We start from the raw sequence: 244,126 nt of genomic DNA on the forward strand, positions 1-244,126 counted from the left end.
AGGAGCAGAACTCCTTTACGATTTGGAATCCAGAATGTGGGACAGACTGCCTTTGCATCTGGTGGCAAGTCACACTGAAGATGGCTACTGGAAGGAGGTCTTTGCAAGAGAGGGAAAACAAGGGGAGACTTGAGTTTAGACGAGGCCTGGGCGTGGAGGTGTCTAGGGGACGGGCTTGCCAGCATCGGCTCTAAGGGCCTTCTAGAGTTGGCCCTCAAGTTTTTCTTTCTTCTATTAGCAGAATTAACTGAAAAATGAGGTCAACACATAAAAAATAAGACTAAACTTCTAAGTGTCTAATTATGTAGAATCCCAGTCTATTTAAATGTAGTCACTACCATAAAGTGTAAGTTGATTTTAAAGATGATCCATTGCATTGTGAGGTGTATAAAATAAATACATACACATTGATACCTATTCTCAAATGCTGCCTAGAATGGGAGAGAAGGCTATTACCTTGCAATAAGCTTTTAAAAATGAAAAAGAACTTCGAAAAGGAATGGAATGAATTATAAACCTGAAACTGGGAAAGTTCCACCCACTTACTGCCTCACACCTCCCCCTTACCTGATCCAAGCATCCTTCCAAGGTAGTCTATATGCAGCTAAGGGGGCACCTTGAACACATGTACAGGAATCAGCACACCTGACATCGGCAAACCTCAGCTGTTTAAGTCACCACAAAAACAACATCCAGTGACGACTATTTGAAAAGATTTCTTTTAAACTTTAAAACCACTTTTTAAAGATTAAATGAACCCACTCAAAACATATTAATGCTTCTGTGCAACTTAATGCTGAGAAAGGGTTGCCAACATACACACTCAGCAGTTTCATTAACATAGGTAGCTCTTGAATGGCCAAAGTCAAAGATATTAAAAAGAAAAAAAAAGACTCATGGGATAGAGGAGACATTACAAAAAAACAAAAACAAAAGGAAACAAAAAGCAAGGCTTCATTGAAGATAGTAAGCTTCACTATCTATGAAATTCAACACAATTCTCAATTTCCCATGAATCAAACACTTTTCTCCAGTCCGATCCAATCATCAGAAGTTGTCATTATATACAGCAAACATTTAACAGAATGGGTAGAAGGCCTGTTTTTATCATGATCAGAATGAACTAATGCATGAGAAAAAGTCCATCTGGATTTATCTAAACAGATCTGAAAGAATCTAAACTGAAAAATTTTTAGTAAGAAGGACAGTGTAGCAGCTGTCCATATAAACCTATTTCAGTGACAGATCATGTTAGAGAAGGTGGTTGCGGGTTTACCAACCAAGCCTTTTTTGTAGAGTGACCCAATGGAAATGTTGAGTACACACTGTTTTACAATGGAGCAATGTTATAGGCACCAAGGCAAAGCCAACACACTCATCTCAGGCTTCACTTGGGAAAGGCAAACAACACCAGTTGCAAATATTGCAGCTCTCACTCTTGAGCCATGGAACAGAGCCCGACATGATAGAGGCAGGAGTAATACTACAAGCATTAACTACTAGTACGGTGCTAACCAATGAGAATGGACGCCTACTCTAAACATGTACGTTCACGTTGGAACATGCCAGCCTAACATCAGCTCTGGGTGTAGGGCCCACTACGAAATGTTGGAGCTGCTTCCTCCAACTGCAAAATTGTTTGGACCTTTACATAACTCTGTGCTGTTTACACTTTTCTGAGTGTGGTGCCAAAGTGGTTTGAGGGATGCTCACAGAGACCCTGGGCCACATTTAAACCATCCGGCATGTGCTAATTAGGCAGCTCATGAACATCCTAGCACACTGCATAAGGAGGAAAAATTTTACTTCCCTCCTGTAGAACTGGGATTGGGAGACATTTGTGGCTGATAACCACACGCAAATGCACCCAAACACACACGCACACACACACTCTTAAACTTTTCTATTACTGGAAATATTATTTTGGCTTTCTTTGAATATGGAAGTTCTCAGGGTAAAACAGAATATCAGAACAGTCACTCTTATCCTAATTGTCAAATTACAGCTCAAGAGGAAAAAAAAAATCCTAGACTTTTTCTCCCCAAGTAGGAGGAAAACCTTGTCAGAGTGCTAGCAAGCTTGCAAGGCCAAACATGAAAAGGATGGTAAGAATCAGTAATGCAAATAATCCGGGGGATGTGAGTAATTTTTAGAGGTCATAAACCAATACTAACACCTTGTGACACACCTTTTGTCCCGTGTGCACATAATTTGGAATACATTTTTTCAAATGACAAAAGATCAAAGGTGAGAGAAGTGACCAACAATGAAAATGATTTTTTAAAAAGGGATAACAGAAACATTGATCTTTTATAATAATTATAAATTCCCTCTGCATTTTCATGTACCATAAAAATGATTTGGTTTAGCTTTCAAATATCATTTAAACAAACAAACAAGACAGAGAGGGAAGTTCACTGCTGGGGTTTGCAAAGAGGAGCATCTGTTCACGTACAGACACTGCAGGGTGGCTGCTGAAAAGCTACTTTTATGTGCATGATGGTGGTCTTCTCGGCTACAGTACAAGTGCTTGTGCATCAAGTATAAAATACAAGCCTTTAATCACATAGATCAGCTTTTTAGCTTCTGTAAATTTAAAAACAAAAAGGATAAATAAGGCACTGTACTTTTAAAAACTAAAACTGCTTAGTTCCAAGTTTAAAACCCAAGGAACAACCAGAATATAATATATAACTTCCCTTACTCAGCCTCAGAGAAAGACTCTGCAAGTTCCCTTCTCCATCTGAGACGCATTTGCTGACATCTTAAATTGTGGTGTTCTCCATTAACTGCAGATTTGAAAGGCTTGATAAGCTTATAAAAGCAGAATTCAGTTAATGCAAAATAAAGGGTTACTTCTATAGAACAGTTTTACTCTTGGCTACCACCCTCTCAATCACTTTGCATCCAGCCGCCTCCGTTTGCTGTGGGAAGAGTCCAGCTTGGCCTTCAGCTTTCGCTTTCTCTGGGCTGCACTGTTCTCTGGGGTTTTTGTCAAGGGTCTGGCCCGAGTCTTTCCACTGCTCTGCTTCCTGTTTGCGGCTTTCTGTGGTCTTGAAGAGGATTCACCTGCTCCTTTTTGCTTTGCAGGTTTCGTCACTGTCTCTGAGGCTGTAGGCTGGGTAGATCTTTTATTTGTATTCTCTTTTTCTTTCCTAGAGGGAGGGCAGCTCTTCCCAGGGGACTTTTTAGGGATCTTCACTTTATTCTCTTTCAAAGACTTTCTGGGCAGTTGGCTGATTCTGTCCTTTGCAGTTGGCTTCTTGGCGGCAGGGGTTTTGGTAGATCCATCAATATGCTTTTCTTTGCTGGCTTTCATTGCAGGCCCCTTGTCCTTTCTGTCCTGAGTGCTGCCGCCTTCTGTTCTCTTGCGTTTATTCTGAACCTCTGTTTTCGGCAAGATTTCAGACATTTGCTTCCCTTTCCTCCCCTTCATTCCATCAGTACTCTTGGGCTTAATGGGAAACCCATCTGCATCCACTTGCAGGGCAAGCTTGGGGGACATCAGAGGGTTGATGCACACACTCTTACAACTCTGTTTATTTTCCACAGCCAGACCAAGTGGGCTTTCCGTTTTCTCGTTCTTGATCAAACGTTGCTGGGCTCTGAGCTTTCCTCGAATATTGGAATATTTTCTAAGGATCCGGGTACTGGCTGGAGTGGGTGAGTTTGTGGGAGGATGGCTATTTCTACCTTCCTTGACTTCCTCTATGCTGTCTTCCGAATTGGGGTTGAGGGTGATGTCACTGCCGTTCTCTGGATCCACTTGGTCAGGATTCTCTCGAAATTTAGCCCAGAGCTTCTGTGTTTTCCAATTGTTCCTAGCAGGAGTAGCTCCAGGAAATTTCTTCAAGTGTTTTTTCAAGCGTTCAGCCTGTAGTGAACTGGGATACAGGCTAGAAGGAGAGTACTTCTGAAGAGGATGCTTGACAGGGGGGATGTCTCCTGGAAGACGAGTATTGAGCTTCTTCACAATTACTAGAGACCGGGTTTCAGTTGTCTCTAAGAACCATTTACAAACATTAGATAATTTAAAGTTTGTCATAAACAGCATCTGAACAGGAGAAAACTTTTGACCTTCTAGGGAACCCCTACATTTCCGTGACCTTTTCTTGCTTTTCCAAATCTCCTTTAGTTTATCTGACTTGTTCCTTGCTCTTGGTGTTGGCTGGGATTCTTTCTCCAACTGGATCCAGCCCTTCTGGACTCTCACGTACTGGGCATTGAAGTTAGCAATAAGCTCTTGGTTCTCCTCCTCAGCACACCATTCCACAAACTTTGGCTGGTCATCTACCACTGTGTCCACATCATCCTCATCTAAGGGATCTCCACTCTCTGAAGCTTCATTTTCCTTTGGCATTGGGTTTCCTTGTGCCACTTCCTTTTCGGAAATCACTTTTGTAGTATCCAAAGAGTCCAGAGAATGAGCATGTCTTAGGTTGTAGGTTGAAGAGGTCAGTCTTGTAAGCCTTGGTACCCATTTTGGGGACTCAGTAGCATCACCACTTCCACTACTTGACAACCCAAGTGTGCCAGATGGCATGTCACTATCATCATCTTTATGCTGGGTGTTTGCACTGTCTACCTCATTTACAACCTCCTTGATATCCTGTGTAGGAATAGGTCCTGGCTTCTCTTTTGGTTGTTCTGGGAAAGTACATGGAATACTTTCTGAGGGATCATGAGGATTTTTCTCGCCTAACTTAGACTGAACATAGATTTCCAGTCTCTCTCCAGGCAAGGGCTGGTCAACTGTAGTTATGGGATCACTGCTGGGGAAAATATCTCCTTCTTCCCCCTTGACTTCTTTTGCCAGCATGTTTTTAAAAGTCTGCCTAGTGATGATCCCACCTCCTTCACCCTCCTGCTCAGTCTCTTTCTCAGAGGGATTTTCACTGACATTTGAGTTTTCTGTGTCCTCCAGAGTTTTTGTATGGAAACTGTCAGGCAGAAAGGCCTCAGGTGTTGTCCCACCAGGGTACCCTTCCTTTTTAGAACGTTTTGCACCAGAATTTTTAGAAACTTTGATCTCAGGACAAGTAGAGGAAGTTTCTAGTCTCTCTCCAGGCAGAGGCTGGCCAACTGTGGTTATGGGATCACTGCTGGGGAAAATATCTCCTTCTTCCCCTTTGACTTCTTTTGCCAGCATGTTTTTAAAAGTCTGCCGCGTGATGATTCCACCTCCTCCTTCACCTTCCTGCTGCTCAGCGTCTTTCTCAGAGGGACTTTCATCAACATTTGGGTTTCCAGTGTCCTCCAGAGCTTTTGTACGGAAACCAACAGTCAGAAAGGCCTCAGGTGTTGTCCCACCAGGGGGCCCTTCTTTTTTAGAACGTTTTGCACCAGGATTTTTAGAAACCTTAATCTCAGAACAAGCAGAGGAAGAATCTGAACTTTGATTTCTTAGGCACCTATCAGCAGAGGAAGAATCTGAAAGTTGACTTCTTAGGCACCTATCAGAGGCCTCAGGTAATTTTTTACCTTTCTTCTTCTTGTCCAAATTCTCTTCAGGTAAGTCAAGGTTTTGATCACACATATCTTTTTCTGAAGGATGTTTTACATTACTGCCCTCTCCCTCTAATTTTCCTGTACCTCCTGCTGCTTCACCTTCCTCAGTTTCACCAGGATTTTCATTAGTAAAAGTGCTGCTTTCCTGCAAGAGTGGGTCAGTGTCTAGCTCCTGAGTGTCTTCAGTCTCAGCCTCAGTACTGATGCTTTGGTTGTCCTCAGCCTTTCCCAGGCTCAGGGGAGGCTCCGAGCCCACTGTGGGACTTTGATTTTCTGAACACAGAGGACCTTCCTCTCTACTGACTATTTCAGGAGAAGAACAAGGCCTAGAAACAACATCTTCACTGTCTCCCTCAGAAACGCTCTCAGTAGAGGGAACCAGGTGACAGTCTTGGGGTACACTCATCTCCTTTGCATCCAGCAGTTCAACTGGTTGTTGGTCTCCTTTGGGGGAAGGTATGCCACCTGCTGTGGTAGCTGAGACCATGGAGCTGCCTTCTGGCATGTCCTCTTCAGGAGGATGAGCAGGGAGAGGCGTCCCTGGGCTGGAGGCTGACATGTCCTTTGACCTGGGGGAGCTGCTCGGATTCAGTTTATTTGTTATGGGGCAAACCTCAGACTCTTGTGAGTCCTTTTCAGAAGAAACATCTCTGTCTCCTTCTTTGAGGGAGGTTATTTCTTTAATAGGTTCTTCAGGGTTGTCTTCTCTGGGATGCTGCACATCTACTGTCGGTCTAGGGGCTGAAATTATAAGGGTCTGTTTGGGAGTGACCACTGACTCTGATGCTAGTGATGAGCAGCTTGCTTTTTCTTGGGAGTGTAAATTTCTGGCCAGTGTGCGAACAGTTGGTAGTTCACAACAATCACCATTGAAAAAGTATCCTCGAGTACTCTTTCTGGCTGTTTTCCGAGAGGATAATACAGATCTTTGATTCTCAAAGTGGCATTCTGTTATTGGCTGACTGATATAAACAACATCACACTGGTTATCATAATCGTTTATCCTCAACCCTGATGCCCTTTTACTTTTCCGAGCTGTCTTAATGGAGGTTGATATCATCTTGGTTCGTGAATGTCCATTAGATGCTTTGTGTACAGCTGGCATGGGGCTGGGGGCTAACCAACCATCTTTGGAATGATCAAACTGGCCCTTATCACTGGGATGTAAATGGTAACCCACCTTATTTCTTCCTAGTGAGTGAAGATGGTTCTCCTGCTTTGGCCTTGAATCTTGTTCACCTGCCTCTAAATCCTGGCACAAAGGTGTTTTTGAGCTACACTGTAAAGCATTCTCTTTGTCAGCAGTTCTAGATGAATTCCCCATAAACCCTGAGTCCCAAGCCTCTTCTGATAAAGCTTTGAACGAATTTCTTTGAGAAACAATACAGCTGTTGCTCTCCTCACTATTCTCAGCTGCCACTTTTACTGCAATTAGACTTTCTACTAAAGCTGAATTCTGCATATGGTCTTTACCATCCTCACATATTTTCACATTTGTGTCTTGTGCCTGTCCAGTGGTTTGCCCCTCCAAGCTCTTAGAGATGTGGTGGAAGTTTAATGAGGAAGAATTAGATGCAGTGAGGTATCCCAGAGTGGAACTATCCACTGAACTACCAGAATTAGGTTTAGTGGTTGGAAGTTCAGAGGAATCTTTCTGGACAACAGTCAAGGCATTCTCTCTTCCATCTACAGAGTTTGTCTCAGGCAGAGGCTCCTTCAGGGCCTGTTCTGTCAAGTGGAGAGGGCTATGAGAACCCGATGAGTCTACAAACAAATCCGCAGAAGTAGGAGACTTCATATTGAGACACAGAGCATCCTTTTCCTTATGTTTGGTGCCTAGCTGGGCACAGCTGGCATTGCAAGTGGATGCATCCATTGCTCCAGAATCAGAAGCTCGCAGGTCCTCAGTGCCTGGCTGAGATTCAGTGTACAGATCGTTCAGTACACGAATGAACTGCTTCTGATGATGAGTGCACAGCTTGACCATAAACTTCTCCAGTGGGGACTTCGACTGACTGTTAGAATCTACTGCTATTGCCTCGGATGAATTCTCACTAGACAGACAAAGAGAAAGAAAGAATTAGTATGGTCATTTTCCAAAGAACCATTTTTACATTATAAAATTCACCAGATGTTACTCATGTTGTAGAGAGTGGACACTCCGGCCAAAACTGCTTCTGAGTGCCCATACAGATTAGATTCAATAAATGAGGAGTATTTACCTCATTAAAATATAAGGCCAGCTCTGTTACAGTCTCAATTTTTAGTGGCAATATCCTTCATACTTTTTAAGTGATCATTCACAAATAATTTTTATCTTATAGAGAAAAAAAATCATTAAATTTTTTTTTCCAAAAAATAAAACTCTGGCCACATTATTAACTCTAGCTGGTCAACATATACTTTTGTTTTAGGCCTGGATATTCCTGTTTATTAGTTTATAAGCCCACAATACTGACAATTCAGACACACTATATTACAAATCTTAGTTTAAAAACACTTAGAGACAATATAGTTTTAACATGGTTCCTTAGCATGATCAATTGGCTGGACTTTATAATTCTGCCAACAGTAATGCAGGAATCCTTCTACCCTTTCCTGGGGCATAGAGGAAGAGAGATCAATAACTTCACATTTCAGACAGACTGAAGGATGGAATGACAAGCAATTCCTGATTCCTAGCTTCTAAGTGAAGAAACAGATATGAAATCACATTATAAACTGTAAGGCTCTGTCAATGCAAGGTAATAGTATCATGTCTTCAGTCAAACCTCAGTCTTTACATTCTCCTAGAGCTTCAATAAACATTTTACAATAATCCACAGGAAGTCATTCTACATTAAAGAACCCTTTTCAATCATTTCCTTAAGTTCTCCAGTACAACTTTTAGAGTTTAACCTGGATAGTGGGGGTGGTGGGAAAGAATGATACTAGATTCAAGACAGGCTAGAGGCAATTCCTGCTTAGACAGCCATTGTTTTCAGAGCTGCCTTGTGTTTCTGGATCTGCGTGTTTTACTAACCCCATGCAGTGGGAATGCCCCAATTTTCCGGAGTTTGATACAATCTCTCTCTCTCGGGATGGTGTTTCCCCAAGAGCCTATTATCTGCCTTTCTCTGTAATGTAGCAGAGTACTGAGGGAAGCTTAATAAATGTGTGTTAACAGGTGTTGTTTGATGTCTTCCAGCTAATTCTTCTTTTCTTTACTCTTTGACGTTATCACCCAGTCATGAGGTGCCTTCACAGGCAAGCTTACCCCAGACAGCCCACATCAGCCTCCTACTTCCCCACTCTGCTCTGGCCTCTGAAGCAGTGTGGTTTTAATGGAAAGAGCACAGATTGTGGCATATGAAAACTTATATTCTACTTCCAGCTCTGACATTTACTTTCTACAGGATCTTAGGCAAATTACTTAACCTCTCTGAACCTTGGTTTCCTCATCTGTAAGTCAGAACTGATTATCAATATTTCAAAGGACTGTTGTTCAATATTAGATAACGTACATAAAGCACAAAGCACAAAACCGCAGGTGCTCAATTTCAGTTTCTCTGTTCCTGACTCACGGAAAATTTGAAGACCAAGTGGTGAATAAAGCTGCTGAGACATGTCTAAATACAAAACAAAACAAAACTAAGAAACCATTAGTCAAATCTGTTGTTTAAACTGCTTTACGAGAGAAAAGGTTACACTGTGTTTTTATTTTCACAACTAGCAAGAGGGCAGTTTTATTAAGTGGTGCCACAGGCATCTGAAAGGGCCTACAGTAGACTACAGATTAGAAAGATGAAAAATGTCTTAGAAAATGCCTATACCAAACTTGAAACTCATCACTGAATTATGAATAAACCAAGAAAAAAGACCATTACAGAAGTATTATAACAGGTACATGGGAATGGTGAACTTTAAAAGTACATGTGGGCAACAGGGCCAAAATCTAACAAAAAGAAAAGACCAAAAGAAACTAGGAAAAAACTCATGGAGCAGTATACTAATGATGTGTATATTTTCTGTACAGTGTCCTTCAATAAAAAGTTTTAAAAAGGTAACATCTAGGGCCAGCCTTGTGGCACAGCTATTGAGTACACATGTTCCGCTTCAGGGGCCCAGGGTTCGCCAGTTCGGATCCCAGGTGTGGACATGCCAACGCCTGGTGAGCCATGCTGTGGTAGGCGTCCCCCATATAAAGTAGAGGAAGATGGGCACGGATGTTAGCTCAGGGCCAGTCTTCCTCAGCAAAAAGAGGAGGATTGGTAGCATATGTTAACTCAGGGCTAATCTTCCTCAAAAAAAAAAAAAAGGTAACATCTGGAAGGTCAACAGGAAGAAGCTCCCTCTGCTGTGTGAGAAAGGCAAATAGTATCTCCTTCCTTCAGAATAGGTGAGACACCAGTGACTCCCCTGGGTTAGTGACTGTTCAGTCATTTCCAACTCTTGCACTCAACAAGACGTACACGGGAGCTTAACAAACTCCTCATGCAGCTGCGTGAGACTTTATGGCTCAGGGAGAAGTCAGAAGGCCCCTGCTGAAGGACCCCTCCAAGAGGTACCTTGTGGCTATGCCTATCAGGTGATGCAAAAGCACAATGTGTGTTATAGGATACAGTACTGTGAGACGGTGGAGAGCAGTCTGCCACTTACTAGCTATGTGACCTTCGCCAAAACACTTAACCATTTTGGGTCTTAGTAGATTACCCATCCCATCTACCACTTAGGATTGCTGCAAAGGAAAACCTACAAAGTTTATGAAAATATCAGTTACCATTATTGTCAGCCAATCACATCAAACGTGCTTCAAAAAAAACAATGCAGAGCTCAGGAAAGTTTATGAAGCTTTCTTACAACTGAAAAAAATGAATTTTCTAGATAATTAAAGGTTACCCTTCAAGTACCAAACACTTTAAAAGTATAAAATATTTTTGATGGAAGTCTTTTAAGAATTATAACCTCCTCTGAACACAATTTATTCTTTCTTAATGACTCAGAGTCACTACCATGTGCACTATTATTGAACTTTGGCTATTAATTTTATTGTACTGAACTGAAACATATTGATAGTTTTGAGGGCTACTCAATTAAGTAAATTTGCCGAAACACAAAAAAGTTACAGTGGCAGTTGGCATTTTATAAAATCTTTCTCCTTATTGGCTTGCAAATAGCAGCTGTGCTTAGGCGTCCCACTTCTATGTTTAGCAGTGCACCTCTGCTCACTGGCTGAGAAATCCTAACTCAAGTGCTGAACTGGTACTTTAGCCTCTGAAAGAAGGCGTGAGAACAGTTTTCTGAGTAAAGCACAGGGGTTTTCTAACAACAACTTCAACTACTCAGAGGCCTTTACTCCTCAGTTTTTGGTTCTTGGATGTGTTCCTGAGGCTTCTGAGATAGGTGACTATAAATAAGTGGGATATCACTGCCTTTTCAATGCATCAAAGACTATACTATAAGTACATTTTAACAACACACAAAAAAGGGTGACAAAGGTCTACAAGAAAGATTAAGAAATATCACGGCATCTTATTGTACAAAACTGAAGAGATAAATGGTTCCTCCCAACTCAAGAAGCACAACCATCGCCACAGCCTGAAAGTCTTCTGGGCTGCTTCATGCCTGAGGCTGTGCTCCAGCAGGCGGCTTCAGTGTTTGGGATGAACAACGTGCCTGGAGATTAATGAAATCAAGGTGTGTGCCCAATAAGAGGACTGAGTGCTCTGAGGGAAACTGAGGAAGTGCTTTCTTCTAAAATGATGCTCACACAGGATAAAAAACCGAACAATAATTAATCCATAGGTGTTATCTAACTTCCTTTATGGTTGTGAGATTTGGATCTGCTGCTGTCCCATATGTTTCAATAATTTACTAGTGCTTCAATATTTTAATTACCCTCAACTAACGTAAGGTCTTCCAAAGGGCCGTGCAACCAGCCCTAAAGCAATGACTGTGGCAATATGGCTCAGCTAGTCTTTTTCACAGCATGATGGTAAGGTGGCGCCTTCACAACTAAGGCATAGCGAAGAAACATTATTAGTATGCACTGAACTCTAACCTGGAACAATGCAGTACCACATTCAGATGCTGAAAAATAGCATCAGAGAGGCTGACACAGGCTACACCAACCTTTAGAGTCACTTACAGCAGTGGTTTGCGGAAGCTCAGGAGATGAAAAGATTAAAACTGCAAATGGCAACCTTGCTTGAGAGAGAGACATGAACCAAGGGTCATTTGTGTGTTTTCCTGGTAAAAAGGATCAGGAACAATGTACTGGTGAACCACAGGTCTTTAGAGCAAGTGTGGGGTGCTCTTCATCAGTTGCCTCTTGGGCCGTCTCAAAACTATCTGAACCTGGAGTCAGTGTATCCTTTCCTGAAATCCTAAGCCATAGTGGTTTGTAAAATTCATTGGCAATTATAAAGGATCTTGCATATTTACCCAATAATTTGTATCTTTTACTGACTTAATTTGTCTTGTCTTTGTCTTAGCTTTCAAAGCAGACGTAAGCTTCCTGAGTGTAAGGATGAACTGCATTTCATGTTTTTCTGTTTTCTCTTAGCAAAAGAGCAGAGAGGGAAAGGGCATACCAAGGATGCTTCCTGGGTTTCCTTCCTGAGCAGCACCATTTACTGAGACAGGAAAACAGGGAATAAAGCCGGCAGCTGGTGATTGCTGGGCTGTGTATGTGTCTCATGAGTTGTGTTCTGTACATACTGAGTTGAGGTGTTCATAAGATGCAGAATCTGAGATGTCTGGTAGGCAACTGGACAGACAGGCATGAGCCCACCAGAAGCTTCGCTTGGATCTGGGAACCCTCACATTAATACTAACCTTTGTTCAGGTGTCATTAAACGGCCCTGTTATAATAGCTAACTTTATAACTATAGTAATAAAATCACTTTTGACTGTGCCTCTAAATTATCCAGCCTACCTTGTTTGATTTTCTCTAGAAATTTTCTCAATAAGACCTAAGTTTAGATGAATTTTAATTTCATATCATTTGAATATTTAATTTTTAAAATTAACTTCAAATTTCTGAAGTTTAATTCTATTACTATTTCTTTATGTTTTGAAAAAAATGGATGCTGGCCACTTTTAAACAGCTGGTCTGTACCTTTGCTTCTAGTTATTTAAGTTTTCCAATAGCCTTAGGCCTTTCATAGAGCCTAAACATACCATTTGCCCTGACTTACAATACTCTCAGGCAGGGAGCAGGGAGACCAGAGAGGGACGAGTTCTGTCCTGCAGACCAGCTTGACCTAAGCGCAAGCACTGTCTTTCAGTTCAGTGATTACAGTTGGTATCATGGTACGTCCTTCCCATCTGACTGTATCAGATTGTTACAAGCACAATACTTCATCACAGATTTTGAAATCACTTGTTTGATTTCATGTTTCTTCCGCTCAACAACTGGACTCCCTGTGGTAGGTAAGTGAACTTTTTATCAACCAGAAATACTTCACCACCACCATTAAAAAGGAGTAAGATTCTAGGAACTGGTAAATGGAGGAAAGAGCTGTAGAAGAGGGAAACTTGACTTCAAACTACCTGGATTAGTTTCGAGCTTCTCTCCTTAGTGAGAAATGGCCTACATGACCTTGACCATTTTGTCTTTCCATCCCCAGTTCAATGCCTAATTCTTAAGGGTGTGGCAAAAGGATAAGATAATATTCATAAAAACTTTGAAAGGCACAATTTAAGAACATACGTTGTTTCACAACCCTGTCTTTAATGATTTACTCAATGATGTTTTTCTAGATCAGAGGTTAGACACAGCTAAACTCACCTACTTTGTCAATACTGCAGTACTTAAATTCCCAAAGGAAAGCATTCCTGTGCTTAATATAAATGGTGGATGGTCAATGCTTATGTCATGTTAGGATAAAAAGAGCAAATAGAGAAGAGATCTGGCAGAGAGCTGAGATGACAATTTTAGGAGTAGAATTTGGGATTGCAGGATTCAAGAAGTCTCTCTAATATATGCTCTCTAACCACCACTAAAACTGCTTTGGCAAATGCAACATCACTGATGATCAAAATATATTCTTGTTGACTGAAAAACGTGAGCGATGTTTGGATGGGAGCTAACCTTTGTAGCAGAAAAAGGTAGTCCCAGGAAAACAGATGAGGAGAGAAAGCTACAGACAACACTTTAGACAGAGTAAACCAAATTAAGAGTTGTAAATTAATTTGGCCTGATTGTGTTCTTTAAATACAAGAAAACATGAAAATGCATCATCAGCTCCCATTCAAGGCAATAAGAGTTGTATTTTTTTGTCAGACAATCTGAAATTAGGTTCCCTAATTCCTTACTTCTGGTCCTCTACATACACAAAAAAAAAAACTCTGCTAGCTTTTCTGTATCTCAGGGCTTAATATCCCTGATAAAAGGCTATTATTCAGAGTAGATCTAAATATTATAGAAGCCGTTTAAGGCTTCTCTATTGTATCTCCTGTTTCTCTACAATTTAACCAAACTGTCAAATCTATTAAATTATAATATAAAATATAATTATCAAAGAGATTCTCATGTTCGCTATTTAACATATTTTCACCCTGTAGGCAAACGTACCTGGGAAGCTAAAATATAATCAGAAAGTTACTTGGTGAGTAGAAAGTCAGAGCAAGAGGTTATTAAGCACAATAGTACAATGCTTCCATCTCCTAAGAATGTCATGGGCTCACAAAAAAGACAGTTCTGTCAAAAACTGAACAAGTTTTCACCAAACTGATTTTTGTTTCTATCATTCCAAGTAAGACTACACATGCAAGACCAAATACATTACATTTGGTGTTAATTAATTTAAAGAAAAGGAGCAAGGATTCAAAGGCTATGAAAGACATAAGATTTTGGACTGAATGGCATAAATTTAAAAAATGATAGTTTCTGGAAGTGGAGGAAGAAACAGCCCTAAGTGAAAAAAGCTAATGCTGATTTGTGGGAGTACAAACCTAAATTATTAATCTAATGAGTATTATAACTAAGAATTCTTAGAAAACACTTTGAAATAGACTTTAGGAAATAACACAATTTCAAACAAAGAGGACAGACTTCCACCCAGGGCTGATTTGAACTGAGCGTCTGCCATTAGCCTCACTGAGTGAGTGAAACCAGATTAAAGAAAGATCTGGATGTTAAAGGCAAAACTGACATTTTAGAAGGTCAGGATTACCTGAGAGCTCATGACAAGACAGTGAGACGGCTTTTTCTTGTTTTTGTCTGTCTGGTGGGGGATTAAAATTTATGTTGTTCTTTGGGGGAAACTGGCCTTTATTTCCCAATTTAAATGACCAGGACAATGATGGGCTAAAAAAATACTACTGCTTAAGCAGAATACAGAGGCGCTCATTCCTCAAGTGAGAGAAAATGCACCATATCCTGATGTTCTTTTAAAGGAGGGTGAGGGGAAAGAAACATTTGTCAAGGCTGAACAGAGGCCAAGGACCGTCCATGGTCTCCCTGGAGTGGGACTGAGAGGAGTCAGAGTCCAGGCAAGAGTTCACTACAATGGAAATTGTTTCTTTTGTAATAAGAATAATGATAAACTCAACAAAAACCCATAGCACCACCTTGCAGGGCAGTGTATATGCAGAGGGGTGACCTAAAGGAGGCATGGGGAGCTGACACAAGTAAACAAAAACACAAACAAAAGGACATTTAATAGTTCACATGACAGATCCCAGCAACACAGTCTTTTCCTCTCAAGAAATAAAGTTATATGTTTTTCGGGGGTTTTTTTGAGGACTAGCCCTGAGCTAACATCCGCTGCCAATCCTCTTCTTCTTGTTGAGGAAGATTGGCCCTGAACTAACATCTGCGCCCATCTTCCTCTATTTTATATGGGGTATGCCTGCCATAGCATGGCTTGATGAGCGGTGCGTAGGTCAGTGCTGGGGATCCAAACCGGTGAAACTCAGGCCGCCAAAGCGGAGCGTGAGAACTCAACTGCTACGCCACTGGGCCGCGCGTAAAGTGCTTTGTTTTTGACAAATATTTCTAGTTTCTTTTTGGGTGAAAGGAAGTGAGAGACTAGCAGATTATATATCTAAATAAGCAGATATTTGATACTGTTCAGCGTTTTTTATGATTTTTATGGGATCTTCTATATCCTAACTTTTCTCCTGTTTTCTTGAGGTTCTTCATCTCTATTCCTGAAATCATACAAATCTTTGGCATAATCCTTAAAAGTGGCAAATTCTACTTTTATTGTCATATATATAGTAAATCACTTAAAATTGACACAATGACAGCAGTCCTAATAATTATAATTAAAGGACTTAGACTACTTTGTAAAAGGTAAAACATTAAAAAAGGATTTTTATGGAACCTTATAAAGATTTAATGTTATTTCTCACTTGCTCACCTCATGAATGTTAGAGGAGGTATGTATATTTTAAAATGGGGCGCTCTTGGAATTAACAGTCCTTTATAACCATTCCCCACTCCACCTCTCTCTGGAAACACTCAAGGCTACTGTTGGAGATATACTGGAGTGGGGTGAACTAAGCAGAATTATCTACACTCAAGTTTTTACTCAGATATACTGGAAGACAAAACATAACTAAATGCATAAACACATGCACATTCATACACACATACTCAACTGAAGTATTTATTCTACCTCAATTCTTACCCCTACTTCCATCACTTCTCTCACTTCCAATACACTAGCTAGTCCAACTACACTGACTCAACTTCCCTTGGAGAATACAACATTCTAAGCTCCCTACCACTAGTTTCTGCCCATTTTAGAATTTGCTTCGCATTATCCAGAACTGTCATATTTTCCTGTAGCCCAATTATGATCTTAATTTCTTGGCATCAAACTTCTGTCAACTTCCCACTGTTCACACTCCATCCTCCACAGCAGGGGGCTGTGTTAGATATTTCTTCTAACTTTATTCTCAAGGTTTCTATCTTTTATTAAATAGCACTTATGCTGCATGGTAACAGTTGACATGGTTATCTCCTCCACTGGATTGTGAACCTTCTCTAGGTCCAGCACTTTGTCCTTTTTAACTTGGTAGCTTCACTACCTAAAACTTGGGGTCCAGCTCATCTCATCTCAGGGATAAGTGATGAATAAACTAACCAAATAAATTACTATTAGTGAAAATAATTTTCCCAAGACATTTTTCATGGGAATTGAAAAGGGGAGAAGAAACATTTTGACATATAATCAGAAGGGAAAAGAAAGCTTTCAACAAAAATGAATTCAAATCAACAAGGCAGGGAAAGGGAGAAACGAATTTTGAAGGTCAGACAGTAGGAGTATAGGCTACTAACTCTAAGCACACAGGAGGTTGCTGGTATGCTCTTCAAGGTAACAGAAATACTGGGATGAAAAACTATGGTTTACATAATGGTTTTCAAAAGCTATAGAATTTTTGACTGCAACGCAGAACAAGAAATACTTTTTCACAAAGTGACCCAGTACATATATCCCAGTTTGTATGTATATGATGACACACAAATTTCAATGAAATAGTATTTATCCTTATTATATGCTATGTTCTCTGATTCTCTCTTTCTTTTTAAAATGCTGGTTAGGACCTACTAAATTGATCTTACAACTGATTAATAGGTCACAACTGGTTGATCCGGTTTGAAAAACTGGTCTACACAGACTCACCAATTCCTACACCCTCATCAGAATCTGCTATCCTGGTTATTTTCTTTTTAATCCCTCTCTCTCTAGCTAAAGCTACACTGACAGGTTTTCCTGGCAAAAATGTCTCAAGTCAGTTTAACAGACGCTGGAATGAACATCTCTAAACTGTGCTAGCTATGATCTGATTTATCTGTTTGAAATGCACAGAACATCTGATGAGAGTGTTAACTAAAATCACAAACAGGCAGAAGATTCTCCAAATTCTTTCACTGGAATACTAAAGGTCTGATGATTACACACATATGCACGCACACATTCCCACACTCCCATGCTTAGTTCTTACATTCTGTTATTCAAACTCCATCACCACATAAAAAGAAAAATCTACAGATTCAAAGCATGTAAAATTTCAACCTTGAACATACAAAAACCTCTGTATACAATGGAAATGCAAATAAATTCTACCTAACTTTATAATATTTCATCTTAAACATCTACTTTCCAAACAACTTTTATTGTATCTAGTCTTTGAAAAGAAACAAAGAATGATTAATAGTTTGATAATAATCCCCTGTGACAGGATCAAGAAATGCAGAAAAGCAGCATTCCAGGTTTCAATTGTAGTTCCAACATTTTCATGTCTTTGACTGAAGAGCTAAAGCAAGATTGGCTGCCCAGTGTCTCAGTCTAATACAAACTCATCTGCCTCGAAGTTCTAATCAATATAAACAGCTTCCTCTACAACTTTTAATCTGATTTTCTCACTCTCCCTACCCCTCATGCTAAATCAATTCCTGCCAGGTGCTTCATTCCCAGCTTTCATTTATTGAGCACTTGCAAAAAGCGTGGACGTGGTGTTAAGTATTCTACATAGAGAATCTCATTTAAGCCTCAGAGCAAATCTCTGAGGTAGGTAGTTTAAACTCCCTTTTACAGATAAGAAAACTGAGCCTCATAATGGTTCAATAACTTGCTCGAGATCAAGTACTAGGAAAGAAGAAGGGCTGGGATTTTAAGCCAGGCTCATCAAATTCTGTCTTGTAAACTCAGATATTCTCTCCCCTCCATAGATGCTTTACCTACTCTTCAAGATTCACCTCCTCCAACACTGAGTTAACAATGCTGACTTCTATTTAACAATGATGTTTTATATGCTTCAAGTGTAATTTGTTTACTGGTAATTTCATAATATAGATTTAATTCTCTTCCTAAAAAACCATGTAAGTTCATTCAAGAGGGAAGCTAAATTAATAGTTGAGATTTAATTAGTTAAAAGTGAAACAGAAAATTATTAGTAGATAAAAACCCTCATTCTAATTCTAGGTTTACTCAAGAGCACCAAAGCGGTATAGCGATAAGTATAATGGTTTGCAATCATGAGTATTAAGGGCAACTCATTATGTCAGGAGGGCAAGTCCCCCAAACTCCCCCAAGTTCCTTTTAAATTATTTAAAAAATTAAAGGTTAGAATGGGACCGACAGCATTTAATTCAGTGGGTTAATCAAAACCTCCTATGGTCACAACAATGTGAAAATACTTAACACTATTGAACTATACACTTAAAAATGGTTAAGATGGTAAATTTAACGTTATGTGTCTTGCTGAATAAACAAACTTCAAAAACGCAAAAAAAAGGGGGGACCCCAAACCAAGAACCTTCCTGTGTTGCATTTTGAAAATATATAACATGTTAAAGCCTTACAGTCTTGAACAGTCATGCGCTGCATAACAGCATTTGGTCAACGACGAACTGCATATACAACAGTGGTCACATCAGAATAGTACCACATAGCCTAGATGTGTAGTAGACTATACCATCTAGGTTTGTTAAGTACACTCTACGATGTTCACACAATGATGAAATCACCTAAGGACACATTTCTCAGAAGGTATCACTATCATTAAGCGACGCTTGACTGTAAACTGATTCAGTGGATCTACTGTAGGTCCCAGGCACCTGCATTCTTAAAAGACTGTTTCTGACTGACACAGATTATATCCAATGATCCCCAGAACTCTCTGTGCTCTGACATTCAAGGTAGAACTAGTCTGCACACAACAGAAATAGAAATCATGAATAATATACCTTAAAATTAATCAGAATAAAAAGTAACTCGGGCTGGCCCCGTGGCCAAGTGGTTAAATTCGCGTGCTCCACATCAGTGGCCCAGGGTTTCACCAGTTTAGATCCTGGGCACAGACCTAGCACTACTCATCAAGCTATGCTGAGGTGGTATCCCACAGAGCAGAACAAGAAGAACCTACAACTCGAATATACAATTATGTACCGGGGGTCTTTGGGGAGGAGAAGAAGAAGAAGAAGAAAAGACTGGCATCAGATGTTAGATCAGGGTCAATCTTAAAAAAAAAAAAAAAGTAACTGCTCAAGCTAATTTTTGCAAAAGTATCATCAGATTCATATAGTTCATAATAAAAACTGAAAATGGATTTGTTTTAAATAAAAGTCATCTAAAATGACATTCAGATGTATTTTTTTTTCCTTTAGGAAATGCTGCAATATAAAGTCGAGACTTAAGGTTTTAAGACCTTATTATCCAATAAAGGGATGCTACTTTATTTCCCAATGTTTAAGCAGATATAATTAATGCTATTTACTTGACATTTAATATAAAATTGCATTTTTAATAGACTCAGAGTTGAAATGAGGCCTAAAAAGCATTCAGCCCAACACTCTCACTTTACAGATGAAAAAACAAATGATCTTTCTAGTATACCAAGTTGAAAGAAATTTACAGTACCAAATAACCCCTTATCACTCCATATTGCTGATAAATAAACTTGGCAAAAAGAGCACAATCAACACTTTAAAACTACTAGTCAACAAACAATAGTATTCTTATGTCTATAAAAAGCTCCAGACTCAAGAAGATTTAATACTTAAATGTTTTGATATATTTTTGCTTACTCTCAAGTTAAACTCTAACCAAATCATGGCTTAAACCATTAATTATATACCCATCAACCTTTTTAAATAACATTTTGTTTTGAGAACATTTCTTTTCCACTAACCTCTGAATACGAGCCTGTCTACTCCAGCTGTAAATGCAGTTTGATATTCCACACTACCATTTCCCCCAAAACACCAAAAACCTAACAACATATAAGCTGAGTACGAGGAATAAAGTTCTGTGTTAAAATGCTTACCATTTGGAGAAGCAAATAATGATAAAGTGGACATTCTGAATACAAGAATAGTTATCTACTATGGTATTTAATAAATACTTCCTATTAAAAAAAGGATTTTTCACTCATTTCAGCTACAAAATCTAAGACCATATGACTTGGGTATATGTCTTTACATTTGAATACAAGTGTCCAGGGAGAGAAAGTCACAGTCCTTGGCGAAAAAATAACTCCACAATTCAGGAAATGGCAGGAAGTTATACTATTTTCCATTTTTTCCACTCCATTTCCCTGATTCTTACACCTTCTTAAGACATAAGGATCCCTGAATTAATTCCAAGTATCAGCAGAATCAGAGAAGAATATTCTGGATTAGAAGAAATAAATCCTTTTTTAAAACAAGGTCACAAGAATTGAAGAGAAAGTATCAACTAGATCACTAAAATAAATTCATTTATGAGTTGCCAAATTATAATCAGACTACACTGATCTGGCCACCAGTTTAGAATGGATAATGACAAGAAACAAGGAGCTACAGCTTTGAAATTTACAAAGAAAGAATAATTAGGTTTCCAGAAAAATGTTCTATAAACTTAATCAGCATAACTGATTAAGGAGAACAACTGAACCAGTGAATAACCCTGTAGCAGCAACAAAAATTTCCAATACTATCAACGTTGAACCAAAAGGAGAAATAGCTAGACATCCAAGCAAATAAGACAAAAAATATTAACTAAAAGATAATCTAGACCAACTACCAACACATCACTTTTGAAGATCAAATGCCATTAGAAGTGATCAGAAATCACTTCAACCACCCTGCATTAATTACATGTGTATCATGAGCTTGAAAAACCAGCTTTCTAAAATATTTTGCTCTCATTTCTAAACTTTATCACTATAATCCAGCTGTTCCCTAACCACCTTACAACAGGAATCACTTTATAATACAAAACTTCTTTCGAGACTTAGTTTCTAAAAACTACAATATAAATGTTGAGCAACATATATGCTGTTCTTTCATTTGTCCTGGTAAAAGAAAACACCAGCACCCTCCCAAGAACCAGAACTACTATAATTAAGTGATTGACAATGTTGCTTTCATACTTATGCCTCAAGAAAAGAGCACACAAAAATTACTAAATCATTATTCTTTTTAGCAAGCAATCTCAGCATAAAGTTTTACACTAAGAAAATTAACAAAAACTAAGTCTAGCAAGCAGGTATTATGAAAATATCATTGTATCTTATTTAGCAGAAAATATTTTTTTTAGGTGAATAATCCAATGAAGAAAACTGAGGTAGAGGAGTATCAAATAAGTAAAGGCACAGAGCTACAGGGCAGTACTGCATCCAAATACTGAAGCACAACTGGGAAGGAGCAACTTCTACATTATCCAAGAGACTTCATCTGGATAAGAATTCATCATAAAAAATTACCAACTTTGATTACCACGTGCATTTACGGTACACTTCAAAACCTTATCCCTTTTGTGGATTTTTAAAAGAATCAAAATCTTAGGAAGTAGAAACCAAGCTTTTAAAACAGTCTTTCACAACAAAATTTATTAGAAGAATAGTGGTTTTGAAAAGTCTAGCATCCAGTGAGAACTACCATACACAACATTACAGCTGGGAATGTTTCTTCAAAATGTCATGGTCAAATAATACAATGGAACCATTAAATCTTACACATGCACGAAAGAACTAGCGCTTTTGACATACAATGCAAAAAAAAGGGGACCACATGGATTAAAGTTTTAAGTACTCATCACATACATTAAGACACAGCTTATTTTAGTCCAGTCAAAAATCAGAACTGTATTAAAAAATTTAATGTAGTGCAATCAAACCAAAAAACTTAATTTGTGATCATAAGTGCTCTACTACATAAACATTGATCATAGCAAGGAACAAAAAGTTCAAATCACACAGTACAAAAAATCTGTAAATAAATATAAACTACAGTACAAGAGAAATATTAAATTATACAATTCCGTTAAACTGTAAACAGTATATTGAAATGAGGTCCATAAGAGTAAAGGGGGTTCCTGTTTTGTTGCATGATACTTGAATTTCTAGAAATCTGAAAGATGCCATTTTCCATATCTTCAAAGGCTATGGGTTTTATATACGGAGAATTCTTTTTAGATGTAAGATATCAAATATTAAAGCAGAGGAATAATCTATTTTGTTAACCACAGACAACACTGAGGAAAACAAAAGGAGTTTTAAAGAATAAAGACCTCTAGTAGACAAGTCTTAACATTAAAGATGCGAAGGGCTAAAACACTGGAATTAGAACTTCACATCTTAAGACACCTGTCACTGAGGACTTCAAGGCTACAAAATATACTGACAAAATCATCTGCTGATATGCAGACCTACACCTCTGCTAAGTTTTTGATATTTACATACTCATGTTACAACACCAACTTTGGCAGAATCACTACTAATAAACTCAGAGCACTCCTGGCCCAATGGTTCCATCACAGTGGCCAGTGCACAGAATTCTCTAAAGACATTGCATAAACTAGAATGTAGAGGTCAGACACCCAAGGACCAGTGCTTGAATTTAGTAGTAGTATGGTGAAGAAGCAAGAGCCACATTGAGGAGGAACTGCATCTGTTAGGTTTACAGAAGCAGCAAGGAATGTCATTTAATTGTGCTGGCTATTAGTGGCATTTAAAAATATATAGTTTAACTCTGTGTGTGTGTGTGTGTGTCTGCGCGTGCGTGCATGTGTGTTTTGCATGTGCTGGCTAAACATTTACGCATTTTTTTTTAATACACTGTTAACAGGAACCCCCATATTATCTGCTCAGTAGTAATAACTGAATATATAGAATGCCACTATAAGAGTGTGAGGCACCGTGTGCTGGAGAGTTATATGCAGCTTTAAAATCTGTTTGGCTGAGTTATACCTGGATACCTGAACTGAGTTTTTAAGTTGACATTCATCAAGGATGTGCTACCAGCACGTTGAAATAAAAGCAAAACAGAAAAATACAAGTCACTGTTAGGTTTAAGAATAGCATCAAAGTACCTGAATTGAATGAGAATAGTGTGTAAACTGTCCCTGAGGGTTTTTAAACAGTGTGTACAAATTGGATTCCTAAGAACATTAGTTTTATTTAGCAGTGTGGACTGATAAAATACCAATGTCTGACAGTTTAAAGTAGAGGTTATAAAGAATTATATGCAAACACTCCAAATGTATAGTTTATACATTTCTTCCCAAAGCAGCAACAAGCTGCTGTAAAGTATACATCCCATCAGAACAAGCAACATGTGGGAGTCAGATAAAGGTTTCTATCTTAGTCTGGTTTTCTGACAGCACAGCATACCAATATCCATTGACTATATCTTTCCTAGATCAGAATGTAACTAATTTCGACTAGCAATATAGGATTAGACTTTTAATCAAACACTTTGCTATTACATACTAAAATTCCTTAAACTTACTAATGCTGGTATACTAACCTAGTTAATTATCCCCCCCTCATTTTAGAAATATACCCTTCCACAACTTAAAAACATTAAGATCCATTTTCAGTCCTCTGATGTAAAAAGCATGTCAGTGAATTAATATTAAAAATTTACACAGTAAAAAGGCTTGAATTTCAGCCAAAGATTCTAAATACTGCTCATTCCCTGAAGACTTAAAGGGAGAGAGAATCCCTACCCATTTTCCTAGTGATTTATTTTTCTAAAATGGTCTGACACAACTTTTCATTTTGGGGAATTTTCCCCTCACCTCCTCTCAAATTCCAAATTCTTAAGCCTGAAATGCTTAATGAAACGGGAAAAATGAGGCAATCACTTGGAATTGCTTGAAAGGTACAAAATGTTATTGTCTTTTTTAATAAGACAAGAATTATTTATATTAATGTGATCTGACCCCATATTATGTAGTTATGCTTTATATTTTTAAATAATCACCCTAAAACTTACAGTACCTAAGACTCTGAAGATAAATTAAGACTTTTAGTGTTGTAACAGAAAAAGTGCTGAATTATCCCTTTTCTAGTACTTTAAACATTTCAGACAAGTGCTTTCCTAGTGACAGTAAAGTTTACTATATACCCTTCCACCAAGCAGGAAAAAAAAAAAAGTCACCTGGATGAAAGAAAAGACTTTTAGGAGTGTAGCACCAGGTATTTACCAAATAACAGATGTTGTTTCACTCATTCTGAGGGGGTAAAAATATTCTAGGTTGAAATTCTATTTGGCTATTGAATGTTAAAAATCCCTGCTCTACTGTGTCAGTGTCCTGTGTCCAACCCCCCGCCCCAGTCCCCTTACACACTATCCACTGAGAATCTAATCTCTAAAGAGATTATTTTAAAATTTATGTTTTCAGGACATACCTGAGAAAGGGTGCAATTATGCAGAACAAGGAACCCAAGACTGCACTAATACTGGTTATAGGTTCATAAATTCTTTCCCAAGACAAATCTAAAAGTCTAAGAGGTATGGATCTTCAAATATGCCTTACTGCTTGAGATTTTTTTGGTATGTGTGTAGGGTCATTTCCAGTGTTGAAAAGATCATCTTGAGCCTGTTCAATGACAGTTCAAGATGGGGTAAAGAGTTCATTTTCATATTCAAACAATAAAGATTAAATATTATAACATTTGCTACATCCAATAAATCTATGATTAACTAAAAGTGCTTGTTTTTCGGCTTTTATTGATACAGCTCTAAATGAACTGGAAACCTTAAAATTACTCCCCAAATAGTTGCAGAGTTAACTCATGTTTTATTGTTTGACAAATCAACATTAACTAGCCTTGATTCTCATTTTCAAACAATCTAAAAGATTTTCCTGACTATCAAATGAAGATGGCCCAACTTTAACCACACTATCTATCCTGCGACTCATTTTTAGGATTGTAGGACAGAATCTTTAGCCTTTTCTCAAGTCTACATACTTTCCCATCGTACTTCCCACCCCCCTCCCAATCTCCTTCATAACACTTAGGGCACACAGCTACAGGGCTAACATCTGCTTCTTTAAAAGGTAACTGCAAGGTTATTTGGGAATAAGAGGCAGAGGATATACAAAGAATTTCCTCTATTTTCCCTTCAGTCACCAAGTTCACAAATCCTGCTCAAGGACAGAATGAATCCAGAAAAACGAAGATGACTTTGGAGGTCTGCATTCCTTGTACCACAATTATACTTTTTTCCTTCTCAGTAGAGCTTGAAAGCAATCAGATTTTTAAAGAAAATTCCTATATAGCTTAATAGTCTCCTAAATGGGCTGTTTGGCTAAAGCCATTAAGTTTTTAAAAACACTGGCTTGACCACAGTATTAATGAAGACCTAATGGAAAGGTAACAAGGAAAACAATCTTTGATCTCTTCATGAAGGTCAAAATTTAACCTATAACTTCAATGTCTCCTATAGAAGATTAAGTGGAGCAATTCAGTCTATTGCCATATTCTATCACCAATGACAGCAACCTGAATATATAGATAAGGGTGGTTCACGTGAAAACAACCTCTGGCATTTAGTTAAAGAAATAATAATTACAAAAGCAAAAATGTGTGGTTTTAAAATTACATCTACAGGGATAAGAGCTCTTAAAATGATACTGAACTGTCATATATCTGCTGTAACTACTCAAAATAATTTCAGGTTCTGACATTGGCCTGACTCATTAATTTGTTTTATAAAAATAACTAACTGAATCCAAGCTTCACTATTACGGGTCAATGAAATGTAAGAGAATCACAAAGGCTTAGAACCAGGCCTCACAACATGTGCTTACTTGGGGCAGAGGGAGAACACATTGCTCACTAGCAGCTCAAAGGTTGCTGTGTACTGCCTAATGAGAGAAGGTAGTTATGATATGGGCCTTGCAGGTAGTCATTTTTAGCCTAATTTAGAGTTCTCTCCAGAAAATTGGGAACTAAACTTCTCATTGTGCCTTATTTGTTTTACTATCTGATCCCATATAGCTCATATTATAGCTCAGGTAAAATGTTGGGGAATGGAAATGCCAATTGGTTGAGGTAATGGTTTATATACGATAACCAGAGTTCTAAAAGCACTTCAATATTGTAAAGTAAAAGTGTACCAAATAAAGCTAATACACACTTCACACTTGTCGAGCTTGCTCACCAGAACTGAACAGTAATTAACTTCACATAAGGACCCCTATTATCACACAAAGCCTTACTCATATTCATGATCTGCTGCAGCAAAGGTTTATCAAGCAACATCTAAACTTCAGAATAACAACAAACTTAATATTAAAAAGTATTATACACAAATATAAATTATTTTTCCTGAAAGAGAGACCTTGTCCTTCATGGTATTGGGGGAAGAGAAAAAGCATATAGCTCATCACAAACACAGTTCAGAGTCACCTGCAAGCCTAATGAACAAAGTAATATAATACAATACATTGCTGTCAAGCTTGATGATTCTCCTGTCTCAGAAATGAGAAAGCTAATGATAAAAATACCAACTATCCTCCACAGAATTATTCAGTGTTCTTGATTTTTATAGTGCCACAGCTTATCTATTCTATCAATGTTTTCTCATAAAAAATGCAAGAACTGACTTTAAATACATTATCTCCTAACATTAGTTTGACTAATATCATATTGTTTGAGTAATGTCATCATCCGCCTACTGGAAAATGCAAGGAGAAAGGCTTTTGTGACAAAAACAGTTGTGAACTATACCTTCCCATACCACAAAAATGGTCAACTGTTGTTTGGGCCATGCAAAACTCTGAGTAGCAGAAATTAAGCATGCGAATAGACCAATCTCTATTACACATTTATGAGGACGTCCCCCAACTAGAATATCTACACTGAAAGTGCCAATACAGAATAGTGGCAAATCAAGAGAGAAATCAAATATTAAGGGATCACTGCGGCACCAAGACTGACAGCCAGCCATGTGATGAGCCACCTCCGAGAAATACATGGTATAATGGAACTCTGAACACAAAATTTAACATTAAAAGTGCACCTGAATATTACAAACTAACTTTACAAAACCTACAATAAGGTAAAATATATATCTTTTGAAATATTCAGCAGCTTTCTGTATTTTTTTTAAAGTTTTTTTTTGAGAGGCTCATGAAATTTAAAAGGGACCACTATCTAATTTCAACCATGCTTCACAAAACAATAATGGCTATTTTATATTGCAGTTACCAATGTAATGCAATTAGTGCTTTAAAATAATCTACACTCAAAAAAGTAAAAAGAGAGAGACCGACCGACCTTTGGAGGAAATATGCTTATTCAAAAGCTTCTTGGAAAAGAAAATTTACCTGAATATCAAGTCATGACTGATCTCAAGTGTAATGTTTAAAAGCTTCACAGATATGAATATTACAATCTTCAGGTCTCAGGACTTTTAATCTGAGAAAAGTTTAGAGTTTGGTTTGTTTTTTAAATTCACTTTCTAACCAAAACAAATAATAGAAGTACTCAAATTTTCACTATTTACAACTCTCAGCCTACAATCTGAAATGACACAATACAAGTTCTCTTATTTAAACTGCAGCATTAAAGGGTAGGCACACCATTCTTCTGCTGCTCGATTGTCATCCACTGAAACACACATAGAAAATATTTATGTTAGTAAAATGATCACTCCATGTACACTACAATGACAAAATTTACATAACTCAACTCATCATCACTTTATAGACTACCACAAAGGATTAAACCTCTCTGAATAGTAAAACTCTACAAGTTGAACTTTTAGGGCCAGATTTTTAAATGGGCCTTTAAATGATGCCTTTTTGAGAGGGGATAAAAACAAGCACAAATTAATTGCTCCAAGGACCTTTTCGCAATAATCTTGGGCTACTTAATACCCCAAATATCATGAAAAAAGGTACCATGACTGCAATTAATTGTGTGTGACAAATTATTGAATGTGGAACAAAGGACGCATTCCTTCATAAGCTTAGCCTTTTGCTTTCAGCAAACTTTCTACAACTTCCTTCAACTGCAGATGAAAACCATACATTTCATAAAGTATTTTTATTGCAACTTCCAGCTAGGCTAGAAAATATTGCAGTCATATACTGCTCTGAATCCAAACTGCCTTTTCTGTTGAGAAGACTACAAAGCTAAGAGGAGACAGGCTCAGTCATCCACTGATTAAACAAAATAACCAAACCAAAAGAGGAACTCAAGCTCAGGCTAGGTCAAGAATGAGCAGTGCATGTATTTTCATAACAGCAATGGTGTGCCTAACCTTTGAAAACATAGGATGCTGAGGGAAAATTACATTTAGCCTAATTAACTGCTCCAAAGTTTCCAGGCGAGAATTTATGCCTTGGAAACATCTGGACCTACTTCTCTTCAAACTGTTAGTATCCATCTGAAATCATCAGCCTCAATTTATAACACTCCAAGTTTGATTTTATTTTGTACAAAAACTCCAATGATTTTTTGGGGGTGTTTTTGGTTAAGCATTTAAAAGGGCCTGACTACCTTTCTCAGCAGATTTGAATACATCGAGTGTATGTAACGTGGATTTTGTTTTGCACGAACAGTAACTTTAATTTGGTCACACTGCAAAATTAAATTTCATGGGCTTTATTTATCAGTTATTCTTGCAAAAAATTGTAAAAAATAAAGATTCCAAACTTAATTACTGTAATTTTAAAAGCCCACCTCAAAAAAAAGCTTAGATGTTCTTTAAGGAGTGCTTACACAAATATGATCTGAAAGGTCATGAACTGTGTGCTAAACAACCATAAAGATCAGCTAAATATCAGAAAAAGTGAAGGAGGGGATATTACGTAGGATGCCAAAAAAAATTCAAACCTACAAATTAAATAAAAACTAAAAACCAACCCCTCCCTCATTATACTAGTATCTGGATTGGTTAAAAAAGAAACTAATGAGCTTGATTTATGATTGAATTATTCTTAGAACTGAAATGCAACCTAAATCATATTAGGTTACCTTGAGGTTGTTTTTTTCTCTCACCACAAACATGGATCCTTCATTCATGTGGATATTTGGGCAGACTACTGAGGCTGTAAAATCTAGATACCACTTTTGTAATATTATAATTTCTTATACACATTTCTTTCCCTATTTCTCCTATTCCCCAATAAAGAGATCTTGAATATTTTAAACTTGTTGCATTCAGTCATTAGTTAGCACATGATCAAATCTGTAAAAAGATTTCAAAATACAAAGAAACTTAGTTTGCTAAAATGAGGCATCCTCTATTGTTTTATGTAATGTACCCTGACTGCTCCTGAGTAAGAACGGAGCTCGTCCTCCATGAGATAAGGCTATATATCCTCACTTGTTGGTGAGACCAAATTCTACCCTTAGAAAATCCCAAATGAAATTACAGCAAAGGTAGTGTTACAAAGTAATTAACCGAAGCATTTCTGAAGGTAGTGTGTGCACATTTTCCACCTCCTTCCCCTCTGGGTGAGCACTAAATAGATTGCTCATTTGTTAAGTAAATTTAATAGTGAGAAGAAAATCATAAAATGTAAATTGACCCAAATAATTATTTATCACTGAAAAACCAAATTTCTCAAATTCAAAGGTTCATTGTTCTTAAAGTTTTTTTTTGTTGTTGTTTAATCCTTCATTTAGTTGAACTGCAGAAGAAAAAAACATGAATAATTTTATAAGATGGCTTTCCAATTTGCAATGGTAAAGCTCCCAGTATGACAGAGGTGGTTTCTAAAAGGGGGCTTTTTTCCTTTTTTTTTTTTTAAATAAAGGCAAATATAACTTAAAAAAACAAAGAAAAGCATGCAGGCTCTACAGGCAAGGAGTCCACTTCCATGTATCTGTTTTCTGTGAGGTAACTCAATTCTCTTTTGTAGAGAAACATGCAAAAGGCCAAACAATATCCCGAGCCATACTGCACATGAAAATTTTAAAATATGCAACATTCAGAATGCACCTTTCACCTCTGTGCACACAAGTCAATGCAAAAACTGCAAAGAAACAAGTGTCACAGTAATGAAGTTAGGTACAAGCAATGATAGCTGAACAATGCAGTAGTGCTCACCCAGTTTGTACAGTAATTGGCACTCTACAGTATTCCTACTCATTTTTTGATTCATTTGCACTTTGTGCTGCCTCTCCCTGGGGATCTAATTCAATCTTTACAGAAACATCTGGCCCCTCCGACCTCATTAATTTCATCTTTTTCTTTGGAGGGTTTTTCAAAGTGCCCAGCCTCTCCTTTACTTTGTACTCCAGTGTACTGTGGGGAATCCCATAAATACTCTGAGCTTTGGAAACACTCATTTTTCCACTCATAACCACTGAGATTGCTTCCTCCAGTATCTCACTGTTGTACTGTCTGTAACGCCCTCTTTTCTTCCGAGGCTGCTTGGAGCCAGGGTCTCCTTCTTGATCCGATGTGGGATATGGCTGTCCAGAGGTAGACTGCTCAGCATCTGAGCCCCAAGAATCGGGTCCAGCATCTAACATGCTTTTTCTATTTTGTTTTGGAAGAATAGCCCTTAATTTTTTACTAAGCGCGCTCTCCGTTTGTGAACCCATTACCAAAGAGCTATAGCTGTACTGATCACCAGTGCGAGACTCCCAAGAAAGATCCATTCCTCGAACTTGTGGTATCTTTAAATCTACAGGAGATGAATGGCTCGCATCCTTTTTTCCATCTTGTTTTGCTTGAAGTGCCATTTTTGGAAAGGGAGAGTTTTCTGCAAGAAAAGGAAGGTCACTGATGTTGCTGAGTGCACCATTTCCCCTGAACTTCATACGGCTGAGGTTGAACTCATAATGTGGTTTTGCCCAAGAGGCTTCCCTGGATAATATTAAGTGTTGTCCATGATTCTGTAATCCAGATGGTCCAAGGCTGGCAGCTGTGGACAATTGGTTTCTGCTCAGTAGTTCTTCACTAATCTGCAGGGATCGAGCCAATGGAACTTTGAGTGATGTGGAGTGTCCAAAACCTTCCCTGGTTCCATCCTGTAAGCTTCTTGGAGGTACCCCATCACCACTCCGAAGTCCGTCCGGGCGGTACTGGCTGGGTCTCCCAGGTCGCCTAATTGGATGGAAGGAAACTGATGTGAGCAGGACTTGCACAGGTAGGGAGGGGTGGGTGAGGGGACCACTCCTTTATTAGAAGGCCTTGCTTGGGTAACATCACTTTGTGTTATTTATTTATTTTTCTCTAAAATTAAAAAAAAATAGTCTCAGCAGTTAGTTTTAAAACTTGTTCACAAAAAAAGAAAAGAAAAAAGAAAAAAAACCAGGAGCTTTTTGGGCAAAGAAAAATTAAACCTGTCAGCTGGTCTCTGGCTGGGTTCACAAATTTTCGGAGAAAAAGTTTCGCGCAACTGTCTGAAAATAGCACCTTAATTATTAATTACAAAGTAATCATCAAGTCTCCATAGATCTACACAGAATTGTGTTACCAATGTGACGTTACCACTAAACAAGTACAGTAATAAAAGAGTAAGCCAAATTATTTATTTTAATGCAACATATTCAACATTCATGACAACCAGCTATAAAACTGGAAACATTTACATTGGTGGAACCCATAGATGATTATCACTTATCCCACAAACAATTTGATGTTCATTATCAAAAATTAAACAATTCCAAATAACATTTCTTATTTGGCTTGGGGAAAAAAAATATGGCTACTGGCCCCAAGGAGGAAAAAACCCCAAACCAAAACAAACCAAAATACCCATCGCATTATAACTTACCACACTTCTTCCTTTTAAAACACTATTACTTGCAGATATATGAATACCACTGATTCTCCATTTGAAATAGTCCAAACTTTAAAGAAACTGCCCTTATTTTCCCCAAAACTTTATTTCTTATGTTCTAGTCAAAGTAATTATTGTCAAAGGTATACACACAATTTTGTAGCAGTTTCCTTTAGTTAAAAAACGTCTTCAAATACCAAACATCAATTTTGAAATTTTAAGTGGATAGCTTTCAATGTTTAAAAAGTCAACTATTTTACAAAGTTAATTAATACGGTTTTCATTTTCACAATAGAGAAAGATTATCAATGATAAAACTGGCAACTGGTAAAGCATGCCCAAGGGGAATAATTACACTAACTAGGCACAAAAGTGGAACTCTGCAGAAGCGATGATAAACCAGCTATGTTCTCCAAAATGGAGACTCTGTGCTGTTATCAATAAATAACATAAAAAGGATAACAATGAATATTCAACTAAAAGATGGGCAGTACTGTCGGTGCTTTTGTCTTCCAGAAAACAATACCACATAGAAAACTCTTTCCACTCATAAGGATAAACACAGCAACTTCAACCATATAATACATGCACCTGGTGGTCAAGTTTAAAGTGAATCTTAAGCAAGGGATTTATTTATGCAAACCACACTTAAGCTTCTCCTACACGTGTCCTTAATTATTCAACTCAAGTTTTTTGATATATAAATGGAACCCAATGATTTGGGACCATGATGACTTACATCTAGCATAAACTATAGTGAAAAGAAGGCCTTAAGGAAACAAAGATTAGTAAACTACGCAAAATGGATTAAAGGTTATTTTTAGAGTGAATACAGGAGGTAAGAAAAAGGAAAATGACAGAATTTTAGAGAAAATAAAGGGAGCATTTTAGAAGTCAGTGAAGTAATCCTTCAATTTGAAGGTAATTAAGAGTAAGTTGAAAAAGATTAGTCCATTTAGTTTCTACTTATTCCTTTAATATCTAAACAACTTCCCCATGTTGATATTCTAAAAGTTAAATAAACCTAAATATTAACTAACTTACCAAAATTATTTTTCATACCTAGATGAAGTTGATTTATGGTCACAACAGTTTTGTGGAAATGCCTTTCCAATTTGGCAGTTAAATATCCTCACTGATACCTGACTTTTCTAAATGGTTACTATGTGCACACAGAGGGAGAATTAGACAATTCTTACACTATAAAATTAGGTGGTCAGAAAATTCACTTTAGTCTGCTAAGAATTATCAAAACTGAGCATGTAATAATGTCTTGGCAGCATAAGATGGTTATCCATCAACATCTACAACCAGTCTTACCTACTTAAAAACAAAAATTACATACAATTACATTTTCTGAACTGCCACACAGTTAAAATTGCAGTTCAAATCAACAAACAAAACAAAACAAACAAGAAAAAAACGAACAGCCCCCACTCACCCATACACTCCATTAGAGATACCAAGTTAAATACTGGAGCCCAATTTTCATTCAAAAACTTCAGCACACTAATACTGCCTTGATATCTGAACTCTGGAATTATTTAGGTTGGGTTTCACACTCCTAAACACTCAACAACAAAGTCCAAAGACATTCTTGCCATATTCCTGATTATTTACTATTTGTATTAAACCGGCAAAATTGATCTATACTAGCCAATTCTAGACTTTACAGATTGTTTGACTGACAGACTAAAACTCATTTTACTAAAGTCGCACTTATAAGGGTGTTACTCTGAAGGATTAATTTTTAAAACATACAAGGGAGATTGGCATTAATCTTTGATAAACTGTCCCCTCTACAACTGTGGAAGGCTACAAATATTTTCCCTTACCCGTTCCCTTGAGTACTGGAGCAGCCTGGAGAATGGCTCAGGGAAGTGCTGCCAGCACATGGACTTTTCTTAGTGGACAGATCAAGTACACCGTCTGTAGAGACACAAAGAAACACCTGAGGATATTAAAAACTAGGAGCAAATGTGAACTGGATAGGCTAAAAATGACAAAGCAGTAGGTAGAGTCAACTAAGCAGACATACTAGCCATATATTTGAGTTATGAAATCCATTCATTAATAAAATTAGGATATTGTTCCTCCAGAAGCAACATAAATTTAGCAAAGCTTGTTATATCTAATATCTCTAAGAGTTAAGTATTTTATTAATAGGGCAAAAGAAAGGTAAAGCGTATCACTAAAGATGTTAAAATATAGTGAGATATAAGAAATAGCAGTATACACAGTATGAGGTTCTGCAATAGAACTATTAGACTCCATTTTCTAAATTTCCTTGACTAAAGCATATGAGTTTTCAATGCCACAATTTCATACAAATTGTAAAACCAAACTCCTCAAGAGCTAAGTCTATCTAAAAGACGAAAAGTATATAAAAGTTTGATTTAGCAAATTTTATTTACTTACATTTCTTTTATTTATTTTTTTTCCATATTCTCCCCAAAGCCCCCCAGTACATAGTTGTAGGTCTTTCTAGTTCTGCTATGTGGGACATCACCTCAGCACGGCTTGATGAGCGGTGCTAGGTCTGTGCCCAGGATCCGAACAAGCAAAACCATGGGCCACCAAAGCAGAGCTTAAAGTACTCAGCCATGGGAACGGCCTGAGAAAATTTTAAATAATACAAAAGTCACTTTAAAGTACAAGCCTAAAAGTCAATTTACATATATATACACACACACACACACAGACAATACAAGATAATCTGTAAGATGAATCAATTGTTAACTATTTATAATTTGCATGTGTCCTCATTACTTTTTTGGACACATCTGAAAAAAATTGTATATGTGGATTCAATCGTTTGGAAAAACCTGCAGAGATTCAGAATTCACTTGCTGATCTTTATAAACAAGGTTTTTTGATTAATAAGCTATTATAAATTGGTGGGCAAATTTTAAGGAAAGAAAGAAGGAAATAGTCTTGATACTGACAACAGCCTAGAGGTTTAACCATTTTCTTACTGAAGCTAAATTCATGTTCTTAGAACATAAAATTAGAACTTTCTTTCCCCACAAAGACTTTTCCCCCCTTACAGACGTGTCTAGCAGAGAAAATTCATAGTCTGGACAACTTTTAAAGCTGCCATTTTGTCCAAAATCAACTAAGATAATACTCAACGTCTGTGATTTTCAACTGGCCAGCAAAGAGGTCTTGCTATCTAGTTATGTTAAAAACCACCCCAATATAGAACCCACTTAGGACTTGTCTGGGGACATTTTACCTCCCTATTTTCAGGCTGTTAGAAATAAATACGCAACTGAGCTTATAAACCAAAAAAGCCCACATTGATACAAAATAAGTGTTGTCTCATGAATATTTCTAAAAACATAATTGTAAACTTACAGAACCAAGCATCCTATTAGACATCTAACTCAATTAGATATCTAACATGCAAATGTACTGCTTTAAAGTATTTCCAAGCAAAGATAATATTATTTAAAGACTTCTAAGTCTGTCTAATCAAATAGGCAACCTATTTTAAGTCTACCACTAAAAATGTGATTTAAGTTGAAAACACACTAAAATCCATTTAGGAAATATAATTTTAAAAAGTTTGTTCATCTTAATCTTATCATCTAGTTCAAATTTCTCTTGGTAAGTGCATGCTGTCAACACAAGATACCTCTTAAGCATAACACTAGCTGTAACAAGTTAAATTAGACTAAGTGGTATTTTTGTATGTTAATCTCCATTACTAATACTTTAAATACAACCTCCATGCTGTCATTTTCCTACTGTAAATCTGAAGCTTTTAACGCAATATTTAAAGAGTTTTAATGAAAGCTACCAATCTATGGTAAAGAAAACAATCCTCAATAAAACAGAAGAGAACAACTTGGCAAATACAGTAACCAAAGGGAGACTGATCAATGTGAACACAGGACAACTAGGAGGTCTCCTGCTAGGTAATCTCTCATGACTTATGAGATTTTGATTGCTGTTCACTACAGGAAAAAGCAAAGGAAAACTATTCAAAAAAAATTCTTTAAGAAGCAACTAAAGCCCCTCAATTAAGTGTAAATCTTCGATAAATTACTTGCAATAGGCAAAAAAAAGTCTTTTTGGTTCTAATAAGAATTAAAATTTATTTTGCAAAATAAACATGTACTCATTTCCAATAAATCCACATCTCATAACCTTTCTGCATACTCAAGATTTCTATGACAATAAAATATTAGTACACACATCACCAATTTACAATTTGTAGTGGTTTAAACAATGGCAGAGTTGAAATGCTCATTTCATCTTTGTGAAATTAAAGGTAAAACGAGATCGCAAAGCAACAGGAATATTTTATGTACTTGAGAGTAAACTTTCCAAAGATTCAAGAAATATTTCCTAAGTAAAATTGATAACCTCTTAACCTTTTCACTAAATTAGGATCCTCACCAACCAATTACCATTTGGGAATACTCTAAGGTTAATTCATAATATACTGCATGTATGTATGTGCTTGTGTATTTATAAAACACTGAAGACACTTAACAAGCTGAAGCGTGTCTACTGTCTTCTCATTACTTCTAACACTAGGAATTTCTCTTTTAAAAATGCAAATAATATGTATTTTTGTCTTATTTGCAGAGTATAATTTCTTTTACTTAACATGACATATTTATTTCTCAAATAGGTACTAATCCTAGAACGTTGACGGATAAGGGGAAAAACAATTTTTCATAGGGGTCTTAAAAACAATGGATATGACAATGCTTTGGAAAGTATAAAATGCTTACATAAATACCAAGTAACTTAAAGATCAGGAACAACTGTAACCATCTAACTTTCCTGAGTGGTGCATCAGTCATGACTATGAACTACTGAAAGGTAAGACTGTCACTTTATCTGTACTTTTCTATCACCGCATAGTCAGGAATAATTAAGAATCACATTAGTTTTTATCCTATTATTACATCTGGCATCCTACTTGCCAATAATTTTTTTTCTCCCCAAATTAAAGTATTCTGATTGGACAGAGGAGATCTTGACATCAAACCATACCTTGTTCGCTAGGTTCTGACTGAGACTTTCTGACAGTAAGGTCCAGAGGTGAGTCTTGGTCAGCCATGAGAAGTTTGCTGAGCACAGGGTTCTGAGCAGTTGCAGCCGTGGGAGAGGTGGTGACTGGAGATGCTTTCGGCAGGCTTTGGTTCTTTGTGCTATTGGGCTGGCTGGGGTCCTGAGTAGAGCTATTTTTTGAGGTATATTCAGCAGCAAATTGTTGGATCATTCGCTGCATGATCTCACGGGCCACTAGGGGAATATTGGGGTCGGAGACCCAGGGACTGTCTGTAAACAAAGATTTATTTACTTTTAAAGTGGGACAATGTACTAAAAAAGACAGCTTTCAAGCAAACATAAAATTTCGTTTTTTTCTTAAAATGCAATATCCTAAAAATAGTATTCCCTCAGTTATATTTTTAATCTCACATCTTATGAATATCAGATTTATAAAAATAAAATTTTCATAAAATCATTTCTAAACATCCCCCCATCCACACCCCAGGATCATGAAAGCACATAAAGGGATAACAAAAGGGATAACAAATAGTATATCTTATGGGCAAGAATCACTTACCTGATACAGAAATCCCAAAACCCTTCTTTCATGAAATAATTACTCCCCTGTTTATCACCTACAGGTCACATCTGGTTTCCCCAAGATTTTTCCTCAGCTATCTCTTCCTAAATTGTTGAAGAATGGATTACTCAATTCATGAGTGCTTAATTTACCTTTTGTTAAAGATTGAAGGCACACCAAGATTGTAAACGGAGATCTTTAAAATTAAGATCCACGATAGGCTACGGCAATAGTTCTCACACTTTAATGTTCATCAGAATCACTTTGAGGTCTTGTAAAAACAGATTGCTGAGTCCTAGTCCCAGTGTTACTGATTCAGCAGTTCTAGGGTGAGCTCAAAAACTGGCATTTCTAACAAGTTTCTAGATGTTGCTGGTCGGGGACCATAATTTTAGAACCTAATTTTAGGCTAGGAGTTTAAATGCCAAATCTCAAAAGCCTGAGGCCATGTATCTTCCATAAGTTATTTAAATACACTGTCAACTATTAAACACAATAGCTAGGGAAGTAATGAAATAAATATCTAAGTTATCAATTTCTAATCAGTGTTAATTTTAAAATAAAGACGATAGGAATTCATTAACTCATTCAGCGCTGGAGGGACCTTGAAGGTCAAATGGGGTAAAATAAAGGGAATATGTTTTATATTAAATATATTATCATCATTTCTCTATCATCACCAGACTATCAGGGACACTAAGATTCTTGAGAACAGAGATTATGTTTGCCTATCTCTGTATTCTCAGCACCTAATCTTGCCTAGTGTAAAGTATGCATTCTTATTAGTTGAGTAATAAGTAGATCAGTGAACTCAACCAACATCAAACAGTTTTTTTTTTTTTTAAACAAATGAGGGAAATGTGATCTAAAGAGTAAGTGGCCTCTTCAAATTTGTATAGATGGTCAGTGGTACACCCTTGATTAAAACTCTCCCCCTAATCTTAATGTTCCACCTGTGATCTTCACCATCCTACCACACTTCTGAGGCTTTAGAAGACTGTTCTCAGAACACCTGAGTTTCATTGGTCTTTTAAAAATTAACTACACAAGGTAAATTACTTTATCCCTAGTATTTTGGAGCTATAAGGAACTTAGGTTGATTTATAAACTTGGAGAAAAACTGACTCGTTACTATTAAAATCTAAAATCTCCACAAAAAACCAAACACACCATCAAAACTTCATAGGACTCCTAAGAACACACAATTTTTTTCTGAAGGACAATATTCAATACCACAAGATGGTTATAAAGTCAGAACACTTATTTAATTCTCTGGAGTTTAATGAAGTTTGCTCTACCAATACTGATATTTCTGTTCTACTAAAGTATTTCTAACTCTAAGTTTCCTCTATTAAGAGAGACTGTGAGTAAGCTGGATGGTTTAAGAATAAAGGTATTCAATTAGGTAAGGTTCAGAAGTTACTACAATCACTAACAATGGTTCCTTAAATGTTTTAATAAACATTTTAGCTATACATTGTTTTTTAAAATCTCTCTACTGAGTTTTCTTATTAACATTCGTTTACCTTTCCACTTAAGATCTATTTTTTCCTTATATAGCATACAATCCTCCAAATGAGACTGTATATAATTTCAAGTTTTAATGTATTAGCTATCTTTTTATCTCCTGAAAAGTTGGAGAATATCTAATAGAGGAAAGTTTCCAAATAGGAAGCAAAATGAAGTCAGTTATGAGATGTCTTTGTGTTTAACTACATTGATAAATATAATTAAAAAGATTTGTGAAGAGTCAAAGATTTTAGGAGAAAGACCATAAATTGCTACCTTTGAGCTTTAAACGCCTGCAGCATATTTTGCCTTTGTTGAATGAATGACTAATGTAATCATGAAACACAATTCATGTTTATGAATCAATGACATCTCTGCCATTTGAATTTCTGCATCATTTGAAAGTTTCTTGAACACATTTCATTCTTTCACTTACTTAAAACAACATCTATAAACCTAGCTATGCCTAGGGAAACATGCACAATTGTGTCAAATGAAAACTATAGAAAAACATGTAAATGCTACATCACAGCCACCTGTATGTTCAAAAAATGCAAATCTAACTTTTAGAAAAATGTCAAATTTTTCAACACAAGTGACAAAGAAAGCTGAAAAGAAATATGATTATGATAGTTGGGGAAGGCATATTGTTCTTAAACTGGAATTAGAGTCCATAATACAAAAGCCTACTTTTATTGCATCTGTGGTTCAACCTACCTATGTATAACCTTTTCATACTCAATTATTTAAAACATACAATTTTCAATATTTGGAAACAAAGGACTAAATTCAAATAGCCGAATTATTTATTAAATATAAAATAGTCTCTTCAGGCTAAATTGCCTGTCATATCTCTGGATATTGAACATTTTTGGTATTAATTTGAAGAGTACTAATGCCCATCTTTGAGATGTTTCCAAGATGATTAATAAAATATCTAAAAATAACAATATTAACACATAAAGCAAAGGGGAAGACCTCCACTTGCAAAGCAACAGTTCTTTTTCTGAGCATCATATCCCAGTATATAGACAAAAACAGAACTTAACTCTACATAAAATTTCAGAGGATTCTCTCAAGGTCTCTCTTGAGCCTGATTCCAAGGCAAGAATTTCTCCCCTAAAGTTTATGTGCCCAAAAGTTTAATTTCTAAACAAGAAAACTTAAAAGAACTTTACCATAAATTATTCCTACATGACAAAGGGATGGGAATAGTAGAGAAGCAAGCTACAACTCTCTCTACGAATCTGCTTATGATGACCTTATTAACTCCCTCTAGGCAAAGAGTGGATGAAAAGTGCTTCCTCCAAGTAAATTAGGAAGAGGAATTCCTCTTTTCACATAACGAAGTTTGCTGCAGATTAGACCCATGACTCAGTACACATTCTAAAGGAGAGGAGCAGCAGAGAGAGGAAGTGTAAGGTTATTTTATTTAGTTAATAAACTGACAGAACAGATCTATCAGTCATTTATACTTTGTGAATTACTTTAATAAAACAATCAAATGATCATAACACTAAGAAAATTACTATTTTTGAACATAATTTTGGAATTCAGGGTATTTTATGGGGATGGTAAGGTGAGCATGGGAGCCTCAGTCGAGAGCTTTAGGTCAGAGGATGCAGGAGGGTATTAGAAGAGAAGTGAGGATGTACTAAAAGATTTAATTTTGCCTAGGCATCTGATCAAATAATTTTCTTTAAGTGCCACTGAAAACAATAATCTTGTGCATTCCTTAACTTTATATGACACTTCACCTCATATTCCCTTTTGAAAATATTGATCTCATTACAGAGATGCTCAGCTGGTCTCCAACTATAACCAACCCACTAGAATCAGCACTTATCAGACTTAACCAGTGTACAGGCAAAAATCACCCTTCAAACTTCAGAGGGAATTTCTAGAGGAATGAGAGGTATAAACTAGAACATATGAAGAAATATCAAAGAAAGTGGAATCACTAAGTCTCCTTAAGATTAAATAAGAATTTCAGGATTATCAGAAGTTCGTAGAAAACTTCTAAAGAATCTATCATAGTAACCCCATCTTGGAATTAGAGGAAAGGCGTAACTAAAGAATACAAATCCATTTAGAAAGAATTTCTTGAAGGTAAAGACTCTTCACTAGAAAAGATCATGAAGGGAAGCTTCCTGAAGGTCTTTGCTGATGGCAATTATGCTTTGTGGACACAGAAAACAAATGTAAAACTAGCCTACAAAAGTTTCAAGGAGAAAGACAAACTGAGAAATGCAAGCAGTGGAGCTATTAAATGCCACCTCAAATGTACAGGGGAAAGTTTTCATATATAATAATGAATTTCTTTCTCTAATCTGAATAATTTAAAAAGTTTTAGGGAAACAAGACTATATCAAGAAGAAAAAAATGCTTGCAAATCTAATTTTAAGATATAACTTTACATTTTCTCCCCAAATGAAATTTCAGTGAGGACTTACTAAAATTTCACATAGTTGGCTTTATGGTTATAAGTGATTAAAACAGTGACTGCTTATGTAAGAAAATTTGTCTAGCAAAATACGGAACTACTGAGACCTTACAAATTTTAGACTTTCATAATAATTTTAAGAACTGTTTAACTAAAACTTACATGGCACCATCACTTGAGTGAAAAGGAGAGAGAGGAGTTGCCTTACCCTACTCCAAATTTAACTTGACCAAAGAAATATAGAGAATTATAAAGTGTATTATCAATAAAGAAAAATATTTTTTAAAGTAACTCTTTTTAAAAATGACACTGAAATTAAGGAGATTAATTTAAGACAAGCAGATGCTAAATGTCATTCTTCACTGGAACCAACCTTTTCTATAAAAGACTGCATTGAGGAACTCTTCTGCTTGTCTCTCGAATCGAATGATTTTTGCTTGCTCTTGTTTAAGCAGAGCTTCTTGCCCAGCTCCCGAAGCTGGTTCATCCAGACCGACTAAGTGTCCCTGCAAAAATATGCGGTGAAATATTTGCACAAAAATCTTTCCCCTTTCAATATCAAAAGCACAGATGCAAAATCAAAGACAAATGTTAACAACAGATAAGACAAATAGGTTTACAATACAATTAAAATACTTCAAAACTTTACATCAGGATAAGATTTATCTTCACAAAACTATAAAAGCAAAGTGAATATATAAATATACTTTGGGTGTTTATCCATGTTTTTTGATCATGAGTTTTATTTAAAACTTACATGTAAACTCTAAACTATAACTACTAAAGGGAAAATTTCCTTGAGGATTCAAATATATTGGTTCTTATTACACTACAGCAATAATTCAGACAACTAAGACAAAAAGATACCTTAAATCCCATGTCTCATTTGAGAATCATGTCTGCCCTCCTAGTATGAGATCTATTTTCCCCAGATACAAAATAAACACTTTTAAAGGACAATTAGGAGGAAAAATTCGGAGAATATATTTGACTGCGTAATTCTGTCCCTAGAGTACTATTTTACAAACTATCTTTCAAATCATTAGTGGGCTGTGAAATTAACAGGTTAAAACTAGCATTTAGAAAAGAACTGAAAAATAGAGTGCATTGCATGTTCTAAGGGTAAACGTTTCAGTATCTTAGGGAAACACCTCACTATCATATATATCCTCGACCAGGTTTGCAATACAAAGTGGATCCTGATCAGAAAGTCTGCACTAGAATGAGGAAAATGCTGCACTACAGTCATGTCACCGACCCTGAATCTGCTCTCAGACTGCACGAGCACTGGACTAGGTCAACAATGCTTTGCATTTACTTCCACTCTTGTAGCTAATAAACAAACAGGAATCTATGATAACAGAAAATAAGAGTATAAAGAAAAGCAAAGTACATCTTTTAAGTGTTAAGTGCTAGTGCATATAATTTACTTTGAATCATGGGAATGTATCAACACATGCATTTACTTATATCATGGAAAACTTAAAAGTGCTCTAAACTTAAAAATGGGCACATAACTTGGCACAATGAAAAGAAAGAACAAGACATTGAAGGCATGTTATGGTCCATAAATGACTTCCTCAAAGATTTTTAAATACACCCAGAATATTTGCAACCAGCTTTCTATGATTTCCCCATCAACCGAATTGTCAGCAGTACAACCAAAATATGTATTTTGCAAATAGTTTTCTAATATGAAGAACTCACAATGATCCCTTAACATTTCTGTATGAGACATAAGTTTGCCACAAAATTTGTTTAAAAAATTTTAAATAAAATATTTCAAGTGTTATAAATCATTAAGACAACCTTTATCATAGCTGTATTTGCTGACATTCTTTTTTATGGACTAAAGAAATTATTAAGAATAATTTTTTGAAATGAATCACAAATAAAATAATCTAATTTTGATAGAGATTTAACATTTAAAAGGTATTAGGAACAAGTATTAAAGAATCCAATAAAATCCTCAATTGTATTATACTTTAATGTCATTTCATTGTTTAGTGATTTTTAAAAGTCAGACATCACATGGCAAACATTGTACTTAACTCCTTAGTCCTACATTCAGTCACTTCAGTCAGACTTTGAACACAGTATCTACACTTAAACTACGTTTAATATAGCATTCAGGCTACTTTCTAATCTGAACCAACACAGAACAACTAATCTAGCCGTACTCAGTAAGGCAGGTGCCACGCGTTCTTTCTTGAATCAAATAATTACCAATTTTATCAACACGGACTCTGTAATATACAGATTACTTTTAGTTGGCTCACATCAATTACAGTCACACCTATTTGTTGTGTTTTCCAAGAATTTTACTGAGATATAATACACATACCATACAATTCACCCATTTATTTATTTATTTATTTATTTATTTTAAAGATTTTATTTTTTCCTTTTTCTCCCCAAAGCCCCCCGGTACATAGTTGTGTATTCTTCGTTGTGGGTTCTTCTAGTTGTGGCATGTGGGACGCTGCCTCAGCGTGGTCTGATGAGCAGTGCCATGTCCACGCCCAGGATTCGAACCAACGAAACACTGGGCCGCCTGCAGCGGAGCGCGCGAACTCAACCACTCGGCCACGGGGCCAGCCCCTACAATTCACCCATTTAAAGTATAAAATTCAATGATTATTTTAGTATATTCAGAGAGGTATGGGTCCATTGCCATGATCTAATTCATACCCCAAAAGGAAATCCTGTATCTATTAACATTCTCCCACTTGCCCCAAACCTAGGCGACGACCATACTACTTTTTGTCTCTACAGACCTGCCTATTCTAAACATTTCATATAAATGGAATCATACAATATTCAGGTTTTTAGCGACTGACTTCTGTCACCTAGAAGTTTTCAAGGCTCATCTAAGTTGCAGCATGTATCAGTACTTACTTCCCTTTTACTGCCAAATAGTATTTCATTGCATGGATATACCATATTTTACCCATTCATTGGTTGATAAACGTGAGATGTTTTTACTTTTTTGGCTACTACGATATGAATAGCTACTTTTAATATTTGTGTGTTAAGTTTTTGTGTGGACATATATTTTCATTTCTCTTGGATATATACTTATGAGAGGAATTTTGGGATTATATGTTAACTATGTTAACCACTTTGAGGAAGTGCCAAACCATTTTCCAAAGTAGCTGCACCATTTTATTGTATTTCCAACAGCAATGAGGGTTCTGATTTCTCCACACTTATGAACACTTGTTATCTTTTTGATTATACCCATCCTAGTACATGAGAAGTAATATCTCATGACTTATATTTACATTTCCCTAATGACAAATGATACTGAGCATCTTTTTATGTGCTTATTGGCCAAATATCTTCTTCCAAGAAATGTCTTTTCATATGTTTTGCCCAGTTTTTAATTGGGATATTTACCTTTTTAGTGTTAAGTTCTAAGAATTCTTGATATACTCTGGCTGCAAGTCCATTATCAGATATATGATTTACAAATATTTCTCTCATCTTTGAGCTTTCTTATGACTTCACTGATTCTACTGTACAAAACTTTTGAATTTCAATGAATTCCAATTTATCATTTTTTTCTTTTGTCAACTATGCTTTTGGTATTGTATCTGAAAAACTAGTGGCTAACTCAAGGTGATGAAGATTTACTCCTGTATTTTCTTCTAAAAGTTTCATAGTTTTAGGACTTACTTTTAGGTCTATGATCCATTTCAAGTAAATTTTTGTGTATGTATAAGAAAGGGATCTAACTTGCTTTGTGAAAAGTCATTGGCCATAAATTTTACTTCTGGGCACTCAACTATATTCCACTGATCTATGCATCTATCTTTACGTGACTATCACACTATGTTATCATTGTAGTTTTAGTAAATTTTAAAATTGGGAAGTGTGAGTCCTCCCAATTTGTTCTTTTATAAGACTGTTTTGGCTATTTGGACGGGGGGTGGGGTCTCCTATATTCTCATATGAATTTTAGGATCAGCTTGTTAATTTCTGAAAAAAAAGGAAGCTGGGGTCTTGATACAGAATGCAGTGAATCTGCAGGTCATTTTGGGGAGTAATGCCATCTTCGTAATATTGTCTTCCTTTCCATGAGCATGGGATATCTTCCCATTTACTTAGATCTTCTTTAATTTCTTTCAAGAATGTTTTGTAATTTACAGTGGATGAGATTTACACTTTTGTTAAATTTATTTCTAAGTATTTTATTCTTTTTGATGAGACTGTAAACGGAGCTGTTTCCTTAATTTCATGTTCAAATTGTTCATTGCTAGTGTATACAAATACAACTAAATTTTTTTAAGTGCTGTATTCTGTAACCTCATTGAACTTACTTATTTCACTCTAATAGTGTTTTGTAGATTCCTTAGGATTTTTTCTCCCCAAACCCCCCTGGTACATAGTTGTATATTATAGTTGTGGGTCCTTCTAGTTGTGGCATGTGGGATGCTGCCTCAGCATGGCTCAATGAGCGGTGCCATGTCCGCGCCCAGGATCCAAACCAGCGAAACCCCGGGCCACCAAAGCGGAGCGCATGAACTTAACCAGAGGGCCAGCCCCAGGATTTTCTATACACAACATCATGTCATCAACAAACTCAGATACTTTTACTTCTTCTTTTGCAATCTGGGTAACTTTGGTTTCTTTTTATTGCCTAATTTCCAAGGCTAGAACCTCTTGTACAATGCTGAATATAAGTAGTGAGAGTGAACATCCTCATCCTCGTTCCTGTTTCAGGGGGGAACTGTTCAGTCTTTTACCATTAAGTATGTTAGCTGTGTATTTTTGTAGGTCAGGTTGAGGAAGTTTCCTTCTATTCCTAACTTGTTGGTTGTTTTTATCCTGAAAAGATGTTGGCTTTGGTCAAATGCTTTTTTGGGAGGGCATCTATTAGAGATGATCATGTGGTTCCTGTCACTTATTCTATTAATACATTGTATTACATTAACTGATTTGGGGTGTTAAACCCACCTTGCATTCCTGAGAAAAATCTCATTTGGTAACAATGTACATAGTTTTTACACGTTGCTAGAGTTGGTTTGCTAGTATTTTGTTGGAATTTTTGTGTTGGTATTTAAAGTGATACTGGTCTGTGGTTTTCTTTTCTTGTGATGTCTTTGTCTGGTTTTGGTATTCAAGCAATACGGGCCCAACAGTATGAGGAAGTCTTTCTTCCTCTTTACATTATAGAAAAGTTAGTGAAGAAACGGTATATTACTTCTCTTAAAAATATCTGGTAGAATCACTGGTGAAGACATCTGGCCATAGGCTTTTCTTTGATGGAAGTTTTAAAATCACTAATTCAATCTCTTTACTTGTTCTAAGTTGTACCGGTTTCCTAGGGCTACTGGAACATAACTACCACAAACTAGATGGCTTAAAACAGCAGAAACTTACACTCTTACATCTCTGTAATCTAGAAGTCTGAAGTCAAGATGTCAGTAGGGCCATTCTCTTTCTGAAAGCTCTAAAAAAGAGCCTTCCTTGCCTCTTCGCAGCTTCTGGTGCTCTCCCTAGCAATTGCTGGTGTTTCTTGGTTTATGACAGCATAACTCCAATTTCTTCCTCCATCATTACATGGCATTGTTCCCTGTGTGTCTGTGTGTGTTTCCAACTCTCTCTCCTTAGAAAGACACCAGTCATTGGACTTAGGGCCCACTCTAATTTACTATAACCTCATCTTAACTTGATTACATCTACAAAGACTTTATTTCCAAATAAGGTCACATTCACAGGTAACCAGGGGTTAGAATTTCAATATATCTTTTTGGGGGACACAATTCAACCTGCAAAATGTATGTCTGTTCAGATTTCTATTTCTCTTTAGGTTAGTTTCGGTAGTTTGTCTTTCTAGGCATTTGCCTATTTCACTAAATTATCTAATCTCTTGGCAAATATACTGTTCACAGTATTCCCTTTAAAATCGTTTTATTTCTGTAAAATCAGTAGTGATTTCTCCTACATCATTTGTGATTTAGTAATTTGAGTCACCTCTCTTTTTTTCTGGATCAGCACAGGATAAAGGTTTATCAATTTCGTCAATATTTTCAAAGGACCAACTTTTGGTTTTGCTAATTTTCTCTATTTTTCTATACTATTTCATTTATTTCTGCTAACAGGAAGGAAGTAATCATTATTAGTTCCTTCTCTCTGCTTGCTTTAGATTTAGTTCACTCCTCTTTTTCTAGACTCTTAAGGTGGACAGTTAGGGTATTGACTTGACATATGTAATACAGGCTTTTACAGCTATAAATTACCTTCTAAGTGCTGTTAGCTACATCTCATAAGATTTGGTTTTGTTTTAATTCATCTCAAACTATATTCCAACTTCCTTTGTGATTTCTTCTTTGATATACTGATTACTTAGAAGTACGTTAATTTCCACATATTTGTGAATTCCTCACATTTTCTCTGTAACTGATTTCTAATTTCATTCCACTGTGGTTGGAAAACATACTTTTGTATGACTGCAATCCTTTAAAATTCCCTTTTTTATGGCCTAGCATATGGTCTCTTCCTGGAGAATGTTCCATGTACACTTGAGAAGAATGAGTAATTTGCTCTTGTTGGGTGGAGTGTAGATGTCTGTTAGGTCCGGTTGATTCAGAGTGTTGTTGAAGTCTTTCATCTTTGTTGATCTCCTGCCTAGATGCTCTATCTATTACTGAAAGTGGGGTATTGATGTGTCCAACCATTACTGTGTAATTGTTTACTTTCCCCTCCAATTCTGTTGAATTTTGCTTCATGCATTTTCAGGCTCTGTTGTTAGGATATAATTTATGTTTTCCTGACAGACTGACCCTTTTATCACTAGAGAATGTCCCTCTTTATCTCTAGGTTTATTGAAGTCTATTTCCCTGGCAGTGCGCAGCCTCAGATATCACTTCTCAGGAGGTTGTCTTGAGCAGGCGCACTCCCTCTGTCTACTAGGAACGACTGTGGGTTCAGTTGGGCTCACTGGAAATTATACTTTCTTGGGAATTATTCTCAGCCTGCTGTGCCTGGAGTAGACCTCCACTCTGAGTAAAGGCTGAGTGAGGGAAGCGAGCCCTAGGCCTTTAGACCTCTCCTGCCTGGAAGAAAGCATCTGCAACAAGAAGCTAGAAGGCATGAGAGATGCCTAGTCAGACCTTCTTCCTCAGAGCAGAGCTTCCTTTAAGCTGAGCTCAGGGAGGTGGTCAGAGAAAGTGACCAGTCAAATGCCAAACTCTTGTTTTTACTGAGATTTAGATTTTTTTTTAAACAAATGATTCTCCATTTGCTGTGTGCCCTTAAGATAATTATTTTCAGAGTTTAAATGATTGTTTTAAAATAAGTTTCAACAGTTAAATGGTTGTTTTACTTACTTGTTTTTATCTAGAATAATAACCAAAGATAAAAACTATACACAAAAATCATACACTTTTTTCAAGTGCATCTTGTTACCAAGTTAAAAATTTATAGCAATGATGTATAAACAAAACATAGCTCATCCTCCCTCACTATACATACACATACCAAAATTAAATGAACCAACAAGAACAAAAAGTTCATATGACATAGAACTTATAAAGCTAATGTAATAGCCAGGAGATAGAAAGTAAAACAATTCATGTTATTTCTCCTTCCCTGTATCTGAATTCTAAAGAGAGTCATATATGATGCACGGTATGGCAAAAAAAAAAAAAAATAAAATGAAGTGACATATTCTTCTGTAAATCAAAAACCACTGTTCTTTGCATTTATTATCCCTACTTATTAAAGAACAGCTTGTTTGCCCAGAACTAAATAGGAATAAAGTGGGAGATTTGAACTGTAATTTATGTGTCCTAGGAGTTGGTTCCTTCAGGATTCAGGAATTTGTCCACCTAGACTGGTTGGTTCATAGCTGGAGGTGATTCTGTCATATCAGAATCTACTGTGAACTTCTTAAAAGTATATACCTAGAACTTACTCCCAGAGCTTTTGATTCTGTAGCTCTCGAGCAGGGAGTAGTCATTATGTTTTTTAAAAGCTCTCCCACTAATAAAGAACTAAAAAAAGCATCAGTATCATACCTTTAAAATTATTATTTATTTAGAATAAGTCTTAGTATTTGGGAAAGCAAATCCTCACTTGTTATTTACATTTTAAAAATGTCTTGGCCATTCTAGCTTTATTCTTTCAGATTATATTTAAAATCACTTAGTCAATTCTGTTCCCACCACCACAAGCTCCCCAAAGATGCTATGTTTCGATGTAAATAGCATTATAGCCATACGCTGCATAATGACATTTAGATCAACGACAGACCACATATACAATGGTGGTCCCATAAGATTAGTACCATATAGCCTATGGGTGTAGTAGGCTGTATCATCTAGGTTTGTGTAAGTACACTCTATGACATTTGCATAATGACAAAACACCTAAAAACACACTTCACAGAATGTATCCCTGTCATTAAGTGGCACATGACTATACTTAGAAAATAATTCAGGAAGAAGTAACATCTTTAAAAATATTCTAGGGGGCTGGCCCCGTGGCCGAGTGGTTAAGTTTGCGCGCTCCGCTGCAGGTGGCCCAGTGTTTCGTTGGTTTGAATCCTGGGCGCGGGACATGGCACTGCTCATCAAACCACGCTGGGCGGCGTCCCACATGCCACAACTAGAAGGACTCACAATGAAGAATATACAACTATGTACTGGGGGGCTTTGGGGAGAAAAAGACAAAAAATAAAATCTTTAAAAATAAATAAATAAATAAATAAAAAATATTCTGGGCGGGGGGCCGGCCTGGTGGCGCAGCGGTTAAGTTTACATGTTCCGCTTTGGCGACCCGGGGTTTGCCAGTTTGGATCCCGGGTGCAAACCTATGCACTGCTTATCAAGCTATGCTGTGGCAGGTGTCCCACATATAAAGTACAGGAAGATGGGTACGGATGTTAGCTCAGGGACAGTCTTCCTGAGCAAAAAGAGGAGGACTGGCAGCAGATGTTAGCTCAGGGCTAATCTTCCTCAAAAAAAACCCCCAAAAAACAATTACCCTGGGCCGGTCTGGTGGTACAGTAGTTAAGTTCACGTGCTTCGTTTTGGTGGCCCACAGTTTACAGATCCTGGGCAGTGACCTACACATCGCTCATCAAGCCATGCTGCAGTCGTGTCCCACGTACAAAATAGAGGAAGATTGGCACAGATGTTAGCTCAGGGACAATTGTCCTCAAGCAAAAAGAGGAAAATTAGCAACAGATGTCAGCTCAGGGACAATTTTTCTCACCAAAAAAAAAAAATTCATTCTTCTTTTTCAGGAACTGCTTTATATTTACCCAAGTAGGCTTTAATTGATCTCAATTAAAATTCTGTTTATTCATATAGTTCCCATATATTTATTATTTTACACTTTTATTGTCATTATCAAAAGAATGTTTCCTTTATTTTCTACTGCTATTGCTGGCATAAATAAAGAATACGTGTATGTGAAACTTAATTTTGTATACAGCTTTCAGAGGAAAGCATAGGTCGTCTATCTTCAGTTGCTATGTTCTCTGCTTGTGTCAATTTTCCAATATCCTAAGGTAATTTCTTTTAAGGGAGCTGTGAGAGTTATAGGGAGAGGTAGAGGAAAAGAGAGGTGCAGAAGCCACCAACACTTTGTGGTCTGATGATCCATCACCCAAAGCAAGCAAGGAGATATAATACTGAACGGGTTGGAATCTTCTTCAACAGAAAAGACTTCAAGTTCTTTATGAAGCTTTTGGTTATCTCTAGCTACACAACATATATAACATACATACTCTTTTATCATCTTTCACTACTTTTTTTGGAATGGCAATAAAACAAATATCCAAAAGATGTTTTCAAATAAGGAGTTTACTCTTTCCTTTTCTCTACAATTTGAAGCAGCTCTCTCTCTGTAATACTAGAAATGCTAAAGGAAATTCTTCAGGATAAAGGGAAATGACACTACAAAATGCTGCTGAGAGAAAATAAAGGCAGCACAAATAAAAATGAGATAAACCATGACCATAAATTGAAAGACTCAATATTGTTAACATGGCAATCCTCTCCAAATTGAATCCATAGATTCAATGCAATCCTAATTAAAATTCTAAAAGGCTTTTTTGAAGAACTGATGTTGGTTTTATAATTTATATAGAAAGGTCAAGGACCTAGATTAGCAAAACAAGTTTGAAAAAGAAAACAAACTTGGAGGACTCACACTACTTGATTTCCAGATATACAGTAATCAAGGCTGACACTGTGGTATTGGCATAGAACAATGGCACAGAACAGAGTACACAAATATACATATGTATATATGGTCAACTAACAAAAATGCCAAGGTAATTCAATGAGGGGAAAGGAGGTTTTTTTTAAACAAATGGTGCTAGAACAAATGGATTATCTTACAAAATATAATAAACCTAAACACTTAACTCACATTATACACTCAAACTAGAAATGGATCAGATATCAAACTATAAGAGTTAATACTACTAAACTTCTGGAAGAAAATATGAGATTTTCTGGTGAGTTTGATATTGGATTAGGTAAAGATTTCTGGGACAGGATATTAAAAAAACTAATTTTAAGAGAAAAGATGGACAAACGGTTTTATACAAAATATATAAAAAACTACAACAGCTTAACAGTAAGTTTTCAAAAATGGGCAAAAGATTCAAACAAATGATTCACAGATATGCACACAGAAACATGCTCAACATCACTAATCATCAGGGAAATGAGAATTAAACTCACGACATACCACTACAGACCCACTAGAATGTCTAAAGTTTTTTAGACCAACAATATCAAATGTTGGCAAGATATGGAAAACTGGAACTCCCATACATTGCTGATGCAAAGGCAAAATGGTTCAGTCACTTTGCTGAATCATATTGTAGTATCTTATAAAGTTAAATATACAACTACAACACTATCCAGTAATTCCAATCATACGTATTTATCCCAGAGAAATGAAAATATATGCTGAAAGACTTATATGTAAATAAGTCTAATAACCAACATCTGGAAACAATTCAGAAGTTCATAAAAAAGTGAATGGATAAGCAAATAGTGGTACCTCCATGCTACGGAGACCAATTCAGCAATAAAAAGGAAAAAAAGATTATATTCAAGACCAAGAATGAATATCAAAAAAGTATGCTAAGTGAAAAAAGTCAAATACAAAAGACCACATACTATATGATTCCTATTTATAAAATTCTAGAAAAGGTAAAACTACAGTGATGGCCTAGTCTGGGGGTCCAAGAAAAGGACTGACTATAAAGAGGCATGAGAAAACTTTTTAGGGTGAGGGAACTGTCCTGTACCTTGACTGTGCTGACAGTTATACAACTATACACATTTACCCAAACCCATTAATCTGTTCTCTTAAATGGATCAATTTTATTGTATATAAATATTACCTTAATAAAAATCATTAAAAATTGGTTCAGCATATTAAAGATACAAGATTCTAAATGTATCACTGAATTTCAAATCTTGAACTAATCACGAGATCAAAGAAACGATCTTTACTCATATTTTCAGAGTGACGTAGAAATGTGACACATATTTTCAAAACCTCATGTGACTCTCTCCTCAAGCAAACATACTTTTAGGTTGAAAAACAGTATCTTTTACTCATCATTCATTTCTTTGTATGGTATGCTGAATAGATACACTGTCAGTGGCTACAAATTCATGGCATTTCACCATTTTTGCTATACCCTTAGATATAAATCAAGACAAAGAGGCTGGCTGTGTCTCTGTTAATGAAGTTGTATGCAGATTGGCCAAAAAAGGGCGTGTGTACCTCAACAATTTCTCACCAAAGGCATCAGATCCCCTTAGAAAAATGGAATCCAGTACTGGAGCAGCAAAAGACAAGCTGAACTTAGAATATCTTTTATTAGAGAGTAAAAAAGTGCTCAAAAGCCAACTAAAAAATGTAGAAGGAATAATGGAGTTAGAAAAATCATCATTTTTCAAACTACTAGCAAAATAACTGATTCCAGCAAAAAATTACCATCAATACTAAAACTAAAATGGATGAAAGTTTGATGAGGAAAAGATATTTACATAGTCTCAAAGTATCTCTCCACAAATTACTTGTTAATTACAAGGGAAAAAATAGTAACAGTTCAGTGGAGAAACCTAGCAGACATCTTTGCCAAGTCATCAAAGTTAATACCACCTACTAAACTGGCATTGTGTACTTCATGCGATGCACTGACAAGGATACGTTACTTATTTAATATTCCTGCTAAAAGATTATGACCTGAATTTAATGACAAAGAAACATCAGAAAACCTAAACTGAGAGACATTCTACAAAACAACTGGCCTGTACTCTTAAAAATAAAGTCAATGTCATTAAAAATAAATAAATAAAAGGCTGAGGAACCATTCTAGATTAAAGGAGACTAAAGAGTACTGAAAATCAAATTCAATGAGTGATCCTAAATTGGATTTTGCACTAAAGGGGAGGAGGGATAAAAAGCTATAAAGTCATTGGGAAAATCTGAATGAGATTCATATATTAGATAATATATCAACGTTAACTTTCCTGAATTTCGGTAACTGTAATGCGTACTTAAGTAAGTGCATCTCCCTATTCTTAGGAAATGCATATGGAAATATTTAGGAGTAAAGAGGTATAAGGAGTATGTCCTATGGTTCAGGAAAATGTGTTATATGTAATACCTATGAGAGAAAGAATGAGAATGAATAATAAGGCAAATGTGGCAAAATGTTAACAATTAGTGAATCGAGCTGAAGGCTATATAACAGTTTTTGTACTATTCTTATAAAAATTTCTATAAACGTGAAATTATTTCAAAGTAAAAAGTTACAAAAAAGTAGAGTGGACAAATGCTGAATCCTACTTTTGTCCCATAAGCCAGATCTCCTCTGTCTCTTCTTCTACCTTCTCCATAATCCCAGCTGTTTTGCCATTAAATTATATCTGGCTTATGTTATGGGTTGCTCTGATACAGTTCAGAGGAAGAGGAGCAAAGAGAATGGTAAGCAGGATACGGAAGTTAACAACTTTCACGCTTGTCTCAATATCTCAAAGACCTGATGAAGGTATTCAAGACAAAATAAGAAATTTTCTGTCAAGGGCCAGACAGTAAATATTTTAGGCTTTGCAGGCCTCATACAGTCCCTGTTGCATCTCTCCATTTATTTTTTCTTAACCAAAAAACCCAACTCTTTAGTCTGAAGGCATTACAAAAACAGGCTGTGGGCTGGATTTGGAGACAGGCCATACTTTGCTGACCCCTGATAGAATTATTAAATTTCTCCAAGAACTGTAACAAAAACAGCTCCACTGGTCTCTAAAATAGCAAGGACATCACTGAATAAATAAAGCAACAAAATTATGGCAGTGTGGAAGTCAGTTCTTAGGGCAATAAACAGTTAATAAAGCTAAACTTTAAACAAAAATAAATATTACCATTTCTTACAGTTTCTTTTGTAACTAATATTTGTCACCTTATGAGTTTGAATGTTTTGGGGGGGGTAAGAACAGGGGAGGACGCTTACATAGGTGTTTATTTTCTTTTTAAGAGAGAACACCTCAGGAAAGGAAATGGAAGAAATAATGACAAGTTTCACTTGGGAAAGGTAAGATGGCCTAGATTTCAGGAGTGTGATATAAAACTGAAGGGGCAACATTTTTAGAGCCATTCCTGTCTAAATTCAAGATCATTCCCACTCTGTACCTGGATTCTACAAATTTAAATGATATATATTTTCTTAATTCATAGCATGTGGTATAGACAATCTGGATATTAGAACTATTTGTATGCATGCAGGTTTTGTAATAATTATGTTAGAAAGGCCTACCTGAGTAGATCATGGGCCTATAGCTACAGCCATGTCCACTACCCATGGCTTACTGACATTTCAAGCAATGAGCTAAAAAAAGAGCTGACAAGATGCAACTCATTGATTTAAATGCCACTCTCCTATGTCTTATTATTTTAAATGCCAGCAAAGCTTAGGGAAAATGGCTCCAGCATTTTAAATGCTCATACACAGCATAAACTGACCTCTTTAAGGTCATTTATCTGAAAAGAAACCTTCTTACCTCGTGTAAATTATCGCTTTTTACATTAACAAAATATGAATTGTTGTGATTAATGAAATTTTTAAGGTATGTCAATGTTACCTTCAATTTTGTTAAGCAGACCAACAAGTTAAAGATAGCAAAACAACAAAGTTTGAAGCCTGAATACACAATCAAGAGTTAAATATGGTATTCAAAACGTACAACCTACCATTAACAACTCTTACTAGTATATCTAATTGCTATTACTGTTCATGAAAATTAAGTCTAAAATGTAAGTGACAAATGACTATTATTACCGTTATACTTAATTTGCCAGTATCTACAATCAGCATTTGCTGCTATAGTTTTTCTTCCATTATGCCCATACAGTTATCAAAAACATTAAAACACAAATGCAAGCCAATCCCCACAGTCAATGGCAAGGGTTTCTTATAACCTTCCACTGGTTGGAAATTAAGTTTATACTCCCCCAATTCTCATCCAGAACCCAATCTTGATCAGAAGACTTCCCGAATTTCTATCTGTTCTCCATAATGACTATGGATATCCCTAGATACCCAAGACCATTATAAACACAAAGATATCCAACTGAACATTTGAGGCAACAGTATTATAAAGCCCAGCTGAGGGTACTCTTGCCTTTGTCTAGACTCTCACAGCACGTTATCTATACTGCTCTGACGGTACTAGTTTTATAACTTGTATTATGTTTACTTATACGTATATTTCTTACCTCCTCCACTAGACTATAGTTTCTTGAAAACAGCAACTGTGGCTAAAATTTCTTTCTAATCACTCACAGTACCTCTCTTTCGACCACAGTGCCTGGCACTTCTGACACAGTAAGAGCGAAATACATACATAGTTATTGATTTTAACTTTAGAAATAAGGTTAAAAGAAAACATTAAAAGAAATAAAAAGGCAAAGATTTAGTATTGTTGTCAATACTACCCAAAATGATCCACAAATTTAATGTAACTTCTAGTAAAATCCCAATGGCACTCTTTGCAGAAATATAAAAATCCATCCTAAAATTCATATAGAATCTCAAGGGACCCCAAGTAGTCAAAAGAATCTTGCAAAAAAACCCCAACCAAGTTGCAAGTATCACACTTCTTAACTTCAACTTACTACAAAGCTACAATAATCAAAACAATATGGTACTGGCATAAAGACAGACACATAGAATAATGGAATCGAATAGACAGCCCAGAAATAAACCTTCACATATACAGTCAAATGATTTTTGACAAGGGTGCCAAGATCATTCAATGAGGGAAAAGACATTCTTTTCAACAAATGGTGCTGGGAAACTGGATATCCACATGCAAAAGCATCAGGTTGGATCCTTACCTTATATCATATACAAAAATTAACTCAAAATGGATTAAAGACTTAAAACTAGAAAACCCTTAAAAGAAAACAGGGGGAAAAGCTTTGTAACATTGGATTTGGCAATGATTTTTTGGCTATGACACCAAAAGAACAGACAACAAAAGTAAAAATAGATAAACTGGACTACATCAAATTTTTTTCAGTGAGGAAGACTGGCCCTGAGCTAACATCTGTTGCCAATCTTTCTCTTTTTGCGTGAGGAGGACTGGCCCTGAGCTAACATCTGTGCCAATTTTCCTCTACTTTGTATGTGGGACACTGCCACAGCATGGCTTGACAAGCAGTGTGTAGGTCCATGTCTGGGATCCAAACATGTGAACCCTGGGCTGCCAAAGTAGAGCAAATATTTGCAAATCATATATCTGATAAGGGTTTAATATTCAGAAAGAACTACAATTCAACAATAAAAGAGCAACTTGATTTAAAAATAAGCAAAGGACTTGATAAATATTTCTCCAAAGAACATATTTAAATGGCCAATACGCACGTGAAAAGATGCTCAATCTCACTAATCATCAGGGAATGCAAATCAAAACCACAACGAGAAACCACCCCACACCCATTATAGGATGGCTACTATAAAACAAAAAACAAAAAATAAGAAACGTCAGCAAGAATGTGGATAAATTTGAATCCTTATGCATTGTTTGTGGGAATGTAAAATGGTGCAGCAGAAGTGGAAAAAGAGTTTGGTGATCCCTCAAAAAATTAAAAATAGAACTAACATAGGATCCACCAAATCCACTTCTGGTTATACAATCAAAACAATTGAAAGCATGCTCTTGAAGAAATATTTGTACACTAATATGCACAGAAGTATTATTTACAAAAGGTGAAAGCGACCCAAGAGTCCACTGTTGGATGAGTGGATAAACAAAATGTGGCATATACACACATGGAATATTTCTGCCTTAAAAAAGAAGGAAATTCCGACACATCCTAGAATATGGCTAAACCTTGAGAACATTTTGTTAAGTGAAATAAGCCAGTCACAAAATAACAAATACTGTATGATTCCTCTCTTGTGAGGTACCCAGAGTAGTCAAACTCAAAGGCACAAAAAGCAGAATGGTGGTTGCAGAAGGTGGGGGGATGGGGAAATGGAGAATTGGTTAATGGGTACAGAGCTTCAATTTTGTGAGATGAAAAGAGGTCTGCAGATTGGCTGTACAGCATTGTGAATGTAGTTAACACTACAGAACTGTACACTTAAAAAGGATTAAGATAGTAAATTTTATGTTTTGTATATTTTATTACAATACTGAAATAAAAAACAGGGCACAATCTATGGCTAAATGGAAACAATTTCAAAACAGACAGAAACCTAAGAAAGAATAGGGGAAGAAGAAAGAAGAACAAATATGCTCTCATAATAGAGGAGAAAAAACAAAGAGAAAGGCTGCCTAGTGCAAATATCAGTTCATAAGAAATGAAAGAAAAAAGTGAGACTCACACCAATGGCCAGAAAGAAATGAAAGACTGACTCAATACAAGACATTCAAATGAAACACCGAGGGGCTCAATATAATATGAGTCTTTCTAACCTAAATTTTCGTATAACTAGGCATATTCTAAACTTTTTCAGGGCTTTGATTAACTATAAGAAACTCAAGCAAGATTTCAAAAACAAAGTTTTCAGAGAATTATAGAATTTTAGAGTTGAAAATTAGCTCCATGTCTATCCATCTGAATTGCAAGTACAAAGCACAAAAAATACCAAATATAAAAAAATTTTTACATTGATAAAATGTAAATGACATTGACAAGAATAAGATGTTTTTAAAAATCTAGACTTTACTGATTTTTTTCCTACTTAAAAATGCACAGCTGAGAAAGAAGAACAAACCTGGAGGCACCACGCTTCCTGATTTCAAACTACATTACTAATAAAAATAGTATGGAATTGGCATAAAAACAGACAAATAAATCAATGGAACAGAATAGAGACCCCAGAAATTAACCCACACATATGTGGTCAATTAATTTACAGCAAAGGAGCCAAGGATATACAAATGGGGAGAGGACAGTCTCTTCAATAAATGGTGTGGGGAAAACTGGACAGCTCACATGCAAAAGAATGAAACTGGACAACTATCTTATACCATACACAAAAATTAACTCAAAATGAATTAAAGGCTTAAATGTAAGATCTGACTATAAAACTCCTAAAAGAAAACACAGATGGTAATCCCCCTGATATCAGTCTTGACAATAATTTTTTGGATTAGACACCAAAAGCAAAGGCAACAAAAACAAAAATAAACAATGGGACTACAACAAACTAAAAAGCTTTAGCACAGAGTAGGAAACCATCAACAACAAAAAAGGCAATCTACCAAAAGGGAGAAAATATTTGCAAACCATATATCTGATCAGGGGTTAACATCCAAAATATATCAAGAACTCATACAACTCAATAGCAAAAAAAATAATTCAATTCAAAATGGGCAGAGGCTCTAAATAGACATTTTTCCAAAGACAACACACAGATGGCCAACAGGTAAACGAAAAGGTGCTTACCATCGCTAATCATCAGAGAAATGCAAATCAAAACCACAGTGAGCTACTACCTCACACCTGTTAGAATGGTTATTATCAAAAAGACAAGAAATAATAAGTGTTGGCAAGGATGTGGAGAAAAGGGAACCCTCATGCACTGTTGGTGGGAATGTAAATGGGTGCAGCCACTATGGAAAACAGTGTGGAGGTTTCTCAAAAAATTAAAAATAGAACTACCACATGATCCAGCAATTCTACTTTTGGGTACTTATCCAAAGGAAATGAAAATACTAACTCAAAGAGATATATACATCCCCATGTTCAGCGCAGCATTATTTACAAGAACCAAGATATGGAAGCAACCTAAGTGTCCCTAATGGATAAATGTGATCTATCTATCTATTTATACATACACTCGATGGAATATCATTCAGCCATTAAAAAAAAAAGGAAATCTTGCCATTTGTGATAACATATATTGACCTTGAGGGCACTGTGCTAAGTGAAACAGAGAGAGAAAGACAAACACTGTATGATCTCACTTATATGTGGAATCAAAAAAACAAAACAAAAAACCGAACTCATAGATAGAACAGACTGGTGGTTGCCGGGGTGTGTGTGTGTGTGTGTGTGTGTGCAAAAATGAGAGACGATGGTCAAAAGGTACAAACTTGCAGTTATAAAATAAGTCCTGGGAATGTGATGTACAGCATGGTGACTATAGTTAATAATGCTGTATTGTGTATCTGAAAGTTGCTAAGAGAGTAAATCTTAAAGGTCCTCATCACAAAAAAAAATGTGCCACTGCGTGGTGATGAATGTTAACTAGACATTGCGGTGATCATTTTGCAATACATACAAATACTGAGTCATTATGCTGTATGCCTGAAACTAACATGTTATATGTCAATTATATCTCAATTTAAAAAAAGAAAAAATAGTAATGATAAAAAAATGCCTTGCTGGACAAGGCAATCTTACCAACCAATTTTCTTGAAACTATCTTTTCCGCTGCTGGTACACCTAGAAAACTCCAAGCAGTAATTCAAGTGAGAGGAGTACGGTTACTATAGCCTATTTCCTCTGATTATTTTTTTAAACATCACCTTCCTATCTGAGAGTTCTTCACTGTTCTTTGCCCTCAGGGTGAGCAAGTCAGTTAGCTAGAGTTTTTATACATAGGCAATTCTTTAATTGCCTATTCTTAGGCAAATGTTAACCCCTACAGTTACACTGACTGTATTCTAATTTCAATAGGAATTTCTCATCACTGTTCAGTAACTAATTTCTTGTTAGTTCTCTTACAATCTTGCTGCCTTCAACTGTTTCCTCCCTTTAAAAACTTTAATTTCTTCCTCTCCTCCAGATCTTATAAATCTTATGTAAGTTTGCCCTTCCTCCTCCAAAAATCTTTATTTAAACCAAGTGCCCATTCTTTCTTCCATGGTCCTGTTTTCCTCATTCCTGTCAATAACAATTTTTTGAACTAGTAGTTTACATCCATTTCTTAATTCCCACAATAACTATTTATTCATTAACCCTGTCAGACTTACAGTCTGGCTCCCACAACCAGTATTCTTGAGAAGCTATTCTCTGAAAGCCCATTGTACTATGTCTGGGGGTACTTGCTCAACCCGTTTAGGGCCCATTTCAGGAAATGGCATAGGAGTCCATATTAGTGCAACAAACACAACAATCTATTCCCATACTCATCACGCAGCATGGGGCCAGGAAGATATCCGATGCAAAATGGGCAACTCATTTACTCTCTTCCTTCTGATCTGATTCCTCTTCCCACATCCTAAAATGCAGGTCTTCTTCAATTCTCAGTATTTTGTTATTTACCCCTCACCAAAGACTTCATCTGCTCAAATATTCCAATTACCACATGTATTCAGAAACCCTCCAAATATGTATTCAGCTCAGATCGCTCATTTAATTCAATTTCCACAACTCTAACTGTATACTGGACACTCCAATTAAATGTTCACTTCCACCACAAACTGCTTCCAGCTAATAACCTCATTATTATTACCACAAAAATTGGCCATTGTACCTTTCCCTTCTTACTTTTCAACTTCTACTAATTCACCATGCTAAGTCATACTGGCTTGGAAAGCCTGAGTATCACTTTCCCCTCCCTTATTTAAACAGTCACGTTAATCACTAAGTTTTGACAATTCTTTATTTCAGTTTCTCTACATACATCCCTTCCTTATGCATCTTCACAGCCACGACCCTAGTTCAGGCTCATTTTCTGGATTATAACAAGAGCCTCCTATAATTTCACCACTATAAATTCCTCTCCATTACATCCTAAAAATGACTACCAAATCAATTGTTGTAAAACACAGATCTTCTTACGGTACACAATGAATTCCAACTCCTTGATTAAGCAACTCCACTGTCACCCACTGCACTTCTCAACTGCTATAGTATTTAGATTTTCTTTTATTATCTACTACCTTTTAAAGTATTACATATAAGAACGAAGGAGGAAAACTTTTTTTTTTTTTGAGGAAGATTAGGCCCGAGCTAACAACTACTGCCAATCCTCCTATTTTTGCTGAGGAAGACTGGCCTTGAGCTAACATCCGTGCCCATCTTCCTCTACTTTATATGTGGGATGCCTACCACAGCACGGTTTGCCAAGCGGTGCCACGTCCATACACGGGATCTGAACCGGCGAACCCCGGGCCGCTGAAGCGGAACGTGAGAACTTAACCGCTGCACCACCAGGCTGGCCCTGAAGAAGGGAATTTTACTGTATATATTTCCTACCTATATCAGAGCTTTGGTTCTGGGCGTGTAGGAAGGATGATTTAAATCTTCCTAATTTAAATCTCCTTTCATTGCATTAGTCACCCATGGTCTCACCAACGTTCCATAAGCAAGGAGGGGTCGGTCTTTTACTTCTTTGGTATACCCTCTGGCCTACCACAGAACCAGACATTTAATAAATTTGCCAAATGATTAGGGGTGGGGGATGGTGTGAACTCTTTGATATTTAATAGGATCTAAGACTGAGCAATGATTCACTGTGTCAAGTGGTTTTCTGCAATCTTTTCAAATAATCTATATAAAAGCCCTCTGGAAATACAAGGTTAGGTTTTGTAATTTCAATTTGTACAGTTAACCAAGTAGTTAATTAAACATGTACTAACTTAACTCTGCCCTGTATCTACTTAAATCTCATAAATAAATAACCTTTAATAACTTCTCATATTTGTTTCTTCTTTCTCACTCCTAATAGACAGGAACTATATTGATATATTTTTCTTCCACAGTTCCTTTTATATAATAGGTACTCTGAATACTTACTGATTTGTGTTACTCTGGGAGAAGATGACAGACAAGTCATATCAAGCAGCACTGAATATGCCCAAGCTAACATATGCAGCATAAATATATGTTATAGAATACAATGAGAAAATATTAACTAGATTTAGCATCTGCTCTTACTAAAAACTTTCAATGTGTTAAAAACAGCAACAAAAATCAAAATGTTCCAAGGATATAACTAAACTTCTAATTAATGTATACTTACAAAACAGAGGAAATTATGAAATGTTCAGAGTAAACACAACCTGATGCACTAATGAGAAATATGAAAAGGATCTAGTTACATGATTCCTGGGCTGGCTGAGCACTGAAGGATATCTGGTTCCAACCTTATCACTGCTTACTTTCAAAAGTAAATGCTCTGCCCCACCTAGGATATGCCCCTCTCATCTCTGCCTATCTAGACCTATGTAGTCTTCAAAATTTCAGCTAAACTAACTTCTTAAAATATTCTCCAAATATGCTAGTCAAATACTAAGTCTTTAATAATAAACTTCTTAAGAGCATAAACATTTTATATTTTGGTATAACATCCTATCCCCCATCATTTTAGTTACTAAAATATCCAAGCTCTTTACTCTACAACAGCTCTCTAACTCTATCTCAGCCACAGACAAGAGCAGCCATACCATAGATCAAGTCATCCCTTAGAATTAGTCCAATTTTTAGCGATAGTAAATATTCAAAAGTAATTTTTTATTCTTCGCATCTCCCCAACACCCTCTCACTACTACAGGGTCAGCTCTTCATACTATCAACGCAATCCTGCAATTAACAGAAGCCTCATGACACGGTTTTTAATAGACAAAGTAAGAAATATAGATGAATGTGTATGCATATTTAAGTAAATATACATATTTTCTAGCTCAAACAACTGAGGAGGCCTAGAGTAATGAGGCTCTAGTACCAATGAATATAGCTAGTTCCCAGACTTTGCTTACTTACAGAAGTCTCCAAATAAAAGAAACTAAGTTCCTTGGAGAAATCCATGGTTAAGGAGGGAAAGCAAACGTAAGCCTGGAACAGTTTTTGGTGCCAAAAAGTAAAGAAGTGCTTAAAAAAAAGAGAGAATCATATCAAAAAGATGAAAAGTCAACTTTAAAGGGCTCTCAATGGCCAAATCTAGGACAATGTGAACCACATAATAAACAATGACTGTGAGGAATTATAATCCATCATAGAATGAAATAAGAATCCATGAAGCTATTGACAGGTAAACAAATAAACACATAAATGGAGGAGAAGGGAAAGTTCTTCCTTACAGTAGAATTCCAACTAATAGAGGTAGAAAAAATAAAAATAGAAAACCATCATTTGGTAAACACCAGAGCAGTAATTTTTTCAAGCAAAATTCATTAATGGATGCTAAAATCAGTGTATGATGAGAAACTAGCATGATGAGAAAAAGATATTTACAAAAATCTCCAAATACCTCTTCATGAGATACCTATTAAGTACAAAAGGGAAGGGGCCAGGGCCATGGCTGAGTGGTTACATTCATGTGCTCTGCTTTGGTGGCCCGGGGTTCTGCTGGTCAGGATCCTGGGTGTGGACACGGCACTGCTCGTTAGGCCATGCTGAGGCAACAACTCACACAGCAGAACCAGAGGCACTCACAACTAGAACATACAACTATGGGGGAGGGGGGCGTGCTTTGGGCATAAGAAGAAGGGGGAAAAAAGAAGAAGATTGGCAACAGATGTTAGCTCAGGTGCCAACCTTTTAAAAAAACAAAAAAGGGAAAAAAAAGTAGAAACTTTTACAGTAAAGAAAACTGGCAGACACCACCTTAACTAAGTGATCAAAGTAAACATCACCCTGTGCTTCCTGATATGGTGCACTAAGGAGGACACAACATAAATTCAGTGAATTCTTGACAAAAATGCACAACCTGAATAATGAGGAATCATAAGACAAATCTAAACTGAAGAACATTCTACAAATCAATTTGCCAGTATTCTTCAAAAATGTCAACATTATAGGGGCCGGCCCCATGGCGGAGTGGTTAAGTTCGAGTGCTCTGCTTTAGCGGCCCAGGGTTTCGCTGGTTTGGATCCTGGGCGCGGAAATGGCATCACTCATCAAGCCATGCTGAGGCAGCATCCCACATGCCACAACTAGAAGGACCCACAACTAAAATATATAACTATGTACTGGGGGGCTTTGGGAGAAAAAGAAAAAATAAAATCTTAAAAAAAAGTGTCAACATTATAAAAGGCAAAGAATAACTGAAAACTATTCTAGACTAAAGCAGACTAAGGAAACATGATAACCAAATACAAAGTGTGATCCTAGACCGGATCTTGGACCAGAAAAACGACATTACTGGGATAACTGGTGAATTTTGAAAGGTTCGCAGATTACATAATAGTATTGTATCAAGGTTAATTTCCTGATTTTTATAATTGCACTGTGGTTACACAAGATGTTAACATTTGGGGAATCTGGGTAAAGGGTATACAGGAATTCTTTTCATTATTTTTGCAACTGCTTTGTAAGTCTAAAATTATTTCAAAAAGAAGCTAAAAAAAAGTATGAAAGCCTCATGAGTGAATAATGCACAGAGAACTGTGTATATGTGCTTGACACATGTAAACACTCAAAACAATTAGCTATAAAGACTGTAATGCTCCAAGTTTATTAAGCCTCCTGACTTCTTAGTTCCTCATTTAGTAAATAATTTACAGAATGCCTACTATGTGCCCAACAAAGAGAAAAGGAAGGAGGAAAGAAAGAAGCCAGCCAGCCAGGCATTCACTCACTAACAAATTCATAGCAGAACTGAGATTAGTTATTTCAAATACACATATGTCCATTTACACATGTATTCACTTATTCTCTCCCTCTTTCAAATTGAGTAATTTCAAGTCCTCCTTAATTCTTACTCTCCACTTTCCATGTTCCTGCTCCTAGTTTTGTGATCAAAGTGCATGTATTCTAAAAATGTGAATCAAATCCCAGTTTTGTGACTTTTTTGCCCATAACTTAGTCTCTCTAACCCTTCCCATTTATTTGTAAAACTGGAATGCCTTTAACCAATTTTATAGGGTTGTTGTGAGGATTAAATGGGAACAAATAAAAGTAACTAGCACACTGTAGATGCTCAAAAAATATTAGTTGCCTTTCCCTTACAAATTATATTTTCTAACCAGTGTAAGTTCCTGAAGCGTAGATCAACAATTGTTTTACTAATCTCTAGGTGAATCCCTGTTCTACTTTCCAAAGAAGCTACTTTGTATTTTTCACCTACATATTTTAAAAAGTAAATATAAATAATGCATTTACTTTATGCATTCTAAAGGCGTCAGTATCTACTGAAAATTCAATTAACTAAGAAATATGCATAACCTCCATCTCTCTCTCAAGTATCAGACCAGTATTTCGAACAGCTTTTCCAAACATTATCCAGCTACCTCTACATACCAACCTCAAACTCAAGATTCCAATATTATGCTCTATGCTGCCACCTCTGGGCTGTTACCATACTCTCCAGATATTTCCTTCTTTTTTGAAATTTCAAGCCAGCCCTGAAGTGGAAGCCTCAATGCAACAGATATATCTAATTTCCAGTTTCTAGTCCTCCTCAGATGAGATGCTCCAAGTGCCTGCAAAGATTTCTAGCACAATCACTCTCAATCTAACACAATTAAAGATATATACTTAACAATTTACATTTTCTAGGCTCTCTCTTTTCCTATTTTCCACTATAGTGTTATGGCTGTCTCTGAAAAAAATAAAGGCCAAAGACGGTAGGGGAGTGTCTAATGGAGAAAAACAGATTTCCTAGAACTAGCTGAATTGTAAAATGGAAATATTCCAATTAGAAAACCAACTAAAAACTGTCGAACTACCAACAGTAAGAACAACTCCTTCAAATGCTACATGGTTCCATGCCTTGCTATTTCTGTATTTTCTTCTAAGAATATTCAAACAATATTTTAACCTCATATAGCAATGGAACACCCAATCATATGACAAGTATATACTGCACTCAACTATTGAAGGGCATTCTTCCGAACCCCACCCTGAAACAAAAGTAATTCACAGTTGCTTCTTCCATTCTATTAAATGACTTGGTCAATAAATAGTCACAACACGCGAAAACACACAGAAACACAAACACAGTTTAAAATAATGAATTTCAACTTCATTGGCAGTTGCTTAATTTTCTGGTCTTTTTCAAACCACATTAAATTTCAAAACACTCCTAATCCAATGAAAACAGACCATCCTGGATAGTCACAGCAACAACTTTTTCAGGCAGTAAGGAAGAAAAAGATGCCACAAAAGAAGAACATTAAGAAGCTCTTAAACGGGCTTTCAGATTTTAAAGCAACTTGCCCACATTGGTAAAGAGTGGTACAGAATCTACATGCAGAGGTAGAAAGAAGCACACAACATGGTTTATAGTCTTCTGAGGCTGACAATGTAGTCAGGGACATAAAATTCAAACACAGGAAAGGATGAACAAAATTAGCCAAAATATTAATTGACAAATAACTAGTATAGATAATATTTATCACAACACTGTGAAGGGTTGAAACGCAGTAAAAGCAGAGGTATAGCATTTATAGGAAGGGAAGGGTTTAAGCTAAGAGTAAGAACAAGGGAATTTCAAGCTACAGACAACAATGAGTATGCAATGCTGTAGCCCAAATGGTAAAACCATGTTGTTTAATACAAATGATCAGACCAGTTTAGCTGAAAGAAAACTTTATGTAAGACTGGTGGGGCAGCATTAGAAAGAGAAGCAGACTGAACTGTGGAGGATACTGAGGCACTGAGCCTCAGTCTAACGAATCCAGAAGACAATGAGAAAGTCACTGAAGACTGGGTATAGGGTAACATTTCCACACTATGTGAGAGGTGAGGGTTGGGGGGAACGAGTTTAATCTTGTAGCACTGTTTAACAGACTGAAGAAAACTGGGAGAGACCAATCATATTATTTCAGTAGTCCAGAAATAATGCTAATGGTCTAAACTACAATGATGACTGTGGAAAGAAAAAGAATGAAATTCACTATGAGGGAAGAACTGATAGAATATGGTCAATGATTTGAAGTTAGAAGTGTACAAGGGAGAAAAAGGAATTCAAAATGTTTCCAAAGCTTTAAAACAGGGAACAGAAGTATTATGAAAAAAACATAAGACTGTAAACCATTATTAATAAATGTTTCCAACAACTGAAGTGTTTCTAAACAAAAATTCTATTTACGTTTAACACAAAGCAATAAAATAGAAACCCAAAGGTACAATTTCTACAATCGAATAAAAACAGCATTCATACTCAAATATTATGAAGAAACATCTTATACTAATGCATAAACCATAGTCCATCATAAATCTACATGAATTAGTAACTACTTGATCCAGATCCATGTCACTGTTCTTTTCGTACAAATGACTCCCATTACTTGAATTACCATACATTTCATATTTAAAATAAACACAACAATTTGAGACCTAGTTAATTATTCTGCCTAGTGAACTACATAAATAAAGCAATGCATGTTGGGATATAGATTTCTCAATAGGCTAATCAACAGACTAGAAACAGTCTAAATTGCAAAACTGAGTTATTACCAAATCCTTTATAAACATGGAACCATACCTTCCTTTTCCTACAAATTCTCCAACAAAGTAATCAAATTTTGAAAAAATAAAAACTATAAAATATCACACTAGACAAGTTTCACAAGTTTCTTGGTTACCTTTACTTTATCTCTTCTCAAGCAACAGAACAGACAATTTTCATCAAAAGTCCAATCAGAAATGCTTTCAGGTTCACAGTCTGCAAAAATAGTAGGAATAACAAATTAATAGTCACAAAGAAAATTTTTCAGCAAACAAATGAGAACTAGTTTCAGAAATATTATTTATCTTAGCAACTCCTTCCCCCCAACTAAGCAGTAGACAGGTTCCTTATTTGTGTTACAATTCTTAACAATAATGGCTCACTAGTTAATATACTTATTCATATGTATACTTGCATTATCAAGTAAACACAAAAAGATGCTTACATGGATATAGCTTTAACCCACATAAAACTGTGAATAAAAAAGAGGAGGCTGAGGCTTAAATCACCAACATATCATATGTCACCAGAAAGAATCTGAAATACCAAAAGAAGATTTTAAGTACCTTTAAATAAACTGAGATCTTTTAATAATGCAGGTCCAAACAGCCCTTCAAGAATACTTTCAAATCCTGAAAAGATGAAAAAAAAAAATCCTGTATTACAATAATATTCCCTATAGTAATTTAATATTAATCTGTTGCATGAAAAAACGATGGTATTTTCTTCCAGTTCTCAAGGATCCCCAGATTATTACTGAAGCGATGCTGAGGAAAGAAAGTCAATGACAAATCTAAAAGCATTTGTATTTTTGTCAATGGTTAACATTCAAACAAATTCAGAGTACGTTCAAGAACAATACAAAACAGCACTAGGAATAACCAACGAAGCAGTGGAAATTCACAGGTTCTCTTACGATCTTACAAGATCCCAAATACCTTTTTACATAAACTTTAAAATTCCATTTTAAAAGGTCCCTTTCCCAGTGAAAGAGTCAAACTGCTTCAAAATTTCCACAATGTTCTGGATTAATTTAAATCTAAACAGCATATTTCTCAATATCAACTGAGATAAGAGATTTATCAAGCTAACAGTTTTCTGAAGAAGAAAAATCTTCACTGAGAACATCTGTATCACTAAAGAAAGACCCATAACAATACTTGAAACCAAAAAGACCTTTGTAATTATTTCACATTGCCATGTAACTTCTTTGCTGCTTCCTTTATGAAAGTAGAATCCACTAATTATACATACAAAAAAAAAAGCATGAGAAAAAATTCAAATACATCTGTATATAAATGTTTAAACTATTATCACCTTCTACCACTATAAAGCAGAAAATGAAAAGCAAAAACTTTTCTCATTTATTACCTCAAGTACTGATCAACTCAAAGAAAAAAAATTAAAAATATCTTTGTTTTCTTGCTGTTTTCTATGGGTGCTTAAGAGAGTAAGGAGGAAGAAGAGAAAGGGAATCAGATTGTGCCTTTATACAACATAACAGAAATAATGGATTACAGCAGTGATTCCCAAACTATGTGTCACGGACCTCACTGGGAACTCAAATAGTTACAAGGGGGCCATGAATCCAGATATACTTTAAGCACGACCTGTAGAAAAAATTAGTATGTCTTGCACATTCAGTGTACATACTATTTTTGAAATGCAGAGAAATATTACTGTAATTAAGAAAATACAAAAAGTATAACTGAATTCCTAGTAATTTGGGGCAGTATGTATTTTGTTACAGAATTTACCATCACCTAAGGGTTTATAAACTTGAATTGTGAAAAAGTACTCATGTTCAAAAGGGAGGGAATCACTATTTTAAAATACTGTAAGTAGCATTTCCTTACCACAGTCATCATAAAGGGTTTGGAAGGTAAGGGGGGTAGAAAAGGTGGTCCCTAGAAACAGTATGTTATCTGGTTATAGGAATAATTTTGTAATGTCCCTAGTATTAAGCCACCATTTTCAATAGAGTAATCTCTAGGGTTTGTGTTATTTACGTTATAGTTAGAGAGTTGACTCTTTTCCACTATTTTCTAGATTTCTAGATTTTTCATTTATTAGTTAGGAACAATTATTTTAACTCTCCTTCTTTCTTCCCATCAAAATTATTCCAAGGACATTAGCAAAAGAAAAAAGAAAAAACAACCAGTACCCTTTCAAGCAAATGAGAGGTATCTATGCCTGTTTATTATTTGCACACTATAATTTAAAACATTTTCCACTAAATCACTATGACCTCTCTAAGGAGGCGAAGGATTGAGCTGGAGGTTTTGAGGGTGGAGAGACGGTGCTAAGAAAATGATAAGGAATTACTACATTCTATCTTGGGCCTGCAAACTAAATATTCCCAGCACTAGCACCCCCTCCCCGAAATAAATCCCATTGCCTGCCTCCTACTCTAAGGGCCTCCAACCCACCTCAAAAGAAATTCTGATTTCACAAATATTAATGAAAGCACCCAATATCTTGAAAGGACCAAGTACACACTGCAAAGAACTAAAGGAGATTACAGGTGGCGCTTATCCCAAAGAGCAAACCTAATACGCTTTTACCTGGGTTTATATGAAATTATGATAAATTCCAAATTTGCAGGCCAAGAATAAATTCTTGAAAAGAAAAAATGTTAATATAACAAGAAATAATACTGAGAAAGAAAAAAGCAAATAAAAGCTTTGGGAAATAAAATTTTTAAAAATACAAAAGATAACACAATTTGAAAGAATAAGAAAACAGAATAGAAACTTCACCAATATCACACAGACACTAACAAAACCAAATTACACATCAAAAAGCAGTGAAAGGGAAAGACCAAAAGGAATCAAACAAAAACAAAATCTGGTCATGAATGCAAAGCCTTAACCACAACCAATTTTGATCAAAATAGTAACTGTAAACAAGTCACTCCTCTTTTGCTCATTATCTGCAACAGTACATTAAACCTTAGAAATATGATTAATTGGGCACTGTAAAGCTGTATTTTGCTACCCTCTGTTAACTGAATTTAATGCCACTCAATTTTATTAATATTAAATATTGAATTTAGCAGTTGCATAGCAACAAGGAATGTCTCATGTGCTGTGCTTGACATTAACAAAAGGCAAATAAGGAAAGAAAAAATGTATTCAAAATTTATACCATGATCTCACAGAAAAGCCATGAAGATCAATAACAAAATGCCATGGAAAATTAAATAAAATACTGAAAAAGACAGCCATGTCATTATGTTCAATCACAAGGGCTTAAAAAGCACTTCTATGTAATATATTATACAGAAATATTAATAAAATTATTGCACATGACTACTTTCCAAAGAATTCTTAACCAACATCACGACTGGTCTCAAAGCTGGTCTCCACGCTCTTCCTCACTACGACCTGCACTGTCTTCAGACTGTACTCCTAAAACATTGCTTTGAATATGTCACTATCTGTTCAGAAAAATTCCACTTTGTTTAAAAAACAAATCCCAAAATCTAGAGTCCAGTAATCAGAGCTGCTTGTAATTTAACCCCAACCTATTGTCAACAGCCTTATTTCCCAGAACTTTCCTGCTCATTCTTAGTGCTCCAGTCAGGTTGGTATTCTCTTGTATTCAGTCATCATTTCTACCTCCTAATATTTTCTCAACCCTTTGTATCCGACCTCTGCCCATATAAATTATGTCTTTGAAGGCACTCTTCGATTTGTTCAACAAATACATTTTTGCTTATTCAACATACATTAAGTGACAGCCTGCCACCTACCAGGAACAGACGTTGGCACCGAGGAGGCAGTGGTGAACAGATGTGGTGCCTGCCCTCATGGAGCTGTGGTTTCCAGCTTTCTCACCCTCAGAATTCACATAACACTTCTGATCCTTTCAAATAAATGTCAATTGCCTTATGTTTTCTGTCATGTGCAAAGCACTGTCTATGCAAGTATCCTGGAAAATAAAATGTCACAGGCTATCTAAATCCTGGTTTATTTCTTTTCATACATTTATGTCTTATCTCCTCAAGGAGATTTAATGCTCCAGGAACGCTAGGAAGGTGTTCCTGTTTCCCCGCAACGTTTCTCTCATACCGACACGCCTGGTTTTTAGCTTCTGATTTAATCACATAGCTCTCAAAAACAAAAGCTAGAAGATCAAAATTTCTCACAAATTTCCCTCTTCAATCTAAATCACAACCTCTACTCTCTTTATTTCTAACCAAAAGGGGAAAGGCGGGTTATGATAAGTAACAGGACAGGAACATATCAAATACATAGCCAACTAAGATAAGCAATTTAGCCTGTACTTTTGAAATAAAGAAAAATATTATGGATGGAATGAAAAAATGGCTCATGGGTCCTGGGAACCTCTCCTCTGAGATAAGCAGTACAGAAATTAGCAGTTTGAGAGACAAAGAGGTATTGAAGGAAAATTAGGAGCCTATCAAAAAATTAGCAATTTTTACATCAAGGTCCCTTGGATATCTTGTAAAACTTGGTGCTTGGTATAAAAGAGCTCAATCTTCAATAGAGTATTATAATTTTATAAAATATTAGTTCAAAGGTGCTTGCTGATAAGTCATCAACTAATGTCCTAATAAACAAAGAGGGGACCTACAGCATCTGGAATTCTTTGCTTAAAACTCAGGGTGTATAACTTGCCAACACCACACTGAACTTCACTACAAGTAAGCCCCCAAATGAAAGTAATTTAAAAGCACCTGACTACATAATCTTTTATATTCTATCCAAGGTAATATAAGGTAATTAATCCCCTTTTATTGATGTTCCAGCTATCTCATTGTGTCATAAAACCAAAGTAGTCTGGATGAACTTCTATAGGCAATAAACAAAAACCAGGCTCCTCATTACTAAGCAGTCCACTTCGCTGCTAGATAACTACATTCACTGAGAGTTCTTCCTCACTCCGTGAGCATCTGCTCCTGGCCCACGCACTCTCAGGAGCCCATTTGCTGGCCCATTTACAACTCTCAGCACAGGAACTGATGAAGAAATTTCACCATATATACTGAAGAGAAACTATAATCTAATCACAACTAGTGGCCCAAACTGAAACACAATTAATGAAGAAAAAATACTACAACTTGAAGAAAAATTATAAATAGTATTCCTATTGAGAGCAACAAGGAACCACATTAAAAAAAAAACAGCAAGCTGCTCTGCAAAAAAGAGTGGAGAATATGGTTTTGGGGGAGGGAAAAAAAGACAAAGAACTGCCAAAATAACCAAATAGCGGTCTTAAGTAGAAAAATATATAACAAATCAGTGATTTAGAAAACCAACTTAAGAAACATCCTCATAAGGTATAGTGAATCTGAAGGAAAAAACCATAAGATTAGAGATGAGGAGGTGGCCAGGAGATTCAAAATCTGTAAAACAGGATTTCCAGAACAAAGCAAAGAATATAAATTAAAAAAAAAAAGTTTAATTTATAAAAAAGGGGAAGGAGGAGGAGAAAAAGGAGAAGAAGAAAACTCCCTAATGTTGAATACTGTCTTGAGTCTTCGTATCTAATGGGCTCTGAGATGTACTCGGGCAGAATACTCAGGGGGGAAAAAGTATATACTTGTAGAACTCTCCTGGTAAAATATCTGAATTTCAAGAATAAAAGCTTAAAAGCTCAAAATAAGGGGAAATTTTTACTTAATTTTACTTAAAATAAGAGGAAAGAGATTTAGATCACCAATTATTTCATCAGTAAAAAGTAAACACTAGGGCCAGCCCTGTGGCCGAGTGGTTAAGTATGCATGTACCGCTTCAGCGGCGCATGGTTTTGCCGGTTCGGATTCTGGGCACAGACATGGCACCGCTCATCAAGCCACACTGAGGCGGCGTCCCACATGCCACAACTAGAATGACCCACAACTAAAAATATACAACTATGTACCGGGGGTCTTTGGGGAGAAAAAGGAAAAATAAAATCTTTAAAAAAAAAAAAAGTATATGCTAAAAGCCAAAGGAGCTATGTTTACAAAATTCTGAGGGTAAAAAAAAAATTTTGTAGTCAATCTATTATTTACAAATATGAGTAAAAGAAAGAAATTAAAGTCATGTGCGACATAATGTTTCAGTCAATGACAGACCGCGTATCCAACAGTGGGCCCATAAGATTAGAACCATATAACCTAGGTGTGTAGTAGGCTATACTATCTAGGTTTGTAAGTATATTCTATGATGTTTGCACAATCACAAAATCACCTGACACATTTCTCAGAATCTATCTCTGTCGTTCAGCAACGCACAACTGTACTAGAGATGCTCTGATTTGCAAAGTAGGATAGCCATTTACTTCAGGGCTAAGAGTTACTTAAAGTAGTTCAGCTAAATAAAACATAATTCAGAACAAAGACCTCCTAAAAAGGGAAACATTGTTTATATAAAAAATAATGGTGAGCAATATACCAGTAAAACTAATAGTTAAGGGTAAATAGTTGCTACTAACATAAGGGTTCAGCTTAATATAACAGATAAGAAAGGATTCTTTAAGTAGGTGAATGCAACATTATTTTAAAAATTAATGGTTTACGAATAACATCGCAAATTATTAGAACAAAATGTTAGGTGAAGTAAGAGTAAAATATGCTTAAGTAAAGTATGCTAAGATAAGTGTTTATGTGGGGTGAGGGGGAAATTTGTTAAGAGTCATTAATCTTTGATGTTGATAAAGAAATATAGGCTTAAAATAAATTTGCTTAAAATGTATAGGTAAAGATGAAGAATTTCCAAATCACCAGAGGAAATAACAACAAAAAAAGTCAACTATAAAAGTAAATAAAATTAAAAATTAAACAAAAAGCAAGCAACTAAACAAGAAACACAAAAGTAATTTCAGGAATAATACCAAATGCTTACATGTTGCAATAAATATTAACTGTTTAATTAACAAAGTAAAAGAGAAAAAATTGTCAGGGCACAGCACTATGCAATTCATAACAGCTTCAAAGTGATGACACAGGCATGTTGAAATTACATAAAATGTAAAAAAGGAAAGAAAAAAGAAAGCAATGACATAGTTGGCAACAACAATATCAGACAGAAGAATTCAAGGATAAAAGTATAAAACAAAACAATGATTTTTTTCTATTACTAAAACGGTAATCTGTTTCATGAGTGAAATGGACCTATAATTTTTTTCTTATAATAGCTGTTTGGGTTTGGCATCTGACCTCACAGAAAGAGCTGGGATACATTCCCTCTTTTTCTATATTCTGGAAGAGGTGACAGAAAATTGGGAAGCTCTCTTCCTTAAAAGTTGGGATGAACTCACACGTAAAACCATCTGGGGTTATTTTCTTTTAGAGGAGAGTTTTAATTATTAAACTTTTCTGATATTTATAGAACCATTCAAGCTCTTTATTTCTTCTTGAGTTGGTTTTTGGCAAGTTATATTTTTCTTTAATTTCAAAATTATTGGCCTATGGATGTTGACGGTATTTTCCCTTATCTTTTTAAAAACTGTGGTAAAATACACATAAATATAAAATTTACCATTTTAACCATTTTAAGTGTATCATTAAATATACTTACACTGTTTGTGCGACCAGCAATTTCCAGAACTTTTTTCATCTTGCAAAACTCAAACTCTATACCCATTAAACAATAACTCCCTGTTCCCTCCCACCCCTGTCAACCACCATTCTACTTTCTGTATGAATGTGACTACTCTAAGTATCTCTTAAGTGGAATCATACAGTATATGTCCTTTTGTGACTGGCTTATTTCACTTAGCATAATGTCCTCAAGAGTCACCCATGCTGCAGCATGTGACAGGATTTCCTTCCTTTTTAAGGCTGAAAAATATACCATAAACACATAGGTCATATTTTGTTCATCCATTCATCCATCGATGGACACCTGGGTTGCTTCCACCTTTTGGCTATTGTAAATAATGCTGCTATAAATCCCTTATCTTTTAAATCTCTTTATCTGTAGTCTTCATTTTCATATTATTTATCTGTGTCTTTTATTCCTTGATCAATCTTGCCAGGTTTGTTTTCTGAGTACCACCCCCCCCAAAAATCCACTTTTGACTTTTTTGATCTTCTACATCGTATCTTTGTTTTCTGTTTAATTAATTTTCACTCTAAGTTTATCTATTTTCTTTGGGTTTACTCTTTTGTTCTTTTTCTAACTTAAGACAGAAGCTTAGTTCACTTATTTTCAGGTTTCTCCTTTTTTTTTTTTTTTAACAAAGAATTAAGTATAGGAATGATTTAAGAGAACTAAACCTTTAATTCTTTTGTATTAAGAAGTTACGTAGGGGGTTGGCCCTGTGGCCGAGTGGTTAAGTTTGCGTGCTCTGCTTCGGTGGCCCAGGGTTTCGCTGGTTCGGATCCTGGGTGCCGACATGGCATCGATTATCAGGCCATGCTGAGGCGGCATCCCATATAGCACAACCAGAGGCACTCACAACTAGAAGATAGAACTATGTACTGGGGGGCTTTGGGGAGAAGAATAAAAAAAAATAAAATAAAATAAAAGAAGATTGGCAACAGATGTTATGCAGGTTAATAATCTTTAAAAGAAAAGAAAAAAGTTATCTAGGACAGATAAACTGTAGTATGTATATCCACACAATGAAATATTATTATAATATAGATAAGTGAACAAAACATTATGCTAAATGAAAAAGGTCAAAAATAAAAGACCCCATACCATATGATTCTATTTAAATGAAATATCCAGAAAAGACAAATCTATAGAGATAAAAAAAAGTAGATTAGTGGTTTTCCAGGGCTGAGAGTCAAATGGGAATGACTGAAAATGGACACATTTCTTTTTGAGGTGATGGAAATGTTCTAAAGTTAGATTTTGGTGATAGTTGAACAACTTTATATATAATAAAAATCACTGAATTGTACACTTAAAATGGGTGAATTTTAAGGTAAGCTATATCTCAATAAAGCTGTTAACAAAATAAGTCTACACATACATGGTAAATATTTGTAACATTTTAAGAAAATTTGGCCTATTAGAAGCCAGCCCTGTAATTCTAATTTAAAATACAGAATTGAATAGCTGCTTTAGACTTGTGGTTTTAGGCTAAAATCTTAGTAAGTCTGCAGAGTGTATTTAAAAAGTTATACAATTTAAGAATCATCACCAAGTTTACACGATTAGATTTACAAGATTTATTTAAGCGTCTAAGAAGGTTTTGTTTGGTAAATCAATATTTAAAGATAAAATTTAAAAATTTTAATTTATAGTTATAAACTGTTTTAAGAAGTTAAACAAAAATACAGTCACACTTGCTTAATGACGGGGATACTTTCTGAGAAATACATCATCAGGCAATTTTGTCATTGTGCGAACATCAGAGTGTACTGAAAGGAAACAAAATTTGCCACCCCAAAATGTGTCTCTTTATCATGAGGATTATTTTAGGTTGATTATTTTAAAGAAACAAAAGACTCAGAAAGCTTTTCTTCTTACATCCCCTTTAACTGCCTAAAAGAATTGAGATTTAAAAAAGCTATCTCAGGAAGGGAGCTATCATCTTAGTATAATATGAAGTAGGCGGTATACAGGGAGGAATCTAGAACAGTCTCTTTGTTGGGCTCCCCTCTGTGTTCTTTTGTTTCTGTGTAGCCAAACACTTGTTTTCCAAATGTGTGCTCCTTTTCACTTATATGTGAACTGCCTTCCTTGCATCTGAAGTCCTTGATTCTCCCCACCCCCAACATCATCTTCTGTCTTTAGCTAAGGATGGTATTTAAGGTGAGGGCTTCCGCCATTCTGGATAGTTACTTGGTTTCCTTAGGTTTCTCTCATGTATATGTTACTAAACTTTTGTTTGCTTTTCTCCTGTTACTCTGTCTCCTGTCAATTTAATTCTTTGACCAGCCAGAAGAACCTAGACGGTCCCCTATCGTACTTGCACAAACCTAGGTGGTATAGCCTACTACATACCTAGGCTATATGGTATTAATCTTATGGGATCATATGTGGTCATATATTCAGTCCATCATTGACTGAAAGGTCCTTATGTGGTGCATGACCGTACTTATTAAAAGTTTGTTAAAATTAGACTAAGATCTGTATTTTAGAACTAGATCTTAAATTTCCAAGTTTAAATAAAATGAACATTAAATTAGAAATCAAAGTTACTTGCATTATCTTTTCTATACACAAAGCCATCCTGAAGGATATTATTTTTAAAACCTCACCTTTAATAACAAAACACAATCGAGTATTTATACAGAGTTCACCAGTGTGAGCATACAGCGGATATGTTTAAAATATATCCCGTGCCGAGCCAGCCCCGATGGCCTAGTGGTTAAAGTTTGGCACTTGTTGCTTTGGCAGCCCAGGTTTGCTTCCTGGTTGTGGAAGCACACCACCTGTCTGTCAGCTCCCATGCTGTGGTGGTGGCTTGCACAGAAGAACTAGAATGACTTATAACTAGGATATACGACCATGTACTGGGGCTTTGTGGAGGGGGTAAAAAAGAGGAAGAGTGGTGACAGATGTTAGTTCAAGGTGAATCTTTCAAAAAACGACGATGACAACAAAATATATATATATGTACCCTGCCATTAAGATTTATACACATTTCTGCTAAATGCATATAGTGATAACTCTCCCATCTCTTATCTCTTGCCCCAGAACTTAATTATAATTGCCTGCTTTATATCATCACCAAGATATCCCAAATACCTCAAAAAGTCCAAATCAAAATCTTTCTATTCCTTTTCTTTCATCTCATCCAGTGACGACTCCTGTATTCTTTACCAGGAAAATGGCATCACTAACCCTATCCCCCCATCATTCGGGTCACAGATCTCAGCTGGTCATGATTCCACGCTTTCCCTAAGTCAGTCACCAACTCTTCCAGTCACTGACACTTATTCCTTCTAATTCAGAAAGATCAATCCAAATCTATTCTCTCTTTCCATCCCTAAATTCAGGCCTTGACCATTTCTCACGTTAATAAGTACAATTACAGTACATATCATTCAGGTTGATAATTGTAGCAGTTATCATTAATTGAGCTCTCAGTGTCAGGCAAGCATTGTATCAGGTACTTCACATCCATTATAACAGAACCTTCAGAGGAACACTGTGAAACAGGTATTATTACTACCTAGTACAGCTAAGAAAACTGAAAATCTAAGCAGCTAATTTTTTCACACAACTAGAGTCACAGCCCAGGTTTAAAACCAGGCTTGTGATTCTAAAGCCTGTGATTCATCAAAGTACCTATTAATAACATCTCAACTTTTAATTCATCTTACTATTTGAACATCCCCCTACACCACCATCTCCACCAGAAGCCATCCTTCATACCACTGCTTACACTTCTTTCACCTTTTCTCGGTTTTAAAAACCTGTGATGACTGACAATATTGAAGACTTCAAATTCCTGAATGACATGCAAGATCACTGAAGGTCTGTCTAGTCCCAAACTACCTTTTCAGTCTCCCCTGCCACCATTTTCTGTCCACATACACTATGCTCAGGCCAGACTTATTTATCAATCATTAATAATGTCAATGCTTCCAAGGCTTATGAGTATAGCATGTCCTTTGCCTACAATGTTCTCCTGCAATCCTCAATGTAGTTAAATTCTAAGGCATCCTTTATCCCACAAGCCACAAGCAAAGTTAGGAACATCTTCATCGATGCTAAAGTTGTGCTACTTATAAATTATACCTTAATTAATTTCTTGGCACTTTATCCACTAGGATTTTGAGCAAAGAACTGGCGCCTATTCATCTTTTTCTTAACATCAGCCTATTCCTTAACCTGCAGTCAATAAATGTTTGTTGGATTAATGCAAACACACCATTCCTAATTCCTATATCCTTCTATTTACCTGAGTGGTTTGAGATTTTTAGAATGACACCATTTTGTGTGTCTGGTATGCTGAAAACCCAAAGAGACAGAAATAAAGTAAATAAAATAGAAGGGTAATTGACACTTGATGGAAAAAGGATGGTTTTCCACTCTACCTCAACCAAGTTCCCTGTATCTATGAACTAAAACCAAAACATAATTAATGGCTTGCTTTGCTAGTCCATGAACGGAGATGACAGGACACTTTTTTTGTGTAAAGCTATAATCACAGCAAAGACAGAAATAAATTGAGAGAGAAAGTTCTGAAAAATAGTGATATTAATATATTAAGGAGTGAAAAGGAATATATACTGAGTTTCTGGAATATTACCAAAATAATTTCATATAATTATATTTACATACATAATTCCAGAAACGAGATTCTAAGATGTTAAGTAACCAAAATCATAAAGGTAAAAGTAGCTAGGTCAGATGAATTTAGTTCTTTGGAAATCCAAGGGAAGTTTTGGTTCAATTTTTTCTATTATATCAAACTATCTTGAGTATAGTGATTATGCTAAAAAGAAGCTATTTAAATGCAAATCTGAAGTAGATTAGGAATGAGTCAATTATACCAGGAGTTCACAATCTGTGGGCCACAATTCCTTAGAGGAACTCAGTCATTACCCAGTCAGTAAAACCATATAAGCACTGTTTGTAAATTAAATAAAAATGTGCCTATATATACAGCCACTACTTTTCTGAACATATTTTGCTGGGAACAAAACATTTACTTCTTTAAAAAGCATTACTGAATTTACAACAGCCTTTTGTCATTACATATTTTTCTTTCTTCTTTTTTGGTGAGGAAGACTGTCCATGAGCTAACATCTGTGTCAGTCTTCCTCTATATTGTATGTGGGACACCACCACAGCATGACTTGATGGACTGTGTATAGGTCTATGCCCAGGATCCGAACCTGTGAACTCCAGGCCGCCAAAGCAGTGCGTGTGAACTTAACCACTACGCCACCAGGCTAGCCCTTACATATTTTTCAAAGATACTAAAAATAGAATATAATGTGGGAAATCAGAAATGTCTTTTGCTTTTTTTTGTTTTCGGTTAAGGTAAAAAGGTTTTCTATTGTTTCTGAGCCTCTTTTCCTGGGTGGTCTATAGATATTTATTGAGTATCTACTATGAGTGAGGCAGCAGGGATGCAGCTGTGAACAATACAGACAAAAGTTCCTATCTTGGAACTTTAATTCTGGTAGAGGAGACAAATGATACAAATAATGATGATGATGATGACAATGATGATGATGACGATGACGATGATGATGATAAATAATGTGTGATAAGGGTAAGCAGAAGCAGCAGTGGCTGAAGAAGAATACAGCAGAGTAGAAAGATAATAAGTCAGCCCTGATAAACCCTGACTGATAACATTGGGAAATGCTGGAGAGGGACTGAGTAGAGAGGAGAATTTTTAGAGAAATCAGGAAAAGACTCTAAGAGGCAACATGTTTGAGCACTGAATGAAGAGAGGGAATAAGCCATGTAGCTATCTGGGAAAGGAATGTTCTAGGCAAGGGGACAGCACTAAAGCAGTATATGGTATGAAGTATGGTATGTTTTATTAGGAGACTATTATTACAATAGCCTTGGCAAGAGATAATGGTAGCCTGAAATGGAGTGGCACTTATAGAAGTAGAGAGTAATGTCGGTATACAGAGCATTTTTTGAAGATAAAATCAACTTGCTTTGATGATGCAATGTGGAATGTGAGGGAAAGGAGTTGAAAACAACACTTAGGCTTCTGGTCTGAGAACTGGGTGAATGGGATAGGATTTTCTAAGATGGAGAAGACTGGAGGAGAAACAGGTTGGGCAGACAGAAATCTACTTCAGTTTTGGATGTGTTAAGTCTGACAAACCTCTTAGAAATCAAAGTGGAATATGCAGGAAGTAATTGGATAGGTGAGTCTGAAGTTTAAAGGAGACACTGGGATCACAAAGACAAAACTGGAAATCATCAAAGTACAGATAAAATTTAAAGCCTTAGAACTAGATGAGATCATATCAGCTAATTAGGGCACACAAAAAAGGAAAGGAAGGAGGAGGAGTGAATACTGGAGCATTTCAATGTTTACCAGTTAGGAAGAAAAAGAGATGAAAATATGACCAGGTCTTATTTAAGGTTTTATTTCCAGCATCTGGCAAACAACTTGGTTTAAGCACTCAAAAAATACTAATCTGAACTACTGTATACGGCACGTAATTAAAATAAATGCATATAATATCCCCCCACCTCTCATATAAGAGATGATTTTGAAAGAAAGCACATCCCTTTTGATATACTCAAACACGTTTCTTTAACTATATCTAATTTGCATATTTTAAAAACTATTAGTTTATAATACACCTCCAACCTACCTTAATATATGGCAATACAACAGATCAAACTTCAATCTGGCCCCCACTGGAATAAGCTTCAGGATGTTTTAGAAAATTTTAAATTACACCAAAGTTTAAGTTAGCCTTCGGACTTACATACATATTTATATATAAAGTAAACTGTTAATAGTTGTCCTCTGTTCAAAAATATTCAATGATTACCTACAGAATAAAAGCCAAACTATGAAGCCTGGTTTTTAAATCTTTCCGAAAGTGAACCTTTTCAACACTCTCTCCCTTGCATTCTTTCAAGCACATTCAAACTATTGTTTCTTGAATATAACTTGCTTTTGCTTGTCTTGATCCCTATCCCTCTCCTCACCCTGTTCCTTCTGCCTAAAACGTTCTTCTCTCAAATCTCAAGTCTTGACCCTGCTTGGTCTTCAAGGCCATAGATCACAAGTCCTTTCCAACTGTTCCCTTTCCTCCCAGTTGACTCCCAGTATCTTTCACTTCATCTGTCCTGAATTTTTGACATGAATGAATATTTTTTATGTAGCCAACTGAATTTTACACTCAATGTTGTAATGTAATGGAAGGAACACTAGTACTCTAGGAAGAGACTAGTGATTAAGGGTATGGATCCTGGAGCCAGATTACCTGGTTTCAAGTTTCTGACATTATCTTTTAATAGTTCTCTGGCCTTGGGCAAGTTACTGTCTTCTTTATGCTTCATCTTCTTTGACTATATGACTGTTTTGATTTCAAAAAATTAAGACAATTAAATAAATACTTGCAAACTGTTTAGAATAATATCTGAAAACATGATAGAAGCACTCTATTATAAAGTATTTGAGAAAGAAAAGAAGGGAGGGAGGTTGTATTTTGGTTTCTAACTCCTATTCAAAAGACAACTACATACAACAATAATTATAAGTCTATGTTGACTGGCATATAATGTATAAAGCAATAAAACAATAAAAACATAAAGCAGGGGGACAGAGCTATATCAAAGTATTTGTATACTATTGAAACTAAGTTGTTATTAATTTGAAATGGTTGTTATCAATTAAAATGTTAATTATATATCCCCAGGGCAAACAGTAAGAAAATAACTAAAAATAATACAGCAAAAGAAATGAGATGGGAACCAAAATGGTACACTAGAAAATATTTACATAACACACAAAAAAAGGCAGTAATAGAGGACTTAAAAAACAAAATTGACATATATCCTTCCATATCAGTAATTATGCTGCATAACAATGTTTCAGTCAACAACGGACCACATATACAAGAGTGGTCCCATAAGATTAGTACCGTATGGACTAAGTGTATAGTAGGCTATTTCCACCTAGGTTTGTGCAAGTATATCCTTTGATGTTTGCACAATGGTGAAATCACCTAATGATGCATGTCTCAGAATGTATGTCTCTTGCTAAGTGATGCATGACTGTACATTAAATGTAAATGGATTAAACTCTCCATTAAAACGGAGAGATGGCCAGAACAGATAAAAGAAACATGATCCAACTATATGGTGTCTACAAGAGACTCACTTTAGATCCAAAGACACAAAGAGGTTGAAAGTGAAAGAAAAGAAAAAGTCCATGAAAATAGCAACTGAAAGAGAAATGGAGTGGATATACTAATATCAGACAAAACATAAGTTAAGATAAAACTTGTTACAATAGACAACAAAGGACATTACAAAATTAAAGAGTCAATCTATCAAGAAGATTTAATGATTAAAAACACATATGCACCTAACAAGAGCCCCAAAATATATGAAGCAAAAAACGACAGAATTGAAGGAAGAAACAGCTCAAAAATAACAGTTGCATACTTCAACATGCCACTTTCAATAACAAATGAAACAACTAGATAAAAGATAAATTGGAAACAGAAGACTTGAACAACACTATAAATCAACTAGACCCAACAGACTAATAGAAAATTCCACCCAACAAGAGCAGAAGATACATTCTTCTCAAGTATACATGGAACATTCTCCAGGGCAGAACATACGTTAGCCCACAAAAAAGTCTCAATAAATTTAACAAGTTGTAAATCATACAAAGTATTTTCTTCACCAATAATGTAATGAAATTAGAATCAATAACAGGAAAACTGAAAAATTCACAAATATGTGGAAATTAAACAACACATTCTTAACCAATGAGTCAAAGAAGCAATCACAATAACAATCAGAAAATACTTTGACAACAATGGAAAAAAAACAATATACAAAAACATATGGGATGCAGCAAAAGCATGGCACCGCTTAGCAAGCCATGCTGCAGCAGGTGTCCCACATATAAAGTAGAGGAAGATGGGCACGGATGTTAGCTCAGGGCCAGTCTTCCTCCGCAAAAAGAGGAGGATTAGTGGCATATGTTAGCTCAGAGCTAATCTTCCTCAATTAATTAATTAATTAATAAGAATATCACAAATTGATAACCTAAACTTCCACCTTAAGGCAAATTAGAAAAAGAAACTAAATGTAAAACAAGCAGAAGAAAGGAAATAATAAAGATTAGGGCAGAGATTTATAAAAGATTAGAAAAATAGAGAAAATCAGTGAAACCAAAACTTCTTTGAAAAGATTAACAATACTGACAAACCTTTAGCTAGACTGACCACAAAATGAAAGAGAGAAGACTCAATTTACTAAAATCAGGAATGAAGGTGGGGACATCACTACTGACTACAGAAATAAAAAGGATTACAAAAGAATACTATGGACAAGTGTAAGCCAACAAATAGATAACACAGATGAGATGGACAAATTCCTAGAAACTAACTTTCAAAACGGACTCAACAAGAAAAAAAAATCTGACAAACCTATAACAAGTAAAGAGATTAAAACAAAATTAAAAAAAAAAATCTGACAAAGAAAAGCCAAGGGCAATATGGCTTCACTGATGAATTCTACCAAATATTTAAAGAAGAAATAACGTCAATTCTTCTCAAACTCTTCCAAAAAATAGAATAGGGATGAATACTTCCTAACTCACTCCATGAAGTTGGTGTTACTCTGATACCAAAGACAGACAAAGACACCACAAGAAAAGAAAACTACAAACTAATATCCTTCATGAATACAGATACAAGAATCCTCAACAAAACATTAGCAACCCAAATTCAGCAGCATATTAAGAGGACTATACATAATGGATTTATCCCAGGAATATATGGGTGATTCAAGATACAAAAATCAGTCAACTGAAAAAAATCAATCACCATATTAAGACAATGAAAGGGAAAAAAATAACATCATCTCAATTGATACAGAAAGAACATTTGACAAATTCCAACACCCTTTCATGACAAAAACACTCAACAATCTAGGAATAGAAAGGAGCTTTCACAACCTGATACTGAGCATGTATGAAAAACTCACAACTAACACACTCAATGACGAAAGACTGAAAGCTTCCCACTAACATAAGGAACAAGACAAGGATGTGCACTCTTGCCACTTCTTTCAATATTGTCGGGCAGTTTTAGCCAAGGCAATTAGGTAAGAGAAAAAGAAAGAAAACACATCCAAACTGGAAAAGAAGTAAAACCACCTCTTTGTGCAAATGTCATGATCTCATATGTAGAAAAATCCTGAAGAATCCACAGGAAAACTATTACATCTAATAAGTTCAGCAAGGTTGCAGGATATAAGAATAACATACAAAAATCAGTTGTATTTTTAAACATTGGCAATGAACAATCTGAAATTAAGGAAACAATTCCATTTATAATAGTATGAAAAAGCATAAAATACTTAGAAATAACTTTAACCAAGGAGATAGAGATGTGCACACTGAAAATTGCAAAACAGTGTTAAAAAAATTAAAGAAAACTTAAATAAATGGAAAGACACTGCATGTTCCTAGATCAGAAGACAACATTGTTAAGATGGCAATACTCCCAAACTGATCTACAGATTCAATGCAATCCATATCAAAATTCCAACTATGTTTTTTGCAGAAATTGACAGGCTGATCCTAAAATTCATATGGAATTGCAAGGGAGTCCAAACAGCCAAAACAATCTTGTTTTGAAACAAGTTGAACCAAAAGAAAAACAAAGCTGAAGGATTCACACATCCCAACCTCAAAAATTAGGACAAAGCCATAGTAATCAAAACAGTGTGCTGCTGGCACAAGGATAGAGATATCCACCAACAGAACAGAACTGAAAGTCCAGAAATAAATCCATACATCAACGGTCAATTGATTTTCAACCAGGATACCAAGACTATTCAGTGGGGAAGAACTGCCTTTTCAACAAATGATGCTGAGACTACTGAATAACCACATGCGAAAGAACAAAACTGGATTCTTACCTCAAACCATACATAAAAGTCAACTCAAAATGTATCAAAGACCTAAATATAAGAGAGAAAACTATAAAACTCTTAGAAAAAAACAGGGGTAAATCTTTGTGACTTTGGATGTAGCAATGGATTCTTAAATATGACACCAAAAGCATAAGCAAAAAACCCTGGAAATTTAGAAGTATTAAACTTCATAAAAATTAAAAACTTCTATGAATCAAAGAAAATTATACAGAAAGAGAAAAAACTCACAAAATAGGGGAGAACTTTTGCAAATCATAAATCTGAGAGTCTGGAATCCAGAATATATAAAGAACTCTTACAACTCAACAAAAAAAAAACAGACAACCCAATTTAACAATGGGCAAAGGACTTGAATTCAAATTTCTCTAAAGAAAATTTACAAATGGCCAACAAGCACATGAAAAGATGCTCCACATCATTAGTCACTAGGGAAATGCAAATCAAAACCACAAGCTACCGCTTCATATCCAGTAGGATGGCTACAAAAACTAACAAACAAGGAAAATTAAGTGCTGACGAGGATGTGGAGAAATCAGAACCTCACATACTGCTGATGGAAATGCAAAATGGTGCAGACCCTGTGGAAAACAGTTTAGCGGTTCCTCAAAAAGTTAGACCTGGAATTACCATGTGACCCAGAAATTCTACACCCAAGTATATATCTAAGAGAAATGAATATGGGTGTTCAAACAAAAAGCTGTACATGAATGTTCATAGTGGCATTATTCTTTTTTTCTTTTTCTTAAGATTATGATAGTTTACAACCTTGTGAAATTTCAGTTGTACATTATTGTTAGTCATGTTGTAGGTATACCACTTCACCCTTTGTGCCCTCCCCCCATCCCCCCTTTCCCCTGGTAACCTCCAATCAGTTCTCTTTGTCTATACGTCAACTTCCACCTATGAGTGGAGTCATACAGAATTTGTCTTTCTCTATCTGGCTTATTTCACTTAACATGATACCCTCAAGGTCCATCCATGTTGTTGTGAATGGAATGATTTCGTCCTTTTTTATGGCTGAGTAGTATTCCATTGTGTGTGTGTTGTGTGTGTGTGTGTGTATATATATATATATATACACACCATATCTTCTTTATCCAATCATCAGTTGCACGGCACTTTGGTTGCTTCCACGTCTTGGCTATTGTAAATAATGCTGCGATGAACATAGGGGTGCATGGGACTTTTGGAATTGCTGATTTCAAGTTCTTTGGATAGATACCCAGTAGTGGGATGGCTGAGTCATAAGGTATTTCTATTTTTAATTTTTTGAGAAATCTCCATACTGTTTTCCATAGTGGCTGCACCAGTTTGCACTCCCACCAGCAGTGTATGAGGGTTCCTTTTTCTCCTGTGGCATTATTCTTAATAGCCAAAAAGGAGAAACACCCGAATGTCCGTTAACTGATGAATGGATAAACAAAATGGTGTATAAACATACAATGGAGTACTATTCGGCCATGAAAAGGAATTATTTTGGACTGTTTGTACCCCTGCCCCAATCCATATGTTGAAGCCCTAACTTCCAATGTAACTGTACTTTAATTAAGGTTAAATGAGGTCGAGGGAGGAGGGACTAAACTGATAGGATTAGTGTCCTTCTAAGAAGAGACATCAGAGAAAGGCCCTGCTGCACTCGAGCACAGAGGAAAGGCCGTGTGAGGACACAGTGAGAAGGTGTGCATCTACAAGCCAGGAAGAGTACTCACTAGAACCAACTGTGCTGGACCTTGAACTGAGGCTTCCAAGCCTTCAGAACTGTGAGAAAATAAATATCTCGTTTAAGCCATCCAACAGTTTGTTACGGCAGCCTGAGCTAATACAGGAATGAAATTCTGATGTGTGATATAACATGGATGAATCTAAAAAAATACTATGCTAAATGACAGAAGCCAGACACAAAAGGCCACATATTGTATGACTCATTTTATATGAAATGTCCAGAATAGGCAAATCCAAAAAGACAGAAAAGATAGTAGTGGCTGCCAGGGGATGAGAGAGGGGAAATAGGGAGTGACTACGTAACGGGTTTCTTTAGTGCCATTAAGTCAATTTCAACTCCTGGCGACCCTGTGTATAGCAGAGCAGAACCATGGCCAGTCTTTTTGTGCCATCCTCTCACCTTTCGGATCACTATATCATATAATACTCCTCCACTACTCATAGGTTTTTTTTTTTTAAAGATTGGCACCTGAGCTAACAACTGTTGCCAATCTTTTTTTCTTTCTTTCTTTCTGCTTTTTCTCCCCAAATCCCCCCAGTACATGGTTGTATATTTTAGTTGTGGGTCCTTCTAGTTGTGGCACGTGGGATGCCGCCTCAACATGGCCTGATGAGCAGTGCCATGCCTGTGCCCAGGATCCGAACCAGGAAAACCCTGGGGTGCCACAGCGGAGCGCACGAACTTAACCACTCGGCCACTGGGCCAGCCCCACTCATAGGGTTTTCATGGCCAACTTTTTCGGAATTGGGTGGCTAGGTCCTTCTCTTAGTCTGGAATCTCTGTTGAAACCTGTCCACCATGAACGACCCTCCTGGTATTTGAAATACCATGGCATAGCTTTTAGCATCACAGCAACATGCATCCGCCACGGTGTGACAACCAGAAGACGGGTGGTGTGGTTCCCTGACCAGGAAAGGAACTTGAGCAATGGTGGTCAGAGCACCAAACATTAGACCATCAGGGCTGGCTGTGTAATGGGTATGGGATATCTTTTGGGGTAATGAAAATACTACAAAACTTAACAGTGGTGATGGTTCTACACAACACTGTGAAGGTACCAAAAGCTACTGAATTATACACATTAAGATGGTGAATTTTAATTTTTAAAAAAGAAATGAATTTTTTTTTTGAGGAATATTAGCCCTGTGCTAACTGCTGCCAATCCTCCTCTTTTTGCTGAGGAAGACTGGCCCTGAGCTAACATCCATGCCCATCTTCCTCTACTTTATATGAGGGACGCCTACCACAGCATGGAGTGCCAAGTAGTGCCATGTCTGTACCCAGGATCCAAACCGGCAAACCCCGGGCTGCTGAAGCAGAACGTGTGCACTTAACCACTGCGCCACTGGGCCGGCCCCAAAAAATGAATATTGATAGATGCAACTTAGATGACTCAAAGGCACTATGCTGAGTGAATGATGCCAGCCTCAAATAGCTTAATTCTGTATGATTCCAATTAAACGACATTCTCAAAAAGACAAAACTGCAATGATGAAGAACAGATCAAAGGTTGCCAGAGGTTTAGGGAGGGGTGATTGTAACAGGAGAGCAAAAGGGAGTTGTTTGGGGTGATGGAACTATTCTGTATCTTGATTGGGGCCATGGGTACACGAACTTATACATGTAGTAAAATTCCTAGAACTGTACAAAAATGGTCAATTTGTATATATGTTAACTTAAAATTTTTGCTACAAAAAAATCCACTGGTCTATTGATCCCTGACCAATGCTTGATTTGTAACACTAAGTACTAGCCATTTCAAAAGTATCAGTTCACTGAGTTATGTAGATCTTCAAAATGTTGACATGTTTCATTGTATAATTTCCGACCAAAAAAAATCACATTTGTTAATATCACACCAATCTCATCAGGCAGGTTTTTTAAGGGAAGTTGTCACACTCCCAGTGGTGAATAATATGTTTTCCAATATTCTAATTTTTTCTTGAAAGCTGCAATGTTATCCTTGGCAACAAATACTGTTATTTTTTTTCCTTGATGTGACAGGCTCACTTCAGATTTGCGAAAATGTCTGTCAATTACCGAAGTCTGAATAACCACAGTTTGTCAGACATTCTTCCAAGAAGAATGGTGTTCCAGGAAAAAAGCATCTCGTTTAGCTCACAACTCAATCAAATAAGTGTTTTACGCGTACTTCCCATTTCATTAAACAGAATATCAATAAGACGTACTCAAGGGTTTTATCATTAAGTAGTTATTTTTACGAAATATGAAATATCATTATGAAAATAGTTTTGACCTTGCAGATCCCTAAAAGGGTCTCAAGAACCACAGGAGGGGGTGGGGGACAGTCCGTGGACCACACTTTGAGAACCTGAACAATCAAATCAATTCATCTTTGTCACAGTTTTCTTGCCCTGTTTATTACAGTTTGAATTAACTGTTTTATTTTCAGAATATGGTAGCTTTTCTTTAGTTCTCCATCTACTGAGGAAAAGAATATAAGGTTATACAGCTAGTGTACTGGGTTAAAGATAGGAAATGGGTACTTTTTGACTGGAGAAGTGTAAGCAGTAGGATTCTTCAGCATTTAATCTAATTATTACAAGTGATTATTACATCATCAGAAAGAGATACAGACGGGGAATTTCAGATGGCACAAAAGACTACATAAACAGTCCAGTAAAATCTCTTCAGACTGTGCAGAAAAGACTAGTACGGTTGAGTGAATAACTACAAGTTAATTTAAGGAAAAAAAACCAAATTATATTTATACAATGACTGATGCTAAGTAATCAGTAAGTACTAGACGTCACTGTACAGTCTTCTCTGACTCTACAATTACTAAAAAGTGTGTTATTATAGCTAACAGAAAACACTAAAACTGCTAGATGTCTTTGGGAAGAGGACTACATACTACAGTATCCCTACTATACAGTGATGAAATGATCCTTGAAATTCTGTATGTAGTTCAACAAGAGAAAATATAAAGAATGATATATAGGGGCCCTCCCGGTGGCGCAGTGGTTAAGTGTGCACGTTCGGCTTCAGTGGCCCAGGGTTCGCTGGTTCAGATCCCGGGTGCGGACATGGCAATGCTCAGCAAGCCATGCTGTGGTAGGCATCCCACATATAAAGTAGAGGAAGATGGGCATGGATGTTAGCTCAGGGCCAGTCTTCCTCAGCAAAAAAGAGGAGGATTAGCAGCAGTTAGAGCAGGGCTAATCTTCCTCAAAAAAAAAAAAAAAAATTAAAAAAAAAAGAATGATATATGATAAAGTCTTTAAAATCATTAAGGGGTACATGTCATATCAAGATCTTTTGACAAAAACGTGGAATAAATTTTAAAATATTCCATACTACAACTTTACGTAGAAATTAACCAACCCAAATCCTCAACTAAAATCGCTTGTAAGAAACATTTAACATTCTAATTCTAGGAGAGAAACAAATGACAAGTCAACAAACCATTAAGAATGTCATTTAAAAAAGATTTATTATTATATACTAAGCTCAAAACACAGTGAGTCCAATTTGGAAAGCTTTATGTAACTATACAGATATTCAAATGAAAAGGGATATTCTAAATAACTGTAAAGCACTGCATTTCCTTAAATTAAGTACTGAAACCAAAATAATGTTGTATTTAAGGATGTTTTCCCAAAAGCCTATAAAGATTTATAGGAAACTTCCAGTTGCTCAGTAATTGGTTTATAAATGGGGCCAAACTATTGAGGGAAATACGTAAAGATAACTTACAAGTCCTGTAATTATAAATATCTAAATAGAATATAGGGATATTTTATCCATATAATGAGTAAAATTTGTATAAGCAGTACATACACTCATCTCTCACACACACTCTCTCAATGCATACCTAAGCTCAAAAGGTTGGTAGGAAAGGTCTCAAGTGCTGGCAATGAAGGAGAATCTGAAAGACAGAGGGGAGAGTGTGCTGATATACTGAATGGATGATGATTACAGTCATGCATCGCTTAACAACTGGGATACATTCTGAGAAATGCGTTGTTAGGTGGTTTCATTGTTGTGTGAACATCAGAGTATACTTACACAAACCTAGATGGTATAGCCTACTACACACCTAGGCTATATGGTACTAACCTCTGGGATCACCACTGTATACGTGGTCAGTTGGTGACTAAAATGCTATGTGGCGCATGACCATAGTATGGGTAACCTAGGCACTTGGGTTTTAACACTTATGCAGGGACAAGAGAGGCCTTAAGGAGGGTGAAACTGAAACTCTTGCAAAAAAGCTAAGACCCTTGAGCAATACTCAGCAAAAGTGTGGTCCACTGACCTGTCACATCAACATCTGGTAACCTGTTCCCTAGATATGTAAATTCTTGGGCCCCAAACCAGATCTACTGAATTAGAATCTCAGAATAGGGCTCAGGGATCTTAGTTTTAACAAGCTTTCCAGGTGAGTCTTATGCTTACTAATGTTTGAAAAGCATCGTCCCAGAGAAACTGATCCTCAGGTGTAGAAAGGACTGACTAGGGAAAAAAATCCATCCATTGATTGGCAAAGGAAGTTTTTCTCTTCCTAGGTCGAGAAAAAATAATGGAGTCTCCCAGGAGAAACTGAATTCCTTGTGAGTGCCTTGCACAGGTTTGGAATCCAAATACACAGTACTTCAGCAGTCTTCAAACATTTTGGTTCCAGGATCACTTTATACTCTTACAAATCACTGAGGACCCTAAAGAGCTTTTTTTTCATGTGCTTATACCTACTGATATTTGCCGTATTTGAAATTAAAACAAATTTTTTAAACCCAAGAACACAAAAGGCATTCCATTATCTATCAGAGTGATGATATAATCATATCCCACAGCTTCTCCACAAGTGAGAGAATGAAGAGTGAATAGGCAACTAACATCTTAGTATTATCACGAAAATAGTTTTGATTTCCTGGACCCCCAGGAGTTCCTAGATCACACTTTGAGAACCACTGCACTATCTGAATTACGTAGGAATCCCCTAACTATAAAATGAACATAAAATCAGGGGCTGGCCCAGCGGCGCAATGGTTAAGTGTGCACATTCTGCTTCGGGGGCCTGGGGTTCGCCAATTCAGATCCCAGGTGTGGACATCACACCACTTGGCAAGCCATGCTGTGGTAGGCATCCCACATATAAAGTAGAGGAAGATGGGCACCGATGTTAGCTCAGGGCCAGTCTTCCTCAGCAAAAAGAGGAGAATTGGCAGCAGATGTTAACTCAGGGTTGATCTTCCTCAAAAAAAAAGAACAGAAAATCAGTCCTCTAAGTTACTGGAAAAGCTCTCACAATACGCCCATACAATATCCCTATAGGAAGAAAACAAGCCAGGTCAAGTGCAAGTCCACTCACAATTAAAAAACCGTAAAACTTACGGAAAACAATTTATCAAAAGCGAGAATGCACAGACAAGAAACAGAAGGATTAAAGTCCCAACAACTTAGAATAATATTATAATTGTAAGTTTTTTATAATTATTACAAATGAGGTAAATTATATACTTAGTAAGAATACAGCAGACATTTAAAATATTATATATGATACATATTATAATCATAGTATATATAATATTATTTTGTATGTGAGCTATGCATACCACTGTTTAAAAGATTCCACATAGCAATTAACCTTTAAGAAACTACCACTCAAGAGAATGAGAGAACAAGTCACAGACCTGGAGAAAATATTTGCAAAAGACACATCTGATAAATGACTGTTACCTAAAATATACAAAGAACTCCTACAACAACAATAAGAAAATGAACAACTGGATTTAGAAGTGGGCAAAAGACTTGAACAGACATCCCACCAAAGAAGAAATACAGATGGCAGGTTTGCACACGAAAACATGTTCAACATCATATGTTACTAGGGAATTATAAACTAAAATGGGCTACCACTACACAACTATTAGAATGGCCAAAATCCAAAACACTGAGAACACTAAATGCTGGCAAGGATGTGGAGCAACAGGAACTCTCATTCACTGCTGACAGAAATGCAAAACGGTACAGCCACTTCTGGAAGACAGTTTCTTACAAAACTAAACATACTCTTACCATGAGATCTAGCAATTGCATTTGGTATTTACTGAAATGAACTAAAAACTTATGTCCACACAGAAACCTGCACACACATGTTTACAGCAGCTTTATTCGTAATTGCCAAAACTTGGAAGCTACCAAGATGTCCTTCAGGGAGTGAATGGATAAATAAACTGTGGTACATCCAGACAATGGAATATTATTCAGGGCTAAAAAGAAATCAGTATCAAATCACGAAAAGATATGGAGGAAACTTAAATGCATATTGCTAAGTGAAACAAGCCAATCTGAAAAAGCTACATACTATATGATTCCAACTTATTAACATTCTGAAAAAGGCAAACCTATGGACATGGTGAAAAGATCAGTGGTTGCCAGGGATCGAGGGGTGGGAGAGATGAACAGGCAGAGCACAAGAGGAATTTCAGGGCAGTGAAACTACTCTGTATGATACTGCAATGGTGGATACACGTGTCAAAACCCATAGAACGTACACCACCAAGAGTGAACCCTAACGTAAGCTACGGATTTGGGGTGATAATCATGGGTCAATGTAGGTTCATCGATGGTAACAAACATACCACCATGGTGCTAGATGTGGATAGTGAGGAGATTATGCATATACGGGAACTCCCTATTCTTTCCATTAAATTTTGCTGTGAATCTAAAACTGCTGTAAAAAATAAAGTTTATTAATTAAGGAAAAAAGAAAGAAACACCACTTATCAAGTTTTGGTGTTGTATCCAAGAAAAATATACACAGTTTTTTGAAAGGCTATTAAAATATTTCTCTCTTTTCCAACAACATCTCTTTGTGAGGCTGGATTTTCTTCATACACATCAACTAAAATAACATTATGCAACAGTTGAATGAAAAAGAATTCAGCTATCTTTCACTAACCCAGACATTACAGAAATTTGCAACATGTAAAAACAATGGCCCTTTCCTCACTTAATTTTTTTGTTTTGGAAAATAATTTTCACTAAACTGTTGTTTAACATGAAATAGGTAGATTAATGTTATTTTCAAATAAATTATTAATAGTTCTTTGAAGAACTCAATAATTTTTAAGGGGACTCAAGACCAAAATGTTTGACAAGTGCTTCTCTAGGGCATCAAAACTCAAATGGAAAGGAAGCTATTGGAAGACAGAAGTCAGTACACCAAATAAAAATAACTAAATTAGTGCTATCCAAAGAAGGAGAGACTACCCTGAGAAATTCTGAATTATCAAACATTGAAATGTGATAACACTTAATGGGTAACAGATTAGATAGTCTTTAAGAGGATATTCTCACCATAAGAATCTCTAAAACATCATGGTGCCATGAATACTGGCTAATATTCTCAACTGAAATACCATTGCTTGATATCACAAGAGGAGAGGGGACTTGATATTTGCTACATACCATATTTATAAACAGCATATATAAATATTATCATTTTATATTATATATTAAATATATTGTAATAATAGTAGCTAACAATCATTAAGCTGCATTCTAAAACTTGACATTCATTATTTTATGTAATCTTCACAACAACTGTGATAGGTACTATTACCATTCCTCATTTACAGACTGAGATACTGAGGTCAAACAGCTACAAAAAAAAGAGAAGCTGGAATTCAAATTTAAGTATTCTCCTTAAGGGAGAGTTGGACAAACCTTTTCTGTAAAAGGCCAGATAGTAAATATTTTAGGTGTTGCAGTCAATATATAGTCTCTGTCCCTTGTTTTTTCTTGTGTGTGTGTGTGTTTTTTAACAACTCTTCACAAAAAACCATCTTTAGCTCTTGAGTCTTACCAAAAAACGACCACAGCCCAGATAAGCCTTTCTCAACCAGGTTCCCTGAGAGAATTAAGCCCAAATGCCCTACGGCATCCTTGTCTGTAATGAATTTACTTCTCCCCTACGCATCTAGAATGGCATTTGTTTTACATTATCTTTGGGAGAATTGACAGTTACTGAAATAATCGTCTGTGTTCAGTGGTCACCTGCAGTCAACTGATTCACCTGCATTCAATACAAGAAACAAATACCAACCGTTACATCTTATCTGGAAAGATAAGGATTAAATGTTTTTCTTTCAAAAATTGTATTAATAGTTCACTAATGCCAACAAAAAGAAGCAGAATTAAATCATACAGTGTTGTTCTACACTTATGTGAGTCCTCACTGAGAATACTGATAACCTGGGGGCCAGCACCATAGCCGCCAAGTGGTTAAGTTCAGGCACTCTGCTTTGGTGGCCTGGGGTTTGCTGGTTTGGATCCTGGGCGTGGACCTATGCACCACTTATCAAGCCATGCTGTGGTGGCACCCCACATAGAAGAACTAGAATGACCTACAACTAGGATATACAACTATGTACTGAGGCTTTGGGGAGGAAAAAGAAAAAAAGGAGATGGGCAACAGATGTTAGCTCAGGGCCAATCCTCCTCACCAAAAAAAAAAGAAAGAAAGAAAGAATACTGATAACCCAAAATAGATGGCCTTCAACTATACTTTCTCAATGCCTGAAGGCCAGCCACCATCATCATCACTGTTTAGAATCTGATTATACCCTCAAGGAAAAACAAATTATATAAAACACTTTGCAAAGGTATACCATTTCAAACTGACAGCTGTAAAGGTCATCAAGATTACCAAAGAGGAATCTGAACTAAAAAGCTAAACTGCCTTTTAGGGCAACGACAGTTTAAGCCAAAGGGAGCAAAACCAATACCTGAATGCAAAAAGGCCAGCCAACACCTTAAGGATTTTCAACATTAACAGTCAAGCAATCGAAGCAACACTAAATAAAAGAACATATGGAGGACCCCGAACACCATCATTCCACAAATCTCAAACCAATATTTCTTGCAACATGTCAGACATGTAAACACAATCATAAAGACCCAGTATTGGCAGATATTTTCCAACTTAGATAATCATTACATTCCAGAAGGTATCACATAAAAACTTGCCTGGGTTAAGAGCACCTTGGAATATAATTTCTAGGACTTTTTTGTATCAGCACTTGCAGCATCATAGGTTTATTTTATTTTATTTTACTCACTTTATTTTATATTATGAAAATAACCGTAATTATTATAGCTATGGAAATACCCATTAGCCACAACCTCTATATGTAGATGACTTGAAATAAGCTTCTGAGTCTTTGCTTAAATCCTCACCCTCCATTCATAACTACAATAAAATCATGGGGAATTATAAAAAGGGAAGCAGCACCGCACAGCGGTTTAGAACGCGGACTTTGGAACCAAACTGTGGGTACGAGTCCTAATTCTACCTTTTCTAGTTATGTCACCTTGGGCAAGTTCCCTAACTTCTCAGTGCCTCATCTGCAAAACAGGCATGATAATAATATACTTACCTCATTAGGTTTTTCTGAGGATTAACTAAATTAGTATTTGAAAAAATTAGACAGAACAGTGCCTGGTATAAAGTACTATATACAGATATCTTAAATGGAAAAACAAAAAAAACCCACAGAAACACCATCAAGCTGCTGAAGTGAGAACTCACAAAGTTAACGAACAAAGAGAGACTGACAATGAAGGCCTTCTCATAGCAGCTGTCTCATATCCTTGGTTCTCCAAATCCAGCAGCACTATATTTCCGAGTACCTACTATGTGGAAGATAATTTAAACAATTTTTTATCTTCTTCTCCAAACCTGCTCCACCCACAGTCTCTCCTATCTTGATTAAAGGCAACTCTGCACTTTGAATTGCTTGAACCAAAAACTTTAGAGTCCTCCTTATCTCCTTTCTCTCACTCCCCACATTAATCCATCAGGAAATTATGCTAGATCTACCAATCCTAACCAATCTTCTACCAATATAATATATTCACAGCCCTAACCACTTCTCCTTTCCTTTACTAGTACCCAGAACAACCAACCTTCACCTCTCACCTGGACTAATGCAATAGCTTACAACCTGGTATCTGTGCTAATATTCCTGCTCTCCCTACTCCCAGGCTATTCTCAAGATAGCAGCAGTTAGTTCGTTAAAACTAAGCCAGATCATCACGTCACTCTCCTGCTCAAAAGCCTACAATGCTCTTGATTTTACTCAGGGTAAAAACCAAAGTCCTACTTTTCCACTCAATTTTGCTGTGAACCGTAAACTGCTCTAAAAAAATAAAGTTTTAATCTTTTTAAAAAAAAAGAAAAGAAGCAGGTTTAACTGTCTAAAACGCAGCTCAGCTTTCCTTGAAGGATTAAGTAAACTATGAAACAGACCACTGGAGATATATCCTCCCGTCACGCCAAAGTCCTCACAAGAGCCTATGTATATATTCATGATCTATCTACCCTCTGTTATTTTTCCTCATTAAAGTTAATTTCTTTAGGGTACTGTGTCCTTTTTGTCACCAAATCAAGAGACATATTATGTCTGCCTGTTCTACTTTTGGTGATGCTAACATTGATCAGTGAATTCAGGATACCAACTTGATCCCACCATTATAAAGTTATCTACCACCTTTCACCCAATAGTTTTAGCATACATTAAAAATCTGCCTAGATCCATTATTGTATTATGGGCACAAAATGGTGACTTTTCTAATCCTTTCATTTCTTCTTCCTTTATTAACTGGTATTCTTCAATAAAGAAGAGCTTTCCACTATCAACTATTCAGTTACCTTGAAATACGTTTCGCAGTAAAAGGCAGGAAAAGTGCTTCCTTCTTCTATGCCCAAATTTTCAGAATAATGAGTTGACCCCTTTGAAATCTCCAAAGCTGATCAACAGTTATTTTTGTTTTTTAAAGTATCACTATGGACTTCTGGATTTTTATTTGATATGGTTCCACCTCACAGAGTCATTACTTTTCTTATATTCAAATTTTCCTTCTCAGGCCAGTGGGAGCACCTTTGAGGTGGCCTCTGTGAACTTTTGACACTTCCATCTTTTTTTTTAAAGATTCTTTTTTTCCCTTTTTCTCCCCAAAGCCTCCCATACATAGTTGTGTATTTTTAGTTGTGGGTCCTTCTAGTTGTGGCATGTGGGATGCTGCCTCAGCATGGCTTGATGAGCAGTGCCTGTCCACGCCCAGGATCCGAACCAGCAAAACCCTGGGGCACCGAAGGGCAGCATTCGAATTAACCACTTGGCCAAGGGGCCAACGCCCTGACACTTCAACTTATCTTAACCAACATGATAGGGAAAAGATTTTAACTTGCAGTTTAAATGTCCAATTCCTTGATTATAATTAAGATTGAACAATTTACATGTCTAGGGATCTCTTTAAATTCTTTGTGAAGTGCCTATTCATTTTCTTATCCACTTTCCTAGTGGGCTGTTAATCCTTTTTGCTTTCTTAATCTTATGAGTTCATTTTGGCAGAGGTTACATATTAATAAAAGCTGCAATTTTTTTTCTCTATTTGCTTTTTGATTTCACAGCATTTTTGGTCAGGTAAAATATTTAATTTTTAAATAAAACAATCATTTCCTTTACCAACTCTTGGTTTAGATTATAATTTAAAGGGCTTTTCCACTTTAATATGACAGAAAAAAATTGCCTATGCTGCTTCTAATTCTTTTACGGTTTCTTTCTTTTTTTAATGTTTAAATCTCCGACCCAGCTAGATATAATTAGCTGTTTATAAGTCTGTTTATTTCCAGTAGAATTTGAGATCTTCAAAGGCAGGACTATCTTACTCATTTTGTTACCAGAATAAGTTTCTTGCCTGTGGAGCCCTGTGTTTTCAAACACAGGCTTTGAGGAAGGTGGTGGTGGTCATGAACAGTCATAAATCCTGTTTTCTCTGCTCTTAAACAAGGGCAACTCAGTCCTGAACTGTGCTCACTGCAGCAGAAGGTGTAGCACACTGAGAAAAACCCTGTGTTTGCTTTATGCTAACACTACACGAGCATTGCCCTGGTATCTCATAACAATTTTAAGAAGTGAGGGGTAGGGTGTGGTGCAGAAAGTGAGTATGGGAATTTAGCTTCCAAGAAGTGATGTCTGAATGGAGTCTCAAAGAACAAGTAGATAATAAACACATAAAAAGAGATTGATGAAGAGTACTCAAGTCATAGAGCACAGAATGTGCAAAGGTATGAAAGTGGGAGTACATTATCTATTTGCAGAATTATAAGCAGTTTATTATGACTACCTAGGCTAGTGCTTGGCATATAGAGTAAGTATTATATAAATGTTAGCTATTATTTATGCTGATTGTTGGGACATGAAGATAAATGTCCCAATAAGCAGTAGGCTAAGATGCTCCTGGAAAGCCAGTTAAAGTCTAGATTTTAAAGTCTAGAGATACGGAGCCACTGAAGGATTTTTGACAGGATGATGGCATGTTCTAGAAAAATTACACTGGCAGTGCAGATCAAAGATTGGATGGAATACAGATAGGCAAGAATCATAAAGAATCTTTAACGATGGAGTATGTAGAAGTGACAAAAACTTTTACAAAGTGAGGAAAATCTGCAAACCTCCTGCAAGACCTAAGATGTCAGCATACTGATCTCTTACAAAAAGGTACCTGGTGTTGAATAGTTTTATAGCCTGTAAGATATATATGCTTAATAGTAAACATTCCTGTCTTGATCCACCTGTAACACTTTCCATTTTAGTAAAGACTCACATCCAGTAAAGTAAATCATTTTCAACAAAATTCCTTCCGGGTCTTGAAATGCCCCACATTCTCTTTGCCACAAGCAAGAGAGATTCATGAATGAACAGCTGTTCATGAATGTCTCCCAGTCAACGAAAAGGCTCCTTTTCTAAAGACTCCAAGGATGTAACAAAAGCTAAATTATGGCTGCTGAGGCTGATGGTACCCCGGCCCAGCCTCTCTCAAATTTCTGCAGGCTCAGCAATACTTTTTACTGACACTGCGGCAATGGTGTGAGCCACACGAGCCCTAACAACAGAGTTCACACCTAACTCCAGCTATGTGGACTATCAGACATGAGATGTGAGTTAGCTACAGATTGTGGGACAACTACTGGAGCTACAGAGCTAGTTTAGGGACACTTCTCATCTCAGGTGTCTTACTGGTCAGAAGGACTGCTAAGTGGCATGAAACTATGTGGGTCAATTTGGGACTCTACCAAAACTTGCTAGGGAAAAAGAGATGAGCTGAGGACCATGATTTTATCTTGAATTCGATGGACCGGCAGGTACTGGGACTTCTGAAAGTTAATGAACTGGTTTGTTTGTTGTTTTTTATAAGGTCTACTTCCTAAAAGCTGTTGTTCCTCCCTGAATCATTTCATGCTTCAATAATAAACCCAACTACTGTAGCAATCTCCTTAGAAAAGGTCCAAATAAAGACACCTTTTTCTATTCTGATTCCTTAAAAAAATATTTTGGAAACTAAAAAAGCTCATGTTACAGTAACTCCCCCACAGATATCTATTTCTACATTTATATTTGTTGAAGAGCAAATTAAACATTATGTTTAAGCAAAAGAAGCCAGACACAGAAGAGTACATACTGTATGATTCCTCTTATATGAAATGCTGATGCAGGCAAAACTAATTTATGGTGATAGAAATCAGCTATTGTGGTGGTGGGCAACTGACTGGAAAAGGACATGAGTAACTTTCTAGGAGGCTGGGAATGTTCTCTATTTTGTTTTTGGTAGAGTTCAGACAGGTGTACATATACAACTGTCAAAACTTAAGAACTACACACTTTAATTATATCTCAATAAAAAAGGTGGTTTAAAAAAATCACTCCTATGTGAATAAGGAAAGAAAAGAAGGTAAGAACTAAGAGTGCCTGCCAAAGAATGCCTTCATGCTTCCCCAATGGGAGTGATTATACAGCTGTTCAGGTACAGAAATATTCAGTGCTTGAGTATACTGTCTTTTCTTCCATAACATTTTAATAATAAACTCATCCAGTGCTCCCTTCTCCTCCAATTTTCACATATATCAGTTTCCCTTATTTTAAAAAATAGTCAAAGAACACTTCACAATCAAAATTGAGCCAAGTTAAAACATGTTTAAGTGCCACCAAGTGGTGAAAAAGAAATATAAATATTTATATAAACCAGAATCCTAAGAGGGAAATCTAGGTCTAATTTTTCTTTTTCTGTCTTCTGAAAACATATTCTGATACCCCGTCTGGAAGAATCCTCTCCACCTACCACTCTTCTCCTCTTACTTTCCCTGCTGTTTCCCCTTACTCTTATTCATCTTTTACCTCTCAAAGAAAATTTATCTTCTTAGAAATTCTTCTGAAATTCTATTACTCCAGTCCACCCACCTACCCAAACACAATTACACACACACAGAGAACAACGTCTCCTTTCAGAGCTCTTATCTCATGTTCTTAACAGGTTCCTCATGTGATTAACGTCCCTATTTCTCCCATTAGACTTTAAGTGCCACGTGAGCAGGAACAGACTGCTATGCTATGCATATCACTGTATCCCTGCATCTAGCATAGTTCTTAGTAACTAGCATAGATGCTCATAGAACATTTGGCTTAATGAATAAATTAAAAATGCAATTCAACCAAACCATCTAAACAAAGGCTGTCCCCAAAGCAGAGGTTGTCCTTGCTTGAGAAATCCATTATAAGTCAATATGCTTTATTTGACAGAGTATATTTGGATCAGTATCTATGAGTCACTGAGTATCTACTTCCTTGTCAACTTGGCTCTCAGAATGTAAGACTGTCCTCTGACTCATTAGCTTCTACCCTTATTCTGCCTGTTGTTACTATCTTAACCGGGCACATTTATTCTTATTATCTTTAATCTCTGTTGTGTATTTTACTCTATGCTTCTCCTGTAGTTTGTGAGATATCAGATTTTAAGAAATTAAACAGTAATGTTTGTAAACTACTGCCAAGACAATATTTAATGGCATCAATAGCTATAGAAAACTGCTTAGGGAAGGGGGTTTCAGTTCAGAAAGCAAGAAAAGTGACATTACTACTAAAAGACTCAAAACAGTTCTCCCAACATTTCAGTAAACAGAATACTGACTGGCACAGTATCAAGTGCCAAAAAGAACAGATACAATAGGCAAGTTAAAGACAAAAAATAACATCATGAAAGAACAGCTCTAGCATTTTGTAGAACACACTAAATGAAAGCAAAAACTTTTATATAAATCAACCTATACCAACTAAAGACTCTACTTTGGCAAACACCTACACTGAACACAGACCAGGCCTTTGGGTAAAATTTGAACAATTTTCTACAATCCTCTGAAGCAGTTTAAAGAGACTTCATAACACCAATCTATGCTTTCGTGAAAAACGCATGCTCAGAAAAACCTGGATAACTATGCCGTGCCAATCACATACTGCAGACCTCCTAAAGCCGTAACAAAGCAAAAATTCATGAGTTGGAGGAAAAGGATCCAGAAGTCTTTTTTCTAATAACAATCATCTCCTCCCTCTCCTGCCCTATTAAAACATTATTACTACTTTCACCACTGGCAATGTATTATAATCATCCTTGCAGGAAGTCAATTCAAGATCAAATGTAATCAGAAATGTCCTTAAAAATAAGAGGCTCAACCTCATTCATCAAGGAAATGCTAATGAAAACTATACTGAGAATATTTTTTAATCTACCACATTTGCAAAAATCCACAAGTCAGACACAACATGATATTGGTAAGGCTGTAGGGATACACTCTCCTAACGGGTGCTCTCCTATAATGAAGGAGGGACTACAAAATTGTATCACCCATTTCGGCAATTTGGCAATATCTAGCAAAATTACAAAAACACTTTACCCTTTAAACTCAGCAATATCATTTCCAGGAATGTATCCTACAGATATCAATACACATAGAAAATAACTTATGTACAATATTATTCACTGCAGTATGCTTAGTGATAAGTGAAGTGACAACAACTCAGATGTTCAATAATCACTTAGTTAAATATATTATGGTACATCCAAACAATGGAACACAATGCAGCTATGAAAAAGAATGGGCATGCTCTCTATGCAATGATATGGAATGATAGCTAAGATATATTAAGTGAAAAAAGCAAGGTACAGAACAAGCAAGGCTGTACGTAATAAAAGGGGAAAAATAAGAAAAAATTTATTTTTTTATTTTTATAAAGAAACACTGAAAGAATACATAATGAAATTGGTCACAGGAGAAAAGGAAAACTAGAATAGATGGGGCATGGGTGGAAGCAAGACTTCTCATTGCATAAAAAGAAATTTTGAGTTTTGGATTGAGAAAATATTACTAAACTTAAAAAAAAAGGTAACTGTCAAAAAAACTTACAATGAAAATTAATTGTAGTAATTTGAGATATGACATTTTCTTTGCTTATTGTTCCTATTTCATTTCAGTGAATACGGGGCAGACGGGGGGGTGTGAGGCAGAGAGGGAGTATACATTTTTTTTTTTTAGGAAGATTAGCCCTGAGCTAACATCAGCTGCCAATCCTCTTTTTGCTGAGGAAGACTGGCCCTGAGATCACATTCGTGCCCATCTTCCTCTACTTTATATGTGGGACACCTACCACAGCATGGCTTGCCAAGCAGTGCCATGTCCGCACATGGGATCTGAACCGGCGAACCCTAGGCTGCCAAAGCCGGCTAATCCCAGGCTGCCAAAGCAGAACTTAACACTGCACCACCGGGCCGGCCTGGGGAGTATTTATTTTTAAAAGTGCCTTCACAAGTACCCTAAACTATTTTTCCAACTAAGTCTTAAATTCCTTAAAAATGATTTTTCATACATACCACCAAGCTTTTTTTTTAACTTCAAATTATGTTTAAGGCTTTTGTACATACTACAGATCTCTTTTTTAAAGCCTATCACAGGGAATTAATTTATTCCAGGAAAATAGAGTTCTGGAAAAACAGAAGTAGAAGCAGAGAGGATCATCTGGCTGACCAAATCATACCACAAAGGTTTTGAGTAAGAAATACAGCAGTTACAGAAAACATCCACTTCCTATAAATTACAAACTAGAAGGATATTCATAAGATCATTTTTTCAAAGTTTAACCACACCTTGAAGGTATTATCCGACCCTCTTAGTTCGCAGAAAATGAATGAGAGCTCAGACACACTGTTTAAGCTACTCTTAAATTTTTGCTTAGTCTCACCAAAATACTGATTGTTCCCACCTTCATAGCCACTTGCCCTAGACATACTCTTTCTTTTATATTGACGCTATTACAACATATTTACTCTGGGTGTTTCATTTTATTTCTACTACTGGTTATAACAGGGTATTGAGCTATTTGGGAGTCAAATGCATTGAGAAATAATGTATAGTTGTTCATCAACAAGATGATGGCTTCAACCAAACTATAACTATACACTCTGTAAAATGCAGAGTCCAAGAAATACAATCAATCACAAGATATCATGTCACATTATTATGATTAGGAGGAAATTTTAACCAAATATTACGTATTTTTAAATGCCAAACCCATAAATTCCAAAGGTATCCCAAAGCCCCATAAAATCCATTTAAAATGTAAAGATATTCATTGGGAAAACTTATGGTCAGTATTTTAAGAGGATGGACTGAATAAAATAAATTTTCTATGTACCAGATATGTTTTTCTTAGTTTTCTAGAGCTGCTAACATATTACCACAAACTAGGTGGCTTAAAACAACAGAAATATATTCTCTCGCAGTTCTGGAGACTAGAAGGCAGAAATCCAGGCATTGCCAGGTTCCTGCTTCCCTCCAAAGGCTCTAGGGAAGAATCCTTCCTTGCCTCTTTGCAGCTTCTGGTGGTTGCCAGCAATCCTTGGTGTTCCTTGGCTTGTGGCAGTATAACTCCAGTCTCTGCCTCTATCTTCTGCCTTCACATGGCCGTCTTCCCTGCTGCTATCCAAATTTCCCTCTTCCTATAAGGACGCCCAGTGATTGGATGAGGGCCCACCCTAATCTAATACGACCTCATCTTAATTTGATTACAACTGAAAGACCCTATTTCCAAATAAAGTCACATTCACAGATACCGGGGGCTAGGAATTCAACATACCTTTCTGGGGTACACAATTCAATTCATAACATGCTCCAAATCAGTCAATTTATTCAAAAGTAGACCTAGATTCATACATGGAATATTTATAGATTTTTGCCTAACCAGCATCCATTTCCCTTTCTTAGGTAATAGCATCCAATTTTCTTTTGAAGAACCAATCTGCTGCTCCTTCAAACCACAAGGGAGGGCTGGTCTTAAGCCTCTCTCCAAAACCATGCACCTGTCCCTGATCAAGTCAGAAAATCACACTCCACTGGCCTCAGTGATTGGTTCAGAGAAAGGCCACATGACCCAAGACTGACCAATGAGTCCTTCCATCCACCCAATTTGGCTTGTGCTATACAAAAAGAGACGGATGGACTTTAAGAATTATACAGGTCTAGAGCTACCAGTGATCATCTTTACCATCATACCTGCCAAAGAAGGAAACCAAAAGAGGAAAAGAATGCTTAGAGATGGAGATAAGGAGACATTCCTGACGACATCAAACTTCTGGATCCAGTTATGTCAGAATCTAGCTTTAGCTTTATTCTGTGAACTTCCCAGTTCATAAACCTACGAAATCGTCTTTTGATTTAAATTAATCTGAACCGGGTTTCTGAACCTGCAATAGAAAAAGTCCTGATAGATATAGGGGGAACACTGCAAAGTGCCAAATGATGGAAAACAGGGCCTTACTTTTTTTCAGTTATTTTCTTAAACTTGGCAAAGACACAGGAAGAGCCAGTAGAAAAGGAATAGGTTATATCCATGTCCATTCCCTGTCTACCAGGCCAACTGCCAAGAAGGGTTTTAGAATCTAAAAGTCACAAACAAATTCATTCATGTTTGTTAAATTAGTATGGATCTGTGAGTTCCTGGGAGCAAATTATGAACAATATAAGGAACTCTGAGTTACAAAAACCTAAGTATTAATACCTAAAAATAAAGCATTCATAAAATCTTTTCCTCCTCAATGACATTCCACATCACCACCATCCCTAAAGCAGTAACAGCCCTAGATAGACATCACTACAAGCTGGCTAGACTGGTGACAAAGTCATAATGAAATGTCTTTCTTGCCATATCACCACTGTGAGGACATTCAGACAGCCTCGCCCTTAAATATGGCTATCACTGTTCATGGTTCATTTGTCTCTATCTTAAGCAAACTGTGTCACACACATAGTATGTCAATATAAACGTCCCTAGACTTCTGGAGAGAACACCAACATTTTATACTCATATAAAATCTAAACGCTCTTCCTTCTCCATTTGCTGCCCACCTTCAAATTTTACCCATTTGGTTCTGGAAAATTCCAGCCTGTTCCTATACCTTTGGCTGATATTTCAGAAACCTCAAAGTAATAACACACATTCTGGACAGGAAAAGATTACATTTTGAAGTGAAACAAGACAAAATAAAGAAAGAATGTTTTGCTTGTCAAAGGTCACGTTTTACTTGTGTCTCCACACATGCACAGAAAACTAGTCCTTAGTACCTTTAATACAGTGGCTCTCAAAGGGGCAACTCCTCTCACCCAACATTCCTTAAAAATCACTGTGTTAAAAACCATTAAGGGAACCACAAATTGTGTCCAAAATATCTATCTCTCTTCCTCATATTTTGTTTTTCCTCAAATAACTTGAGTCACCATAAATAGAATACTGTTACTCAATTTCAGTCACTATTTTGTAAGATTTCAAAGTACTATTTTCCACCTTTCCACAAATATTTACTGAGCATCTATTGTGTGCCAGTCACTTTGTCAAATACTTAAAATACAAAGAAAAACACGTCATGTTCACTGGCTTCAAGGGTCTTGCAAACTAGAAGAGGCAGAATTGGAAAACGGGAAGGTGGTAAATAAAGCAGTATAATAATGATTGCACATTAGAAAAAGTGACCTGTATTTTGTGGTTAGAGGACTTGAGGAATTTGAGAGTATGGACTGGGCAAGATATACAGAGAGAGCTGAGACTGAAGAAGTAGGCTAGAATCAGCTATCTTGGAGGGTCTTTCATGATGGTTAAAGTAACCTTATTATATCTGCCTGTGGTTTTCAAACTCGAGTGTGTATAAGACTCACTTGAGATATTTGTTAAAAATACAGATTCCCATGTCCCACCAAAGAAGATTCAGATTCAGCAGATCTGGAGTAGGACCCCAAATTTTCAATTTTTATAAATATCTCAGTGGTTCTGTTCAGGTGGTCAATACTTTGAAACAACGCTTTAGGTAGGTATTTTTCTCAAGTTTTCCAAGAAGTCCTAGGGGTGAGACGTAGAATGCTGGGGGAAATGCACTTTCAACAGCCCCAAGTTTCACTGTTCTGTAGGTGACAAGATCATCATCTTGTGTTCTTGGTCAGATACTGCATTTTACCACAGTGGCTCTCTTTTAGTCCCTGTGCATTCCTGCTTAGAGAAGAATTCCCAGTGTCGAAGAGTCCAGGTGAGTCTGGACACCATAAATTTGTCGTAGCATCAATCCACACAGCTGTTTTTCTGTCTATAAAATCAATATAAAATCAAAATAATACTTAGTATGGTTATTATGAAAATTAAATTACATGTGATAATAGATGTAAAACACGTAGGGATAATGGCACACTGGAATTCAAGATTTCAACATTTCCAGGTAACAAAAAGTTACAGGGAGGGGATGGCACTGGGAATGGATGTTTGTCTATAATATATGTCAATAATATACTACTTAAACTCTTCCATTTACTTAAATCATGGTTGTCAATTGACCTGGTATCATAACCAACAATTATAACACTGTTTCTTGGTTTAAAATGTCTTGTGAAATAGAAATAACCAAAAAAATAAACTCTTTAACACCTAAATGGGCACTATGTATACATATTAATATTGTACCTGGTACTTAAGAAGGTGACTGAAGAATTCACCAAGCAAGAATGAAAGAACAGAATGCCTTGTAGTGGTGAATCTACTTTCTCAACTTACTAAATTCAGTAGATCCTCCCATGCTATACCCTTCTAAGTTCCTTTCTGGTACAGTATTATCCCAGTCAAATCATCCCTCTCCATTTGCATAAGGCCAGAGAATGTCTTTTACATTGTTTGGCTATAGCAAGCTATTCATTTTCTGTTCCCTTTACAGAGGTGTAACTTTTCTAGAACTTAAAAACAGTGTTAGTCAGGACTTCGGTTGCAAGTGATAAAAATCCAACCTAAATGGGCCTGAACAAAAAAGGACAGTTATTGGCTCAAATGGGCTTTTTAGATCTCCCTTCCAGTACAGGTGGATCCAAGTGCATAGTAATATTTCTCTCCCCATCCAGCACTCTGTTTATCTCACACACAGGCACACAGCTTCACTCACAGGCAAGCTCTCCCCAAAATGGTAACTACTTCCTGCAAATGGGCTACTAGCTTAGCTAGCCCAGAGAAAAAGATCTCTTTCCCAAGAACTCCATCAGTCAGTCTCAAAGCTGACCCCTGAACCACCCACTCATTGTGACCAACAACCAGGCATCAGTCACAGGAGTAAGTCAGCTTCATCCACACCATATGGAACTCAAGAATGCTAGGAAAAGTGGCTGCCTAAAGGGAAATCAAGGTGCTACTACCAAAAGATGAGGGCAAAGATTCTGAGACGGCAAAAACAGGATATGGAGTACAGAAGACATAATAAAACACACACATGCTTCTTACCAAAAATAAGGGAGAAAAAACTTAGGGAAAAACTAAAAATACAGTTTACATGATCACATTCATGTGAAAGCATATGTGCTCTGAAGCCAGACAGTCCTAGATTCAAACCACCAGTTCCATCACATTTGTGAATTATTTAATCATTACCACTCTCTGTTCCTTCAGAGTAATAAGAAAAAAAAAGGGGATATCACACTCTTTGCAGGTTGACTATACAGATTAAATGAGAAATGTAACTGCTAAGCACTTATTGTGTGCTTGACCAGTATCTACTATCATGAATATTTACATGAAGAAATGAAAACTGATGTTTTCTAAGGTAGATTGCAAAGGGCCCCAATTCTTCATCCCTCCATACATCCAGGCCCTTTGCCACGTAACTTTATAACGCCCTCCCCACCATGACTCTGGGTTCAATCACACGATAAGATTTAACCAATGCGATAATAGCAAGAGTGAACAGACAAGCAGAGGCTTGAAAAAGTGCTTCCTTATTCTGCTTGCTTTGTGCACTTCTGCCATTCCATGAAAACAGGCCCAAGGTATCCTGCTGAGGGCTGAGAAAGGTGTAACAGAGCCTAGTAACTGCAGTCATCTCAGCTTAGGTCAACCTACGCAGCCAGCTCATCCTCAGACATGGAGCAAGCCCAGCTAAGATTAGCAGAGCTGCCTAGCCAACACACAGCTGGCTAAATGAGCAAACCCAGCCCAGATCAGCTGAACCCCAAACTTGTGAACAAAATAAATGCCTCTAGTTATGTTACTAAGGTATGTGATTGTTTGATATGCAGCATGAATGCAGCAATGAACAATTGAAACACCATCTTATAGTGGTAGGTCAATAAAAATATTTTTTATACTTTCTCTTATGATGTTAAAAGGCAACTTGACAATATAAACAAAATAAGTTTATTCTTATTACCATTACAAATTTACTATCCAAGCATACTTTTAAACTGTTAAAAATGGAAGCAGCAATGCTTAACTTCAAGAGAGGTTGCATCTCTCACATTTTTTTAAATTCATAAATACATAAAAGCCAGGGGCCAGCCCGGTGGCACAGCGGTTAAGTGCGTACATTCCGCTTCGGCGGCCCAGGGTCCGCCAGTTCGGATCCCGGGTATGGGCTTGGCACCACTTGGCACACCATGCTGTGGTAGGCGTCCCACATATAAAGTAGAGGAAGATGGGCATGGATGTTAGCTCAGGGCCAGTCTTCCTCAGCAAAAAGAGGAGGACTGGCAGCAGTTAGCTCAGGACCAATCTTCCTCAAAAAAAAAAAAAAATAGACAAAAGCCAGAAGAGACAAACTATTTGCATTGTATCAAAATAAAATTGTTTTATGGACTTAAGATAAACACTGATGAAAACAGAGCAAAAAAATTCACTAAAAATGAGAAAGATTTCATTGACTATATTTCATTACGGAACTCTGTCTAGTTAATTTCATTTTCTTAACTATGACCAATACTGTTTCTACTTCACAAGTCATTCTTATCTCCACGAACTTCTGAAGATGTTTGTTTCCCCAGACTAACATACATATATGCATTTACTTAAAAAATTAATTCAGTTTACTTATTAATTTGATATATTTTCAAACATATATCGACTTATTTTACATATACAAAAAGAGAAAAAGAAATACAGTCACATGTTGCTCTTAATGATGGCGAACACATTCTGAGGAATATGTGGTTAGGCGATTTAGTCATTGTGTGAACATCACAGAGTGTACCTGCACAAATACAGATGGTATAGCCTACTACACATCTAGGCTATTTGGTTCTAATCTTAAGGGACCACCATGGTATATGTGGTCTCTATTGTTAATTGAAATGTCATTATGCAGCAAATGACAGTATAAAGAAAAGATGGAGATATACTGAATAGGGAGGAAAGATGAATGAAAAGCTGTATCAGGCAAGAGCAAGTTACTCATTCCTCAAAGAACATTCTTGGCAGAATACTAGGGTGCATTATTGGACCAAACAGAAGATGCTCTATTTTCTGCCATCTGAAAGCAACATCCTTTCAGCATTAAGTTTTAAAATGTGCTGCTTATTTCATAATCCAAATATAATGGCAAGAGTATCATTACTATCTTGCTTATACTTCTGCTCTTTCTTGAGTCAAAGAAACCAGACCTTACCAGCAGCATGATTCAACAACAAAGTCTTCCTGTTTCTTAATGAAGCCTGTTTACCTTTTTTTCCACTTGTAACTGGATATAAATATTCATATTCCTCAAAACAGTTCATTTCATCTTGATTACTTGTTACAGAATATCTGACAAAATATGGATTGGCTGACTAAGGTACAGTATTATTAAAGGTAATTTTACCTAAACATCTTCATATAGTTTTAAGGAAATTTCTATCAAGTAATGTCTGAGGTAATACATAAACATTTATTAATCACTCCATAAGAACAAATCTTCCACTTTTTCCAAAACAAAGTTGAAGGCCTCAGGAAAAGGAAAAAAAGGCAAAAGTTTTCTGGGTCATCAACACATCTGGTCCCTTGTCATTGAGACAATGTCAGTTTATTTTTCACCAATGTAACTATATTAGAATATTAGAATACTCTTCTCCATTAATTTACATTTTTTGCTTTTAAAAGATCAAAATCTCTGGATAATTCAATCTTTTTAATAGTTTAACTGTCTTGACCAAAACAACTCATTCAGATTGGACTGTCACCTATGTGGCCACTTTTTTAAGAAAAATTAAGTCCCATACAGATTTACAGCCCTGATAACTCCTACCTAAAGCCTCTCACCTAATGTGGAAAGTTCTAGTTTCTCTTCTCTCTCTTTCCCCCATTTATGAATTTACCCTTGCCTTTCACCAATAAAATGTACTAATCTTTGATTTGGATATGTTATATAAAATTAAACAGAAGTTCTTTGCCTAAGGAAAAGGGAGCCAAAGGGAATGTTATCTTTTAGATAAGATTGTACATTGGTGCCCTTAAGCCATGGATCTTGAACCTGTTTTCAGTAGATATATGTGGATTTCTGACTCTCTGTATATGTCTATTTTAACATGACAAATCTATTTTAACACATACTCCTCAGCGAAAAGCTATACATAGTAAATATATACACAAACAAAAATTGGTTGTACAAGATTCACATGGAAAATAGCTTTATCATACCTGTTTTCCTTTTAAAAATTCAATACAGCAAAATTCCAGTACCTCTCAAAAAACTGATGGAAATTAATCATTATTTTATTATTTTTATCCTGATGTATTCTTTTTCCAGAACAGAAACCAGATCTAGACAGAGTATCTAACATAGTCCCATAAAAATATTATTGCTAAAGGTAATTTTGAGGTTTCCAATAGGCAAACAATAAGTAAAATTTTAGTACACTGACCATTGAACATAGGTGATATATAACTAAATCATTTTTAAAAGATGTATTAAACACTCACAGAAAAATGACCAGCTTAAAGGTTTTTTCAATAGCTATTCTCAAAGATTTATGGACTTCCTAATGCCCACCCATAATTAAAGTATCATTTTATTGTGATCAGATAAGCTAACCAATGCCCATTTATACAAGTTAAACTTTGTAAGCTTCCTTACCAGCTGACTGAAAAGTCACACAACCGAACACATGACGAGATAAATATTTATATTTTATCACTAATCATGCAATAAAAAGCTGCATTTTAACACAAGGACATAATCAAAAACATTTATATTCCTCTCATTTTTTATTCTTATTGAAAGCAAGGAACTTATTTATTTTGATGGGAATTTCTCCCTATTACCTTTGTCACAACATCTTCCCATATCTACTAATGAAGCATTTTTGTCTAAGACCAGTGACATCTGAATTACCAAAATAGTGTATCATTTAAAAAATTTGCCAAATCCCTCCTTCCCCTTCTCAGCAATTATACACTACCCAGCAACTTCCCTTTCCATCCCACATTTTAAAGTATTTATTGCCAACCACACCAAATCTAAGTCACAGTTACAAGGTTAGAACTAAGAAGGCATTTGGCTAAAATCCAAGAATCCTGAATCCTGGCCTCAATCTGCTTTACCTGTTCGCCCCTCCACCTCGGCTTGACATCTCTGGGAAGGATATGACTGGAACAAAAGGCCAGGCACCTACAGACTGTTACTATAAGGGCTTTTGTCACAAACTTCAAAGGGCCCTGTGAACTAGGCTGGTCCACACTGAAGGCTCACCAAGCTTAAGGCCAGGAATCAATATCACTTGGATATCCTTTGCTATCTTTCCTCTTCTAAGCCTATACTCAAATCTCAGCCAATGATGAAGAAAGGCCAGTCTAGCAACACACGCAGGAAAACCAAGCCAGTGGAACACTCAGCTCAGAAACCTATTTAGCTCTCAATACCACTGACAAAACTAAAAATTGAGAAGAAAAAAGAAAGACAAACAGGACCATAATGCAGAAGAGAAGGGGGCAAGGCATTCTAGGCCAGGAATTGAAAGAGTAATTATGTTACCATTTATGGTAAGATTATGAGTAGAGAAACCAGAATTCTTTAATGAAATATAAAGCAAGTAAGCAATTAGTAGTTGGAAACAAAGAAAGGGGGGGCATTTTGGTGGAATGAAATAGGAAATTTTAAAAGAAGGGCATACGCTTTAATGTTAAAGATTAAAGAGCACAGGGTTTTGAATTCCAATCCCATGTCTACCACTCTTTAGCTAAGCGACGAAGAATGAAATCCTTAATCTTTCCAAATCTGTTTCTCCACCTATAAAACAGATATTACATCAAAGGGCTTTTGTGGGGCACACAATAAATGCTCAGTATATGGTAGCTTTCAAGAAACATTAGTAAAACAAAACAAAAACAAAAACTTGTCTTCTCCATATTTAGATAATATCTTTATAAACCACTTGATGGGGACAATAAAAATATGTGAAAAACAAGAGAGAATCAAACTGAATATAACCATATCAATTTAATAAATTCAACAAGTCCTTCCTCTACAAACATTGTACACTTATTTCTGTAATTTGAATAAACCAATAATTCTAAAAGTACTAGTGGAGCACTTACTTATATTAAATCAGATGTGAATTCTGTAGTAAAATGAAATATATTTTTTTTCGGTAAATTCACATTTCACATGTGAGATTTCCTTTTGCCAAGCAAGATACACCCTGTAGTTCCTCTTAAAATTAGTTTTTCTTCCCCTGTAAATTGTGAGTTTAGCAAAGGGAGAACATGCCTTCACCCTCTGGAAACCTCTAAAAAGTCAACTAGTAAGACAAACATATAATAATCATTTATTGATAATGATGATGATAAAATAAAACAATGCAGATTTTATGAAAAACAAGCTAATCATAAGACAGAATAAGTCAAGACTAGCTAGTATTACCAATGAGAATGAATATGCTCTTCATACAAGTTTTCCCAATAATAGTAATTCTCATGGTAAGTAATATTGGTGTTCACATCTTCTAATCCCAAAAGTCTTCATATGTATCATCTTTAACAGAGGTAGAAAACTAGTACATAATTTCATATAGCAATTGAAGCAAGTTAAATAAGAGAATTCAGTTCTGTGTTTTACTTTTATCTGAGACGTTAGGTAAATATTACAAACATTAAAATACCATACAGCTATTTCTGTGGGTAAGAGGGAAGCATTTATACTAAGGGAAATCCCGATTGCTTTAACAAGAGTTATTACTCAATGTTTCCCAACTGACCAATCGTTTTTTAATAGTCATCTTTATCTTCCTACATTTCCAAATAAAGACAATAAAATGTTTGTGAAAGTTTCCTAAAAACTACAAAATGTGCTATGCAGATATAGGATGGTAACACCATTAATAGATTTTTCTGACACTTTCTGCTTTCTTTATGTTAAGTTTTAGAGTCTGTTTATTCCCCTAGGTCATTATACTTACCAAAATCTTGTGACACAACTTTGTTTCTAAATGATCTCCTTCAAACTTTGTAAAACAACTGGGATGGACTAACTTTAAATGATTTAGAAGTTACAAGAAATGCTCCTTTACTTCAAATGGTAAAATACAGTTATAGTAGTTTTCAATACTAATTGAAAGATACAACTGAGTAGAAGTTCTCTTTTCTCTTTAGTATGAAATGTCTGAAACATACTCATTTCTAGTTTCCCAATACCAAAATCTGAAATGTAAGTCTAAATAAATCACTAGTTTCATCCATATTTTTTTCTTTTAGCATTCCTTTTGACTCATTCTGCTCTTACAATTCAAAAATACACATTACCCAAAACTAGACTATAAAAACTTCATTATAATAACGTCACTCAACAAAAAGTGGTTTTACACATGTAACTTCCTTGGATTGCATAACAATAAATACAGAAAACTGATTAAGTGATACATCAAAAGAATCCATAATTCTCTTTAACAAAGACAGATAAATGTGGAACAAAGGAAATGAAAACAAGACAAAAATCACTAGAAGGTGACAACCATTACCATATAGCTTCCTAACTTGTCCCTCGCAAACGATCCATTAAGTAAAGGATTCTCAGGCTAATTCTGCCACCTACCTCGTAAGATTTTCAATTTCATCTTTAAGACATCATTATACTTGATGCATCGCGACAGACCAAATCTAATCAATTCAAAAATCAGAGTAACTAATGACAAAATTCAAAACAGTCTTTTGAAAACAGTGTATTTGGGGCCGGCCCAGTGGCGCAGCGGTTCAGTGCGCATATTCCGCTTCTCAGCGGGCCGGGGTTCGCCGGTTCAGATCCCGGTGCAGACGTGGCATGGCTTGGCAAGCCATGCTGTGGTAGGCATCCCACATAGAAAGTAGAGGAAGATGGGCACGGATGTTAGCTCAGGGCCAGTCTTCCTCAGCAAAAAGAGGAGGACTGGCAGCAGTTAGCTCAGGGCTAATCTTCCTCAAAAAAATAAATAAAACAGTGTATTTAGTTTAGCACCAGAAAATAAAATCATATAACTTGCCATAAATATAACCTGTCAGATATCTGGGTTTTATAAAATACAAACCAAAATGTAATCTTAAATTTCAAACATACTGCCATTGAATAGATTTCTCTCACTATTCAAACTTAAAAAAAAAGAACAGATTTAGACAAAATGTCTACCTACAGTAAAAGCATCCCGCTCTACCCAAAACTTTACTTACTCAGGCATAGAACAGATTCGAATAATGTGGTTTACCACATTATGTGTACTTGATGTATGAACCCTCAACTATAGAGAGGCAGGAACTTAGAAGATTTGGATAGCAAAGTATATCTGTGTTGTCACACAACTCTATCAAATAACTATTTTAATAATTCATAGAAAAAGATGTTTAAGGAAGCCTTTCCTGAGTAATTCTAGTTCACTCCCATCACTCCATTACTATATCCATTTTTCCCTTCACAAGGTACATTGCAGCTTATCTTGCGATTTCTAATTATTCCCAAATTAAGGGTACGATAAGAAAAAAAGTTTGTGGGGCTGGCCCCGTGGCTGAGTGGTTAAGTTCTCACGCTCCGCTGCAGGCGGCCCAGTGTTTCGTTGGTTCGAATCCTGGGTGCGGACATGGCACTGCTCATCAAACCACGCTGAGGCAGCGTCCCACATGCCACAACTAGAAGGACCCACAACTAAGAATATACAACTATGTACCAGGGGGCTTTGGGGAGAAAACGGAAAAAAATAAAATCTTTACAAAAAAGAAAAAAAAAAGAAAAAAGTTTGCAAGTCACATACTGATATGGGTCTAGTATCCAAAGCATACTCTTACAACTCAATAATAAAAAGACAACTCAATTTAAAAATGGGCTAGGGATCTGAACAGACAGTTCTCAAAGGAAGATATAAAAATGGCCAAGAAGCACATGAAAAGATGTTCAACATCATTGATCATTAGGGAAATTCAAATCTAAACCACAATGAGATACCACTTCATACCTACCCCCAGGATAGCTATAATCAAAAACACAGGCAATAACAAGTGTTGGCAAGGCTGTGGAGAAACTGGAATCCTCATACACTGTAGGTGGGAATGTAAAATACTGCAGCCACTTTGGAAAACACTTTAGTAGTTCCTCAAAAAGTTAAAACATAGTTACCATATGACCCAGCAATTCCACTCTTAGGTACATACCCAAGAGAAGCGAAAACAAATGTCCACCAAAAAGCGAAAACAAATGTCCACCAAAATAATACTGACAATGCAGCATTATTAATAATAAGCAAAAAGTAGAAACAACCTAAATGTCCACCAACAGATGAATAAACAAAATGTAGTAAGGTCCCTACAATACAATATTCTTCAGCCATAAAAAGCAATAAAGTGCTGACACATGATACAACATGGATGAATCCTGAAACCATGCTAAGAAGCCAGACACAAAAGGCCACACACTGTATGATTATATTTATATAAAATGTCCAGAATAGGCAAATCCACAAAAACAGAAAGTAGATTAGTAGTTGCTAACAGCTGGGTCAAAGGAGGAATGGGAAATGACTGCTAATAAGTATAGGGTTTCTTTCGTGGGTAATGAAAGTGTTCTGGAATCAGTGATGTTTGCACAACCTTGTGAATAAACTAAAAACCACTGAATTGTACACTTTAAAAGGGTAGATTTTATGGTACGTAAATTCTCTCAATAAAAAAAATTCAGGGTATGGACCACTGTATTTGGGATACTTCCTGCATACAAGGGACAGTCAATAAAATGAGCTAATAGTTCACACTAGAATTATCCCAAAAGCAATGCACAAGCGTATGGAATAGTAAAAAGATTTTTTAACTATTTGCAAATAGAGCAGAAAATAATTTGGAGGTTAGTGATGGTAAGTTTTTAACTTGAAACTACACAAGATAACAGCTTTGTTTATTCACATTTACCCAATATGCAGATTCCATACAATAGGGGAGTACACAGAAAGGAAATAAGAATCAACAGAGAAGTTCAGAGGCACAACCAAACAAATCAAGCCCTTGTGCTGAGCTTTCAGAGCCAGTGTGTAAACCAGGAAAGAAAACCAATCTCATTACTTTATATATACCTTTATTTGCCATAGAAAATACTTCTTGACTGTTTCCAAATACCAAATCCAACCTCTAAGGATGAAAATTTGCCAATAATAAAGAGTATTCAAAGAATATACCACTGATTTTAGGCAATTCCAAAAATAGGTTTTGTGTAACAGAATAAGATATAGCCTCCAAATGACCTTACTTAGAAGAGACACTTGTGGATGACAATATTGTCCCTGTCAAGATGATTTAAAAAACAATCTTGTGTCATTATTGTAGAGTTCCACAATGGAATCCTTAAATAAAGAAATATTCCTCCCCTGAGCTAAGGAGAGAAATGTATTTCAAACCCCAAGCTGTCTACGAAAGAAATTCTACTTTTTAACCTGCCTTAGAATATCCTACAACCTACCTTTGTAAACCTATCATCTATACGCCCCCTATATGAATCATGGACTGCAGTTTAAACAGACAACTCATTCTTGTCGTCTTCCAGTTTGGTGCATTTGTTTCTCATGACAGGAATGCCTTTTCCATATTCACCAAAATGAAGCCTTACTTCATCACCTGAAGAGATGTCTTTCACTTCTACACACCCAAAGCACTTGCTTGAACCATCATATGGCACATTTTGCCCTGTACTTATAACTGAATATATTATATTTTCTCTAAGAACTAAAAGTTCCTGAAGATTAGAGCAGCTTCCCCAATATCTCTGTTTGCCCAAATTGCCTGGTACAAGGTAGATGTTTAATAAATATTTAAATGAAGTAAGTACATACCTAACTGCCTTTCCTTTGTTCCTAAAAACAGCACTAATACAAATAGCTAAGTGATCAGGCACCAGGTACTCAGAAGTGGCAAATCCCCATGGACACTGAATACCTCATTCTCACTCTGGAAGAAATTCCAGGCCATCCTGTGTAGCCCCATAAGGCTATACAAGAAAAAAAAATGACATTATTCAGATGCTTCCTAGAATTGCTCCACCTATAAATACATTTGAAGGAATTAGGGCCATTTGAAACAACTCTGTAAGTCAAAAAGACTCACCATGCTATCCTTTTTTGGTCAAGCTAGAGCTAAGCTGAAATCACTACAACTTTCTCTACAACGGGAAGAGCTGAGAATACAGCAAAGATTAGGAGCAGCCGAGCAATAGGTTACATCACACCAATAGCAGAGAGAACCTCGATCTTCCTGAAATCTGAACTGATCATCCTAATCCCAGATGACACCTCAATAATCACCTGGTTACCAAATATCCATCTTGATCATAATCACTGTCTGAACAGGCTACTAACTCCAATTCAACTAAAACCTAATAATGGAAACACCAACAACTCCACTGCCACAATCCTGACACTCCCCCTCCAAATCCATCCCTGCAAAAAAGTAGAAGGGAGAATTAGATTTTGGAAATGAGTGAGAATTCATTTTTAATCCAAAGACTGCTATAAATTAAATATCATTTAGAAACCAAATGATCCTAAAGTATTAAGATAATCAGTCAAGAGAATCAAACGGAAGGCTAACTGTTCAGAAACAATCCCATTAAAATAAAACAGGAATTACTACATCTGCTAGTGACAAACAACATAGTTGCCTTGTGGATTGAAAATAAGGATAATTGCCAGCTCTTTTAAATATAGAAAGTTAACACTACAATTGACTTAGAACTCGCCTCTTAAACAACAAAATAACATATAATAAAAGAGAAAATACGAGACCCAACTGATTTTAGTTTGGAGACTATCAACTATACATTACTGCTCAGATGAAAATACCGCTCTGCACTCTGGACTCTGGGTATCTCTTGAACTTTACTACCTCGAAAGTGGAAATTTGGAGTTAAAAGTATGCTTTAAGAACACTGATCATCAGATTAAAATCCTCTTTCATAAATGAATCTAAAATTTGATATTCAATTCAGAGTTTTACAAAAGGATTTCATTAGTCATAAAAAAAAAACTTTGTCAAGCAGCAGTAACTAACCACGAACACCAGCAATGACTGATAAAAAGGGGGCCTGAGGCAGAAGGCAAGGATTCAAAGCAAACAGAATTAGAATAAGATAAACAACTCATTAAAACCATCTAAACTAAAGCCGTAATAACTTAAATCTACAAGGTTATAGTCAATTTTAAATCTTTTAAAAACCCCTACTGAAAAAAACCAATCACTAAAAAAGTGAAATAAATGTAAGAACTCAAAATTCTTCAAAGTAATTGCAGGATTTTCTGTTAACTCCCAATTCCGAAAACTCATTAATTTCATGCTTGTCAAAACCCCCTATACGGCTTTTATAAGCTCTTATATGAGGGTTACAAATAATAATTTTAAAAATGCTTAAGCTGATGTAACATTTTAGCAAATGTATGGTAGGTTTGAAAGAATAAAACAAGCAGAGACAGAGTAAAGGATAACTGATAACCTGGAGGGCAGAGCTGGGCTTGGACTGGCAGGAGGGAAATTTTAAAATATATCCACAAGATAAATTACACCAAAAAACTGACTCATGCCTTTATTATTTACACAAGCATATGTTTTAAAACGTACTTTTAACCTTTGGACAACCAAAGTAATAGCAGATACCTTAAAGCATTATTGCCTATATTAATTTTGATGCTACAATCTAAATCCTTAACAAAATTCACAAACATTTTCCTAATGAAAGACTGCAGAAACGGCAAGGTTTATCTTTTCTGAGTAAACGTTACCTTATTTTTCACTTGTTTAAAGTTTCAGTTTTGCTTTTTAACCTATTATAGAACACATCCCTTGTGGGACATTGTAAAGGGCATACCCTCCTGTCAAGCCAGAAAGCTCAAACACAAAGACACGGAGCTAACCAAGTGCTGTAATTCTTCCAAACTGAGCCTCTCCACACCCCCTCCACCCTTCCCCCCAACAGATATGTCTATTAAATCAGTGTCTGTTCTCCCCCTCGCACAACAAAGAGAACTTCTCACCGCATGAAATTGCCGCTGAATGGACACCAGAAAGCAGGATTTGCATAATTCCTTCCAACGAAACCCTGTCGGGAAGGCGGGGAAGAGGGGCCCAAGCGAAAGGACAGAATCTCCTAGATTCTGCTGGGGAAGACCAGGTTCCCAAGAACATTCCCCAGGGGGGTGCGGGTGCAGGGGAAGGGGCTGGAATTCCGGGCCTCCCCGAGGACTGGGCGTGGGGGGCGGAGGACGACGAGAGCGCATTTCCCCACACCGCAGCAGCAGCACCGAAGCAGACGGGGAAATAACAATGCTGGCGGACGCGAGAGTCAGACACAAGGATGGACCGGGGCTGGGGGCGGCGGGCGGAGCGGAGACACCACACGGGCCACTTACTTTTTGGAGGGGGGTTAAATATATGAGTTAAGCCCTTATGGTCCCGCCGGCCGCCGCACAGAGGGAAACGGGACCTTGGGAGAGAAAAACAGACAAAACACACAGTATGAGAGGTGCAGCTCGGCCGTCCGGCCCCTCCCGGGGCGCCCCCGTCCACGCTCCCTCCTGCCCGCGGGGAAAACGCCACCCGAGGCGGCCAGAGGTCCGGGAGGCGGGGGGCGGACGAGGCTCTCGGTGAGGCGGCGGCTCCGGCAAATCCCCTGGGAGGGGACAAGAGCGACCCCGCTCCGGTTCTCGGTCGGACCCGGTCCCACCCCCCTTCCTCCCCGCCGCGCACACACCGAACACAAATACACACACACCGACCCGAGCGTCGAGGATTAACTCCCCGGCCGCCGCCGCCGCCCGCAGAGGAAGTGCAGCCGCTGCCCCCCGCGGCCATGACACCCCACTTGGCTCAGTCAGGCGGACCCGGGGCCTGTGACAGCTCCGGCTCCCTCCGCCCCCATCTCCACCTCACGCCTCGCACACGCCCGAGCGCCGGGCGCCCGCCCGCCCGCCGCCCGGAGCGCGTGCACGCGGGGACGGGGGCGCGCCGCCGCCGCGCGTGGGGGAGGGGAGGCGCGGCGAAAGCTGAGGAGAGGGGCCGAGCCGCGGCCCAGCACGCCCCTTGCCCCCGGTCCTCGCGCGGGGCCCTGCGGGGCCGGCGGCAGTGCCCTCAGCCAAGTGGCAGCGCCACGGGGCGAGTCTCCACAATAAGCCGGCAGCCCGGGGCCGCCGCACGGGGAGGGAGCGGGGGAGGGGAGGGGCACGCGCGCCCGCCCGAGAGCCCGCCCCGGGGAGGGCGCGCGGAGGGGAGGGGCCGGCGCGCGCGCGGGGGAGAGCCCGCCCGGAGGTCGCGCGCGCCCGCACTCCGGGGGGTGGGGGAGGGGGGCGCCCGAGCCAAAAGAGGGCGGGCGGGCCGGAGGAGCAATTGCCTCTGCCCCGGCTCCCTCCCGCGTCCGGGGCGGTCGGCGGCGGGGCGGCCCAAGGGCCGGAGGCGGCCGGGGGAGGGTCTCACCTACACAGTGAATGAGCTTGTGGCGCCACGAGTCCAGTTCTTGCCGAAAGCCGCGTCTCTCAACGGAGCATTGCTGCCGCCTACACACCCTCGCCATCTTCTGCCGCCCGCCCGGCCCTGCCTCCGCCGCGGCCCCGCGCACGCCCAGCCGCGTCGCCCGGGGCCGCGCACGCACCCGCGGCCTGGGCGTCGCGCCTCCTGCCGGGGGCGGCGCGGGGGCAGGGCCGGCCTCACCTCCCGGTGGCCCTGGCGTGGCCCCGGGGCGGCCTGGGCGGGCTGCCTGGGCGCGCGCCCGCCCGCCCGGCTCGCAGCGCCGCGCGGCCCGCCGGGCTGCTTTCCCCGTGGTCCTCGGCTGCGGCCGCCGCAGGCCGCCCAGGCGGGCGCCTGCCCCCGGCCGAAGCCCAGCCCCGCCGGCCCTACGTCGCCGCCGCTGCCACACTGTCCCCCAAGGCCACGGCTGCCCCTTCCTTTCCCTCCCCGGGGCTTTTTGTTTCTTAAACCAGCCTCATCTGTCACTTACAACCTGCCTATCGCCCGACACCAACTGTTGCAAGTTCCGTGGTAACCGCTTTTCTGAACTTCTCAGTGGAAACTGCTCCTCCCGGGAGCCTGTTTAAGCGGCAGCGTTAAGAATAAATGCCCGGATGCCCGGGGAGGCGCTGAGCCCTAAAGTTTTCGCAGGTAAAAAGGATACGTTTTATTAAGTCATTGGAAGACTTAGCCAACATTAGTAAACCCAGTAAAAATTGAAATGAAACGTTTTAAGTTAAAAAACTAGCAAGGGTGATCATAGGCGAAATTCTCAAGTTGGCATATTCAGAACCCCTCCGGTGTTGTGTGGAAAGGTGTTTGAAGAAAATTGTGTTAAAGTGAGAATCGTGTTTCAAAAGAAGGCTTAATGAAAAATACTTAAAGCAGAGTGTTGGAAAGTAGCTTAATTTCACCTTTCAGAAACGACTCAGCTATTTTCGATGACGATGGGATTTTCAGGTGAAAACTCTGAAAATAATTAAATCATCCTGCGTAGGCCACTACCTGTTCCATTTAAACGTAATGCTGATCTTAATTCTTTGACAGTTATTTGGGAGAGAGAGAAAAGAGAGAAGACGGAACGAAGGGCGGAATACAAAACCAAAAGAAAAAGCCAGTGATAAATTCCTCTTTACCAGTAGGCTCAGTACTCTAGGATTCTGGCCTCTTCCCCACCTTTGGGGTTTAAGATTAAGGACGGTGCATTCCTGCTTTTAGATATTTAAATTTAAATTTGAAGACTTAATTTTAATGTCTGTAGTAGGTAAAACAAAGTCATTAAGTACTTGACTTCAAGGATTCCGTTGGTGTATTGATTTAGGTCTTTTCAAAGGTCCAGGTTCTCTGAATCAGGCACTTCTAGAATGGCGTGTCTATCCATAAAGAGACGGACTGGGTGGGCCTCTTGGGTAGGAGTGTTTTGAGGGGTATGAATGGAAATGCACCTTGTCCCCAGATCTTAAAACTAGTGATTTTTCCACAATTCGCAAAAATCCACAGTATTTCATTGGTCTAAGAGTACTGTCAAATGAGTAAGCTGTTAAGTCAGGAAGTATTGGATTTCTGTGTACATAAAACTATCCTGAGTGGTGAGAGGAGAGGACAAATATGAGATCAAAGATTGCTGTGGACAGCCGTGCTGCCCATGTGATGGCGAGACATCTTGTATCGTCAACGCGGAAGTTCCTTTTTTCACCACTAGGTGGTAGGTTTGAGTCTTTCATAGCTTTTAACCAAGTTTCTATGGTTTTTGAAGGAAGTATGCTTCGCAAAATTTCAAATAAATGAACACTATGTAACGCTAAAATGAGTTAATAATGAATGTGTACTCCACTTATCCCATATAATTTGCTTAAAAATAATCAAACCAAGAGTATTATTTCCTCAACATAATCTCTTAAAGAGTCTCAGATGTGTGGATTAGGAGGATCCTAGAGACTTCAGAGATCAACTCTAATATGGGGTATGGATTCTCTAATTTGAGGTAGGGAATTGGAAGCCCAGACAAATAAAGTGACTTGACCAAGGTTATGTAGCTGCCAGGTAGAGAGAGGGCAACAAACACCGGAAAACAGGTTTCTCAATTCCCAATTCAATGCTGTTTCCACTACGCCACCTTGAATTGCAATTACCGCTTCACTTATTTTACGTTGGGAACCAACATATAGCTGACCTCTCACAAAGGCCTATTTGGAAGAAAGGATAAGGGGACAATAATAATAACTTATTTATTAGGTACCACTATATGTTTAGCTTTGCAACTTTATTTCATTCCATCTGAATAAAAATGCCATAAAATAGGTACTATTTTTACCTACTTTTTACATTTTCTAGATTAGAGACTCAAGATTCAGAGGAGTTAAGTGCCTTTGTCCAAGGTCACAGAGCTAACAAATGGCAGAACCAGAATTCTACCATCTCTCTCACTGCAAAACCCTCTAAAGTGTCCTTCAAGTAGAACCAGGACTCTGCATGCAGAGGATTCCTTTCATTCCATGTGAGAGATGATGTTCCGTTACACAGTGGAGCAGTTTGACAAACAGTTTGAGCTCCTATTGCATGCCAGGCAGTGTCATAGGCATTGAGGACACATAGCTATCTAAGACATAATTTCCTACCTCTAACACCTTTGGCTACCCTGAAATCTGGCCTTAGCTGCAAGCTCTTTGCCATTCTAGGGAGGGTCAAGCAATGTAACACAGTGGTTAAAGTATAGAATCTGAAGACAGAGAGCTGATTGGAATACTGGTTCCGTCCATTAGTAGCTCAGTGACCTTGACAAATTAACTCTTCTGGTCATCACTTTCCTCATGTGGAAGAGGATAATAGGCTCCAAGATGGAGTTTGTGAGAAGGTGAAATGAAACAATCATGTACTGTAGCTGGCACATCGTTAGCATGAAATGAGTATGAGTTCTCATGATTAGGCTTCCTAAGTTCCCATCTCTTGTTCAGTCTGCAGGGTGACAGGAAACCAAGATGCTTGTGCTGTTTGGAGTCAGTCTGTGCCAGTACGAAGGAATGACAGCAATGACCTTGGCCTTTGAAAACAACATTCTGAGTCATGTTCTATAGTTCTCACAATGGGCAGATGATAGGGAGAAATGGAGCACAGAAAAGGACTGTGAGAGAATGGGGTAGACTCTGCTAACCGTAGGACTGGTTGCTCAGTATTACATCAAGTTTGTGTCTGATTAGTTGGAGGTGGCACATAATAGGGAAATGACCTCAGATAAATGGAAGGATGAAATGAATTGTGGGGCCTTCTAAGGAAGAAAAAGCATCCTGATGGGAGACTTCTTTTTATTATTATTATTATTATTATTATTATTATTATTTTTGCTGAGGAAGATTAGCCCGGAGCTAATATCTTTTGCCAATCTTCCTCTTTTTTTTCTCTTTTTTTTTGCTTGAGGAAGATTAGTCCTGAGTTAACATCTGTGCCAGTCTTCTTCCACTTTATGTGTGGGTTGCCACCACACATCATGGCTGACGAGTGGTGTAGGTCCACACCCAGGATCTGAACCTGCCAACTGGGGCTGCCAAACCAGAGTGCACTGAATTTAACCACTACACCACAGGGCTGGCTCCTGGCTCCTGATGGGAGACTTTTTTAAGAACATAGTCAACTTCTAATGAATGCCAACAGATACTTTTTAAAGCACTTTTCATGGATTATGTCATTTATTCCTAACAACAATCCAATCAGTTATCCTCATTTTATAGTAGAGCACACGAGGTTAAGTGATTTGTGCCCAAGGTCACACAAGGTATGGTAGATTTGGATTCAAACCCAGGCAATCTGGCTGCAGAGCCAGCTCTTTAAGCTTCACACTATTTTTATCTCCTGTACTACTAGGGGAGATGGGACTTATAGTGAGAGACAAGACCTAGACAGACAGAAGGGAAGCCCTGTCACTTAGTGGAACTACTCATGTAGTGGCTCTTCTTGCTTAATAAAAGACTTTCAGAGTTCCTCTCTTCTCAGTCTGTGTCTGCCTGTGTGCCACAGGCCTAGAAAACTTTATGGCGTTACTTTATGGTGTATGTGTGTGTGTGAAATTTATTTTTCTTTTAAAGTTTTATTGAAATATATTTCACGTACTATAAAATGCATCCATTTAAAGTGTACACTTTTTAATCTAGTCACAGAGTTGTACAACCATCACCATAATCACTTTTAGAACATTTTCATCAGCCCCAAAGAGACTCCATATCCATTAGCAGTCACTCCCCGTTCTCCCCTCTCCTCAACCCCTGGCAACAGCTAATCTACTTTCTGTCTCTGTGAATTTCCTTATTCTGGACAATTCACATAAATGGAATTGTGGTCTTTTGTGACTGGTTGCTTTCACTGAGAACAGTGTTTTCAAGGTTCATCTATGTGGTAGCATGTATCAATACTCACTTTCTTTTTATTGCCAAATAACTTTTCATCATATGGATAAACATTTCTAGTTGATGTATGTTTTGATTGTTTTCACTTTTTGGCTATTATAAATAATGCTGTTTGGGGCTGGCCCCGTGGCCAAGTGGTTAAGTTTGCTCGCTCCACTTCAGCAGCCCAGGGTTTTGCCTGTTCGGATCCTGAGCATGGACATGGCACCACTCATCAGGCTATGCTGAGGCGGCATCCCACATAGCACACCCAGAAGGACCTACAGCTAGAATATACAACTATGTACTGGGGGGCTTTGGGGAGAAGAAGAAGAAAAAGAAAAAAAGATTGGCAACAGTTGTTAGCTCAGGTGCCAATCTTTTAAAAAAAAGAAAACAATGCTGTTATAAATATTTGTGTACAAGGTTTTGTGTGGACATATGTTTTCATGTTTTTAAAAAATAAATATGTCTGTTTTGAAATAATTTCAAATTACAGAAAAGTTACAAGAACTCCCATATCCCCTTCTCTCAGATTCCCCAATTGTTAATATTTTACCACATCTCCTTTCACTCCCTCTCTCTGTATATAGATCTCTCATCTATATATATGGTTTTGTTGGTGGTGGTGAGCCTTTTTATGAACAATCTGATAGAAATCTACAGACTGGATTCCCTGCCACCCCCACATATCTAGGGTTTGTGTCCACAAAACAAAGACACTCTCCTTCATAACCATCATATAGCCCTCCACGTCAGGAAATCAATATTGGTACTACACAGACCCCATTACAATTTCACTCTTTGTCCCAACAATGTCTCTTTTCCTTTTCTGGTCCAAAATCCTACCCAGGAACTTACACTGAATTTCATTGTCATGTATTTTCAGTCTCCTTGAATCTGGAATAATTCCTCAGTCTTTCCTTGTTTTTTATGACCTTGGCAGTTTAAAAAGAACAGGGCTTTCATTCTGCAGGATGATCCTCAACTGGATCCACAGTGTTCCTCATGACTAGACTCAGGCCATACATTTTGACAGGAAAACAACAGAAGTGAGTCTGGGCTCTTCTCAGTGCATTTCATCAGGGGCTCATGATGTCAACTCTTCACACCACTGTGATGAGAACTTTGCTCATCTGGTCAAGTAGTTTTTCTCCAGCATAAAATCACTGTTGTTTCCTTTGTACTTGGTAAGTATTTTGTAAGGAGATATTCTGAGATCATGCCAATATCCTGTCCCTGGCTTTACCCACCAGCGTTAACATCCACTAATGACTCCTGCTTGAATCACTCATCACGATGGTGATAGTCAAATAGTGATTTTCTTACTCCATTATTTCTTCTGTACTTATTAGTTAACGTTCTAATGTAAAGAAGAGTTTTCCCTTCTCCCCTTTTATTTATTTATTTACTTATTTATCTCAATATGGACTCATGGGCTTCTGTTTCATTTAATGGGTTCTAATGTATTGCTGTGGTTATTTATTTTCATGCTCAAATTGTCCCAGATTTGGCCAGTGAGAGTCCCTTCAAGCTGACTTCTTTGTCCTGTTGGTGTGTCCCCATCATTTTATGAGCATTTCCTTACTTTCTGGTACAACTAGATGTTCTAGGCTTATTTTGTATTTTCCCTGCCTCAGCTCTGGAATCAGCCATTTCTCCAAGAAGCCCTCGTTACTTTTGGTGGAGGATAGTATTTAGAAATCAAGATCTGGGTTCTTCATGTGTTCATTCCTGGTGGGTTCTATCAGGTCCTATCAGCTGTCAGAGCTAGGAAATATGTATATATATACATACATACACACATATATTTATAACTGTTTTTATATCTATCTCTAAATTTATTTAAAAACCATGAGTTCACACCGATGCAGTTGATTCCAATCCAGCACCTCTAAATACTTGCATGCTTTTCCCTGCTCCATATTTTAAAATCCCTCTTAGACATGAAGAAACCAGGCTCTCATATTTTTTTATATTGAGTTCAATATATTATTTGTTTGATCCCCTCTGTATTTACCAATCTCCTGACCAAACTGGCTGCCTCCTTAGCCGGCTTCTTCTGCACCCCTTCTCCAGAGTGCCATCTATTTGGATACCACCCAAATGTCGTCTATTTGGCACTCTACTACCCAGTGGGTGTCAATTATCCGCATATTGAATGGCATGCGTTCTGTGCCATTCCATCCAGAAATCTAAAAAATACTCAAAAAACCATCCAAAACTTATAAAGAAAAATAGAGATCCATAAATAATTATGATGTCAGTTTTGAAAAAGAAGAGTATGTTAGATATGGGGATGTGCAGCCTAGATCCTCCTTCGAGGAAGAACCAGCCTCCCTGCTGCAGAGAGTGCGGTCATTACACAGCCTCCAGGCCTCAGTTGCTTCAGAGTCAGCCTCAGCTGCTGAGAACTGTCTTGCCCAAGGTCGCACCTTCTGGGGCTGCCAGGACATGGAGACTGAGGCCGAGCCGGCTGTAAAGCCTGGCCATTTCAGCATGATGCAGGGCACTCTGATGGTTAATACTTGTTCCAAAGTGCTTCACTGGGTTGGCTGAGACTTTGCCAACCTGCATCTTAGTTCAGTTACTTTCTCTGCCCAATTCTGCTTCCTCACCTTCCCTTTCACAGGTGCTAATCCCTAATAAATCTTTTACATCCGAAAGTCCATCTCAGTTTCTGCTTCCGGAGAACGTGACATGTGACAAGAAGGGATTCACCCTATGAGATATAATATAAGCCATAGTAATAAAACTACCATGGTACTGGCATAGGAAAAGGAAGATCATGGAAAATGATATCTTTGTGGCTTTGATGTGGGAATAACTTTGTAAACCAGATGCCCCCAAAGCATAAACTGTGATATATATATATTTTTTTAAAAAAGGATTTTCTTACATCAAAGTTAGTGGTCTGTAAAGGACACTATAGATACAATTTAACAGATGCTTTGACTGGGAGAAGATATTTGCACCATCTAAAACCAACAGGGAATTAATATCCAAAATATACAGAGAAATATTTCAAACCCAGAAAAATATAGATGACCCAATAGAAAAATGAAAAAGAGCATATTCAGGAAATCCAAAGTGAGAAAACCATCTGGCTCACAAGTGTGTGAAGATATGCTCAGTTTCACTAGTAGTCAGAGAAACAAAACCATGAGAGGAATCCAAAAGTTGGCAAAGTTTTTGAGAAGGAGGAACCCTTATATGAGAGTATGAATGGGAGCAGCTACCCTGAGAGCAAACTGGGCATACAGGTCTGTATAGATCCCATGATCCAGGGTCTTAGATGACAAGACAAGAATTTTATAGATCCCATGATCCAGGGTCTTAGATGACGAGACAAGAATGTAAGTTTGAGTCATCTATTAGGGACATGATTCCAGGAAACATCAAGTAGTGAGGGGGGAAGTGAGACAGAGGAGAAGGAAGCCTATTAAGGGTGCATTATTAAGTAAATTACTGCTGTGGGCAACTGGAGTTAATCTCTCTGGAGAAGTCTAAGACACAGTGCCTCAGATTAACTCACTTGAAGGAGGAGGGAGCTGGGGTATTTATACATAAATCCTCTGTCATTGTTCGACTCCAGGGGAAGTATTAATTTCCCAGACTTCTGCCTGCCCTATGGGCTCCAGGAGCCAGAGAAAGCCCTCAGGTACAGAGATGCCAGTGCTGGCAGATCCAAGTCTTGGGCAGCTCTATACCGAAATCTTAAGGTCCAAAGGCATACAAGTGGGGCATTAAAACAGCACATCTGCTACACCTGGTAACCCTGCTGCTGGGTGTATAATCCCCCTGTCACAGAGGTCCGTAAGAACACATGCATGAGGATGCTCATTATAGCAGTGTTTGTGCTAGTTGGGGTTAAAGGCAACCTGGGTATGGTAGAGACTGCTATACATTCACCAAATCCTGTTTTCTTTCTGGGCATACAGCAAGACTGCATGGGTTACATGGAGCTATACGCCTACATTCTGGCCATCAGAATGTGGGCATGAGTGATGTATTCCACTTCCAGGCCTCACCAAAAACAAACAAACCTTACACACAATTCTCTTGCTTTCTTACCATTCTCTAGTGAAGACAGAGGGGACAAGGTCCTAGAATATGGCTGAGACACACAATGGAAGAAGCCTGGGCTTCTGAATGATGCATGGAGAAAAGCCCCTTCGCCAGCTCTCCACCACCCCACCTTGGACTATGACCTGAGCATGACAAAAATTTCCATTGTTTTCAACTACTGAGATTTGAAGCTGTTCGTTATATAGTTACCCTACCCTGACTAATACTATCACCAAGTCACACACACACATATGTTTTTTTTAACCAAAACTGTGTTATACTGTGGATGCAATTTTGCAGCTTTCTCTTGTCATTTAAAAATGTACTGTAGATCTTGGGGTTGGCCCAGTGGTGTAAAGGTTAAGTTCGTGCACTCCACTTTGGTGGCACGAGGTTCACAGGTTGGGGTCCTGAGTGCAGACCTACACACCATTCATCAAGCCATACTGAGGCAACATCCCACATACAAAATAGGGGAATATTGGCACAGGTCTTAGCTCTGCAACATCTTCCTCAAGCTAAAAAAGGAAGATTGGCAACAGATGTTAGCTCAGGGCCAATCTTCCTCACCAAAAAAAAAAAAAGTACTATAGATCTCATTATAGATATATATGCTTATTACTTGTAATATATTAATATATGCTTATTATTTATCTGTATGTATACATGTGTGTATGTGTGTGTGTGTATGCTGTATTATCTCCCAGAAATCAAATTGCTGGGTCAAAGGCATTACATATTTCAAAATTTAATAGATTGATCTCCAACAATATATTACTCCCACTATTCATATATAAATTCCTAAGATATCCCTTGTCCTTACATCCATTTGTAGCTACCACCACATTTCTCTGCTCCCCTTTTTGGCAAAATTCTTCAAAATAATTGTTTATGTTTGTGTCTCTATTCCCTTATTCTCCCTTCAAGCTCCTCCAGTTTAGCCCTTTCCTTGTTATTCCACTGAAATCTCATCTGTCAAAAGTCACCAGTGGTCTCCATCAGTGACACATCGAATGGCTGACTTTCAGCGGTATGACCTGACACCTCAGTAGCTTTCAACACTATTGAACACTCTTTCCCTCTGAAAACACTGTCTTCACAGGGCTTCCACTTAGCTTTCCACCTCACTAGCTCCTCCATCTTAGTCTCATTTGCTGCCTCCTCCTCTTCTTCCCATCTTTTAAAAAAATCTTTGTAACTTAAAAACAATGTATTTTATTGTGGTAAGAACATTTAACATAAGATTTATGCTCTTAAATTTTAAGTGTACAATACTTTATTGTTGCCTATAGGTACAATGTTGTACAGCACACCTCTAGATAGTCTTCATCTTGTCCTCAAAATATTAAAAACAGAACTGCCATATGATCCAGCAATCCTATTTCTGGGTATTTATCCAAAAGAATTGAAATCAGAATCTCAAAGAGACATGAGCACTCTCATGTTCATTGCAACACTATTCATACAGCCAAGATGTGGAAACCATCTAAATGTCCATCAACAGATGAATGGATAAAGAATATGTGGTATATACTATTCAGCCCTTAAAAAGAAGGAAACTCTTCCCATCTTGAAATGTTAGAATTCCCAACACTCTGCTCTATCTTCCCACACTTCCTTGGCAGTTTCATCCAGTTCTGTGTCTTTAAATACTGCTCATATATCAATGACTCCCAAATTTTTATCTCCATCCCTGTTTTGTCCCCGAGCGACAATTTCCTACTTTACATCTCCTGCTGAATGTCTAACAGGCATCTCAAACTTGATATACTGAAACCCAGCTCTTGATTCTCTTCCCAAGATATGCACCTCCCATAATCTTCCCTATATCAGTAACTGGTACCCCCAGTAGCCAGTTGTATAGACCAAAAACCTGAGTCACCCTTAATTCCTCTATTTCTCTCACATCAGTGGATCGACAAGTCCTGTCAGTTCTATCTTCAAAATAAAGCCTTAATCCAGCCACTTCTCCCCACCTCCACTACTAATACCTTAGTTCAAGCCACCATGACCTCTTACCTGAACGGCTACAATAGCCTCTTAACTGACCCCCAGCACATAATAGGCGCTCAGTAAATGTTTGTTAAAAAAAAATGAGTGAATGTATGGATGTATACTTTGAAAAAAGTATAAAATATGATCCACAAACTGTTAAGACTGATTATCTTTGTGTGGATTGAATTATGGGGTACTTGTCTTTTACTGTACATTTTACTATTATTTGAATTGTTTACAATGGTATATTATTTCAATAATCAGGAAAAAGAAGATGATCTCTAGATAAAAAATAGACGTAATGCAACAACACACTTGAAAAGCTCAAATGTGAATATTTTAAAAAGATAACTTTGTCATAAAGTATTAGCAATATCCCCAAGTGTATGGCAGATTATAATTTAGGAAAAGTAATGTAACGCTGCAGTAGGTCATTTTTTGTAAAGATTCTATTTTTCCTTTTTCTCCTGAAAGCCCCCCAGTTCATAGTTGTATATTTTAGTTGTGAGTCCTTCTAGTTGTGGCATGTGGGATGCCACCTCAGCATGGCCTGACGAACAGTGCCATATCTGTGCCCAGGATCCAAACTGGCAAAACCCTGGGCCGCCGAAGCAGAGTGCGGGAACTTAACCACTTGGCCACGGGGCTGGCCCCTGCTCACTCCTTATACAGTGATTTTTCAACTCTGGCCTCTAAGAGTGCCAGATATGATATATGATATGATATGATATATGATGCTAGATTATCATAAAGAGTAGTTCCATTATTATGGATGAATCTTATGTTTCTTGCAGATATACAGTAATTATTACTGTAAAAAGACAATACAGGCATTTTAAGTACCTATCAGTTTAGGAAAAAAATCAGAGTAGCTTATGTGAATTTGTAGAATAATGATAGGAGCGACTATTTATTTATTTTTGAGGAAGATTAGCTCTGAGCTAACTACTGCCAATCCTCCTCTTTTTGCTGAAGAAGCCTGGCCCTGAGCTAACATCGTGCCCATCTTCCTCTACTTTCTATGTGGGATGCCTACCACAGCATGGCGTGCCAAGCGGTGCCATGTCCGCACCTGGGATCCGAACCGGGGAACCCCGGGCCGCCGAGAAGCGCAACATGCGAACTTAACCGCTGCGCCACCGGGCCGGCCCAAAGAGCTACTATTTATTAATTAAAGACTCTAAGCTAAATCTTGAGCTAAGCACCTTACCCGCTTTATTTCATTTAGTACTTAAAACAAGTCTACAAGGTAGGTACTTTTTTAAATCTCATTTTAGAGTTGGGGAAAATAAAGCATATAGGGTTTAAATACCTTACTCTAATTCACACGACAGGTAGATGGAAGAATTTGAACTCAGGAGATTCCAGTAATTTGGTTTTTGTCTTTTTCTCTGTAGTATATTACAGATCAAGGCAAGCACTATCTTGGCTTTGTATGTAATTAAAAGATAGTTGTCAAACTTCCCTTTTACTTAGTCTATATAAATTAAACACTGGACTATTGACGTTTAACAAATGCTTACCCACTAAGTCTTTGAAGTTCTACATCAATTGATTGAGATTTTTTTGTATCTTCAGAGAATAAAAGCTCTTGGGTTGACTAATACAGTTATTCTTGAAAGATGATAAAACATTAGAATACTGTATTTAATAATTCTGCTAACCAATCCACAGTCTTTTCTAAAAATAAATTCCTGTTAATATTCTTTTGTGATTTCTCATTGAAATGTCTTTTCCAAAGTTTAAGTAATGTCATTTGTCACTAAAGCTGTGTTATGATGAATGTCTTAAACAATTACTTATGCTAATGACTCATTATTTTGCCTGCAGCACAAGTCTATAATTTCTTCCCAAGCATTGTCTTATTGATCCAATAGCAGTTCTTCCCAAATCAATTGAAATGCAGACGTAACAAATTCCAAGGCACACACTGTGGAAGACTTGAAATACTGTAAATATAGTACAACATAAAACAAAGGGCAGTTCATCTATTTGTGTAAGGGATGACATTTCATATTCAGAAGAAAGAGATTACAACCAAGTGATGAATGACATCTCGGTTTTTTCCCTCACATTCACTTAAAAAAAGGAAAACATAATATCCACAAGTTGCTTGCAGTTGATGTTACCTTAGCATAAAAAATTCCCCATTACAACTCATCTTGAAAATTACTCTGTACATCTCTCTGAAAGCTTTCGTTCTCAGTCAGATTCTTCTTGACAGACGCTCTCTTAGATGCAGTGTTAATTATGCCAATAAACTCTACGTGTTCCAAACAGATGATGATGTTGCTGCACAAATGTTCTTTCATATTTCCTGACACTATTAATTCTGGCAACTCTATTGGTCAATTCTTTGATCTATCACCCTTTCAGAAAGTTGAAGATCATAGTCATCATTATACCTTTGAAATCTGTTGGACATCTCCTTTGGTAATCAATTTGCTTTATGACCTTCAACAAATCACTCAGTTCTCTGCCCCTCATTTCCTACTTCTATAAAAGAAGGTTGGACTAGGTATTCCAAAGTTTCCTTAGAGCTTGAGTGGTCAAAGTTGTTAGGATTAATCAATGTCAAGTCCTGAAAGTTTCAAACAAATAATTTTACATTTGTAGCTTTTAACAAAATACCACAGTATGCAAAATAGAATTGCAAAATTGCAGTAATACATACTATAGTATGTCAAGTGAAATAAGGAAACTCAACTTTGCATGAATCCACACATTTTAATTTGGTGTAATGTGATAGTAATTGATATTTGTTTTTAATTTGATAGTATAACACATTCAAAGTTTAAGGCATTATTAGTTTTCTAGGAAGAAGACAGTATATGTAGGAAATTGATGCCTACCTCTTGGCTAAAGCCATCTCTACCAGTAACACCAATAGGAAAACCCAAAACAATGAACACCAACAAGACCTAGCAAAATAAGTTTCAAAACAAAGGAATGATAAATTAAATCTCGTATATCCAGTTAGCAGGTATTGTACCTCCAAAACAGAGAGGCCTTTTGCAGCATCTTCACAGGGTGCTCAAGATGGCAGAAATTTGAGCTCATGTGAAGGCTCTTAAAAAGGCAGTGGATAAAAAGAACAAAATTTTAATATTTGATTATTAATAGTAGAAAAAATAGAACCAAATTAATGTTCAACAAAGGGAATTGTTTATATATGTAATGAGACCTCCTTTGCTAGATTACCACATAGCCACTAGAAAGTGTATTCTAGAAGAATGTTGGTTGACAATATGGCACAGTATGTTTACCACATTTCTAGTTCTCTCCACTTCTGGACATAGTTGCATTGCACTTCCTGGTCCCCTTGTAGTTGGAAGGGACCGTGTGACTCATCCTGGTCAATGAACTAATTGTGAACAGAAATGATACACATGACTCCCAGGCAGGATCATTTGATGCAACACCCTCCTGGGCACTTTTTTCTCTGTGCGATGGCAACCAGAACATTCAAGGTGGCGGGTACTCTGTCAGCTTGGGTCCCTGAGTGAGATGAGCTGGACCACTCTGCTAACCTTCAATGAACATATAGTGTGAGCAAGTGTTGTTCTTAAAATATTGAAATTCTGGGATTGTTTGTAACCTCAGTATAAGTGCATAGTGTGTTGAATTTCACACACTGAACACAGCTGTTTATACACTGAACATCTAGGTCAAACTTGGGCCTAGTCACTGCATACCCCTTCCCACAAGGGAAGCTACTATCCTGATTTCTAACAGCATAGATTAGTTTTACTTTTTCTTATACTTTATAATTATACAGTTGGCATCTTTTGCTGAATATTGTGTTTGTGAGATTCAGCTATATTGCTACATGGGGTTGTGGCCCATTCATTCTCATTGATAAGTGCTATTCATTGTGTGAATACACTAAATTTTATTTGTGTTACTGTTCATGGGCATTTGGATAGTTTCCAGTATTTGACTCTTATGAGCAATGCTCCAGTGAATATTCCAGTACATATCTTTTGGTGAACATATGTGTGCATTTCTATGGGCGCATACCTAGGAGCAGAATTGCTGGATCATAGAGTATGCCTATGTTTAGCTTTAACAGGTGGTGCCAAACGGTTTTCCAAAATTGGTTGCACCAATTCACACTCTCACCATCAGTGTAGGAGTGTTTTGGATGGTCCAACATTTGGCGTTTTTCATTTTAGCCATTCTGGAGATAACTAGAGACGTTGAGCATCTTTTCACCTATGTACTGGCCATGTCGCTACTTTTTTTGTAAGGTGCCTGTTCATCTTTGCTTGTTTTTCTATTAGTTTGTCTTTGTATTTCTTTATATATTCCTTATTTATAAAGTTGGTTTTTACATATAAGTTCTTTATGTATTCTGGATATGTCTTTTTTTTTTAAAAGATTTTATTTTTCCTTTTTCTCCCAAAGCCCCTCCAGTACACAGCTGTATATTTTTAGTTGTGGGTCCTTCTAGTTGCGGGATGTGGGATGCCACCTCAGCGTGGTTTGTTGAGCGGTGCCATGTCCACACCCAGGATCCGAACCTGCAAAACCCTGGGCCGCTGAAGCCAAGTACTTGAGCTTAACCACTCGGCCACAGGGCCAGCCCCTGGATATGAGTCTTTTGTAGAATATATGTGTTGTGAATATCTTCTCCCATTCTTTGTAGTGCCTTTCCATTCTCATAATGGCATTTTACTTTTGAACAGAAGTTCTTAATTTAATATAGTCCAATTTATCAATTTTTTTCTTTTTGATTAGTGCTTTTATGTCTTGTTTTTAAAAGTTTTGCCTACTCCAAGGTGAAGGACATGTTCTCTTCTAAGAATTTTATTGTTTTATCTTTCACATTTAGATCTACAATCCACTTGGAATTGACTTCCATGTGTAGAATGAGGTAGTGATCACAATATACCTTTTTCCATGTTGTTACCCAATCGCCTAAACACTATTTGCTGAAATGTTATCTTTTCCCCACTGTATTGTCATCTTTGGCATAAATCAGGTGACCATATATGTGTGGGTCTTTTTCTGGGCTCTCAGTTATGTTCCACTGATCAGTTTGTCTTTTTTGCATGCAATACACACTGTGTTAATTACTATACATTTATAATAGTCTTGATATCAGTTAGTATAAGTCCTCTGGTATTATTTTTGTTCTTCAGGATTGCCTTGGCTATTCTTGGCCCTTTGAACTCCATCTGAATTTTAGAATCAGCTTGTTGATTTACACACACACACACACACACACACACACACACACACACAATCCCTGCTGGGAATTTGATTAGGATTGCCTTGAATTTTCAGATTAATTTGAGGATATTGACGTCTAAACAATATTGAGTCTTCCAATCCATAAACATGATCTATCCTCCTGTTTATTTAGGTCTTTAAAAATGGATCTGTATTCTTAAGTATTTAATTTTTGATGATATTCTAAGTGAGATCTTTTAAAAAATCATTTTGTATTTGTTTAATGCTGGTACCTACATACAAGTTTTTTAAATAAACTTTTTGTTTTGGAATGACAAGAGATTTTTATATATTGGGGTTTATGGGGTAGCTATTCTGGTTCAAAACGGATTCAGCTTGAACTACAGAAGGCTGACTTATGGCCTGTCCAACATACATTGTATGTCTGCTTTAACCATTAAAGAATGCACTCTCTTAAGGTAAGAATGTATACTTCCCCTCCTATGCCAGTATTGGTAATGTCCTATTGGTAATGCCTATATTAGTCCCTTTCCAGGCATGAGGGTCATGGTGACCTTCTAATTTGCAACTGAATACCTCTTTGAAACTTTGATGAATATGTATCCTGGGCATGTTTAATGCATGTTCTTTGTTCTAAAAAGATATAAGACTGTACTGAAAGCCATGCTTCTCCCGAATGCTTTCTTCTTTTGTGGAAACTGTCTTCATGGGTTTTAATCCTCACTTTGGCTCAAGTAAAACTCACCTGATTGCTCTTATCTATAAAATGGTTATTTGTTATTTTGCATTGACAGGAATAATTTTAGATTTATGTAAAAGTTGCAAAGATAATATCCTTCATCCAGCTGACCTTGATGTTAGCATGACCATGGTACATTTGTCAAAACTAAGAAATTAACATTAAAATAATATTTTAGACTAAACTACAGACTATTGGGATTTCAGCAGTTTTTCCATGACTGTCCCTTTTTCTGTTCCAGGGTCCAATCAAGAACGCCACGTTGCATTTAGTCATTATGTCTCCTCTAGTCTGTGATAGTTATTCAGTCTCCTTGCTCTTCATCACCTTGAAACTTTTGAAGAGGTACTACTCAGGTATTTTGTAGAATGTCCCTTAGGGGGCCAGCCCAGTGGTGCAGCAGTTAAGTTTGCACGTTCTGCTTTGGCAGCCCGGGGTTCGCCAGTTCGGATTCCGGGTGTGGACTGATGCACTGCTTGTCAGGCCATGCTGAGGCAGGCGTCCCAGATGTAAAGTAGAGTAAGACGGGCAAGGATGTTAGCTCAGGGCCAGTCTTCCTCAGCAAAAAGAGGAGGATTGGCAGCAGATGTTAGCTCAGGGCTAATCTTCCTCCAAAAAAAAAAAGAATGTCCCTTAGTTTGGATTTGTCTGATATGTTATCATGATTAGACTGGGACTTGGGGCGGAAGGCCACAGAGATGAGGTCCTCTTCTCACTGCATCATGTCAGGGATATATGATATCAATATGACTTACCGTGGGGCGATGCTAACCTTGATGACTTTATTAAAAGGACATCTACCAAGTTTGTTTATTCATTTGTTTGTTGATGGACATTTAGGTTATTTCCAGTTTGGGGCTTATATTAGTTTGCTAGGGCTGCCATAACAAAATACCACACGCTGGGTGGCTTAAATAACAAAAATTTATTTTGTAACAGTTCCGGAGGATTCCCACAAATTTGGATAGGTTGTATTTTCATTTTGCTTAAGTTCAAAGTGGTTTCTAATTTCCCTTTTGATTTCTTCTTTGACCCGTGGGTTATTTAGAAGTGTGTTATTTTGTTTTAAAAAAATTATAGTTTTCTATAGATCTCTCTGTTATTGATTTCCAATTTAATTCCATAGTAGTCAGAGAACATATTGTATGATTTAAATCCTTTAAATTTATTGAGACTTGTCTTATGACCCAGAATATGGTCAGTCTTGGTAAATGTTCAGTGTGTTCCTGAAAAGAATGTATATTCTGCTGTTGTTGGGTAGAGTCAGCTAGGTTGATAGTGTTGCTCAAGTCTGCTAAATTCTTCCTTATTTTCTGTCTACTTAATCATTGAATCTACTTAATTATTGAATTAAGAGTGAAGTTGAAGCCAGGGACCTGGAGGTTACTGTAAATATTCAATAAGATTACCTTTGACCATGTTAAGAAAAGAAGTTAATCTTACTAATTTGCTGTTTCTTGTTTAACCTGAGGGGTGACTCAAGGGTCACAAGGATTTATAAGCTTGTTTCTCAGAAGAAAGAGAATGCCTTCAAGGAAGTTACAATTACCAGATAACCAGCCCCCAGCTGCTGTTGATGCCCAAAAGTCATTTTGCCCAAGGGTTTATCCAAAGTGAAAGAAACATGGATTACCCCTTTGTTTCTGGAAACTCCTCCTGCCAAGACCCTTAGCTCTATAAAACTCCCTGCTTTCTTCTCTTGTTAAGGTGGATTTGAGAGAACCTATCCTCCCACCTTCTTGTTTTGGCCAATTCAGATAAACCTTTCTCTATCTCCACCACCATGTCTCAATGATTGGCTTACTGTGCCTATTAATTTGAGATTAAGAGGTTGGTATCAAGGTACCCTAGAGGGGTATTGAAGTCTCAGATAATAAGATTTGTGCATTTGTCTTAGGACATGGTCTCCACATGTCCAGAAATTGGTGACTCTATGCCAGATATTGTGTATAAAGGACAATATATGCTCCAGGTGATATCTTCCATCATAGAGAATTCACCCTTTCATTTGTTGGCCTGATAGAAGAGGGGGCTGATTATTTAATTTCAGTCTGGGACTGAGTGTTGAAGGTAGGATGGGTACAGTGGAAGTGGCTTACAGTTTTGTTTAGACTCAGCCCATCTCTGATTTGTTCTCTTTCCTAGAGAAAGAACTTCCAGGGCTTTTAATTAAGAAACAAGAGATTGTTTTCTTCAAGAGTTTCTGGAGGTTAAGTTCTGCCTTTAAGAGATTTTCAGCTGGGGGCTGGCCCAGTGGCATAGCAGTTAAGTTTGCACATTCTGCTTCAGCAGCCCAGGGTTTGCTGGTTCGAATCCCAGGTGCAGACATGGCACTGATTGGCAAAAAGCCATGCTGTGGTGGGTGTCCCATGTATAAAGTAGAGGAAGATGGGCACAGATGTTAGCTCAGGGCCAGTCTTCCTCAGCAAAAAGAGGAGGATTGGCAGTAGTTAGCTCAGGGCTAATCTTCCTCAAAACAAAAAGAGATTTTCAGCTTGGGTATTCAATCTCCCACCCCAAGCAGTTTCAAAATTTGGCACATATCTTAAGAGGTTATGGAGGCTATTTGACCCCTGAAATACCCAATTTGTCTTCCTATAGCCCCACATATATACCATAATCTCTGCTGATTTCCCTTTTACCTGCCCCAGGGCCAATCCTGGATTCTCAGTCTCGAGCTATAGTCAGTAAGCATCTCCAGGGCAGAAATATCCATGGATTTTCGGTATCATTCAGCACTCCCTCTATGGCATCAACTCTTATCTATTTCAGTTCACAGCCCTGCTACTAGTAGAGACTGTGCTATGCGTTCTTTTCAAGTTCATATCTGAATCTTTACTCAGATGTATACTTTACCTTGTTCACTGTGATTGCACTATTTTTGGAATATATATCTGAATCAATTTTCAAATGCATATTTTACCTATTTACAGTTACTACTCTGAAATGCACATGAATCATTTTTTGAAAAAAAGCATTTTTCAGGACTTGGCTTCTTTCAGTATGGGAGGCTAGATATTATAAAGCGCTTTGTTACTCCAAAACAAGGAGATTCTGGAAGAGGTTAATTTTAATACATCGCGGGACTTACAATAAATAAAATCTTCAAGTGGACCCTAATAAAAAGTAAGCTGAGGGGCCAGCCCGTGGCCTAGTGGTTAAGTTCACGCACTCTGCTTCGCGGCCCAGAGTTTCACCAATTTGAATCCTGGGCGCGGACATGGCACCGCTCATCAGGCCACGCTGAGGCAGCGTCCCACATGCCACAACTAGAAGGACCCACAACTAAAAATTCACAACTATGTATGGGGGGGTTTGGGGGAGAAAAAGGAAAAATAAAATCTTTAAAAAAAAAAGTAAACTGAAACCAGGATGGGAGTGTGAGTAGCAAGAAGCCTGGAGGTTGGTATTGCCATAAGGGTAAATGTAGGCATATCAATGTGTCAGCTGGTCAGAGGAGCAAACTTTGGACTAGTTCCAAATAGGCTTCTTGAACTGAGATTCCTAATTAAGGAAAGATATTTTTAAAAAGCCGAAGTAGTCCCAGATGGTAGTTCCTGTTGGCTCCTAGTAGAAGCATCAAAAAATCCCCAATTTAGGTCTGTAGGATCCCCAAAGAGACATATGTGTGATCTTACAATCAGAGATTAGCAAAGTCACTATGACTAAGAGTCAGAACAACAAACAACAGATTTAGACCTCCATAGCCTTCAGATATTGGAATTATAAAATCAAAATATAACTTTATATGAAATACTGAAAGAAATTTTAAAATGGAATTACAAAAATGATCAAGCAACAAGAGACTATCACAAGTGACTGAGAGTTTTTGAAATAGAAATGCTGTATTAAAAATTAAAAATATAATTATTCACATTTTATTTATTTTTTTTGTGAGGAAGATTGGCCCTGAGCTAACATCTATTGCCAATCTTCCTCTTTTTGCTTGAGGAAGATTGTCACTGAGCTAACATCTGTGCCAGTCTTCCCCTATTTTATGTGGGATGCCAGCACAGCATGGCTTGATGAGCAGTGCTAGGTCTGTGCCCAGGATCCCAGGATCTGAACCTGCAAACCCCAGGCCACTGAGGTGGAGTGCACGAACTTAACCACTATGCCACCGGGCCAGCCCTTTATTGACATTTTAAAACTTCATAAAGCCATGGATTAAAGAGCAGATTAGACAGGGATGATAACAATGTAAGGGTTGTTGGATCTAAATAAATTACCCAAAATGTAGTACAGGAAAACAAGGAGAAGGAAATTCTGAAAGTAGGATTGAGAGACATGGAAAATAGAATAATAAATCTAATTTATGGATTTCTGGGTGATTAATGAGAATAGAGGAGAAGAAGCAGTTGATGAGTTAATGGATGATAATATTTTAATTCTGATGAAGGCTATAAATCCATAAATCCCCAAAACGTGATTTATATAGCAAGCTTGATAGATAAAAAGAACTCTAGACCTAGGTACTTTGTAGCAAAACTCCAGAGCACAAAGGTAGAAATATTTTAAAAGCAGCTTAAGAGAAAAATTGATCTATAAATGAGCGACAATTTGAGTGACTGCAGATTTCACAACAGCAACTGAGGTTAGAGAATATATTTATCAGTAATCTCTTTAAAGTGCAGGAAAAAATAACTGTCAACCTAGAATTAGAAAATAATTTTCCTCTTTGAATTATGTCCCTAGCAAAATTGTGTTTCAAGAATGAGGGCAGAATAAAGCCATTTTGAGATTAATATCTGAGAGAATCTGCCACAGCAGACCTTCACCAAAGGAACTTCTAAAAGTTGACTTCAGAAAGAAGAAAAGTTATCTCAGAACAAAGACCTGAGATCCAGCAAGTAATAATGAGCAAAGAAGTAGGTAAACCTATAGGTAACATTAAATGAGCATTATTAATATGAAGTAAAAAGTGTTATAATTTATAAACTGTCTAATTTGTGTGTTTTTTAAAGGATGAAATGAAAATACTGGATAACAATAATTTATGAGTTAGGAGTGGAGGATTTAGAAGTATTCTAAAGACTGTATTATTCAGCAGAAAGGCAGATATGAATTATAGAATTGTTGATATAAGTAGGCATGTTAAACTTTTCAAGAATAATTAGTAAAAAAAAATGGAAATAGGGGGCTGGCCTGGTGGTATAGTGGTCAAGTTCATGCACTCTGCCTCAGCAGCCCAGGGTTCACAGGTTTGGATCCCAGGCACAGACGTACACACTGCTCATCAAGCCATGTTGTAGTGGTGTCCCACATGTAAAATAGAAGAAGATTGGCACAGATGTTAGCTCAGGGCCAATCTTCCTCACCAAAAAAGAAAAAAAAAAGGGAAATAGAATGTAGACCTTAAAAATTTGTAGAGAGGTAAAATGAAGTTAAAAAACAAAGAACAAACAAAAATGGCTTTAAATTTTTGAAAGGAAAAATAAGAAAAGAAAATCGTTAGAAAAGCAAAATATACAGCAAAAAGTTAGACAGTAGAAACAAACTCAGATATACCAATAATCACTAAATATAATTAGACTAAAATTCTAGTTAAAATTCAGAGATGGTCAGATTGCTATAAAAAAAAGAATGTCCAGGCTTTCCAGGTCTGGCTGAAGTGGAGTAATGGATATCATACTTACTCTCCCACCTTATACAACTGTAAAATTGGCAAAATGTATGAAGCAACTGTTTTTCGGCATTGAACAACAGACAGTGCTTATCTGTGATCTTTGAGAAAATGGAAATACATGAGGTGAGCTCCATATTCAACATAATTTTCTGCCTGGGCACACTTTCCAAGCCGTGGTGTGGAGAGGGGGAGCCTAAGCAAAGCGTAGAGAGCTTGCTGAGCTGAAGAGGCAGAGATCAGAGTTCCAGACTACTATAGTGGCTGTAATTTGTGAGGGAGGGTAGAAGAGAGGAGAGAGCTGCACAAATAACTAGCTCAAAAAATATATAAAGGGGGGCTGGCACAGTGGCATAATGGTTAATTTTGCACGCTCCGCTTTGGCGGCCCGGGGTTCCTAGGTTCGGATCCTGGGCACAGACGTATATAGCACTCATCAAGCCATGCTGTGGCAGCGCCCCACATACAAAATAGAGGAAGATTGGCCCAGATGTTAGCCTAGGGCCAATGTTCCTTAACCCAAAAATATATGGGGCGGGGGGGGGGGGGCAGGTGGAGAGAGAGAGGATTTCCCTTAATGGAAATCCAGTCTTTGAATAAGTTGTCGGCTGCATGTGCACAGGAAAACATCCTTGAAGCCGGGGAGGAATGCAGCTACTAGTGGGTTGTAAGAACAGAGATCCTTGAAGTCACAGAGTGCTGGGAGATTAGTTCTGACCATAGAAAGTAGAGAGACCTTGATGCTTACTCTAGGCCTTGAGTTTGGATTCTAAAACTGTCATGCCTTAGGAACAGGGCTATTTTAGCTGTCGAATAAGGAACTCTAGACTAGCCCTAAAAAAGTAAAAAACAAAGCTGTGACAAGATCAGGCTATTCCAAATTAAATTAACTTACTTCCAGGAAAAGGAAATAATGTCTTAACATTTTTCAAAGAAAGACAACAAAATCCAGATGCTCTACAATGTAGCGTCCACAATGTACAACATTCAATAAAAATGACTAGATGTGAGAAAGAGGAAAATGTGATAAATCACCAGGGGAGAGAGACAAAAAATGGAAACATATCCAGAGATGGCGAGATTTTTTTAAGGACCTCAAAATAGCTGTTATAAAGGTGTGAACTCCTTGAGGGTAAAAACCATGCCTTCTCCTGAGGAGGCAGTATAGGATAAGGGCTAAGAGTATAGGCTCTGTTGTTATGTATATGCCTAGGTACAAATTTCAGATCTGACATTTGTTAATTACGTAAAATTTGGACAGATATTTAAGTTGTTTGAACCCTGGCTTACTTAACCTTGAAATGGGAAAAAGAATATCTTCCTCACAGAGTTGTCCTAGGATTAAGTGAGATAATGTACAAGGAGTGCCTAACACATGAGTAAGAGCTCTATAAATATTATCTATTATTGCTCAGACCACAGCACAGACTGGCTCATTCTAGGTGTCCATATTTTGAATTAAGAGAGGAATGAATGACTCCAGGGGCTATTATCAAGCCCAGTGGTGCTCATGTCTGGTCTGAATGTTGGAAACCAGCTGGGGTAAGATTAGTGAGCATCATGTTGTCAAGCAACTGGCCAAATGGCAAAGGGGAGAGTGACACCTGTGGTCCAACCTCTTGGGATGAGAAGACAGCCAAGAGCACAAGTTGAATCGAGTACTCACATTTTGAGGCCTCTTTAGGGATAACTGAGGGCTAAAAAGTGCCCAGCCCAGCTGGAAGCACCTTGTTTATCTGCTGCTCTCTGTTACTGATTAACAGTAGGCACCCCTCTTGCCACACCCTCTTGCTCAAACACTATTAAATTTTAAAAATAACATGACTTTAGGAAGAACGGGACAAAGTGCAGATAGCTGGTCTGTGGGTGGGAGCTGGTGGGGTATAGCGAGCAATGATAGTTGGGAATCAGAAAACACCTTGTACCTGTTTACTTTGACAAAGAATCAGATTCAAGTTTTCCCACTGGAGTGGAGGAAGACAGGGAGCCTTCAGAACTGGGGGTGGGAATCTGTTTAAAATCCTCAATGTGAGATCAAAACCTGATCACATGGAATCTAAACTTTTTATGTTATAAACTCTGACCCTTATGGAATCTCTTTCAGCCATGTGCAAGAAATGTCTGAGACTCCGAAGCAGAGTAGGGTTATAGGAAGAGCACTGGAGAGGCCAGTAGGAGCCTTCAGTTTGGGCTTTTCCACCAGCTACCTGTGTACATTTCCTGATTCTCTGAGCCTCAGAGGTGGACCAACTAGATCAGCATTTCCCCGAGTATCTCCCCAGGATGTTAACAGGTGGTGTGGAAGAAAGGATTCTGTTCACCAGTGTTTCCCAGCCTGACATATGTGAACCACTGGTGTTAGACGAGGTGACTTTTGGAGGTTCTTAGTTGAAATTAACATTTTTTTCATTGTAATTAATTTTGGCAAATGATCTTAATTTTCCCTTTATAGTAGTGACATCAAATGACCTTTAGAATGTACCTTTTAAAAGGTGAGTGGATTTAAAGAAAAAGAGTAAGTCAATGTACAGACTGTCTACAGATATGGCAAAAGGCATGAAGATGATTGAAATTTGATAAAAGTTCTATTAAACCAATTGAACCAGCTTATTTGTTGCAGGGCTTTTCAGAATTTTGTCATGTTGATGGGCATTTTGCCTCTTCAAGACGGGATTTGAATGTATACTCTGTATTGGATAGAGTATTCTATAAATGTCAGTTGGGTTGAATTGGTTGATAGTGTTGTTTGAGACCTCTGTGTCCTTATTTTCTGTCTACTTGTTCTATCCAATTATTGAGAGAGGGTTGTTGAAATTACTGACTATATCTGTGGATTTGTCTATTTATCCTTGAAGTTCTATCAGTTTTTGCTTCATGTATTTTGAAGCTTTGTTATTTGGTAAAGAAATGTTTAAGACTGTTATGTCTTTAGATGAATTGATAATTTTATAATTATTAAATGACCCTCTTTATCCTTCATAATATTCTTTTCTCTGAAATCAGCTTCGAAGCAACAGCTTTGAAATCAACTTTGCCTGATAATAATAAAGATACTCCAGATTTCTTTTCACTAGGAAAAAAAAAAAGAAGGGATTTGACATCTGGCATTTCTTTAACTTATTTGACTATAGAACTGCTCTTTTCTTTAAGATAACAGAGTATCTTGTTAGGCTCTCTCTCTCTCTCTTTTTTTTTTTTTTTTGGTAAGGAAGATTTGCCCTGAGCTAACATCTGTTGCCAATCTTCCTCTATTTTGTCTGTAAGCTGCCACCACAGCATGACCAATGACAGAAGAGTGGTGTGGGTCGGTGCCCGGGGAGCAAACCCAGGCCGCAGAAGTGGAGCATGCCAAACTACTCTTTTTTTTTCCCCTTCTTCTCCCCAAAGACCCCAGTATGTTGTTGTATACTTTAGTTGTGGGTCCTTCCAGCTGTACTATGTGGGATGCCACCTCGGCATGGCTTGATGAGCAGTGCTTGGTCCATGCCAAGGATCCAAACCAGCAAAACCCTGGGCTGCTGAAGCAGAGCCTGTGAACTTAACCACTCAACCATGGGGCCTCTTGTTAGACTCTTGATCTGGAGATTTCCTTTCAGGAAATGCTGATGAGAAATGCTAAGGTGGCTTTAGAGATGACGTTTTAGGATCTTGGTTTTTTTCTCCTCCCCTATGTTTGATGGAAAGTCTTGGAAGAACACACCAAGATGGAGCTGGAAATGGGCATTGAAAGAGGTTTATATAATGGTTAAAAGTACATGAGCCCCTAAATGCAATGTGGTTTCCTGGATTGGATCCTGGAACAGAAAAAGATCATTAGTTCGAAAAAACTATTGATATCTGATCTGGAGTTTAGTTAATACTAGATAAAACTATGACATACAGTCTGGAGTTTAGTTAATAATAATGTACCAAGGTTGATTTCTTAGTTTTGACAAGGTACTACGGTAATTTAAGATGTTAACAATGTGGGAAAGCAGGTGCTGGGGTCAGGAGCTATGTCAGCAGTCAGTGGATGAAGCTCTGAGGCCCAGTAGGCAAATCCTCCAAGCCTGGTAAGATTCCCCACTCACTCCTTTATCTGGTCTCATGGTGCTCAGCATGAGAGGACAGGGGCTAAGCTGAACTCGAGACCAAGAGGAATCACATTCACTCAGCAAACCCTTGCTTAGGCCCTTTCACATGTCTCTCTCAGTACTGAATTTGACTCAGGGAGGAGGCCCTGGCAACAGTGAAAGGAGGGGCATTTTCCACCCTCCTCTCTCACATTCTGTTCTGGTTACTCAGCCCTCTGGTCACAGCCTAGCCCCTACAACATTCTTCAGCTTCAAATTAAATTTAGGGCCAAAGTCCCCATGGGGCTAGAGAGAGTAAAATTCTCCAGTCCAAGGAACTGAGCTTGCTCACCCATCCGAATGCAGAGAGCTGCAGGCAGTCAGGTTGTGGCCATAAAATCCTCAGCAGGTGTTGGTGGACAAGGCAGATGGATTGGGGGAAGGAATATTCTGGCTGAGAGAGGCTGTGGTTCTGTAACTCTGCTAACCCATCCCATAGCCTGTGTCCAGGTGAAAAATGGGTGGAGAAGAGAGAGAAGTTTACTTCCCCTACACTTACTTCCAAGTGCAGGCAGACACTGGCATTGATTGCAGGCTTATCACAAAAGTCTACAAGTTATATTTCACAACAAACAGTTACTGGAGGGAGGGGAAAAAAGTGAGACCATGGGGCCAGCCCCATGGCTGTGTGAGTAAGTTCACGCGTTCCACTTCAGTGGCCTAGGGTTTTGCTGGTTCGGATCCTGAGTGCGGACATGGCACCACTCATCAAGCCATGCTGAGGTGGCATCCCACATGGCACAACCAGAAGGACCTACAACTAGAATATACAACTATGTACTGGGGGGCTTTGGGGAGAAGAAGAAAGAAAAAAAAGAAGATTGGCAACAGATGTTAGCTCAGATGCCAATCTTTAGAAAAAAGAAGCGAGACATAAGGGAAACTGAAAGGGAGATAAGCATCAACAAAAACATTTTATGAAGGGCCTTTCTTAAGTGCTCTTCTCAGAGAATCCTCATCCACCCAAAATGTTAACACAGAATCTTCAAGATAAAATTTGTTCTCATGAATACTAATTAACTGAATATATGTGATGCATGAGATTGTCCTCAGGGTGGTGTCAGGGTGGTGGGAAGAAAGGAGAAGGACTATGGGGAGACGTGGTTTGGACAGTGCACTTGACTGGGAGGTAAGGGGTAAGTTCCTCAGAATCACAAATAGGCAAAATTTCACTCTCTTTTCCAACTGCTTAGAAAAATGTTATTCCTTCTTTATAAATTAATTTGTTTCTAGTTGTTTTACCAAATCCACTTACTAATTTCAATACTTTTAACCAGTTTTTACTTAACTAGTACTGAAACTACATCAACTACAAATAATGATTTTTGTTTCTTCCTTTTTGATGTTCATTCCTCTTATTTCTATTTCATATCTTACTGCATTGAGAAGAATTTTCAAAACAGTGGATGATGATGATAATAGTGATAATACTAATAGTAATAATAGTGGAATCATTATTTTGAAAGGAGTGCCTCTCATCTTTCTCCTTTAACTTTATTTGGTTGCAGTTAACTGTCCTTTATCATATCATACCATTTTTCCTACATTGCGATTCATCTCTTCTCCTCTCTGCCAGTTTAACTCCTACCCGTTCTACAAAGATCCTCTGAAATCCCCTTACTCTCACAAAGTGTGTGTATACAAGAGCACCCAGCTAATCTTAATACAGTTTTTTACAGTTCACAAAGGACTTTCATATACAGATTATCACTCAATGCTCTTGACAGACTATGGAGTAGGTATTATTAGGACTGTCATTTTACATATAAGAAAATTCCATTTTTGTGGGGCTGGGCAACTAGCCCAAGGACATACAGTTAAATTAACTACAGTTTTGCATTTTAGGGAAAAGATTTTATATCCCAAGGAATTGCAAGAGTTGAGACAGTCAAAAATGTCACATCTAAGTTGCAAAATAAGGAATTGAGAAGCATCTTTCAGGCTCAGTAAAAATCAATGGGGTCAGCCCAAAATTCTGCAGACTCACCAAATAAGGAAATTTTGGATAAAATTAGCAGCAGAAAATACACTTCTTCTCAAGTTATTGCTGCTCACAGTGCCATCCATTCATTCTCATTCTGAAATGTAAATATCTGAAGAAAGATCTCACCAGTCATTTGCAAGGTTGACACTGGTGGCCACCTCATCAGTTATCGATCTTGGGCTAGACTCCTCATCTATCAGATGGGGTGAACGATGGGATGAGGGAGAGGTGGTAATGTTCCCACCTCTGCCAACCCCCACAGTACTGTAATTGAGCCTGAAATAAGAAAGTGTCAGAGACAGTCCTTCCAAACTATACTGGGCTGAAAAGTATTATTTTAATGTTCTAATATATGGATCATCTTGCATACCTCCCAATTTTGACCAGAAATGCAGACTAGAATGGAAGTCCCAAAGAGGAAAGCAGAATGCTTCAGAGGTTTTAGGGAAGGAGAACAGAGAGATAAATGAGAGCTGGTACTCTCCAGACCACGGAAGAGTGGACCAAGGCTGTGGACAAGGGTGGGCAGTGAGTAGGTGATTAAGAAGAAGGAAACAATCCAGCCAGAGGAAGCTGTGGCACCCATGCCTCTCACCAGGAAAGGCCCCTGCACCCACTTCCAAAGCTTCAATAACAACCTAGATCAGAGATTCTTACCCTGGAGTCTGTGAGCCCTCAGAGGTCCGTGGATGGATTTTGGAGGTATGCTCTCCAAGATCATATGTATTACTTTGAGCATGTCTGCATCATTTGAGGGGACAAGGTCCACAGCTTTAATCAAATATATGTATTTGGATTATGCCTCTCCAAGAGACTATTTCTGTATAAAGAAGTATGGGTTGCTGCTTAATGGGTAGGGGTTTTACTTTGGAGTGATGGAAATGTTTTGGAACTACAAAGAGGTGGTGGTTGCATAACACTGTGAATGTACTAAATGCCACTTTAAAATGGTCAATTTGATGTTATGTGAATTACACCTCAATAAATTGTAAGAAGAAGTATGGATTGATGCTGATGACACCCATCTAAATCTCTTTTCTGAGCTTCAGTCCTCACCGAACTGCTATGGACAGCTCCACTGAGATAGCCCACAGCCACCCCAAACTTCAGAATTCAATTTCTCACTTTTCCTTTCAACACCTGCTCTTCCTCCTCCTTTTTCTGTTTCAGTTAATAGCACCACCACCATCAGTGACCCAAGCTGGAAACCTGGGATTAATTCATGATATCACCTGTTCCCTCTTCCCTCCTCTCCTCCTACATCCACTCTCCATATCCTATTGATACTGCCTCCTAAATATGTCTCATGTCCGTGCACTTCTCTCTCTGCATTACCACTGCCCTAGTTTGGGCCACCATCACCCCTTGCCCAAGGGTGCAGGAGCCTCCTAACCAGTCTCCTCCATCAATCTCTTCGATTAGGCATTCTTCCAGCCCCAAGTAACAGAATATTCAACTTAAAGTAGATTTTAGGAAAGGGTCAATTTCCCCCCACACAAATTTAGAGATAGACAGTGTTGGCTTTACCTCAGTAGTTTCTGACAAGGCTATCGTCTCTGCATTAATCTTAGCTTTTTTCTCAGGCTTCTCTCCTAGGATAAGGCATCACATCTGTGTTCAAGGCAGGAAGAAAGCGGACAGGCAGTACCTGATCTTTCATTAGGAAAGGAAAGTTTTTCCAGCAGTTCTCTGGGAGACTCTCTCCTATGTTTCTTTAGCCAGAATTGGATCTCCAATGCCCATCACTGCACCCAGCTTCAAGGATAGCTGAGAAAGATGGAGTCAGGGCATCTACAGTTAGCTCAGAGCAGGGGCCAAGCTATGAGCTCTGGCCTCTTTTTGCATGGGCCTTGAGCTACGAACAGGTTTTACATTTTTAAAGGATTGTTCAAAAACAGAAAAGGAAGGTGCATATTCAACAGAGACCATATGGCCCATGAAGCATAAAACATTATTATCTGATTCTTTATGGGGAAAGGTTGCTGACCCCTGGATCAGATAAAATATAATTTCCTAAAATGCAAACCTCACCTTATTGTTCCCCAGTTTAAAATCCTGCAGGGCATCCCAAGGATAAAGTGTACTTTAGTCTTACCCTTAACAAGCACTATGAAGTTCTCTGGTTTTGCTGATCTTGCCAATCTCATCTCCATGTTACACTCTACGGTCCAGCCGTACTGGACTACTTTCTTGTAGGTTCCTATATTAGTTTCCCAGTGTTCCTACAACAAATTACCACAAATGTAGTGACTTAAAACAACAAAAATGTATTATCTTATAGTCCTGAAGGTCACATGTTCAAAATGAGTTTTACTGGGCTAAAATCAAGTAGTCAGCAGGGCTCTGTTCCTTCTGGAGGCTCAAGGGTAGAATCCATTCCCTTGCCTTTTCCAGCTCTAGGGGCTGCCTGCTTTCCTTGGTCCATGGTCTCTTCTTCCATTTGCAAAGCTATGTCAGCAGGCATAAGAATCTCAAGATTCTTAATTTAATCACATCTGCAAAGCCTCTTTTGCTGTGTAAGGTAATATGTTGATAGACTCCAAGGATTAGGAAGTGAACATCTTTGGGGGGCCATTATTCTGCCTACTGCAGTGCTTCACCCTGTCCAGTTGGGGTCTTTACATTTGCTGTTCTCTCTCTCTGAGACAGCTTTTCTCTTTGACTGACTAAACCCAGATTATCCTTCAGCCCCAGCCTAGTGACACTTCCTCTGGGAAGTCTTCCTGGATCTCATCTATGTGTTTCTTAAGCACTCAGTACTTCTCTGTCTTAGCAATGATCACACTATATTAAATGACTTGGTCATGCATCAGTCTCCCTTACAACACCACATGAGGGCAAAAACATGTTTGTCTTCCCTGATGGTGTATCCCTGGCTTGGTGTCTGGTACATAACAGGCACTCAACGCATATTTGTTGAATGAATGAGTGAACAAATGAACTTCTGAGGGAAAAAGAACTCTGGAATACCAAGGCTCTGGGCTTTTCTTTCAGAGCCAGCAGGACAGCAGATGACCAAAGAAATGACCTGGTCCTCTGGATTTCTCCTTGGCTCCTAATAATGAGGTCAAATTGGCAAGATTAGCATCAAAGCTGTAGGATTCCCCAACTGGTGTGGCGCAATCAGACTTTAGCCACCAAATGACCTCATTCATCCACATAGCCTTCTCTACACCTCCCTTCCCATGTACATCACCACTCATAGCTGTTACAGAGCTTGTTACCCTACCCTAGATCACTAGGTTAATGCCAGGAGTGTTAATTATCACCTTCAGGGCCATTTAAATGCCTCTGATATTTCCCTGTTTGCTCTTTCCTGAAGGAGTCAGACGGGCAGACATTGAATCTAGCACCTTAGCTCTGGACACTGCTTGCCATGCCTTCTGTTCTTATTATTTCAGAGTCTTTATCAAATGCCTGCTTGTGTAGATATTAACCAGAGTAATAGAGACAGGCTTGGATGTGAAAATATGACAGATTGATAAAGAGTCTGATAAACTCTAAAAGATTTCATATAGACCAATGAGTCTCAACCCCAGCTGTGCGGTAGAAGCAACTGGGATACTTTAAACAATGCCAATACCTAGCTTTCACACAAAACATCTAAATCAGAATCTCTGGTGGTAGGCCTAGGCGTTGATTTTTTTTTTTTAAAGACCCCCAGGTAGAGTGACCGACTGTCCCAGTTTTCCCAGGGCTAAGGGAGTTCCCTGGAAAAGGGATTTCAAGTGCTAAAACCAAGATGGCCCCCAGGCAATTCAAGTTGGTCACCCTATCAAGTGAATCTAATGTGCCTTTAGGGCTGAGAAACACTGATACTGTTTTTGTTGGTCAAGAAGGTGTATTTTGGTTGCACCATGGTTTGCCCCACGCCATATTGTGATGGTAAGAACAATGAACAAAGAAGATCTTGATTTGTGTCCTGGCTCTGTCACTTATTAACTGACCTCTGACAAGTGACTAAATCTCTCTGAAACTTGATTTCTTTATCTGCAAATGGTAGTGATAAGGTCTACTTCATAGAACTAGTTGTGGGTCCAGATTGCAACCAACAGACACCACTTCTAGTTAACTTAACCAGAAAAGGAATTTATTGGAAGGGATTAGATAGTTCAGACTCAATGGGAAGGCCAGAGAAACTGGCTTTGGTGGTGATGATCTAAGAGAGAAAAGACTATCCTCCCTCCCTGCCCTCCCCCCCCCCACACACACAGATGGGAAAGGTCTATTTAGGACACCACCAGGCAACTCCACTGCAATTTCATGAATAATTTCTGATTGGCTCTGAGACTTTGCAGTCATTCTCTCTCTCTTTTTTTTTTTTTTTTTTTTTTTGAGGAAGATTAGCCCCTGGCCCTGAGCTAACATCTGTGCCCATCTTCCTCTACTTTATATTTGGGACGCCTACCACAGCATGGCCTACCAAGCAGTGCCATGTCCGCCCCTGGGGTCTGAACTGGTGAACCCCAGGCCCCCAAAGCAGAACGTTCACACTTAACCGCTGCACCACCGGGCCAGCCCCTGCAGTCATTTTCTTGAGTCAGTGTTCCAGGCTGAACATGTAATTGCCTGCACAAAGTCTAGTGCACACTCTTCACTGCTTGAGGTTAGGGAGAGGGGCCACGTGACGTACTTTTAAGAAAGGCATGTGAAAGCATTTTTAAAAGGGTAAACCCTAAGCATAGGGGGTTCATTCTGGCTGCACAGTAGGATCGCCTGGAGAGCTGTTAAAAGATCAGAATCTCAAGGATTGGGACAGGGAAATCTTCATTTTGAATATACTAGATGATCCTTAAACTCATTGAAGTCTGAGAACTATTGTGCCGGAGGAATACCTCCTCTATATTGAAAAAGGTTGGAGGAGATCAGAGAAACCCTTTTCCTTTTATTGTTCCTGAGACAAGGTGAGAGTGTTTCGAAAAAGAATCTTCACTATATAAATAACGCAAGTAACAGCATAATATCATAAATACAAAGAAATTATTTTACAGTGTCCATTTGTCTGATGATAGATCTGCCAACAGAAAATAACCAATAACCATTCTATAGATAAGAGAAAAAAGGTGAGTTTTACTTGAGCCAGAGTGAGGATTAGAGCCTGGGAAGGCCTTAGAAAGCATTCCAGAGAAGCATGGTTTTTAGTACAGTCTTATATCCTTTCAGAACAAAGAACGTACCTTAAACACACCCAGGATACATTTTCATCAAAGTCTCAAAGAGATATTTAGTTGCCAATTAGCAGGTCAACGTGACCCTGATGTTGGGAAAGGGACTAATCCGGGTGTTATCAATAGGGCGTTACCAATAGGGCGTAGGAGGGGAAGTCTGCATTCTTATCTTGAGAGTGCATTCTTTACTTTAATGGTTAAGCAGATATACGATGTGTCTTTGATAGGCCGTAAATCAGGCTTTTTAGTTCAAGCCAAATAAGTTTTGAATCCGAATAGTTACCCCGCCCCATATACCTCAACATGTGAAAAATCTCATCAGGTCAATTAAAGACTAGTCATGGATGAAGAAGAGCGCCATAACTAAGAACTGTGTGTCTGCCTATAATTCCCTGATTCTTATCCTTTATCTCTACTTTGTTTTCCTTTCCTTATTAATTTGCCCAAGATGTGTGCTCAGGAATCTGATAGTATTGCTCTCCTTTCAGGGAAGCTTGGCTACCTGATATGAACCCTGAGCCTAATAAGTGAGAAAACAATTCTCCCATATGGAACTACCCATGCCCTCAGGTGCCCTCTGAACACCAGCCTCCCAGAGTCTCTCTGCTGTAGGTGCTGTTAAGATTGACTGAACTTCTTTATAAAGATGCCACAAGTCCAGGATGAGTTTCTAAGGTGGGCTCTACTGACCAACATACCCAGGGTCCATTGTTTGCATTTATAATAGGAGAGTATATGTGAATAAGACTTAAATTCTAGTGGTTGTGATTACATGAGACCAAATCACAGAGGTAAAGACAGAATGAGAACTGCCAAAAATCCAGAAATAGTAAAATTAAAACCACCAGATCAATAAAATAGTATTTAGTAAGAGTTTATTGTGGATATAAGAACAGTTTGCAAGCTGGGAGCTTTCGAATACAAAACTTATATGAAGCTCGGAGGCATGAAGTTACTGGATGGCTTAGAAGTGAAAATGAGGAAGTTGTTTAATCTTTACAATGATTGGTTATTACAGTTGAGAGTTTCCAAATGGCAGGGGATTGGTTAAAAGCGATTATCTCGTAGCATTTTTAGGAAGATGACAAATTTCTATTATGATTATCAGAGGCATTTACAAGAAATAACCTGTTTCACTTATGTTCATAAAATAAGCTAGATGTAGTTGTGCTTCCATGGCTCAGGGCATTTTCAAGTTTCGTCTCCATTTTGTGTTTTATTTTAACAGAACAAAAGGAGTTGGATGTTCTTTTAGAAGTATTTCTCAAACTATAGTATGGTAAACAAATAAACTGTCCTTCTCTACTCTAAAAAAAAATTATACTGAAATATTTAGGACCAGCCATCTCAAATCAGTGTATTTTTTCCTCTGACAACTACTGAAGAAACACTGGCAAATCATTATATCTGTATCTTTTCCCCACTGCTACATGCAGACCAAAATCTGCCGTTACCACATATCATGTAAAATGTATAATTCATTTTACAATTAATCAAGAAATACTCACCTTTGGGTTATTTTCATTTTATTCCTAGAATATGATTTCCCTAAGGAATTTGTACACATGTTTTTTTCCTCCTCAAAAACATTTACAATCATATTTGTTCAGAGGAAGACTGATTTGGGGGAGTATTTCCAACAGTAGCTAATCCCAGACATTTTATATTGATTCTCTTAATTTTAGATTTCTAGATATAAATTTTCCTGCTTACCAATAATTTTAGGGGTACCGTTATTTGGGTCTTTTTGCCTCTTATAAACTCTCTTTACTTACAACTACAGTTTTTTGTTTGTTTGTTTGTTTGTTTTTTTTTTGCCGAGGAAGCCTGGCCCTGAGCTAACATCGTGCCCATCTTCCTCTACTTTATACATGGGACGCCTCCCACAGCATGGTGTGCCAAGCGGTGCCATGTCCGCACCCGGGTTCCGAACCACCGAACCCGGGCCGCTGAGAAGCGGAACGTGCGAACTTAACCGCTGCGCAACTGGGCCAGCCCCGTACAACTACAGTTTTTAGAAGTTATTTTTTGGGGCTGGTGCTGTGGCCAAGTGGTTAAGTTCGAGCTCTCTGCTTCGGCGGCCCAGGGTTTCACAGGTTTGGATTCTGGGCGTGGACACGGCACCATTCGTAAGGCCACGTTGAGGCGGCGTCCCACATGCCACAACTAGAAGGATCCACAACTAGAACATGCAACTATGTCCTGGGGGGGAATTGGGGAGAAAAAGCAAGGGAAAAGAAGTTATTTTTTTTCTTCTAAAGGGACTATGTTCTTATTGTAGAAAATTTGGGAAAGATAGAAAAGATTAAGAAACTAAACCACTAAATCCAACATTAAGAAAAAACCCACACTTAATATTTGGAGTATATTTTCTCTTTTTTCCCCTTAATTGAGACAATGCTATATATTCAATTTTATATTCTGATTATTTCAACTGTCAGGAAGAGTTGTAAAAGACTTTGAAATGGGAGGAAAAACAAAAAGAAAAAAATGATCACTTAGTGTACTGTTTACTGCACATCTCTGTTGACAGGTAGCAATGCAAATGCCTCTGGTCTGTAGATATGCAAATGACTTCTGTTGGGTGGAGGGACAAATTGACTTCCAAATCCCCAAATAGATAAAGTCAGTTTTGTATCTATTTGTAAGGTCCTTAAAGTATTCCCAACTGACCTATTCCTGTGGGATTCTTTGAATTCTCTTTTGAACTGGTTATAATACCTTACTGGTTCCCTCATTAATTAATGAGTTATCTTTGATGGGTGTTCACTTTATATCTGTGTGAGGGTTATGATTTTACTTTTTTTTTTTAATGATACTTGGTAGGTTTTTTTTTTAAAAGATTTTATTTTTTCCTTTTTCTCCCCAAAGCCCCCCAGTACATAGTTGTATATTCTTCGTTGTGGGTCCTTCTAGTTGTGGCATGTGGGATGCTGCCTCAGCGTGGTTTGATGAGCAGTGCCATGTCTGCGCCCAGGATTCAAACCAACGAAACACGGGGCTGCCTGCAGTGGAGCACGTGAACTTAACCCCTTGGCCATGGGGCCAGCCACATGATTTTATCTTTTAAAAAATTATTCTTGGGGCCAGCCTGGTGGCGCAGCGGTTAAGTGTGCACGTTCTGCTTCGGTAGCTCAGGGTTCACTGGTTTGGATCCTGGGTGTGGACATGGCACTGCTTGGCAAGCCATGCCGAGGCAGACATCCCACATATAAAGTGGAGGAAGATGGGCATGGATGTTAGCTCAGGGCCAGTCTTCCTCAGCAAAAAGAGGAAGATTGGTTGCAGATGTTAGCTCAGGGCTAATCTTCCAAAAAAAAATAATTCTTTAACACAAGTATTATATCATAGACATTTCTCCTTTAAAAGTTATTCATGAATAAACATTTTAAGGGTTCTATGACATACCATCATGTGAATGCAAGACATTTTATTCATTCTTTTTCCTTTTTTTGAGGAAGATTAGCCCTGCACTAACATCTGCTGCCAATCCTCCACTTTTTGCTGAGGAAGACTGGCCCTGAGCTAACATCCGTGCCTATCTTCCCCTACTTTGTAGGTGGGACACCTGCCCCAGCGTGGCTTGACAAGCAGTGCATAGGAGGTCTGCACCCCAGATCCCAACCAATGAATCCTGGGCCGCCCAAGCAGAACGTGTGAACTTAACTGCAGTGCCACTGGGCTGGCCCCTCTTTCATTTTCTAATGTTCAAATGTTCTTATACTGTTCCCCCATGTGTTCAAAATTTACATTGTTTACAATTTTTCACTTAAAAAAACCAGAATGTAATGAACATTGTGCCCAGATCCTTGTCTATATTTTTTTATTTTTCCCTTGCAATAATTTCTATGAATAGAACTACTGAACTGAAGGGTAATAATATTTTTATGTCTCTTGAAAGATACTGCCAAATTACTTTCTGGTAAGAGACACTTCTACCAGCAATGGTGAGACTATTCTCAGTAAACTCTCACCAACATTTAACATTATCATTTAAAAGCTTTGGGAAGTTAATAACAAATGATAATCTTGTTTGAGTTTAAAATAATAATTATTATTTTTTTTTAATCTTTTTTTTGCTGAGGAAAATTTGCCCTGAGCTAACATCTGTTGCCAATCTTCCTCTTTTTGCTTGAGGAAGGTTCACCCTGAGCTAACACCTATGCCAATCTTCCTCCCTTTTGTTTGTGGGTCACCGCCACAGCATGGCTGCTGACAAGTGATGTATGTCCACACCCGGGAACCGAACCTGGGCCACTGAAGCAGAGCGCACCAAAGTTAACCACTAGGCCACAGGGCTATTTATATTTTATTTTATTTTATTTTATTATTTCAAGGAAGATTAACCCTGAGCTAACTGCTGCCAATCCTCCTCTTTTTCCTGAGGAAGACTGTCCCTGAGCTAACATCCGTGCCCATCTTCCTCTACTTTATATGTGGGATGCCTACCACAGCATAGCTTGCCACATGGCGCCATGTCTGCACCTGCAATCTGAACCACCAAACCCGGGCCACCAAAGCAGAACATGTGCACTTAACCGCTGTGCCACTGGGCCAGCCCTTCCTCTCTTTCTTTCTTGAGCATTTACAATCGGATTTGCATAAATAAAAACTTAATTATGATTTGAATCTACTGAATTAGCTACTTCTAATTCCAAATCTAGGAATTGTATGTTTCTAGTTTTTGACTGTTAATCTGTTGAGGACATCTAAGTTTTTCTTATCCCTTTTGTATAAGCTTCACATATTGTACACATTAACTACGGAGAGACTGAGTGTTAAAAACAGACAATAGTCAGACCATGTATGACAATAGAATTCTGTCCCACAACCTCTGTGGCAGCCAGTCCAGGCCGCCAAACCACAACTTCTGTAGCAACTGGCCCAGGACGGTCAGGACTTGGTCAGTGACTGTCAGATTCCCTATTTTTTTGCTCCCTCTCCCCAATTTCCAACTCAGGACCAACCAGAGAAAGCCAAATGTGCTCCTCAAAGTAATCACATAAGATGCCCTGCCAGGGGCCGGCCCGTGGCCAAGTGGTTAAGTTCTCGTGCTCTGCTTCTGCGGCCCAGGGTTTCGCTGGTTTGGATCCTGGGCACGGACATGGCACTGCTCATCAGGCCATGTTGAGGCGGCGTCCCACATGCCACAACTAGAAGGACCCCCAACTAAAATATACAACTATGTACTGGGGGGATTTGGGGAGAAAAAGTAGGGGACAAAAAAGGATGCCCTGCCATCTAATTAGCCCACTTCCAGCTTCTCTGTGCCAGAAAGCTCCAATCAGAGCACACCTGAAAGCTATTTTTTCCACCACAAGCCTTTCCCCTCCCCTGACAGGCTGTGAATCTCTGCCAAAAGCTTGTGATGATGGTGATTCCCTTGCTCAGCAAGTTCTGAGATCTCCTTTGGGTAGGTCTTTATTTCCACATTACATTTGTTGCAAATTCTTTTCACGCTTGGTTGTTTATCTTTGATTTTTTTATGATGTTACAATTTTACTTAGGATGCTTTTAACATTTCTGATTTAAGTGTTTATGTAATCAGAACTATTCAACTCTTCAGTGGTGAGACTTTCCATTGCTCTTTTGCTTGGCAAATCCTTCCCAAATTGATGGTGGGGTGAATCCATACACTAGCTTCTGTTCCTCCCCCAATGCCACAAAGAGACAATAAGAGGAAAATAAGGGCCCAACCCCCAAGAAAAGGGCAAAAAGAATGGGTGAGCTCTCTTCTCTCATCCAGCTAATTCTCCTCCTTTGCTCCCTCCTAGAATAGTGACAGCCAGGATTATGTTTTCAAGGCAGGAGACTGGAAGCGTCTTGCCTGACTAATAATGAGAAAACAATATCTATGGTTTGTTTAGTGCTTAATATGTGCCAGATACAGTTTTATATATATTAACTCATTGAATCCTCACATTAACTCTATGAGGTAGACACTGTCATCACCCCCACTTTACAGATAAAGGAACTGAGGCCCAGAGAGGTTAGGAATTTAGCAAATGAGCGGTGGACCTTGTATTTTAACCTAAGTAGTCTGACCTCAGACTATGCTCTTAACAAGTGCCTTACAGCCTCCTTTTTAGGAAAGACCTAAAGGTACTAGCAGCAAGTTTCCAACAAAACAGCCCATCCAGATCACTCTATAACGCAACCTCCGGTTGAGAAGCCTGCCTCACACACACAGCTGCCCATCAATTTCTCATCGCTCCACTGTTAGGTCTGAGCTGACGGTGCAGACACCGGATGCGTGAGGAATGTTTTTTGCTTTCTTTTTTGTTTTAATCAGCTTTGATGTATAATTTGAATAAAATAAAATGCACCTATATTAAGTGTACAGTTTGGTGAGTTTGATGAATTTTGACAAATTATATAGTAGTGTAACTACCACTCCAACAATAGGTAAAACATTTCCATCCATCCAGAAAGTTCCATTGTGCCCCTTTTGCAGTCAATTTCCACACTAATTTCCCTCCTTAGAGAACCACTTATTTGATTTCTTTCACTATAAATTCATTTTTCCTGTAGAACTTCATATAAATGGAGTCATACAGTGTGCACACTTTAGTGTTTGGTCTTAGCACACGTCTTTTTGTGTGTATCAGAAATTCTTTCCTATTTGCTGTGAATAGTTTTTGATTATATATATATAACAAATTGTGGTATACATATACATGTATATATATATTTATAAACAAATTGTGGTATACATGCACATGTATATGTATACCATAATCTGTTAATTTGTTTACTTGTTGATGGATATTTGGGATGTTTCTAGTTGTTTTTCACCCAAGAAAAATATTTAATATAAATACACTTAAAAGACTAATATAAAAGTTACTGTCAAAAATGGATTTGATTCACAATATTACTGAGTTCCATAAAGCACTTAGCTCATTATGGTCCATTATTGTGTTTGAGATGTTAGGGTAATTTAGATTCTTCTAATCCTAAATCCAGTAGTAAATATATTGATAAGTATTACTTTTTTAATTGTGGTAAAGTATACATAACTGCTGAGCTAGGGGTGGGGACAGCAGCCTGTTCTTTCAGAATGACAGCTCTGCTCGACAAGCAGGACACGGGGCAGAGGAGGTACCCTCTGGTCCTGGGCTTCCTGTAGGCCCTGTGCCCCACCAGCAGCTGAGGTGAGGACCATGAGGGTCCCAGCATCTCGGCTTGCTGCCCTGGGGTACAGCCTCCATAACATGAGTTGGGGCTGGGTGTAAGAAGAGAGCCCCCAACTTCTTGTCCACACTCGCCTGCCTGGATTATCCTCTGGGACACGGAGCTGGGAAGGGTCAGAAATGCTGATGACCTGCCCTTCCTGGGGACATACAGTAGTCCTTGGCTGGCAGCTGTGGGGAGAGGAGCTTCCATCACACTCAGCAGGTGAGGGGGAAGAGTGGGTCATGGCTTAAATGCCACATACTCTAGATGATCTTACCAACATTTAGTAGATGTTTTTGGATAAATGTTTCTTCATTCATTATATGCCCTTAGGACAATTTTCAGAGAGTTTAAATTTTTTTTAAACTAATTTTCACCAGTTATGATTGTTTCACTAGGAAGTAGGTCCTCAGACTCCTCATGCCACTATTCTGGAAGTGTCTCTCAATAAATGCTCTTTTGCATTTGGCTGGTTTCTTTTAAAAATATATGGTCTTTTGGGGGGTTTTTTGGTGAGGAAGATTGGCCCTGAGCTGACATCTATTGCCAATCTTCCTCTTTTCGCTTGAGGAAAGTTGTCAGTGAGCTAACATCTGTGCCAATCTTCCTCTATTTTCTGTGTGGGACACCACCACAGCATGGCTTGATGAGGAGCGTGTAGGTCCACGCCTAGGATCTGAACCCACAAACACCAGGCCACCGAAGCAGAGCATGTGAACTTAACCACTGTGCCACCAGGCTGGCCTCTAATGATAGATCTTAGACATCACTTTCTATCAGTTCACAGAGATCTCCTTCATTCTTTTTACAGTGGCAAAGTTCTTCACTGTGGATGTATCATAGTTTATTCAAATACTCTCTTACGTAGGGGAATTTAGGTTATTTCCAATATCTTCCAATTACAAACAATACTGCAGTGAACAGTCTTGTCTGCAGGTAGTTTCATATTGGTGGAGGTGTGTGTTCAGGGTAGATTCCTAGAGTGGCATTGCTGGGGCAAAAGATACGTGCATATGTACTTTGTCAGATTTTGCCAAATTCCCCTCTAAAAGGATTTTACCAATTTTGATTTCTATCAACAGAGTGTGCTGTCATGTTTTATTTTGTTTTCAGTTTTTGCCAATGTGATAGGCAAGTTTCAATTTGCATTTCTCTAATTATGAGTGAGATTGAACATCTTTACATACTTCAAAGCAGTTTTTATATCTTTTTTTTTTTTTTGAGGAAGAATAGTCCTGAGCTAACTGCTGTCAATCCTCCTCTTTTTGCTGAGGAAGACGGGCCCTGAGCTAACATCCATGCCCATCTTCCTCTACTTTATATGTGGGATGCCTACCACAGTATGGCTTGACAAGCAGTGCCATGTCCGCACCCAGGATCCAAACCGGCAAACCCCGGGCCCCTGAAGCAGAACATGTGCACTTAACCGCTGCATCACCGGGCTGGCCCCTAGTTTTTATCTCTTAATGTAAATTGACGATTTATGTCTTTTTCTCTTCATTGTTTCTATTGAGTCTTTGGTCCTTTATTCCTCAATTTTTGAATTTTAAAAAATATTGGTGATAATAGCCCTTTATCTGTAATATACATTGCAAATATTTTCTCCTGGTATATCAGTGATCTTTTTATTTTGTTTATGATGGGAGTTTTTTTGGCTATTCAAAAGTTTATTTTTATACAGTCAAATTTATCAATCTTTTCTTTTATTGCTCTTGGATCTTGAGTCATAGTTGGAAAGCTTCGCCCATACTCGGTTAAAAGGGAATTTACCCATATTTTCTTCTAGTGCTTATATAGTTTTATTTATTTTTTTATTCGATTAGGTCTCTGATCAGTTTGGAGTTTATTCTTGTGCATGGAGTGAGGTATGGATATAATTTTATGTCTTTCTGAAAGGCTGCTCAGTTGCTTCAGTATCATTTATCTACCCCAGTCATTTCAGATGCCAATTTTGTTGTATACCAATTTCCATATCTCCTAGGGTCTATTTCTGGGATTCTATTCAGTTCCACAGGTCACTTAGTCTATTTATGCATTGGTAAAAATTGTTTTAATTATAGAGGCTTTATTATATGCTTTAATGTATGGTAGGTTTAGGTTACCATTGTATTTCTTTTTCTGTGTTTTTTTTTTTTTGGTTATTCTTGCATGTTCATTTTTCTATATGAATTTTATTATCAACTGTTGGTATTTTTACGGGATTATATTAACTTTACAAATTAACTTAGGGAGAATTCACGTCTTTATGATGAGTTGTCCTACCCAAAAATAGAGGATGTCTTTGCATTTTATTGAGTCTATTTTTGTACTTTCAGAAATATTTTAAAGTTTTACTCATATGTTTTTTAAATTTCTTGTTAAATTTACCTCTACGTTCTTAATCTTATTTGTTGCTATTGTGAGAGGGATTTTCTTTTCTCTTTTTTTTGGATGCTTTTTTGTAAAATTTCAGGTGTACATTATTTCTCAGTTTCTGTGTAGACTTGCATCGTGCTCACCACCAATAGTCTAATTTTTATCTATCACCATGTATACGTGCCCCTTTATGCCTTTTGCCCGCACTCCAACTCTAATCCCCTCTGGTAACCACTGATCTGTTCTCTTTATCCCTGTGTTTGTTTATCTTCCACATGAGTGAAATCATGTGGTGTTCGTCTTTCTCTTTCTGGCTTGTTTCACTTAACATAATACCCTCAAGTTCCATCCATGTTGTTGCGAATGGGACGATTCTGTCTTTTTTATGGCTGAGTAGTATTCCATTGTATAAATATACCACATCTTCTTTATCAGTTCATCAGTTGATGGGCACGTGGGTTGCTTCCATGTCTCACCTGTTGTGAATAATGCTGCAATGAACATAGAGGTGCATAAGCCCCTTTGAATTGTTGATTTCAACTTCTTTGGATAAATACCCAGTAGTGGGGTGGCTGAGTCTTATGGTATTTCTCTTTTTAATAGAGGAATCTCCATACTGTTTTCCATAGGGGCTGCACCAGTTTACATTCCCACCAGCAAAGTATGAGGGGTCCCTTTTCTCCACGTCCTCTCCAATGTTTGTTATTTCTTGTCTTGTTAATTATAGCCATTCTAACAGGTGTCAGGTGATATCTCATTTTGGTTTTGATTTGCATTTCCCTAATAATTAGTGATGTTGAACATCTTTTCATATGCTTGTTGGCCATCTGTATATCTTCTTTGGAAAAATGTCTGTTCATATCCTCTGTCCTTTTTTTGATCAGGTTGTTTTTGTTGTTGTTGTGTTGTTGTGTTGTATGAGTTCTTTATATATTCTGGAGATTAATTCCTTGTCGAATATATGGTTTGCATATATTTTCTCCCAGTTGGTGGGTTGTCTTTTTGTTTTGACAAACCCACAGCCACTATCATACTTAATGGTGAAAACTGAAAGCCATCCCTCTGAGAACAGGAACAAGACAAGGGTGCCCACTCTTGCCATCCCTATTCAACATAGTACTGGAGGTTTTCACCAGAGCAATTAGGCAAGAAAAAGAAATAAAAGTTTCCAAATTGGGAAAGAAGTGAAGCTCTCCCTGTTTGTGGATGACACGATCCTGTATATAGAAAAACTGTAAAGAATCCACCAGAAAACTATTAGAAACTGGGGCCAGCCTGGTGTTGCAGTGGTTAAGTTTGCATGATCCACTTCGGTGCCCCGGGGTTTGCTGGTTCAGATCCCAGGTGCGGACATGGCACTGATTGGCAAGCCATGCTGTGGCAGGTGTCCCATATATAAAAGTGGAGGAAGATGGGCACGGATGTTAGCTCAGGGCCAGTCTTCCTCAGCAAAAAGAGGAGGATTGGCTGGAGATGTTAGCTCAGAGCTAATCTTCCTAGGGAAAAAAAAAACTGTTAGAAATAATCAACAACTACAGCAAAGTTGCAGGGCACAAAATCAGTTTTAAAAAAATCACTTGTATTTCTATACACCAAAAGCAAACTAGCAGAAAGAGAACTCAAGAATACAATCCCATTTACAACTGCAACAAAAAGTATAAAATATCTAGGAATAAATTTAACCAAGGAAGTGAAAGACCTATACACTGAAAACTATACGATATTATTGACAAAAATCAAAGAAGACATAAACAAATGGAAGGGTTGGCCCCACGGCCTAGAGGTTAAGTTTGGCATGCTCCACTTTAGCAGCCCTGGTTCCTTTCCCAGGTGTGGACCAACACTACTCATTGGGGATTGTGTTGTGGTAGCAACCCACATACAAAATGGAGGAAGATTGGCACAAATATTAGCTCAGGGTGAATCTTCCTCAAGCAAAGAGAAGAAGATTGGCAACAGATTTTGATTCAGGGCCAATCTTCTTCAGCAAAAAAAAAAAAAGAAGAAGAAGAAAAAGAAAGAAAGAAGTGGAAAGATATTCCATGCTCATGGATTGGAAGAATAAACATAGTTAAAATGTCCATATTACCTAAAGCAATCTACAGATTCACTGCAATCTCAATCATAATCCCAATGACATTCTTCATGGAAATAAAACAAAGAATCCTAAAATTCATATGGAACAAGACTCCCACGTAGCTAACGCAATCCTGAGAAAAAAGAAGAAAGCTGGAGGTATCACAATCCCTGATTTATGATACTACAAAGCTATAGATATCAAAACAGCATGGTACTGGTACAAAATCAGACCCACAGATCAATGGAACAAAATTGAAAGCCCAGAAATAAACCACACACCTATGGATAGCTAATCTTCAACAAAGGAGCTAAGAACATACAGCGGAGAAAGGAATGTCTCTTCAATAAATCGTGTTGGGAAAACTGGGCAGCCACAAGCAAAAGAATGAAAGTAGACCATTATCTTACACCATGAACAAAAATTAACTCAAAATGGATTAAAGACTTGAATGTAAGACCTGAAACCATAAAACTCCTAGAAGAAAATATAGGCAGTACATTCTTTGACATTGGTCTTAGCAGCATCTTTTCAAATATCATGTCTACTCAGGCAAGGAAAACAAAAGAAAAAATAAACAAATGGGACTACATCAGACTAAAAAGCTTCTGCGAGGCAAAGGAAACCGTGAACAAAGTGAAAAGTCAGTGGGATTTTCTTTACCATTGTATCCTCTAACTGGTTATTGTTAATGCACATAATTTTTTTGTGTTAATTTTATGTCTTGCTATCTTTCAGAATTCGTTTGTTGTTTGAGTTAGTTTTATTATTGATTCTTGTGGGTTTAGCAGGTACACTGTCATATCATTTGCAAATTTAGATATTTTTCCTTTTTCTTTAATGATTGTTATGTCTCTAATTTTTTCTTGTCTAATTGCTTTGGTTAATACCTTTAATACATGATGTGTGTAGTAAAGATAGTAAGCATTCTTGCTTTGTCCCAAATCTTATTGGAAATGTCTCATGTTTAATCCATTAAGTAAGATGCTGGCTTTAGGACTATTAAAAGTTATCCATCAGTTCCTATTTTGTTGGATTTCTTTTTATCAGAAATAGGTGTTGAAATTTGTCAGTGTTTTTTGCATCTACAGAAATGATCATATGACCTTCCCCCCTAGATCTATCAATATGGTATATAATATTAATGGATTTATTGATATTGAACTAATCTTTCATTCCAGGAATAAATTCTCAGGTAGGTGCATTATTTTCTTGATGTAGTGTTGGATTATGCTTCCTAAATTTTATTTAGCACTTTTACATCAATATTCATAAGTGATACTGGTCTTTGGTTTTTCTTTTTTGTACTTTTAGTGTCTGGTTTAGGTATCAGGGTTATGCTTACCTCATAAAAAGAATTAGGAGATTTTCTTTATTTTCAATGCTCTGAAAAACTTTACAGAATATTGATGTCTGGTGCTTTTTGTGTGGTTATTTCCTCAATAATTGTCTTTCTTTCTTCTATGGAAATTGATCACTTTAAGCTTTATATCTCTACCAAGTCAATTTGGGAATTTGTATTTCTCTAGGAAAGTGTACATTTAATCTAGGTTTTCAAATTTATTTGCATCAAGTTGTGCCAATTAATCTCTTATGACTTTTAAAATTTCTTCTGTTTCCATGGTTATATCTCTTGTCATGTTTTTTGTTTGTTTGTTTTGTTTTTTTTATGAAGATTGGCCCTGAGCTAAGATCCATTCCCATCTTCTTTTACTTTATACTTGGGACAGCTACCACAGCATGGCTTGACAAGCATTGCATAGGTCCACACCCGGGATCCGAACCAGCAAACTCTGGGCCACTGAAGTGGAACGTGTGAACTTAACCACTGTGCCACTAGGCTGGCCCCTCTTGTCATGTTTTATGTTGTATATTTGTGCTTTCTCCCTTTTTTCTTGATCAAATTAGTGAGTGATTTGTCTATTTTGTTAATAAAATCCTGAAACCCGGATTTTGATTTCTTAATTAGATCTTCTGCTTTTCTATTCTTTGCTTCATTATTTTTCCACTTTTATCTTTATTATTTCCTACCTTGGGCTTTCTTTTGCTTTACTGTTTTCTTTTTCTATTTTTTTCCCTGTTCCTTTGAGCTAGGAATTTAATTGACTTATTTTCATCCTTTTGTTTTTAATTGATAAAAGTATTTAGTAGTATGAATTTTTCTTTGATTATTGTTTTAATATATCCCATAGATTCTGCTGTGTAGCATTTACATTAATCATTATATTTTAGAAATTCTGTAATTTACATTTGCATTTCTTATTTTTTTAATTGAGATATAATTGATGTATAACATTGTATTAATTTTAGGTGTAGAACATATTGATTTGATGTATGTATATATTGTGAAATGATTACCACAATAAGTTTAGTTAATGTCCATGACCACACATGGTTACAAAAAAAATTTTTTCTTGTTGCTTTTCCTCATAAATTGAAAAGTTGTTTAATAAAAAGTTTTTAAATTTCCTGACATAAAGATTCTTTAAAAATTTTTATTTATACTTTTTAGTTTTATTGCATTTTCATCAAAGGGTGTTGTTTGTAAATTGTCCACCTGATAGAACTTACTAAGGTTTTTTCTCATGACCTAATATATGATCAATTTTTAAGAATTTTTTTTCTTTGAGGAAGATTAGCCCTGAGCTAGCTGCTGCCAATCCTCCTCTTTTTGCTAAGGAAGACTGGCCCTGAGCTAACATCCGTGCCCATCTTCCTCTACTTTATATGTGGGATGCCTGCCACAGCGTGGCTTGCCAAGCAGTGTCATGTCTGCACCCAGGATCTGAACTGGCGAACCCTGGGCCGCCAAAGCAGAACATGCGCACTTAACCACTGCGCCACTGGGCAGGCCCCAAGAATGTTTTTTGAATGCATCAGAAGATGTATTCAGGGTGGAAAGACTGAACATACATCCATAAGATCATTCACTTTAATGGTGTCCTTTAACTCCTACCTGTTGCGTATGCAACAATCAATCAACTTTTCTACTTTCCACTTCCTTCTTTCTCCCATTTTTTAGTTGCACTGTTTCTACTTTGTCACAATATATTACATTTGCTCGTTGGTATTCTACCCTCATTCTCACTTTTGCTTTAGTCTTTGGTCTACAATTATCTATATTAAAATACTCACCATCAGTCCTTTTATTAAAATTTTCTAAGTCATCTCTTGGTTGGGTGAAGCTTAACTTCTAAGAGATTCCTCAAGAAAGGTTGTAAATTCCTATATGCCTTTTTTTTTATCGTTTCTAAAATGCTGCTCCCTTTTTGCCGTGATTTCTATGCTGCTTTGGAGAAGTCTGATGTTAATCTCGTCCTTCTGTAGTTGTGAGTTATTTGTCCTTTTTAGCCTGGAGGCTTTCAGGATATTTTTCGTTATCTGTTTTGCCAAGATATGTCTCAGAGTTAAATCATTTTAGGTAAATTTTCTCAGGTATTTGGTAGACTCTCAGGAATCTACAATATGTAGATTCAGGTCTTCTTTGTTTCTGAAAACTTTTCTTCGGTTTTAGTTTTAAATGGTAGCTCTGTTCCATTGCTTTAGTTTCTTCAGGGACAATTGTATAAATGACTGTTCTTTGCATTTCTTCTATATCTACTCTCCTTTTTTTCTTCTTTCTTTATCTTATTTTCATTTTTATAGTTGTTTTCCTGCTTTCCTTTCCAGCTTGTCTCTCATCTCAGGTGTTTACTTGTCTTTCTTTTCTTTTTGTGTTTTTCTTTTAAATTATTTTATTGAGGTCATAATGGTTTATAACATTGTGTAATTTCAGGTGTACATTATTATATATCAGTTTCTGTGTACACTACATGGTGTTCACCACCAATAGTCTAGCTTTTATCTGTCACCATACGTATGTGCTCCTTTACCCCTCATGCCCACCCTCAACCCCCTTCCCCTCTGGTAGCCACTGATCTGTTCTCTTTATTGCTGTGTTTGTTTATCTTCCACATATGAGTGAAATCATACAGTATTTGTTTTTCTCTGTCTAGCTTATTTTATTAAAATGATACCCTCAAGATCCATCCATGTTATTGCAAATGGGACAATTCTGTCTTTTTTTATGGCTGAGTAGTATTTCATTGTATATATGTACCACATCTTCTTTATCCATTCATCACTTGATGGGTACTTGGGTTGCTTCCACATCTTGGCTATTGTGAATAATGCTGCAATGAACATAGGAGTGTATAAATCTCTTTGTATTGTTGATTTCTTCTTCTTTGGATAAATACCTAGTAGTAGGATAGCTGGATCATATGGTAGTGCTATTTTTAGTTTTTTGAGACATCTCCATTCTGTTTCCCATAATGGCTGCACCAGTTTGCATTCCCACCAGCAGTATATGAGGGTTCCCTTTTTTCCGCATCCCCTCCAACATTTGCTATTTCTTGTCTTGTTAATTCTAGCAATTCTGAAGGGTGTGAGGTGATAGCTCATAGTTTTGATTTGCATTTCCAATAATCAGTGATGTTGAACATCTTTTCATGTGCCTATTGGCCATCTATATATCTTCCTTGGAAAAATGTCTGTTCAGGGCCAGCCCAGCGATGTAGTGGTGGTTAAGTTCATGCACTCCACTTCGGCAGCCCAGGGTTTGTGGGTTTGGTTCCTGGGTGTGGACTTACATACCACTCATCAAGCCATGCAGAGGTAGTGTCCCACATACAAAATAGAGGAAGATTGGCACAGATGTTAGCTCAGCGGCAATCTTCCTCAAGCAAGAAAAAAAGTCTGTTCATATGCTCTGCCCATTTGTTTTTTAAAATATTGCCACCTGAGCTAATATCTGTTGCCAATCTTCTTTTTTTGTTTCCTCTTCTTTTCCCCAAAGCCCCCCAGTACATAGTTGTATGTTAAAGCTGTGCGTTTCTCTCGCTGTGCTATGTGAGATGCCGCCCCAGCACAGCCTGATGAGTGGTGCCATGTCTGCACCCAGGGTCCAAACCAGCAAAACCCCGGGCCACTGAAGTGGAGCACGCAAACTCAACCACTCGGCCATGGGGCCAGCCCTTCCTCTACCCAGTTTTTGATCAGGTTTCTTGTTGTTGTTGAGTTGTATGAGTTCTTTTTTTTTTTTTTAAAGATTTTATTTTTGCTTTTTCTCCCAAAGCCCCTTGGTACACAGTTGTGTATTTTTAGTTGTGGGTCCTTCTAGTTGTGGCATGTGGGATGCTGCCTCAGCATGGCTTGATGAGTGGTGCCATATCTGTGCCCAGGACTTGAATCAGCAAAACCCTAGGCCACTGAAGTGGAGTGCGCGAACTTAACCGCCCGGCCATGGGGCCAGTCCCCAAGTATGAGTTCTTTACATATTTTGGAAATTAACTCCTTGTCAGATACATGATTTTCAAATATTTTCTCCCAGTTTGTGCATTGTCTTTTCATTTTATTCATGGTTTCCTTTGCTTTGCAGAAGCTTTTTAGTCTGATGTAGTCCCATTTGTTTATTTTTTCTTTTGTTTTCCTTGCCTGAGTAGACATGGTATTTGAAAAGATACTTTTAAAGAGTGTATTGCCTATATTTTCTTCTAGGAGTTTTATGGTTTCAGGTCTTACATTCAAGTCTTTAATCCATTTTGAGTTAATTTTTGTGTGTGGCATAAGATAATGGTCTACTTTCATTCTTTGTATGTGGCTGTCCAATTTTACCAACATTATTTATTGAAGAGACTTTCCTTTCTTCATTGTATGTTCTTTGCCTTTTTGTTGACAATTAGCCGTCCAAAATGTGTCGGTTTCAATTCTGTTCCGTTGATCTGTGTGTCTGTTTTTCTGCCGGTATGATGCTCTTTTCCTTACTATAGCTTTGTAGTACATTTTGAAGTCAAGGATTTGATGCCTCCAGCTTTCTTCTTTTTTCTCAGGATTGCTTTAGATATTCAGGGTCTTTTCTTGTTCCATATAAATTTTAGGATTCTTTGTTCTGTTTCTGTAAAGAATGTCAGTGGGATTCTGTTTGGCATTGCATTGACTCTGTGGATTGTTTTAGGTGGTAGAGACATTTTAACTATGTTTATTCTTCCAATCCATGAGCATGGACTATTTTTCCATGTCTTTATGTCATCATCAATTTCTTTCAATAATGTCTTTTAGTTTTCAGTGCATATGTCTTTGACCTCCTTGGTTAAATTTATTCCTAGATATTTTATTCTTTTTGTTGTAATTGTAAATGGGATTGTATTCTTGACTTCTCTTTCTGCTAGTTTGTTATTAGTGTATAGAAATGCAAATGATTTTTTTAAATTGATTTTGTACCCTGCAACTTTGCTGTAGTTGTTGATTATTTCTGATGGTTTTTTGGTGGATTCTTAACAGTTATTCTATATATGGGATTGTGTCGTCTGCAAACAGTGAGAGTTTCACTTCTTCTTTCCCATTTTGGAAACTTTTATTTCTCTTTCTTGCCTAATTGTTCTGGCCAAAACCTCCAGTACTATGTTGACTAAGAGTGGCGAGAGTGACCACTCTTGTCTTCTTACTGTTCTAAGAGGAATGGCTTTCAGTTTTTGACCATTAAGTATGATGTTGGCTCTGGGTTTGTCATATATGGCCTTTATTATGTTGATGTACGTTCCTTCTATGCCCATTTTATTGAGAATTTTTATCATAAATGGATGTTGGATCTTGTCAAATGCTCTCTCTGCATCTATTGAGATGATCATGTGATTTTTAGTCCTTATTTTGTTAATGTTGGTGTATCACATTGATTGATTTGCGGATTTTGAACCATTCCTGCATTCCTCATGTAAATCCCACTTGGTCATGGCGTATGATCCTTTTAATATATTACAGTATTCGATTTGCCAATATTTTCTTGGGGATTTTTGCATCTATGTTCATCAGCAATATTGGCCTGTAATTTTCCTTCTTTGTTTTGTCCTTGTCTGGTTTTGATATCAGGGTAACATTTGCCTCATAGAATGAGTTGGGGAGATTTCCATGTTCTTCAATTTTTCAGAGTAGTTTGAAAAGGATAGATATTAACTCTTCTTTGAATGTTTGGTAGAATTCTCCTGAGAAGCCATCTTGTCCTAGACTTTTGTTTTTTGGAAGGGTTTTGGTTGCTGTTTCTATCTCTTTACTTGTGATTGGTCTATTCACATTCTCTGTTTCTTCTTGATTCAGTTTTGGGAGTCTAAGAATGTATCCATTTCTTCTAGGTTATCCTATTTGTTGCCATATAGTTTTTCATAGTATTCTCTTATAGTCCCTTGTATTTCTGCAGTATCTGTTGTAATTTATCCTCTTTCATTTTTAATTGTATTTATTTGTGCCATCTCTCTTCTTTTCTTAGTGAGTCTGGCTAAGGGGTTGTCAATTTTGTTTATCTTCTCAAATAACCAGTTCTTAGTTTCATTGATCCTTTTTATTGTTTTTTTAGTCTCTATTTCATGTATTTCTGCTCTACTTTTTATTCTTTCCCTCCTTCTGCTGACTTTGGCCTTTGTTCTTCTGTTTCTAGTTCTGTTAGTGCAGTCTGAGATTATTTTATTTACTTATTTTTTTGCATACTATTTTTTAAATTGAGTTCATAATAGTTTACATCATTGTGAAATTTCAGTTGTACATTATTTCTTGTCTGTCACCACATAAGTGCTCCCCTTCACTCCCTGTGCCCACCCCCCACCCTACTTCCCCTGGTAACCACAGAACTGTTTTCTTTGTTTATGTGTTTGTTTGTATTCCACATATGAGTGAAATCATCTGGTGTTTGTCTTTCTCAGTCTGGCTTGTTTCACTTAGCACAATTCCCTCTAGGGCCATCCATGTTCTTGCAAATGGGATGATTATGTCTTTTTTTGTGGCTGAGTAGTGTTCTATTGTATAAATATAGAGATTATTTATTTGAGTTTTTCTGTTTGTTTAGGTAGTCCTATATTGCTATAAATTTCCCTCTTAGCACCGCTTTTGATGCATCCCAGAGCTGGCATTTTTTGTTTTCATTTTATTTGTCTCCAGGTGTTTTTTGATTTCTCCTTTGATTTCTTCGTTGATCCAAAGATTGTTCAGTAACATGTTGTTTAATCTCCACATATTTGTGCCTTTCCCAGCTTTTTTCTTGCAGTTGATTTCTGGTTTCATAGCATTGCAGTCAGAAAAGATGCTTGATATGATTTCAATCTTTTTAAATTTATTGAGGCTTGCCTTGTTTCCCAACATATGGTCTAGTTTTGAGAATGTTCCACATACGCTTGAGAAGAATGTGTATTCTGCTGTTTTTGAATGGAATGTTCTATACACATCTATGAAGTCCATCTGGTCTAGTGTTTCATTTAAGGCTACTGTTTCCTTGTTGATTTTCTGTCTGGATGGTCTATCCATTGATGTAAGTCAGATGATGAGGTCCCCTACTATTATTTTGTTGCTGTCAATTTCTCTCTTTAAGTCTATTCGTAGTTGCTTTACCTACTTTGGTGCTCCTCTATTAAGGGCAGATTTATTCATAAGTGTTATTTCCTCTTGGAAGAATGTCCCTTTTATTATTATATACTGCCTCTTTTTGTCTTTCATAGTCTTTTTTATCTTGAAGTCTGCCTTGTCTGATATAAGTACTGCAATACCTCCTTTTTTTTGCTTGCCATTTGCTTGGAGTATTGTCTTCCATCCCTTCACTCAGAGCCTATGTTTGTCTTTAGAGCTGAGATGTGTTTCCTGGAGGCAGCATATTGTTGGGTCTTGTTTTTTAATCCATCCAGCCACTCTGTGTCTTTTATTTGGAGAATTCAATCCATTTACATTTAGAGTGATTATTGATGTATGAGGGCTTAATACTGCCATTTTATCTCTTGTTTTCTGGGTATTGTATATTTCCACTGTTTCATTTCTCTTGCATTTCTGACTGCTATTTCAGTTTGGTGATTTTTTTGTGATGGTTTTCTCAGTTTTCCTTTTATTGATGATTTGTGGCTCTGTTCTGATTTTTTGTTTAGTGGTTACCATAAGGTTGGTTTAAAAAATCTCATAGGGGCTCACCTGGTTGTGTAGCTGTTGAGTTTGTGCACTCTGCTTCAGTGGCCTGGAGTTTACCAGTTCAAATTCCGGGCATGGACCTAAGCACAGCTTATCAAGCCGTGACGTGGCAGACATCTCACATATAAAGTAGAGGAAGATGGACATGGATGTTAGGTCAATGCCAATCTTCCTCAGCAAAAAGAGGAGGATTGGCAACATTGTTAGCTCAGGGCTAATCTTCTTCAAAAAACAAACAAAAAAAGATCTCCTACTTGAGAGAGTCCATTTTCTGATAGCCTTTTATCTCCACCAGTCTAAGCAGGTTCCATCACTTTCCTCTTCCCGTTCTGAGTTATTGTTGTCACAAATTATTCTTTTTTGTGTTGTGAGTTTGTGTCTAAATTGAAGTGTTCATAATTATCTTTGATGCTTTCCTTCCCTTTATGCTTTATGTTATAATTAAGTGTTTGCTAACCTGTTCTTATAGAGAGCTGTAATTTTCTAATTTTCTCTGTCTATATATCTCCTTGCTCAAAGCTTTGTAAACATTTGCCTTTCTGTTATAGGTAGGAGGGCTTCCTTCATCATTTCTTGTAAGGGAGGTCTAGAGGCAATGAACTCCCTCAGCTTTTGTTTATCTGGGAAAGCTTTTATTTCTCTATAGTATCTGAAGTATAGTTTCACTGGATAGAGTATTCTTGGCTGAAAGTTTTTGTCTTTCAGTATTTTGAATATATCATTCCGTTCTCTCCTAGCCTATAAGGTTTCTGCTGAGAAATCTGCTGAAAGCCTGATAAAGGTTCTTTTGTAAGTTATTTTCTTCTGGCTTGCTGCCCTTAATATTTCTTATTTGTCATTGACTTTTACCAGTTTTCTTTTACAGATTGTCACCTGAGCTGTTGCTAATCTTCTTTTTTTTTTTTCTCCTTTTCCTCCCCAAATCCCACCGTACATAGTTGTGTATTTCTAGTTGTGGGTCCCTCTAGTTGCGGTATGTGGGATGCCACCTCAACCTGGCCTAATGAGCAGTGCCATATCCGTGCCCAGGATCCGAACCGGCAAAACCCTGGGCCGCTGAAGTGCAGCACATGAACTTAACCACTCGGCCGTGGGGCTGGCCCCTGACTTTTACCAGTTTTAACATTATATGCCTTAGTGAAGGTCTCTTTGTATTGATGTAGTTAGGAGTTCTACTGACTTCATCTACTTGTAAGTCCAGTTCCTTCCCCTGGTTTGGGAAGTTCTCAGCTATTATTTCTTTGAACAAGCTCTCTGCTCCTTTCTCCCTCCCTTCTCCCTCTTGAATACCTATAATCCTTGTATTACTTTTCCTATTTGAGTCAGATATTTCTTGAAGAATTTCTTCATTTTTTTTTTAAAGAATCTTAGTTCTCTCTCCTCTACATGAAAAATTTCTGTATTTCTGTCCTCTGATTCACAAATTCTGTCCTCCATAACATCAGCTCTATTTTTTATGGTTTCTAGATTATTTTTTATCTCATTAATTATGTTCTTCATATCCAGAATTTGTTTTTTTTCTTAGAATTTCAATCTCTTTGGTGAAGTATTCCTCCTGCTCATTAATTTTATTCCTGAGTTCACTGAACTGTCTTTCTAAGTTTTCTTGTAACTCATTGAGTTTCTTTGCAACAACTATCTTGAATTCTCTGTCATTTATTTATTTATTTTAAAGATTGGCACCTGAGATAACATCTGTTGCCAATCTTCTTTTTTTACTTCTTCTTCTCCCCAAACACCCCGAGAACATAGTTGTATATTCCAGTTGTAAGTCCTTCTGGTTGTGTATGTTGGACACTGCCTCAGCATGGCCTGATGAGTGGCAGCATGTCTGCACCTAGGATCTGAACTGGTGAAACCCTGGGCTGTTGAAGCGGAGAGTATGAACTTAACCAGTTGGCCATGGGACCTGCCCCCTCTGTCATTTAGATTGCAAATTTCTGGGACTTCAGGATTGGTTTCTTGAGACTTGTCATTTTCCTTCTACTCTGAAGTGTTACTGTTGTTTTTTGTGGTGTTTAATGAATGGGTCCTTTACCAGTGCATTTGTGGTAGCATCAGGTCACAGATTCCTACCTGCCCCCTGGTGGGGTGGGGGCAGGAGCTGTGTTTTCTGATTCTGCCTGGCCTGCTGGAAGTTTTGTAGGTGGGGCTGCTCTGCCTTTGCACAGGCTGGGTGCAGCCACTCTGCAGGTTGTACTCACATGGGCAGGGCCCCTGTGCTGGGCAGGCAGGTCATGCATGTTAGGCAGCACCTCTGTTCTCGACAGATGGGTTGCTCTCATGCTGGTGAGGCCGCTGCTTTCAGCAGGGCACCAGCTGAGCTGCTGCGTTAGGTGGGAGGGGTGCCTACAGTGGTGATCCACCACTTGATGGGTCTTTCAGGCTGCTGTGCTCCACAAGTGGGTCATCTTCTGATCAGGTGGGGCACCTTTTTACCTGTGCTGCACTAGGTTAGTGGGTGCCTTCACAGGGGCTGAGCCACCACCACTCAGTGTTGAGCATTCTCAGCAGTGGTTCTGCTGCAGCCCATGGGCACTTCTGTGGGCTGGGCTGCAACTCCAAAAGTGTTTGCACCCCTGCCTCCTCCTACGGTTGCACTGGTCACTGTGTGAGGATCCACAACTTGGCTCACTGCTGCCAGGGAGGGGGAACAGTGCTCTCACCCAGCTCCACTGTCTCCTGGGCTTCCAGTCCACTTACCTTCAGATGCATGGCTGCATGTATCTTTCACATGTCCTATTGTGCCATTCAGGAAATCTTCTGCTGGTTGATGAATGTCCATCTAAGTGTTACTTAGAGGGGAGAGACAAAGGTAACAATTCACTCTGCTATGATGCTAACATCACTCCTTGTCTTTCTTTTCTTAAGCGTAGCACCTGGTGGTTTTTTACATACATATACACCCATGTAACCATCACTCAGATCATATTCCGGCATCCCAGATAGTCCTTCATTGCTCTATCAGTCAATATTTCTTACTGTCAGTCAATACTCCCCTTTCAAAGGTAACCACTTTTCTGATACTATCCTCCTTAGTTTTGTCCTTTCTTGCAATCCATATATATGAAGTCATAGAGTATGTAAACTTTTGTGTCTGGCTTCTTTTATTCAATATTATGTGTATGAAAGTCAATGTATATAGCATTGGTATGTATAAAATGTTTTATTTTATTGCTGACAACAAATATTCCCTGATTACCTATTGTGTGTCAGGCTTTACAACAACAATCTTGAATAACAAAGCTGTGGTTAATTGTGTGTTCTTTCTGATGCTCACTATACACCGGAAAATATAAAACCAGACAATGGGATTGCTTTTAATCATCACCCCCACAGGTTTGCTGAAGCCAGATAAATAGCCACCAGGAAGGTGCTCACAACAGAGATGAGCCTGCCTTTAATTATGCATCATGTAAAGCAGTGTTTCAAAACTTTTGCATCAGAATCATCTGAAAGTCTTATTAAAACACAGTTTGTGGGGGGCCCCAACCTCCAGAGTTTCTCATTCAGTAGGTCTTGGGTAGCGCCTGACAATCTGCATTTCTAGCAAGTTCCCAGGGGATGCTGATGCTGAAGGTCTAAGGATTGCATCTGGAAAACCACTGCTTTAAGATGCCGGGTTCACATGACTTGACACAGTTCTCTCATCAGACCTCTCACCACCATCCTCATCCGTGGCAGCCCATGGCTCCTTCATCTCCTCTGTGAAAGCCTGAGGCCAGCTCAGGTAACTTCTACCTGAGCCAGGCACTTGTGCTTAGGATCTCTCATCAGATGTCTGGGTGCCGAACTGGCCTGGAGGAAGCTAGGCTCAGGAGAGCAATGTAGTCACCTATGCTGTTTTTTCCTGTTGTCACCCATGCAGTCATCTTCAAAATTATTAAAGATGGTCATTTGGTACAGGTCAACATCTAGCTTCCAGAAACCCTGACTGGAAGTCCAGGATGCCCTGAGGTGAGACTGGGCCCCTCCGTTAGGGGTGAAGGATGGCAGAACCTTCCAGTGGCTTTACATTCTGGAATTTCTCAGACAGTTTGGACAACGGACAGCTAAAGGACATGCCAGAGAATACAATAACTTCAGAGGAGTAGGAGTATCTGGCAAGGGATATGATGCTTTCTCTGTGGCATCATAGTGCAGCTCACCCTTCTCCACCAGGTCCCAGCTCTACCTTTCCTGCTCCTGCCCAAAGAACCTCCTCTCCAAGAGGTAATTCTCCTGGTAAAAAGCCATCCTCCTTGTGGTTTCCAGGTCTGTGGGACCCAGGTGTGCCTGAGGTTCTCGGCTCCTTATTCTCATCTTCATTTTCCAGGTGGGAGAATTTGTTTTCAGGATGCTACTGGTGTCAATAACAACACTGTCAATGCCATTCTTGTGGAAGTTGGATGGGAAGTGATGGTCCTGATCAGCTGGACACGACAGGATTCCCAGCCAACTGATTTGTTCAAGAGGTTTTCACTTTTTCTTGGATCTCATGAAGTAGTCCCATGCACTCTACACTCTACATTCTTGTCCTCCAGCTGCATAGCTCCTATGTCACCTGTCATTGGGCTCCTTGAGAAGCCCCTAGATGTTGGACAAGTTTTACACTAACAAATTAGAAATGGACTAATTCCAGAAATTATTTAAAGTGAATGGTCCTTCCAATCCACAAACCAAAATTCTTTTCTTTCTGATAAAAATGAGATGGCTCATAAAATTGGCCTAGTTTATGGGTTTTGGAGGAGACTTACGATTTAGCAAGTTTGAAAAGGACCTGTCCACAGAAACTGGGGCCCTGGCTGTAGCTGGGCCAGGGATATTTTTCCATGAGAACCAGCCCAGCAGTGCACAGTGCCACCTAGTGGTCAGCCTGCACCAGAAGGGTGTTAATGTGCAAGGTGTGTGACAGCAGAGAAGAGGCTGGGCCACAAACAGGTAGAAACCGCTTTGGAATGATCTATAACAAAGTCCAGGGGCAACTGCTGCTCACTTACATCCTGTCTTCTGAGGTCTTTCCTCTCTTAGCTTACAGTTTCCTCTTCTGTACAATAAGGGCAGCCAGGTGCACTTGAGGTTCCCTTTCTGGACTGTGTTTCTTAAAGATTTTATTTATTTTTTCCTTTTTCTCCCCAAAGCCCCCCGGTACATAGTTGTATATTCTTCGTTGTGGGTCCTTCTAGTTGTGGCATGTGGGATGCTGCCTCAGCGTGGTCTGATGAGCAGTGCCATGTCCGCGCCCAGGATTCGAACCAACGAAACACTGGGCCGCCTGCACCGGAGCGCGTGAACTTAACCACTTGGCCACGGGGCCAGCCCCTGGACTGTGTTTCTTTATATGGATCACAGTCCCCTCCTAAAGCTTCCCCTGATACTTCCCCTTTCTCCACTTGCAAGTAAAGAAGAAAATAAAATGAAAGGCTTTATTTTGAAGTGAGTTTTGTTCTTCGTTGATTCATGCTGTGGCAGAGTGCTTAGGTCTAAGATACCTTGGGCAGAAGTGTAAGTTGCATACAGACTCCATAATGAGGTTCTAAAACAAGCAGCATGCTTAGGAAAAATAGGAGAATGTTAATTTTTTCCTGCTAATTCCCCTGCCCCCAAATTGTGAAAACTACATTACAGAATATTTGGAGAGTGGAAGGAGGAGCATCACTCCTGTCACCCCCAGCACTGTGAGCAGGCTTCCCTGTGCTACAGCTTCTGACTCTTTCACACCTCATTCAGGTGTTATCTCCTGCAGCTGGTGATAAAATAGTATTTTCTGGAAATACACTCAGTCAAGCAAAAAAAGTAAGATGGGACAGTGCAATTGACTAATTGATTGCTTAAAATGCTTCTTTTGTCAGAATGACCAAGAATGCCCACTGCTCAACAGCATTAGATATTAGCAATATTTTCCATTTTTGCCATCTCATGAGCAATAATGATAGCTAGATAAGTGTATATTTCTTACACTACCTCTGAGGATGAACATTTATTTCATAAGTTAATTGGTTCCTTATAGTTCTCTTTCTATGAATTTTTATTCCTATCTTTTGCCTATTTTTCTACTAGCTTGTTTATATATTTCTTATTAATGTGGAGGAGATATTTATATATTAGCAATATTTCCACTTTGTCCTCTCTTTCAAATTTCTCTCTCAGTCTATTCATTTATTTTTTGGCTTTGATTATGGTATTTGAAATGTTTATGTGGTTGAATCCATCAATTTTCCCTTTATGGCCTCTAGGTTTCCAGTCTTTTTTAAAAGGCCCAATCCATGGGGCCAGCCTGGTGGCACAGCAGTTAAGTTTGCACATTTTGCTTCGGCAGCCTGGGGTTTGCCAGTTCAAATTCTGGGTGCAGAAATGGCACCACTTGGCAAGCCATGCTGTGGTAGGCGTCCCACATATAAAGTAGAGGAAGATGGGCATGGATGTTAGCTCAGGGCTAGTCCTCCTCAGCAAAAAGAAGAGGATTGGCAGCAGATGTTAGCTCAGGGCTAATCTTCCTCAAAAAAAAAAAAAAAAACTGGTCAATCCTATATGGGGGTTAAACAAACGTTATCTTTTATTTCCTCCTATTTTAAGAGTTCTTTTTTCTTTGCATTTGCATCTTTAATCTCTGTGGAATTTATTGTTGTTTATAGTGAGAAGCGAGGTTCTAACTTTATTTCCTCCCAGATGGAAAGCCGCCTCATCCCCCATGTTTTTTGGAGAGAGTATAAATTGCCACGGCCTTCTTGGAAAGCAGTCTGGTCATAGCTACCTAAAGTTAAAATGCACATACAGTCTAAGAAAAAAAATCAATGAAAGTAAGAGGGTTTTTTTGAAAAAGCAAATTGACAAACCCTTAGCTAGACTAAGAAAGAAAGAAAGGAGACTCAAATAAATAAAATAAGAAATGAAAGAGGAGACATTACAACTGACGCCACAGAGATTAAAAGGATCGTGAGACTACTATGAACAGTTATACACTGACAAAATGGATAGCCTAGAAGAAATGGATAAATTCCTAGAAACATTCAAGCTACCAAGACTGAATCATGAAGAAACAGAAAGTCTGAGCAGATCTACAATTAGTATGGAGATTGAAGCAGTAGTCAAAAACCTCACAACAAAGAAAAGCCCAGCACCAGATGGCTTCACTGGCGAATTCTACCAAATATTCAAAGAAGAATTAATGGCAGTCCTTCTCAAACTCTTCTGAAAAATTGAAGAAGAGGGAACACTTCCAAACTCATTCTGAGGCCAGCATGACCCTGATCCTAAAGCCAGACAAAGACAACACAGGAAAAGAAAACTGTAGGCCAATATCCCTGATGAATATAAATGTAAAAATCCTCAACAAAATACTAGCAAACTGAATCCAGCAGCACATTAAAAGTATCATATACCATGACCAAGTGGGATTTATCCCTGAGATGCAAGGATGGTTCAACATATGAAAATCACTTAATGTGATGTACCATATTAGTAGAATAAAGGATAAAAATCTTATGATCATCTCAATAGATGCAGAAAAAGCATTTGACAAAATTCAACTCCTTTACATGATAAAAACTCTCAACAAATTAGGAATAGAAGGAAAGTACTTCAACATAATAAAGGCCGTATATGAACAGTCCACAGCCCACATCATACTCAACCATGAAAAACTGAAAGCTTTTCCTCTAAGATCAGGAACAAGGCAAAGGATACCCACTCTCACCACTTTTATTCAACATAGTGCTGAAAGTCCTAGGCAGAGTAATTAGTCAAGGAAAATAAATAAAAGGCATCCAGATCAGAAAGGAAGAAACAAAATTGTCCCTGTTTGCAGATGACATGATCTTACATGCAGAAAACCCTAAAGACTCTATAAAAAAACTGTTCTAACTAATAAATGAATTCAGTAAAGTTGCAGGACACAAAACCAACATATAAAAACTAGTTGCATTTCTTTATATTACCAATGAACTATCTAAAAAGGAAATTAGGAAAACAATCTCATTTACGATAGCACCAAAAAGAATAAAATAATTAGGAAAAAACTTAACTAAGGAGGTGAAAGCCTTGTACGATGAAAACTACAAAACATCAGTTAAGGAAGACACAAACAAATGGAAAGGCATCCTGTATTTATGGATTAGAAGACTTAATATTGTTAAAATGTCCATACTGCACGAAGTGATCTACAGATTCAATGCAATCTCTATCAAAAAAATGCCATTTTTAAAAAGAGAAATAGAGAAAATAATTCTAAAGTTCATATGGAACTACAAAAGACCTCAAATGGCCGAATCAATCTTGAGAAAGAAGAACAAAGCTGAAAGCATCACACCTCCTGATACAAAATATATTACAAAGCTACAGTAATTGAAATAGCATGATACTGACATAAAGACAGACATACAGACCAATGAAACAGAACAGAGAGCCCAGAAATAAATCCATGCACCTATGGTCAACTGATCTTTGGCAAAGATGGCAAGAATACACAATGGGGAAAGGATAGTCTCTTCAACAAATGGTGTTGGGAAAACTGGATGTCCACATGCAAAAGAGTGAAATTGGACCCATATCTTATAACATACACAAAAATCAATTCAAAATGGATTAAAGATTTAAATATAAGACCTGAAACTGCAAAAATCCTAGAAGAAAACATAGGGTAAAAACTTCATTATATTGGTCCTGGCAATGATTTCATGGATATGACACCAAAAGTACAGGCAACAGAAGTGGGACTACATCGAACTAAAAAGCTTCTACACAGCAGAGGGAGCAATGAATAGAGCAAAGAGGCAACCTACAGAATGGGAGCAAATATTTGCAAGCCATGTATCTGATAAGGGGATAATCCCCAAAATATGTAAGGAACTTCTACAACTCAGTAGCAAAAAACCTAATAACCCAATTAAAAAATGGACTAAGGACTGGAACAGACGTTTCTCCAAAGAAGAGACAAATTACCAACAGCTTTGTAAAAAAATGCTCACTATCACTAATCATCAGGGAAATGCAAATCAAAACCACAATGAGATATCACCTCACACCTGTTAGGATGGCTATTATCAAAAACAACAAAAGACAACAAGTGTTGATGAGGATATGGAGAAATTGTAACCCTTGTACACTATTCATGGGAATGCAAAATGGTGCAGCTGCTGTGTAAACCAGTATGGAGTTTCCTCAAAGTATTAAAACTAGAACTACCATATGATCCAGCAATCCCACTTATAGGTATTTATCCAAAAGAATTGAAATCAGGATCTTGAAACAATCATGTTCATTGCAGCACTATTCACAATAGCCAAGATTAGAAACAATTTAAATGCTCATCAGCAGATGAATGGATAAAGAAAATGTGGTATATACATACAATGGAATATTATTCAGCCTTAAAAAAGAAGTAAATACTACAATATGTGACAACATGGATGAACCTTCAGGGCATTGCGCTAAATGAAATAAGCCGGTAACAGAAAGACAAATATTACATGACTCCACCTATATGAAGTATCTAAAATAGTCAAACTCATAGAAGCAAAAACTAGAATGGTGGTTTCCCGGGTCTGAAGGGAGCGGGAAATGCAGAGTTACTAGTCAACAGGCATAAAGTTTCAGTTAAACAAGATGAATAAGTTCTAGAGATCTGCTGTACAACATTTTACCTATAATCAACAATACCATATTGTACACTTAAAAGTTTGTTAAGAGGGTAGATCTCATGTTAAGTGTTCTTATTACAATAAGATAAAATTAGAAATAAATAAGTAAATAAAATGCACATATCTTTTGATCCAGCAATCCTACTTCTAGAATGTATTTTATAGAAATAAAAGCATTAGGGGGCTGGCTCAGTGGCCGAATGATTAAGTTCGTGCGCTCCGCTGCGGCGGCCCAGGGTTCGGATCTTGGACACGGACATGGCACCGCTCGGCAGGACATGTTGAGGCAGCGTCCCACATCCCACAACTGGAAGGACATGCAACTAAGATATACAACTGTGTACAGGGGGCGTTTGGGAAGATAAAAGCAGAAGAAGAAAAAAAGATTGGCAACAGTTGTTAGCCCAGGTGCCAATCCTTAAAAAAAAAAAAAAGGAAGATTGGCAACAGTTGTTAGCCCAGGTGCCACTCTTTAAAAAAAAAAAAAGAAAAGCATTAGTATATAGCAATTTATATGTAAAGATACATATTGCATCATTTCTTTTATAATGCCTTAGAAATATGGAATCACTGTTAGTGAATAGGAGGGATGTTAGAGTAAATTGTGGCAAATCCATACTATGAAATATTCTGAAGTTACTTTAAAGATTTTATTTTTCATTTTTCTCCCCAAATCCCCCCAGTACATAGTTGTGTATTTTTAGTTGTGGATCCTTCCAGTTGTGGCATATGGGGTGCTGCCACAGCGTGGCCTGACGAGCAGTGCCATGTCCACGCCCAGGATTTGAACTGGTGAAACCCTGGGCCACCAAAGCGGCGCGCAAACTTAACCACTCAGGCACAGGGCCGGCCCCCTGAAGTTACTTTAAAGAATACTGTAGATCTCTGTATGTATTGACTTAGAAATGTGTTCATGAAATATTGTTAAATGCAAAAGCAAGTCACATGTCAGTTTTAAAAACTCTGTATGTGTGTATATATGTCGATATGCATAGACGAAAAACCATAAAAGGCTACTTATCATAAGGTTACCATTGGTTTCCTCAAGGAGAGAGAATTGGAAGGAGTTTGGAATGTAGGGGGTGAAGATTATGAATTTTTATTTTATAGACATGTATTTTTTTTTTTTGGAAGATTAGCCCTGAGCTAGCTGCTGCCAATCCTCCTCTTTTTGCTGAGAAAGACTGGCCCTGAGCTAACATCCATGCCCAGCTTCCTCTACTTTATATGTGGGACACCTACCACAGCATGGCTTTTGCCAAGCAGTGCCACGTCAGCACCTGGGATCCGAACCTGCGAACCCCAGGCCACCAAAGCAGAACATGCGAAATTAACTGCTGCACCACCGGGCTGGCCTCTAGACGTGTACTTTTTGAAATACAGTAAATCAAGAAAAAAAATCGTATTTCTAACTGGTTAATTATCCAAAGAGTAGAGAACTTGTCACGCCTGTGGGAAGTAGAGGGATCATGCCCACATTTTCCTTCAAGAAGGCCAAAGGGAGACAGGAAAGATGTGTTCATACACTGAAAGGTTGATAGGTTTGAGGAGGAACAGAGGTGTATGCTGTCAGACTAGAACCAGAAGCAGTGGACAGGAATTTCAGGAAGCTGATTTTAGCACAGCATGATATAAATTTCTAATCACCAGAAGTGTCCAAAAGTTGAGGCATCTGTCATATAGAGTTTGAGTTTTCCATTGCTAGAGATATTCAAGCTGAGGCTAGGTGACATTCTGTCATGTGTGCTATAGAAGAAATTTCTAAAGTTGACTGGAGGTTGGACTAGATAATTTTGAACATCGTTGCAGTGCTAGAATTCTATGATTTTATCACCTGGAAAAACTTTATTAAAAAATAACATTGTAAGTGCCTGATAACTCAGAAATGACTCTCATAGGCATACAAAGTTGCCAGATACATAAAGGGATTCATTATATACTAGATGTGACTTTTTTTTTAAGATTTTATTTTTCCTTTTTCTCTCCAAAGTTCCCTGGTACATAGCTGTGTATATTTTTGTTGTGGGTCCTTCCAGTTGTGGCATGTGGGACGCCACTTCAGCATGGCCTGATGAGCAGTGTCATGTCTGCGCCCAGAATCTGAACCAGCAAAACCTGGGCCGCTGAAGCGGAGTGTGCCAGCTTAACCACTCAGCCATGGGCCGGCCCTAGATGTGACATTTTGAAGTGAGGAAAAGATTGATTATTCAGTAAAGTTGATGGGACAAGTGGAAATTATGGATAATATAAAATTGGGTTCCTTCCTCACTCTTTACCAACACATTCCATGTGAAGTTTTAATTGTTAAAAAAAAGTCGAGTCAGAAAATAGTAGGTGCATTGTTTTGATTATCCAATCATAGTTGGAAGCCATTTTAAGCAGAACATAAAATCCAAAAGGCACAGATAAAATAATTGGTAAATTTGACATTTAAAAAGTGTTTCTATTGAACCAAATGTTATTATTGAAGTCAAAAGATAGCAAAGGAGAAAATACTTGCAAGTAAAGAGCTAATTTCCTAAATATGGAAAAAGTTCTTAAAAATCAATACTTTAAAGATGAATAAACCAATTGCAAAATGGGAAAAACCCATGAAGAGGTAAATCACATTAATAAATATTGACTTTTACATATACGAAAAGATGGTCAGCCTCATTCATAATGAAAGAAATGCATTCATAATGATATACCTTTTCTAATCAATAATATTGACAACTATTAAAAAGTTTCATAATGCCAAACATTGTCAAAGATATAGAGAAATAGCCAGCTCTGGTAGTCTAGTGGTTAAGATTCAGCTCTCTTACCTCTGGGCCCAGGTTTGTTTCCTGGTCAGGAAACCACACCCACCTCTGGTCAGGAAACCACACCCACCCGTCTGTCAGTTGTCGTACTGTGGTGGCTGCCTGTTATTGTGATGCATGAAAGCTATGCCTCGGTGTTTCAAATACCAGCAGAGTCACCCATGGAGGACAGGTTTCAGCAGAGCTTCCAGACCAAGACAGACTAGGAAGAAGGACCAAAATTAACGAGCAAAATTAAAATTAAAGTACATTTAATTAAATTACTAAACAGAATTTTGTAATTCCTAATTATCTCTGAGAAAAAGGAATCAAATGAGATGAGGCCTCCAAGTGCCCAGCTTATAGCTTTGAGAGAGTTTCTAGACTGTCGCACAAGGAGGGGAACCTGAGTGGAGCCCAGCAAACTCTTGAGTTGAGGAGATGAAATTGAGAGTCTGAGGAGACCAAGAGAATGAGAGTCCACTGAACAGAGTATTAGGGAGGAAGGAGCTGGAAACAGAGGGGACTCTGGGCATATCCAGAGGGGCCTTGTGAATTTTCAGTTGAGTACTGATCAGTGCATACAGGTGAAGAAACTACCTCCCTACCTGAGGCGGGAAAAGAACCCCCTGAAATGATCAGAGCTAAGAGTGTCGGCTGCTCCCACAGGCCAGGATTAGTGCCTGCTCCCAGCAGCCAGACTGGAAAACACAGAAGGGTCTCGCCTCAGTAGTGGGGAATACTTAGCTCTAGACTGAGCACTGTTCCGGACCTGCCTAGCAAATCTTAAAAGTATTTCCAGGTAACTCAGGTATGCCTCAGAACAAAGCTCAAGAATATTTATAGTGATATGAAAATATTTAACACCCAACAAAGTAAAGTACACAATGTCTGGCATCCAAAAACATTGCTGGACATGCAAAAAACCTGGAAAATGTAACATATAATGAGGAGATAAACCAGTCAATTGACGTTCACCTAAACTGACGCAGATGTTAGAATTAACAGAAAGGACATTAAGGCAGTTATTATAACTGTTTTCTATATGTTCACAAAATTAAATATATATATATATTCCAGACACTAGACCCTTGTCAGTTACATGAATTGCAAATATTTTCTCCCTTTCTATGGGTTGTCTTTTTACTTTCATGATGATTTCCTTCAAAGCACAAACTTTTTAAATTTTGGCAATGCCCAACTTATCTATTTTTTTCTTTTATTGCTTATGCTTTTGGTATCATATTTAAGAAATCATTGCCTAATCCTAAAGTCATGAAAATTTACACATATTTTCTTCTAAGAGTTTTATAACTTTACATTTACATCTTTGATCTACCTTGAGTTAATTTTTGTGTATGGTGTGAGGTAGGGGTCCAACTGTGTTCTTTTGCAGATGGATGTCCTGTTGTCTCAGCACCATTTGTTGAAAAGACTTTTCTTTCCTCAGTGAATGGTTTTGGCACCCTGTTGAAAATAAGTTGTCTGTAGATGTGAGGGTTCTTTTCCTGAACTCCCAGTTTTACTCCCTTGACTTATATGTCTATCCTTATGCCTGTCCCACACTGTCTTGATTATTGTAGCTTTGCAGTAAGGTTTGAAATCAGGAAGTATGAGTCCTCCCAATTTGTTCTTTCTTTTTTTTCAAGACTGAAAAAAGGAGGGGGGCTCCTGAAATTTCTGATGGATTTTAGGATCAGCTTGTCAATTTCTGCAAAGAAGCCAGCTGGGGCTTGGCTGAGGATGCAGTGGGTTTACATATCAATCTGGAGATTGTTGCTATCCTCGCAATATTAAGTGTTCTGATCCACGAACAGGAGGTGCTTTTCCATTTGTTTATGTCTTTAATTTCTTTCAATAATGTCTTGTGGTTTTCAGAGTGTAAGTTTTATACTTCTTTTGTTAATTTTTTTCTTAAGGATCTATTGTTTTTCTATAGTTTATTTTTCCATTCAAGTTTTTAATTTAAATAGTCATGAATATTTTTATGGTTTTTAGATTTCTTGCCTTATTCAAGACAATTTCCAACTTTACTCCAAGGTTATACAAATAATCTCCTAAATTTTCTTCTAATGGATATTTTTTTTGGGGGGGGGAGATCAGTCCTGAGCTAACATCTGCTGCCAATCCTCCTCTTTTTGCTGAGGAAGACTGGCCCTGAGCTAACATCCATGCCCATCTTCCTCTACTTTATATGTGGGACGCCTGCCACAGCATGGCTTGATGAGTGGTGCCATGTCTGCACCCGGGATCTGAACTGGGAGACCCCCAGCTGCCAAAGTGGAACGTGTGAACTTAACTGCTGTGCCACTGGACCAGCCCCTAGTAGACTTTTTTAAGTCTTTGTGTCTTTGGTAAATTTAGAATTCATTTTTGTACAGAATATGAAGTAAGGAGTCTAGCTTTGTTTTCTTCCAGATGAAGAGCCAATTATGCCAGCCATGTAAATCATACTTTTTCCACTGAATTAAAATACTAACTTTGTCATTAAGTTTGGAAAATATACTTTTATTTGTTTCTCATGTTGCTGTAAGATTCATTCATTGATTTGTGGGGATATACCAGAGGGAACTAAATTAAACCATCCAGAAGTCTGTATGGAAGAGGTAAATTCTCTGATAAATCAGAGAATAGCCAAGAAATTCATGAAAAAAAGAATTGTGAGTAGAGATATACTAGATGCTAAAAATTTCTAGGAAGCTGTTCTAATCAAATAGTATGGTATTGTCCCAGGAACAGATGAATAAATAGCTATAAACTGAATTTGAAAACTTTCTTCAGTCATGTTCCACCCCTCTAATATAACAGCTGTTTTCAGGTCTTTATTTTACCTTCTAGTCTTTACCTGTGTAACGCAAAAGTCAGCCTCCTGGAAATCCCAAGTTTACCAGTTTTCTGGGCACACTTTTTTTCTTTCCTGTTTCTCCCAGCTCCCTCCTGCACTTCTGCCTCGTGGTTGTTCTTAGAATATTTTCACGGTTCATTCCTTCTCCTGAAGTCTCCAGCCTTCCATCCTTTTGTCCATCTTTCCTTCTTTGATCTCACTCCTCATCTCCACCAGCTTCCCCCCATTCTTCTCCTTCCCCCTGCCACTTGCCCTAGAAAATTAAAAATCCATCTATCATTATTTTGAAGAGTAATACTGTATTTCTTATCTCACTCTAACCCAGACCAGCCCCAAGCTCTAGATTGCTATAACCGTGAGAGTCTACTAAAATATTTGGCAAAGCAAAGATAGCTCACTTTCTGAGGATTTCTGCCTCTGGGTTTTTAAAGGAACAACTTTTTCTCCCTGCTTGATATGCATAGTTCTCACAGAATTGTAATCACAGTTTATGTACATACAAATTTGTGTTCTACTTTCATTTGAGGTTATTTCATTAAACGTACATACATATAAATTTGTGTTCCACTCATTTTCATTTGGTGTTGCTTTGTAAGTAGTTTTCTCATCATAAGTGTTATGTTTAAAAACTGTATAATTCCATCATGTGGAGATGACATAATTGACAATCATTTCTCTAGTGTTGAACATTTAAGACATTTCCACTTTTCTGCTGGGGAAAATTTGTGATAAAACATTTTTAAAAAACTAAAGCTCTCTTCCTATCAAATTATTTTCTGAAAGTAACCCCCTGGGAATATGCAGAATGAGGGAAGAAGAGTTTGCATTTTTCTTACCCATTTTTTTTTTTCTGGCTGGAGGAAAATTGCTATAAAATGTTTCAAGATAAATAAAATTCTATTTTTTTCAAATTATCTTCCTAAAAGTAAACTCCCTAAAGTGTGCAGAATAGGAGAACAAGAGGACTTTACATGTTTATTGCCTTTGATATATGTTTTACATAATATGATTCTACTGATATTATCTGATTTCAAGACTGATTATATAAAGTTACAGTAATAAAGACAAGGTGAAATTGGCTTAAACAGAGACAAATAAATGAATGGAACAGAATAGAGAGTACGGAAATAGACTTCCACATATATAGACAATTGATTTTTGACAAAGATGCAAAAACAATTCAGTGGAGAAAGGATAGTCTTTTCAACAAACGTTGCTGGGACAACTTGGATATCTACCTGAAAAAAAGGAACTTCAAATCATATTTCACATCACATACAAAAATTAGCTCAAAGTGTATCATAGAGCAAAATGTAAGACCTGCAGCTGTTAAACTTCTAGAAGAAAACATGGAAGAAATATTTGTAACCTTAGGGTTAGGCAAAGATTTCTTAGACATGACACCAAAAGCACAAGCCATAAAAGAATAAATTGATACATTTAGAGTCTTACTAAACCTCTGCTCTTCCTAAGAGTCAGTTAAGAGAGTGAAAACATAAGCCACAGATTAGGAGGAAATACTTTTAAATCAAATATCTGATAAAGGACTTGTGCCCGGAGTATAGAAAGAACTCTCAAAACTTAATAGTAAGAAAACAAACAACTCATTTTAAAAAAAGAATAAAAGACATTTCACCAAAGAAAATATACAGAAGACACGTAAATACATGAAAAGATGAGCAACATCATTAGTCATTAGGGAAATGCAAATTACAATCACAATAGGATACTACTACACTCTCATTAGAATGGCCAAAATTAAAAAGACTGACCAGACCAAGTGTTGATGAGGATGCTGAGCAACTAGAACTCCCGTATACTGTTAGTTGCTAGGTGTTTACCCAAGCGAATGAGAGCATATGTCTATACAAAGAATTGTGCATGATTGTTTATACAGCTTTATTTAAAATAACCAAGATTTGGTAAATAACTCAAATGTCTATCAATAGGTAAATTGATAAAGAAATTATAGCACATCTACACAATGGAATACTACTTAGCAATAAAAAGGAATGGACGATTAATATGTGCTATCACATGCATGGATCTCAAAATAATTATGCTGAGTGAAAGAATCCAGAGAAAAAAGGAGTACACACTGTATGATCTCATTTATATGAAATTATAGGAACTGCAAACTAATGCATAATGACAGAAAGCAGATTAGCGGTTGCCTGGGTTTTGGGGTGGGCTTGTGCTTGGAGGGACAGAGTACAAAGGGGCACAAAGAAACTCTTAGGAGTGATGAATGTGTTCATTATCTTGATTGTGGTGATGATTTCACGGGTGTATCTATTTGGCGAAACTTATCAAATTGTATCCTTTAAATAAAGTTATTTCTTTAAATAGGGCAAAGCATACTTTCTTTCTATTTTTATACTATCTCCTTACAAAAACAAAAATTACATATATTCAAATGTTACTAATTTTTTCTTTCTTTTTTTTTAAAAGATTGGCCCTGAGCTAATATCTGTTGCCAATCTTTTTTTTTTCTTCTTCTCCCCAAAGCTCCCCACTACATAGTTGTATATTCTAGTTGGAGATCCTTCTAGTTCTGCTATGTGGGATGCCACCTCAGCATGGCTTGATGAGTGGTGGTAGTTTGTGCCCAGGATCTGAACTGGCGAAACCCTGGGCTGCCAAAGCAGAGCGCTCAGGCTTAACCACTCGGCCATGGGGCCGGCCCCCTAAATGTTACTAATTATTTCCAATATGTTTGAGAAATAGCATTAACAAAGACAACAAACTTTCCTCTTGGCTTCAGTATTTCTGGAAATTTACATCTCTGGACAGCTTAAGCTTTTAGTACTTGGTCTTCAAAGCCTGGAGTTGAGCATTGGCATTGCTGCTTATCAAAGATAAATGTTGAGTCGGTCATTTATCTTTCATGTGACTCAATTTCTTTATCTGTGTAATGAAAGTAATGGGGTCTACCTCCTAGGATTGGTTTGAGGATCAAAGACAATAATATACACGAAAGTGCTTTACACCCTGTTAATGACAAATCACGTGTAAAGTTTTTAGAAGTTTCATCACCAGATGACCTAGTTCACACCTTGAGCCTTGAGAGATTAGATCAGAGAGAAGATAATTCCTTTTTCCTTTTTTAAGGAGGGCTTGCAGAGAAGCCAGGATGCAAATGCTGGAAGGAGGTGAAATTTCAATGCCTGTGACACCCAGCACATTCATAAACTGGTGGTTCCAGCAACCTAGTTTCACATATTTAAATATGACATCTACATCCTCTCAACTTCTGTTGGAATCTACCCCTCCCCACCCCCACCCCCAGCACCCTTGACAACCACTAGCCCCAAAGAAAAACTCTATAGATAACCTTGGTTTGTTTTCCAGGCCAGAGCTAAATTTTGTGCCCTTTTTGTCCCTGGATATAACAGAATTTGTGTCATTTTATAGTTAGCCAAATAACCAGTATTTCCACATCTTTGTGATACAGTCAGTGTGTAGTTTCCCAGCAGTCTCAGCATCAGCTGGGAACTTGTTAGAAATGCAGTTTCTCACATCACATCCTTGACCTACCAAATCCAAAACTCTGCGGAGAGGGCCCATCAGTTTGTGGTTTAATGATCTCTCCAGGTAATTTTTTTTTTTTTTGAGGAAGATTAGCCCTGAGTTAATTGCTGCCAATCCTCCTCTTTTTGCTGAGGAAGACTGGCCCTGAGCTAACATCCATACCCATCTTCCTCTACTTTGTACATGGGACGCCTACCACAGCATGGCTTGCCAAGCGGTGCCATGTCCACACCCAGGATCCAAACCAGCGAACCTGGGGCCACCGAGAAGCGGAATGTGCGAACTTAACCACTGTGCCACCAGGTCGGCCCCTCTCCAGGTAATTCTGATGCAGGCCAAAGTTTGAGAAGCACTGCTAAAATATGTACTGTTAAATCCTACAGTCAAGCCAGCCCTGGTGGTCTAGTGGTTAATATTCAGTGCTCTCACCACTACTGCCTGAGTTCGTTTCCTGGTTGTGGAACCTCACCACCGTCTGTCAGTTGTCATACTGCGGTGGCGGCTCACATAGAGAACTAAAAACTAACAGCTAGGATACACACCCATGAACTGAAGCTTGAAACAAACAAACAAACAAAATCCTACAGCCCATTTACTAGTTAGTGGCAAACTAAATAGCTTTTAACTTAAGCAGCTTTTAACTGATGGCGTTTGCTGGAAACCTTTCCAGAAATATTTTCTGCTTTGCAAGATGATCAAATTGCATTTAAATTCTGTCTGCAGAGTGGGTTATGAGTTAGTGGACACATCTGGCATTGAATTTTTCCGTTGCATTATACAGGCATTTGGAGAGTCACTTTGACTTTGTATAGTGGAGTACCATTTAGGCAATCAATTTTACAAAATAGTATCCTATTCTTAGGAACTTGAAGAATTCAAAAAAGCCTCCAGACTCACCTTCTTTAAGCTTAGAAAGGAATTGTACATTAGGAGACTGTGGTTTCCTCTAATTTGCACACTAAACTTGTAACACAAAGTGGTCATTGTATGAAGACAAATGAGACAAGCTCCATGTGAATTAAAGCTAAGCACAAATTTTCAAGTTAATGTTGCCCTTTTCACCTGTTTTCTATTACCCAGGGCATCATTTGTTCATTTACCAAACAGAATAAGCCAGACTGAAGAACAAAGCTTCCATCTGGAATCTTCTGATGGTTTAGATAGAAGGAGCTGAGTTTTCAGCGACTGGCCAAGTGTCTGGATTGAACAGGAGTGGCTCTTCTGTATGGAGAGCTGGTCTGAATCCACAAACAGGACGGACTCTCACAGCTTTAACTCTCAATTGTACACCAGGATTCAGCAAAACTGTCTGCGGCCAAAACAGGGTAATAACTAGGTTTATGAGATTTTTAAATGCTTTTCCTGCCTTGTCACATTCAGGATGTGCTCAGGGGGCAGGAGCGAGACCATCACTGAGGTGTGCACTTCCTACCGGAGCACTCCCTTCTTAGACTTTGATACTTCGGTGCATGTGCGTGTGGGCCTAATTTTGTCTTTGCATTCTCTGCATTCTTTGTATCCTAAAATCTAGGTCACTCTTTCTCAGACTTTGGGATTTTGCAGAACAGTAAATTAAAAGAAACATGTATTTTAATAATTGGAAAACTCATAATTTGGTCATTTCAATTTTGCCAAGTAGGGATTGATAAGAAATTAACCTTTACTATCATGATCACTTTACTTTAAAAAAGGTACTTTAACAACAACTAAAAAAATATATAAAGGACATAGTCTTAGACTAAAGGGCTGTATTTTTAAAGAAACACCACAGGTAGCCTAACACCAACAGTACCTTTTTAAGAGGCAGCTGGGGCACAGCAGATAAACAAGCAGGTTCTGGGCTCACTGCTACCTAGGTTGGAATTCTTGTCCTGCTACCTACTGGCTGTGTGATCTTGGGCAAATCACTTTCCCTCTCTGAAGCTTCCTTTGCACATCTGGACCTGAAAGCAAGAGCTGATTTTTTTTTTTTTTTGAGGAAGATTAGCCCTGAGCTAACATCTGCTGCCAATCCTCCTCTTTTTGCTGAGGAAGACTGGCCCTGAGCTAACATCCATGCCCATCTTCCTTTACTTTATATGTGGGACGTCTGCCCCACAGTATGGCTTGCCAAGTGGTGCCATGTCTGCACTCGGGCAGGCCCGGCAAACCTCGGGCCGCTGAGAAGCGGAACGTGCAAACTTAACTGCTGTGCCACTGGGCCAGCCACAAGCAAGAGCTGATTTTTAAAAAGCCAAATTCTTGTTGCTTTTGGACAGAATGAATAACGTCTTTCATATTTTCTCTGCAATCTCTCTTTAATAGTTGCTTGACTCCACAGTAAAAATATAAAATAATGAGAATAGAAAAACATAAAGCATTCAATTGTACAAATTGTACATTTGTTTCAAAATACACTTGCATTAAATAAAATAAGGTTTTTACTAAGAGATACATAGCAAATGATTCCATGCATTCTGGGAAACTTTACAACTTCTAGGCAGGGCCAAAATTTGAGGAAGAAGCTAAGAGAATTTGCATCTAATCACAGTTTATAGTGGGTTTCTTATCACCAATCTGCAAGTCGATTTGAACACATCATTCATATCACTTTGCAAGGAATTGATTTTGTTTGGGAAAAGGGTAAGCAAGCTCTAGCCTCAGTTTTGAGTTCATTAAAACTTCTCAAGCATTTCATCAACAACCTGTCCAGTACAGTTTCAAAAAAGTAAACATGTTAAGGTAAGCAGACAACTCTTTAGAAACTAAAACACATTTTCGTGCTGTGTTATGTTGAACTCTCCATCTGCAATGGGCAGTCATGAAGATGTCTTTCTTCAGGGCAACATGGTCCTGGGACTCAGACAATCCATTGAGGCTGAGAGGGAGCATGAGGACTGGAGAGAGGAGAGGCTACCTCTTGTTTCACGTTAGAAATTTATAACACGCACTCCATGGTCCTACAATCTTTTCTTTCTGTCATCTGCCATAACGCTTAACGAAGTCTTCAGCTTTATTCTGGAAGTCCTCCTTGTCCCACAAATGTGTTCTGTAGCTTTAATATTCAATGGATCATCACAATTCAAAAGATCAGTAAATAAAGAGTTTAACCTCCAAACGACATCCTTCAATGTTCTAGTGGGGGTCCAGCCAGTACTGTCACTTGAATGTTCTCTGGGTAAACTTAGACATATTTCACCTGTGTCAGTGATGTTGGGGTGCCAGATCCTGGTCAAGCATTCACATTGGGATGTACCATGTTGTACACAGTGGGAACTACAGTTTCAAACTGAAAATTTCCATCCTGGTAGTAACCCTCATCTGGAGTTATGGTTAACTGAAAGCAATGAAGTTTGTTTGGATCAGGAAAATGCACTTTACATGTACAGGGTAAATTAGCTTCTTTAAATAAGCAGCTTATCTTTCACAGAAACCTTTTGAGTGGAGTCAGATTGATGCCTGGGACCCTTGGAGACCATCATCCCACTTCAAGGTGCTTACCAGCATTAGCATTACTGCTACCTTTCTCCCAGGCACCTAGAGACAGGCGAGGCGGGCCTGGTTACCAACACCATGCCAGGCCTGGCAAGAGATGAGGCCACATCAAAGTCTTGCAGGCTCTTTTTCTCAGCCTTCCTCTCCCTTGCCCAAACAGAGGCTGGAGACTTACCATTCTTGTATTCTGGGCCAGTTTCAAGGTTGGAGAGGCAGTTAAGAGGGGGTGTGTGTTTTAGGAGAAGGACCCTCATCTCAGCTAGGTCTCTGGCAGGGCTTGGCAGGTCCACAGAGTTAAGCTGGATCATCCCAGATGGGAGAGGAGGGAAAGCCTCTCTTTAAGGAGATTCCCAGACACTGGTGGGTTAGAGGGGGTGACTTAATCTTGGGTTCTGGTAGAATGTTAAAAATGGTCTCCAATGGATCATGGTCTAAATGGCCACAACCTTTGGCAATTGACTTTGCCACTCCTCCCTTCAAGAAGTAGAGTCAATTTCCCTAACCTGTGAATCTAGGCTGGGCTTATGACTTGCTTTGACAGTAGAAGTAGGAGAAGTAATGTTCTGGAACTTCTGAGCACATGCCTTAAGAGGCCTTGTAGCTTCTGCTTTTGCTCAGGGATCCTAGCCACCCTGTAAAGAGGTCTTGGTCATTCTGCTAGAGAGCGAGTCCTTGTGGGGAGAATCAATGTGTCTCAACTGACATGGTGAGAGGACTTCTTGAACCTTTGAGCTCAGCCCAGCTGTGAGCTGACTGAGCTATAGGGCTGAGCCCAGTGTTTACCTCGAGGAATAGAGATGACTTGGTCTCACTTAACTCTGCCCAAATTCCTGGCCCACAGGAACATGAGCAATACAATGATTGTTCTAAGCCATTACCTTTTGGGGTAGTTTGTTATGCAGCAACAGATAACTGATACAGTGACCATGTGACTGTCTAGGCACCCTGGCTTTGGAGACCACAGTAAGTTTAGCTGGGAAGGAATGGACCTCCCCAATGGAAGTGGTCCATTCTTGAATAGACCACAGTTGTCTGGTCTAGGATCCATGATACAGACAGGGAAATGTCTTTGGGGTGCCTATAAGCCCCCTGGGCTCTTGATGGGTATAGAGGCCTCCCAAAATGGTCGAGGGTGAATTTCTATCAACCATGGGAGAGATTGAATTAAGTTTAATTTGATTTTTAAAAAATTTAAAAATGTGATATTTCTTGCATCCAAGTGTTATGGAGCTTGTATCCATATAGGCTTATAGAACCCTGTTTATATATACAATGTTTATATTAAACATTCTCTTTAATTTCTTCTTTTTGCTGCAAAACTTAGCAAAAAATGTATTTTCAAGCAGTACTACTTCACAAACAAAAGAAACCTATTCAATCTCCACTTCTGTGGCAGAAATGTCACAGTTCCCTCATCTTTTTCTTTGCTATATGAAGGGTATTTCTTTTTCATACAGTGAGATGTATATTGATATTGAAACTTACTGTCAGCAAACCAGGTCAGAGAGAAGAGGAGGCATTGGAGGGAATTGTGTTATTGTTTTCCTTTCCTGTCCCCTATTCATTGTGCTTCTGAACTCTGAACACAGAAGCGTTGAGAGTGGGCTGATCATTAAGTAGGAATTCATGATAAATTTGCCAGAGTCTTTTAGATTTATTCAATATTCTAACAATGTATCTGGTGCTTGTCATGCCTACTTCCTTTGAAACGTTTCAGAGTAAATCAAATCATATACCTCTCTGCTCAGAACCCTCCAATAGCTTCCTACTTAGAGTAAAATCCAGTCTTTTCCATGGTGGGGTAGTGAGAATAATAGACTCCCAAGGGGACCAAATCCTTATCTCCAGAACCTTTGAACATGTTACCCTGCATGCAAATAGAGACTTCGCAGATGTGATTAAGGCAGGGATCTTGAGATGGGAGGTTATTCTAGATGACCAGGTGGGCCCAATGTAATCACAAGAGTCCTTACAAGAGACAGAAGGAAACAGGAGAGTTAGAGAAGGAAATGTCACAATAGAAGCAGAGATGAGAGAGAGAGTGTGAACTGAGGGAGATTTGAAGATGCTCTGATGCTGGCTTTGAAGATAGAGGAGAACGGGCCGTGGGTCAAGGAATGCAGGCAGCCTCTAGAAGGTGGAAAAGGACATAGATTCTTTCCCCTAAAGCACCCAGAAGGAATGCCAACAGCCCTACCAACATCTTGATTTTAGCACAGTAAAACCCATTTCAGACTTCCGACCTCCAGAATGGTAAGATAATGAAATTTGTGTGGTCTTGAACCACTATGTTTGTGGTTATTTGTTACAGCATCAACAGGAAATGGATACATATGGTCTGCACGTATGTAGTCTGTTTCCCTGTCCTGTCCGCCACATCTCTGACTTTATTTCCATCCACTTCTACTCATTCTCCCACCTGTACCCCATACTCCCTCCTCCATCCCCCAGATTTCTCAAACATTGCAAGCTTGCTGCCTCTTCAGAGTCTTCGCATTTGTTCTTCCTCTGCTTCAAAAAGCTTTTCCCTAAGATATCCACAAGGTTCATGCCCTCATTTCCTTCAGATTTTCTGCTCAAATGTCACCTTATCAGGGATGTACTTCCTGACCACACTATATGAAATAGCATGCACACTCCAGCCTCAGTCCCTCTCCACCTAACATTTTGCTTGTTTGTTCGTTTCCTCAGTTGTCTATCCCTAGAATGCAAGCTCCCTGAGGGCAGGTACTGTGTCTGCTTTGTTCACCACTGTACGATAACTCCTAGCGCAATTTTGACTTCTGATAGGAACACAAGAACTAGTTACTGAATGAATGAATAAACACTTGAGGAGCATGCTGGTGTAGGAGACAGGCTTGGAGCTGGATTCACCTGTGTTGAATTGACTTTTGGGTTTGCGGCCTTGGGAAAGTTACTTGACTTGAGTATCCATCCTGTAAAATGGGGGTTACAGCTCTTACCTCTTAGAATTGTTGGGGGAATTAAGTGAAACAGTATTAAGTGCACCGAATTAAGTACACAGGTGCCTGTCTCAAAGCTGGCATCCCTTTTTCTCTGGGTGAGCACTTAGTCTAGCTCATGTTAAGCCTAACTTCTTCTATATAAGGGGAAGTCCCAGAGGAAGCCTGGTAAAACAAGTGCTGGAGACTAGAGCATAAATTCTGTATCATTCTTTGGGATAACTTCTGTTTCTCTGTGCTTCATTCTGGAAATTTCTTCTGACCCATCCTCCATTCACTGCTTGATTCAGCTGTGTCTAATAAACTGTTAAACCCATGCACTGAGTTTTAAATTTTTGTTGTTACTTTTTTATTATGGTAATTTTTTTATTATGGTAAATTAAACATGCCATAAAAGTTACCATTTTAACCACTTTTAAGTGTACAGTTCAGTGACATTAAGTACATTCACATGATTGTGCAACCATCACCAACATCCATTATCTAGAACACTCCATCTTCCCAAACTGAAATTTTATACCATTCAACAATAACTCCCCATTCTCTCCTCCCTCCAGCCCCTGGCATCCACAATTCTGCTTTCTGTCTTTATGAATTCGACTACTCTAGGTCCCTCACGTAAGTGGAATCATGCAATATTTTTTTTTGTACGTGGCTCATTTCACTTAGCATAATGTCTTCAAGGTTCATCCATGTTGCAGCGTGTGTCAGAATTTCCTTTCTTTTAAAAGCTGAATAGTATACCATTGTATGTGTGTGTGTGTGGGCGTGTGTGAAATATTTTGTGTATATACCCATCTGTCGACAGACACTTGGGTTGTTTCCACCTTTTGGCTATTGTGAATAATGCTGCTATGAACACTGGTGTATAAGTCTCTGTTTGGATCCCTGCTTTCCAATTCTTTTGTGTATATACCCAAGTGGAATTGCTGGGTTATATGGAAATTCTCTTTAATTTTCTGAGGAATCATCACACTGTTTTCCACAGCTGCTACACCATTTTGTATTCCCACAAGCAATGCACAAGGGTTCTAATTTCTCCTCATCCATGTGAACACTTGTTATTTTCTGTGTTTTTGGTAACAGGCATCCTAGCGGGTGTGAAGTCGTGTCTTATTTTCTTATACATATGCGATATAGATTTTCCATTGTTTCTTTCTTTATAGTTTACAGTGTTCAGCCAAAATTTTGAGAGTTGTTTTTTGTCTCTTTAATCATAGGCATATTAACCATGTTAAGCATATTTAGCAATATTAACCATATTCATAAATAACTGTATTTGATGACTCCATTATCTGGATCACTTGTGGGTCTGTTTCTATGTCTGTCTTTCTTTTGGTTTTTGCTCATGTCATCTTGTCAGTCTTGTCAGTTCAGGTGTTTGGTTATTTTTTATTGAATACTCGATCTTGTACCTAAAATAATATAGAAATATTTTGAGGCTTAGGGTGATGTTGTTTTCCTCCAGAGAGGCAGAGCTAGAGGCACCACCAGTCCAGAATTGCCCTAATCCAATTTCAGTGACTGAGATGATTCAAAGCTGGGCTTCTGCTCCTTTAAGGGCTATTCTATTTCTTTTGTTTGTTTGTTTGAGGAAGATGAGCCCTGAGCTAACATTTGCTGCCAACCCTTCTCTTTTTGCTGAGGAAGACTGGCCCTGAGCTAACATCCGTGCCCATCTTCCTCTACTTTATATGTGGGACGCCTACCACAGCATGGCCTGCCAAGCAGTGCCATGTCTGCACCCGGGATCCGAACCTGCGAACCCCGGGCCAACGAGAAGCTGAACGTGTGAACTTAACCGCTGTGCCACTGGGCCAGCCCCAAAGGTTATTCTATTTCTGATTCATCCTTACTCCTAGGTAACATTTTGGGATCCTAACCTTAAAACAAGGCGGGGGGATGCAGTTACCAGGCTACCTCAACCTGTTGCATGCCTTCAACTCCAATTTTTATTTCCCAAGCTCTAAAGACCGTCCAAAAGCACAGCTCCATTTCTTGGCTTCTTATGACACCTCTTTCTTAATTGACAGTTTCATCGAGGGGAAAAGTGGCACAAACTCTGGGATTTCTTCTCTGGATTTCCATCTTCTCTCAGAATTTGGCATCGTGTTTCTTTATTTTTTTGCTAGATCTCTTATTACTTTTAATATTTCACCCAACTTTTTCTGGTCAACCTTGGTGAACGTGTAGTCCAAATTACCCAGTCCTCTAACTTTGCCTTTATAAATAGTCCCCAGTTCATTGGGAGTATCCTACATAGGCCACAGTTAAAAGGGACGTAGGGACTTGTTGGCACTCATCTATACCCATTTCTCACTGCCAGGATGATATCTAAAATATTTAATGCTGGTTTGGCAGAGGTACCGATCACTGAGAACAGATGCTGTTGTAGGGCTGGAGTGGAATGCTGGCAGCCCCCTACTCTGCTAGATATTACTCCTTTAGGTCGGGAATCATAAGGAGGTCCGGGGGTCCTGGGGAAGGATGACAAAGGCCCTTAGAAGGATTAGGCAATGATTACTGACCGACAGTGAGTAAAGGTGTTTTGACTTTAATGCGGCACATGTTGTCATAGTTCCCTTAGAAGAAAAGCCTGAGACAAGGCTGTGTGTGTAGATGCTTTACTGTGGAAGGTGACCCGAGAGCAGGAGGGAGGGACTAGGGAGACTGGCCAGGGAAGGAGGGAAAGCCAAGCCATTTGCGTTGGTCACTGCAGTGGGCAACTGGGCTTCACATCCCCACCACCTATCAGATGGATCCCACACCACCACATCAGAGAGGCCCTCCAGAGGTGAGAGGGTGAGGCATGGCCAGAGGAGACAGGCTGAAGCCTGTATGAATTGTATCCCCAAACAATGGCTGGGATTGAATGTACGACCAAGAGGATGTGAGGCTGTGCACAGTGGGGTCCACCACCTATGCATTCCTGAAAAACCTTGTGTTCTGCAAAACCAAGCAGTACAAACAATAGGGCTAGGGAAAATAGGGTTAGAGACAGATCACTCAAAATCTATGCAAATCTGTAACCGGAATGCTAATAAAAATAGTAGTTTGCACATAAGGAGATAACTTAGACTGCCCAGACAGGCATCTCAGTGTGGCTGGAGGCTGTCACCATGGATGTTTCAAATGTACTGTACGATAGAGTGGGAAAATGCTGGTAATGCTTTAATTAAGCTAGCTGGCAGGTACTGGAATAGTGCAGATGGCAATGGGCTCTGAGCGCTGTTCAGGTGGGTCCAGTAGGCAGTGCAACCTGGCTCAAGCTGGGGAAAAGGGCTCTGGGTGTGAGTACTCACTTTTAATTTTTGTAAAATATAGCTGAAAGGGCTCATGCAGTCAGTGTAGCAGCTGAACTGAGGGCTTCTTTATTTCCTGATGAAGGTTATAATTTTCTCCCTGCAATGAGCTGATTCCCTTATAGAAATGCACATTCAAGCATAACAAACATGTTTCAGTGTCTCACTGTATGGCCATTGTGGTGCTTACTGGCTAAATATTGGCCCATTTCACTGTGCCTCTGGGTTTCAGCTTGCTGCATTTTGTTGCTGCACTTCCTCATTTTGTCCCTCAGACTCTGAACTGTTGTCCACTCATGTTTACAGATGCATTACCCTCTGTGGCTCATCACTTGCCATTTTGATTCTTGTTTATTGGCAGGTGTTAATTTGGACAACCTATATATTAAGTAACCTCTCTAGCTTAATGTATAAGCCCTTCTTCTTCTATAAAAATGCTCCCAATTCACCTCATGATGGTGCCCACGAGAATCCTTGATGGATGTGGTCTGGTGCTTGTACCCCATCTCCTTCTCTTGCTTCAGACTCACCCATTATATACACATCAAAATAAGCTACATGTGGATTATTGAGATTAAAAATAAAACTACTAATAAAAATAACAGGTCAGTCTGGAACACTTCCTAAAACATTTTACGAGGTCAGCATCACCCTGATCCCAAAGCCAGACAAGGACAACACAAAGAAAGAAAATTACAGGCCAATATCACTGATGAACATAGATGCAAAAAATCCTCAAAAAAATAATGGCAAACCAAATACAGCAATACATTAAAAGGATCATACACCATGATCAAGTGGGATTTATACCAGGGATGCAGAAATGGTTCAACATCTGCAAATAAATCAATATGATATACCACATTAACAATATGAGGAATAAAAATCACATGATCATCTCAATAGATGCAGAGAAAGCATTTGACAAGATCCAACATCCATTATGATAAAAACCCTCAATAAAATGGGCATAGAAGGAAAGTACCTCAACATAATAAAGGCCATATATGACAAACCCACAGCCAACATCATAGTCAATGGGGAAAAACTAAAGCCATCCCTCTGAGAACATGAGCAAGACAAGTGTGCCCACACTTGCCACTCTTATTCAACACAGTACTGTAGGTATTGGCCAGAGCAATTAGGCAAGAAAAAGAAATAAAAGGAACCCAAATAGACAATGAAGAAGTGAAACTCTCGCTATTTACAGGTGAGATGATTTTATATGTAAAAAACCCTAAGGAATCCATTGGAAAACTATTAGAAATAATCAACAACTACAGCAAAGTTGCAGGATACAAAATCAGCTTACACAAATCAGTTGCATTTCTGTACTCTAATAACAAACTAACAGAAAGAGAACTCAAGAATACAATGCCATTTACAATTGCAACAAAAAGAATATATCTAGGGATAAATTTAACCAAGGAGGTGAAAGACCTATACAATGAAAAGTATAAGACATTATTGAGAGAAATCAATGATGACATAAAGAAGTGGAAAGATATTCCATGCACATGGATGGGGAGAATAAATATAGTTAAAATGTCCATACTACCTAAAACATCCTACAGATTCAGTGCAATCCCAGTCAGTATCCCAATGACATTCTTCATGGAAATAGAACAAAGAATCCTAAAATTCACATGGGGCAACAAAAGACCCTGAATAGCTAAAGCAATCCTGAGAAAAAAAGAAGAAATTTGGAGGCACAATCCTTGACTTCAAAATAGACTACAAACCTAGAGTAATCAAAACAGCATGGTACTGGTACAAAAACAGACCCACAGATCAATGGAACAGAATTGAAAGCCCAGAAATAAAACCATACATCTACGGACAGCTAATCTTCAACAAAGGAGCTAAGAACATACAATGGAGAAAGGAAAGTCTCTTCAATAAATGGTGTTGGGAAATCTGGACAGCCACATGCAAAAGAATGAAAGTAAACCATTATCTTTTGCCATACACAAAAGTTAGCTCAAAATGGATCAGACTTGAAGGTAAGACCTGAAACCATAAAACTCCTAGACGAAAATATAGGTAGTTACCTCTTTGACATTGGTCTTAGAAGGATCTTTTTTGAATACCACGTCTACTTGGGCAAGGGAAATAAAAGAAAAAATAAACAAGTGGGACTTCATCAGACTAAAGAGCTTCTGCAAGGCAAAGGAAACCAGGAATAAAATGAGAAAAAAAAAAACCCAAATGGGAGAAAATATTTGCAAATCATATATCTGACAAGGGGTTAATCTCCAAAATATATAAAGAACTCTCACAACTCAGCAACAACAAAAAACCCCCAAACAACCTGATCAAAAAATGGGCAGAGGATATGTACATTTTTTCAAAGAGAATATACAGATGGCCAATAGGCACATGGAAAGATGTTCAACATCACTAATCATCAAATCAAAACTACACTAAGATATCACCTCGGCATGGCTGAATGGTTAAGTTTGCAGGCTCTGCTTCAGTGGCCCAGGGTTTTGCCGGTTCAGATCCTGGGCGCAGACATAGCATTGCTCATCAAGCCATGCTGAGGAGGCATCCCACATGCCACAACTAGAAGGACCCACAACTAAAAATATACAACTATGTACCAGGGGGCTTTGGGGAGAAAAAGGAAAAATAAAAAAAAAACTAAGATATTGCCTTTACCAGTTAGAATGGCTATAATCACCAAGACAAAAATAACAAATGTTGGAGAGGATGTAGAGAAAAGGGACCCTTCATACTCTGCTGTTGGGAATTCAAACTGGTGCAGCCACTGTGGAAAACAGTATGGAGATTTCTCAAAAAATTAAAAATAGAAATACCATATGACCCAGTTATCCCACTACTGGGTATTTATCCAAAGAACTTGAAATCAACAATTCAAAGAGACTTATGCAGCCCTATGTTCACTGCAGCATTATTCACAATAGGTGAGACATGGAAGCAACCCAAGTGACCATTGACTGAAGAATGGATAATAGACGGTGTGTCTATATATGTATATATATAGATGCACACACACACAGACTCTCAGCCATAAATGGAATACTGCTCAGCCATAAAAAAAGACAAAATCGTCCCATTTGCAACAACATGGATGGACCTTGCGGGTATTATATTAAGCAAAATAAGCTAGACAAAGACAAACACCATATGATTTCACTCATATGTGGAAGACAAACTAACACATGGACAAAGAGGACAGATTAGTGGTTACCAGAGCGGAAGGGTGTTGTGGGGTGGGCATAAGGGGTAAAGGGACACATTTATATGGCGACTGACAAATAATAACGTACAACTGAAATTTCACAATGTTATAAACTATTATGATCTCAATAAAATTAAAAAATAATAGGTCAGTTGTCACGGCTATGGTAAAACAATCATTTTTCTAATTACTGAAGGAATAAAAGAATGATAATAATAACAATGATGAACTACTTTCATCAATTGCTACGTACCAGGTTCAGTTTATGCATTATCTCATTTAATCCTCATAAGACCCTGTGAGCTCGGTGCCATTGCCAGTGAGATCAGGCCTTCACAGATGGGAACAGGGCTTAAAGGGCTGTGTCACCTGCTCAGTCACCCAGAGCGGCAGAGCGAGAAGAGGAACGGTGGAATTTGAATTCATACATTCCTGATTTTCTTCTACTAGTTTCAAACATAAGTCAATGAATAAGAAGGAAAAAATTGAATTGCTAGGACAAAGTAAAAATTCAGAATTTCTACATACAAAATCTAAAGAGAAAGAAAAGAGGAGATTGGAGGAAACAGTTACAGCAGATGTGATAAAGGATTAACATATACCCTCTATGAAGTGTGTGAATGAGAGCATCAAGAAGTCAATTACAAACAGACAAGGACCGACAGTACACAGAAGAGAAAACACAAATTTTAAATAAGTGGCAAACTTTTCAACAGTCCTGGTAATCAAATGGAAATAATAACAAAGTGCAATTTGCATCTCCAACTTTGGAACACTTTTTTGAAAACACAAAATCCAAAACAAGAGAGGCTATAGAGAAATATTCATTACTGGTGGCATTGTAAATTGGTAGAATTGTGCTGTGTAAAATTTAACAATGTATGTCAAGAGTAATAAAAATGTAAACTCTTCTTTTCTCATTCTGCATATTCCAAGGGGTTTACTTTCAGAAAATAATTTGATAGAAAGAGATCTTTTATTGTTTAAAAATATTTTATAACAAATTTTCTGCAGCAAAACAGTGGAAATATTTTAAATGTTCAATGCTAGAGAAATGATTGTCAATTATGTCATCTCTACATGATGTAATCATAGAGTTTTTAAAAACAAGACCCATGATGAGAAAGCTACTTATGAAAAAGTAGATGAAAAAGTAGAAAAGTAGAACACAAATTTATATGTATGTACATTTGATGAAACAACAGCAAATGAAAGTAGCACACAAATTTGTACGTATATAAACTGTCATTACAACTCTGTGAGAATTATGCATATGGAGCAAGGAGAAAAAGTTGTTCCTTTAAAAAGCTGGAGAGGCCGGTCCAGTAGCGCAGTGGTTAAGTTTGCAGGTGCATGCTGTGGTAGGCGTCCCAGGTATAAAGTAGAGGAAGACAGGCACGGATGTTAGCTCAGGGCCAGTCTTCCTCAGCAAAATGAGGATTGGTGCAGATGTTAGCTTAGGGCTAATCTTCCTAAAATAAGTAAATAAATAAAAATAAAAAGAATAAATAAATAAAAAGCTGGAGGCAGAAATCCTCAGAAAGTGAGCTATCTTTGCTTTGCCAAATACTTCATAGACTCCTGTGGTTTTAACAATCTAGAGCTTAGGGCTGGCCTGGGGTAGTGTGAGATAAGTAATATAGCATTGCTCTTCAAAATAAAGACAGGTGAATTTTTAATATCCTGGGGCAAATGAAGCGGGGGAGGAGGGAGGGAATGGGAAGCTGGTGGAGATGAAGAGTGAGATCAGAGAAAGAAAGATGAGAAAAAGGACAGGAAGCTGGATACTTTAGGAGAAGAAATGACCCATGAAAATGTTCTAGGAACAACCATGAAGCACAAGTGCAAGAGGGAGCTAGGTTGAGACAAAAAACAAAACAAAACAAAATTGCTCCCAGAAAGCTGATGAATTCGGGATAATCAGGAGGCTGACCATTGGGTTATACAGATAAAGAGAGGAAGACAATATAAAGAACTAAAAATAGCTGCTGTATCAGAGTAGTAGAATACAACTGCGAGCTCTCAAATTCAATTTGTATCAATTTGTATCTATTTATTCATCTGTTCCTGGGACAATACTGTACTCTTTTGATTAGAACAGCTTTATAGAAATTTTTAGCATCTAGTATGTCATGTCAATCTCAAAAAATTTTTTTCATGAATTTCTAAGGCATTCTCTCACTTTGCGGACTTTGATTCCTCCCTACAGGTTTTTAAATGCTTTTATGCCATGCTCCCTAGAGTACCACCCACCCAACTAGTGAAGGAGTGGTACAGCAAGCTCAGAAATAAATCTAAATATGTATTCCAAGCTTTCACGACAAAGCTGTTATTTTACGTCAGTGGAGAAAGTATGATTTACATGGCTTGGATAATTGGCTCTTCTTCTGGAAGGAAACAAAGCTAGACTCTCTACTTCATGCCCTGTACAAAAATAAATTCAAAAAGGGACCAAAGATGCAAAAGTTAAGAAAACTTTTGAAGATAATGTAGGAGACTATTTGTCAAACCTTGGAGGTAAAGGTGGAGATTGTCTTAAGCAAGGTAGAATCCTAGACCATAAAAATAGTTTTTATGGAAAGATAAACCATAGACAAGAGTCAATTGGGTCCAGCCCTGCAGCCGAGTGGTTAAATTTGTGTGCTTCGCTTCAGCGACCCAGGGTTTCTCTGGTTCAAATTCTGGGCGCGGACGTGGCACCACTCATCATGCCATGCTCAGGTGGCGTCCCACATAGCACAGCCAGAGGCACTCACAACTGGAATATACAGCTATGTACTGGGGGACTTAGGGGAGAAGAAGAACAACAACAAAAAGATTGGCAACAGTCATTAACTCAGGTGCCAATCTTTAAAAAAAAAGTCAATAGACAGTGATGGACTGGGGAATCATTTGCACATATGTTAGACATTAATGTCCCCAGTGTTTGACAAGTTCTCATCAATTGATAGGGAAAAGACACACACCCAATAGAAAAGGGTAAAGGACACTGTGCAGGTTTTTCTGTTTCTTCCCCAGATCTATTATCTGCCCTCTGCCTGCATCTGTGCCCTGGGAGGTTGCCCTGTGGATTGCATCACCTGGGATCCTTGCTGGCTGGCTTGCCCATTAGATTTGGCCAAAGGGAATTACCAGCAGGAGAGTGGAGGGCTGAAGGAGAGAAAAGTTGGGATGTTTCCCACCTCTGGTGGTAAGTCTCAGATGGAAGCTAAGTGCTTCTGCCTCAGCAGTTCCCACGGGACAGATTTTCCTCCATTCTTCAGTACTCACTGGGCTGACTGGGTAACACTGTTTTGTCCCTTCAGCCCTGGGAGGCAGCAATGATTTCTTGTTGTTTCATCTTTGAGTGCCTCATCAGCTTTTCATCTTTCATTGACTCCCTTAGTCCTACCCCCAGCTCTGTAAGTACTGACTTCATTATGATCCCTGCATTTGAACACTCTGGGTTGAATTCTCTTTCCTGCTTGGATCCTAGTGGATACAAATATGAACCAGAAATACACAGAAGAGGAAGTTCAAATCATTAATAAAGATATGACAGTACACTAGACTTCACTTGCACCCAGAGAAATTCAGATTTCAGTAACAATGGGGTAGAATTTCTCACCCATTCACATGGGCAAAGAATAAGAGCATTAATGATAACACGAGGAAATGGGGACTCTCATCCATTGCCGATGAATGTATAACATTATTATAGCCTTTTGGGGAAGTAATTTGGCAACATATATATAAATGTACATATCCTTTAACTCATTTTGGGCAATTCATCCTACAGAAGCAAAAACTCTTGGAAGCAAGAATCTATGAACAAGTATGTTTATTGAAAAAACTTTATGGGTACAAAAGATGGACTTAACCTGAAATTCCACCAATATAGGAATAGTTGAATGCATTATAACTACACGATGAGGTAATAAATTGGCACCTATTAAAGCAAATTGGCTCTGTATTTATTGATTTGGAGGAACATTATGAAATAAATTACAGAGCACTGTGTATAGTCTGTGTGGCAGAGATTGCTAAATGTCCCCCAAGATCCATTCTCCCCTTTTCCTTTTCTTTTTTCCCCAAGAAATTACAAATTTTAACCAGGCACATGACTGGCCAGCTAAAGACACTATTTCCAAGCTTCCTTTGCAGCTAGTTGTGTGCATGGTTCTAAATTACGGCCAAGGGGAAATGATTCGAACTGATCTGTGCACCTTTGAGATTCTGTTCTTAAAGGGCAGGAATTCCCTCCCTGCCCTCATCCTTTCCCCTTCCTGTTGACTAGAATACAGACATGGTGTGAGCCACTCTGGAAAATGTGTTTGAGGCAACCCCTAAGGATGGTCGAACTGCAAGATGGAAGGTTAGATTCCAAGATGACCACGAAAACAGAACTGCCTTGCCAGTTTCGGACCATGTACCTTGGGACTGTTATTTGAGAGAGAAGTAAACTTTCATTGTGTTTAAGCCACAAATATGTTGGCCTATTACAGGAGTAGAATCTGAAGCCTAACTCAGAACAGTTTAATTTTTGTAAAAGAAATAGTAAAACCCTTGCATATATCTGTATATGGAGCTTAGAGAAAGATGTGGAAATACATATACCAACTTCTTACCTTGGTTACCTAGGGGGTGGGTTGAAATGGAGTTGGAAATAATGCACTTTGTCTCCACTGTAGGACACAATATTCTTTCACCTGTGTTCTAGGCAGGCTTTTTACACTGCGACGAGACTCAAGTTAAGTCAAATAAAAGGGAGTTTAGTATCAGGATACACAGAGGTCACATAGAATCTAAAATTAGGAACCCAAGTACAGCTGGGCTCATGGGAACTGGAAAGTAGTCAGGAACCATAGCTGGTCTCTGCTTCCCTCTGTGGTCTTCTCCATCCTTCTCCCTTCTGTACATCTGCTGTTTGCCCGTGGTCCAGAAATAGTTGCACCTTGGCAATATCTTGATCAGCGGTTCTCAGAGTGTGGTCTCTAGGCCAGCAGCATCAGAATCACCTGGGAATGTGTTAGAAATGCAAACTCTTGGGGCCCATCCCAGACCTACTGAATCAGAGACTCTGGTGGGGCCTGGCAATCTGTAGTTTAACAAGCTCTTTAGGTGATTCTCAGGCACATTAAAGTTAGAGAACTGCTAGTCTAGATGATATTCCAGCTCTAATACCTACCTGCAATTGGCAATAGGTATTGCTTAATTTTATTTTAGTTTTTTGCTGAGTAGGATTCGCCCTGGGCTAACATCTGCTGCCAATCTCCCTCTTTTGGTATGTGAGCTGCTGCCACAGCATGGCCACTGACAGATGAGTGGGGTAGGTCCACACCCCAGAACCAAACCTGGGCTGCCAAAGCAGAGTGCAGCAAACTTAACCACTAGGCCACTGGGACTGGTCCCGCTATTGCTTAATTTGAGAGAGAAAGACTCTAATAGGCTCAGTTTGTCTTTTCTTGCCAGGTCCCTCAGATGATAGGTCACTGGCCATCTGATGGATTGGGTCAACTATACATCCTTATTCCAATCAGTCTTTGCAAGGGGGCAGGCTCACAATTTAACTCTTTCCTTGTTACTGTACATTTAGAAAGCACCATTTTTTTTTACCATTATAAATTTTACTGTAATGAATATCTTCACACACATACATTCACAGAATCAAAAAGAATGCACAATTTTATGGCTTTGTATCATTTTCCACTTGTATTAGTGGCATGGGATTGTACCAGTGTGCTAGCATCAAAAATTATAATTAAATTATTTTTGCTTTTTGGCTAAATTAACAGTCTTGTTTTAAAAACAAAACAATGACAACCTTTTTTTTTTTTTTTTTTTTTTATAAAAGGGAGGGGGAATATGTGACAAGAGCCAAACAAGGGTCATGAAGCATCTGTTTCAGAGAGGCACTGCCCATGTTGTCTCAGGCAAATTTGTGAGAGCACAAAGTTGGAGGAAGGAGAAAGGGTTCACGGAGTGATGCTGGGTGGGGGGCAATGGCAGGGGTCTCGGGATGAACGCAAGGCAAGGAGTGGGAGTCAGGGAGAGCTGTAAGTGCTTGAGATGTCTCTCCCATCAGAGCTACTTCACAGGCCTGCTGAACTGTGTCTGAAGGAACCATGAGACATCTGGTAGCTCAGAGGTTAAAAAGTTCATTTATGTATGCTTTATAGATTTATAACTTGCTTACTTAAAAGAGAAAAGAAGAAGAAGAATTGGAAGCGGTGTGTTTTTACACATGTTCAATAACTTTGTTTTTTCCGGAAAATATATGGAAGATGAAGGTGGGGAAAAAAGGAGAATAAATGGGAGATAATTTTAACCTTGTGTAGATCATGAGGTTATTGTATTTGAGTATGAATTTAGCTCGGCCCAAATGAGAGAAGGGGAAACCAGGTCTATTTGCTGAAGAAAGTAAGGGCCCAGGATCCAAGGCAACCACACAGGTTAATACAGTGGTGCCAGCGTTCAGAGTGCAGTCACTTTAATTTGCATTTCTTTGATTACTAGCAATCATTAGCCTTTTTATGTATGTTTACTGTTAGTTCTCCTAATGCAGATTGTCTCTTCATTTCCTTTGTCTTTTTACCAACTGGGTTATTTTTTCTTCTCATAGCTAGAATAAGACCTTTCTATTAATCCTTCGTCATATTTTTTACAAATATATTTTAATCTGGTGGGGTTTTTTTTTCCCTCCCCAAAGTGCCAGTACATAGTTGTATGTTCTAGTCGTAAGTCCTTCTGGTTCTTCTATGTGAGCCATTGCCGCAGCATGGGTACTGACAGACGAGTGATGTGGTTCTGTGCCGGGGAACTGAACTCCGGCCACCAAAGTGGAACGTGCCCAACTTTAACCACTAGGCCATCAGGGCTGGCTCTAATCTGCTGGCTTTTTATCTTAATTTGCTTAATTGCCAAGATGTAGAAGTGAAAAATTTTATGTATTTGAATGTCTGGCTGTAGTGATACTTTTCTATTGCTTTTAGAGTTGAGAAAGTTACCAATCCTCCACAGATCTGATAAATGCTCCATTTTCATTTCTTTTTTTATTTTATTTAATATGATTTTTATGTTTAACACTTCAATCGATCTGGAGTATCTTTTTGCAGTGTGTTGTAAGATATGTATCTGATTTTCTTTCCTCCCCAAATTACTCTCTAATTATTCTAACACCATTCATTAAAGAAAGTGTTCTCACCTCAGAGTTTTAAAAAGCTTATGATATCATATAATGAGTTTATATTTAGCTGAGTCTATTTCTGGATTCTCCATTTTGTTCACTGCTGTATGTTGCTTTTCTTTTTCTTTTCTTTTTGCCAATACTGTGTTGTATTCCCTCCTGCTTTTGTTACATAACCTACCCATTTATAACAGTCATTATCCAGGGGACTCAAGGCAGAGTCCTATTATAATAGTTCAGGTATTTTGGGGGCAAATCTGTAATATATAACAAATCTATATGATAATATGTACATTTAACAGATAAAATCACTAATTTTTATTAGTATAAAAGTTATGCATGCTCTTTGTAAAGTTTTATTAACAGTTTATTGAGATATAATTCACACAGCATACGGTTGACTCACTTAAAATGTACATTTCAACGGCTTTTAGTATATTCACAGATATGTGCATCCACCACCACAATCAATCCTAGAATAGTTTCATTACCCCACAGAGAAATCTTGTATCCCTTAGCTATTGTTCCCCACTCCTCCCATTCCCCCAACCCTGGGCAACTGCTGATCTACTTTCTGTAATAAATGTGCCTATTCTGGACTTTTCATATACATGGAATCATATAACATGAGACTGGCTTCTTTCACTTAGCATAATGTTTTCAAAGATCATCTATGTTGTACCACATATCAGTATTTAATTTCTTTTTATTGCCAAATGATATTCCACCATATGGATATGCCACATTTTATTTATTCATTCATCAGTTGATGGACATTTGGGTTATTTTCACTTTTTGGCTATTATGAATAAGGCTGTTATGAACATTTGTGTACAGTTTTTGTGTGGACATATGTTTTATCTTGGTTATATACTTAAGAGTTGAGTTGCTGGATCATAATGTAAAGTTTTTAAAATATAGAGCTGTATAAAGTAAAAGTCATCTATAATGCCCCCCAACTGCCCCCACCCCCGAAGTGAGCCAAGTTCTTGAATATTTCGGAGCATATGCTTCTTTTTTCTAATCATGCCCATAGATATCCCTTTTTCTTCTTTATTTTACTATTCTTTTACTTTCTTTTTAAAATTTTCTTTCTCCTTTCCACTCCTTCCCTCTCCCCTTCTTTAACAAGAATGGAAAAGAACTCAATAGAGGAATGATTGCGGCCCAGAGGGAAAGCCTTTCCTGCTCACCATCCATTATTGTGGTCTGGTCCCCTTCTGCTGGGAGCTTTGGCTCAGGGAACAGAGAGGAGAAAGAGTGAGAGGGAGAATGTGAACCTTGCTCTCCCCTAGTCGCCAGCCGCTCTCTGCATCTCTACAGGAAATCACCACCATGTGGAGTGAAATCTATGTCTAACAGAAGAGACAGTCAAGGGTAATGCTTAGTGTTCATCACTACCCTCCACCCCATCTCCGCTAGCATAGGGTTAGGACGGGGAGAGAGGCTTGCAAAACAAAGTTGATATTTATGAAGAAAAATAAAACCATTGTATGTTTATATATGACCATCAATCTGACCTAACACTTATCCTGTAACTGCTACCATAGTAATCTCTGTTATCAATTCTAATAGATTTTAGTTGACTCTCTTGAGTTTTCTAAGAATACAATTATATGTCTAGCAAACAGCTTCTATTTTTCCCTTCTTATATTTTCCTTCAGTTACTTCATTTGTCACACTAGAACAATGGTTGTCAATTCCATCATATTTATAACAAAAATAATGTAACTGTATCTTTACTAATGTGAAATGAAAAATTTTTTTTTAAAGATTGGCACCTGAGCTAACAACTGTTGCCAATCTTTTCTTTTTTTTTCCTGCTTTTTTATACCCAAATCCCCCCAGTACATAGTTGTATATTCTAGTTGTAGGTCCTTCTAGTTGTGGCATGTGGTATGCTGCCTCAACAAGGCCTAATGAGCGGTGCTGTGCCCGTGCCCAGGATCCGAACCCTGGGCCGCCAAAGCGGAGTGTGTGAACTTAAACACTCGGCCACAGGGCTGGCCCCTGGAATGAAATTCTTAGGTAATATAAACTATTTAATCTCATGATTTCTGAACCAAAAGTATTATGCCATAATGTAATAGAAGGAGAACTAAAGGAAAAGTATTTTATAATAAGATAGTACCATTTCAATATGTCAACGTTTGGGACACAAATATACTAACAGCCACAATGAAGTTGTCAGATGCTTCCATCTAAGAATATTACCATTGGGAATGTGACAAGTACAAATTTTGACTGATATAGATGTGATGTATAAGCTATTCAAATATCTACAGTGGTGCTACAGGTAACAAAATTTTTCTAAATGGTCAACAAATCTTGGTAAAATTTAGATAAAAACAAAGTACAATATTCTCTCAAATTATGTCATAGTTTCATTTCCTGGAAAATTTTCAGTGTATATTCAATCCTTGCAAAAAATGCTTTGCGTTTATATATAAAACAGTAGGAAATCAGAAAATTGTTTGGAACATGGGACAATTTTTTTATTTGTGGAACTGTCCCTTGAACTGAAAATATCTAGTATCTTTGGCCCCTACCCACTGTTTGCCTTTATCGTACCCTGGTCACTATGATAAGCAAATACAAGCCCACGTTTTCCAGTACCTTCTCTAGGATGTATGTATATATGTATCTCCTAGGATGTATGGACTTCCCTTGTTGAGTCCTAGTAATGATTCTAGAATGATCCTCCAGTACAATGTTCAGTCATAGATGTTAGCAGGCACTTGTATTGAAATGCTTGTTTCACTATCACATATGATGTGCACTCTTGGTTTCTGACAGATAATCTTTAACAGGTTAAGGAAATTTTCTATTACTAGTTTAGTTTCTATTCATTTTTTTGTTTCTGGAAGGTGAATTGTAATGGTTATTAAATAACTTTTTAGCACTTATTGAGATGACCTTGAGGTTATACTCCTTTATTAATGGAATGATTTATATTAATAGCTTTTCTAATATTTGTCACATGGTTTTCATGTAAATTATAGTAAGTTAAAATAGCTGGAAAGTCAAAAGTCCCTGGTTTCATCTACTTTTCACATTTTTCTTTAATATTCTTGCCTACATATTTTATTCTTTAGTCAATTTTTTTGAGGAGTAATTTACATATAATGAAATGCATTCATATAAAGTATACATTTTGATGAATGTTGACAAATTTATATATCCATGTAATCACCACCATAGTCAAGATATAGACTATTTCCTTTAGTTCGTTTATACCCTTTTATAGTCAATTCCCCTCTACTTTTAGACCCAGGCAACTATGGATCTATTTTTTTTTTTATTAATGTTATGATAGATTACAATCTTGTGAGATTTCAGTTGTACATTATTGTTAGTCATGTTGTGGGTACACCACTTCCCCCTTTGTGCCCTCCCCCCACCCCCCCTTTTCCCTGGTAACCACCGATCAGATCTCCTTGTCAATATATTAACTTCCACCTATGAGTGGAGTCATATAGAGTTCGTCTTTCTTTGACTGGCTTATTTCGCTTAACATACTACCCTCGAGGTCCATCCACATTGTTGTGAATGGGCCAATTTCGTCTTTTTTTATGGCTGAGTAGTATTCCATTGTGTATATATACCACATCTTCTTTATCCAATCATCAGTTTCTGGGCATGTAGGCTGGTTCCACGTCTTGGCTATTGTAAATAATGCTATGATGAACATAGGGGTGCAAGGGACTCTTGGGATTTCTGATTTCAGGTTCTTAGGATAGATACCCAGTAATGGGATGCCTGGGTCATAGGGTATTTCTATTTTTAACTTTTTGAGAAATCTCCATACTGTTTTCCATAGTGGCTGTACCAGTTTGCATTCCCACCAACAGTGTATGAGGGTTCCTTTTTCTCCATAACCTCTCCAACATTTGTTGCTCTTGGTTTTAGATGTTTTTGCCAATCTAACGGGTGTAAGGTGATATCTTAGTGTAGTTTTGATTTGCATTTCCCTGATGATTAGCGATGATGAACATCTTTTCATGTGTCTATTGGCCATATTTATATCTTCTTTTGAGAAATGTCTGTTCATGTCCTCTGCCCATTTTTTGATCGGGTTGTTTGTTTTTTTGTTGTTAAGCCGTGTGAGTTCTTTGTATATTATGGAGATTAACCCTTTGTCAGATAAGTGGCTTGTAAATATTTTTTCCCAATTAGTGAGCTGTTTTTTTGTTTCAATCCTGTTTTCCCTTGCCTTGAAGAAGCTCTTTAGTCTGATGAAGTCCCATTTGTTTATTCTGTCTATTGTTTCCCTCAACTGAGGAGTTATAGTGTCTGAAAAGATTCTTTTGAAACTGATGTCAAAGAGTGTACTGCCTATATTCTCTTCTAGAAGACTTATTGTTTCCGGCCTAATCTTTAGGTCTTTGATCCATTTTGAGTTTATTTTGGTGTGTGGTGAAAAAGAATGGTCAATTTTCAATCTTTTGCATGTGGCTGTCCAGTTTTCCCAGCACCATTTGTTGAAGAGACTTTCTTTTCTCCATTGTAGGCCCTCTGCTCCTTTGTTGAAGATTAGTTGTCCATAGATGTGTGGTTTTATCTCTGGGCTTTGAATTCTGTTCCATTGATCTGTGGACCTGTTTTTGTACCAGTACCATGCTGTTTTGATCACTGCAGCTTTGTAGTATGTTTTGAAATTAGGGATTGTGATTCCGCTGGCTTTGTTTTTCTTGCTCAGGATTGCTTTAGCAATTCGTGGTCTTTTCTTGCCCCATATGAATTTTAGGATTCTTTGTTCAATTTCTGTGAAGAATGTTTTTGGGATTCTGATTGGGATAGCATTGAATCTGTAGATTGCTTTAGGTAGTATGGACATTTTAACTATGTTTATTCTTCCAATCCATGTGCATGGAATGTCTTTCCATCTCTTTATGTCGTCGTCAATTTCTTTCAAGAAAGTCTTGTAGTTTTCATTGTATAGATCCTTCACTTCCTTGGTTAAGTTTATCCCAAGGTATTTTATTCTTTTCGTTGCGATTGTGAATGGGATTGAGTTCTTGAGTTCTTTTTCTGTTAGTTCATTGTTAGTGTATAGAAATGCTACTGATTTACGTATGTTGATTTTATACCCTGCTACTTTGATGTAGTTGTTGATTATTTCTAATAGTTTTTCTATGGATTCTTTGGGGTTTTCTGTATATAAGATCATGTCGTCTGCAAACAGCGAGAGTTTTACTTCTTCATTACCTATTTGGATTCCTTTTATTTCTTTTTCCTGTCGAATTGCTCTGGCCAACACCTCCAGTACTATGTTGAATAGGAGTGGTGAAAGTGGGCACCCTTGTCTTGTTCCTGTCCTCAGAGGGATGGCTTTCAGTTTTTGTCCATTGAGTATGATGTTGGCTGTGGGTCTGTCATATATGGCCCTTATTATGTTGAGGTACTTTCCTTCTATACCCATTTTATTGAGGGTTTTTATCATAAATGGGTGTTGGATCTTGTCAAATGCTTTCTCTGCATCTATTGAGATGATCATGTGGTTTTTGTTTTTCATTTTGTTGATGTAGTGTATCACGTTGATTGACTTGCGGATGTTGAACCATCCCTGTGTCCCTGATATAAATCCCACTGGATGATGGTGTATAATCTTTTTGATGTATTGCTGTATTCGGTTTGCCAGAATTTTGTTGAGGATTTTTGCATCTATGTTCATCAGTGATATCGGCCTGTAGTTCTCCTTCTTTGTGTTGTCCTTGTCAGGTTTGGGGATCAGAGTGATGTTGGCTTTATAGAATGTGTTAGGGAGTACTCCATCTTCCTCAATTTTCTGGAATAGTTTGAGAAGAATAGGTATTAAGTCTTCTTTGAATGTTTGGTAGAATTCTCCAGAGAAGCCGTCTGGTCCTGGACTCTTATTTTTGGGGAGGTTTTTGATTACCGTTTCTATTTCCTTACTTGTGATTGGCCTATTCAGATTCTCCATTTCTTCCTGATTCAGTTTTGGGAGGTTGTAGGAGTCTAGGAAGTTGTCCATTTCTTCCAGGTTGTTCAATTTGTTGGCATATAGTTTTTCATAGTATTCTCTTATGATCCCTTGTATTTCATTGGTATCTGTTGTGATTTCTCCTCTCTCATTCCTAATTTTATTTATTTGAGATTTCTCTCTTCTTTTCTTGGTGAGTCTGGCTAAAGGTTTGTTGATTTTGTTCATTTTTTTGAAGAACCAACTCTTTGTTTCATTGATCCTTTCTATTGTCTTTTTTGTTTCAATATGGTTTATTTCTGCTCTTATTTTTATTATTTCCCTCCTTCTACACACTCTGGGCTTTGTTTGTTCTTCTTTTTCTAGTTCTGTTAGGTGTCGTTTGAGGTTGCTTATGTGAGCTTTTTCTTGTTTAGTGAGGTGAGCCTGTATTGCGATTAATTTCCCTCTTAGGACTGCTTTTGCTGCATCCCAAATGATTTGGTATGTCATGTTCTCAATTTCATTTGTCTCCAGATAATATTTGATTTCTTCTTTAATTTCTTCAATGATCCATTGTTTGTTCAGAAGCGTGTTGTTTAGTCTCCACATTTTTGCACCTTTCTCTGCTTTTTTCTTGTAGTTGATTTCTAGTTTCATAGCATTATGATCAGAAAAGATGCTTGATATTATTTCAACTCTCTTGTATTTATTGATGTTTGCTTTGTTTCCCAAAATATGGTCAATCCTTGAGAATGTTCCATGTGCACTTGAGAAGAATGTGTAACCTGCTGTTTTTGGATGAAGTGTTCTATATATATCTATTAAGTCCATGTGGTCTAATTTTTCATTTAATTCTATTATTTCCTTGTTGATTTTCTGTCTGGATGTTCTGTCCATTGGTGTTAATGGTGTGTTGAGGTCCCCTACTATTATTGTATTGTTGTTGATGTCTTCTTTTAGTTCTATTAAGAGTTGCTTTACAAATTTTGGCGCTCCTGTGTTGGGTGTGTATATATTTATAAGTGTTATGTCTTCTTGGTGGAGAGTCCCTTTTATCATTATATACTGTCCCTCTTTGTCTTTCTTTATCTGTTTTGCTTTGAAGTCTACCTTGTATGATATTAGTATAGCAACACCTGCTTTCTTTTGTTCATTATTAGCTTGGAGTATTGTTCTCCATCCCTTCACTCTGAGTCTATGTTTGTCTTTGGGGCTGAGGTGTGTTTCCTGGAGGCAGCATATTATTGGGTCTTGTTCTTTGATCCATCCTGCCACTCTGTGTCTTTTGATTGGGGAGTTCAATCCATTTACATTTAGAGTGATTATTGAGATGTGGGGGCCTACCACTACCATTTTATGTCTTGTTTTCTGGTTTTCTTCAATTTCCTTTGTTTCTCGTCCCATGGTCTAATCTGTTCTGATGAAGAGCTGCTACTCTCTGTTGTTGTCCTTCTACTTATCTCCTCTGCTCTTGGTTTTGTAGGCCCTTTCCTTTTTTTGATTTTTCAGGAATGAGGGTTTTCCTGAGGATTTCCTGAAGAGGAGGTTTTGTAGCAATGAACTCCCTTAATTTTTGTTTATCTGGGAAAGATTTTATTTCTCCATCGTATTTGAAGGATATTTTCACTGGGTAGAGAATTCTCGGCTGTAGGTTTTTGTCCTTCAGATTTTTGAATATATCATTCCACTCTCTTCTAGCCTGTAAAGTTTCTGCTGAGAAATCTGCTGATAGCCTGATGGGGGTTCCTTTGTAGGTTAGTTTCTTTTGCCTGGCTGTCCTTAGTATTTTCTCCTTGTCGTTGACTTTTGCTAGCTTCACTACTATATGCCGTGGGGTTGGTCTTCTTGCATTGATAAAGTTTGGAGATCTATTGGCTTCTGTCACCTGAAGATCCATCTCTCTCACCAGATTTGGGAAGTTCTCAGCCATTATTTCTTTGAATAGGCTTTCTGCCCATTTCTCCTTCTCTTCTCCCTCTGGTATACCTATAATCCTTACGTTGCGTCTCCTAATTGTGTCTGATAATTCTTGGAGAGTTTCTTCATTTCTTTTTAGTCTTACTTCTCTCTCCTCCTCTGCCTGCAGCATTTCTATATTCCCATCTTCCAAATTGCTAATTCTTTCCTCCATATTATCAGCCCTACTGTTCAGTGCATCTAGATTTTTCTTAATCTCCTTTTTTGTGTTCTTCATTTCCAGTATTTCTGTTTGGTTCTTCTTTATCGTATCAAACTCTTTTGTGACATAGCTCCTGAACTCGTTGAGTTGTCTATCTGAATTCTCTCTTAACTCATTGAGTATTTTAATGATGGCTGTTTTGAAGTCATTGTCATTTAGGTTATGTATTTCATTTTCTTTGGGATTGTTTTCTGTGTATTTGTTATTTTCCTTCTGTTCTGGAGATTTAATGTATTTTTTCATATTGCTTGATGTTGTAGATTTGTGCCTCCACATAGAGATAGAGTTTAGTTTCTCCTTCCACTTGTTTCTGCTGGTGTGGTGGGGGAGCAGCTGTATATACTGCACCAACCAGGATCCCTATCCGCAGTTGCTAACTGGGCCTGGGCCCCTCCTCGTAGTCACAGTGGTCCTTTGGATTCCTTCTTCTGCCGTGGGGGCCGTCACGGGGGGGCTTCAGGCTGCTGGTGCCTACTGTTGCAGCCCACCTAGATGTGCTCCCTCCTTGGCGTCTGCAACGGTGTTATGGGCTTTTCCAGAGGCCAGGGGTAGGATCACTTATATTTGCCGCTCTGTCACTGTCGGCACCCACAAAATCTCACTTGTCCACTATGGGTCGCAGCAGAGCTATTGGCATCTTCTACAGTCTGTGGTTAGCTCACCTAGCTATGCTACTTTTGTCCCGGGGTCTTCCAGCCTTGTGGCTGCCGGATGGGTGCTCTCTACTAGTGCTGTGCAGAGGCTTTCACTGAGGCTGCTGTGAGCCTGTAGGGTTTCCCCCTAGGCTACGGAACCGGGTCGCTGGAACTCCACCCAGCTCCAGTCCTGTTCCCCAGGAACTCGGGGAGCCCTTTGCCCTGTCTGGGGATAGCCAGAGATCCTGATTTCAGTGGTAGCTGGTCAGCTGCTGCCCTGCCTGATATTCTCCTCTCCGGGACCCTCCTGGTGTTGTGGATGCTGGGCGTGGCCCCTCCGCTAATGGCAGACAGAGAGTTTTGTCTGCTGCCCGGGTGGAACTCTGGAGCTTCCCCCCAGGCCCTGGAGCTGGCCTCTGGAGCTCCACCCAGCTCCAGTCCTCTCCAAGATCTCCAGCAATCCCTTGCCCCATGGGGCGGGCAACGGCAGCTGGGGGTCGCCACGCCCTCTGAGATTCTCTCCGGGATTTTCCCGGAGTTGTGAATGCTGGGCATGGTCCCTCCGCTAATGGCAGACAGAGAATTTTGTCTGCTGCCCGAGTGGAACTCTGGAGCTTCCCCTCCGGGGCTCGGAGCCGGCCTCTGGAGCTTCACCCAGCCCCAGTCCTCTCCAAGATCTCCAGCAATCCCTTGCCCCACTGTGCAGGCAGTGGCAGCTGGGGGGCTGCCGTACCCTCTGTGATTCTCTCTGGGACCCTCTGGGCGCCGTGGACACCAGGCGGGATCTCCCCACCAATGGCGGGGCGAGACTCTCCCCGCGGGCTCAGGTGTGTAACCCTAGACTTTCCCTCTGCATTTAGGAGTAATTGCGGGGGGTTTAGGTAGGGTTATGGTCACCTGTTTCCACCGTCGCTCCTCTGGTGTGTGCTCGCTCCTGTCCTAGGTGTGTGTTGATCTTCTGGGGGCGTCCGTTGGAAGAAAGCCGCTTGCAGGTACTAGGCTGTTCGGTCAGGGTCAGAGAGTTTTCACCTATCTCCACCTCCTCCCTGAGGGAAGTCCGTCCGCCTTCCGATGTATAGTCGCATGGGTCTCTCAGACGTCCTGAGATGCTATCTGGATATCCTTTGTTAAGCAATGAGTGTCCAAATAATTGTAGACTCGAAGGGGGAGAGACAAAGAGGACTACTCACGGCGCCATCTTGGATCCTCTCCTGGATCTATTTTTTGTCATTATAGATTAAATTGATTTTCTTAGAGTTTCATATAAATGCAATTGTGAAGTTTATACTCTTTTGTCTGACTTCTTTCATTCAGCATGTTTTTGAGACTCATTCATGTTTTGGGTGTATCAATAGTTTATTCCTGAAGTGATGTCAGCAACATGGCACAGTGAGCTGTTCCCTTCATCTCTCCCCCTGTTGAACTACAACTAAATGGGCACTCATTGACCAACAGAGGAAGCCCACACAGCACAACAGGATGCCTGAGAGACACACACAGCTATACACCTGAGGGTGGATAGACTGGCCCCCTGGGAAGTGGCAGAGATAGGTGAGCACACCCTGCTCTCCCTCAATAGCCCTGTGCATACACACAAATGCTTTCCAACCTTGTGCAAACACCTGGAAAGTGGGAACATGCAGCGGGGTGACCACAAGAGGAGGAGGGGTAACCTTTAGTCCACGCTCATGGTCACTTTACCAGTGGAGAGAGGGGGCCCACTGTGCCCCAGTGCTGTAGAAGAGCAGCCATAGCCCAGGTCCCAGCAGGGAAGCCCCATTGGCCAAGCTCAGCAGCCCCACGGACTGCGGATCATAAACAGGGACCTCAGCAGATTTCTGCACTGGGACAAACACTTCCCAGGCATGCGTGAGTGCTCACAGTGCAACTGCACTCCCAAAGAGGGAATGTGTCTTGGGTGGTGGCAGGAATAGGCGCGGTAGCTGTGAACCCACTGGTGACCACTTTCTGGCAGAAATGGGGAGCTCAGAGCACCCCTGAGGCACCAAAGAGTGGCCCTAGCCTAGTGAGGAAGCCCCGCCTAACAAGGACAGTCCACACAAGTGTCTGAACACATCCCAGGCTGGGGAAAACACCCATAATACCCCTACAGCTTCCAGCAGATGGGGTGAGGCCAGAAACACTGCTCCTGCTCCTCCCTAGTGGTAACAGGGGGAATCTGCATCCTAAGAATAGCACAAATACCCTGACAAAAGATTAGTTCATCAAACACCATGAGAAACTGCAGCAACAATTCACACCAGAAGGAAAATGACAATTCGCCGGAAACCAACACTGAAGACACAGAAATATACAACCTAAATGAGAGAATTCAAAATAGCCGTCACAAGGAAACTCAGTGACTTACAAGAAAACATGGAAAGACAATTCAAGGAGCTCAGCAATAAAATGAATCTCTTTACCAAAGAAATTGAAACTATAAAAAAAATCAAGCAGAAATTCTGGATATGAAAAACACATTAATGAAATAAATAATAATCTAGAATCATTAAGAAATAGAATTGATCCTATGGAGGAAAGAATTAGTCTTTTTGAGGATAAAAATGTAGAAATTCTACAGGTGGAGGAGGAGACAGAAGTAAGATTAAAAAAAAAAAACAAAGGAGGGGGTGGAGCAAAATGGCGGGGTGAGCTGACCCGGGATTCTCTCCCCTCCAAAATAGAACAAAAGATTGGAAGAACTGAATTTCAGAGAATAAACATAATGCCAGCTCGTTAGAGACCTACAATACCAAGAAGGCGGAGATCATAAACCTTGCAGACGGCCTCGGAGGTGCTGGAACGGTAGGAGAGAACATCGCTCCCTCCCCTAGAGTCTGCGATCGCTGCGGCACGGGTCAGGAAGGAGCCGGGGAGGGGCCGTGCGACCGGGGGATCATCCAGGACTCCTGCCGCTGATTCAGTGGAGACCCGCTGATGGGGGGAAAGCTTCCGTCCTCAGGGACCCTATAAATCAAGGGCCTTGGGAGACCAGAGAACAGAACTGATCTGAACCCAGACCAGCGCGTGTGAGTAACAGCCCCTCCCCCCCCAGCGAAGCCAGTGGGCGCAGCCATCTTGCCCCAAAGGCGGAGAGCTAACACGCCGCTCTCGACCCCCATCTAGTGGCGACAGGCTGTAACTGCAACTGAATTCTACCACCATGAGAAAAACCGCTCCTCTACCATCCAGCAATTTATAAGAGCCCCAGACCAGAAGGAAAACAATAAAAACACAGAATTAAGTCCTGAGGACTTGGAATTAGGTAAACTAAGTGATAATGAATTCAGAGCAGCTATAATCAAAACTCAATGAGGTAGAGAGAAAGATAGAGAAACAAGCCGAGTTCTGGAGTTACTTCGCAAAAGAGATTGAAATCATAAAGAAGAATCAAACAGAATTACTTGAGATGAAAAACACAATGGACCAGATAAAACAGAATACGGATTCCCTGAATGCCCATGTAGACAAAATAGAGGAGCAAATCAGCGTAATCGAGGACAGACAGGCTGAATGGCGCCAGACAGAGGAAGAAAGAGAACTAAGAATTTAAAAAAATGAGGAAAATCTCCAAGAGATAATGGATTCAATGAGGAGTAAGAACATAAGGATCATAGGAATTCCCAAGAATATGGAAAAGGAAAATGGAGCAGAAAGTGTGCTTAACGAAATTATTGAAGAGAACTTCCCAAATCTAGGGATCAATGGAGAAATGTGTGTAGAGGAGGGTTTTAGATCTCCTAGATTTGTCAATGTAAAAAGACCCACCGCACGGCACATAATAGTAAAGTTGGCAAATAGGAATGATAAGGAAAGAATACTCAGGGAAGTAAGAAAAAAAAAGAGAATAACCTATAAAGGAGCCCCTATCAGACTGTCAGCGGATTTCTCTACAGAAACCCTACAAGCTAGGAGTGATATATTCAAAGCTTTAAAGGATAAAAACCTCCAGCCAAGAATACTCCATCCAGCAAGAATTTCCTTCAGATATGAGGGAGAAATTAAATCTTTTCCAGACAAACAAAAGTTAAGGGAATTTGCAACTAAAAGCCCTCCATTACAAGAAATCCTCAAGAAGGCTCTCATACTTGTAAAAAGAAAAAAGGGAGAAAGGGGACACAATCCACAGACTAGGGAGACCGATGGATAGAACCAGAACAGGATAGCAAATATTCAACTATAGCATTAGGGTAAAAATAAGGAAACTACCAAAACAAGGACGATCTTAGCACTCTAACTACAAATTAATAAGACAAGTTGGAATAAAAAATGAAAATAATTATTTAGGAGGGGAAGAGCAAAGGGTCTAAATCAGTACTGGTCGAGTAAGTAAGAAACCACCAGAGAATAGACTATATTATACACGAGATTCTAAATACAAACTTCAAGGTAGACACTAAAATAAAGTACAGAACAGAGTCACAAATCATAGATAAGGAAAAATCTAAGAAACCCAGCATAAGAAATTGCAGTATTAAATGGGTAGTCTAAAGCACACAGGAAAAGAAACACAGGAAAACAAGATAATGAGCGACAGATTGACAGCATTAAGTCCACATGCATCAATAATCACTCTCAATGTGAACGGATTGAACTCTCCAATAAAAAGACACAGAGTGGCAAAATGGATTAAAGAACAAGATCCAACAATTTGTTGCCTCCAGGAAACACACCTCAGCCCCAAGGACAAACACAGACTCAGGGTGAAGGGGTGGAGGACAATACTTCAAGCAAATAGCAAGGAAAAAAAGGCAGGTGTTGCAATTCTCATATCAGACCAAGTGGATTTCAAAATAAGACAGGTATAGAGAGACACAGAGGGACAATATATAATGATCAAAGGGACACCTCATCAAGAAGAAATAACGCTTATAAATATCTATGAACCCAACACAGGAGCACCAAGATTCATAAAGCAACTATTAACAGACCTAAAGGAAGATGTTAAAAACAACACAATAATAGTAGGGGACCTCAACACCCCACTCACATCAATGGACAGATCATCCAGACAGAAAATCAACAAGGAAATAGTGGAGCTGAATGAAAAACTAAAACAATTGGACTTAATAGACATATATAGATCACTCCACCCTGAAGGAGCTGAATACACATTCTTCTCAAGTGCACATGGAACATTCTCTAGGATAGACCATATGTTGGGAAACAAGGCAAGCCTCTACAAATTTAAAAAAATTGAAATAATAACAAGCATTTTCTCAGATCATAGTGCTATAAGGCTAGAAATTAATTACAAGAAAAAAGCTGAGAAAGGCACAAAGATGTGGAGACTAAACAACACACTACTGAACAAGCAATGGATCATTGAAGAAATTAAAGAAGAAATAAAAAAATACCTGGAAACAAATGAAAATGATAGCATGCCATACCAACTCATATGGGATACAGCAAAAGCTGTATTAAGAGGAAAATTCATCGCAATACAGGCACATCTTAACAAACAAGAAAAATCCCAAATAAGCAACCTTAAAACACACCTAACTGAACTAGAGAAAAAAGAACAAATGAAGCCCAAAGTCAGCAGAAGGAGAGAAATAATAAAAATCAGAGCAGAAATAAATACTATTGAAACGAAAAAGGCAGTAGAAAGGATCAATGAGACAAAGAGCTGGTTTTTTGAGAAGATAAATAAAATTGACAAACCACTAGCCAGACTTACAAAGAAAAAAAGGGAGAAAGCTCAAATAAACAAAATCAGAAATGAGCGAGGAGAAATAACAACAGACTCTGCAGAAATACAACAGATTATAAGAGAATACTACAAAAAACTATATGCCAACAGAATGGATAACCTAGAGGAAATGGATAAATTCTTGGACTCCTACAATCTCCCAAAGCTCACTCAAGAAGAGGCAGACAATTTGAACAGACCAATCACAAGGAAAGAGATTGAAACAGCAATCAAAAACATCCCAAAGAATAAAACCCCAGGACCAGATGGCTTTCCTGGGGAATTCTACCAAACTTTCAGAGAGGATTTAATACCTATTCTTTTCAAGCTATTCCAAAAAATTAGGGAAGATGGAACACTTCCTAACACATTCTATGAGGCCAACATCACGCTGATACCAAAACCTGACAAGGACACCACGAAAAAAGAGAACTACAGGCCAATATCACTGATGAACATAGATGCAAAAATTCTCAACAAAATTTTGGCAACCAGAATTCAGCAATTCATCAAAAGAATCATACATCAGGATCAGGTGGGATTCATACCAGGGACACAGGGATGGTTCAACATCCGCAAATCAATCAACGTGATACACCACATCAACAAACTGAGGAATAAAAACCACATGATCATCTCAATAGATGCAGAGAAGGCATTTGACAAGATCCAACAGCCATTTATGATAAAAACTCTGAACAAGGGGCTGGCCCCGTGGCCGAGTGGTTAAGTTCGCTCGCTCCGCTGCAGGCAGCCCCGTGTTTCGTCGGTTCGAATCCTGGGCGCGGACATGGCACTGCTCATCAAACCACGCTGAGGCAGCATCCCACATGCCACAACTAGAAGGACCCACAACTAAGAATATGCAACTATGTACCTGGGGGCTTTGGGGAGAAAAAGGAAAAAAAAAATCTTAAAAAAAAACTCTGAACAAAATGGGCATAGAAGGAAACTACCTCAACATAATAAAGGCCATATATGGCAAACCCATAGCCAACATCATACTCAATGGGCAAAAACTGAACCCCATCCCCCTGAAAACAGGAACGAGACAAGGATGCCCTCTATCACCACTCTTATTTAACATAGTACTGGAGGTCCTGGCCAGAACAATCAGGCAAGAAAAAGGAATAAAAGGAATCCAAATAGGGAGGGAAGAAGTGAAACTCTCGCTGTTTGCAGACGACATGATCTTATATATAGAAAACCCCAAAGAATCCATTGGAAAACTGTTAGAAGTAATCAACAACTACAGCAAAGTTACAGGGTATAAAATCAATTTGCATAGATCAGTAGCATTTCTATACTCCAGTAATGAACCAACAGAAAAAGAACTCAAGAATACAATACCATTCACAATCGCAACAAAAAGAATAAAATACCTTGGGGTAAATTTAACTAAGGAAGTGAAGGACCTATATAGTGAAAATTGCAAGGCCTTTCTGAGAGAATTGGATGACAACATAAGGAGATGGAAAGACATTCCATGTACATGGATTGGAAGAATAAACATAGTTAAAATGTCCATTCTACCTAAAGCAATCGACAGATTCAACACCATCCCAATCAGAATCCCAATGACATTCTTTACAGAATTAGAACAAAGAATCCTAAAATTCTTATGGGGCAACAAAAGACCCCGAATTGCTAAAGCAATCCTGAGAAAAAAGAACAAAATGGGAGGCATCACAATCCCTGACTTCAAAACATACTACAAAGCTACAGTAATCAAAACAGCATGGTACTGGTACAAAAACAGGTTCACAGATCAATGGAACAGAATTGAAAGCCCAGAAATAAAACCACACATCTATGGACAGCTTATCTTTGACAAAGGAGCTGAGGGCATACAATGGAGAAAAGAAAGTCTCTTCAACAAATGGTGCTGGGAAAACTGGAAAGCCACATGTAAAAGAATGAAAATTGACCATTCTTTTTCACCATTCACCAAAATAAACTCAAAATGGATTAAAGACCTAAAGGTGAGACCTGAAACCATAAGGCTTCTGGAAGAAAACGTAGGCAGTACACTCTTTGACATCAGTATTAAAAGGATCTTTTCGGACACCATGCCTTCTCAGAGAAGGGAAACAATAGAAAGAATAAACAAATGGGACTTCATCAGATTAAAGAGCTTCTTCAAGGCAAATGAAAACAGGATTGAAACAAAAAAACAACCCACTAACTGGGAAAAAATATTTGCAAGTCATATATCTGACAAAGGCTTAATATCCATAATATATAAAGAACTCTCACAACTCAACCACAAAACATCAAACAACCCAATCAAAAAATGGGCTGGAGACATGAACAGACATTTCTCCAAAAAAGATATACTAATGGCCAATAGGCACATGAAAAGATGCTCATCATCGCTGATCATCAGGGAAATGCAAATCAAAACTACACTAAGATATCACCTTACAGCCGTTAGAATGACAAAAATATCTAAAACTAATAGCAACAAATGTTGGAGAGGTTGCGGAGAAAAAGGAACCCTCATACACTGCTGGTGGGAATGCAAACTGGTGCAGCCACTATGGAAAACAGTATGGAGATTCCTCAAAAAACTAAAAATAGAACTACCATACGATCCAGCCATCCCACTACTGGGTATTTATCCAAAGAGCCTGAAGTCAGCAATCCCAAAAGTCCTGTGCACCCCAATGTTTATTGCAGCACTGTTTACAATAGCCAAGATGTGGAAGCAACCTAAGTGCCCATCAACAGACGAATGGATAAAGAAGATGTGGTACATATATACAATGGAATACTACTCAGCTGCAAAACAGAACAAAATCATTCCATTTGCAATAATATGGATGGACCTTGAGAGAATTATGTTAAGTGAAATAAGCCAGCGAGAGAAAGATAATCTGTGTATGACTCCACTCATATGAGGAATTTAAAACTATGGACCAAGAACAGTTTAGTGGATACCAGGGGAAAGGTGGGGTGGGGGGTGGGCACAAAGGGTGAAGTGGTGCACCTACAACATGACTGACAAACATTAATGTACAATTGAAATTTCACAAGATTGTAACCTATCAATAACTCAACAACAAAAAAAAAAAAACAAAGGATGGGCTGGCCCACTGGTGCAGCAGTTAAGTGTGCACATTCCGCTTCAGTGGCCCAGGGTTCGCAGGTTTGGATCCAGGGTGCTGACATGGCACCGCTTGACAGGCCGTGCTGTGGTAGGCATCCACATATAAAAAAAAAAGTGAAAGAAGGTGAGCACGAATGTTAGCTCAGGGCCAGTCTTCCTCAGTAAAAAGAGGAGGATTGGCAGCAGATGGTAGCTCAGGGCTAATCTTCCTCAAAACAAAACAAAACAAAAACAAAAACAAAGGAATTCTTCAAGAAATACCCAACTCAATTAGGAAAAGCAACATAAGGATTACATGTAGCCCAGAGGGAGAAGAGAGGGAGAAAGGAGCAGAGAGCTTGTTCAAAGAAATAATTGCTGAGAACTTCCCAAAGATGGGGATGGTTTCAGATTTACAAATAAACTAAGTTAATCGAATGCCCAACTTTACCAATGCAAAAAGACCCTCTCCAAGGCATACAATAGTAAAAATGGCAAAAGCTTGGGATAAAGAAAGAATATTAGGAGCAGCAAGGCAGAAGAGAATAACCCAAAAAAGAAACCATATCAGGATCAGTGGCTTTCTCAGCAGAAACCCTACAGGCTAGGAGAGAATGGAATGATATATTCAAAATACAGAAAGACAAAAACTTTCAGCCAAATATACTCTATCCAGCAAAACTTTCCTTCAGATACGATGGAGAAATAAAAGCTTTCCCAGATAGACAAAAGCTGAGGGAGTTCATCATCACTAGATATCTCCTACAAGAAATAATTAAAGGTGTCCTCACACTGGCAACAAAAAGGCAAAGGTCTACAAAGCTCTGAGCAAAGAGATAAATAGACAGACATGATCAGAAACCTGCAGCTCTCTACCAGAACAGGGAGGCAAAGGATCAATTACAAGTTAACAGAGAAAGGGAAAGAAAGCATCAAAAGTAATGATAAACACTTCAACTTAGCCACAAACTCACAAAATTAAAAACAGAACAATATTAACAGCAATTACTCAGAAGAAGAGAGGAAGGGAAGGAACCTGCTTAGGCTAATGGAGATAAGAGGCTATAAGAAAATGGACTGCCTCATCTCCAATATCTTTCATACAATCCTCACGGTAACCACTAAACAAAAAATCAGAGCAGAGCCACAATTCACAAAAAGAGAGAGAACCAAGAAATCCCTCTCAGAAAACCAACATGATGAAATGGTAGTCAGAAATACAAAGGAAGAGAAACAGTGAAACATAGAACAACCAGAAAACAAGAGATAAAATGGCAGCATTAAGCCCTCATATAACAATAATCTCTCTAAATGTAAATGGACTGAACTCTCCAATCAAAAGACACAGAGTAGCTGTGGGTTGAAAAACAAGACCCAACAATATGCTGCCTCCAGGAAATACACCTCAGCTACAAAGACAAACATATGCATAGAGTGAAGAGATGGAAGACAATACTTCAAGCTAATGGCCAACAAAAGAAAGCAGGTGTTGCCATACTTTTATCAGACAAAGCAGACCTCAAGTTAAAAAAGACAATGAGAGACAAAGAGGGGCAGTATTTAGTGATAAAAGGACATTCCACCAAGAGGACATAACACTTATTAATATATATGCATCTAACACAGGGGCACCAAAGTACATAAAGCAATTATTAACAGACCTAAAGGGACAAATTAACAACAACACAATAATAGTAGGGATCCTCAACACCCCACTTACTTCAATGGACAGATCATCCAGACAAAAAGTCAACCAGGAAACAGTAAATTTGAATGAAACACTTGATCAGATGGACTTAATAGACATACATAAAGAATTCCATCCCAAAACAGCAGAATATACATTCTTCTCAAGTGCCCATGGAACATTCTCAAAGATAGACCATATATTGGGTAACAAGGCAAGCCTCAATAAATTCAAGAAGATTGAAATCATCCCAACCATCTTTTCTGAACACAATGCTATGAAGCTAGAAATCAACCACAAGAACAAAACAAGAACTATGTGGAGACTAAACAACATGCTATTGAACAACCATTGGATCATTGAAGAAATCAAAGAGGAAATTAAAAAATACCTGGAGAAAACGAAAATGAAAATACAACATACCAACTCTCATGGGATGCAGGAAAAGCAGTCATAAGAGGGAAATTCATAGCAATACAGGCCCACTTCAACAAGCAAGAAAAATCTCAAATACGTAATCTTAACATGTACCTAACAGTGCTAGAAAAAGAAGAATAGACAAAGCCCAAAGTCAGCAGAAGGAGGAAAATAATATAAATCAGAGCAGAAATAAATGAAATAGAGACTAAAAAAATAGTAAAAAGGATCAGTGAAACTAAGAGCTGGTTCTTTGAGAAAATAAACAAAATTTACAAACCCTTAGCCAGACTCACCAAGAAAAAAAGAGAGAAGGCTCAAATAAAGAAAATTAGAAATGAAAGAGGAGAAATTATAACAGATACTGCAGAAATAGAAAGGATTATAAAAGAATACTATGAAAAACTATATGGCCGCAAATTTGATAACCTAGAAGAAATGTATGAATTCCTAGACTCATACAACCTCCCAAAACTGAATCAAGAAGAAACAGAGAGGGGCCGGCCTGGTGGCGCAGTGGTTAAGATCACACATTCCGCTTCTCGGCAGTCTGGGGTTCACCAGTTTGGATCCTGGGTGCTGACATGGCACTGTTTGGCAAACAGCCATGCTGTGGTAGGTGTCCCATGTATAAAGTAGAGAAAGATGGGCATGGATGTTAGCTCAGGGCCAGTCTTCCTCAGCAAAAAGAGGAGAATTGGCAGTAGTTAGCTCAGGGTTAATATTCCTCAAAAAAAAGGAAAAAAAAGAAGAAGAAACAGAGAATCTGAGCAGACCAATCGCAAGTACAGAGATTGAAACAGTAATAAAAAACCTCCCAAAAAACAAAAGTCCAGGACCAGATGGCTTCTCTGGAGAATTCTACCAAACATTCAAAGATTTAGTACCTATTCTTCTCAAACTATTCTGAAAAATTGAATAAGATGGAACACTTCCTAACACATTCTATGAGACCAACATTACCCTGATACCAAAACCAGACAAGGACAACATGAAGAAGAAAAACTACAGGCCAATATCACTGATGAACTTGGATGCAAAAATCCTCAACAAAATATTGGCAAACCGAATGCAGCAATACATTAAAAGAATCACACCACGATCAAGTGGGATTCATTCCAGGGATGGAGGTATGGGTCAACATCCTCAAATCAATCAATGTGATACACCACATTAACAAAATGAGGAATGAAAATCACATGATCATTTCAATAGAAGCAGAGAAAGAATTTGACAAGGTCCAACATCCATTTATGATAAAAACTCTCAATAAAATGGGTATAGAAGGGAAGTATCTCAACATAGTAAAGGGCATATATGACAAACCCACAGCCGAAATCATATTTAATGGTGAAAAACTGAAAGCCATCCCTCTGAGAATAGGAACAGTACAGGTGTGCCACTCTTTCACTCCTATTCAACATAGTATTGGAGGTATTGGCCAGAGCAATTAGGCAAGAAAAATAAATAAAAGGAATCCAAATTGGAAAGAAAGAAGTGAAACTTTCACTAGTTGCAGATGACATGATTCTATACATAGAAAACCTTAAAGAATCCACCAGAAAACTACTAGAAATACTCAACAACTACAGCAAAGTTGAAGAGCAAAAATCACTTTTAAAAAATCAGTTGCATTCCTATACACTAACAATGAACTAGCAGAAAAAGACAGCAAGAATACAATCCCATTTACCATTGCAACAAAAAGAACAAAATACCCAGGAATAAACTTAACTAAAGAGGTGAAAAACCTGTACACTGAAAACTATAAGTCATTACTGAAAGAAATTGAGGAAGATATAAAGAAATGGAAAGATATTCCATGTCCATGGGTTGGAAGAATAAACATAGTCAAAATGTCCATATTACCTAAAGCAATCTGCAAATTCATTGCAATCCCAATCAGAATCCCAATGACATACTTCATGGAAATAGAATAAAGAATACAAAAATTTATATGGGACAGCAAAAGACCCCAAATAGCCAAAGCAATCCTGAGAAAAAAGAACAAAGCTGGAGGCATCGCAATCCCTGACTTCAAAACATACTACAAAGCTACAGTAATCAAAACAGCATGATACTGGTACAAAAACAGAAAAACAGATTAATGGATCAGAATTGAAAGCCCAGAAATAAAACCACACATCTACGGGCAGTTAATCTTTGACAAAGGAGCCAAGAACATACAATGGAGAAAGCAAAGTCTCTTCAATAAATGATGTTGGGAAAACTGGACAGCTACATGCAAAAGAATGAAAGCAGACCATTATCTTGCACCATACACAAAAATTAACTCCAAATGGATTAAATATTTGAATTTAAGAACTGAAACCATAAAAATTCTAGATGAAAATATAGTCAGTACACTCTTTGATATTGGTCTTAGTCACATCTTTTCGAATACCATGTCTACCCTGGTAAGGGAAACAAAAGAAAAAGTTAAGAAATGGGACTACATCAGAGTAAAAAGCTTCTACAAAGCAAAGGAAACCATCAACAAAATGGAAAGACAACCCACCAACTGGGAGAAAATATTTGCAAATCATTTATCACACAAGGAGTCAATATCCAAAGTATATAAAGAACTCACACAACTCAACAACAACAAAAAAACAAAACACAACCCCATCAAAAAGTGGGCAGAGGATATGAACAGACATTTTTCAAAGGAAGGTATACAGATGGCCAACAGAGACATGAAAAGATGCTCAACACCACTAATCATTAGAGAAATGCAAATCAAAACTACAATGAGATATCACCTTATACCAGTCAGAACGGCTGTAATTACCAAGACCAAAAACAACAAATGTTGGAGAGGATATGAAGAAAATGGAACGCTCATACACTGCTGGTGGGAATGCAAACTGGTGCAGCCACTACGGAAAGCAGTATGGAGGTTCCTCATAAAACTAAAAATAGAACTGCCATATGACACAGCCATCCCACTACTGAGTATCTACCCAAACAACTTGAAATCAACAATCCAAAGCAACATATGTACCCCTATGTTCATTGCAGCATTATTTACAATAGCCAAGACTTGAAAACAATCCAACTACCCATCCACCAATGATTGGATAAAGAAGATGTGGTGTGTATATATATATGTATACAACAGAACTACTCAGCCATAAAAAAAGAGAAAATAATCCCATTTGCAACATGGATGGACCTGGAGGGTATTATGCTGAGTGAAAAAAGCCAGACTGAGAAAGACAAACACCACATGATTTCACTTATATGCGGAATATAAACAAACACATGGACAAAGAAAAGAGTTCAGTGGTTACCAGGGGAAGGCGCATGGAGGGTGGGCACAGGGGGTGAAGGGGAGCACTTATGTCATGACAGACAAGAAATAATGTACAACTGAAATTGCACAATGATGTAAACTATTATGAATCTCAATTTAAAAGAAATTAAAAAAATAGTTTATTCCTTTTTACTGCGTGTTAGTATCCCACTGTAAGAATATATCATGGGGGCCGGGCCAGTGGCGCAGTGGTTAAGTGCGCAAATTCAGCTTTGGCGGCCTGGGGTTTGCCGGTTCAGATCCTGAGTGCTGACATGGCACCGCTTGGCAAGCCATGCTGTGGCAGGCGTCCCACATATAAAGTGGAGGAAGATGGGCACGGATGTTAGCTCAGGGCCAGTCTTCCTCAAAAAAAAAAAGAATACATCACAATTCTTTATCTGACGGACATTTGGGTTGTCTCTAGCTTGAGCTATTATGTATGAATAAAGCTGCTGTGAGTATGCATGTACAAGTCATTGTGTGAATATGGATTTTCATTTATCTACCAGTGGAATGCCTGGCTCCTACTGTATTTGTTTAACTTTATAAGAAACTGCCAAACTGTTTTTCAAAAAGGTTTGAAATGGTACATTCCCACCAGTAATATTGACTAAAGCCCAATTCTTTCTTTTAAGCAGGTCTCCGTCCCCAGGATGGAGGCTGGTCTACCTCCTTTCAATCTTTGCCTTTCTACGGATGAGTGGATGCCAAAGTTTGAGGGAGGAGGGAAGGGGGAAGGGTGGAGGAGGTGTGGGGCCACCACTCGAGTGTGCCGAGTTACATAGCAGCCCCCTTTCGGGGCATCACCTGGGGAGGGCAGTAGAATCTGTCTTTTCAGACCATGGGGCAATGGCCCCCAATTCTCACATTGGGATTTGGTTCAGCAAGTGCTGAACAAAGAAAGATACTAAAAGGCCATGGAAAGGGGAAGTGGACAGAAAGGGCCCATCGCCATGTATGCGAATGACCTTTTGTGCTTGTCTTTTATAGGATGGGAATCCTCAGCTACTTTCTGTTTTCATTATTTGTCAGAGAAATGTGCCTTGAGACTTAATCCTGTGGCCTCCCCCAGCTGTTCACCATACATCCCAGCCAAAGAGGAAACAGAAGTTCTGCTGTCGAAAGGGGAAGACAAGCTGACGGTGACTGTCTTCAGATCGTAAAAACTCACATAAAATGAATTTAAAGTTAACACAGCCCCATGCAGCCAGGCTCACTGGGTCTACAGGATTTGAGTCTTCAGCTGGTAGACAAGTTGGCCAGGGCAGGGGGATGCCCTTAGTTCCTCGGAGTTCTCCTGTGGCATGTGTGGGCAGGTTTGGGCTCTGTCTTTCTAAGTCACCCCAGCGTTACTGAGGTGGTGCTGGATGCGCCACTGCAGGATATGCTGGTGCGGCCTCCTTCAGAAGGGCTCGTCCAGTGGCAGGAGTGCTGTTGACAGCCAGCCTCCAGCCATCACTTCCTTCAGAGATGGCCTCAGCTGCAGAGCATTGCCTTGTTCAAGGGGAAGCCCTGTCCATGCTGGCCCACTGATAGTGGTGGGGGTGGAAAGGCCCCGGCCTTTGGGACCAACATGCTATGGGACAATTCTGACGGTCTTTTTAATTCCAGAGTCCCAGTGGGGTTGGCTGAGGCTATCCAAGATCTTGACATCTCCCTCTGCCCACTCCTGGTCCTGCCCTCCCTTCCACAGACGTTACTCCCAAGAGCACACCCAGGGAAGCATTCTGCACGCGAAAGTCCATCTCCCAGTCTGCCTCCTGGAGAACACAGCTGGCAACATTAGTTAGTGAAAAAGCAGGCTGTGAACTTGTAAGAACCTGTCTCTGTAACAAATGGATACGTATACTTCCAAATGCACAGAAATTTGTGGAACTCTACTTAGGATACTGTTAACAATAACTACCTCCAGGGACTAGAACTGGGACCTTTTGAGAGGGGGGAGAAATTACTTTATACTCTTTACCATAAGTATGAATTGCTTTTTTTTATAATTAAAAAAAGTCTCTAATTTTAAAGACATTGGATTGCAATATAAATAGTTGTCCTAGCTACCATTTGGGGAACACCTCCATACCATGTACTTTAGCATGCATTCTCTACCCCTCCCAACAATGCAGATGTGAGTGTCATTATCATCTCATTTTACAGATGAGGAAGCTGAGCTTCCGAGTTTCCAAATGACTGGTCCAGAGCATCTGTCAGCAAGCAATGGAGCTGGAATAGGCTCAGGCTCCGACTCCAAAGTTCAGGCTCTTTCTGAGCTCAGTCAGCGTGCATGTCTTTCTATCAGCTAAAATGCTGCTCTCTGTTCTGAGCAGAGAGTGTGATGCGGTGGGAAGCACAATGAACTGGCACTTGAAACCAAACTTCTGGTCCTGATGCTGTTATTAGTGACCTCTGAGTCATTTATGGTCTCTGTGCTACACTTATCTATAAAAATCCGAAAGGCAGTTTGGTGTAGAGGCAAGATGTAAGGGCTGTTGGGTTTGACAGAGTTGGATCCCACTAGTTACTGCGTGATTTTAAACAAGTTACTTAACCTCTCTGAGTCTCAGTTTTCTACTCTCTAAAGTAGAGAAAATGGACTGTAAGACCCAGGGTTGGTATGAGAGTTAAAAGAGATAGTATACCAGCACTTAATATACTCTAGGCACTCGAGAAAGAATTCCCTCCTCCTTGTGGTGTAACCTTTGGTCCTTAGGATAAAGAAAAACTGCCCATAGTTTTAGCATAAGTAACAACACTCAGTTTGCTAAAGAAAATATATTTAATGTATGTGAAAGGACTGGTTTGGAATTCTTTGATGGATCAGCAAAAGGAAGGAACCATTTTTCTCATGACTGTAGTTTAACTTCCACAGGCTCCACATGACTGAAAGATCTCCAGGGGGGATGGGTTAACCTGGATGGGAATCAGGAGGGCAAGAAATCCCCCCTGGAAAGTGTGAAGGGAAAAAAAATAAATCCCTAGGCTTGGGAAGAGTGGTGTTGTAGTGGTGGATTCAACGGTGGCCCCAAAAAGGTATGTCCATGTCTTGACCCCTGGAACTTGTGAACATGACCTAATTTGGAAAAAGGGTCTTTGCAGATATAATGTCAAGATGAGATGATCCTGGATTCTCCAGGTAGACCCTAAATCCAGGGACAGGTGTCCTCATAGGAGACATGGGGGAGGGACAGGGGAAGAGTGGGAGAAGGCCATGTGAAGATGGAGACAGAGATTTGGGTTATGCAGCAACAAGCAATGCCTGGAACAACCAGAAGCTGGAAGAGGCGAGGAAGGATTCACCCCCAGGCCTTTGGAGGGAGCATGATTCTGCCAAGACCTCAATTTTAGACCCTCCTGACGTCTTGATTTGGACTTTGGCCTCTTGAACTGTGAAAGAATAAATTTCTGTTGTTTTAAGTTACCAAATTTGTGGTAATTTGTCACAGCAGCCACAAGAAACTAATATAGGTACCATGAGACCATTTTAGTGGCAACTCTGGGAAAAGAATCAAGATTAAAAGACATCGAAAAGGACCCATTTCACTAAATATTTAGCATCAAGCAATAGGAATACAGACCTCATGTAAGATGACACGCTAACCTTCTGAAACAAAATCACACAGAGGGAAGTAGGTCAGTAGAACTGACAGGAGTTCAGGGCGGGAAATATGAGGCCACGTTGTGTGAGGTGAGAGATACTTGCTATTTCAGATCCTGCTCCAACTATGCCAAAGTGGATTTCTCAAATGCTGGGAAATTTAACAGGGACATACAAAGGATGAGCGCATTTCTGTTAGAATAACAAAAAATAAAAAATATAAAAGAGATGGTACATCAAAAGGCAGGAAGGACTTCCTTTGAAGGAGCCAATGAGTACTGGGATGTGCTGCTGTCCTCTGAGAGCCAAAGTTTTGAGAGGGACAACTGACAGGCCTCTACTGAAAGGTCTTGGGGAGAAATGCATCAAAAGGAAAGGGTGTGAAAACAACCTAATGTCTTAGACCAGAGGACTGGCTAAATGATAGCACAGCCACACAGTAGGACATAATGCAGTTACTAAAGATAAGGCTGTTGACGAACATTCACTGAAATGAAAGGTGTTCAAGACATATTATTAAGTGCAGAAAGCAAGTGATAAAACAGTAGGTACAATAGAATCCCTTTCCTCATGTGTAAAATGGAGACACCGTACAGCATCGTTATTATTATCATCACTTCTGTTAAGTACTCAGGTCAACGATTCTGACTCCTGGAGGTCAGATGTGCTTTGGAATTCAGAATTTTTCAGATTTCACAAAAGTGCATCATTACAGAACACCCTCAGTGGGTCTGAGGCAGCAATTCACAATCAAACCAATTAAAATTTCTGTAGTGAAACATGAATATACACACTAACTGAGATAACCAAAGACTATAAATAGTGTCACATCATTTTGGGTCCGGTTGTATAGTGAAATAAATTGCTGTAAACTTAGAAAACAAAACCACAAGAACCTTGCGTTTCCAGAGGTTTTTACTTTCTGGAATCATAGATGAGGGTCTGTGGACCTGAGTTCTATATGGCATCAGGAAAGCCCGCAAGCATTGCATTGTTACAGCACTATTGCTGACTGATGGAATTGCAGCCCATTTTCATTTTGGCCTTTTGACTTTGTTATATTTTAATTTTTCTGCAGAGTATTCATTACTTTTTTTTTTTTTGCTCCTGTAGTTTCCTGAATTTTAATCTATTCAGATATGTTTAACACAGGGGGAATATTGCATTGCTTCATGGACCTAAAAAGGA

The 244,126-nt window shown here is 38.2% G+C and overlaps 1 protein-coding gene and 1 pseudogene across 29 annotated transcripts; both read right to left on the reverse strand.

Moving 5' to 3' along the window:
- Window positions 1-944: 944 nt before the first annotated feature.
- LCOR (ligand dependent nuclear receptor corepressor) lies at window positions 945-123,838 on the reverse strand. 29 transcript variants are annotated; one of them, XM_044753157.2, is made up of 9 exons: window positions 123,672-123,838; window positions 122,608-122,681; window positions 92,431-92,484; window positions 68,909-68,974; window positions 68,479-68,558; window positions 41,880-42,012; window positions 36,975-37,262; window positions 33,800-33,893; window positions 945-7,562 (listed from the first exon to the last, which is right to left on the reverse strand). In XM_044753157.2, the coding sequence occupies exons 7-9, from the start codon at window positions 37,210-37,212 to the stop codon at window positions 2,897-2,899; spliced, it is 4,998 nt and encodes a 1,665-aa protein (XP_044609092.1). In that variant the 5' UTR covers window positions 37,213-37,262; window positions 41,880-42,012; window positions 68,479-68,558; window positions 68,909-68,974; window positions 92,431-92,484; window positions 122,608-122,681; window positions 123,672-123,838; the 3' UTR covers window positions 945-2,896. The 29 variants fall into 29 exon arrangements, with proteins under 29 accessions (XP_044609092.1, XP_044609061.1, XP_070342015.1 ...); XM_044753126.2 differs by lacking the exon at window positions 92,431-92,484 and adding an exon at window positions 122,233-122,297 and having other exon boundaries at window positions 123,668-123,803; XM_070485914.1 differs by having other exon boundaries at window positions 123,668-123,682.
- Window positions 123,839-199,276: 75,438 nt separating this feature from the next.
- On the reverse strand, window positions 199,277-199,810 carry LOC106848529 (NEDD8-conjugating enzyme UBE2F-like; annotated as a pseudogene).
- Between the last annotated feature and the right edge of the window lie 44,316 nt (window positions 199,811-244,126).

The sequence above is a fragment of the Equus asinus genome, chromosome 2 (genome assembly GCF_041296235.1).
Source record: "Equus asinus isolate D_3611 breed Donkey chromosome 2, EquAss-T2T_v2, whole genome shotgun sequence".
NCBI lineage: Eukaryota > Metazoa > Chordata > Mammalia > Perissodactyla > Equidae > Equus > Equus asinus.

Coding starts and splice junctions, on each gene's coding strand:
- LCOR (XM_044753111.2), bottom strand. CDS start 123,049: ATGGCCGCGGGGGGCAGCGGCTGCACTTCCTCTGCGGGCGGCGGCGGC. Junction 37,263..41,879: donor TGCAGTCTTTTATAGAAAAG/GTTGGTTCCAGT, acceptor CTTTGTTTACAG/ACAGTCCCTGGGTCTCCGAC. Junction 33,894..36,974: donor GTCAGAACCTAGCGAACAAG/GTATGGTTTGAT, acceptor GTGTCTCTACAG/ACGGTGTACTTGATCTGTCC.